Source organism: Ciconia boyciana, chromosome 4 (assembly GCF_034638445.1).
Source record: "Ciconia boyciana chromosome 4, ASM3463844v1, whole genome shotgun sequence".
In the NCBI taxonomy this organism is placed as follows: domain Eukaryota; kingdom Metazoa; phylum Chordata; class Aves; order Ciconiiformes; family Ciconiidae; genus Ciconia; species Ciconia boyciana.
Window position 1 is genome coordinate 9,404,832 of NC_132937.1, and position 288,358 is coordinate 9,693,189.

At 45.4% G+C, this 288,358-nt stretch overlaps 2 protein-coding genes and 1 long non-coding RNA gene across 3 annotated transcripts; 2 read left to right on the forward strand and 1 right to left on the reverse strand.

The window, feature by feature from the left end:
* The first annotated feature begins 25,917 nt into the window (after nt 1–25,917).
* LOC140650795 (endogenous retrovirus group V member 2 Env polyprotein-like) lies at nt 25,918–28,576 on the forward strand. The gene is made up of 2 exons (XM_072859559.1): nt 25,918–25,963; nt 27,767–28,576. Exons 1-2 carry the CDS (start codon nt 25,918–25,920, stop codon nt 28,573–28,575), a joined length of 855 nt encoding a protein of 284 aa, XP_072715660.1. The 3' UTR covers nt 28,576.
* A 13,199-nt stretch (nt 28,577–41,775) lies between these two features.
* Nucleotides 41,776–235,629, reverse strand: LOC140651107 (E3 ubiquitin-protein ligase RNF38-like). The gene is given in 13 exon segments (XM_072860208.1): nt 41,776–44,568; nt 48,999–49,098; nt 50,229–50,350; nt 52,434–52,518; nt 56,288–56,394; nt 57,543–57,701; nt 61,597–61,767; nt 89,311–89,478; nt 96,559–96,772; nt 106,847–107,040; nt 193,744–193,814; nt 234,743–235,037; nt 235,039–235,629. Coding segments are annotated over 13 exon segments (1,965 nt in total). The 5' UTR covers nt 235,255–235,629; the 3' UTR covers nt 41,776–44,505.
* Nucleotides 148,082–153,549, forward strand: LOC140651501 (uncharacterized). Its single transcript, XR_012042406.1, has 3 exons — nt 148,082–148,246; nt 152,133–152,291; nt 153,437–153,549. It is a non-coding gene; the product is annotated as an uncharacterized lncRNA (long non-coding RNA).
* Nucleotides 235,630–288,358: the final 52,729 nt, after the last annotated feature.

A 288,358-nucleotide genomic window follows, 5' to 3' on the forward strand; every position in this document is an offset into this window, starting at 1 on the left:
TACTGGTTTCCATTTGGACATTGAGCCATTGACTGTAGGTTTAAAGGGTTCTTAGCATAAATGTTGGTAAAAGCATGATTATCTACAAGCTGGGGCAAATATCCTGGAAATAAATTTTCCTGGTTGCTAACACGACTGCTGGCCAGTATGCTGAACAGTTTCATGCTCATCCAGTCCACCAGGTACTTAGCATTGGCTTTAAGTAACACCTCAGCGTGCCCCAAATCCACCCCAGGCGTCACCCACACTTTCTTCAAAAACAGCGAGGCATAGATAATACTCAGCTTGCAGGCTCCTGCTGCTGGGGAGCTCATCAAAGAAAAGCTGTCTTTGCTGCAAATAAGCTTAATTTTTACATCCACACCATTCAAAAAAAGCTTGTCTTGAAAGAACAGATTGCTGTGGAGAGGGCCCAATAACTCGATCCTCCTACACTGGGCCATCAGAGCCAAGCGTTGCCTAAACTCCTGACTACCAGCGCCATCCAGCATGAATGCTTCCTGCTGCCTGGTTGTGTCTTTTTACAACAGCCCCGTGGAGAAGTGCATGGACAGCATATCACAGCTGTAACTGAGAAGTAAGTCAATGAAGGCATGGTAGTGCTCTGTTGCAGTTGTTCATAGAATCATAGAATCATTAAGGTTGGAAAAGACCTCCAAGATCATCTAGTCCAACCGTCAACCCAACACCTCCATGCCTACTAAACCATGTCCTGAAGTGCCACGTCTACATGCTTTTTGAACTCCTCCAGGGATGGTGACTCAACCACCTCTCTGGGCAGCCTGTTCCAATGCTTGATAACCCTTTCAGTGAAGAAATTTTTCCTAATATCCAATCTAAACCTTTCCTGATGCAACCTGAGGCCATTTCCTCTCGTCCTATCAGTTGTTACTTGGGAGAAGAGATCGACCCCCACCTTGCTACAACCTCCTTTCAGGTAGTAGTAGAGAGTGATAAGGTCTCCCCTCAGCCTCCGCTTCTCCAGAATAAACAACCCCAGTTCCCTCAGCCGCTCTTCATAAGACTTGTTCTCCAGACCCTTCACCAGCTTCATTGCCCTTCTTTGGACACACTCCAGCACCTCAATGTCTTTCTTGTAGTGAAGGGGACCAAAACCGAACACAGTATTCGAGGTGCGGCCTCACCAGTGCCAAGTACAGGGGCATGATCAGTTCCCTAGTCCTGCTGGCCACACTATTCCTGATACAAGCCAGGATGCCATTGGCCTTCTTGGGTGGCCACCTGGGCACACTGCTGGCTCATGTTCAGGCGGCTGTCAACCAGCACCCCCAGGTCCTTCTCTGCCAGGCAGCTTTCTAGCCACTCTTCCCCAAGCCTGCAGCGTTGCATGGGGTTGCTGTGGCCCAAGTGCAGGACCTTGCACTTAGCCTTGTTGAACCTCATACAATTGACCTTGGCCCATCGATCCAGCCCATCCAGGTCCCTCTGTAGAGCCTTCCTCCCCTCAAGCAGATCAACACTCCTGCCCAACTTGGTGTCATCTGCAAACTTACTGAGGGTGCACTCGACCCCCTCATCCAGATCATTGATAAAGATATTAAACAGGACTGGCCCCAACACAGAGCCCTGGGGAACACCACTTGTGACCGGCTGCCAACTGGATTTAACTCCGTTCACCACAACTCTCTGGGCTCGGCCATCCAGACAGTTCTTTACCCAGCGAAGAGTACACCCGCCTAAGCCATGAGCCGCCAGCTTCTCTTGGAGAATGCTGTGGGAAATGGTGACAAAGGCTTTACTGAAGTCTAGATAGACAACATCCACAGCTTTCCCCTCATCCATTAGGCGGGTCACCTTGTCGTAGAAGGAGATCAGGTTGGTCAAGCAGGACCTGCCTTTCCTGAACCCATGCTGGCTGGGCCTGATCCCCTGATTGGCCTGCACATGCCTGTTGAGTGCACTCAAGATGAACCGCTCCATAATTTTCCCCAGTACCGAGGTCAGGCTGACAGGCCTGTAGTTCCCCGGGTCCTCCTTCCGGCCCTTCTTGTAGATGGGCATCACATTGGCAAGCCTCCAGTCGTCTGGGACCTCCCCTGTTAGCCAGGACTGCTGATAAATGATGGAGAGTGGCTTGGCAAGCTCCTCCACCAGCTCCCTCAGTACCCTTGGTTGGATCCCATCTGGCCCCATAGACTTGTGAGTGTCCCGGTGGCGTAGCAGGTCATTAACTGCTTCCTCCTGGATTATGGGGGGTTTATTCTGCTCTCTGTCCCTGTCTTCCAGCTCAGGGGGCTGAATACCCTGGGGATAACTGGTCTGACTATTAAAGACTGAGGCAAAAAAGGCATTAAGTACCTCAGCCTTTTCCTCATCCTTGGTGGCAATGTTCCCCCCCACATCCAATAAAGGAGGGAGATTCTCCTTGGCTCTTTTTTTGTTGTTAATGTATTTGTAAAAACATTTTTTATCTCTTACAACAATGGCCAGATTGAGTTCTAGCTGGGCTTTTGCCTTTCTAATTTTCTCTCTGCATGACTTGATGAGATCCCTGTACTCTTCTTGAGTTGCCTGCCCCTTCTTCCAAAAGTGGTAAACTCTCCTTTTTTTCCTGAGTCCCAGCAAAAGCTCCCTGTTCAGCCAGGCCGGTCATCTTCCCCACCGGTTCGTCTTACAGCACATGGGGACAGCCTGCTCTTGTGCCTTTAAGACTTCCTTCTTGAAGAATGTCCGTCCTTCCTGGACCCCTTTGCCCTTCAGGTCTGTCTCCCAAGGGACTCTCTCAACCAGTGTCCTGAACAGGCCAAAGTCTGCCCTCCGGAAGTCCATGGCAGTGGTTTTGCTCACCCCCCTCCTTACTTTGCCCCAAATCGAGAACTCTATCATATCATGGTCACTAGGCACAAGACGGCCTCCAACCACCACATCTCCCACCAGTTCTTCTCTGTAAACAGCAGGTCAAGCGAGGCACCTCCCCTGGTAGGCTCACTTACCAGCTGTGTCAGGAAGTTATCTTCCACACATTCCAGGAACCTCCTAGACTGTTTCCTCTCTGCTGTGTTGTATTTCCAGCAGACGTCCGGTAATTTGAAGTCCCCCAGGAGAACAAGGGCTAGCAATTGTGAGACTTCTGCCAGCTGTTTATAGAATGCTTCATTTGCCTCTTCATCCTGGTTGGGTGGTCTGTAACAGACACCCAGCAGGATATCTGCCTTGTTGGCTTTCCCCCTCATCCTTATCCACAAGCACTTGACCTTATCATCATAATCGCCAAGTTCTACACAATCAAAACACTCCCTAACATACAGAGCCACCCCACTGCCTCTCCTTCCTTGCCTATCCCTTCTGAAGAGCTTATAGCCATCCATTGCAGCACTCCAGTCATGAGAGTCATCCCACCACATTTCTGTGATGGCGACTATGTCATAGCTATCCTGCTGCACAATGGCTTCCAGCTCCTCCTGTTTGCTGCCCGTGCTGTGTGCATTGGTGTAGATGCACTTGAGCTGGGCTATCGATTTCACTCCCAACATTGACATGCCACCCTCAGGCTCCTCTCTAGTGAGCCTGGTTACATCCCCTTCCCCCTTTGAACCTAGTTTAAAGCCCTCTCGATGAGCCCCGCCAACTCATGGGCGAGAATCCTTTTCACCCTTTGAGATAGCTGAACTCCATCCGTCGCCAGCTGTTGCGTTAAAAGTTACTGTCGCGTAGGAGTCTGAGGAGTGGCTGGGGGGGAAGCCTCCCATTGAGTCACGAGGTTCAGACAGGACCCCCTTGCTTTCTAAACTCCTTCTCAGAGAGGAGTCTGGGTGCGGCTAAGTCCAGTCTTAGTCTCAGACTTGGTCAACGGTTTATTTTCTAAGGATTGTATATGTAGCCACCCATCAGAGTCAACGTAAGGTGACAGCATTAATTTGACAAAGTTCTAAGTCCGGTCGTGTTCAGTGTACTGAACTTCACGATTACGGATACACAAATAACGCGATGCACCCCCAGTCTAGTCGTGTTACATGAACTATCACGGCCACACTTAAAGAGTCTGGTCGTGTTAAATAACTACCATAGCTAGATTAATAAAGAGTGCAGTTTATTAGAGCAACAGACACACAGATTCTTTGGATTACCGGTGATAAATTCACTGTCTGCAAAGCACGTGCAAATACCAAGAGTATGAGTGACACCGCTGGCTATAAACGCGATAAAGATGATAAAGCAACTCTAGAGAGATTTCTAAGTTTCCTGGGGAGGCACTTGGAATAACCAAGTGTTCGACTCTTACCCAAAGGCATCCCGATGGGGGGGAAGAGAGGCTCAGCCTGTCGACTGATCCCAGAGGTCAGAGTGGTATGCGATGGTGTCTTCCCTCACATTCTCTTTCTCTTAAGCCATTTTATACTATCTTTCACCTTTCGGGTGGAGCTTGAGTGACTCTAGTCATACATACCGTTGTTTAGGATTGGTGTAAAGTTTTCTCGCTTCACTTTTAAAGGTATAGGCTAGGAAAATTCAAAGCACAAGCTCAGTGAGGGGTGGTTGCACCTTGGAGGCGGGTAGCTTTTGGGATGGAGGTGTGTTTTGGTATTATAACGATGTTATAATGAGCAAAGTTCACCAAAAGGACAGCATTTTGTAAAAAACATGACAGGCTGTTGGCCCAGGGTAGCAAATATGCAGCTTATTGGTTCCGTGGTACCTTCAAGGTCCCATATTATCACAGAGCCTGGCCACGGTGTCTCCACACCGCTCCACTCTCTGGGAAGTTCGTCTTAGAGCCAACACACCAGGTTCCCCTGGCGTTGCCGACATCTAAGGTTGCAGGCCTAGGGAACTTCTGTGGAATGGATTCCTTGCATGTCAGCTGCATTCCACCCGGGAATCTTCTTGAGTGCTGTGCCTTACTTAAAAGTGTGAATATAAGTTTAATTTCTAAGTCACCTCCAGCAATTATTCCACACCAGCAGGCCCGGTGCTGTGTAAATGTCCCCATGATCAAAAAAACCAAAATTCCATCGATGGCACCAGCCTCTGAGCCACATATTGAGCAGGTGAGTTTCCCTGTTCATTTCAGTATTCTTCCCTGCCACTGATGGGATTGAGGAAAACACTACCTGTGCTCCTGATCCCTCAACCAATTGCCCCAGTGCCCTGAAGTCCCTTTTGATCGCTTTTGGACTTCTCTCCACAACCTCATGGTTGCCAACCAATAGCGGGCAATAATAAGAGGACCATACCAGACCAGGGAGTTTCCTAGTAACGTCTCTAACCTGGGCCTCAGGGAGGCAGCAGACTTCCCTGTGGGATGGGTCTGGTCGGCATATTGGGCCCTCTGTTCCCCTCAGAAGGGAATCGCCTATGACAATTACCCTCCTTTTTTTCTTAACAGAGGCAGTCGTAATACGTGGGGCTGGCTGGCTTACCCTAGGCAACTCCCTGGATGGACCTTCACCTACATCCTCATTTTCCTGGCCCTCAAGTTCCAGAGCCCCATATCTGTTGTGTAAGGGCAACTGGGAAGGTGAAGGAGGCCAGGAGGTCCGCCTGCCGCCCCAAGCAGGGACCTGTTTCCATTCTTCCCCATCTCCTAGGTCCCCTCCTTCTGCTTGGTGGCAAGAGGGTAAGGGATCCTCTGCTTCTTGTGGAGCCTCCATCTGCTGCCTTGGCCTCAGGGATGGTAGGGTGTGGCTCCACCAATCTACCTCCCTCTCACACTCCCTGATACTCCTTAAACTTTCCACTTCCTCTTTCAGCTCTGCCACCAGTTTGTGTGTGTGTGCATGTGCGTGCGCACCTGTGAGTGAAGCAGTCTGTACCAGCAACTGGAGTGGTGCTGCGGGCCTCAGGGGCTCACATGTCCAGGTGCCAGCAACTGGGGAGACCGGGATCCAGGGGCTAGCTCCTGGGCAGACCAAGTGTCTGAGCCCAGCTTCTGGAGGGATCCACATTGTACGTGTGTGTGTGTGTGTGTGTGTATTTACCATTAATGGACCTTCACCCTGATCAGCCAGAGAGGGGACCAGGATAAGGCCGTTGGTGCTGTTTGTGTTTTTGTGAGCGCTGAGTGTGTCCATCTGTGTTGATCTGCGTGGCTGGCCATGCATAGATGTATGTATTTGTGGGTATATGTGTGTTTGTGTGTGTGCCTATTGGGAATACATTCTTAGCTTTGCTACTGGTTAGACCTGTGGGGCATGGAGCTGTGGCAGCCTCTCCTTTGTCAATGTCAGCCAATCACAGGGGAGTCTGAGAACACATGGGGTATGGTGGAATCAAAAATGTTGGCTCCCTGCCATAAAATGGTGGCTGAAACAAAATGGCAGCCCTTCCACACGTAGTGGGAAGGTTGCTGGTTCTGACATTTTTCCAGGTAAACTGGAAGGGGTGACTTGCTCTGCTGTCCAATCACAGGGCAGTCCGAGAACACATGGGTTATGACATTTTAAAAAATGCCAGCCTCCAGGGCAAAAAGAGGTGCGGTAAACTGACCTTGTGACTGGAACAGAGAAGGGACTTACTAGGGCAAGTGGGACATGTGACTGTAAGTAGGGGCAGGGCTTCTACAGGTATTGGCAGGTGTGGCACCTGTCACTTCTTGAGTTTGATAAAAGTTGTACTTACATTACTGTCATGGGAATCTCTTGGCCTTGACCCAGCAACACCAGTGGTGGAACTCCAGGCACCCTTCAGGAAAACTGGGGCCATCTCCAGCTATGACTACCATCTCTGCTCTACTGGGCAGCAGCTGGAGGAAGGAGGCTGCCTGGAGAAGTTGAGTTTTGTGACTAGATTTGCTAGTTTAGTCATGAGTACTCAGTAATGCTGAGGTGGTACAAAGGAGCTGTAATCCAATTGTGACTTGGTAAGGAAGTGGGTTCCCCAATACTGGAGAACTCTTTGTTCCCCTGAATCCTTTTTCCACAGTAACTATATAGTTTCATCAGGACTCACTCAATTTCCCTATCGGTTGTTGTTGCTCATTATGCTAATAGTGCTTAGAGCATGGTTTGACCAGGCACTGATGTTGCTAATTGGCTGTTAAGCTTTGTGCATGTGTTTATTGGGTAATGCTTCTTGGGTATCTAAAATGACTGTTGTCTACTAAGTTCTGTTTGTTCCCTAGTATGTTATGAACTAACACTACAAAGCAAGGGTGGGGCGGGGGGGAGGACAATTCACATGTCAGTGGTGTCACCTTAAATCATATATATATGTGTATATATTTTGGAATAAAATAGAAATAGTATAGGAGTTATTAGTAGCTAAGAAGGGATCACAGTTAGGAGTAGAAACTAGCATACGAAAATATGAGAATTGTAGAATCTTCAAGGTAATAGATAATGCTTAAGCCAGATAAGAGGGTATGGGCACTGCATACTTTACTAACAAGCGTATGTTTCTTCTCAAAGAATGCAAAGCTGTAACACTTCAAAGACCAATAACAGGAACATCCTCTTACAGGGAAAGTCGTAAAGATAAAGGGATGCCACAACAACCATGAAAACAACAGGAATCACAGTAACTAGGGGAAAGGTAAAGGCGGCAGGGGGAGATCGCGACCACCGACCCGATTGAGGGACGAAAGGACTACCCCACACACACTCCTTGTGAGCATGCGCAGTGAATTAAAATCACACTGTAGCTTTAAATCAAAGTGGAGAAAATACGGACCAATGGAAGAAGAGGATGATTAGTCAGTCTAATGATTATGTATTAGATAGGCATGGTGTGTTAACTTTCATGTATAAATACTGAAGAGAATTACAGTAAGCGTGCTCGATTTGTGGAAATATTCCACCTTGCACCCTGTGCAGAATAAAACAATGTCTCCTCTCTAAACATACTTTGTGTGTTTTGGGAGTTATTTTATAAAACTGGCAACAGTAGCAATTCCTTCCTATAAAAACCCAACGTAAAAGGTATAACCATGATTCAGAGTCCACCAAGGCAAGGCCATGAGCACTTTGGAATACAAGGATAAAAAGTACTACCACAAAAGGCTTAGGCTATTTATGTGGAAGGTTAAAAAGTGAAAGGCAGACTGCAGTGTTACAAATGAAAGGCTACAGAGTTGCAAATGAAAGTCACTTAGCTTTGCAAAGGCACTCTGCATTACCCCCAATTTGGTATTGTCTGTAAACTTGCTGGGTGCACAGCTCATCGCATTGTCCAGGTTGTTAATAAAGATATTCAATGGTATTGGCTCCATTATCAACCCCTGAAGGACACCACTAATAACTGGTCATTAGTTGGAATTTGTACCACTGATCACAACCCTCTGAGCCCAGTAGCCCAGCCAATTTTCTATCCACCTTACAAGATGATAGAGTATGGGTAAGGGTATGTGGAAGGAGAGCGTCTGCTCCTTTAAGGCTATCTGGTCAAGGACCTTTTTTCAATGAAAAAAAAAAAGGATAATAAGAAAAGGAGGAAGCCATAAACAAGAACATACAGGGACACAAACCTGACTGAAAAATGGTAAGGGAGGCAGTGAGGAGAACCAAACCTGGTCAGTCACACTAACTGATGAAGGCATGTGAGAATGTGATCCAGTAATCAATTTGCCATGTTGACCATAGGGTTTTTCCTTTATTAATGTGTAGGGGTGTTGTTTTAGCAGGGTGATCTGTTTGCAATTTCAATTTACATTGGGGGCATTCTGTAAGGGTGGTTTCACATGTTTTCCTGTTTAGAGGCCAACCTTGGCTTTGGGCTGCAAAATAAAGTGCTTCTCAGCCTGTGTGGCCTAATTTCTGATGTAACCATCCCCCCAGTCGGTACCATTTGGGATCTGGCGTATCTCCTGGTTTTATTCCCCTAATTCTGTCTAATTCATCTCCTTGTTGGTTCCATTTTGTGGCTGGTTGGTCATTGTTTACATGGGCTTTTACCCACCCTAGTTTAAATGGAGCTTGTCTAGCTATATCTAATAGTAATTGCCAGTCTTCGGTTCTCCAAACTGGGGATCTATTTACTTCCCAATTTAGGGCTTCCCATTGACAAAGCCATTGTGTGGCACCTGCCCACATGGCATAGGTGTCGACATAGATAACTTTTGCTCCATTTTGTGCTGCTAGAACAACTGCCCTTAATTCTCCTACTTGTGCACTACCTTCACCTTCTTCTATTACTTGTTTGCAGGTGGTAATATGGTGGCTTTATACTGCCATTTGCCATTTACTCTCTTTGCTGAGGCATCGGTAAACCAAATGCCTTCAGTCGGTGTTTTCTCAGTGAGGGGTGGTGCATTTAGAATCAGTGAAGGTTTAAATGGCCATTTTAGTGCTAGTGGGCCGGTGTTTATAGGCATTTGTAATTTGGAAATTTTTTGTATGTATGTCCTTCAGTCAATTGCGTTTCATTTGCTACTCCCATCAGGTAGGCATACCATTTACTGGTGGTGGGTTTCTGTGCAATTCCTTCTGGGGGAGAAGTCCCCTTTAGGACTGTTTCTAGCAAATTAAATGGCCCTCTAGTCTGAACAGGTTGCCCCTGGTGTATTTTCTCAACTTGTTTAACCGCTCGGATTAAAGACAAAAGTCCCTTTTCCCATTCGGAATATTTCTGTTCTGTCTCTTTAAATGCAGTCGAGCTAAACATTAAAGGCCTTTTTGGCCCACTCAGCCCGGTCTGGAATAGATTGCAATAAGTACCATGTTCTGCAAAACCCCATTCTGCTATAATAAGGTTGCGGGGGGTGTACTGGCCCTAGTGACTGATATGTTTTTAATTCCTGTATTAGGGATTTAACTGCCTCTTCATGCTCTGGGTTCCATTTCCACAGTTTTCCCTTTCGTAAAAGTGAGAACAGTGGGCGAGCAATGATAGAAAATCCAGGTACATGTTTCCTCCAGTACCCTAAAGTACCCATAAGTTGTAATTCTTTCCTAGATTGGGGCATCTGCAATTGTTCTGTTTTACTTAGGGTGTCCAGTGGAATTGCTGCACTACCCGCAATCCACCACATACCTAAAAATTTTACTTCTCTACTTGGTCCCTGACATTTTTCAGATGGGATCTCAACTTCTGCTTTATATAGTGCCTGCCACACTGCCACTTCTCCCACTTTTTCAGGGGAGGTCCCTCCGATTAGGATATCATCTATATATTGCTACAGTTTTACATCTTGAGGGAGTGAGACTGTCTGTAAGAGTTCAGCAAGCGCAGCATGAGCAATTGTAGGTGAATGTTTATACCCCTGTGGGGAGTCTGTTAAAGGTGTATTGTATTCCCTCCCAAGTGAAAGCAAACTTCTCTTTATCCTCCTCCTGCAAGGGGACCATAAAGAACATATCTCTGACATCTAGCACTGCCATCCATGGATGTGTGGCCGCTTGTAGCGTGGCTGTTAAAGTTGCAATATTAGGTACTGCAGCCGTTAGCAGAGCTGTGTTGGCATTTAGGCGCTGATAATCAATTGTCAGACGCCATCTCCCATCCGGCTTTTGGACTGGCCAGATGGATGAATTATATGGGGAGTGGGTTCTGGAAATAATGTGCCGTTTTTCCAAGTCTGCTATTACTTCAGAAATTCCAGTTTGTGCTGCAGCAGAAATTGGATATTGTGGGATATTGGTGATTTTTGAGTTGGGGAGTACAGGGGCTGCACAGAGTGTGCGTACTGTAGCCTCCCAATTTCTACTGGGGTTGGGGTCGATACTTGAACCAAAGGAGCACACGCTGCCATCTGGCAGGTGCTAGTTTCATCCAGTCAAAACATCAAACCCCAAAATATTTTCATTGTGCTTTTTAATCGCAAAGCGAGTAGATGACATGGGCTTCTCTCCTGGGAGCCATAAATTAACTTTTGCAGTTTGGCAAATAACACTTGTTCTGTTTACTCCGGTGACTTTAACTCTCTGCTGTCCGGGTCGCGTGCCCAGCTTCTTGGCATCCTGTTGTGTTAATATTGAAATTTGTGCTCCCATATCTATTAGAAATTTTATCAGTTGTTGTTGAGGGCCAACTGGAATTAAAATGTAAGGGCCTCCTTCATTTAGCCATCGGTAGGCTTCCACTTGCCAGACGGACAGGCCCAATTGCTGTCCTGGCACTATTCGTTTTTTGATCTCAAGGTTTGTAATTCATCCCTAAGGGGGAGGAAAGGGTTATCCCTCTTTCTTGGAGCTGGCCATGGCGCCGGAGTATTTGGAGTACGTTCTCTCCTTTTGCTGTCATCGCGTTTCTGGAACACTTGAATTAGACTCAGGATAATGCTAGTAGGCTGTCCCTTAATCGCAGCTCTGGTGCCAATGCTTTCCTCCACAGTTCATTTCTCCGCTCCCGAGACTCTGCTCATGGGTCTTTAGGCATATTTTCCCTTGGTCTAGTTCCTGTTCCCTGTGGGGGTGTTTGTTTTACTGGTTGCACTTGATGATCTCCTGCTCGGGGTCTTGGGTCCAATTTCTTGGTCGACAGATCATCCCACCCCATTTCACAGCCATGTTTTACAATACTGTGCATTAATTCTGCCCATGTAGGGAGTTGTCTGTGGGGATCGTCACCACCAAATTCCTCATTTTGCTCTGTGTCTCTTTTAATCTCATCCTGTTTTGCAATTAAATAGGGTTTGAGAATTGCTGGGGCTCCCCTAATTAGTGGCTTTAACATGGTATAATCTATAGTAGCAGATATCGGGATATCACTGGACTCTCCACATTTGTGCATAGCTTGTATGCAGGCGGCTTTGGTGACGGCAGAGGAGAGTTCACTCAGGGAACAGATGGGAATCATAGAAGGTTCACCTCGATCCAAGGCATCTATTCCCCCAGCCCAGTAGGCTACCCTACTGGTGACAGAATGGGCTTCATCTACTGGGTCAGGTCCTAGGTTTAAGAAAACTCCCGGACCCCAATAACTGTTTGCTTCGTCTCCACTCAACATTATTCGGTCACCACCGCTGAGGCAGACACGCCACAAATATTCAGTTTCAGTTTCACCTGGCTTTCTGCCATATTTCTCTTGAAATTTTGCCAATTGTAATGCATCCCATGGAGTGCTTTGCATAGTATATCGCTGACCACCTCCTCGAGGTCCTTCAGAATATTCTACTTTAATGATGGGCCTAGTCTTATATTCAGAGGAGTCTGAAAGGGGCAGGGGGTTAACATTTCCTTCTTCATGGTCATCAGGATCACCCCAAATATCACCATCCCAATCCTCTGGGGACACTATTAGTTTCCTGATTTGCATGGGGTTAGGGGGATGTGGGGCCTGCATGAGCATCATCTCGACCTTTTCTTCCAACTTTTGTTTTTTCTCCTTTTCTTCCTGTAACTGTTTCTGCAGCTGCTCAATTTTCAAAGACAGTATTAATTCAGCTGTCTTTCTATTTTCTATTTCTTCTTTTAGGTCCTGCTCCCTTTTATTGTTATTCTTCCTATCTTGATAAGCAGCTTCTAAACAGGTACCTAGCATTTTGAAAATAATTCCTTTCCCTTTTCCATCCTTTATTTGCCCCCTGGCCACTTTTAGCTGTTCTTTCACAGCTTCCCAATCATGCCAATTACCACGAGCCCATTCTTCTGAGAATTTGGGACTCGGACTTATTCCATGCTTCCGTAAGTAATTAGTGATACTACTTGCCATCCTGCCGACTACGCCAATTTGCCGCAAATGAGTGGAATGCACCTCACTCAAAAGAGAGAAGCAGCGATATGTTTTATTGAGGTAAAATAATAATTTGACAGAGTTCAATAAATTTGATGGAATTTAACAAAGTTTAACAGGGGTTTGCCAAGGTTCAATAAGTTTGATGTCAAGGTTCACCTTATTAATTATTGCATGGAAGAAACATACAAAGGAAAATTGAGTTAGAATCGAGTTAGAATGATTCACACAGAGACCAGAGACGCAAAGGGTAAGGAAGACCCTCCTGTTGAGTCACGAGGTTCAGAGTGGAGCCCCTTGCTTTCTAAACCTAGGCTCCTTATGGAGCCTAGGTGCAGCTAGGTCCAGTCTTGGTCTCAGACTTGGACAACGGTTTATGTCTAATGGAATTATCTATACAAAGTTTATAATAATTAATATTGAGTAGCTACATGGATTAGTAATGTTTCATTAATATTAGTTCAGCATGCTATCAGTCACTTACTGAGGATCTGTCACGAGTAAGGGATCTCTCCGCCTTGGTCAAGGAAGGATCTCTTAGTCTCAGGTAAGGAATCTCAAACCTTGAGAGGCGTCCCTGCTCAAGGGAAGAGTCACCTGGCACACAGTCCAGCTGCAATTCAGGGAGAGCTCAAATTGGACTTATCCAAAGATCTGCCGTTGGTAAAAGGTCTCTCTGCCTCGAGGAACAACCTTGAGAGGCGTCCCAGCTCAAGGGGAGATCACCACCATGCAGCCACGCTGCCTAGCAGGGAGAGCTCAAAGAAGGCTCACTTAGGCTGTCATATTTATGGAATAAAGTGGTTGGCTCATAGTCAAATCACATGCGATGGAAAGGTAAGCATGAGACTCCTTGCACCCACAACTTTCTTTGTTCCTTGATAAATGAGTCTTGGAAAAGCCACCCACTATTCATGTGTTAATTGCATGATCGGTGTTCCAAGCTCATACGCATCGATACTCACTGTGTCGCTCTGCTCCTTTGTGGGTTTTCAGAGAACAGACTGAAACTAGAGGAGTTCTGGCCCGGCTATGGCTTAGGCCTTTGCCTCCTTTGGAGCCTGTACCAAACTACTGCTAGTTTGCTTAAGAGGTCGAGTGCACCCATCACAAGCAACACTTTAAGCTGCATTGATGTGTTATCAGAGTTTAAGAGCTACAACCATAGCTTCCACAGTTCTATTAGGAGAAACTTTAGGGAATGCTTTCATCAGTTTTCATGGGTGATCATATCCTCTGCCCTTCCTCTCATCAAAACTAACATCACAAATGACATCAGCATAGTTTGGCATCAATTCCTTCTTATGTCCAAACAGGTCACTCTTGCACCATGCCTGAGATCAGGTAAGCCAGTATTTGGGCAAGGGAAAATAAGGGAGTGGCATTATGCTCTATTTGCTTTCATAATGGCTGAATCTAGTGACATACAACATGTACCATTACAATACTCATGCGTAATATTGATGCTCTAACTTCTAAGGGCAAAATCTGAGGAGGAGAAGATGACCATTACAACAGCAGACAGGGCATGGAGAGTTTACACCATGCTAGGTGTATGAGAGAGCTAACACCATACTAAAATCATGAGAGCAGAAACAAAGTCCTCCTAAAGCCATGGAAGCCATCTTCTTAGCATTTATTTCACAAATGATTCTCTGCCAAGACAGCAAAGGGTATGAAATCCTACCTAAATCTGGAGTTTCCTCGTTAAAACCAACATTTAGTATTTAATGAAGGAAGTTAATAACAAATTAGTCCAGATTAGTGAAAAAATAATACTCTTCCTAATTAGTCAGCAACAATCCTAGTAAGCATAGCTAGGTTTCCAAAGACATGTTGCTGTTTAGCAGACTTAGTACAGATGTTTCTCTGTATAAACAGCTTCGGATCACAGGTCATGTCTTGTCAGTCTAATAGAAAATGGGAAGTGTTCTGAATGATGCTAATGATAGTTCTGCTCAGTCATCCAGTCTAACTCACCATCATGCAGGTCTGTTGACAGAATCACTGAGGTTGGAAAGGACCTCTGGAGGTCATCTAGACCAACCCCCCTAGTAATGATTAGGCAGGAGAAAAAGGTGAAATATCAAAAGAAAAGAACCATGCAATACCCCGGGAAATGCCAAATTTTAATATCTTGCTTGTTTTTCACAGAGTGGTTGAGGTTGGAAGGGACCTCTGGAGGTCATCTAGACCAACCCCCCTGCTCAAGCTGGGCCACCAGTTGCCCAGGACCAGTTGCCCAGGACCATGTCCAGACAGTTTTTTAATATCTCCAAGGAGGGAGACTCCACAACCTCTCTGGGCAACCAGAGTGCTCAGTCAGCCTCACAGTAAAAAAGTGTTTCCTAATGTTCAGATGGAACCTCCTGTGTTTCACTTTGTGCTCATTGCCTCTGGTCCTGTCACTGGGCAACACTGAAGAGCCTGTCTCCATCTTCTTTGCAGCCTCCCTTCAGATATTTATATACATTAATAATGAAATCCCCCCTGAGCCTTGTCTTCTCTAGGCTGAACAGTCCCAGCTCTCTCAGCCCTTCCTCATAGGAGAGATGCTTCAGTCCCATAATCATCTTAATGGCCCTTCACTGGACTCTCTCCAGTATGTCCATGTCTCTCTTGTACTGAGAAGCCCAGAACTGGACACAGGCCTCCACGTGTGGCCTCACCAGTGCTGAATAAAGGGGAAGGATCACCTTCCTCGACCTGCTGGCAACACTCCTCCTCATGTAGCCCAGGTTAGTATTGGCCTTCTTTGCAGCAAAGGCACATTGCTGGCTCATGTTCAACTTGGTGTCCACCAGGATCCCCAGGTCCAGGTGCAGGATTTTGTACTTCCCCTTGTTGAACTGCATGAGGTTCCTGTCAGCCCATTTCTCCAGTCTGTCCAGGTCCCTCTGGATGGCAGCACGACCCTCTGGCATATCAGCCATTCCTCCCAGTTTTGTGTCATCAGCAAACTTGCTGAGAGTACACTCTGCCTCATCATCCAGATTATTAATGAAGATGTTGAACACGATCGGACCCAGTATTGGGGCCAATACTGGGGTACACCACTAGTTACTGGCCCCCAACTAGACTTCATGCCACTGATCACCACCCTCTGGGCCTGGCCATTCAGCTAGTTTTCAACCCACCTCACTCATCCAGCCCATACTTCAACAGTTTCCCTATGAGGATCTTATGGGAGACAGTGTCAAAAGCCTTCCTGATGTCAAGGTAGACAACATCCACTGCTTTCTCCTCATCTACCTAGCCAGTCATTTCAACGTAGAAGGTTATCAAGTTGGTCAAGCATGACTTCCCCTTGGTTAATCCATGCTGACTACTCCTGATGACCTTCTTGTCCTTCATGTGCCTGGAAATGGTTCCCAGGATTAGATGCTCCATCACCTTCCCAGGGACTGAGATGAGGCTGGCCGGCCTGTAGTTCCTTGGGTCCTCCTTCTTGCCCTTCTTGAAGAGAGGAGTGACATTTGCTTTCCTCCAGTCTTTGGGCTCTTCTCCCAGGTGCCATGACCGTTCAAAGATTATTGAGAGTGGCCTTGCAATGACATCTGTCAGCTCCCTCAGTACTCATGGGTGCATCCAATCAGGGCCCATAGACTTATGTATGTCCAATTTGCTTAAGTAGCCCCTGACCTGGTCATCCTCCACCAAGGGTATGTCTTCCATGCTCCAAACTTTCCCCCTGGTCTCTGGAACCTGGGATTCCTGAAGGCCAGTCTTGCTAGTAAAGACTGAGGCAAAGGCGGCATTCAGTACCTCAGCCTTCTCCATGTCCTGTGTCACTAGTGCCTCTGCCCCACCCAGCAGCTAGCCCACATTTTCCCTAGTCTTCCTTTTGTCACCTATGCACTTAAAGAAGCCCTTCTTGTTGCCTTTGACATCCCTTGCCAGATTCAACTCTAGATGGGCTTTGGCTTTCCTCACTGCTTCTGTGCATACACAGACAGTGTCTCTGTATTCCTCTCAGGTTACCTGTCCTTTCTTTCACCTTCTGCATGCTTCCTTTTTGTGTTTGAATTTTGATAGGAGCTTCTTGTTCATCCATGCAGCACTCCTGCCATTTTTACATTTCTTCCTATTTGTTGGGATGAACCATTCCTGAGCTTGGAGGAGGTGATGCTTGACTATTAACTAGCTTTCTTGGGCCTCTTTTCCCTCCAGGGCCTTATCCCATGGGACTCTTCTAAGCACATCCCTGAAGAGGCCAAAGTCTGCTCTCCTTAAGTCCAGGGTTTTGACCCTGCTATTGGTCTCATTCCTTCCTCTGAGGATCCTGTACTCCACTATCTCATGGTCACTGTTGCCAAGGCTGCCTTTGACCTTCACATCCCCAACAAGCCCTTCCTTGTTTGGTCCAGCAGAGCACCTTTCCTTATTGTCTACTCCATCACTTGTGTCAGGAAATTCTCATCAATGAACTCTGTTATCTGCACTGTTCCATAACAGCTATTGTCAAGTGCAGTGATAACTTACCAGCTTACCATAGTGACTGAACTTCCATTGTTTCTCTTGGACATCTGGTTCCCAAGACAGAGAATCTCAGTCTCATAATTAAGTTCAACCTTTCTTATTGTTCTCCAGTCATTCTTCATTGGAGTGCTCTTTGCTCATCCTTCCCATTACACTCTGGCAAGCTAACACTCACTGGTTTTTGGGGGGTAACTTGTTACAGGTTAGGAGATGTCTATTTGATGACACTATAGATCTGCTTCCTCAGAAAAGTCAATGTGAAAAATCACTTCTGTGTCAAGAGCTGTGGAATTAAAGTTATAAGTATGATACTTCCCGCTGACTGGAAGCTAGCCAATGTTATTCCAATTTACAAGAAGGGTGTGAGGGAAGACCCAGGAAACTACAGACTTGTTAGTCTAACCTCAGTACCTGGAAGAATTATGGAGAAGATCATACTGGGTACTATTGAAAGGCATTTAAAGGACAATGCAATCATCAGACACAGCCAACATGAGTTCACAAAGGGAAAGTCCTGTCTAACTAATTTAATATCCTTCTATGATAAGGTCACCTGCCTAGTGGATGAAGGGAAGGTGGTGGATGTAGTTTTTCTGGATTTTAGGAAGGCTTTTGATACTGTCCTTCACAGCATCCTTCTGGACAAGTTGTCCAACTGTGGGATGAGCAGGTTCATGTGCGCTGGGTGAAGACCTGGCTGAGTGGCAGGGCTCAAAGGGTTGTAGTGAATGGGGCTACATCTGGCTGGCGACCAGTCACCAGCGGTGTTCCTCAGGGCTCAATTCTAGGGCCAGTTCTGTTCAATATTTTTATCAACGATCTGGATGCAAGAGTTGAATGCACCCTTAGCAAGTTTGCTGACGATACTAGAGTGGGAGGTGCTGTTGACTCTCTCAAGGGACTAGAGGCCTTGCAGAAGGATCTAGATAGATTGGAGCATTGGTCAGTCATCAATGGCATGAAATTTAACAAGAACAAATGACAGATTCTGCACCTGGGGTGGAGTAACACTGGACACAAGTATAGATTGGGAAAGGAGTGGCTGGAGAGCAGCCCTGCAGAAAGGGATCTGGGGGTGCTGGTTGACAGCAGGATCAATAGGAGTCAGCAGTGTGCCCTGGCAGCCAAGAGGGCAAACCGCATCCTGGGGTGCATCAAACACAGCATAACCAGCCAGTCAAAAGAGGTGATTATCCCGCTGTATTTAGCGTTGGTGCAGCCTCACCATGATTACTGTGTGCAGTTCTGGGCCCCACAATTTAAGAAGGATGTTAAAGTACCTGAATGTGTCCAGAGTAGGGCAACAAAGCTGGTGAAGGGGCTGGAAGGCATGTCCTATGAGGAGCAGCTAAGGACTCTGGGTTTGTCTAGTTTGGAGAGAAGGAGGCTGAGGGGCGACTTCATTGCTCTCTACAGCTTCCTGAGGAGGGGAAGTGGAGAGGGAGGTGCTGATCTCTTCTCCCTGGTATCCAGTGACAGGATACGTGGGAATGGTTCAAAGCTGCATCAGGGAAGGTTTAGACTTGACTTTAGGAAGCATTTCTTTACCGAGAGGGTGGTCAAACACTGGAATAGGCTTCCTAGAGAGGTGGTCGATGCCCCATGCCTATCAGTGTTTAAGAGGCTGTGGGAAAATAATGGAAGATTGGCGAGGAGGATTGTAAACACGCTCAAGTGACTTGCAGCTGGGGTGTAGGAAAACCCATATATCATATTAATTGTTGTTTAGCCTTGTGTGTTTGACAAGTAGAACATCTGTGTTTAGATAACATAGGCCTGTGAGAGACTTAGAGGCACCCTATCGAACATCCTTGAGATTCCTGCCCTGCAGTGGGAAAGATCAAAGCACAGTGGTAAATAACGCCTGCGCGAATCCCTGAAATACAGGCAAAACCAGCAGGTTCGGTGATCCTCTAGCATGGATCGAGCTCTGCAGTGCCTGCTTCCCTGCTTGTGTGCCTCTCTGCCCGGTTGCTGCTTCGTGGATCCCCCGGTTGGCGAGGTAACAAAAATAAATTTACTCTTTGCATTTCATCCATGGTTTTGTGGTTGTTCCTGTGTCCTGCCTGTGCCAGCTCACACAGAGGCATTTGGACAATGCCCTTAATAATATGCTTTAACTTTTGGTCAGCCTTGAAGTGGTCAGGCAGTTGGACTAGATGATTGTTGTAGGTCCCTTCCAACTGAACTATTCTATTCTATTCTATTCTATTCTATTCTATTCTATTCTATTCTATTCTATTCTATAGATGGATTAATTTTAAGTTTGTCCTTTAGTTGTAATTGTGGTGTAGCTGCATATCAGGGCTGTGTCTGTGTGCACACCTAGTGTGCTTAAGTCATTAGTTCCCTGGGTAGTCCAGGAACTCCCTAGCTAGATTCTGCATATATGAGGTAATGTACTGATTTGAGACAATAAACCAATTTGAGATGAGGTGACTGACTGAACTCCTAGCCACCTTCAGAACAAAGTATTTGACTAATTGGTGCAGGAGTTCTCCAGATAGGAATTTCAGACTGTCCTGAACACTCCCCCAGGCAGCTCCTGGTGTGCCTAGACCAATTTGTATGTTTGTATGTGTTGATTAGCATCCTGGGTAGAGGATCTGGCCATCCCAGAGTCTCCACAGCTGGTTCCTGCTGCAAAATTGACCAAAGTGTACATAAATAATTTAAAATAATCAGTATAAACTGTTCTTGCAGATGCAGAAATGCTCACCAAGGTCAGTCTTTTGTACATAGTTAAGATAGTTAGGATATGTGTTGTACGTAGTTTAAGATAATCAGTAGCAATGGATCATGCACATGATGGTGTGGTCACATAAGATCACAGGCCAGCTGGATTATAAAAATCCAGCTGAAGACACCATTCTAAGGACCCTTGCAATAGAGATTCCCATCGCCATCTAGAGAGCAATCAGCCATCCTGTTTGAGATAATTGATTCCCCATGCATGTGTTACTTTATGCAAAGATCTCAATAAATTAGGGATTTGGTGATTTTTTTTTTAACTTTCTGTGAATGTTTGTGCAAAACTTCTATAGGCCTTAATGGATTTCAACTCAACCCAAAGATGTGTCCTTTGGTGGGGGAATGACTTGTTTACTGGGTCTGGCTGGGATGGAGTTAATTATCATCATAGAAGTCTGTATGGTGCTATGTTTTGGATTTGTGACCAAGACAGTGTTGATAACACACCAATGTTTTAGCTGTTGCTGAACAGTGCTTACACAGCATCAAGGCTTTCCCCATTTCTCACTCTGCCCCCTCAGTGAGTCCGTGAGGGAATGGAGGGAATGCAGTTGGGACAGCTGACCCGAACTGACCAATGGGATATTCCATACCATATGACGTCATGCTCAGCAATAAAACGGGGGGGGGGGGGCGGGGGCAAGTTTTGCAGGGGATGCCATTTCCTGGGACTGGCTAGGCATTGGTTGGCTAGTGGTGAGCAATTGCTTTTGCATTGCTTGTTTTTCTTTGGTTTGGTTTTCCTTTTACTTATTAAACTGTCTTTATTGCAACACATGAGTTTTCTCACTTTTGCCCTTCCAGTTCTCTCCCCCATCCCACTGCAGGGGAGTGAACAAGTGGCTGTGTGGTGCTTAGCTGCCTACCAGGGTTAACCCACAGCAACCTGATAGAAGTCAAATCCCACAGACTACCATAATCGGAGGAGAGGGATTTATAAAGGCACGTATCCTGGATTGCCCTTTAAATTTACATTCATGTCTTTAAGTATTGTTTAGACAACATACACATAGTTCCTTTCAACTGGAGTCCAGGAGCAATGCCCTCTCCTTTGTAACTCTTCATTGGACTTCCATCAATGTGCAAATAAATCTTCATTAATACTGACTGGCATTTCATAGATCTTAGACAAGAGCTTCTTTGAAAAAAATCACACTACTGGATTGTTAAAGCCCTTGAAAATTTCAGCCCTTCCACTCAAGCACAAAGGAACCCCAAAGCTCATTGAAACGATTGGAAAACTGCTGGGATATTGCGGAGGAATGGGGGGGGGGGGGGGAATTGGATCTAGCCCACAAAGAGAAACCTTTACAAATGTAGTTGAAAATGTCATTATTTATATTTTCAGTAGGCTGTCTTGCAATCCCATTTGATTGGGGAGCATGGTGGCTTTCATTTCTGCTCCTAGATTCCACTTTCACATGAATGACTACACCTCTCCTGCTACCTCTAGCCCTTTCTGCCCCATACTGTTGTGTTTTCCAAACAGGACTGGTGCAGTAATTTCTTACATTCAAAAAGCCAGTCTTTTCATCACAGAAGGCAATCAGGCTGATTAAGCGTGATGGCCCCTTGGTAAATCCATGCTGGTTATTCCCAATTACCACCACTTCCCTCATGTGCCCAGAAATGTGTTCCAAGGGGACATATTTCATTATTTTCTCAGGGACTGAAGTGAGGCTGGCTGACCTATAGTTCCCCAGATGTTCCTTTTAGCCCTTTCTGAAGATGGGTAAAACATCTGCCTTTCTCCAGTCATTGGGAACCTTCCCCAGTCTCCACAACATTGTTGTGATGATCAAGAGCAGCTTTGAAATCACAGAATCTTCCTTGCTCCAGACTTCCCCTCTGGTCTTAGGGGCCTGGGATTCCTGAAGAGCAGTCCTGTTAAGGGATGTTATAAGGAGCCACCACTTCCAGACACTCCAGAGCCTGGAGATTCCTCCTGCCTGACTGCTAAAGCCTAGCCTGAAGACCTGGGAGACTCCATCCCAGGTCTATGGACGCAGCTGCTGCTTTTCCATTTGTAGGTTCAACCAGTGGTGAAGCTGAGCATGTATCCCAGACACACATACACACTGTAGCAGGTTAGTGTATTGATCCTCACTGGGAGACCGTTTCACATTTAGGAGTGAGTGATCCACGTAACAGTTAACCTGAGCAGGCACAGGCCTATGCTGCACTGTGCTGTAATTAAAGCTTGACTTTCAGGCCTCTGTTGTGCTGCACAAACCCCTTGGCCACAAGATGAGCTCAGCCAGCTCATTGTAACAAAGGAGCCTTGATACCAACGATTATGTCATCTGCATGATCTTGCCTTTATCTAAAAGTGCAGCAAGAAGTTCTCATGAGAATAACCTTTAGGAATAGAGTTGTTTTATTGCAAGTGAAAGGGTTAAATCCCTGACAATCCCTGACTAAGACCTTACTGTGAGTTTCACTTGCATCCTTGTTCTCTTTTGTTCTCTTCCCCTGCAAAGATAGTTTTGGTTACCTGCTGAGCAGAGTTGATGGTGGGACATTTCCTGTAACTTCTTACCTGATAGGACTAAGCAGGCCTTGAGCAAGCTCGTTAGGCTTCCTAATTAAATCACTGATAACAGGAACTCAGGAGGTTTGTGTAGAAGATAAGCACCAAAGAACTAGTTTAAATCGACCCCCTTGTGACATTCCGAGGCCAAAGGACTGATGAGCTAATTCAATGACTATATATGGACAAAGGAAGCCCAAAGTTCAACTAGTGGACAGCGTGAGGAAGACTATGGAAGACCACCGGGAGGGTGAAAAGACCCTAACCCTAATTTTACTGCGCATGCTTGGACTATGTAAATGAATTCCGGGAACTCATCACCATAAGACTGCCCTTTTCAGGAAATCTGATGAATATGTATGATTTTTCTGTATATGAACTGATGTGTTGTGCTAACCTGGGGGAGCACTTGTGGCAGAGCGATCCCCAGTGCTGCCCAGCGCTGCAATAAAGAATACCTGCTTAATAGTCATCCCAACTATTGAGTCCTGATTTTGGCTTTTCACGGCAACAATTTGGCACCCCAGATGGGACCCGCTCTGCTCGGCTGCAGGACCCGCTGAGAACAGGACTCCCTAGGGTACCCCCGGGATTTCCCAGAGGGACTCCTCGCCTCAATCGGATCACTGCAGGAGCAGACAAGGACCATCTAAAGGAAAAAAGGTATTCTTTAAATCTTTCTAGTTTTCTGTTTTGGAATTTGGGACCAGTCATTTGGAAGGTTCTCGTAAGTCGTAGGAGACGTCCTACGCTGAGCGCCGTATACCAGGCTACTAGTGCCTGAGGGTATACATTTGGTATTTAGTACGTTGGTACAGGCACAGGTTAAGCCTTGTACTTCTGCAATAACGTGCCTTTTGGTATTGGTACACTTGTGAAACCCGCACGAGTTTTGTACTGTTGGCGGTACGGATTTACTGGCACCGAACTTGGATATTGCTTTATTGGTATTGAATTTGGATATATTGGACGGGCACTGCGAAATCGGCAACTAAGTGTGAATGAGCTGAGTTAACTCTGGTGTGACTGGTGAGTGACTGAGACACGGTGTGACTGCAAAGTGAGTGTGGAAAACCTGGAGACCTGTGTGTCTCACCCTGAAAATGAATGTGAACCGCTTTTCCTTGTAAATTGTTTTATTTGTGACCAAAATTTATGGGTTGTATTTGGATGAGATATCCAATGTGAGAATTGTGGAACGTGGTTAGAGTGGGAGGATAAAGCGCGACAGGTTGAGGTTATTAAAATAATCTGTGGGAGAATAACGGAAGTACAGAATCAATAGGGTAGAATGGGGGGACAGCAAAGTGGTGGTCTTGTAAAGAAAAGCCCCCTAGGATGTATCTTAGCACATTGGAAAGAGATAGGGGGACAACCAGGTGGGAGTGTGAATAAGAAAACACTAATCAAATATTGTAATCGGTGGTAGCCCCTGTACAAATTAGAAGATGGTGAAAAATGGCCCTTTAATGGATCTTTAAATTATAATACTATATTGCAGTTAATGTTGTTCTTACGGAGAGAAGGAAAGTGGGATGAGGTTATGTATGTGGATATGTTTTGTTGGTTTTTTTTTTTTACTTTGCGGAATCGCCCGGAGTGGCAGAAGGGTTGTGGTGTTAACCTCCCGCCGCACGGAGGCAGCCTTGGAACAGAGAGGAATGGTGAATAGAGGAGGATTTAGAGGACGAGGAAGGGGAAGGCCCTTTGGAAGTAGAGGAGGACTGGGGAATGTATTGGGAAAGAATCAATGTGCGTATTGTTAAGAGGAAGGACACTGGAGGAGCGAATGTCCAAGACTCAAAGGAACCCCGCAAATCTTGACTGCTGGAGCAGAGGCCAATTGACGGGGACCTGGGGAATCTACCCTAGTGGATCCACTGGTTAAGATAAGGCTGGGGAGACAAGAGAAAGAAGTGGAATTCTTAGTAGACACAGGTGCTTCTTTCTCTGTTTTAAATCAAGAATTGATACCTGTGAGTAAAGACTTTGTGACTACAGTGGGAGCTACTGGCCAACAGGAAAAGGTGTTCTTTCTAAAACCCCTCAATTTTAAAGATTTACACCCTGTGGTGGCCAATCCTTATACTTTACGTACTAAATTGCAAGATAATCAGGTATGGTTTACGGTATTAGATTTGAAAGATGCATTCTTCTGCTTGCCTCTGGCCAAGGAGAGCCAAAAACTATTTGCATTTGAAGGGGAAAGTCCTACTACTGGTAGGAAAATCCAACTTACCTGGACAGTGTTACCCCAAGGTTTTAAGAACAGTCCAACCATCGTTGTGAACCAATTAGCACGAGAACTTGAGACATGGGATCCTCCGTCCAGAGACAGAACTCTTCTACAGTATGTGGATGACTTATTAATAGCAACTGAAACAAAGCCTGATTGTATTCAATGGACTATTAATTTGTTGAACTTTTTGGGCCTGAATGGGTATCGAGTCTCTCAACAGAAAGCTCAGATGGTGCGACAGCAAGTAACCTACCTTGGATACGAGCTATCTGGAGGACAACGAGAATTAGGAACAGAGCGAAAAGAAGCCATCTGCAGAACCCCTCTCCCTCAAATGGTAAAGGAACTCAGGACCTTCTTTGGAATGGCAGGTTGGTGTCGATTATGGATTTACAATTATGGAATAATAGCAAAATCTTTGTATGAACTTTTGAAAAACAATCCCACTCAATTGATTTGGTCCAGAGAAGCTCAAAACACGTTCAAAACACTTAAAAAGGAACTGATGAAGGCCCCGGACCTGGGCCTACCTGACGTTACTAAACCCTTCTGGCTGTTTTCTCATGAAAAACAAGGTATAGCTCTGGGAGTCCTAGCTCAACAACTGGGACTCTACAAAAGAGCTGTGGCCTACTTTTCTAAGCAACTTGATGAAGTAAGCAAAGGGTGGCCAGGGTGCCTACAAGCTGTGGCAGCTGTGGTACTAAATATCCAAGAGGCCCGGAAATTTACCTTAGGCCAAAAAATCACAGTGCTGGTTTCACACACAGTATCAGCCGTACTAGAACAAAAAGGAAATAATTGGCTTTCTCCATCCTGATTTCTACAATACTAGGCTATTCTAGTTGAACCAGATGATGTTAATATTGAAGTGACTAATGTTACGAACCCAGCTTCTTTCCTCAGTGGGGTGACATCTGAATCATTGATACATGACTGTTTGGAAACCATAGAGACTGTATATTCTAGCAGACCAGATTTAAAAGAAGAACCCCTGGAAGATGCACAAGACTCCTGGTTCACAGATGGAAGCAGCTTCGTCCGACAAGGTATTCGAAAGGCTGGGTACGTGGTGACAACAGCAAGCAAAGTAATTGAATCTCAATCATTACCTGCTGGAACATCAGCTCAAAAGGCTGAAATTAGTGCCCTGACTAGGGCCCTGGAATTGGCAAAAGGGAAAAAGATAAATATATGGACAGACTCCAAATATGCCTTTGGAGTTGTCCACGCTCACGGAGCAATTTGGAAGGAACGAGGACTACTAACCGCACAAGGGAGACAGATCAAGCACGCTGAGGAAATCCTTCACCTATTAGAAGCAGTCCAACTGCCAACCAAAGTCGCCATCATGCACTGCCGAGGACACCTGAAGGGTAACACTGACCAGGAAAAAGGTAACAGGTTGGCTGATTATGAGGCTAAACAGGCAGCGGAGAGAATGCAAAAGATTTTAACCTTAATTCCGGATAACAGAAGTAGGAATCTAGGTGACCAAGAAAATGTTGAATATTCTAGGGCTGATAAAGAATTAATAGAAGAAATGGGAGGGCAGGTTCCCTCCAAAGGATGGGCCCACTTGAGTGATGGCAGGATTGTAATTCCTGCCAAAGAGGTATGGGGAGTTGTTAAAGAAGAAGACGATAAGACACGTTGGGGGGCAGATTCCCTGTATAAATTTTTAAATCAAAAATTAATAGGGAGAAATTTGTATACTATAGTTCGACAGGTGACTCAGCAATGTGAAATATGTTTGAAAAATAATCCAAATACAGGTAACTGGGCACAATTAGGAAGTGTTGGGAGAGGAAATGTACCAGGTGACCACTGGCAAATTGATTTCTCTGAACTTCCAAGAAAAAGGGAGTACAGATACTTATTGGTACTTACAGACACCTTTTCCGGATGGCCAGAGGCATTCCCTTGTAGGACAAACAAAGCAAGAGAAGTAACTAAGGTATTATTAAATGAAATAATACCTCAATTCGGGGTACCTACGGTCATTTCATCAGATAAGGGGTACACATTTTTGTGCAGAAGTAGTGCAACAGGTCAGCAAACTATTAGGAATCTATTGGCAATTACACACACCCTACAGACCACAAGCCAGTGGGCAAGTAGAAAAAATGAACCACATGATAAAACAACAGATAGCTAAAATATGTCAAGAAGCAAACCTACATTGGTATCCAGCACTGCCTATTGCACTACTTTGGATACGTGTAAAACCTAGGGCCAAAGAAAATCTGAGCCCTTTTGAGATATTATATGGGAGGCCATATCAGGCCAAATATCAAGGGGAAGATTTGAATCAGCTGGGAAATAATTATTTACAAAATTATGTTATATCCTTAGGAAAACAATTGGAAAAGATTAATAAGAATGTTTTGGGAGCCAGAGCAAAAGGGTTAGATCACCCGATCCACCCATTTAGCCCTGGAGATTGGGTTTATGTTAAGAATTTTTCAGGTGACCCATTGGAGGAGAAGTGGAATGGACCTTATCAGGTGTTGCTAACCACTTTCACTGCAATCAAGATTAAGGAGCAGACAGCTTGGATCCATTACTCCTGAGTAAAGAAAGCTTCTGAACCACGATGGACCATTGAAAGTGTTGGAGATTTGAAATTACAGTTACGACGATAACTTTATTGGCTTTAAGCTTATCAGTAGATGCTTGGAAGGAGAACTTGTATTATAATGCAATTCAGATGATAGCGAATGCCGCAGAGGCTAAGGATTGTTGGATTTGTACTGCCCTACCGAGAGGTCACATGAGACTCCCTTTGTACAGCATAGGGTCGACTCATTGGAATTGTGACAATAATACTTGGCCTGAGTTTTGGAAAAGACAAGATGGAGGATACTGTAGTTATGATAATTCAAGCTATGGGATCGGACCAAGATTCGACCTACAGATACTAAAAAAATAACACCCAGATTCTAGTTAGCAATAATAGTTGCCTATGGAAGGCAAGATCCAATAATTGTCTGTGCCGCCCCCCCGACAACAAATATCATAACTGTTCCTGTAGGAACGGGTGGGATGATTATTGGATCAACAAGACTGCGGTAGAAGTAGGAACTTGGAATTTGACTGGATTGAATGTGAAACCTATAGCCCTACAAAGTGGGATGCCAGTAGAAATACATCGGTTGGATGGGTAAGCAAAGGATCATTTTATGGAGCTAATCTCACAGCTACCGACGGACCCTGCAAACTACCCGATGGGTATTGGTGCCTGTGTGGTGATGGTATCAGCAGAAAGCGACTCCCTGCAGGATGGAAGGGAATGTGTACCATAGGTCATTTAGTTAGTCAGGATCGAATATATAATCAGTCCCAAATACCTAGGGGTATTTGGAGAACGTCCTGGAAACGGGCTAAGCGAGAAGACAACCCACTTGCAATTAGGGGAACAAAATTTCATAGCTTTGTTAGATGGTTCTTACCGTGGCTAGGAGTAAGCGAGCTAGAAAAGGCCATGGTAAATATCTCCGCAGTTCTAGAGCGGATGGAAAATTTAACCATAAATACTATAAAAAAATTACAGATGAAAGTATCTTCCCTTAGTAAGGTTGTGTTGCAAAATCGAATGGCATTAGATTTATTGACTGCCAAAGAAGGAGGTGTATGTATGATCATTAATACCAGTTGCTGTGCATATATCAATAAAGATAAGCAGATAGAAGCAGATCTAAATGCACTCCGGGAGAAAGCACGAATATTCCAGGAAGTATCTTCGGATGATACTTCATTGGGGCTTCGAGATTTATGGGATAAATTGACTTCTTGGCTTCCCAACTTTGGATGGTTGAAACAATTACTCATTGGATTCATTACTTTGGCTATTTTAGGAATATTTGTTTGTGTATTTCTTAAGTGTTTTCTTTGGTGTCACCGGAATTCAGCAGAGACGTACAGTGATTGGAAAAGAAACAAGATTAGGCATCAAGTAGAAAGGGGAAGGTATTTTACTCAGACCCTTGAAAAGGATGAAATGTTATGAATTTTGCAAACATAAAATAATTAAGGATAACACCCTTTTAGGCCTAAAAGGATTTGAAATATTTTACTAGTCATAGTTAAAAGAGCCTTACTATTTTAAATAGTAATTTTATTGATTTTATTGTAGTTTTTGTGATAAGCTTCGTTTCAGACGTAATAAGACTGTATATTGAGGACTGTAGCAGGTAAGCTACAAGCCCTCAAAAGAAAAGGGGGGAATGAAAGGGTTAAGTCCCTGACAATCCCTGACTAAGACCTTACTGTGAGTTTCACTTGCATCCTTGTTCTCTTTTGTTCTCTTCCCCTGCAAAGATAGTTTTGGTTACCTGCTGAGCAGAGTTGATGGTGGGACATTTCCTGTAACTTCTTACCTGATAGGACTAAGCAGGCCTTGAGCAAGCTCGTTAGGCTTCCTAATTAAATCACTGATAACAGGAACTCAGGAGGTTTGTGTAGAAGATAAGCACCAAAGAACTAGTTTAAATCGACCCCCTTGTGACATTCCGAGGCCAAAGGACTGATGAGCTAATTCAATGACTATATATGGACAAAGGAAGCCCAAAGTTCAACTAGTGGACAGCGTGAGGAAGACTATGGAAGACCACCGGGAGGGTGAAAAGACCCTAACCCTAATTTTACTGCGCATGCTTGGACTATGTAAATGAATTCCGGGAACTCATCACCACAAACCTGCCCTTTTCAGGAAATCTGATGAATATGTATGATTTTTCTGTATATGAACTGATGTGTTGTGCTAACCTGGGGGAGCACTTGTGGCGGAGCGATCCCCAGTGCTGCCCAGCGCTGCAATAAAGAATACCTGCTTAATAGTCATCCCGACTATTGAGTCCTGATTTCGGCTTTTCATGGCAACAATACTAAAAGTCACACCCCTCGAGCTGGAGACCCCGGCCCAAGCAGAGACCCCTCACCTTTGAACATGCGCAGAATATTAAAGTAGCACTGTAGCTTTAAGTTGAAACAAGAGAAATGTAGACCAATAGAAAGCTGCTTTGTGTAATTGCTTATGCATATGCATAACTGGACTGTATAAATACTGTACCTGCATGACCGAACTTTGTGCTAGCTTTGTGGAGCTACCACCTAGCACCCATCTCTGTGCAGACATGAAATAAAATACCTCTGCCCTGTGTGTATATTGGCGTCTCGCACACCGGGTAAATGACCTCACACTTGTGGGATAACAGTATGAACTTAAATATTAAAAGCAAAGTTTCTGCTGCTTTGCTGAATGACCTCTGGCTCCCCGGTGGAAGGAGGATCTGAATGTTATTTCAGCCCCTTCCCCCACACTGAACCCCCTTCATCACCAAATGCTGTCGCTGCAGCCACCTTTAATGCTTACATTCAAGGTCTGTGTGTGTGTGTGTCCTGCAGGACAGCAACGAAACTGTCACCTGGCCTGTCCCTGTGCCTGAATTGTTGTCGCTCTGTGGTGGGTTAACCTTGGCTGGCCACCAGGTACCCACCAAGCCACTTTTTTACTCAGCTCCTCAGCAGGACAGGGGGAGAAAATCAGATGAAAATCTTGTGGATCAAGGTAAAGGCAGTTTAATAAAGAAAGGCAAAGGCCGTGTGTGGAAGCAAAGGAGAACAAAAAGATTTATTCTCTGCTTCCCATCAGCAGGTGATGCCCAGCCACTTCCTGGGAAGTAGGGCCTCAGTACGCATAGTGGTTGCTTTGGAAGACAAACGCCTTAATAACAAATTGACCCCTCTCCTCCACCTTTGTCTTAGCTTTTATTGCTGAGCATAACATCATATGGTATGGAATATCCCTTTGGTCAGTTTGGGTCAGCTGTCCTGGCTATGTCCCCTCCCAACCTCTTGCCCACCCTCGGCCTACTGGCCTTTGTGGGGGTTGAAGAGGCAGCCTTGATGCTGTGTGAGCACTGCTCAGCAGTAGCCAAAACATTGGTGTGTTATCAACACCATTCTAGCTACAAATGCAAAGCACAGCACTATGAGGGCTGCTATGGGGAAAGTTAACTCCATCCCAGTCAGACCCAATACACGCTGTTAAGGGCAGGATCTTTTAAGGATCTCTAGAAGGGTTCTAGCTCCTTAGGGGAGGAAAAAAATCATATATCCCCTTTGTGACTGTTCACTCAATTCCTGCTCAGATTTTGGCTAACACAGCTCATGCGAAGGCCTCATGTATGCTGGGAGTAGTGACATTAGGTCAAAGGAGAGCACTGCATAGGCAGGACAGGTGGCCAGAAAGAGGTAAAGGGCCATTATGCATCCATGATCACCTGCAAATTGCTGTCTCCTGCAGCCATTATCTTTTGTCTGGCAGTTTCCTCAGAATCCACTAACTTATGGAAATGGTATAGACCAAATCTCCATGCTGGACGGTATAAAACATCAGCTTACCCAAAAAGCTTTTGAAGCGGATCCAATGGCAGCTGGACTGCTGAGGCTTTCATGCTTCCTGGTTTGATACAAGGGGACGCCAGCACCGTGACGGAGGAGGAAGGATGAGCACTCTCACCGTTGGCTAGGTACCTAATTCTTTTATTTTGCTCATAGGTGCACGAGTTAAGAGTTATGGGTTATAAATTATGAAACCTTATGACTTGAACGGTGAATAAGTAAATTCACGTGCTAGACTAGTCTGGGCAAAAGGGGATTGAGCCCCTGTTTGTCGTGTTTGTTTATTGTATTTCTTAATGAGCTCATGAAATAAAGTTTAAATCACAAAGTACGTTGTGAGATCCAATTTGAGAGATCCAAATGGAGCGTGACACCCCTTGGATCAGGGACTTATCTGAGCATCCTTGGACACAAGGACCTCTTGTGCCACTGATAATCGGACTGGCTGACCCTGGGTTGTCCCGTCCAGCCACCTCTTGTTTACAAGCAGGATGGTGTGCATTTGTCTAACAAGGGATTTACATTTCCACTAGGTATATTATTTGCAGAGTTAAGCGATGTTTGTTCCCCTATAATTCATCGATTTCCTCTGCACTACTCGGGTCTACTACTCGGCTCCATCAGGTTTAAATCTCTGTAAGATGAGGCTCTTCCTTTGCAACTGTGCATTTCCCTTTTCTACCTGATTCTTCACAAATTTGGAAATTGAGAGCTCAGCCTTAGCCTGATTCTCTCAGGTTTCCTCCTGCTTTATAGCCAATATCATTAATGATTTCATAGGTGGAAGTGATCTGTTACTTACAGGATGTCTTGTACATACTTTGGTAAGCCTCTCTTTTCATCCCCAAACTACAAATCCCAGTCACTAGGCCTGCAGTCTGAGCCATTTACACCTCCTATTGTCCTTCTAATGTTCTGTAAACATCTCTTCAATCCAATTGTTCCAATTAACCCAAGGATTTAGTAGCACAGGTCCCGTTTGGGTGCCTGAATAAAGCTCTAGAAGGTTGGTTGCAAATTTAACACTGTAGGCATATTAGCAAAGGATCAGTCCCCCCCCACACACATAAGAGTTATATACGTGTAATCTCGGGAGTACTCACAACTTGACCAGATCTTGCTGGCTATGAAACTGAAGAGAGGGAATAAAGAAGAGGGAGCCAGAGTCTTCTCAGTAGTGCCCAGCGACAGGACAAGATGCAATGGTCACAAATCAAAACAGATTAAATTCTATCTGAATGTAAGAAAACACTTACTGTGAGGGTGGTCAAACACTGGCACAGGTTGCCCAGAGAGGTTGTGAAATCTTCATATGTGGAGATTTTCAAAACCCAACTGGACGCAGTCTTAGGCAACCTGCTCTAGCTGCTCCTGCTTGAGCAGGGGTGCTGGACTAGATGATCTCAAGACCAACCTCTTCCAACCTGTACGATTCTGTGATTCTGTGTTAGTGGTTGGAATAACACCAAGTGGTTGCTCATCCATGTGGGTATCAATGAAACTCCCAAGGGGGACCTTGAGCATACCACCTGTGACTACAGGGCTCAGGAAAAGTGGATGTTCACCAGAGTTCAGGTGGTAGTCTCCTCAAACATGCCGGCTCAGGTAGGAGCAGACTCACCCTGCACTTGAGCCTCACTTTGGTCCCTGGGAAAATCATGGATAAAGTCCTCTTGGAACACATTTCCGGGCACATGAAGTAAAAGGTGATCGGTAAGAGTCAGCATGAATTTATGAAACGGAAATTGCTCCTGACCTACCTGATTGCCTTCTATGACAAAATGACTAGATTTGTGGATGAGGGGAGAGCACTGCATGTCATTTACCTCAACTTTAGCAAGGCTTTTGACATGATCTCCCACAACATTCCCGTATCCTTGTTGGAGCATTAGGGTCTGACTTCTTGGACATCTAGATGGTTAAAAAAACCCCCGTCAGCTGGTCATGCTCAAAGGGTAGTGGTCAATAGGTCATAACCACTGACCGATGCCCAGCCCGTCCCTGAGCAGCAATCGCTGCCCCCCAGCCAACTCCCCCCAGTTTAGATACTGAGCATGATGTTATATGGTATGGAATAGCCCTTTGGCCGGTTTGGGACAGCTATCCTGGCTGTGCTCCCTCACAGCTTCTTGTGCACATGGGAGAGCATGGGAATGTCACCGAAATCGGGAATCAAACTCCTTAACACCAATGTAGCATTAAGAAGCAGGCGTTCTTTATTACGGCGCCGGATGCACGGGGGATTGTTCCACCTAGCGTGCATACTGCAGGTTACATCAACCAAAGCTTATATTGTCCAATTACATACATACACATCTAATTTCCCAGAATGATCATGCATATTCCTTCTATTTCCCAGAACTAATTATCATATTTACATGGTCATTACACATGCGTCCCTGAACTCCGAGGGGCTTCCGTGGGGGTCTCTGGTGGTCCTTGGTGGTCATACAGGTGTGTCCTTTAGCTGACCCCTTCTTATGGGCATGCGCAATATCACCTTGCTTATGTAACTTGCTTCCCTTCTTCATGGTGCATGGTCCCTAACAATGATTTGGCACCCTTATTCCTATTCTAACACAAACCAATTATTCTAACTACTCCTCGACTCATTGTCAAGATGGGCTGGGGCTGTACTGGGAGCATAGCAGCATGTCCGTACTACTCCTCGTCCTATTGTCTTTGGGCATGGCAGCATATCCATAGCCATAGATGAATAAACACAATATTAAAGTATTGTCTACCCTGCTCCTATCTTTGTGTTGCTTAGTTACAAAAGAACGAACTAATCACTTTGGTTACATTTGGTTACAGGAAGATAAAAAGTCCTTGACTAGTATAAGAACTACTTAGCAACAGCTAAAACATCAGTGTGTTATCAACATTATTCTCATACTAAATCCAAAACACAGCACTATACCAGCTACTAGGAAGAAAATTAACTCTATCCCAGCCAAAACCAGGACAGCATCCACCCCTTATTCTATACCATCTACGTCATGCCCAGGTCCTACCCTTTCCAATACATTCCAATTAATCACCACCACTTTTCCTGTCTTTTGATATATACACACAGATATCATTCCCTTGGTCTATGGGCCATCCCTCTAAAATGTCTGTCGAGTTCATTTAGTCCATGATTTTGGGCTCCATCTGTCATAACAGTCTTTCAGGACAGGAGAGATGGTGTGTGGTGTTGGATTGTTGCATGCTGAAGCCAGTTCTGGTTCCATCACCGCTGCACTTTGCTTGGTTTCATCACAGTTCATTCTTCATTAATCTGGGTGATTCTTACTATAATACCGTTGATATGGCATATAGTAACCATAAAAGTGATGACATACAGTATTATATAGCAATTAACATAATACCGTTTAGTTCATTGGCTATTCTCACCCAAAATCAAATCCCCTTGAGGAACACATCAGACTTCCCCATTCTTTCCCATTATCCACCAAGTGCACCCAGGTACTTGAGCAAAAGCAATCCCACGAATGGGCTTGCCTTTGCCTGAGGCAGGAGTAACCCAGACTGTCTTCCCCAGCATGTTTTTTATGTGCACTACAGGGACCTTATCTCCTTCTACACTGTGTAAAAGTTTTGTTTGGGCAGGGCCAGCTTGATTGGCAGATCCCCTAGTGTTGACTAACCAGGTGGCCTTTGCTAAATGTGTATCCCAATGTTTGAATGTCCCACCACCCATTGCTCGCAGTGTAGTCTTTAACAGTCCATTGTATCATTCGATTTTCCCAGAGGCTGGTGCATGATAGGGGATGCGATATACCCACTCAATGCCATGCTCTTTGGCCCAGGTGTCTATGAGGTTGTTTCGAAAATGAGTCCCGCTGTCTGATTCAGTTCTTTCTGGGGTGCCATGTCGCCATAGGACTTGCTTTTCAAGGCCCAGGATAGTGTTCTGGGCGGTGGCATGGGCACGGAATATGTTTCCAGCCATCCGGTGGTTGCTTCCACCATTGTAAGCACATAGCGCTTGCCTTGGTGGGTTTGTGGGAGTGTGATAGAATCGATCTGCCAGGCCTCCCCATATTGATATTTCAGCCATCGCCCTCCATACCACAGAGGCTTTAACCGCTTGGCTTGTTTAATTGCAGCACATGTTTCACATGCATGGATAACCTGCATGGAGCACTGGCCACTTGTCTCATTCAGCAATGGCCATCCAGCTAGCTTTAGACTTTACTTCTGCAAATTGGCTTGATTCAGCTTCTCCTTCAGCAGTTTCTACCACTTGTCGCATAGGACTCCATACAGCAGCCTTCCACCTCCGATGTTTTCCTACAATACGACAGGACCCATCAGTGAACAGGGCATATTGCTTCTCATTTTCTGGTAGTTTATTATACAGTGGGGCCTCCTCAGCACGCATCACCTCCTCCTCCTCTGGCAATATTCCAAAATCTTTGCCTTCTGGCCAGTCCACAGTTACTTCCAAGATCCCTGGGCGATTGGGGTTTCCTATCTGAGCCCGTTGTGTGATCAGTGCAACCCACTTACTCCACGTAGCATCAGTTGCATGATGTGTAGAGGGGACCCTCCCTTTGAACATCCAGCCCAGCACCAGCAGCCGGGGTGCCAGGAGAACCCGTGCTTCAGTACCAACCACTTCCGAAGCAGCTCAAATCCCTTAATATGCTGCCAATATCTCTTTTTTTCATTTGGAGTATAGTGGGCCTCGGATCCTCTGTATCCCCGACTCCACAACCCTAGGGGTCGACCTCGAGTCTCCCCTGGTGCTTTCTGCCAGAGGCTCCAAGTGGGGCCGTTATCCCTGGCTGCAGCGTAGAGCACATTTTTCACATCTTGCCCTGCCCGGACTGGCCCAAGGGCTACTGCATGAACTATCTCCTGTTTAATTTGTTCAAAAGCTTGTCATTGCTCAGGGCCCCATTTGAAATCGTTCTTCTTCCAGGTCACTTGATAGAGAGGGCTTACAATCAGACCGTAATTTGGAATATGCATTCTCCAAAAACCCACAATGCCTAAGAAAGCTTGCTTTTCCTTTTTGCTAGTTGGTGGAGACATGGCTGTTAGTTTGTTAATCACATCCATGGGGATCTGACGAAATCCATCTTGCCATTTTATTCCTAAAAACTGGATCTCCTGTGCAGGTCCCTTGACCTTACTTTTTTTGATAGCAAAACCAGCTTTCAAAAGAAACTGGATTATTCTTCTCCCTTTCTTAAAAACCTCTTCTGCTGTGTTGCCCCACACGATGATGTCATCAATGTATTGCAGATGTTCTGGAGCTTCACCCTGTTCCAGTGCCGTCTGGATCAGTCCATGGCAAATGGTGGGGCTGTGTTTCCACCCCTGGGGCAATTGATTCCAAGTGTACTGAACGCCCCTCCAAGTGAAAGCAAACTGTGGCCTGCACTCTGCTGCCAAAGGGATTGAGAATAATGCATTAGCGATATCAGTTGTGGCATACCACTTGGCTGCCTTTGACTCCAGTTCATATTGATGCTCTAGCATGTCCGGCATGGCAGCACTCAGCGGCAGCGTGACTTCATTTGGGCCGCGATAGTCTACTGTGCAGATAATCTCCACTCTCCGTTAGACTTTCGCACTGGCTATATGGGACCATTAAAGGGTGAGCGAGTCTTGCTGATCACTCCTTGGCTCTCCAGTCGACGAATCAGTTTATGGATGGGAATCAGGGAGTCTCAGTTAGTGCGATATTGCCTCCGGTGCACCGTTGTGTCAGCGATCGGCACCTGTTGTTCTTCAACCCTCAGCAACCCCACAACAGAAGGGTCCTCCGAGAGATCGGGCAAGGTGGACAGCTGTTTAATTTCCTCTGTCTCCAAGGCAGCTATACCAAAAGCCCACCGGTACCCTTTTGGGTCCTTGAAATACCCTCTCCTGAGGTACTCTATGCCAAGGATGCACGGAGCTTCTGGGCCAGTCACAATGGGGTGCTTCTGCCACTCATTCCCAGTTAGGCTCACTTCGGCCTCCAATCCAGTCAGCTGTTGGGATCCCCCTGTCACTCCAGAAATACAGATGGGTTCTGCCCCTATATAGCTTGATGGCATTAGGGTGCACTGTGCACCGGTGTCTACTAGAGCCTTATACTCCTGTGGGTCTGATGTGCTAGGCCATCGGATCCACACAGTCCAGTAAAGCCAGTTGTCCCTTTCCTCCACCTGGCTGGAGGCAGGGCGCCCCTAGTCCTGGTCATAATATTCTTTACCCATTTCTTGTATATACGAGTCAGGAGCTCTTTCATTAAAATCAGGAGTAAGATCAGCCCTTTTACTCTGTCTGGGGAACTGTCCACTGGAAACCAGAGCAGCAATTTCCCTGGAAGAACCCCCTTTGGTGATTGTTTTTCCTTGCAACTCACGTACCCGTGCCTCTAGGGTTGAGGTAGGTTTTCCATCCCACTTCCTCATGTCCTCTCCGTGGTCACGCAGGTAAAACCACAGGGTTCCCCGTGGTGTGTACCCTCTATATCCTCTCTCTTGAGCAGAGGAACGCTGACTCCTAATACCTGAGATACTGGGTCCGTACACATGGGCAGTAGGGCATATCCTCTTTGAATTGCTGGACCACTTTCTTCACAGCCGAGATGAGGGAGGAAGAGAGACTTTCTCCATATAGCCAGAGCTGGCCAGCCAATTCATCCACCGTTGGTCCCTCTCTGTCTTTCCAGTTCAGTATTGCCAATGAGTTGGCATATGACGATGGTGCACTCCTTACAAACTTCCGCCACATGGGTCACGTGCACTGGACTTCGTCTGGATCTTTGGGTAACTCCTCATTGTTCAGGTCACCATAAATCACTTCCAGCACAGCTAATTCCCTCAGGTACCTGATACCTCTCTCCATGGTGGTCCATTTCCCGGGGCAATATACAACATCTTCCTTGAAGGGATATCTTTCCTTCATAGCTGACAGGAGTTGCCTCCAGAGGCTGAGGGCTTGTGCCCCTTTTCCAATCGCTTTGTCAATGCCCCCTTCCCTAGAAAGGGATCCCAGCTGTTTGGCTTCCTTACCCTCTAATTCCAGGCTACTGGCCCCGTTATCCCAGCATTGGAGCAGCCAGGTGATAATGTGCTTGCCTGGACGACAGCTGAAATCTTTTCGCATATCTCGCAGCTCACTCAGGGACAGGGATTGAGTGGTTACCGCCTCATTTATGAGTTCTTCCTCTCCCTCCAAGGAAGAGGAGGAACCCTCCTGCTGAGCAATATACTGAAATCCCAATACAAGCATAATATAGCAATTGCGATATACACTTGAATCACAATACCAAACATGATTCTCATTACCGATATCTATATGCTCACCATCCCAATGCTGTGCGTCTCCAGTTGCCAGGAAGGAATACATGGGTTGAAGCCAACACAAGCTGAGCAATTACCGTCATGGGCAAAACAGACTCGACTTGGGGAAAATGAATTTAATTTATTGACAATTAAAAGAGATTTGGATACTGAAAAACAAAGACAAAAAATTAAAGCCTTACACTCCCTTCTTCCCAGGCTCAACTTCACTCCTTCATTCCCTGCTCTTCTACCTCCTCCCCCAAGCAGCACAGGGAGGATGGGGAATGGAGGGGTTAAGGTCAGTTCATAACAGGTCCTCTCTGCTTCTCCTTCCTCCTCACACTTTTCCCTTGCTCCAGTGTGGGTCCTGTCCATGGGCCTAAACCTGCTCCGGTATGGACTCCTCTCCACAGGCCACAGCTCCTGTCAGGAGAACCTGCTCCGGTGTGGGCTCTCCATGGGCCACAGTTCCTTCAGGAAATATCCACCTGCTCCAGCATGGAGTGTTCCACAGGCTGCAGTGCGGATATCTGCTCTGGCATGGTCCTCTCTACGGGCTGCAGGAAATACCTGCTCCAATGTGGTCCTCTCCACAGGCTACAGGGTAACACCTGCTCCACCATGGTCTCTTCCAAAACTTCCACAGGCTGCAGGTGAATATCTGCTCCAGCTCCTGGAGCACCTCATCCCTCTCCTTGGTGTTTGCAGAATTGTTTCTTATACTTTTTCCCCCTCACTCCTCATTGCCATTCAGTGTTTTTCCCTTTCTTAAATATTTTTTCACAGAGGTGCCACCAGCTTCACTGATTTGCTCATCTTTGGCCTCTGGTGGGCCCATTGCCGAGCTGTCTGGAGCTGGCTGTGTCCAGCATGGGGCAGCCCCTGGTTTCTTCTTACAAAGGCCACCCCTGCAGGTCCCGTGTCCCGCCCCTCTGCTACCAAAATCTTGCCACATAAACCCAATATACCTTATTTCCCTCTCTTGGAGGTGTCAAGTTGAACATTACATTTTCTTTGCACTGAAAGGTGCAGAGGGAAGCTGCCTAGGGATTGGTTTTCTATTTTTGTCAAAGACCTTCCTGTTGCACAAATACCAGAAGACAACACAAAACATTCCCCTGCTACAATACAAACTGTACAGCTTCATAATCCACCCTTGGGTGAGTTTACAAGAATTGTGTTGCAACCACAAAAGGTTTTTCTTTTGCTAGGAGTACTGCTTAATTTGGTTCCAGCCTCTTAAGCAAACTGAGGATTTGCCAGTGGTCTAGGCTTAACACAGTAGACCTCACAAGCCATGTAGGCTGCTACACATCAAGGCAGTGTTTGTGGTATGGGCACTTCTGAGTCTATTTCTGCAGGAAAGGATTCAGCAGGGTGGAGGGTGGAGAATCCTGGTACACAGGCAGCAGCTAAATCATTTAAGGTGTTTTGTTATTTTAGTTTAGGTTCAGGACATACCTGCTAGCATTTAGTGCATCTACACCAAGATGTCCTGCTTTCAGAGCTGTGCTGGCACAGGTTCTAATCAAGTCAGTCTTGAACACCCGTGAGGCTCTGTCATTACTGTAACTGGGCAGCCTAGCACCTTAGCTTGTACAAATATAAGTACTAGTGGCAGTACTGTCCACTTTCCCGTTGATAGCTAATTTTTATTGTGTAAAACTAGTTATCAACCAGGATTATAAAACCAAAAGATATTTAAGTAGATCCTCCCATAAAGACTATCTTTAGGAAAACTCCACTAGATCTTCAAATATTATGTACTTTGAGCACAAAAATAATTTCAGCAGCAGGAAATGATCAACTGCACTGTGTGGATGAAATCCTTTAAATAGATTACATCTGAAGACTCAGTTTACATCATCTCACCAACAAAAACCCAACCAAACAAAACCCTACCCCACAGAATGGACTCTCTTCTTTTTATTTTACCACCAGTTTCTGTCTGTGACCCTGAACTAACCAAACTCTATACTTCAGATTTACCTCCTAATTCAGGGATATATTTTTACCTCACACAAGGGCACTGCAAGGCATAATACATCTTCACCTAACATACAATGCAAATTATATTTCCAAAACAACCCACCTGGCCCGGCACTTTCCTTATCATTCATTTCAGTTAAGTAACATTTGTAGAAAGCTGAACAAGGCTTTAAAAAATGTTATAGTTCAAGAAGTTAAATTGTAAAATAACTATTAAAGACATGACACTGCATTTTTTTAAAATTGCATCTTCCTAGGATCTCTATAAATAAACCTGTTAATTAAAACAAATCTACTTGACAGAATTAGCAAAGCAGACCCCCCCTCAACCCAACTCTGTTACTGGGGTGGAACTATAAGAAAAAATTAAGTTGCAAGGAATCTCTGGAGATCACCTAGTCCACTCCCCTGCTCAAAGCAGATCCATTAGATGAGGATGCTCAGGGCCTTGTTGAGTGTGGAATCTCCATCTTTAGAGATACTCAAAACCCACTTTGTGCTCATGTTTCAATACTTGACCACACTCATGGAAAAAAATTTTCTTTGCATCTAGCAGCTTGGGCCCATTGACTTGTCTTTTAACTGTGCACTTCCCCTAGTCAGCTCATCAGTCATCTGCATCAAGAAACTGTCATGAACACACTCCAGAAATAGCCTGGATTGCTTATGCCCAGCCATATTACCCTTCCATCTAGAGTTGCATGAAGAAGCACTGAAATATGGGGAGTTCTCAAGGCAAGGACTGCATCCCTTTCTAGGAAGAAGGAACAGGCCAAAATTGTGCAAGTATACATCATATCTTTATTTTTATCATTGAACAACTCTCTCCAAAATTTGGCACAGAGATTAAAAATAAAAATTAATTGCACTACTTTGTAAAGCATTAGTAGTAACTCATAAAAAAGTACAAGTTTTGTTAAAAATTTATCAAGCTTGCAAATTATTTCATTACAGATATTTATAATACATTTAAAATATGTTAAATGACACAATAAAGTGTGATTTTAAAGAAAATGTTTGGCAAAATATGATTCTAACAAAACCCATAAACTTTGATAATCATTAACAAACCAAACAAATAGCAAAATGAGGTAACAATGTACCAAAGGAAAGGAAAAAAAAAACAAACCACAAAACCCACATAGCTCATTTATAGGAGTCTAAATATAACTCTGTCAAAAATGTGTTTTCCAAAAGTAAAACAAAGGTTGGTAAATGCCATTCCAAATATTTCTCAGCTGTTAACACATCTCATTATCATATTCAAGAACCTTTACAGAAGCCATACACAACAAAAAGGTTTACTTTGCACAGTAAGATTTCTGGAAAAAAATGATAAAACGAGACCTTGGAGATATCTGTAAGCCTTTAAGCCTCTCTCTCTCTCTCTCTCTTTCAGGTCAAAGTTATGTTGAGAGCTCTTGCTAAAAAAAAAAAAAAACAACGCACCCTAAAAAAAAAAACCCAACAGGTGTGCCAGTATGGTAAACCATTAACATGCCCCCCCCCCCCTTCCCCGTTGGGTAAGTATGGCAGGAAAGCAATGAACATTTATTTAAGTGTCTTGCTGGATTCTTGTACCATCAGGCACCACAACAGGCTGTGACATTAGACACAAATGTGCACAGCACATGGCAGTTAATAGCTGAGCATAAATCCCCTTCCCCTTCTCTTTTGATGGCCACAATAGAAGCTGGTCTGATCTGATTTGGAACGCATGCACATGTGCTGTTTATACACACTAACCACAGGAAGCACATCTGCACACATCTGCAAGAGTCCCATTCAAACAGAAGTAACATTCTAGAAGAGATCAGCCACAGGAGTGCAACAATTAAATTCAGTATATTACCAAATCAGATACTCCATCTCCTAAATCTTCAGCTGCCTCACAGTGTTTTACTGGCAAAAAAAGGGACATTACAGATCAAGATTTCTCCAGTTACAGAAAGAAGACTACTTTCCCCTTGGTATTCATGAAGTGTGCCTTGTTCATTATGCATTTATATCTAGCTTAGAACAAGTGCCTTCTTTCCATGCTTCAAAGTGAATACTGAGTGTAGTAGTGTTTGTTATGGTTAAATCTGTACAGCTAGGGTTGGGTTTTTTTAAGATATATTAGAGACCTTAAGTATTATAAGACATATACAGAACACACTTTTTAAAATAACCACATGATTTCATTTGCTAAAAAAATAAAGTTTACTATAGGTGATTTAACTTTTTTGATGTTATTATGAGGAGTCCATTCTTTAGTGCCTGGGAGCGAGGGGAAATTGTAATATTTTGAAGTTGATATAACTATATTTTTATTTAGCATTCTTAATTATTGACAGGCATGGACAGACTAAAGTTTTGAGTACTATTTGTGTAACTAAAAGACAAGAGCATCTGAAACAAGCAAAAACAATAGCTGTAATTAATTGGTTTGTAGAACCTTCAAAGAAGGGCAAGCAGCATAGAAAACATAACATTGTCTGAAAATATAACTGATACTCAAGCATAGCAGCATATAAAAGTATCAGAAATGACAAAGAACAAACAAAGCTCAGACTGGCACCAAGTTATAGCAATATTGGTAGTTGTGTCACTTGTACTATTGTAACCAAGGTATTGACACTAAATTTAGGAGAAAACATTTTGATGCCAAAAATCACATCCCTTGATTAACTATGGTATGTTTAGATCCAGTTATTTTACTGAAACATCTTTAAGTTCTTAACAGTCTGAAGTGTTAAAAAAGTCAATATTTTCAACCGCACAACTAAAAATATTATTTGAAAGGCAGTCAAAAGAAAGTTACCTCCCATTTCACAGCATTATTTGTTCTGGATGGTGTACCAATTTACTCTTCTACAGTGGAACATTCTGGAGACTTGACAGAAAAAGAAATAAGGGAATTTTTTTCATGTCAAGCCTATCAGAAAATACAGAAGGCTAAGAAGCAGCACCCTAAGACAACTGTATTCTAGTAGTGAATGACCACCACCAACCCTTTTTGAAGCACAAAAATCCAAAGTTCTACTTCTCTGAAAAAAACGTTAAAAATTTTATTTTGTTCATTAAGTCACAGGAATAAAATAATATCCTCTTACAAGTTATTTTAATTGTATACAAACTCTCTTGTAAACAAAGAACATAAGTGATTAAAGCCAATGTTTATATACTAAAGGAGTACATACTTAGCAAGTATAACGGTCAAAGTGAAGAAACTTTGCACATGACCCTCAGCACCTTTTCAGCTTCCTTTTGGAGGAGGAGCACAAAGTGCAGTATCTTCAAAACTCAAGTCTAATCTGAAATCAACTGAACGTAAATAAAACCCAGCTAGAAGAACCGAGAAGGAGAACAGAAAAGCTTTGACATTAAAGTCACCAATTGGAAGTGTTAATATTGTTAACTGAGTTATGCAATATTGCAACTTTATATCGATAAAATAAGCAGTAAACCTGTCATACTGAAATTTGGATTTCCTATCGTGTGTAAAAACCCAGGGTTATTCACATACTGAGTAATGAACACACTCTTTAGAGGTACACTTAAAAGCCTCCAATAAAGGGGAAGCATAACATCTGTTTGAATAGCAAGTAAAAAAGTCTTTTTATATGATTAAGTATATTGGGGAGGAAATATTAAATGTCTATAATTGCAGCACCCTCTGCATTCAGTGTGTGACTCCAAACACAAGGAAAGAAACCAGTGTACAGTACTAGTACTGTTTAAATAACATAAGATTATACATTGCAGCATAATTAATACTACATACATACATTCTTAGTACATGCTGGTATATATGTTCTCAAACACATATACACACCCAGTCACAAGTGCACTTCACGCATCCTCTCAACCCCCCCTCCTCCATTCATGCCCACTCACAGTATCTGAAGGTAAATTGCTATGTTGTTTGGAGCTACCACTTTTTATAAAAGCACATGCTAAAAGATCATGTCCACTGTAATCTCGCAGCAACACTCGGAATGATCACACAAAAACCGGGAAAAGTTAGTGCACACACAAAATTAAGCTAAAAAACGTCTTTGGAGTTCCAATCACACAGTTAGTATAGGAATCCCACAATTGTGAAGACTAATTATAAGCTTTATAATCAATTAAATCGCACAGTGCAAAGAAATGTCCATTGACCCTTTTGCGTAAAGGACATGCTGGAAGCCACACGGGTAAGTTCAATGGATAGTCCATATATACACGTGACCAGGAACACCCAAACCAGGTTTGTGCTCTTAGATTAGTCATTCTGAATCACGATGCACTTCTGAAGCATCAGCTCTGCAAATTGGGCAGGTACGATTTGCCTGTAAAACCAGAAATAAAAGAAAGTTTAATGCACTGACAAATACACTCGTTAAGGTAACAGTGTCTGCAACACAGAAACAAAATGAAATTGCCACTCGCAGTGATCAAGAGTACCCAAAAGGGACAAAAAAAAAAAAAGATAAACCCAGCGTGCACCCATTTTCTTTTACTTTAGAGTATGTGAAAAATGACCTAAAAGTTTTGTAAACTCAAAAGAAAAATACAGTGGGCAGAGAAACCCACCATCACTAGAGAAGCAAGACAGAGGTGGAAAAAAAAGTGCCCTATATTAGGGCATCCTAGTCTCACTAGCCCTTTGTCATGAATCACAGCTTTTTAGGCTCTCACTACCCCATTATCCCAGCAGAAGAGCAGAAGTCTATCATGCAGGCTTGGCCAAAGCTTGAAAGCTGAGCAGGGGGGGAAAAAGAGAAGGGTTTTTAGTAACAGACACAACACACAATCTGACTAAACAGCTCCAAAGCTGAACATGCATAACAGTTTTAAGTTTAGCCCTTCAGTGAAAAACTTGTTGAGAATACACCAATTCATAAAATAATTAATGTTGGAATGATCCTCAGGAGGTCTCTAGTCCAGCCTCCTGCTCAAAGCAGGGTCAGCTGTAAGGTCAGACCAGGTTACTCAGGGCTCTCCCATTAGGTCCTGAAAATATCCAGGATGGAGGCTGCACAGCATCTCTGGACCCCTGTTTGACTACTTGTTCTTGTGTATTTCATGAAATTAATTCCCCTTTGCATCTTAACATAACTGGTGTAAAGATGAATTAGGTGCACATAATGCATCATAGGCTGCAATGTGTATCCTCTCTTAACTTGCTATTCCTTCAGGCAAGCTAACTTTCTGTAACATAAGAGCTGCACAATGAACTGAAATTATAATAAGAAACATTAAATAGAAATTTTCTAGCTGAAGTGAACCACATTTAGAATAAAAGGATTTACAGCCTGAGCCTTCAGGGTGAATACAGGTCATGTTTTCAAGTTTTTCTTTGGAACTATGACTAAATCCTGCTTTTAAAAAAAAAGATTTCTCATGTATTCCTTTGACTCAAGGAGTTAGGCTATCAATAAACAATCAGATATTGTGAAACATGATAAAATTGAGAGTTGAAAAGACCGACAAGCAAAAAGGATAATCTCTCTCTTGTTAATCTTGTCCCATTCACTGTTTAACCTCTCTTTCATGAGTCTTCAGCCTTATGTAACATGAATTTTTTTCTCACTGTAGTCTAATATATAGGCACATAATTCAGTATAAAATAGGTTTTCCCTTGGCTATATCATATTGCCTGAAAAAGTGCTTCTATGTAGGGTTTTATAACTATAGGACAGGCAAAAATCCAAATTTCATATGTAGACAAGTCAAAGTTTGCTTTGATGCCTTCTAGTGTTGCATCACCAGCTTGTAATGGAATAGTAATTTTTACTAAAATTTACCAATGATAATGTGTTCCCTTGCACAGTTTATCAACATGGGATGTGAATTTAAAGTGCAAAAGTTATTTTACCCCACTCCCTAAACACAGTCTAAAACTTTGTGTTGACATAGTGTAACTGTACTCCCTTTAGGCTCAAATTACACAAATCTTTCAGAGAAACCTGCCTAGTTGACACTGTTATGCTGATGTGTTTTTTCTAAAGTCAGTCATCCTTTAGCCAATACTAGTGTTAAAAGACAGCAATTTCTAAGCTTGGTTAGAAGCATCAGCACAAAATTGCCTCACAAATACTACAGTTCACTTCAGATTACTAAAAAAAAAAAAAAAAGCCCCAAAACTGTTTTTTTTTCCCCATTTTACTGATCTCTAAGAGCTATCTTCACTACCCTTTGACTGCCAATTGAAAGTGTTTAATGTAACATAAGAACTGCCATACTGAGTCCAACCAAAGCTTCATTTAACCAAATACTCTGAACTGAACAGTGACCAACAGCAGGTGCATAAGAAAGAGCATACATGATATTTCCCTGATACATTCCCCTACCTTCCAGCAGTCTGTGGGTCAAGTGCTTTTTGAGCCAGATGCAATGTCTTTGCATCAACAGCCCTGGGAGGAATTCTTTTTTAAAAAACTTATCAACCTTCATAGAATTTCAGCATCCACCATGTCATGGGGTGCATGACACCCAATGGTCCTAGTTCTCATATCAGAAGAGGGAGCAAGCTATTGTTCCTTGTTTACCTTCTCTCCATGCCACACATAGAATCATAGAATATCTCAAGTTGGAAGGGACCCATAAGGATCATCGAGTCCAACTCCCTGCTCCTCGCAGGACTACCTAAAACTAAACCATATGACTAAGAGCGTCGTCCAGATGCTCCTTGAACTCCAAGAGGCTTGGTGCTGTGACCGCTTCCCTGGGGAGCCTGTTCCAGTGACCGACCACCCTCTCAGTGAAGAACCTTTTCCTAAGGTCCAACCTGAACTTCCCCTGATGCAGCTTCATTCCATTTCCTCGTGTCCTATTGCTGGTCACCAGAGAGAGGAGATCAGCACCTCCCCTTCTGCTGCCCCCCTTGAGGAAGCTGTAGACTGCAATGAGGTCACCCCTCAGCCTTCTCTTCTCCAAGCTGAACAAACCAAGTGACCTCAGCTGTTCCTTGTAGGTCTCACTCTCGAGACCTTTCACCATCTTGGTTGCCCTCCTCTGGACATACTCTAATAGTTTGATGTCCTTCTTATATTGAGGCACCCAAAACTGCACACAGTACTCGAGGTGGGGCGGCACCAGTGCAGCGTAGAGTGGGACAATCACCTCCCTTGACTGGCTAGCTATGCTGTGCTCGATGCACCCCAGGACATGGTTGGCCCTTTTGGCTGCCAGGGCACACTGTTGACTCATATTCAACTTGCCTTCAACCCAAACCCCCAGATCTCTTTCCGCGGGGCTGCTCTCCAGCCTCTCGTCCCCAAATTTGTACATATAACCAGGATTACCCCATCACAGGTGCAGAATCTGGCACTTGCTCTTGACTGCTCTTGACATGACTAAGTTTTATGCAATTATATGGTTTAACAAGTCCAGTGTGGAAACATGCTTCAGCCTTGCCCCAGACCACAGACATGAATAGCAGGGGACTGGAAAATATTCTGTACTGACACTTGCATATATGTTAATTTGAGTTAGTTGACAGTATAAAACAGTCTAAATAAATATCTATGAATGTTTACATGCTTTAAAAAATATATTTCAAGCTAGAACAACTAGATGTTTACAGTCATCTTGTTGATTCTCAGACATGTTCTCCTATAGTATTCTGAACCCAAGCACATATTTCATTCAAATAAGTTCTACTGAAAAAAAAAAAAGCAGAGTGTTGTGGAAACATTTACACCAATCCTAGATTCTGTAAAAGTTTTAGAATATATTGAGTACTCTAACCCAAAGTTGTTTTCAGATTCTTTTTTTTTTTTTAAATCCTATCATTATTCATGATGCTTCATTAGCCAAAAAACTACTGCCAATATCAAATCCAATACTTTACTTTATGCACAGGATATTCTACTGTATGCATGAGGCAGTCATTTCCTTGACTTTATAAAGCCTAGAAATTATAGGACTTGATCCAAGTAAAAAATGTATATTCTCTATAGGAATACATTTGTCAGCAAAGCATGAGAACTTTTTTATTTTTAAAATATATCTTAAAATGACATAACATAAGATTGCATTTATAATTCTCTAGGAAATGTTTGACATGTTTTTTTCACATAGGACTGTGGAATATTTGATATTGCAACATAGACTACAGACAGATTAAAGTAAATCTGAATAGAATTTTTTAAAAAGTGAGACAAGAAAGGAATTAATACCTTATTAGCAGTAGGTCTGGATAACACAGCTTGTACAGATGTCTCCCTATATATCATCTTCTAAACTGTATTCCTATCCTCGCCTTCTGTACCACTGCTATTCTGTCAACTTATTGCGCTGTTCTGCTTCTAGGACTTCCCCCCAACTTGTTTTGAAAGAATATCTCATAGCATGCATAAAGCCATAATTTCATGCTAAGTCTTCTTTTTTTAAATATCTCTCACTCATGCCTTATACTTATAAAAATAGAGACTTTTTTATTTGCCCCAAGAATTCAAATTCATAGTGATAGGAGGGATTCTTATAGGAGTGCTTTCTACCAGTGAAGGTCATTCTCCTCATATTCCTTTTAAAATGATCCTATTCCAATCATTATTACAAAGAAATATCTTTTGTTAATCACTAAAAAAGAATATTTCTATAGTGTAAGGAGACAACAAAAAGAAGATAAATTCAGCTTGTGCCCTTTTTTGTTACTTCAGAGACTTCTAATTAAAAATTAGAAACAAGATATGAAATGCAGTAGAAAACTAAAGAAAAAATGAAACTACAAACTAGGACATTATAAACTGCATCCAACACAGATTTTATTTACCTTAAGCCATTTATCAACACACTTGGCATGAAACTCGTGGTTACAGGGTAAGACTCTAAGTAGCTGCCTTGCCTCAAAGTCACACATACACACTACACACCTAAAAAAAAGACAGCAAATATCTATAAAATTTTCCATTTAATAACAATAATTTATATTCTATAGGCAACTTATAACGTGCGTCTGCAAAAGGTTTTTTTTAAAACCACTAGAGTATCTACAGTGATCAAACTTTTGTGGGTATAGATCTCTAGTGGACCAGTATAAAATGAGAATTGCTTTTGTTTTGTTCACCATGGTTTCAAATCTCAAAGCAGACAAGGGCTCAAACTCATACCCATGGGAGTTCACTGGCCCAAGCAGTAAATAGATTGTATTACCATAATTCAAAATACTGGAGTTCATGCCTGCTGATATAAACAGGTAGTGCAAACCCTATAGCATATTTCTTTCAGTTTTAACTTTAATTTTAGCTATATTAAAATAAAAAACAGAAAACTTGCTTTGAGTATTTCTCAAAGCCATAATTGATTAAAGATCACACACATTTTTACTATGAAAAATTTCTCCTTAAATTACATCTATATTCTGTTGTACATGTTTTATAAACATGTTTCTTCCCCAGGGACATCATCGGCTTAAGTTCTCTGGTACTTTTATTTTTCTTATTCCCTACTATGTTAAAAATAACATTGAAGATTGCTCTAAGTGGAAGATCAGAAAAAAAACCTCTTCTGTTCAATTTCAAACATTTGACAATACTGTATATCACTTTCACTGCCTCCCACCTATAGCTCATTTCTCTGTTATGTAGATCTTTCAAACAGAATTAGTCTTAAAAATAAGAAAATATAACTGTAAACCTCAAAGACTGTCAAAAGCTCTTCCAGGAGCACTTGAAATTTTAGTAATTGGAAAATATTTCAATATAGGCTGAATTCCAAGTTGATGATGACCATTTAATATCTAGTATGGCAAACAAAAATTTGGAAAACTTTTTAAAAATACTGAATAACTAAATTTGAACATCTAACTGAAGTGAGACTATGCAGAATTTTAAAGTCAAGATAAATGATATCTGATTTGAAAAATGGTTTAAGAAAATTTATCTTTTTTATTTGAGTGCTTTTAGAGCACTTGTGTTACAGTATTTGCCTAGTTGAGGCTGCAGCCTAAAGGAATGGAAACACAGTCACGTAAAGTATGTAAATTTGAGATAGATGTACTTACAATGTCTGTTCCGATTGATGATTGCTTGGATTGAACCTGTAAGATGGAAGCTGTTCAATGTCTGCCTTTGTCAGTCCTCGAGGTTTGGCTTCTCCTAGACGTTCTGCCAAATTCAGCAGTGCCTACGAAACAAGGAATTTGGACTTTTTAACATTCATTGCTCAAACAAGCTCCAGCTCTACCAGAAGTGATTTCTTCTGCCATGTCACTATCCCACCAGGTAGCACAACCCACCTCTCCATCAACACATGTTTAGTCTTGTTTCTCTCTCTCTACAACTGCAAGCGCTATGGAAAGACGTCTTTCAAGGTTTGGTCATTGATGAATCCTTCTGAACTGCATAAGATAGGTCATGGATATTTGGAAATCCCAAAGATGTTAACTGTTAATCACTCCTGCAGCTGTATTCACAGCTTGATACATGTTTTGCTTTGGAAGTGAACCCCCTTCCCCCATCCCCCACACAGCAGTGTGAGTAACCAGAAGAAAATGTTTACAAACTTGCTTTCTAGGAATATGCAATGAGCCTAGCTCTATGTGGCCAAGAGTTTAAAGGGACAACTTTTGACTCCCATTCCACTTCTTGGGCTAGCTGAATTGAGACATGGAGATTTTATGCTGAACCTTTGGAAACAAAGGCATGACATCAAACTGAATGGAGACACTTTCTGATTAAATTTTGTACTTGTTCATACAGGTAGAACACTGTACCTAAGTGCTCCTCATGTAAATAATTTCTGCTCCCTCATGAGGGGCTCCAGAAAAGCATCAGTATCAACTTGATAGAGAACTGAAGCACAGAAGTTAAGAGATATGATGCTGTCCTGGTTTCAGCTGGGATAGAGTTAATTTTCTTCCTAGTAGCTGGTATAGTGCTGTGTTTTGGATTTTAGGATGAGAATAATATTGATAACACGCTGATGTTTTGGCTGTTGCTAAGTGGTGTTTACACTGGTCAAGGACTTTTCAGCTTCCCATGCTCTGCCAGGCACACAAGAAACTGGGAGGGGGCACAGCCAGGATGACGAAACTGACCAAAGGGCTATTCCATACCATATGATGTCATGCCCAGTATATAAACTGGGGGGAGCTGGCTGGGGGGTAGCGATCACTGCTCGGGGACTGGCTGGGCGTCGGTTGGCAGGTGGTGAGTGGTTGTATCACTGGGTTTTTTTTCCCTTGGGTTTTGTTCCTCTCTCTCTCTCTCTTGTTGTTTTCCTTCTCATTACAATTTATTATTATTATTATTATATTTTTGTTCCAATTATTAAACTGTTCTTATCTCAACCCACAAGTTTTCTTACTTTTGCTCTTCCAATTCTCTCCCCCATCCCACCGGGGGGGAGGGTGAGCGAGTGGCTGTGTGGTACTTAATTGCTGACTGGGGCTAAACCACAACAGATGCAAAGATGCAAAGAGTACAGATACTCAAATAGCCCAAAACCTGGAGCCCAACATGTCAGCTACAATATGAATCTTCTTTTAACTAGACCAAGAAGCATTATAGGAGAGCTTGTCATTACACTGTAAATGCTATGCAACTGCGTAAATACACAGCTCTGAGCAGAAGCAAGGAGAAATAGATATATGAGGCGGGGTAGGCAGCAGCTGAGGTTTTCTGAACAGAATCTTATGGGAATCCCACAGCCTGAGAAGCAGCATGGACAAGAGTTGGGATCAGCCCTCAATTATCTAAGACACCACTGACATTTTATTTCAAAATATGTGACTTGCTGTACTCTCCATATTGTCAAGAGAAAATATACATTAAGAGATTCTTGTCAACATCACATTTACCTGAATTCATCCTATAATGTTAACACTAATCTGTAAAGTTAGCAAGGCACATAAAAAGGACTAAGATATAGCATATTCAAAAGAATAGGATATTTATGCTCGATATTTAAAAATCAAGCAAAATGCAAAAAGAAGAGTCACATCTAGAATGGAAAGTTGAGGAATTTAACCATTGCTAATCTGAAAGGATAGATTCTGGGGAAAGGCAATAGACACAAAATAATAGTGTTTCTAACACTCTAACACAAGAGTGTTAGAAACTAGTATGAAAAAAATGTTTCCGGATTCTGTCTTCATAAACATTACATTTATTTAATCCTGTTTTTGTCTTTGAAAAGCAAAAGACCATTCAAGTTCATGTATTGAGTTAACCTCTGCTCCTCATGAATTTGTACTTCACACACCAACCTCGTAGTTTTCCACCTCTCCATCTTCCACGTCCAACTCTAAACTGAAAGCTGGTCCAACTGCAGGTGGCACTGGAAGCACTGATCTGCCAGAAGAACAAACAACAGTAAGACTCAACATCTTCCTGAAGGACAGAATGCAAAAATATAGCAGAGGTAAAGTGTCCTGGTTTCAGCTGAGATAGAGTTAATTTTCTTTATAGTAGCTAGTATGGGGCTATGTTTTGGATTTGTGCTGAAAACAGTGTTGATAATACAGAGATGTTTTAGTTGTTGCTGCACTAGTCAAGGACTTTTCAGCTTCCCATGCTCTGCCAGGTGCAGAAGAAGCTGGGAGGGGACACAGCTGGGACAGCTGACCACAACTGACCAAAGGGCTATTCCATACCATATGACGTCATGCTCACTATATAAAGCTGGGGAAGAAGAAGGAAGGGGGGGACATTTGCGGTGATGGTGTTTGTCTTCCGAAGTAACCGTTACGTGTGATGGAGCCCTGCTTTCCTGGAGATGGCTGAACACCTGACTGCCCATGGGAAGTAGTGAAGGAATTCCTTGTTTTGCTTTGCTTGCGCACAGGGCTTTTGCTTTACCTATTAAACTGTTTTTATCTCAACCCTCGAGTTTTCTTACTTTTGCTCTTCTGATTCTCTCCCCCATCCCACCAGGGGGGAGTGAGCGAGCGGCTGCGTGGTGCTTAGTTGCTGGCTGGGGCTAAACCACGACAGTCCTTTTTGGCGCCCAACGTGGCGCTCTAAGGGTTTGAGATAATGACAGATTTGATTGGAATGTGCCAGATGATAGAATTTATAGCTGTTATTGCTGTTTAGCTATTAATTGGCAGGCTTCTGTGCTTGCCATGGGGCTTGCTTGCCTTACTGTGTATTAGAGTCTAGGGCTCGTTAGTGGCTGCTTTTTGCTTTCACTGCTTGCCGTGCTGCTGTACTGCTTATCTTACTCTGCTGTGCCTGGGAACATTTTGATAACAGCAATGGCCATGTGCCTGGGCTGGCAGATGGCCAGGACATCGCTGCTGTTTCTGTGCTGCTGTACTGGACAGGCTGGAACTCCGGTGTGAACTCGAGTCGAAGGGACTGTGACCTGTGGATGAATCCATGTGGGAGCAGGACACCCCGAAGCGTCTGTGCCCATGGATAAGCCCATGCCAGAGCAGGTATATCTTGAAACGTCTGTGGCCATGGTTATGGCTGTGCCACAGCAGGTATACCTCTGAAGGGATTGTGGCCCAAGGATAAGTCCACGCTGGATAAGGTGCACCTCGAAGCATCTGTGGCTGTGGATGAAGTCCATGCTATGTTATGTTATGTTATTGATCCTTCTTAAATCAACAATTTCTAAGAATCAGTAAAAAGGTTAAATTTGAAATTAAGAATTAAAATTCAAAGTAAAGGAGTCAAAGGAAAGCTAATTGCACCACTTTTTGATACGTGCTGCATTGCATTTTAAATTGCATGTATATTGCTATGAAAACTCATACTTACAGTAAGGCTCAGTGTTATTACAGAAATTAATCTCTTGATAGCCTGCATCACAGTTAATATTAATATTGAACAGAGTTTCTGGTTTTAAATTTGACTTATTTAAATAGATAGAATATCAACACAAATAAACAACCCAAGTTCACTTAGCCCCCCAATAGAAAAGCATTCAAGCACTCGAATAGAATAGTTCAGTTGGAAGTGACCTACAATGATCATCTAGTCCAACTGCCTGACCACTTCAGGGCTGACCAAAAGTTAAAGCATCTTATTAAGGGCATTGTCCAAATGCCTTTTAAACACTGACAGGCATGGGGCATCGACCACCTCTCTAGGAAGCCTGTTCCAGTGTTTGACCAACCTCTTGGTAAAGAAATGCTTCCTAATGTCAAGTCTGATCCTCTCCTGATGCAGGTTTGAGCCATTCCCATGTGTCCTGTCACTGGATACCAGGGAGAAGAGATCAGCACCTCCCTCTCTACTTCCCCTCCTCAGGAAGCTGTAGAGAGCAATGAGGTAGCCCCTCAGTCTCCTTTTCAATAATACACATAACAAAGACAATTACAATATAGTACTTGGCCAACTTCCACATTGACAGCAGACCCAACTATACGTTCCCATATAACATGGATTTGGCCAGAGAAGAACCCCTTCAGATATAAAGGCCATTTTTCTGCTTTTTCTTTTAAGTTAAAAAAGCATCTCCATCCCAAGATAGTAATATGGGTCAAAGATTAATGCACAACCATAGAAATAAAAAATCCACAGCACTATAAATCTCATCTAATTAAATTAATCAGGAATGATTGTGACACACTGTCCCTGAGTAGACAGGCAAGCAGCTATAACATCAGTGCAGACTTTGTCAGAATGCACAATGAAGAGTTTAACAGCTTCACTGGTTATATAATATAATCCTGGTATAATATAATCCAGGATATAATATATCCTGGTGCTATTTTGATGCAAGTCAAACTGCAGAGTCAGAAGCTATAGATGTTGTGGCAAAACAACAAATGACAAAGTTGGATTATCTCCCTGTGTTGTGGTTTAGCCCTGGTCGGCAATTAAGTACCACACAGCTGCTCGCTCACCTTCCCCCCGCCCCGGTGGGATGGGGGAGAGAATCGGAAGAGCAAAAGTAAGAAAACTTGTGGGTTGAGATAAGAACAGTTTAATAATTGGAAATAATAATAATAATGAAATGTAATGAGAAGGAAAACCACAAGAGAGCGAGAGAGGAACAAAGCCCAGGGGAAAAAAAAACAGTGATGCAACCGCTCACCACCCACCGACCGACGCACAGCCAGTCCCCGAGCAGCGATCGCTACCCCCTGGCCAACTCCCCCCAGTTTATATACCGAGCATGACGTCATATGGTATGGAATAGCCCTTTGGCCAGTTTGGATCAACTATCCTGGCTGTGCCCCCTCCCAGTTTCTTGTGCGCCTGGCAGAGCATGGGAAGCTGAAAAGTCCTTGACCAGTGTAAACACCCCTTAGCAACAGCCAAAACATCAGTGTGTTATCAATATTATTCTCATACTAAAATCCAAAACACAGCACTATACCAGCTACTAGGAAGAAAATTAACTCTATCCCAGCCGAAACCAGGACACCCTGTCAATGACACCTTTAAAATAAATCCTCATTTTCTAAGCATTTTGTATTAATTTCAAAAACGGGACAAACAAAGAACAATAAATTCCATATCACGCATCGAAACTACAGCAGACAGGATCTACTTTAAAAGGTTACTGATAATCCCTTAATGCTACTTCTCCCATCCCTTCTCTTCCAGAAATGGTTAATCAGGTGCAGAAGTTTAAAAGCTGTAACAGATTATCAGTTCAGAAGAAAGAAAACCCCCCAAACTGAAAAACACACCCACACCCAGAAGGCTCCCCTCATTATGTTTCATTAATTAATTAAGAGTAAATTGATTTGCCTGGTTGTGGGGGTTTTTGGAAGGAGTGTTAGATCTTTATCCTACATAAGTAGACTTTAGGATGTAACCAAGGGTATAACTCATAACTATTATCCTAGAATCAAGTGTAACTGTTCTACGCTGAAAATCTTTAAGGAGATTTCAACAGAAAGAAGAGGCACAGCAGATCCCCAAACTACATTACCATCAAACTGTTCACTTGTACTTGCTTTTTCCTTGCTCAGGTATGTATGCTGTTCAAATAGACTGGAGACTTTAAATATAACTACAATTTTTCTTATTCTTTGGGATTGTCTGAACTGTCTGTACCCTGTGGTAGAGCCCAAACATAAAAAAAACACCATTGAGGGCATCAACTAGCTTACAGAGTTATTTAGTAGTCTACGAGTACAATGTGCTTTGGACTTACAGCACATATGGTAATAGGTTGGGATGGTACGAGTGTGGTGGTATTGGTTGCTGTGATCGGTATCTACTGCGCCCTGTGAGTCTTCGAGGCATAAAAGGTGGGTAAGGCTGTAAAAAGGAAGAAAAACTTCAATATTTTTCATGTCTTATTTAATAATGAAACTAAATGAAAAGTGAATGTTGAAATACATTTTAAATAAGGCATTGTCCAAAAAAATCCAGCCCCATCCAAGCCAAAAAATACCAGCCTTTTCAAGCAATTGTTTTGACCAACAAATCTCATCAGTAATATACAATTATACTATCCTGCAGGAAAAAAGTAACAATGCTAACCAGAAACCCTTGCAAGCTAGCTAATAAGCATTTTGTAAGGCTTAGACTATATACGGGCTGGTTTGGACAGGCAGGACTTGAATTGGTGAACATGCTGCAAACCAAAAGCTGAGGGCTTTTGGTCTGGCGCACTGCGCTGGCTTGTGCAGCTGGTTGGGTAGGAATGAGAGTTTTTAACAACATATATACAGGAGTTCTTTCGCTGGTATAAGCCCAATATCCATTAGGGGGCACTGCCAGGATGCTCCACAGCAAAACCACTTTAAATGAAGAGCAAGGTTTAAAATAATAAATAAAGAAATCACATTCAGAGTTGGGCTCAATTACGTTCACTTCTGGGAGGAGGGGCTGTAGCCTTTCAATGCATACAGATATAGTGCCTGAAGAGACATTCAAGTTTACAGCTTCAACACATTCTTTCCATAGGAGAAAAAGACTATTTTCCTGTTTTGATTTGCATGCAAAGCTCTTTAGTTTACTTACATAAGTCCTCAGTATGACTGTTTAAAACATCTTGCACTGTCTACTAAAATGGGAGCCAGTAAAGAATTGTAACTTAGACATAAATTGTATTTTTCTAAAAATACTCAATAGTGAAAAAAAATGTTAGCAGATTTTTAGAACCAAAATTCACACACCACTACTGAAATGATATTCAGAGGCCTTGAGACATTTACTTTTATGAAAAAAGATCGCTCAAAGATTTTGTTAGCATGTTTTCATTCTTCCAAGTTTGAGCCCTCAGACTATATGAAGTAAGTCTAACCGTAAAAACCAACCACCCTGACTTTCCACAGCTGCAGCCACTAATGAAATTCAATTGCAAAAATGCCATTTTTCAATAAAATGGTTATAACTTAGAGCAAAGATCAAGAACTTGAACTCAGCATGCATGAGAATGTAGTACAAACAGCAATACTTACAACTCCAAATGGAACCTCTTGGTGTAGAGGATCATGGGTTAAGAATTGGATAGGAGCTGAGGAAGTCAATGTTGGATGAGTTGATGGAGGGTAGGTAAAGCTTCCTATAGGAAGATGTTCTCCAAGCAGTTCTACTTCATTCTCTATCCTTTGAAGTGGCTAAAAGAAACACAGGGTTTGTTGTATTAATAGAAAACCAGTTTTTAAAATTTATTTTTTAATACCAAAAAACCACAACTCCAATTATATGTTCTGAGGAGTTGTGGAAATTTTATGGACTTGTACTGGGTATATATGGCAAGGTTTTGGGGGGGGGGGGGGGGCTGCAGGGGTGGCCTCTGTGGGAAGAGGTAAGGGGCTGCCTTGTGCCAGACACAGCTGGCTCAGCAATGGACCCACTGCAGGCCAAAGCTGAGCCAATCAGCAGTGTTGGTGGTGCCTCTGTGAAAAACTATTTAAGAAAGGGGAAGAAAAAAAAAAAAGCTGTATGGAGAGTAGGAGGGAACAAAAAAGAGTGAGAAACAGCAGAGGGAACACCAAGGTCAGAGAAGGATGAGGAGGAGGTGCTCCATGGCACCAGAGCAGATATTCCCTGCAGCCCATGGAGGACCCACTCTGGAACAGATTGATATTTCCCAAAGGAACTGTGGCCCATTGAGAACCCATGCCAGAGCAGATTTTCCTGATAGGACTGCAGTCCGTGAAGAACCCACCACACTAGAGCAGATTTTCCTGATGGACTGCAGCCCATCAAGAACCCATGCCGGAGCAGAGGAAAGGTGTGAAAAGGAAGGTGCAGCAGAGAATGACTGCTATATACTGACCATAACCCCCCACCCCTCCTCCCTCTTGTGCCGCTTGGGCAGGGAGAGGAATCTGGAGGAGAAGAACTACTAGTAGTGGATGAGGACTGAGTCAGGGATTGATTACTTGAGAGAATTTGACCCATACAAGTCCATGGGACCAGATGGACTACATCCAAGGGTGCTGAGAGAACTGGCCAATGTCCTTGCAAGGCTGCTCTCTATCATCTTTAAAAGGTTGTGGAGATCAGGGGGAGATCCCTGACAACTGGAGAAAGGCAAACATTGCATTCATCAACAAAAAAGGCCAAAAGGACAATCTGGGAAACTACAGGCCAGTCGACCTTACTTCAGTCCCTGGGAAAATCATGGAGTGAGTCCTCTTGGAACATATTTCTGGGCACATGGGAAGAGGGAACAGTCAGCATGGCTATATCAAGGGAAAATCATGCCAGATCAACCAGATTGTCTAGTATGATAAGGTGACTGGATTTGTGGATGAGGGGAGACCAGTGGACGTCATTTACCTCAACTTCAGCAAGGCTTTTGACACTACCTCCCACCAAGTTCGGATGTTACAGTCTGGATGGGTGGACAACCAGATGGATTAAAAAAATGTTTGGATGATCAGGCTTAGATCATAGTGGTTAATGGTCATACTCTACCAAGATGCTGGTAACAAGTGGTATACCACAGGGACCTATCCTATTTAACAACATTATCAGTCACCTGGAAGAGACAGAGTACTTGCTCATGAAGTCTACAGCTGATATCAAATTGCGGAGAACAGGTCCAGTGTAGGAAGGTAGGGCTGCCATACAGCAAGACGTGGACAGGCTGGAGAAATGGGCCAACAGGAACCTTATGATATTCAACAAGGACAAATTCCAAGTCCTGCATCTGGGAAGGAAGAACCCCTGGCAACAATACAGGCTGGGGAATGACTGGCTGTGAAGCAGCTCTGCTGAAAAGGCCAGCTCTCCTGGGGCCCTCGGTAGACAGCAAGCTGAACATGAGCCAACAGTGTGCCCTGGCAGCAAAGGTGGCTAGCAGTATCTTGGGCTGTATTAACAAACAGTAGCATAGCCAGTAGATTGAGCAAAGTGATTATCCACCTTCTACTCAACACTTGTTAGACCTCATGTAGAATACTACATCCAGTTTTGGGCACCCAAATACAAAGAAAAAAGACACTGTTAAAGTAGAACAAGCTGAAAGGAGGGCCACCAAGATGGTTAGGGGACTGGAGCATGTGTCCTATTAGAAGAGCTTGAGGGAACCGGGCTTTTTCTGCCAGGAGAAGAAAAGGCTTGGGGGAGGGGGGAAGGACACCTAACAGCGGCCTTCCAATACCTGCAGAGATTTGATCAAGAAGATGGAGCCAGGCTCTTTACAGTGGTGCATGGTGGGAGGACAAGAGACAATGGGCATAAATGAAAACAAAAGAGGTTCCAGCTAAATACAAAGAGAAGCTTTTTCACCATGAGGACAGTCAAGCAGTGGAACAGGAGCCTAGAGAGTTTGTGTAGTCTCCATCCTTGGAGGTTTTCAAGACCCAACTGGAAAAAGCCCTGAGCACCCTCACCTGACCTCATAGTTGATCCTGTTTTGAACAGAAGGTTGAACTAGAGACCTCCTGAGGTGTCTTCCAACCTGAATTATCCTCTGATCCTGTGATCCTATGATCCCTTTCATCAGACTGCATATATAAGGCAGCAACTGACTTCCTTAATAGAGGCATGTTCTCAAACTGAAGAAAATACTTCTACTTCACTACCATACGGAATAATTGAAGGCACACTGATGTATGAAGAATTAAGAAGTTTCTTACAAAAACAACTCAGCATTTCCCTGTGAAGCAAAAATCTTCATTATGAACACCATGATTTATACTTATAAATAATCTATTGCCATGTTTAGGCTAGATACATTATCTTGAAGCTATACTTTTGCTATTAGGAAAGATCAATTCAAATCTCAGCTCATTTTGGTCTCATTTTTCAGGAAAACCTTAACTCTACTGTTTCACTAATTCACCCTTCTTTTCCCAGTACTGAATTCCACATGCTTCAAAACAGTCAGATATGAAAGTCATCTTGTGGAAGCAAAGGAAAAGGAAAATTGTTTCCCATTCTGCTGAACAAACTTTAAATAGTCAGCAATTTTAAGGCAATAATTCTTCTAGTAAGACTTGACAGCAAAAAATCAAGCTATTGAATAGAGCTAAAAGTTAACAAGGGAGCCTATTCCTGAAGCTAAATTAGCAATCTAAGTTAGGAAAGAAGCCCTGACGTTTTCTGAGGGAAGACATCCTGATTGCCAGAGAAAACTATGCAGTACAGTTCCCCATGACTATAATGAAATTATTACAATAGTGCCAACACCTGACATTTAATACAGCAGTATTTGTTACTGCTCAAAACAGACTGAGCAGTATTTGTTAGTAATACTGAAATTATTTTGTATTTCTGTATTAATGAAATATTGATAGAGCTCCAAAGAAACAGGCACAAAGGTGCCTGGCAGAAGATTAGTAAGTGGAAATTACTAACCTCTGGCAGAAGATTAGTAAGTAGAAATTACAAAATGTAATTTTTTCCCTCGTGTCCAAAATAGCATCTTCTCTCATGTTTGCATAAGCCCTATTATGAAGGCATTAACTTTTCAGCCAAGTTTGTTTAAGTGAAAAGAGTAAATAATTTCCATAAGCAGGGGAGAAAAGAGGTTCCAGTAGGCCATAGAAGGTTTAAGTAATACTTTTCACACTAGTGTTTGGGGGGGGATACAGTGGTCACTTTAAATAAACTGTGAATTAATGTGGTAGAAGCATGCAATAGGAATAATGCTTTGTGCTTTCTGGTCTCTCTACAAAGTTTTTTCTCTGAGACCACTGCTGCACTACACTTAGGTCTCTATATTCTCTTTTACTTTCTGGAAGAACACCACCTGCAGAAGCAGTACATGAAGCAAACTTATGTCAGACTGACAGGAGTACAGGCCTCCAGGGAAACAGGGTGGGCAACAGCTGAGGAAATCTTAAGAGAATCAAAATGAATTTCAAAACAATACTTCTTTTTTTTTTTTTTTCTTCAGACTAAGTCTTGCTCAGGTAGCACTACTACAAAACCCTATTACTTACTCTAAATCAGATCCATTTGTCCTCTCAACCAGAATGTTATTAGAAGGACAAGAGCATTATTTGCTGATCAACCCCAAATATTTTAGGAGAGGGGATAAGAAGCATTACTTACTGAACGTGACTGCTGTGCTTGGAAGGGAACAAATTGCCCTGGAGGTGGCAGGTGAGACGGGTGATGCGGAGAGAGGTGAGGAGGATGCAAAAGGAATGGGTCGTTAGAAATCAGAGGTGGGAACGCTGCATATGGTACTGGTAGATGTTGGACTGAGCACGCCTGAAGCATCTGAAAGAAAATGAACATTTTTACATCTAGAGTGAAAGGAGATTATTAAAAGAAAGCAGTCCACTTACCCTTAGCTTACAAACACAACCCACACAATAATTCGTTCAGAAACTCAACGAACAGTGATTCTAGTACAGAACAGGGTCTAAAAGTGTGATGCTACCAGCTACACTTGCAAGGTGCAAAGGGCCTTTTACTTCAGATGAAGTGAATAGGAGTTGGGGGTGTTCACTCTGCATTATCAGGCACAGACTCCCAAGGGAGGGAGCAGGTTTACTTACCATAGTAGCTTCTGTTCTTCCCATATATTACATTTACAGACACATGCCAAGAAAACAAGCACTAGTTGGAATTGAAGGACTCCTAAATGTCAGATTGTGCCCTAAACAACTCTGTTGCCTGAAGTTGGGCCCCTTCTCTTCCTTCCCCTCTTGCTGGTACCTGCTGTCCCTTTCTTCTCTGTCCTGGGACTTCGAGGTGATCTGCTGAAAGAAAATGGTGTCCATCTGCCACAACTGCAAGGCTGTGGCTGTAACCCAAACAGAAGCACTACAGCCTACCTATGCTGACATCTCCCCCCAAACAGACCTCCCAAGGATCGATATAGCTGTCCAGACCTCAGGCTGCATGGAGCTCCAGTATCTGGAAGCCCCCCCTAGCACCTGAAGGCAGCGGTGGATGTCATAGCTGCATAAGTGTGCCCAGCTGGAAGAACTCTTCAGACAAGTAGCTATGTAACAAGAGGAGCTCAAGAGGCAGCACGGTATCTGGGAACGTGAGCAGGAGATTGATGCGTGGTATTGTGCACTGTCCCAGGCTGAGCGACAGCCCTGCCTTAAGGCTGTGCAAGGGGAAGGTAAGTGGAGTGACTACATCAGTGGACAAGGGAAGAGCTACGGATGTCATCTATCTGGACTTCTGTAAGGCCTTTTGACACAGTCCCCCACAACATCCTTCTCTCTAAATTGGAGAGATATGGATTTGATGGATGGACTGTTCGGTGGATAAGGAATTGGCTGGATGGTCGCATCCAGAGGGTAGCGGTCAATGGCTCAATGTCCACATGGAGACCAGTGACGAGTGGTGTCCCTCAGGGGTCCGTATTGGGACCAGTACTGCTTAATATCTTCATCAGTGACATAGACAGTGGGATCGAGTGCACCCTCAGCAAGTTTGCAGATGACACCAAGCTGAGTGGTACAGTTGACATGCCCGAGGGACAGGATGCCATTCAGAGGGACCTGGACAAGCTCAAGAAGTGGGCCCATGTGAACCTCATGAGGTTCAACCTTGCCAAGTGCAAGGTCCTGCACCTGGGTCAGGGCAACCCCTGCTATGAACACAGGCTGGGGGATGAAGGGATTGAGAGCAGCCCTGCAGAGAAGGACTTGGGGGCACTGGTGGATGAAAAGCTGGACATGAGCCGGCAATGTGCGCTCGCAGCCCAGAAAGCCAACCGTATCCTGGGCTGCATACAAAGAAGCGTGGCCAGCAGGTCGAGGGAGGTGATTCTGCCCCTCTACTCCCCTCTGGTGAGACCCCACCTGGAGTACTGCATCCAGCTCTGGAGTCCTCAGTACAGGAAAGACATGGACCTGTTGGTGCGGGTCCAGAGGAGGGCCACAAAAATGATCAGAGGGCTGGAACACCTCTCCTATGAGGAAAGGCTGAGAGAGTTGGGGTTCTTCAGCCTGGAGAAGAGAAGGCTCCGGGGAGACCTTATTGCGGCCTTTCAGTACTTAAAGGGGGCTTATAAGAAAGATGGAGACAGACTTTTTAGTAGGGCCTGTAGTGATAGGACAAGGGGTAATGGTTTTAAACTAAAAGAGGGTAGATTCAGACTAGATATAAGGAAGAATTTTTTTACGATGAGGGTGGTGAGACACTGGAACAGGTTGCCCAGAGAGGCTGTAGATGCCCCATCCCTGGAAACATTCAAGGTCAGGTTGGACGGGGCTCTGAGCAACCTGATCTAGTGGAAGATGTCCCTGCTCATTGCAGGGGGGTTGGACTAGATGACCTTTAAAGGTCCCTTCTAACCCAAACGATTCTATGATTCTATGAAGGTAAGCCTGAATTCAACCTCGAGCTGACTGACACAAGTAACTCACGAGATGAAGGAGACTGGACATTTGTCTCTGCTCGGGGTAGAAGGAAGAACCTTCTCCAATCCCCTGAAGTGCCCCTGCGTAACAGACACGATGCTCTGGGGTTGGAGATTGAAGAGCACGTGAGTAATGGACAGGATCCAGGAGAAGCTGACCATGCAAAGTTGATCCAACCACCCACCTGCATTAGAACCAGTGCCACCAGAAAAGCACGTAAGTATTAGTAATTGGGAGTTCCTTACTGAGAGGCACTGAAGCACCCATTTGCCATCCAGACAATTTCTCTAGAGAAGTCTGCTGCCTACCAGGAGCTTGCATTCGTGACGTCCCTGAGAGGCTGCCGAGCCTGGTGAACCCTACAGATTATAATCTGCTCCTACTATTCCATGTAGGGACTAATGATACTGTGACGAGGCAACTTAGAACCATCAAAAGAGACTATATGACCCTCGGAGCAATGTTAAAAGGATCTGGAGCACAAGTGCTCTTCTTCTCTACCCTACCAGTCAGAGGAAGGGGTTCAGGAAGGAGGAGACGAATTGAAGAGGTGAATGCCTGGTTGTGTGGCTGGTGCCATACTCGAGGTTTTGGCTTCTATGATCACGGATCTACCTTTGAGAAGCTGGGTCTGCTGGAAGCTGATGGGATTCACCTGACCAAGTGGGGCAAGAGGGTCTTTGCCAACAAGCTGACCAGACTTATAAGGAGAGCTTTAAACTAGATTTATCGGAGGAAGGGGATGGAGTTTTGAGTAACAGAGAAGAGCCAGGGGCTGCTGATGCATTAGGAACCAACAGGGAAACACCTGAGAAATGCCACAAAGGAATTAGGGCTTGTTCCTCCAAAAGGTGACATGGTCAACAGCCCAACTGAAGTGCCTCTATACCAATGCACGCAGCATGGGTAACAAGCAGGAGGAGTTGGAAGCCATTGTGCAGCTAGAAAGCTACAATCTAATTGCTATCACTGAAACTTGGTGGGATGAATCACACAACTGGAGCACTGCAATTGACGGATATAAACTGTTCAGAAGGTACAGGCAAGGAAGGAGGGGCAGGGGGGTTGCCCTCTATGTAAATACATGGATCGACTGCACAGAGCTGTCTTTGAAAAACAGCGATGAACAGGTCGAGAGCTTATGGGTAAAAATTAGGGGCCAAGCCAACAAAGGAAACCTCGTGGCTGGTGTTTACTACAGGCTGCCCGATCAAGGGGAGCCTGTTGAAGAAGCGTTCTTACTTCAACTATGGGAAGCATCACGCTCGCAGGCTCTGATCCTGCTGGGGGACTTCAATCACCCTGACACCTCCTGGAAAAGCAGCACAGCAAGCTATTGGAGTGCACTGAGGAGAATTTCTTAATCCAGGTAATAGACAGCCCAACCAGCAGAGAAGTGTTACTAGACCTGTTGGTCACCAACACAGATGAACTAATTGGAGAAGTCAAGATCGGTGGCAGCCTGGGCTGCAGTGATCATGCCCTGGTGGAATTCACAATCTTGAGGGATACGGGCCAGGTGAAGAGTAAAGTCAAGACCCTGAATTTTAGGAGAGCAAACTTTCAGTTGTTTAAGGAATTAGTGGATGGGACCCCCTGGGAAACTGCCCTCAGAGATAAAGGAGCTGAACAGAGCTGGCAGCTCTTTAAGGACGTTTTTCTTAGAGTGCAAGAGCTCTCAATTCCCATGTGTAAGAAACGAGGCAAGGAAGGCAGGAGACCAGCATGGCTGAGTAAGGACCGCCTGGTCAAACTAAATGGTAAGAAGGAAATGCACAGGCAGTGGAACCAGGGACATGTATCCTGGGAAGAATATAGGGATGCTGCCAGGGTGTGTAGGGATGGGATCAGGAAAGCTAATGGCACAGCTGGGTCTCAGTTTGGCAAGGGATGCGAAGAATAAGAAGGGCTTTCACAGGTATGTTGGCCAGAAAAGGAAGAAAACGTACCCAATTTTAAAAAGGGTAATAAGGAGGACCCTGGGAACTACCGAACAGTCAGCCTCATCTCTGTGCCCGGTAAGATCATGGAACAGATCCTCCTGGAAGATATGTCGAAACATGTGTTATATATAATAACCCAGACTCTCTTCCCCAGCATATTTTTTTATGTGCACTACAGGGACTTTATCCCCATCTACCATATGTAAAAGTTTTGATTGGGCAGGGCCAGCTCAATTGGCAGATCCCCTAGTGTTGACTAACCAGGTGGCCTTTGCTAAATGTGTATGCCAATGTTTGAACGTCCCACCACCCATTGCTCGCAGTGTAGTCTTTAACAGTCCATTGTATCGTTCAATTTTCCCGGAGGCTGGTGCATGATAGGGGATGTGATATACCCACTCAATGCCATGCTCTTTGGCCCAGGTGTCTATGAGGTTCTTTAGGAAATGAGTCCCATTGTCTGACTCGATTCTCTCTGGGGTGCCATGTTGCCATAGGACTTGTTTTTCAAGGCCCAGAATAGTGTTCTGGGCGGTGGCATGGGGCATGGAATATGTTTCCAGCCATCTGGTGGTTGCTTCCACCATTGTAAGCACATGGAGCTTGCCTTGGTGAGTTTGTGGGAGTGTGATAGAATCAATCTGCCAGGCTTGCTTGATTGCAGCGCATGTTTCACATGCATGGATAACCTGTGCAATAGCGTCCATGCTCAAGTCCACCCCATGATCACGAGCCCATCTATATGTTGCATCTCTTCCTTGATGGCCTGAGGTGTCATGGGCCCACCAAGCTATAAATAATTCACCCTTATGTTGCCAGTCCAGATCCACCTGAGCCACTTCAGTCTGAGCAGCCTGATCCACCTGCTGGTTGTTTTGATGTTCCTCAGTGGCCCAACTCTTGGGTACGTGAGCATCTACGTGATGTACTTATACAACCAGGTTCCCTACCCGGGCAGCCATATCTTGCCACAATGCGGCAGCCCAGATGGGTTTGCCTCTGCACTGCCAGTTGCTCTGCTTCCATTGCTGCAACCACCCCCACAGGGCATTTGCCACCATCCATGAGTCAGTAAAGAGATAGAGCACTGTCCACTTGTCTCATTCAGCAATGGCCATCCAGCTAGCTTTAGACTTTACTTCTGCAAATTGGCTTGATTCAGCTTCTCCTTCAGCAGTTTCTACCACTTGTCGCATAGGACTCCATACAGCAGCCTTCCACCTCCGATGTTTTCCTACAATACGACAGGACCCATCAGTGAACAGGGCATATTGCTTCTCATTTTCTGGTAGTTTATTATACAGTGGGGCCTCCTCAGCACGCATCACCTCCTCCTCCTCTGGCAATATTCCAAAATCTTTGCCTTCTGGCCAGTCCACAGTTACTTCCAAGATCCCTGGGCGATTGGGGTTTCCTATCTGAGCCCGTTGTGTGATCAGTGCAACCCACTTACTCCACGTAGCATCAGTTGCATGATGTGTAGAGGGGACCCTCCCTTTGAACATCCAGCCCAGCACCAGCAGCCGGGGTGCCAGGAGAACCCGTGCTTCAGTACCAACCGCTTCCAAAGCAGCTCAAACCCCTTCATATGCTGCCAATATCTCTTTTTCAGTTGGAGTATAGTGGGCCTCGGATCCTCTGTATCCCCGACTCCAAAACCCTAGGGGTCGACCTCGAGTCTCCCCTGGTGCTTTTCTGCCAGAGGCTCCAAGTGGGGCCGTTATCCCTGGCTGCAGCGTAGAGCACATTTTTCACATCTTGCCCTGCCCGGACTGGCCCAAGGGCTACTGCATGAACTATCTCCCGTTTAATTTGTTCAAAGGCTTGTCGTTGCTCAGGGCCCCATTTGAAATCGTTCTTCTTCCAGGTCACTTGATAGAGAGGGCTTACAATCAGACCGTAATTTGGAATATGCATTCTCCAAAAACCCACAACGCCTAAGAAAGCTTGCTTTTCCTTTTTGCTAGTTGGTGGAGACATGGCTGTTAGTTTGTTAATCACATCCATGGGGATCTGACGAAATCCATCTTGCCATTTTATTCCTAAAAACTGGATCTCCTGTGCAGGTCCCTTGACCTTACTTTTTTTGATAGCAAAACCAGCTTTCAAAAGAAACTGGATTATTCTTCTCCCTTTCTTAAAAACCTCTTCTGCTGTGTTGCCCCACACGATGATGTCATCAATGTATTGCAGATGTTCTGGAGCTTCACCCTGTTCCAGTGCCGTCTGGATCAGTCCATGGCAAATGGTGGGGCTGTGTTTCCACCCCTGGGGCAATTGATTCCAAGTGTACTGAACGCCCCTCCAAGTGAAAGCAAACTGTGGCCTGCACTCTGCTGCCAAAGGGATTGAGAATAATGCATTAGCGATATCAGTTGTGGCATACCACTTGGCTGCCTTTGACTCCAGTTCATATTGATGCTCTAGCATGTCCGGCATGGCAGCACTCAGCGGCAGCGTGACTTCATTTGGGCCGCGATAGTCTACTGTGCAGATAATCTCCACTCTCCGTTAGACTTTCGCACTGGCTATATGGGACCATTAAAGGGTGAGCGAGTCTTGCTGATCACTCCTTGGCTCTCCAGTCGACGAATCGGTTTATGGATGGGAATCAGGGAGTCTCAGTTAGTGCGATATTGCCTCCGGTGCACCGTTGTGTCAGCGATCGGCACCTGTTGTTCTTCAACCCTCAGCAACCCCACAACAGAAGGGTCCTCCGAGAGATCGGGCAAGGTGGACAGCTGTTTAATTTCCTCTGTCTCCAAGGCAGCTATACCAAAAGCCCACCGGTACCCTTTTGGGTCCTTGAAATACCTTCTCCTGAGGTACTCTATGCCAGGGATGCACGGAGCTTCTGGGCCAGTCACAATGGGGTGCTTCTGCCACTCATTCCCAGTTAGGCTCACTTCGGCCTCCAATCCAGTCAGCTGTTGGGATCCCCCTGTCACTCCAGAAATACAGATGGGTTCTGCCCCTGTATAGCTTGGATGGCATTAGGGTGCACTGTGCACCGGTGTCTACTAGAGCCTTATACTCCTGTGGGTCTGATGTGCCAGGCCATCGGATCCACACAGTCCAGTAAAGCCAGTTGTCCCTTTCCTCCACCTGGCTGGAGGCAGGGCGCCCCTAGTTCTGGTCATGATATGCATTACCCATTTCTTGTATATACGAGTCAGGAGCTCCTTCATTAAAATCAGGAGTAAGATCAGCCCTTTTACTCTGTCTGGGGAACTGCCCACTGGAAACCAGAGCAGCAATTTCCCTGGAAGAACCCCCTTTGGGGATTGTTTTTCCTTGCAACTCACGTACCCGTGCCTCTAGGGTCGAGGTAGGTTTTCCATCCCACTTCCTCGTGTCCTCTCCGTGGTCACGCAGGAAAAACCATAGGGTGCCCCGTGGTGTGTACCCTCTATATCCTCTCTCTTGAGCAGAGGAATGCTGACTCCTAATAGCTGAGATACTGGATCCGTACACATGGGCAGTAGGGCATATCCTCTTTGAATTGCTGGACAGTTTTTCCTGGACAGCTGGACAGTTGTCTGCTGGACAATATACGCTTTGGTTGATGTAACCTGTGGTATGCACGCTAGGCAGAACGATCCCCTGTGCATCCGGCACTGTAATAAAGAATGCCTGCTTCTTAATACTACATTGGTGTTAAGGAGTTTGATTCCCGATTTCGGTGACAGTTTTGGTGACCCAGATGGGACCCTGCTTCTGAATTTCGATGGATCCGAGGGATCGCAGGACCTCCAGCCGGCACCAAGGGATTCTCGGGGAGAACCTCCGATCCCTGGACCGAAGAATTCTGAGCAAGATCCCCTGGAACAAGGTAATAAGGCATTCTTTCTGAGTATACCAGTAACAAGGGTTGGTTGCCTGCCTGTAAGGCACAGCAAAAGCTACACAGGGTTGGGCTAAAAAAGGTACCTAAGGTAGCTAATCTCTGCTAGGTGAAAGCCTGTGGAGCTCTGGCTAAAGGTCGGGGTTAGAGTCCCCTATAAAGTTGTGGGTTAGAGTCCCACTTTAGGGGTTATTGTCCCCAACTGGCTAATGGTCTTGATTGATTGATTTTTGAATTTTGGTTTGGATATTGGAACTATGGATTTGTTGTGCATTTGGATATGGTTTCTATGTTTTTGTGTTGTTGTATTGGTTTTTGAATTTTGGTTTGGATATTGGAACTACAGATTTGTTGTGTGTTTGGATATAGTCTCTATGTTTTTGTGTTGTTGTATTATTTTATAATGGGAAGTCAGCAGTCGCTGGAAGGGGGGATCCCGAGAACATCCCCTCTAGGCTGTATATTAAGGCATTGGAAAAATGTAGGAGGAGATCCACTAACTCAGAAACAATTGATTGAATATTGTAATCATTGGTGGCCACTGTATACTTTGCATAGTGGGGAAAAATGGCCAAAGAATGGTACATTGAGGTATAATACCATCTTGCAAATAATGCTGTTTTGTAGGCAGGAGGGTAAATGGAATGAAGTTTCCTATGTTGATTTGTTCTTTACATTGTGGAATCATCCGGAGTGGCAGAAGCAGTGTGGAATAATTCCGCAGGATCCTATGATATTATCTTTGGAGAAACAAGGAGGAGGAAGGATTTTAAAGCGATGTTCCTCGGCCTGTAATATTGGACAGAGGTGTTTGAAATGTGGAAAGGAGGAGGATGATCTAGAATTAATGGTAGCTCCTCGACGGAGGATTGGGGACTATCAAGGTGGAGATAATAATGAGGAACAGGTTGTGGCACCAGCTGGAGGGGGCCAGGCAGACGGAGGACAAGCCCAGGGAAATCATTTTAGTCCTATTGCAGGAAGAACTAAAGCACGTCAAGGAGAGGTTGGGGAAGTTCTTCAAGCACCTCTCCAACAAGCAGTAGGGAATGATGGACCAGTAACAGCGAAGGTTCCTTTTTCTATAACAGATCTAAGATCTTGGAAGGAGACAGCAGGTATTTATTGGGAAGATCCGGAAAAAGTAACCAAGGTATTTGAAATGATAATCAGAACTCAGGATCCTGATTGGAATAATTTGCAGGTAATAATGGACACTTTGTTAGATAGCACAGAGAAAAGAATGGTGCTCAACACTGCTCAAAAGCAGGTAGAAGGGGCACATGCAAATGGGGATTTGCAAGGTACAATAGATCAAAATTTCCCTACTACAGACCCGGAATGGCATCCTAATCAGCCAGGACCCCGAGGGCTGTTGGCAAGATATCAAAGATGGATTTTATTTGGTGTTAGACACGCTATGCCAAGGGCAATCAATTGGTCTAAGCTGTATGAAATTAAACAGGAACCTAATGAATCCCCATCTGCATTTACAGAAAGATTAAAGGTAACTGCCAGGAAATATACTAATTTGGACCCAGAGAAGCCAGAGGAAGCAGTGCAATTGGCTGGTGTCTTTATGGGGCAATCAGCCCTGGACATCAGAAGGAAACTCCAGAAATTAGAGGGGCCGGACTCTAGAGATTTAGGGAAAATGTTAGAAGTAGCTTGGACAGTATTTAATAATAGGGGAAAAAGAAAAGGAGTTGCGACAGGCGCGAAGGGAAAATCTGAGGGAGGGGAGGTTGATTGCGGCTTTAACAGGAGTAGTTGGGAGAGGAAGAGGAGCAGGGAAAACAGGAATAGGTAGGGGAAGAGGAGGACCACTAGGAGGAGCAGCACCTGCGTTTAGACCTCCCCGGTTGGCAGAAGATCAGTGTGCTGTCTGTAAGGAGAAGGGGGCATTGGAAAAGGGAATGTCCCAAAGGGAGAGAATTGGATCCTTTGCTACAGGCAATTAGGTTGATGACTCTGCATGATGAGGACTGAAGGAGACCAGGGGAGTCAACCCCAGCTGAACCCCTGGTTACATTAAAGCTGGGGAATGATGAAGTAGAATTTTTAGGTGATACAGGGGCAATATATTCAGTATTAAATATATGCAAAGGGGGGTTTAGTCATAAAACTATAAGTGTTGTTGGGGTGACAGGGCGGAAGGAAAATCAGCCGTTTTTACAGCCTTTGAAATTCAAATTGGGAAAAGCCATGGGTGACTCATCAATTTTTGTATATGCCAGAATGTCCATCATCTTTGTTAGGAAGAGATATATTGAGCAAATTGAATGCACAAAATAATTTTTAAAAAAGGGGAGACACAGATGTTAATACCTGAGTCAAAAGCTGTGGAGGCAAAGATTTTTATGTTACAGAACACACCAAGACCAAAGGAAGAAATGCCTGCAGAAGTGGAGGATGCAGTAACACCCTTGGTATGGGCAAGTGGAATTCCAGGTCGGTCTAAATTGGTGGAACCAGTAAAAGTTGTTCTAAAATCTCTAACTAAACCGGTAAGACAAAAGCAGTATCCTATTAAGTGGGAAGCTAGAAAGGGGTTGGAAGAATTAATAACGAAATTTTTGAATTATGGATTATTGATAGAATGTGAATCAGAATATAACACCCCGATATTGCCAGTGAAAAAGCAGAATGGCAAGGAATATAGGTTAGTTCAAGATTTAAGAGCCATGAATCAGATGATTGTTCAAGACATTCACCCGGTAGTAGCTAACCCATATACCTTGCTGACATCTTTAAAAGAAAAACATAAGTGGTTTACTGTACTTGATCTCAAGGATGCTTTCTTCTGCATACCTCTAGACAAAGATAGCCAGGCAATATTTGCCTTTGAATGGAAAGCCCCACCACTGGACGCAAGACACAACTCACCTGGACGATGCTACCTCAAGGGTTCAAAAATAGTCCTACAATATTTGGTAATCAGTTGGCAAAGGAATTGGAAATGTGGAAAAAAGAAAATTTAGAAGGAATAATATTGCAGTATGTAGATGACATCTCGGTAGCAGCAGAGACTCGAGAGGACTGTTTACAAGTGACCATCAGCTTGTTGAATTTTTGGGGACAAGCAGGATACCGAGTATCAAAAAGCAAGGCCCAGATTGGGAGAGAGACTGTGATATATTTAGGCTTTGAAATTTTGCAAGGACAAAGAAGATTGGGAGCAGGCAGAAAGGAAGCAATTTGTCAAATTCCAGAACCCAGAACGATATGGGAATTGCGGACATTTTTGGGTATGGTTGGGTCGTGTCGATTGTGGATCCTCTATTATGGACTGTTAGTAAAACCTCTTTCACAACATTCTGTGATGTGCATTATGCAGGAGGTTAGGGTATATTTTAAATGTCCTTCAGGCTTTCAAAACTATTGCCTTAATCCAGTTGTTCAATACTGAAGAAACAGGATGTATTCCTCACCCAATATTACAATAAGAGCACATGTCAACCAAGTCTCCACTCTACAGTGTTATATTCTGAAATAATTTTCAATTTCATTATTTTTAAGTAGAGCTAAAATGTGCAATGATCTCTGGTACTAAAAATAAGCGACCATTACAATTCTAGAAAGTCTTTTCAGAAGTTTATTGAAAAGTTTTCATTTTACAGGCTGACTTTTCCAGACCATGTCACAAAGAGAGACAGAGAGAGTGAGAGGGGGGGGGGAGTGAGGGAGAAAGCAAAAGAAAGATAAAATGAGAAGGAGAGAGGCAGAGAGAAAAAGAAAGTGCAAGAGGGAGATAAGGACAACAAGAGAGGGTGAAGAGACAGGAAGAAAGAGAGAGAGATCAAGAAAGGGTGGGGGAGAGAGAAGAGTGCAAAAGTGAGAGTGAGAGAGCGAGAAAGAAAGAAAAAAAGAAAGAAATAGAAGGATAAAGGAAAAAAGACAAAGAGAGCAGAAAGGAAGAGAAAGAGTGAGGGAGAAACAGTGAGAGAGAATGAGAGCAAGAAAGAGCGCAATCAAGAGAGAATGACACAGACAGCATGAGAAAGTGAGCGCGCACAAAAGTGCAAGAGAGCAGAAGACAGCAGAGGAGAGAGAAAGAAAGAGAGCAAAAGGCAGAATGAGAGAAAAAGCATCAGAGAAAGACAGAGACAAAGAGAGAGACAGAGACAGACAGGAGACAGATTCAGGGAGGCATGTGCGCGCAAATGCAGAGAGAGAGAGAGGGAGGAGCACGCAGACAGAGGAAGAGAAAGAGGCACGTGTAGACATATGCAGAGGGGGCCAGAGATGCGCTCACACAAAGATGCAGAGGAAGAGAGATGCATGCACACACAGATGCAAAGGAAGCAAGATGCACAGGCACACAAACGCAGAGTGACAGAGAGAGAGAGAAACAAACAGGCATGTACACAGACGCAGAGAGAGACAGAGAAGCGTGCGCACAGACACAGAGGAAGAGAGAGAAACATGCGTGCACACAGATGCAGAGAGACACGGGGGGAGACACCTGTGCACACAAATGAGTAGAGGTGTGTGTGAACACCAATGCAGAGAAAGAGAGACAGAGAGGCACCCGCACACAAGCGTGAAGAGAGAGACATGCAGAAAGACAGATGCAGAGATGCACACGCACACACATGCAGGGAAAGAGAGACACGTGTGCACAAAGATGGAGAGGAAGAGAGAGAGATATGTGAACACACACAGATGCAGATGAAGAAAGACAAATAGATAAGCACACACACAGACGTAGTGGAAGAGAGGCAGAGGGATGCACACAGATGAAGAGAGACACGCGTGTGCACACAGATGCAGAGATGTGCCTGCACACAGACAAGGAGGAAGAGATGTGCACACAGACAAACACGTGTGCAGAGGCAGAGGAAGAGAGACAGAGACCCACATGCACACAGAGACACACGGGGGGGTGCGGGGAGAGAGATGCATGCGCTCACAGATGCAGAGGAAGAGAGACTGACAGATGCTTGTGCAGAGAAATGCAGAGGGAGACAGATAGAGAGACAGAGAAGCGCATGCACAGACGCAGAGGAAGAGACAGAGATGCATACACACAGACACAGGGAGAGACAGAGAAATCCACGTGCACACAGATGCAGAGAGAGACAGAAAGAGAGACAGATGCACGCATGCACAGATGCAGAGGAAGAGCGACTGAGAGATGCTCACGCAGACAAACGTGGAGGAAGATAGACACAGGCGTGCACAGATACAGAGACGGAGACAGGCAGAGAGACAGAGGCGCATGCATGCACAGATGCAAAGGAAGAAAGACAGGCATGAGCAAAGACGCAGAGGAAGAAAGAGACAGATAAAAAGAGAGAGGTGCACGCACACAGACAGAGATAAGTGCGCACATAGACACAGAGGAGGAGAGACAGAGATGCAAGTGCAGTTGCAGAGGAAGAAACAGAGAGACATGCACACATTCAGATGCAGAGCGAGAAAGATGCACACGCACACAGACACAGAGGTGCGCGCGCACAGACACAAAGAAGGAGAGACAGGCGTGTGCGAACAGAGATGCAGAGGAAGAGACAGAGACACACAGGCATACAGATGCAGAGAAAGACAGAGAGATGCATGCGCACATGCAGGGAGAGACAGACGTGCACACACAGGCACAGAATGAGAGAGAGAGAAATGCACGCACAGAGACACAGGTGAAGAGAGTCAGAGATGTGCACACAGGAGCAGAGACAGAAACAAAGATGTGCACGCGCACAGGTGCAGAGGAAGAGTGACCAAGAGATGCTTGTGCAGACAAACGCAGAAGAAGGGAGACGCAGTTGCAGGCATGCACAGACAGGCAGAGACAGTGAGGCACACACGTGCACAGATGCAGAGGAAGAGAAACGTGAGAGACAGAGGAGGAGAGAGAGATGCATGCACACATAGACTGGAGCACACAGATGCAAAGAGAAACAGGGAGGCACGCATGCAGAGGAATAGACACAGACAGATGCGCATGCACGCAGACATGAAGAGACCTGCGCTCATTCAAATGCAGAGAGAGAGAGAGATGCAAACACACACAGATGCTGAGGAAAATATGTGGGCGTGCACAGACACAGAGAGAGACAGAGACAGGCAGAGAGAGAGACAGAGATGCACACAGACGCAGAGGAAAAGAGACAGAGATGCACGCACACACAGACATAGACGGGCACGCACACAGACACAGAGGAAGAGAAACAAAGATGGGGGCATGCACAGACAGAGGAATAGAGACAGAGACATGCATGCGCACACACAGACACAGATGGGAGCACACACAGGTGCAGAAGAAGAGAGACAGGCGTGTGCACAGACGCAGAGAGAGACAGAGACAGATGCGCATGTACAGACAAATGCAGAGGAAGAGAGTCACGGGCATGCACAGACGCAGACAGAGACAGGCAGAGAGACAGACGAGCGCGCACAGATGCAGAAGAAGAGAAACAGAGATGTGTGTGCGTACAGATACAAAGGAAGAGAGACAGAGTGAGACAGGGACATGCGCACGCATAGACATAGATGGGCACGCACAGATGCAGAAAGAAACAGAGACACATGCACATAGATGCAGAGGAAAATAGACAGGCAGGTGTGCACACACAAAGACATGGAGAGACATGCACATTCAGGTGCAGAGAAAGACTTGTGCACACACAGATGCTGAGGAAGAGATGCGTGTGCACAAAGATGCGTACACACATGCAAAGGAGGAGAGACAGAAAGATGCACACACACACATACACAGACTGGAGCACATGCAGACACAGAAAAAAACGGATGCGCACACACAGACGCAGAGGAAGAGAGACAGAAGTGCATGCACACAGACGCAGAGACGTGCGCATGTTCAGATGCAGAGAAAGAGAGAGAAACAGAGGCATACACATGCACAGACATAGCAGAAGAGAGACAGACACCTGCATATACATAAATACAGAGAGAAGCAACTGCACACAGACGAGGAGGAAGAGAGACACACACAGACACAGAGGCAGAGGAGAGAAAGAGAGATTCACACGCACAGAGACACATGCAGACTCAGACGCAGAGAGAGAGATGAGCACACAGACGCAGAGGAAGAGAGACAGAGAAACATGCACACATGCATAGGAACAGAGACAGAGAAGCACACACACAAACGCAGTGAGACAGACATGCACACAGATGCAGAGGAAGAGAGACAAAGATGTGGGCACGCACGGTGGGGGGACGGACATGCTGGAACTCCAAAATGAAGTGGAGTCAAAGGCAGCCAAGTGGTATGCTACAATTGACATTGCCAATGTGCTTTTTTCTCAATTCCTTTGGCAGCAGAATGCAGGCCACAGTTCGCTTTCACTTGGAGGGGTGTCCAATACACCTGGAATTGACTGCCCCAGGGATGGAAGCACAGTCCTACCATTTGTCATGGACTAATCCAAACTGCACTGGAACAGGGTGATGCCCCTGAACATCTACAATACATCGATGACATCATCGTGTGGGGCAACAAAGCAGAAAAAGTGTTTTAGAAAGAAAAAAATAATTCAGATTCTTCTGAAAGCTGGTTTCACCATAAAAAGAAGCAAGGTCAAAGGACCTGCACAGGAGATCCAGTTCTTGAGAGTAAAATAGCAGGATGGATGTCATCATGTCCTTATGGATGTGGTCAACAAGATACCAACTATGTCTCCACCAGCTAACAAGAAAGAAACACAAACTTTCCTAGGCCTTGTGGGGTTCTGGAGAATGCATATTCCAGGTTACAGTCAGCTTGTGAGCCCTCTCTATTGAGTGACCCAAAAGAAGAACTATTTTGAGTGGGGCCCTAAGCAACAAGCCTTTGAGCAGATCAACCAGGAGATAGCTCATGCAGTAGCTCTTGGGCCTGTCCATACAGGACCAGCTGTGCAAAATGTGCTCTACACTGCATCTGGGGAGCATGGTCTCACCTGGAGCCTCTGGCAGAAAACACAAGGAGAAACCTGAGGTTGACCTCCAGGCTTTTGGAGCCAGGGGTATCAAGGATCAGAAGCCCACTACACCCTGACTGAAAAAGAGATACTAGCAGCATATGAGGGGGTTCGAGCCACTTCAGAAGTTGTTGGTACAGAAGCATATTTCCTCTTGGCACTGCGATTGCCTGTGATGCACTGGATGTTCAAAGGAAACATCCCCTCTACACATCATGCAACCAGCGCTACATGGAGTAAGTGGGTAGTGTTGATCACACAACAGGCTCAAACAGGGAACCCCAACCACCCAGGAATGCTGGAAGAGATGATGGACTGGCCAGAAGGCAGAGATTTTGAAGTGTTGCCTGAGGAGGTGGCTCATGCCCAAGAGGCACCACCATATAATGAGTTATCAGAAGACGAAAGGCATTATGCTTCATTTACTGATGGATCCTGACGTGTTGTAGGCAACCATCGGAAGTGGAAAACTGCTGTGTGGAGTCCCAAGTTGTTGAAGGTGTTGAAGGAGAAGGTGAGTTTGCAGAAGTGAAAACCATCCAGCTGACCCTAGAGATTGCTGAATGAGAAAAGTGGCCAGTGCTCTATCTCTATACTGACTCCTGGATGGTGGCAAATGCCCTATGGGGGTGGCTACAGCAATGAAAGAAGATCAACTAGCAGCGCAGAAGTAAACCCATCTGGGCTGCTACACTGTGGCAAGGCATCGCTGCCTGGGTAGAAAACATCACTCTAAAGGTACAGCACATAGATGCTCATATGCCCAAGAACTGTGCCACCGAAGAACATAAAAACAATGAACAGGTAGAGAAGACAGTCAAAATTGAAGTGGCTCAGGTGGACCTGGACTGGGAGTGTACGGGCGAGTTATTTGTAGCTCGATGGGCCCACGAAACATCGGGACGTCTAGGGAGAGATGCAAGAAAGACATTGAGGTGCTGGAGCGCATCCAACAAAGAGCAATGAAGCCGGTGAAGGGTCTAGAGCACAAGTCTGATGAGGAGCAGCTGAGGGAACTGGGGTTGTTTATTCTGGAGAAAAGGAGACTCAGGGGAGACCTTATTGCTCTCTACAACTACCTGAAAGGAGGTTGTAGAGAGGTGGGGGTCAGTCTCTTCTCCCAGGTAACAAGTGATAGGACAAGAGGAAATGGCCTCAAGTTGTGCCAGGGGAGGTTTAGACTGGATATTAGGAAATTTTACTTCACTGAAAGGGTTATCAAGCATTGGAACAGGCTGCCCAGGGAAGTGGTTGAGTCGCCATCCCTGGAGGTTTAAAAGATGTGTAGATGTGGTGCTTAGGGGACATGGTTTAGTGGTGGACTTGGCAGTGTTAGGTTTACGGTATGATTCTATGCAACATACAGATGGACTCGTGATCGAGGGGTGGACCTGACCATGGAGGCCATCACGCAGGTCACCCATGAATGTGAAACATGTGCTGCAATCAAGTGAGCCACATGAGTAAAGTGTCCCTGGAATAGAGGGCAGTGGCTGGGTTTTCAATATGATGAGGTCTGGCAAATAGACTGTATTGGACCACTGCCACAAACAGGCCTAGGCAAGCACTACGTATTCACCATGGTGGAAGCAACTACTGGGTGGCTAGAAACATATGCTGTAAACCATGCCAGTGCCCAAAACACCATAGGTCTTGAAGGGAAAATTTTGTGGTGACGTGGTACCCCAGAAAGAATTGAATCAGACAGTGGGACTCATTTCTGAAATAACCTCACAAACTCCTGGGCCAAGAAACACAGCATTGATTGGGTATATCACATCCCCTATCACCCACCAGACTCCAGAAAGATTGAGAGATATAATGGACTGTTAAAAACTATGCTGAGAGCATGGAAGCACTGGGATATAAATTTAGCAGAAGCCACTTGGCTGGTTAATACCAGAGGATCTGCTAACTGTCCTGGTCCTGCCCAAACAAAGCCCCTACATATTGTGGGAGGAGATAAGGTCCCCATAGCGCACATAGGGAAGTGGCTGGGGAAGGTGGGGTGGGTTGCTCCTCCCTTGGGAAAAGGCAAGCCCATTCATGGGATTGTCTTTGCTCAAGGACCTGGGTGTACTTGGTGGGTAATGCGGAAGGATGGGGAGACCCGGTGTGTACCTCAAGGAGATTTAACCTTGGGGGAAAATAATCTGTGATGTGAGTTGTTCGTAGGAAGTAATGTAGCAGGAACTACCTCAACAGACAAAGAGTGAGCTTCGCAAGTAATCCGACAAGTGCAGCAATGACCCAAACCAAGCTGGTGTTGGTGCCCAACAATTGATCATGCTGCTTCTCCTGTCCTGAGCACCCACCTTGACAGATGGGGCCCAAGTCATAACCTGTTCTTATGAACATTTTGGCGAGTGGTGGAGGCCCATGGAATGGGGAAATAATATCTAACTATCTGTTAAGGGAGAATGTATAAATCTGTATGTTGGATGTAAAGATGGTTTAATTATGTCTTATAAGTTACAAGTGTTGGCAGGAGGGGTTTTCAGGAATGTGAAACAGATACAATGGGATGATCAAAAGATAGGTTCATGTTTCAAATTATGTGGAATGAGCACAACGCAAATGGGATGGAATAAGCGGTGGAGATTGTACTGGGTCTGGCTGGGATGGAGTTAACTTTCCCCATAGCAGCCCTCATAGTGCTGTGCTTTGTATTTGTAGCTAGAATGATGTTGATAACATACCAATGTTTTGGCTCCTGCTGAGTAGCCCTCACACAACATCAAGGTTGTCTCTCCAACCCCCCAAAGGCTGTGAGTGGGCAAGAGGCTGGGAGGGGACATAGCTGGGACAGCTGACCCAAAGGGATATTCCATACGCTATGATATCATGCTCAGCAATAAAAGCTAAGAGAAAGGAGGAGGAGGGGGCATTTGTTATTAAGGCATTTGTCTTCCAAAGCAACTGCTATGCATACTGAGGCCCTACTTCCCAGGAAGTGGCTGGACAGCACCTGCTGATGGGAAGATAGAATAATTTTTTTTTGCTTTGCTTCCATGCATGGCCTTTGCTTTCTTTCATTCAGTTGCCTTTATCTTGACCCACGCGTTTTTAATCTTATTTTCTCCCCCTGTCCTGCTGAGGAGGGGGGAGTGAGAGCGGCTTCGTGTGCACCTGGTGCCCAGCCAATGTCAACCCACCACACGTGCACACAGATGCAGAGGAAGAGAGACAGACAGATGTGCGTACACACAGACATGGAGAGATGTGCGCACACACAGATGCCGAGGAAGAAAGACCGAGAGACGCACGTGCACACAGAGATGCACACAGAGGGACATGTGCGAAGAGAGATGCAGAGAAAGAGCAGCAGACACACGTGTGCACGCAGACGCAAAGACGCTTCTGCACAGATGCAGAGGAAGAGAGACGTGCACACACTGAGAATTGTGTGCGTACACAGATGCAGAGAGAGACAGAAATGGGCAGAAAGAGACACAAAGTCGCATGTGTGCAGAGTAAGAGAGACAGAGGCAGGCACACGCACACAGATGCAGAAGAGGAGACAGAGACACGCACGCACACATACACAGACTGGAGCACCCCCAGACACAGAGAGAAACATGGAGGTGTGCACACAGGTGCAGAGGAAGAGAGACAGACAGATGCACAGCACACACGTGGAGAGACATGCACACAGAGAGAGAGGCAGAGATGTGAGCGCACAGACGCAGGAGGAAGAGAGGCACACACACACAGAGATGCGTGCGCACACAGACGCGGAGAGATGCACATGCACACAGATGCAGAGAAGAGACAGATGCACGTGCACAGATACAGAGACAGACACACATACACAAAAGCAGAGGAAGAGAGACAGAGAGGTATGCACACAGACACAGAGGAACAGAGATGTGCACATACACACAGGCATAAAGTGAGACAGAGCGACAGACAGACAGACACACAAACGCACACACAGATTCAGAGGAAGAGCGTCTGAGAGATGCTCATGCAGATAGACGCAGAGATGCGCACAGACACAGAGGAAGAAAGACGCAAGCACACACAGATGCAGAGATACACAGACATGCGTGCACACAGACATAGAGAGACATGCCTACGCAAAGACGCGGAGAAATACAGATGCATTCACGTAGCCACAGAGATATGCATGCGCACAGAGGCAGAGGAGGAGAGAGAGATCCATGTGCACACAGAGACATGCACAGACAAATGCACAGAGAGAGAGACACAGAGACAGAGAGAGGCGCACACACACAGATGCAGAGGAAGAGAGAGACAGAGGCGTGCACACACTGATGAAGAGTGTTGTGGTTTAACCCTGGTAGGCAGCTAAGCACCACACAGCCACTTGCTCACTCCTCCCCACAGTGGGATGGGGAGAGAATTGGAAGGGTAAAAGTGTGAAAATTCATGGGTTGAGATAAAGACAGCTTAATAAGAAAAAAAGAGAAAAAAACCAACAAGGAAAAACAAAATCCAGAAAAACAAGTGATGCAAAATAAAACAACTGCTCACCAACAACCAACTGATGCCCAGCCAGTCCCTGAGCTGTGGCCTCCCCCACCAACCTCCCCCCCAGTTTTATTGCTGAGCATGACGTTATATGGTACAGAATATCCCTTTGGCCAGTTGGGGTCAGCTGTCCCAGCTGTGTCCCCTCCCAACTTTTTGTGCACCTCCAACCTACTTGCTGTCGGGGCAGTCTGAGGAACAGAAAAGGCCTTGACACTGTGCAAGCACTGGTCAGCAATAACTAAAACATCCCTGTATTATCAACACTGTTTTCAGCACAAATCCAAAACATAGCCTCATACCACCTACTATGAAGAAAATTAACTCGATCCCAGCCAAAACCAGCACATTCTCCACCCCTTATTCCATACCATTTACATCATGCTCAGGTCCCACACTATCCAATACATCCTCATTAACCACCCCCCCCTTCCCATCCTTTGATATTTACACAGATATCATTCCTTTAGTCTATGGACTACCCTTGTAAAATGTCCATAAGATGTCTACTCAGTTCATTTAGTCCATGACTTTGGGCTCCATCTGTTATGGTGGTCACTCAGGACAGGAGAGGTGGTGTGTTGCGTGGAGTTACTGGGCACCAAAACCAGCTCAAGTCGGGTCACTGCTGCACTTGCACTGCTTCTTGTGAGGTTCATCCTTCATTGGTCTGGGTGGTTCCTGCTATAGTACTTCCTATAACATGCAACTCAAATCATGGGTTACAACAACTTAAAGGTATATCCATTACAATCTCCACCCCTGGCCCCTTTGGAGCAGGTTATAGGGTTTAACGTTGCAATGAACTCCTCAATTTGCTCCTAGCCTGGCTAGCAGCAAGGGGTTCCTGTTATAACACCTTTGACATATGGCAGCCACAGCAGTGGCAACATACGGCATCATGTAACACTGGCATCATACAGCAATGGTACCATACAACTCAAATCATGGGTTATTTTCACACAGAATTAAATCTCCTTGAGGTACACATTGGACTTCCCCATCCTTCTGCATTACCCACCAAGTGCACCCAGGTCCTTGAGCAAAAGCAATCCCACAAATGGATTTGCCTTTTCCGGAGGAAGGAATAACCCAGACTGTCTTTTGCAGCCACTTCCTTATGTGTACTATGGGGACTTTATCTCCTTCCACAGTACGTAGGGGTTTTGATTGGGCAGGGCCAGGTCGACTGGCAGATCCCCTAGTGTCAACAAGCCAAGTGGCTTCTGCTAAATTTGTATCCCAATGCCTGAATGTCCCAGCACCCATTGCTCTCAGTGCAGTTTTTAACAGTCCATTGTATCGTTCCGTTTTCCTGGAGGCTGGTGCATGATAGGGGATGTGATATACCCACTCAATGCCATGCTCTCTGGCCCAGGTGTCTATGAGGTTGTTTCAGAAATGAGCCCCACTGTCTGACTCAATTCTCTCTGGGGTGCCATGTCACCATAAAACTTTCTTTTCAAGGCCCAAGAACATATTTTGGGCGGTGGCATGGGTCAGAGGGTATGTTTGCAACCATCGCTTCCACCACTGTAAGCACATGGCACTTGCCTTGGTGGGTTTGTGGGAGTGTGATAGAATCCATCTGCCAGGCCTCCCCATACTGATATTTCAGCCATCGTTCTCCATACCAAAAAGGCTTTAACCGCTTAGCTTGTTTGATTATGGTGCACGTTTGACATTCATGGATAACCTGTGCAATGGCATCAATGGTCAAGTCCACCCCTCGATCACGAGCCCATCTATATGTTGCATCTCTTCCTTGATGGCCTGAGGTGCCATGGGCCCACCAAGCTATAAATAATTCACCCTTATGTTGCCAGTCCAGATCTACCTGAGCCACTTCAGTCTGAGCAGCCTGATCCACCTGCTGGTTGTTTTGATGTTCCTCAGTGGCCTGACTCTTGGGTATATGAGCATCTACGTGACGTACTTTTACAACCAGGTTCCCTACCCGGGCAGCAATATCTTGCCATAATGCTGCAGCCCAGATGGGTTTGCCTCTGCGCTGCCAGTTGCTCTGCTTCCATTGCTGTAACCACCCCCACAGGGCATTTGCCACCATCCATGAGTCAGTACAGAGATAAAGTATTGGCCATTTTTCTCGTTCAGCAATATCTAAAGCCACTGGGATGGCCTTTACTTCTGCAAACTGACTCGATTCACCTTTCCCTATAGCAGTTTCTTCGACTTGTTGTATAGGACTCCATACAGCAGCTTTCCACCTCCGATGCTTTCCTACAATACGACAGGACCCATCAGTGAACAGGGCATATTGCTTCTCATTTTCTGGTAGTTTATTATACAGTGGGGCCTCTTCAGCACGCGTCACCTCCTCTGGCGACACTCCAAAGTTTCGGCCCTCTGGCCAGTCCTCGATCATTTCCAGAATTCCTGGGCAGTCGGGACTTCCTATTCAAGCCCATTGCGTTATCAGGGCAACCCACTTACTCCACGTAGCATCAGTTGCATGATGTGTAGAGGGGACCCTCCCTTTGAACATCCAGCCCAGCACCGGCAGCCGGGGTGCCAGGAGGACCCGTGCTTCAGTACCAACCACTTCTGAAGCAGCTCAAACCCCTTCATATGCTGCCAATATCTCTTTTTCGGTTGGAGTGTAACAGGCTTCAGATCCTCTCTATCCCCAGCTCCAAACCCTAGGGGTCGACCTCGAGTCTCCCCTGGTGCTTTCTGCCAGAGGCTCCAAGTGGGGCCGTTATCCCTGGCTGCAGCATAGAGCACGTTTTTCACATCTTGCCCTGCCCGGACTGGCCCAAGGGCTACTGCATGAACTATCTCCCGTTTAATTTGTTCAAAGGCTTGTCGTTGCTCAGGGCCCCATTTGAAACCATTCTTCTTCAGGTCACTTGATAGAGAGGGCTTACGATCAGACTGTAATTTGCAATATGCATTCTCCAAAAACTCACAACGCCTAAGAAAGCTTGTGTTTCCTTTTTGCTAGTTGGTGGAGACATGGCTGTTAGTTTGTTAATCACATCCATTGGGATCTGACTACGCTCATCTTGCCATTTTATTCCTAAAAACTGGATCTCCTGTGCAGGTCCCTTGACCTTACTTTTTTTGATAGCAAAACCAGCTTTCAAAAGAAACTGGATTATTCTTCTCCCTTTCTTAAAAACCTCTTCTGCTGTATTGCCCCACACAATGATGTCATCAATATATTGCAGGAGTTCCGGAGCCTCACCCTGTTCCAGTGCCGTCTGGATCAGTCCATGGCAAATGGTGGGGCTGTGTTTCCACCCCTGGGGCAGTCGATTCCAGGTGTACTGGGTAACCCTCCAAGTGAAAGCAAACTGTGGCTGCCAAAGGGATCAAGAAGAACGTGTTAGCGATATCAATTGTTGCATACTATTTGGCTGCCTTTGACTCCAGTTCATACTGGAGTTCTAGCTTGTCTGGTACAGCAGCACTCAGTGGTGGCGTGACTTCATTCAGGCCTCGATAGTCCACTGTTAGTCTCCACTCTCCGTTAGATTTTTGCACTGGCCATATGGGACTGTTAAAGGGTGAACGAATCTTACTGATCACTCCTTGGCTCTCCAGTCGACGAATCAGTTTATGGATGGGAATCAGGAGTCTCTGTTGGTGTGATAGTGTTGCTGGTGCACTGTCATGGTAGCAATTGGCACCTGTTGTTCTTCAACCCGCAGCAACCCCACAACAGAAGGGTCCTCTGAGAGACCAGGCAAGCTAGACAGCTGTTTAATCTTCTCCGTACTCAAGGCAACTATACCAAAAACCCACCAGTACCCTTTTGGGTCCTTGAAGTACCCTCTCCTGAGGTAGTCTATGCCAAGGATGCATGGAGTCTCAGGACCAGTCACAATAGGATGCTTTTGCTACTCATTCCCAGTTAGGCTTACCTCAGCCTCCAACACAGACAATTCTTGGGAACCCCCTGTCGCTCCAGAAATACAGATGGATTCTGCCCCTTTGTAACCTGATGGGTATTAGAGTACACTGTGCACCGGTGTCCACTAGAACTTTATACTCCCATGGGTCTGATGTGCCAGGCCATCAAACCCACACAGTACAGTAAACCCAGTTGTCCCTTTCCTCTGCCTGGCCAAAGGCAGGGCCCCTCTATTCCTGGTCAGAGTCTTCATTACTTGTTTTTTGTAACTGCAAAACAGAAGTCCCTTCATCAGGGTCAAAAGTAAGATCAGCCCTTCTACTCTGCCCAACAGACACTGGAGCAGTCATTTTCCTGGATGGATGCCTTCTGGCTGTTGTTTTCCCTTGTACTTCCTGTACCCAAGCTTTTAGTCTCCAGGTAGGTTCACCATCCCACTTTCTCATGTCCTCCCCCGGTCACACAGGAAGAACCACAGGGTTGCACGTGGTGTGCACCACTGGTACCCTCTCCCTTGAACAGAAAAAGGTTGACTCTTAATAGCTGAGACATTGGTTGGAGTGCATGAGGAAGACCTATCCTTCTCAGATTGCTCGGATATTTTTTGGGTCAGTTTCTTCACAGCCAAGACACATGCCCACATGGAGGAAGCGAGATTATCTTTGTATTCTCGGAGCTGGCTGGCCAGTTCATCCATAGTTGGTGCCTCCGTGTCTGTCCAGCTCATTATCGCCAGGGTGTTGACATATGATGTCAGTGCACTTATAAACTTTCGTCACATAAATCACATGCACCCGATTTCATCCAGGTCTTTGGATTCCTGGTCATCATCCAGGTTGCTATAGATCACCTCCACCTTGGCTAATTCCCTCAGATACTGGATACCTCCCTCAATGGTGGTCCATTTGCTTCAGGAATTTGCAAGTTCTTCCTTGAAGGGATACCTGTCCTTCACACTCGACAGGAGTCGCCTCCAGAGGCTGAGGACTCCTGATCCTTTTCCAATCCCTTTGTCAATGGCCTTATCCCTAGCAAGGGATCCCAGCTGCCGGGCTTCCTTACCCTCTAATTCCTGACTATTGGCCCCCACATCCCAGCATCAGAGTAACCAGCTGAGGATTTGCTCGCCTGGTTGACGGCTGAAATCTTTTTGCATATCTTGCAGCTCACTCACGGATAGGGATCGGGTGGTTTCTGTCTCACTTATGATTTCAGTCCCTTCCTCCTCCTGTTCTTGTGACTGCCCTGCTGCAGAACAGGCTGCCTCTTCTGATTCTTTCTCCTGCTCCCTCTTTGGAGAAGCTTCTTTCTCCCTTACTAAACTAGTTGACCTCCGCTTCCATTGTTTCTTCTTGACTATCCTGGAGCAATTGATATAGTTGCAGGTTGGGTCTCTGGTTTAGCCACAGTGTCTGTTGGTATGTCTTCAGATCCAGAGACCCTCTCTTCTCCTTGAGGGTGCTGAATAGTTCTCAGTAGGCATAGGCCAGGCCCCAGCACAGCACGAGAAGTTGTGTCTCTAGCATAGCCAGGGCCAGAGCATCTTTTTTTCAAACATTCTATCACTTCGTCAGGATCCCACACTTGTTCGGGAGTGAAGTTTCAGACCATCGTGAAAACTGTTCTACGTACCTGCCCATATTCTCCCACACACCTTGCCACCCATAACCACACTGCCTCGGGGCATATCCCTGGGTGATATTCCTAAATAGTTGGTTAACCTTAGAAAAAAACCAAAAAAAATATTCTTCAGAAGTACCAATAAGAGTGTTTTGGTTACCCAAGGATGTTCAAGATACTGAAGACTTATTGTAACAAGACAAAAAATATCTACCCCACAGGAGAAGGGCCATTCTGTGTTTCCTCCACCAAATGCCTCTCAGTAGAGAAAAGGGAAAAAGTGTAATTGTTAATTGTCTCCATGAGATGGTTCCTGAAATACAGGGAAGGCATCAATGCAGGGCCCAAATACCAGATTAGGCTCAAGGCCAGTGCTTTTATCATAATTCTCCCAGGCAAAACACCACCAAGTGCTGCACAGCAAACTGCAAAAGCCAAAACCGGCCTTTAACAAGCTCTTAAATTTGATGTACAGTAAAAAAAGGACAGATAAGTCAACATCATGACCAGCAACTGTTAAACAGATATAATAATTTTAAGTTCCCTCCAATACACTCTGGTCAAATCTGTTATCTCAAACCCTTCGAGCCCCGTGTTGGGCATCAAAAAGGACTGTTGTGGTTTAACTCCAGTAGGCAGCTAAACACCACACAGCCGCTCGCTTACTCCCTTCCCCCCAGTGGTATGGGAAAGAGAATCAGAAGTGTAAAAGTGTGAAAACTCATGGGTTGAGGTAAATACAGTTTAATAGGTAAAGCAAAAGCTGTGCGCACAATGGTCTGAAATGCAAGGTCTGTACTCTGCTTCTTGCCTTCCTCACTCCCCTCAGGATCTTGAGCTCCACTCAAGTCAAGGCTGCCACTGATTGCCACATCCTCAATTAGTTCTTCCTTGTTCATGAGCAGCAGATCCAGCTGTGCATCCCCCCAGTTGGCCCATCCAACACCTGTATTAAGAAGTTTTCGTCATCGGTCATCCCCTGCAACACCCTCCAGAACCCTCCTGGACTATTTCTGATCCATTGTTGCCCTTCCAGCAGATGTCAGGGAGTTTCAAGTCCCCCATAAGAACCAGGGTCTGTAATCTGGAGACTTCCTCAGGTTGCTTAAAGAAGGTCTTGTCCCCTTCTTCACACTGATCAGGTGGTCTGTAACAAGCTCGCATCATGATATCACCCCTTACTAGTCTCTTCTCTGTTCCTGACCCACAAGCTCTGAAACAGCCTGTCATCCATTCCATAGAAGAGCTCGATATGCTTGAGCTGCTCCTTCATGTAAGGGGCAATCCCCTCTGCTTCCTTGCCTGTCTTTCATAAAGAGCTGTTAGCTGTAGCTGTACCATTTTATAAGACCATTTCCAGATAAAAGCTCTAGGTGAGATTCCTAACAGTACTTGATGAACTTTGAAAGTCTTTTCCTGTAAGCATCTGAATGTACGTAGAATAGCTGCTAATGGATAGGGTAAGAGACCAGATCATAAACCAGCATCCATTCTGAGTCAAAAATACATGAGAATATGGTATAATTCTATGAAGGGAGTAGGGAAGCACAATACGTTTACTAGCTCTAAAGTTTGCACTATTATATATACCATATTATATATACCATTACAATTTACCCCAGGAAATAATAGTTTTTATTTTACATCAGGGAAAGCTGTATGGGCAGTGAAACTCCAGGCTTTCCACCTCCTAAGTCTAAGTCAAGAGTCAATATAACTAGAGAACCATACTTACTGGAGGAGGCACACTACAGATAGGAAGGTGCTGTCCACTGAATACCACAGAACAACCTGGGACCTGCTGTGTACTGCAGGGTGGTATATGCTGGGCTGTACAAAGTGGAATTCCATGTGGCGCCACTGTTGTCACCGTGTATGAAACAGGGACTGCGCCCTGATGGATCTGCAGCAAAAACACAAGTGTATGAAGTAAGCTGTTACAAAGGCTTTGGACAGTTATGGCATGGCACAGAAAACAAGCTTTCACCTAACATAACAAAAGAGTATTTTTTACTCTGAAGGTGTTAAAGAAGGCAAATACCTGTAATCCCTGTCCTTCATAAAAAAAAAATCTTCTCATTGGAGTATCACTCTTAAGTAAGTGCTTTTAGGACAAGGCCAGGAGGGAGCTCTCAAGATGTTAAGTCCTCCAAGGCACCGTTAGAGGCACTCAAAAGCATCTCAAATTCAGCAAAGCTGCCCCTCCCACACACTAAGGTTAGTTCTTAGAGAAAATAGGCAGCAGCAACTCCCACATAAAAGCCACTCAGAAAAAAGGGGGGGGGGGGGGGAACCCCTGCAAGTAGCTAAAGAATCTCTTCAACTTGTCCTTGCAGAGTGATTAAATGTTAACCCAGAGACTTATACCTTTGAAGAAAGAGAACTTCAGATAGATTTTCTTTCCTGTAAAGAAGCCAATCTCTGAATGCCTACTCAGGGCAACACTCCAGGGATGTGTCTTAACATGACTAACAATAGTTGAAACCACAGATTAACTTAAAAGCTGAAAAAGACAAGGCTACATAATCATAAACATGCCTCTGAGACAATATCCACTAAATATCTACAAACATAGTAGAGAACATGATGGCTTACAGGTTTTTTTAGTTAGCAGTATTCACTTAGAACTCAATCATCAATCCAAGGGTAGAAGGTACTCTGGAGCCAGACACTGCTCAATTCCTTGTATTACATCAGGAATCTAGCAAAAACTGCAAAGAATCATAGGTAGGGAACGTGGACGCACAGAAAGCAATTATTTTGAAGAACCTTCCTTCACAACCTACTAAAATGGAATCCACCCTTGGAAAATGAACAAGCAAGAACAGCTCATTACAAAGGTGAGAATAAGTAAATTGAAGAGAGCTAACCTACTGAACTGTCCATGAGATGCAGAGGCCAAAAAAGGAACATCACACAGATGACTGAATAAAACTTCAAATCTCAAAACTGCACATATCTGGGAAAAAAGCCACTCAGCAGAAACAGTGACTTTGACCTAGTTCCAGTTCAGGTACCAATGCAAATATTTTGTATGTGAGCTATCAGAGAGTTTTTAATGCCATAACTGTTGGATGTTTGAGGGCAGTGCCAGATGTGATTCAGGAGAGGTTACCACTGCTCTCAATGCAGAAAGAAAGAAAAAAAAAAAAGAGAGAAAGAAAAAAAAGAGCGGTTCCCTCTCTAGAGTAGTCTGTGCAAAGCACCATCATGGAAGACCCATAGTAACTCTGAAAACACTAACACCTGGTTGTGGATGGTGCTTGGAAGGTAGTGACAGCATCACAGAACAATCATTTCTCAAGATGATGCTGTAAGTCTGATCACCCAAGGACAAACACAAATTGTATTTTTATTTTGACATACTTTAGTAACTCAACTGTTCAGATACAAGTGAAGGCTGTGACATGGCCAGAAAGACTATTAGCTTTAACCCATGTGCTCCAGATACTTCCTTATCAATCATAGAATCATGAAGGTTGGAAAAGACCTCTAAGATCATGTAGTCCAACCATCAAACCCAACACCTCCATGCCTACTAAACCATGTCCTGAAGTGCCACGTCTACATGTTTTCTGAACTCCTCCAGGGATGGTGACTCAACCACCTCTCTGGGCAGCCTGTTCCAATGCTTGATAACCCTTTCAGTGAAGAAATTTTTCCTAATATCCAATCTAAACCTCTCCTGATGCAACTTGAGGCCATTTCCTCTCATCCTATCGCTAGTTACTTGGGAGAAGAGACCGACACCCACCTCACTACAACCTCCTTTCAGGTAGTTGTAGAGAGCAATAAGGTCTCCCCTCAGCCTCCTTTTCTCCAGGCTAAACAACCCCAGTTCCCTCAGCCGCTCCTCATCAGACTTGTTCTCCAGACCCTTCAACAGCTTCGTTGCCCTTCTCTGGACACGCTCCAGCACCTCAATGTCTCTCTTGTAGTGAGGGGCCCAAAACGGAACACAGTATTCGAGGTGCGGCCTCACCAGTGCCAAGTACAGGGGCACGATCACTTCCCTAGTCCTGCTGGCCACACTATTCCTGATACAAGCCAGGATGCTATTGGCCTTCTTGGCCACCTGGGCACACTGCCGGCTCATATTCAGCCAGCTGTCAACCAACACCCCCAGGTCCTTCTCTGCTGGGCAGCGCTCCAGACACTCTTCCCTAAGCCCATAGCATTGCATAGGGTTGTTGTGACCCAAGTGCAGGACCTTGCACTTAGCCTTGTTGAACCTCATACAGTTGGCCTCAGCCCATCGATCCAGCCTGTCCAGGTCCCTCTGTAGAGCCTTCCTCCCCTCAAGCAGATCAACACTCCTGCCCAACTTGGTGTCATCTGCAAACTTACTGAGGGTGCACTCGACCCCCTCGTCCAGATCATTGATAAAGATATTGAACAGGACTGGCCCAAATACTGAGCCCTGGGGGACACCACTTGTGACCGGCTTCCAACTGGATTTAACTCCATTCACCACCACTCTTTGGGCCCAGCCATCCAGCCAGTTCTTTACCCAGAGAAGAGTACACCCGTCCAAGCCATGAGCAGCCAGGTTCTCCAGGAGAATGCTGTGGGAAATGGTGTCAAAGACTTTACTAGAGTCCAGGTAAACAATTCACAGCCTTTCTCTCATGCACTAAGTGGGTCACCTTGTCATGGAAGGAGATCAGGTTAGTTGAGGAGGAATTAGGCATAGCAGGAGTGAAAGGGTTAACAAGATTGAAGTACTGAGAGTTCGGGTTATGCCTGAGGGAAGGAGGCTGTGTGTCAGGAGTAGGAGTGGATAGCATTGGAGAGAGATAAGGCAAGCGTGTGATTTTTTGTTGTGAAGAAGGGAACTGCAAAGTTGCAAAAAGATAGCCAATCGTATTAGCTGAAGGAATGCATGAAGGACGCGTGAACAAGACATATAAACCAATAAGAGTTCTCTCAGTAGCACATGTACAAACAATTAGAAAGTATATAAGCCATGTAATACTTCAATAAAGGGTCTTCGATTTATCCCTCGATCAGAGTCCATGCATCAATCCGCTACAGTTAGTCAAGCAGGACCTGCCTTTCATAAACCCATGCTGACTGGGCCTGATCACCTGGTTGTCCCGTACGTGCTGTGTGATGGCACTCAAGATGATCTGCTCCATAACCTTCCCCAGCACCGAGGTCAGACTGACAGGCCTGTAGTTCCCCAGATCCTCCTTCCAGCCCTTCTTGTAGATGGGCGTCACATTTGCTACCCTCCAGTCAACTGGGACCTCCCCGGTTAGCCAGGACTGCTGATAAAGGATTGAAAGTGATTTGGTGAGCACTTCTGCCAGCTCCCTCAGTACCCTTGGGTGGATCCCATCCGGCCCCATAGACGTCTGTGTGTCTAAGTGGTGTAGCAGGTCACTAACCATTTCCCCTTGGATTATGGGGGCTTCGTTCTGCTCCCCGTCCCTGTCTTCCAGCTCAGGGGGCTGGGTACCCCGAGAACAACTGGTCTTGCTATTAAAGACTGAGGCAAAGAAGGCATTAAGTACCTCAGCCTTTTCCTCATCCTTGGTCACTATGTTTGCCCCCCACATCCAATAAAGGATGTAGATTCTCCTTAGCCTTCCTTTTGTTGCTAATGTATTTATAGATACATTTTTTATTGTCTTTTACGGCAGTAGCCAGATTAAGTTCTAGTTGGGCTTTGGCCCTTCTAATTTCCTCCCTGCATAACCTCATCACACCTTTGTGGTCCTCCTGAGTTGCCTGCCCCTTCTTCCAAAGGTCATAAGCTCTCCTATTTTTCCTGAGTTCCAGCCAAAGCTCTCTGCTCAGCCAGGCTGGTCGTCTTCCCCACCAGCTTGTCTTTCAGCACATGGGGACAGCCTGCTCCTGCGCCTTTAAGAATTCCTTCTTGATCACTATGCCCAAGACAGCCTCCAACCATCATATCACCCACAAGTCCTTCTCTGTTCGCAAACAACAGGTCCAGCGGGGCGCCTTCCCTAGTTGGCTCACTCACCAGCTGTGTCAGGAAGTTATCTGCCACACACTCCAGGAACCTCCTAGACTGTTTCCTCTCCGCTGTATTGTATTTCCAGCGGACACCTGGTAAGTTGAAGTCCCCCAGGAGAACAAGGGCTAGCGATCGTGAGACTTCTCCCAGCTGCTTGTAGAATATTTCATCTGCCTCTTCATCCTGGTTGGGTGGTCTGTAACAGACTCCCACCATGATATCTGCCTTGTTGGCCTTTCCCCTGACTCTTACCCATAAACACTCAACCCTTTCATCACCATCGTCAAGCTCTAGACAGTCAAAACACTCCCTAACATACAGGGCTACCCCACCGCCTCTCCTGCCTTGCCTATCCCTTCAGAAGAGTTTATAGCCATCCATTGCAGCACTCCAGTTGTGCGAGTCATCCCACCATGTTTCCGTGATGGCAACTATGTCATAGCTATCCAGCTGCACAATGGCTTCCAGCTCCTCCTGTTTGTTGCCCATGCTGCGTGCATTGGTGTAGATGGACTTCTGCTGGGCTATTGATCCTGCCACCTTTTTGGGGAGAAGCCCTAATTCCTATGTGACTGTTCTCAGGCACTTCCGTGGTTTCTAACGCATCAACAACCTTTTCGTCTTTGATGCCGCATGGATCTCCATCCCCTACCTCCACTGAGACGGCAGACCGAAGGACCTCGCTAGCACACCGTCCCCAAACATTGGCGTGCCGCCCACAGGCTTATCTCTAGCGAGCCTGGTTTTATCCCCTTCCCCCTTCAAATCTAGTTTAAAGCTCTTTCAATGAGCCCTGCTAACTCCTGCACGAGGATCCTTTTCCCCCTTTGAGACAGGTGTACCCCATCTGTCGCCAGCAGGCCTGGGGTCGTGTAGACCGACCCATGATCAAAAACCCCAAAATTCTGCCGGTGACACCAGTCTCGGAGCCAGGTATTGATCTGCTGGCTCTTCCCGTTTCTTCCCTCATCATTCCCTGCAACTGCAAGGATAGAGGAGAACACTACTTGCGCTCCTGATCCCTTAACCAGTCGTCTTCAAGGCCCTGAAGTCTCTCTTGATTGCCCTTGGACTTCTTGTTGCAACTTCATCACTGCCTACCTAAAAAATCAATAATGGATAATAGTCTGAGGGCCGTACCAGTGTAGGAAGTTTTCTTGTAACTTCTTTAACCCAGGTCCCAGGGAGGCAGCAGACTTCTCCAAGAAGTGGGTCTGGTCGGCATATTGGGCCTTCTGTTCCCTTCAGAAAGGAGTCTCCTATGACAATGACCTGTCTTTTTTTCTTTATGGAAGCAGTTTTGATGCAGGGCATAGGCCAACTTAACCTCAGCGACACCTCCAAGCTAGATGAACCATCATCCTCGTCATTGTTCGGTTCCACTTGCAGAGCCTCGTAGCTATTATGCAAGGGCACCTGGGAAGGTGGGGTAGTCATGGAGGAGACATGCCTGCTGCACCAGGCAGGAACTTGTCACCATTCCCCCCTATCCCTTAAGTCACCGCGTTCAGCCAGGCAGAGAGAGGATAGGGAATCCTCCTTACTGTTTGCCTGACAGGCCTGTCCCAGGGAAGGTAGGGTGTGATTCCAGTAATCTGTCTCTCTCTCAGACTCCCTGATACTCCTCAACCTACTCACCTCCTCCCGGAGCTCTGTCACTAAGCTGAGGAGTTCCTCTACCTGGGCACACCTCCTACAGGCGTTCTCACTACTGCCATCCGGTAACTGGCATAAGAGTAGGGCACACCCTGCAGCCTGACACCTGGGTGGCAGCATGTTCCCATTAGAGCTCTGTCTGGGAAGCTGTGTCAGCCGTGGTGGGTGCAGAGTTTAGAGAAGCCATGGCCTTCTGCTGGGTAGATACCATTTCTCCCTGGTCCCGCTGGCAGAGCTACAGCAGCCTTCCTGTGCACCCTTCCGCGTAAACTGCCACACAAACCGCCGCGCCGCGCCACACCCTTACTAATTCGCCATGCCCTGCTTGCCCGCCCTAGTCGCTAGCGCTCCCTAGGGGCTTCTTTTATACGTGTGGGGGGGCTTGGCTGCCGTTGCTCCTGGCCCCGCCCAGGTCTCATCAGGCACTGTCACACAAGCTGCAGGCTCCCGTCGCTCCTGGCCCCGCCCAGGTCTCATCAGGCACTGTCACACAAGCTGCAGGCTCCCGTCGGGTCTCTCGGCTCCCCCTGAGGTTTCCCCAGTTCAGGAACCCCCCCTGTACACTGCACTAGAATGACCAGCTTTGTCCCCAGTTAATGAATCTAACTGCATAGCAACAGACTTGGGCTGCAGTCTACTGATTTGAACAAGAAAAGGCTATATCAAGAGGACAATTTCCTTTAAAGAGCCTCTTATGGAATCCTACTCCTCTTCCTGTCTCAGGGAAGACCTAACTTATTTTTCTGGACTAACTACAGAGCTCATTTTCTCATGCCATTTAAGGAGCTGTTTGAGGCTAGAATGAGTAATTTAGTGATGAGATGATATTATCATGAGTTTTGCTGTTATGTAGGCAATTACATGCATTATGAATTCTATTTTTTAAGAATATATTTAAACTTTGTAAAGAACTTTAAGCTAAGGAGAGGTACTTCATATGCAATGAAGTAAAATACTTTATTACCATAGCGTATCTTAAACTAAATTAACTTCAGAAGCAGAAGAGTCACATTTCAAAGGTGGGATGCAGAGATCTTCAGAACTGTGCCAACACACACTGACAGACTGTTGACTTTCACTCTTCTCTATTAGAGTCTAGATTTTTATTTTTTTCTTAAGTAAAAAATATATCAATGTTTTCACTGAATGCTGCAGCTCTCTATACGCTGATACTACTCAGAAGAAAAAAGAAAAAAAAAATCTAAAAGAAGACTAATAGGAGTTAGTGTTATGTGACCTCCATTGCCAACTAATTTGTCAAGGAGAGTTGACTCATTTTCTCTCTTCAAAGAGGAATACACAGAGTTTAAGACATTTGTGTCCATGTTCTGAACACACTCTTACCTGATCATGAATGTCAACCATCACTGTGTTCTGCTGTGGCGGGTGAGCAGCTGGGTGCAACATACGATGGGATATATTTGGAGAGTTAAAGGCTTGGGGCTCTTCTATTGCTTGCTGCTGTCCGTAGGAGAGATGGGGATAGTTTTCATCTTGGCTAACAGAATTGTGTCGAGACAGACGATCCCTTCTTGCTCTCTGACGGCGTACAGGAGGACTAAAAACACATAAAGAAAAAGATGAAAGATCACACTAAGAAAGGTTTGTGGCACTTATAACTAGAAGCACAAAGAACTCAATAGTAAGGATATTTTTACACTGGAAAGTTTTGCTAGGCCAGGTATGTTAGCTTTTCGTACAATCTCTGGTTGAGAAAATTTATGAAAGCCCTAGCATAGATGAACAGCATGAGTGCTTGAGCATAGCTTAATACAAGAGAGGTAACCAGAAGAAGCATTTTTATAGAAATATTACCTTCACAAAAATGTTTAAAAAGACATTTGAGCACTTGATTTGCAGAATCACAGAATGGTTGAGGTTGAAAGGGTCCTCTGGAGGTCATCTAGTCAAACCCCCCTGCTCAAGCAGGGCCACCAAAAGCTGGTTGCCCAGGACCATGTCCAGATGGCTTTTGAATATCTCCAGGGAGGGAGACTCCACAGTCTCTCTGGGCAACCTGTTCCAGTGCTCAGGCATCCTCACAGTAAAAACGTCTTTCCTGATGTTCAGATGGAACCTCCTGTGTTTCACTTTGTGCTCATTGCCTCTTGTCTTCTCATTGGGCACCACTGACAAGAGCCTGGCTCTGTCCTCTTTGCAGCCTCCCTTCAGGTATTTATATATATTGATAAGATGCCCCCGAGCCTTCTCTTCTCCAGGCTAAACAGTTCCAGCTCTCTCAGCCTTTCCTCATAGGGGAGATGCTCCACTCCCTTAAAACCATCCATGTGTTCCTTCTTTGAACTCTCTCCAGTATATCCATGTCTCTCTTGTACTGGGGAGCCCAGAACTGGACACAGGACTCCACGTGTGGCCTCAACAGTGCTGAGTAGAGGGGAAGGATACCTCTGTCAACCTGTGACACCCTGCCACTTGACATTGGAAGCATAGGCAGGGTCCCACCCACATTCCATATAAAGTTTGAATCTCTCAAATCACACTACCATTGGTGGAGCCAAGGGGTGGCACAATTCTCACCCCCATTCAAAAGGCATTTGCACGATTGGCTGTTGCTCCCAGATGACCCGGACACCAAATGTTCCTGGCAGTCCACCAGAGCCATGGCATCGCTTATGATCCTGTGTTTGCTGTTGGTGATTGCGTGAGTCACCGTGTGGGTGCGTCATTGTATTGGGTCTGGCTGGGATGGAGTTAACTTTCCCTATAGCAGCCCTCATTTGTAGCTAGAAAGGTGTTGATAACACACCAGTGTTTTGGCTACTGCTGAGCAGTGCTCACACGGCACCAAGGCTGTCTCTCCAACCCCAACCCCCCCAAAGGCCAGTAGGCTGGGGGTGGGCAGGACAGCTGACACAAACCTACCAGAGATATTCCATACCGTATGACATTGTGGTCAGCAATAAAAGCTATGAGAAAGGAGGAGGAGTTGAGGCATTCGCTATTAAGGCATTTGTCTTCCAAAACAACTGCTATGCGTACTGAGGCCCTACTTCCCAGGAAGTGGCTGGACATCGCCTGCTGATGGGAAGTAGAGAATAATTTGCTTGTTTGTTTCCACGCATGGCCTTTGCATTTCTTTATTAAACTGCCCTTATCTTGACTCATGAGTTTTTAATCTGATTTTCTCCTGTCCCTGTCCTGCTGAGCAGGTGAGTGATAAGAGCAGCTTGGTGGGCACCTGGTGGCCAGTCAAGGTTAACTCACCACAGTCATTGCTCATCTTTCCTACTGCCTCAATAAAGCTTTGTTTTATAACGTGTTGTCAGATTCCATTACTGTTCAGACCACAACCTGCTGGCAACACTCCTCCTCATGTAGCCCAGGTTAGTATTGGTCTTCTTTACCACAAGGGTGCATTGCTGGCTCATGTTCAACTTGGTGTCCACCAGGACCCCCAGGTCCTTTTCTGCAAAGCTGCTTTCCAGCTGGACAGCCCCCAGCATGTACTGGTGCATGGGGTTATTCCTCCTCAGGTGCAGGATTTTGCACTTCCCCTTGTTGAACTAAAGGTTTAGTAACCCTAAAACCTCTTGTTTTAGGGTTCAGCAACCCTAAAAACAGGAATGCAAATTTCAGTAGACTTCCACATATTTACATTACTTGTGTGCATCACAAAAATTATCTTCAGAGGCTCCTAACGAGTTGCAACTGTGGTAATATTTCTATTTTACAATGGGTAACTGACATTTAAATCAACTGAAGCTAGCACATCTGCTTATTTTGAGTAAGCAATTTAAAGACTTGGGATTTGACAATGTACTCATGAGGCACACAATTAATAACTTGTCCATAAAAAAAAGTTTGTATGAAGTGACTTACATGGCATTTCTCATAAATTTTGCAGTAGAACAAACTAAGTAGAGACCATCCCACAGTGCCCTGCTTGATTCCACAACATGCCTTCCAATCCCCACAAATAAATAAATTATCCATTGCATGTAGAATCGTTCAAGTTATATGGGATTTAGTGCTACCCTGGGTAGAGGCTCAATGAGCCAAACTGCAGGAAAGAAACAGAAAGGGTCTGCTAACACTAGAGCACATACTTTCCAACACAGCCAGGAACAGAATGCAAGATTCTCAGCTTTCATCGTTCCTTTTGCTATCATCAAACAACCCTGAAACCTATTGGCAACTCACTACATAACCCTGACATTTCTCAAGCTGCACCCAGTTTTGCTACTGAAGGCAGAGGAGGGGGAGAAGGATACTACCACAGTTGTTCAGATGCTATTGTGATTGTATCATAATCTGTTTTAGATTACTCAAAGTCATCGATTGTATCATTGTCCCTCTCTGCATTATTAATATGATCTACCTGTTCAGTGTTTTGCATTAGGACAACTTTCTTTCCTCTGTGTGATTCTAATCCTAGAGCAGATAATACTTAAGGCAGTAGATGTTCTTTTTTCCTTGGAATATTCTAATTATAGCAAAAGAGCTTCAGAACAGTCTCCAGTCAGAGCAAACAAAGAATTTGTCCTATTGCAAGGAATGGGTATAGTGATGGAGAACCAACTTGGACATTGGAATGTACAACTCGGACATTGGAATGTACAACTGACTTGGAATGTACATTCTCAAGAAGAAAGGCAACTTGACCTCACTTATAAGCAGTATTATGTAAAACTCTATTAAGGCTGACTTAATGCAATATGTATTTGCTTATCATGAATCTGAAAATCCCAACTGAAAATAGGGCCTCATTTTACTAGGCATGGTACAGAAATCTCTGATCAAAAGAGCTTATAGTATAAACAGTAATCCAAATAATAGAAAAAAAATCCAGATAATAAAGATCCTACAGAAATCCACTGCAAAACATGGCAAAGATGCAGGCTGTGTCTACATTAGCAAGAAGTGTAGACCAATAGTAGTGAATCTATAGAGCAAACCAGTTGGCAATGAGTACCTGATATCCACCCTATACACATTTCAGGAAACTAGAACTAGCCCAAACGCTGAATGCTCATTTACAGCTGGAGTACATCTTCCAGTTCAACTTTAACTGAAAAGAATCCAGTTCATGAGGTCCAAGATCACTCCACAATAGGAACCAATTCATGATAAGCAGCAACAATAAGGAAATTTGCTTTGAATGATCCCAACTAAAACATTAATAAGATTGGTGGCAGCCTGGGCTGCAGTGATCATGCCCTGGTGGAATTCACAATCTTGAGGGATACGGGCCAGGTGAAGAGTAAAGTCAAGACCCTGAATTTTAGGAGAGCAAACTTCCAGTTGTTTAAGGAATTAGTGGATGGGACCCCCTGGGAAACTGCCCTCAGAGATAAAGGAGCTGAACAGAGCTGGCAGCTCTTTAAGGACGTTTTTCTTAGAGTGCAAGAGCTCTCAATTCCCATGTGTAAGAAACGAGGCAAGGAAGGCAGGAGACCAGCATGGCTGAGTAAGGACCGCCTGGTCAAACTAAATGGTAAGAAGGAAATGCACAGGCAGTGGAACCAGGGACATGTATTCTGGGAAGAATATAGGGATGCTGCCAGGGTGTGTAGGGATGGGATCAGGAAAGCTAAGGCACAGCTGGAGCTGAATATAGCAAGGGATGCAAAGAATAAGAAGGGCTTTTACAGGTAGAAGAAAATGTACCCCCCATGAGAAAGAAGAAAGAAGAACTAGTGACAACCAATGTGGAGAAGGCTGAGATACTCAACATCTTTTTTGCCTCAGTTTTCAATGGTAATCCCACATCACTCGAGTCCCTGAACCTCAAGGCAGGGACTGGGGAAATGAAGTCCTTCCCCTCAGAGGAGAAGATCAGGTTTGAGACCACCTGAGGAACCTGAACATACACAAGTCCATGGGACCCGACAAGATGCATCCCAGAGTCCTGAGGGAATTGCCGAGCCACTCTCCACCATATTTCAAAAGTTGTGGCAGTCAGGCAAAGACCCCAGGGACTGGAAAAAGGGAAACATCATGCCCATTTTTAAAAAGGGTAATAAGGAGGACCCTGGGAACTACCGACCAGTCAGCCTCACCTCCGTGCCCTGTAAGATCATGGAACAGATCCTCCTGGAAGACATATTGAAACGTGTGGAAGACAAATAATTAGAGACAGCCAACATGGCTTCACCAAGGGCAAGTCGTGCCTGACTAATCTAGTGGCCTTCTACGATGGAGTGACTGCATTGGTGGACAAGGGAAGAGCTACGGCTGTCACCTACCTGGACTTATGTAAGGCCTTTGATATGGTCCCCCACAACATTCTTACCTCTAAATTGGAGAGAGATGGGTTTGATGGATAAACTGTTAGATGGATATGGAGTTGACTGGATGGCTGCATCCAAAGACTTCTAGTCAGTGGCTCAATGTCCAAGTGGAAACCAGTAACGAGTGGTGTCCCTCAAGAGTCCATACTGGAACCAGTACTATTTAATATCTTCATCACTGACATAGACAGTGGGATTGAGTGCACCCTCAGCAAGTTTGCAGGCGACACCAAGCTGAGTGGAGCAGTTGGCATGCCTGAAGGACAGAATGCCATTCAGAGGGACCTGGACAAGAAGTGGGCCCATGTGAAGCTCATGAAGTGTAACAAGACCAAGTGCAAGGTCCTGCACCTGCATCGGGGCAATCCCCAATATCAGTACAGACTGGGGGATGAAGGGATTGAGAGCAGCCCTGAGGAGAAGCACTTGGGGATACTGGTGGATGAAAAATCAGACATGAGCTGGCAATGTGTGCTTGCAGCCCAGAAAGCCAATTGTATCCTGGGCTGCATACAAAGAAGCATGGCCAGCAGGTCGAGGGAGCTGATTCTCCCCCTCTACTCCTCTCTCATGGGACCCTACCTGGAGTCCTATGTCCAGTTCTGGGGCCCCTAGCACAAGAAAGACATGGACCTGTTAGAGCGGGTCCAGAGGAGGGCCACGAAAATGATTAGAGGGCTGGAATACCTTTCCTATGAAGAAAGGCTGAGAGAGCTGGGGTTGTTCAGCCTGGAGAAGAGAAGGCTCTGGGGAGACCTTATTGCGGTCTTTCAGTACTTAAAGGGGGCTTATAAGAAAGTCAGAGAGAGACTTTTTGCCAGGGCCTGTAGTGACAGGACAAGGGGCAATGGTTTTAAACTGAAAGAGGGCAGATTTAGACTGGATAAAAGGAAGAAATTTTTTACGATGAGGGTGGTGAAACACTGGAACAAGTTGCCCAGAGAGGTAGTGGAGGCCCCATCCCTGGAAGTGTTCAAAGTCAGGTTGGACAGGCCTTTGAGCAACCTTTACCTAGTGAAAGATGTCCCTGCCCATGGCAGGGGGGTTGGACTAGATGATCTTTAAAGGTCCTTTCCAGTTGAAACCATTCTATGATTCTATGACTCACAACAACCTTAAAGAATCAAGCTCTGATCCATTAGGGCTTATCAGCTCTGGATTAGCATCAGCACTATAAAACTTAATGAGATTCCTGCAGAACATGTACACAGATGTGTATAAACAGTGCTCCCCCAATGATCCTATTCTGGGAAGGTAGATTAGCTCAGGCACCCATCAGCAAGAGATGGTAATGGAAGGTGTCCTGGTTTTGGCTGGGATAGAGTTAATTTTCTTCCTAGTCGCTGGTATAGTGCTGTGTTTTGGATTTAGTATGAGAATAATGTTGATAACACACTGATGTTTTGGCTGTTGCTAAGTAGTGCTTACACTAGTCAAGGACTTTTCAGCTTCCCATGCTCTTCCAGGTGCACAAGAAGCTGGGAGGGGGCACAGCCAAGATAGTCGATCCAAACTGGCCAAAGGGCTATTCCATACCATATGACGTCACGCTCAGTATATAAACTGGGGGGAGTTGGCCAGGGGGACTTCCCTGATCACCGCTCAGGGACTGGCTCGGTGTCGGTTGGCAGGTGGTGAGCAGTTGTATCACTTGTTTTTCTTGGGTTTTGTTCCACTCTCTCTCTCTCGTTGGTTTCCTTTTCATTACATCATCATTATTATTATTATTATTATTATTATTATTATTATTATTATTATTATTTCAATTATTAAACTGTTCTTATCTCAACCCTCGAGTTTTCTTACTTTTGCTCTTCCGATTCTCTCCCCCATCCCCCACTGGCTGTGTGGTGCTTGGTTGCCAACTGGGGCTAAACCACGACAGAAGGATGCAAGGAAATGTGTGCGGACTGGTCAGATGACAAGCAAAAATGCCAAATGCTTCATATTCTGAACAGCACAGTTCAAAGCGTTTCTAAATGAAAACATCTTGTGGACTAGATTTATGAGTCACCACTGCACAGAACTGTATAAAGGGCATGCAGCAGTTATTCTGAAAAGAGAAGCTTGAGTCAACAAAACAATTTCTTTCTTAGGTCTGATAGCTGTACGAACACCCATACCATGTTCATGCTTTGGACTGAAAGCTTCCAGATTTGTGGACTTGAAGAAGAAACAAAACCCAGCACGTTTAAGTCTATTCCTTCTAACACTATGTTATCATGGTTGATAAATTTTATCTATGGAGTCAGAGGAGAAGCAATTATGTTTTTTCAACCTCACCTAACATTTTACAGTCATGAAAATGCACATATACTTCCATTTTAGTAGAAATCAAGCTATAGTGTTTCTGTGATGTAAACAGAGGTCAGTGAGCTTTAAACGTTTATTAAATGACTTGGACACATTTCTGAGACATTGCAGAGTGGGGGAGGAGGGGAACTGAAAGCTTTTGCTTTGGATAACTAAATAGAAGAGTAAAGGTCATCTTTATTTTTAAGCCTTCCTATACACTCTTATCCAGACATCAGTTCAACATAGCCATCTAAAACTCTACTCTTCCATGACTAAGGAAGCTTATTCCAAAAGCTCTGCCTCAGAGAGTCTTATGAGCTATGCACTAAAAACCAGAACTGTCCTGGTTTCAGCTGAGATAGAGTTAATTTTCTTTATAGTGGCTGGTATGGGGCTATGTTTGGGATTTGTGCTGAAAACAGTGTTGATAATACAGAGATGTTTTAGTTGTTGCTGCACTGGGCAAGGACTTTTCAGCTTCCCATGCTCTGCCAGGTGCAGAAGAAGCTGGGAGGGGACACAGCCAGGATAGTTGATCCAAACTGACCAAAGGGCTATTCCATACCACATGACGTCATGCTCAGTATATAAAGCTGGGGAAGAAGAAGGAAGGGGGGGACATTTGGAGTGATGGTGTTTGTCTTCCCAAGTAACCATTATGCGTGATGGAGCCCTGCTTTCCTGGAGATGGCTGAACACCTGCCTGCTGATGGGAAGTAGTGAATGCATTCCTGGCTTTGCTTTGTTTGCATGCGCGGCTTTTGCTTTACCTATTAAACTGTCTTTATCTCAACCCATGAGTTTTCTCACTTTTACTCTTCCGATTCTCTCCCCCATCCCACCAGGGGGGAGTGAGTGAGTGGCTGTGTGGTGCTTAGTTGCCGGCTAGGGCTAAACCACAACAAAAACAAAAATGTATTCTTTATAATATGCAAACCAACCACCTCAGCAACCACATGATGCTATGGTATCCTCCAGTCAGGTCTTCCTCACCTTTGCTGTTTGCAAGACAAGGACTGAGTTGCAAGTGCAGTGAACATATATGACACTACATATGGAACTTATTGCTTTTAATAGCACCCTGACAATAAATAGGGTTTTATTCCTGTATTGGGTTTACGTGGCAAGGTTTTGGTAGTGGGGGGGCTGCAGGGATGGCTTCTGTGCAAAGATGCCAAAAGCTACCCCCATATCGGACAGAGCCAGTTCTAGCCAGCTCCAAGGCTGGCCAAAGCTGAGCCAATCAGCAATGCTGGTAGCACTTCTGTGATAACATATTTAAGAAAGGGTAAAAAAAGCTGCGCAAAAGCTGCTGGGAGAGACGAGTGAGAATATGTGAGAGAAACAACCCTGCAGACACCAAGGTCAGGGAAGAAGGAGGGGGAGGAGGTGCTCCAGGTGTCGGAGCAAAGATTCCCCTGCAGCCCATGGTGAAGACCATGGTGAAACAGGTTGTCCCCCTGCAGCCCATGGAGGTCCACGGTGGAGCAGATATCTACCTTGCAGCTCGTGGAGGACCCCACGCCACAGCAGGTGGATTTGCCCTGAAAGAAGCTGCAGCCCTGTGCTGGTTTTGGCTGGGATAGAGTTAATTTTCTTCCTAGTAGCTAGTACAGGGCTATGTTTTGGATTTGTGCTTAAACCAGTGTTGATAATACAGGGATGTTTTAGTTGTTGCTAAGTAGTGCTTATACTAAATCAAGGACTTTTCAGCTTCCCATGCTCTGCCAGGCGCAGAAGAAGTTGGGAGGGGACACAGCTGGGACAGCTGACCCCCAACTGACCAAAGGGATAGTCCATACCATATGACATCATGCTCAGTATATAAAGCTGGGGAAGAAGAAGGAAGGGGGGGACATCTGGAGTAATGGTGTTTGTCTTCCCAAGTAACCATTATGCATGATGGAGCCCTGCTTTCCTGGAGATGGCCGAACACCTGCCTGTCGATGGGAAGTAGTGAATGAATTCCTTGCTTTGCTTTGCTTGCGTGCGTGGCTTTTGCTTTACTTATTAAACTGTCTTTATCTCAACCCATGAGTTTTCTCACTTTTACCCTTCTGATTCTCTCCCCCATCCCACTGGGTGGGGGGAGCAAGCGAGCGGCTGTGTGGTGCTTAGTTGCTGGCTGGGGTTAAACCACGACAAGCCCGTAGAGAGCCCACACTAGAGCAGGCTCCTGGCAGGACTTGTGACCCCGTGGAGAGGAGCCCACACAGGAGCAGGTTTTCTGGCAGGACCTGTGACTCTGTGGAAAGGACCCATGATGTAGCAGTTCATGAAGAACTGCAGCCCATGGAAAGGACCCACGTAGGAGAAGTTCATGAAGGACTGTCTCCCGTGGGAGGGACCCCGCGCTGGAGCAGGGGAAGAGCGTGAGGAGGAAGGAGCAGTAGACACAAAGTGTTATGAACTGACCACAACCCCCATTCCCTATACCCCTGTGCCGCTCGGGGGGAGGAGGTAGAAGAGTCGGGAGTGAAGTTGAGCCTGGGAAGAAGGGAGAGGTGGGGGGAGGGCATTTTCAGATTTGTTCTTATTTCTCATTATCCTACTCTGTTTAATTGGCAACAAACTAAATTAATTTCCGCAAGTTGAGTTTGTTTTGCCCATGACTGTAATTTGTGAATGATCTCTCCCTGTCCTCATCTCGACCCACGAGCTTTTCGTTATATTTTCTCTCCCCTGTCCAGCTGAGGAGGGGGAGTGATCAAGCAGCTTGGTGGGCACCTGGCAGCTAGCCAAGGTCAACCCACCACAATTCCCCCCTTCCCATTTTTTTAAATGCTTATTTCTCCAGTACAGAATGAGAGAAAGAAGCCAGCTCATAACAAAAAATGTTAATAAGCATTCTCTTCTCCAGTTTCTCTCTACTCTTACAAATTATTGGAAGATGCAAGAACTTAAATTACTTTCAGTACAGAGTTTTCTGTTGCACTTATTATAATTTAGTAAAAAAAAAAGTCAAAAGAAGCATTAGAATATTTATTATATAATAAATACTATTCAGTGTTGCCAGAAATAGGTTTCCCCTGAGTTGACAATAGAGAGAATAATAAACTGGTCCCTAACCTAAATAGCTTACTCACCTCCTCCTACTTCGTGCAGGTGTGCTGCAGTGTTCCCCGGAGAAGTGATGTTGGTTGGACCGAGCCAAAGGCGGCTGCCTATTTGATGCCATCTCCCATGGTCGCATTGGCGGTGATGTAGTTGGTGATGCCGCTGTATAGTCGAAGACTGAATGAGAAAGGCGTTGTCTCTTGGGACTTGAACTATCTTCACTCTGTGCCAATGTAGACAAAAAAACCCCCTCAGCTGAGTGATTTGTTTCCCATATTGAAACTCCAATATTATTTACTTCAGCTAGCATTAGAGAGGGAGACTTAACAGACTAGATCAAAACACCATAAAGTTAAACAACTATAATTATTTGTAGAATCTACTGCCTTCATAATGCAAACACTTAATTGCCTACCTGAGCATTTTTACTAAAGCATATTTTAGCAACATCAAGATATTTTAAATACTAATGCTAAGGCAACCACAGAAGTTATATCAGAAAAAGGAGTAAACGTTTACTTCAGGAGAAAGAGGTAGGTCCTATTTTGTTATAATATTCGACACAGGCACTACCCCCCTGATACAGATTTAGGATATAAACACATAAATGAGTGATCCAAAGACCTTTTTGGAAAAGATAAACACAGATTTCACACCAATGGGATCCATATTTGCCAGTAAATAGATGCCATATAGAGCTCTAGTTCAGCATATGCACTCCATTCTGACCAGGTGCATGCTTACATAGCTGAAAAAACATTTTAAAATGTCTGGAGTACAAATCAGCTCTGCTATTCCAGCACAGAGGTGCCTCATCTTTTAACTTGTTAGTTCAGTAATAGTAATTAACAGGTAAAGACAATGGGATCAAAAACAACCACCATGAAAAACTTGGTTTAAGTTTGTGTATTTTACTGAAGTTCTACTGGGACTAGGTAGCTCCTAGAGTTGTCAGTGTTACTGATATGAAAACCATTCACCTCCAAGTTTACATTTGGTCCTGAAGATAAATAGTTACCTCTCCTTTTCACTGCTTGTCCCTGCTTAAAATGATTAGCTAGACCTCTCTTCTTCTTCACCATAATAATTTCAGTTAAGAGATATGATGTGATTTTAAGAAATCAAATATTTGCAGTCATTTGCAGATAACCAATACAGAGAAAACTGAGCTTCTCTACAATAACTGTCTTCCTGAACTGCCCCCTATAACCCTGTTAGAAGCCTTTTGCTTCACATACATTTAAAGACTATCATGTTTTAAAGCCTCTCTACGCTTATTCATTCCTCACAATTTTCCTCAGTCTACCAAATATTCTTTTTCTTCCTATTTTATTGGCCCTCTTATGGTTTTTAGCTTTAAAGGAGTTTTATTTCCACTTTCTGAACACTATCGGTTGAGTAGAATATTTCATAGAATCATAGAACAGCCCAGGTTGTAAGGGACCTCAAAAGATCATCTGGTCCAACCTTTCATGGGAAAGGGAGCCTAGATGAGATCATCTAGCACCCTGTCCAATCACATCTTGAAAACCTCCAGTGATGGGGACTCTACCACATCCCTGGGGACGTTGTTTCAGTGAATGATTGTTCTCACTGTAAAAAATTTATTTCCTAAATCGAGATGAAACCTCTCCCAGTACAACTTGAACCCATTGTCCCTTGTCTTCTCCATGTGGCTCCTTGTGAAGAGAAAGCCTCCATCCTCTTTGTAGCCGCCTTTTAAGTACCAGAATACTGTGATGAGGTCCCCCCTGAGCCTTCTCTTCTCCAGGGAGAAAAGACCTATCTCCTTCAGTCTCTCCTAATAGGACAGGTTCTCTAGCCCTTTGATCGTCTTCATGGCCCTCCCCCTACTCCAGTCTCTCCACATCTTTCTTGAATTGTGAGAACCAGAACTGGACACAGTACTCCAGGTGCAGCCTGAAAAGCGCTGAGTGGGATGATCATATCTCTATCTCTGCTAGTAATGCCCCTGTGGATGCAGCCCAGGATCCCATTTTCCTTTGTTGCTGCAGTGGCACACTGCTGACTCATGTTCAGCTTCATGCCTACCAGGTCCCTTTCAGCAAGGCTGCTCCCCAGCCACACAGATCCTAGCCTGTACCAGTGTCGTGGTTTAACCCCAGCTGGTGACTGAGCACCACACAGCTGCTCGCTCACTCCCCCACAATGGGATGAGGGAGAGAATCAGAAGGGTAAAAGTGAGAAAACTCGGGGGTTGAGATAAAGACAGTTTAACAGGTAAAGCAAAAGCCGTGCATGCAGGCAAAGCAAAGCAAAGCAAGGAATTCATTCACTACTTCCAGGTATTCAGGCAGGTATTCAGCCATCTCCAGGAAAGCAGGGCTCTATCACGCATAACGGTTACTTGGGAAGACAAACGCCATCACTCCGGATGTCCCCCCCCTTCCTTCTTCTTCCCCCAGCTTTATATTACTGAGCATGATGTCATATGGTATGGACTATCCCTTTGGTCAGTTGGGGGTCAGCTGTCCCAGCTGTGTCCCCTCCCAACTTCTTGTGCACCCCCAGCCTACTTGCTGGTGGGGTGGTGTGAGAAGCAGAAAAGGCCTTGACTCTGTGTAAGCACTGCTCAGCAATAACGAAAACATCCCTGTATTATCAACACTGTTTTCAGCACAAATACAAAACATAGCCTCATACTAGCTTCTATGAAGAAAATTAACTCTATCCCAGCCAAAACCAGCACAACCAGGCTCTTTGGTTATGTTGTCCCAGGTGCAGGACTTTGCACTTGTCTTTGCTAAACTTCATACTGTTCTTGCTAGCCCACTCTTCCAGCCTGTCCAGGTCTCTCTGTAAGATGGCTCTCCCTTCTGATGTGTCCACCTCAACACCCAGTTTGGTGTCATCAGCAAACTTGGTGAGGGTGCTTTCAATCCCATCATCCAGATCATTTATGAAGATGTTGAACAGCGTGAAGCCCAGTATCGATCCCTGGGGGACCTCACTTGTGACAAGCTATCAGCCTGAGTAAAAACCATTGATAACCACCCTCTGAGTGTGGCCTGTTAGCCGCTTTCCTACCCATCTCGCAGACCACCCATCCAGTCTGTATCTTGCCAGTTTGTCCAGGAGAAGGCTGTGGGAAACAGTGTCAAACATTTTGCTGAAGTCCAGGTAGACAACATCCACTGCTCTGCTCTCCTCATGTCAAAAGAATAAGTTATTTTGTTGTAGAAGGTGATGAGGTTAGTCTGGCATGATTTGCCTTTGGTAAATCCATGCTGGCTTTTCCCAATCACCTGCTTCATTTGGATTGTAATAGTTTCTAGGATGACTGGTTCCATTACTTTCCCAGGGATTGAAGTAAGACTAATGGTCCTGTAGTTTCCTGGTTCCTCTTTTGGGCCCTTCTTGTAGATGAGTGTGACAATTTGCCCTCTTCCAGTCATCAGGGACATCCCCTGATCTCCACAACTTTTCAGTGATTATAGACAGAAGCCCTATTTCTCTTGCTGCTTGATAAGTAACTTGTTTTCTTGCTTTCTTTTCAGCTCACACCTGTATAAGCACACTCTTTTTCTAATCCTTAAGCTGTATCAACACATGAGAAGAAAAAAGTATTTTCCCCTCTTGACTTTACAGTCTTTCTGACTACATTTCACCTCTTTTCAGACCTGTATTTTAAAGTTATATGCCACAAGCTGGAGTTTTTTCCCCTACTAAACCCTTACTCAGGCAGTTACCATTACTAAACCTAGTAATGATTAGGCAGGAGAAAAAGGTGAAATATCAAAAGAAAAGAACCATGCAATACCCCGGGAAATGCCAAATTTTAATATCTTGCTTGTTTTTCACAGAATGGTTGAGGTTGGAAGGGACCTCTGGAGGTCATCTAGACCAACCCCCCTGCTCAAGCTGGGCCACCTAGAACCAGTTGCCCAGGACCATGTCCAGACAGTTTTTTAATATCTCCAAGGAGGGAGACTCCACAACCTCTCTGGGCAACCAGAGTGCTCAGTCAGCCTCACAGTAAAAAAGTGTTTCCTAATGTTCAGATGGAACCTCCTGTGTTTCACTTTGTGCTCATTGCCTCTGGTCCTGTCACTGGGCAACACTGAAGAGCCTGTCTCCATCTTCTTTGCAGCCTCCCTTCAGATATTTATATACATTAATAATGAAATCCCCCCTGAGCCTTGTCTTCTCTAGGCTGAACAGTCCCAGCTCTCTCAGCCCTTCCTCATAGGAGAGATGCTTCAGTCCCATAATCATCTTAATGGCCCTTCACTGGACTCTCTCCAGTATGTCCATGTCTCTCTTGTACTGAGAAGCCCAGAACTGGACACAGGCCTCCACGTGTGGCCTCACCAGTGCTGAATAAAGGGGAAGGATCACCTTCCTCGACCTGCTGGCAACACTCCTCCTCATGTAGCCCAGGTTAGTATTGGTCTTCTTTACCACAAGGGTGCATTGCTGGCTCATGTTCAACTTGGTGTCCACCAGGACCCCCAGGTCCTTTTCTGCAAAGCTGCTTTCCAGCTGGGCAGCCCCCAGCATATACTGGTGCATGGGGTTGTTCCTCCCCAAGTGCAGGATTTTGTACTTCCCCTTGTTGAACTGCATGAGGTTCCTGTCAGCCCGTTTCTCCAGTCTGTCCAGATCCCTCTGGATGGCAGCACGACCCTCTGGCATATCAGCCATTCCTCCCAAATTTGTGTCATCAGCAAACTTGCTGAGGGTACACTCTGCCCCAGCATCCAGATCATTAATTAAGATGTTGAACAGGATTGGACCTAGCATTGATCCCTGGTTTAGCATTGTTTCCTTAAAATGAAGCTGGTGTTAACACAATTACCCAGTCCGGTAAACTCATACGGTCTGATTTCATGGCTGACCCTGCTTTGAGCAAGAGGTTGGACTAGAGAACTCCCCAGATCCCTTCCAACCTGAATTAGCCTATGATTCTATGATGCATGTATTTGCTCATTCTCCAATCACTTTTTAATTCCTTCATAAACTGAAATTCAACATGAAAGAACAAAGGAGAAGTCAGAGACTAGTCTATTCTTAGAGTTTCATGAAACCACATGCCCAGGTAATGGGCAATTCTCCAAGAAGGGCTCCCACTTCCATAAGATCAGCCTCCTAAACAGCAGTAAACCCCACCTGGAAATGTGCCCCAGCCATGACAAAAAGCTTAAATCAGAATATGCATCTTGTTACATGCTAGAGAATCTTACCAAAGACAAATCACTAGGAAACTAGACTTCATTACTTCTACCACTTAGAACTGTTTATTTAAATTTATCTTATTGTTGCAACAAAATGAATGTAGGACAAAAATGATTTGTGGCCTGCCTCAGAACACTCAGGCTAGGGAGAAGTAACTTTTTACACAAAGTTGACTGGAGACAAGACAAAAATATATGCAAGAAAGGTAGATAAGGCATCGAAACATGGCACACTGTGGGCTCTGGAAAGCAAAAAGGAAGAACTGAATGTAGGGAGAAAAGAGAGGGTTCAGTGCAGTTGGAAGACCAGCAAAATAAAGCAAAGGGATAAAATATTCACCATTCCACCTATACCTTTGTCGTGGTTTAACCCCATCCGGCAACTAAGCACCACACAGCCTCACTCACTCCACTCACTCTCACCCCTGGTGGGATGGGGGGAGAATTGGAAGGGTAAAAGTGAGAAAGAAATCATGGGTTGAGATAAAGACAGTTTAGTAATTAAAGACAAATAATAATTAAAAATAAAAAAGTAAGGAAAAGAGAAAAAAAATAACAAAGAGAGAGGAAAATAAAACCCAAAAAAGACAAGTGATGCAAAATAAAACAACTGCTCACCAACAACCAACTGATGCCCAGCCAGTCCCTGAGCTGTGGCCTCCCCCACCAACCTCCCCCCCAGTTTTATTGCTGAGCATGACGTTATATGGTACAGAATATCCCTTTGGCCAGTTGGGGTCAGCTGTCCCAGCTGTGTCCCCTCCCAACTTTTTGTGCACCTCCAACCTACTTGCTGTCGGGGCAGTCTGAGGAACAGAAAAGGCCTTGACACTGTGCAAGCACTGGTCAGCAATAACTAAAACATCCCTGTATTATCAACACTGTTTTCAGCACAAATCCAAAACATAGCCTCATACCACCTACTATGAAGAAAATTAACTCGATCCCAGCCAAAACCAGCACATTCTCCACCCCTTATTCCATACCATTTACATCATGCTCAGGTCCCACACTATCCAATACATCCTCATTAACCACCCCCCCCTTCCCATCCTTTGATATTTACACAGATATCATTCTTTTAGTCTATGGACTACCCTTGTAAAATGTCCATAAGATGTCTACTCAGTTCATTTAGTCCATGACTTTGGGCTCCATCTGTTATGGTGGTCACTCAGGACAGGAGAGGTGGTGTGTTGCGTGGAGTTACTGGGCACCAAAACCAGCTCAAGTCGGGTCACTGCTGCACTTGCACTGCTTCTTGTGAGGTTCATCCTTCATTGGTCTGGGTGGTTCCTGCTATAGTACTTCCTATAACATGCAACTCAAATCATGGGTTACAACAACTTAAAGGTATATCCATTACAATCTCCACCCCTGGCCCCTTTGGAGCAGGTTATAGGGTTTAACGTTGCAATGAACTCCTCAATTTGCTCCTAGCCTGGCTAGCAGCAAGGGGTTCCTGTTATAACACCTTTGACATATGGCAGCCACAGCAGTGGCAACATACGGCATCATGTAACACTGGCATCATACAGCAATGGTACCATACAACTCAAATCATGGGTTATTTTCACACAGAATTAAATCTCCTTGAGGTACACATTGGACTTCCCCATCCTTCTGCATTACCCACCAAGTGCACCCAGGTCCTTGAGCAAAAGCAATCCCACAAATGGATTTGCCTTTTCCGGAGGAAGGAATAACCCAGACTGTCTTTTGCAGCCACTTCCTTATGTGTACTATGGGGACTTTATCTCCTTCCACAGTACGTAGGGGTTTTGATTGGGCAGGGCCAGGTCGACTGGCAGATCCCCTAGTGTCAACAAGCCAAGTGGCTTCTGCTAAATTTGTATCCCAATGCCTGAATGTCCCAGCACCCATTGCTCTCAGTGCAGTTTTTAACAGTCCATTGTATCGTTCCGTTTTCCTGGAGGCTGGTGCATGATAGGGGATGTGATATACCCACTCAATGCCATGCTCTCTGGCCCAGGTGTCTATGAGGTTGTTTCAGAAATGAGCCCCACTGTCTGACTCAATTCTCTCTGGGGTGCCATGTCACCATAAAACTTTCTTTTCAAGGCCCAAGAACATATTTTGGGCGGTGGCATGGGTCAGAGGGTATGTTTGCAACCATCGCTTCCACCACTGTAAGCACATGGCACTTGCCTTGGTGGGTTTGTGGGAGTGTGATAGAATCCATCTGCCAGGCCTCCCCATACTGATATTTCAGCCATCGTTCTCCATACCAAAAAGGCTTTAACCGCTTAGCTTGTTTGATTATGGTGCACGTTTGACATTCATGGATAACCTGTGCAATGGCATCAATGGTCAAGTCCACCCCTCGATCACGAGCCCATCTATATGTTGCATCTCTTCCTTGATGGCCTGAGGTGCCATGGGCCCACCAAGCTATAAATAATTCACCCTTATGTTGCCAGTCCAGGTCCACCTGAGCCACTTCAGTCTGAGCAGCCTGATCCACCTGCTGGTTGTTTTGATGTTCCTCAGTGGCCTGACTCTTGGGTATATGAGCATCTACGTGACGTACTTTTACAACCAGGTTCCCTACCCGGGCAGCAATATCTTGCCATAATGCTGCAGCCCAGATGGGTTTGCCTCTGCGCTGCCAGTTGCTCTGCTTCCATTGCTGTAACCACCCCCACAGGGCATTTGCCACCATCCATGAGTCAGTACAGAGATAAAGTATTGGCCATTTTTCTCGTTCAGCAATATCTAAAGCCACTGGGATGGCCTTTACTTCTGCAAACTGACTCGATTCACCTTTCCCTATAGCAGTTTCTTCGACTTGTTGTATAGGACTCCATACAGCAGCTTTCCACCTCCGATGCTTTCCTACAATACGACAGGACCCATCAGTGAACAGGGCATATTGCTTCTCATTTTCTGGTAGTTTATTATACAGTGGGGCCTCTTCAGCACGCGTCACCTCCTCTGGCGACACTCCAAAGTTTCGGCCCTCTGGCCAGTCCTCGATCATTTCCAGAATTCCTGGGCAGTCGGGACTTCCTATTCAAGCCCATTGCGTTATCAGGGCAACCCACTTACTCCACGTAGCATCAGTTGCATGATGTGTAGAGGGGACCCTCCCTTTGAACATCCAGCCCAGCACCGGCAGCCGGGTGCCAGGAGGACCCGTGCTTCAGTACCAACCACTTCTGAAGCAGCTCAAACCCCTTCATATGCTGCCAATATCTCTTTTTCGGTTGGAGTGTAACAGGCTTCAGATCCTCTCTATCCCCAGCTCCAAACCCTAGGGGTCGACCTCGAGTCTCCCCTGGTGCTTTCTGCCAGAGGCTCCAAGTGGGGCCGTTATCCCTGGCTGCAGCATAGAGCACGTTTTTCACATCTTGCCCTGCCCGGACTGGCCCAAGGGCTACTGCATGAACTATCTCCCGTTTAATTTGTTCAAAGGCTTGTCATTGCTCAGGGCCCCATTTGAAACCATTCTTCTTCAGGTCACTTGATAGAGAGGGCTTACGATCAGACTGTAATTTGCAATATGCATTCTCCAAAAACTCACAACGCCTAAGAAAGCTTGTGTTTCCTTTTTGCTAGTTGGTGGAGACATGGCTGTTAGTTTGTTAATCACATCCATTGGGATCTGACTACGCTCATCTTGCCATTTTATTCCTAAAAACTGGATCTCCTGTGCAGGTCCCTTGACCTTACTTTTTTGATAGCAAAACCAGCTTTCAAAAGAAACTGGATTATTCTTCTCCCTTTCTTAAAAACCTCTTCTGCTGTATTGCCCCACACAATGATGTCATCAATATATTGCAGGAGTTCCGGAGCCTCACCCTGTTCCAGTGCCGTCTGGATCAGTCCATGGCAAATGGTGGGGCTGTGTTTCCACCCCTGGGGCAGTCGATTCCAGGTGTACTGGGTAACCCTCCAAGTGAAAGCAAACTGTGGCTGCCAAAGGGATCAAGAAGAACGTGTTAGCGATATCAATTGTTGCATACTATTTGGCTGCCTTTGACTCCAGTTCATACTGGAGTTCTAGCTTGTCTGGTACAGCAGCACTCAGTGGTGGCGTGACTTCATTCAGGCCTCGATAGTCCACTGTTAGTCTCCACTCTCCGTTAGATTTTTGCACTGGCCATATGGGACTGTTAAAGGGTGAACGAATCTTACTGATCACTCCTTGGCTCTCCAGTCGACGAATCAGTTTATGGATGGGAATCAGGGAGTCTCTGTTGGTGTGATAGTGTTGCTGGTGCACTGTCATGGTAGCAATTGGCACCTGTTGTTCTTCAACCCGCAGCAACCCCACAACAGAAGGGTCCTCTGAGAGACCAGGCAAGCTAGACAGCTGTTTAATCTTCTCCGTACTCAAGGCAACTATACCAAAAACCCACCAGTACCCTTTTGGGTCCTTGAAGTACCCTCTCCTGAGGTAGTCTATGCCAAGGATGCATGGAGTCTCAGGACCAGTCACAATAGGATGCTTTTGCTACTCATTCCCAGTTAGGCTTACCTCAGCCTCCAACACAGACAATTCTTGGGAACCCCCTGTCGCTCCAGAAATACAGATGGATTCTGCCCCTTTGTAACCTGATGGGTATTAGAGTACACTGTGCACCGGTGTCCACTAGAACTTTATACTCCCATGGGTCTGATGTGCCAGGCCATCAAACCCACACAGTACAGTAAACCCAGTTGTCCCTTTCCTCTGCCTGGCCAAAGGCAGGGCCCCTCTATTCCTGGTCAGAGTCTTCATTACTTGTTTTTGTAACTGCAAAACAGAAGTCCCTTCATCAGGGTCAAAAGTAAGATCAGCCCTTCTACTCTGCCCAACAGACACTGGAGCAGTCATTTTCCTGGATGGATGCCTTCTGGCTGTTGTTTTCCCTTGTACTTCCTGTACCCAAGCTTTTAGTCTCCAGGTAGGTTCACCATCCCACTTTCTCATGTCCTCCCCCGGTCACACAGGAAGAACCACAGGGTTGCACGTGGTGTGCACCACTGGTACCCTCTCCCTTGAACAGAAAAAGGTTGACTCTTAATAGCTGAGACATTGGTTGGAGTGCATGAGGAAGACCTATCCTTCTCAGATTGCTCGGATATTTTTTGGGTCAGTTTCTTCACAGCCAAGACACATGCCCACATGGAGGAAGCGAGATTATCTTTGTATTCTCGGAGCTGGCTGGCCAGTTCATCCATAGTTGGTGCCTCCGTGTCTGTCCAGCTCATTATCGCCAGGGTGTTGACATATGATGTCAGTGCACTTATAAACTTTCGTCACATAAATCACATGCACCCGATTTCATCCAGGTCTTTGGATTCCTGGTCATCATCCAGGTTGCTATAGATCACCTCCACCTTGGCTAATTCCCTCAGATACTGGATACCTCCCTCAATGGTGGTCCATTTGCTTCAGGAATTTGCAAGTTCTTCCTTGAAGGGATACCTGTCCTTCACACTCGACAGGAGTCGCCTCCAGAGGCTGAGGACTCCTGATCCTTTTCCAATCCCTTTGTCAATGGCCTTATCCCTAGCAAGGGATCCCAGCTGCCGGGCTTCCTTACCCTCTAATTCCTGACTATTGGCCCCCACATCCCAGCATCAGAGTAACCAGCTGAGGATTTGCTCGCCTGGTTGACGGCTGAAATCTTTTTGCATATCTTGCAGCTCACTCACGGATAGGGATCGGGTGGTTTCTGTCTCACTTATGATTTCAGTCCCTTCCTCCTCCTGTTCTTGTGACTGCCCTGCTGCAGAACAGGCTGCCTCTTCTGATTCTTTCTCCTGCTCCCTCTTTGGAGAAGCTTCTTTCTCCCTTACTAAACTAGTTGACCTCCGCTTCCATTGTTTCTTCTTGACTATCCTGGAGCAATTGATATAGTTGCAGGTTGGGTCTCTGGTTTAGCCACAGTGTCTGTTGGTATGTCTTCAGATCCAGAGACCCTCTCTTCTCCTTGAGGGTGCCAAGTAGTATTGAGCAGTGTTTGGTAGGTGCTGGCCAGGCCCCAGCACAGTGTGATAAGTTGTGCCTCTTTGGAATAGCCAGGGCATCTTTTTTTCAAACATTCTATCACTTCGTCAGGATCCCACACTTGTTCGGGAGTGAAGTTCCAGACCATTGGAGGTGAGAAGCTTCCTAGATACCTGCCCATATTCTCCCACACGCCTTGCCACCCATGACCACACTGCTGCTGGGCCTGGGTCATATTCTTAAATAGTTGGTTAACCTTAGAAAAAGCCAAAACAACATTCCTAAGAAATACCAATAGAAGTATTTTGATTACCCAGTGTGCTGGTTTTGGCTGGGATAGAGTTAATTTTCTTCCTAGTCGCTGGTATAGTGCTGTGTTTTGGATTTTAGTATGAGAATAATAGTGATAACACGCTGATGTTTTGGCTGTTGCTAAGTGGTGTTTACACTGGTCAAGGACTTTTCAGCTTCCCATGCCCTGCCAGGTGCAGAAGAAACTGGGAGGGGGCACAGCCAGGATAGTTGATCCAAACTGGCCAAAGGGCTATTCCATACTATATGACGTCATGCTCAGTGAATGAATTCCTTACTTTGCTTTGCTTGTGTGCACAGCTTTTGCTTTACCTATTAAACTGTTTTTACCTCAACCCACGAGTTTTGTCACTTTTACTCTTCTGATTCTCTGCCCCATCCCACTGGGTGGGGGGGAGTGAGCGAGCGGCTGGGTGGTGCTTAGTTGCTGGCTGGGGTTAAACCATGACACCCAAGGACGTTCAAGATACTGAAAAGTTATTGTAACGACGGAGAAAACATCACAGAAGGCGGCGCCATTCTGTATTTTCTCCATAAAAAACCTCTCAGAGGAAGAAGTATAATTGTTAATTGTCTCCATGAGATGGTACCCAAAGTACAATAATGGCTTCAGTACAGAGCCCAAATACCAGATTAAGCTCAAGGCCAGTGTTTTAATAATAAATCTCCCAGGCAAAACATCACTAATCACAAGAGAGCAGAGCAAACTGCAGAAGTCAAAATCAGTCTTTAACATATACAGTAGAAAAGGGGCATGGCACAGATCAGATAGATAAACTAATATTGAGAACAGATGAATCAATATTGTGACCAGCAACTGTTAACAGATATAAATTCCTTCTAATATAGTCTGCTTCAATCTGTTGTTATCTCAAACCCTTCGTGCCCCATATTGGGCGCCAAAAAGGACTGTCGTGGTTTAACCCCAGCTGGCAACTACAGCCACTCACTCACTCCCACCCCCGGTGGGATGGGGGGAGAATTGGAAGGGTAAAAGTGAGAAAGAAACTCATGGGTTGAGATAAAGACAGTTTAGTAATTAAAGACAAATAATAATTAAAAATAAAATTGTAAGGAAAAGAGAAAAAAAAAATAACAAAGAGAGAGGAAAATAAAACCCAAAAAAGACAAGTGATGCAAAATAAAACAACTGCTCACCACCAGCCAACTGATGCCCAGCCAGTCCCTGAGCTGTGGCCTCCCCCACCAACCTCCCCCCCAGTTTTATTGCTGAGCATGACGTTATATGATACGGAATATCCCTTTGGCCAGTTGGGGTCAGCTGTCCCAGCTGTGTCCCCTCCCAACTTTTTGTGCACCTCCAACCTATTTGCTGTCGGGGCAGTCTGAGGAACAGAAAAGGCCTTGACACTGTGTAAGCACTGGTCAGCAATAACTAAAACATCAGTGTGTTAACAACACTGTTTTCAGCACAAATCCAAAACATAGCCTCATACCACCTACTATGAAGAAATTTAACTCTCTACCAGCCAAAACCAGTACAATCTTGTACCTTCCTTTCGATAGACATCTCCTGTTGCCACTATCATAATTTAGTGCCCAAGAAATGTGTCAGAGGTAAAATGAACATGCTTTCTACAGGGCAGGAGGTGTTAATCTTGGGGAAATGGTTATTTTATTTTTTGTATTTAGAGTACATCATTTCAAAACCAGCAGAAATGCATATTGCTATGTGGTTAGCCTTCATCACCATTCAAAATTACTAATTATTATCAAGGTTTGAATAGCTATGCTAAGTGCTAATTGCCTTTTATGTTAAGCAATACTATCGACATTCTAATTTCTTTGCCATTAGAAAGAAAATAAAGAAGTTTTCTGAACTACATATAATTATGTTTTAAAATTATATTTATATTATATTATATTTGTATTATTATATTATAATTTTTTTCCCGCTGAAAATAAAGAAGTTAGAGCTGAGCTTCAGGTTATTTTATAAGTTGTCATAAAACCACCCCCAAAAACATGGTTGCTCTCTTTGGTTTCAAGTAAAAATAAATTAATAAATAAATTCCCATGTGATCATTACAGCAAGGTTATAAGAGCATTCTGGGAAACTGTAATAGGTGAACATAGCAAGGTTTTGGTAGTAGGAGGGGGCTGCAGGGGGTGTCCCCTGTGAGAAGAGGTCAGGGGCTGTCATAATGCCAGACACAGATGGTTCTGGCCATCTCCATAACAGACCCACTGCTGGCTGAAGCTGAGACAATCAGTGAAGCTGGTGGTGTCTCTGTGATAACATATTTAAAGGGCAAAACCACCAGACAGGCAGAGGAGGAGAGAAAACAGAGCAAGAAATAGCAGTGCTAACACCAAGGTCAGAGAAGGAGGAGGGAGAGGAGGTGCTCCAGGTGCCGGAACAGATATTCCCCTGCAGCCCATGGAAGAGACCAGCAGAGCAAATATTCATACTGCAGCCTGTGGAGGAGCCCATGCCTAAGTAGTTGAATATTTCCTGAAGGAATTGAGGCCTGTGGAGAACCCATGCTGGAGCAAGTTTTTTCCTGAAGGACTGCAGCCCACGGAAGGATCCATGCTGGAGCAGAAGAAAAGTGTGAGGAGGAAGGATCAGCAGAGAGGAACTTATGTATTTATCGTAAACCCCCATCCCCCAGTGCTGCTCAGCAGGGAGAGGCAAGGTGGTGTTTTAATTTTTTTGGTCTTTGCTTCTCACTATCCAAATCTATTTTAATTTGCAATAAATTAATTTTCCCCAAGTCAAATCCATTTTGCCAGTGATGGTAATCATTAAGTGATCTCCCTGTCTTTTTCACAACCCGCTAGCTTTTTCATCTTATTTTCTCCCCCCTTTCCTGTTGAGGAAGTGGAGTGAGAGCACAGCTGGGTGGGCATCTGGCTGCAGGCCAAGGTTAACCCACCACAGAAACTAACAAGGCATTACTGACAGAAATATATTTTATGTATTTTAAGATTATTTTTTTTTAATGTGTCAGATTCAACTAACCTTTGGAAGAACTAGCTGTACCTGTTACAGGAAAGTATATCGTGCTGGATCCGACAGCCTGAGAGGCAAGGTTGCTGCAGCTCCATGCATGAAGTACAACCAGTAGCTGAAAATTTACTCCCAGTAGGCACGCGCACACACACACAGAGCACATGTATACACCACATATATACACAGCCAGCCACACAGATCACAGACATTCAGAGCACTCGCATGAACACAGACAGCACCAACGGCCTCATCCTGCTCCCCTCTCTGGCTGAGGAAGATAGAGGTTCACTAGCAAGAGAAAATATACATATGTACAAAGCGGAGCCCCTCCAGCAGTTGACCTCAGACACTCAGTCTGCCCAGTAGCAGGCCCCTGGATCCCAGTCTCCCCAGTTGCTGGCACCTGGACATACAAGCCCCCAAAGCTGCAACCCCACTCCAGTTGCTGGTATAGACTGTCTCACACACATGCATGCACACACACACATGCACAGCATTGGCCAGGAAACCCCTGGTTTCCCATAGCTGACTCCCCGCCCCTGTGCTCTCTGCCTTAGAAACACACAGGTGCTCTCACACCCAGAGCTGGCCCTTAGAGACCCACACACACTCCTGGCCCCCAGGTCACTTCACCTACTCAACAGCGAGTCCAGCTTGATCTTCACTAACAATCACACACTTGCACACCTACACTTGCTGGCACCACAGACCCCCATACACACACATGCACATGTAATAAAGAACCCCTTACCAGAAAACAGTTGAAGGCAGAGCTTAATAAAGAGACAGGACAGATGGAGTTAATCAGGTGCAGGGCATGGCCAGGAAAGTATACTGAACAGGAGCTGTTTATATGCAACTGGTCCTTTTTATCCCCTTTATCCCAATATTTTCCCATGCTTGTTCCTCCCCAAATCACCTAAATCCATTCCTTTCCCCGCTTTTGGTTCCTCCCCTAAACATCCTATAATAAATCCTGTGCAATCCCAAAATGCTCTTCCCCTGCATCCCATAATGTGTCCAATACCCCTAGGCAGTAACACACACACATACACCAGTCCAAAGGGTGCTCTGGTGTTGACCATCTTGATGGGTTTCACACCTGGACAACAGAGCTCATGGCTCACCTGGGACAGCCATAAGAATGGCCTGGACAGGGTGTCCATTTCTTTGAGTCTGGAATTTGGGTTCCCCACCTGCCATTGTGCTCCTGCGCTCCTCTGGGCTTGTAGAGGTTAGCCTTTGATGGGCTGATGGCTCTCCTGTAATGGGCTTGGCAGGATATTATTCGGGTTCTTCCACCCGCCATTGTGTCTCTTGCGCTCCTTTGTGGGTGTGCTGATGAGTTTTATCACCTAATCAAACAACAGCCTGTATAATTTTATGACCTATGCTCTTATCAGGTAAGAAGTGCAATAGGATATGATACATGTTACAACAGTGACTGCTCCCAAAATATAAAGAACACTTAAGCCACATCATACTAACATTCAGCAAGTTCTCTGCGACTAGTGCTACTCCTAACAACCATTCTGTGGTATGCTTTTCTCCTGCCCCATAAGCAACAAGAACCAAGTGTTCTCTGCAGCTACCTGACCTTTAGACTTTTTTTGCTTTTAAGAGAAAAAAAAAATCAGTTGAAATATTAATTCAAGAAAAATCAAAGACTAAACAGAAACAAAATATTTCCAGCTTAAAGGAAACAGCTTTAAAATTAAGGCATAAGATTTTTACTAGTAAGAGATTAAACATATCACGACATAAAGTCTCACTTCATGTTATGTCTTATGAAATCTCAACACATCAGGATGTCAAAGGGGAGAGAAAAGTACACCCAACCAACATAGCACACCTTTTTTCAAGTATATTTCATATGGATTATAGTTTAATTGAAACTTACTACTGAAATGATGGTTTGTTACTGTATTGGGTGTACATGGCAAGGTTTTGGTAGTGGAGGGGAGCAGGGGTGGCCTCTGTGAGAAGAGGTAAGGGGCTGCCCCCATGACAGAGCTGGTCCCAGCCAGCTACAAAACGGACCCACCAAAGCTGAGCCAATCAGCAAAGCTGGTGGCGTCTCTGTGAAAACATACTTAAGAAAGGGCAAAAACACCAGACAGGCAGCAAGGAAAAAAAGTGTGAGAAACAATAGTGCAAACACCAAGGTCCCCTGCAGCCCGTGGAAGAGACCACAGTGGAGCAGGTATTTCCCTAGAGTCTGTGGAGAGGACCACATTGGAGCAGATATCCACAACTGCAGCCTGGGGAGGACCCCATGGTGGAGCAGGTGGATATTACCTGAAGGAACTGCAGCCCACGGAGAGACTATGCTGCAGCAGGAAAAGTTTGAGAAGGAAGGAGTGGCAGAGAGGAACTGTTATGTACTGACTATACCCCTCCCCATTTCCCATTCCCCCCGTGCTGCTTGGGGGCAGGGGGGAAGCAGAGGGGAGGTAGAAGAATCAGGAATGAAGGAGTGAAGTTGAGCCTTGGGAAAAAAGAAGGGGAGGGGCATTGTTTTAATTTTTGGTCTTTGTTTCTCACCATTCAAATCTCTTAATTGGCAATAAATTAATGTTCCCCAAGTCAAGCCTGTTTTGCCCATGATCATAATTGGTAAATGATCTCCCTGTCTTTATCTTGACCCATGAGCTTTTTAATCCTATTTTCTCCCCCTGTCTTGATGAGGGGGAAAGTGAGAGAGCAGCTGGGTGGGCATCTGGCCAAGGTCAACCCACCGTTACACTTCTGAACATGCTTCAATAGTCACTTTTACATAGTTTACCTAAATGCTGTTCTCCTTTGCACAGAGAAAGTGAGAGTTATAGCATGATAATTTAGACCTCTTATATTTTCACCAAGTCAGTGTACCTTGAGATATGCCTGTTTTCCAGTTAAATTATAAGGACTACACACACAAACTAATCATATTTTAAAAAAAAAACCAACACAAAAAAAACCCCAAACCAAACAACAACATATAATGGAGTTATTACCAGAAACAATTAAGACTGATATCTAAAATACATCTCCACTCCATTCCTCCACATATTGTCTACATATCTAAGAAGATTAAATGTGTCATGATGCCCACAGATGTTTCTGTTTTACCAAGAGCTGTGAATGATCAAAGGTGGAAAAAACAGGGAGATAAGCTTCAAGAATAAAGCTCAGTTTGGAGGATGCAAAGTAGCCAAGACTTGTGAAAATAACCTGGAGGAAAGGCACATCATGATGTGGACAAATCTGAGAAAGAGCAATATTAACACACTGATACCAAATATTACATGTGTTAAACATTTACTTTTCTGAAAATTAAAACTTCTCATTAGACAAAGTTTTCCAACTTTCAGAATTGGAGCCCACAACAAAACATGATATCAAGATCAAAAGGGAAACATTTATAACAAAAATGTAACTATTAAGCATTATTTGTAAGCAGACTTTTCAGCATCAGGGAAGATGAAGAGTGGTGCGATTTTCACGGAGACCCTGCAGAGATGACAGCCTGAATCCTCAACTGCACAGAAGGAGCAACGAGAGACTGTAGTCAGTTGTGGGGCATACGAAGACTCCCATGATGACTGACGTCATCTACCTGGACTTGTGCAAAGCATTTGACACTGTCCCGCATGACATCCTTGTCTCTAAATTGGAGAGACATGGATTTGACAGATGGACCACTGAGTGGATAAGGAATTGGCTGGATGGTCGCACTCAAAGAGTTGTGGTCAACGGCTCAATGTCCAAGTGGAGACCAGTGACAAGTGGTGTTCCTCAGGGGTCCATATTGGGAACAGCGCTGTTTAACATCTTTGTCAGGGACATGGACAGTGGGATTGAGTGCACCCTCAGCAAGTTTGCTGACGACACCAAGCTGTGTGGTGCCGTCAACACGCTGGAGGGAAGGGATGACATCCAGAGGGACCTTGACAGGCTTGAGAGGTGGGCCCATGTGAACCTCATGAAGTTCAACAAGGCCAAGTGCAAGGTCCTGCACATGGGTTGGGGCAATCCCAAACACAAATACAGGCTGGGTGGAGAATGGATTGAGAGCAGCCCTGAGGAGAAGGACTTGGGTGTGTTGGTTGATGAGAAGCTCAACATGACCTGGCAATGTGTGCTTGCAGCCCAGAAAGCCAATAGTATCCTGGGCTGCATCAAAAGAAGCGTGGCCAGCAGGTCGAGGGAGGTGATTCTCCCCCTCTACTCCTCTCTCGTGAGCCCCTACCTGGAGTACTGCGTTCAGCTCTGAGGCCCCCCAACATAAGAAGGACATGGACTTATTGGAGTGAGTCCAGAGGAGGGCCACGATAATGATTAGAGGGCTGGAATACCTTTCCTATGAAGACAGGCTGAGAGAGTTGGGGTTGTTCAGCCTGGAGAAGAGAAGGTTCTGGGGAGACCTTATAGCAGCCTTCCAGTACCTGAAGGGAGCCTACAAGAAAGCTGGAGAGGGACTTTTTACAAGGGCATGTAGTGATAGGACAAGGGGTAATGGCTTTAAACTAAAAGAAGGTACATTCAGACTAGATATAAGGAAGAAATTCTTCACTATGAGGGTGGTGAGGCACTGCAACAGGTTGCCCAGAGAAGTTGTGGATGCCCCATCCCTGGAAGTGTTCAAGGCCAGGTTGGATGGGGCTTTGAGCAACCCGGTCTAGTTGAAGATGTCCCTGCCCATGGCAGGGGCATTGGAACTAGATGATCTTTAAGGTCTTTTCCAACCCAAACCATTCTATGATTCTGTGATGGGGAAGGCTGCAGGCTTGTGACTTCTGGCAACAGGAAGACCTCTCCTTCTCTACCCACACATCTGCAACAGTGGAATAAGTTCAGTGCCCTGGTAGAAGACAAGGGAGAGAAAGCCATGTCTGAGGAGGCATCAGATCCAGTCAAGCCTAAACCACAAATAAGCACCAAGAGAAAGCAACAGGTGATCGTGGTGGGAGAGAGATGGAGGCTCCCATCTGCCGAACTGAGTTATTGTCTGTGGAGGTTTATTGCTTGCCAGGAGCTCATTGGAATAGAAGACATGGTGGGACAGCTTGTACAACTGGAGTGCCACAGTGGTGGATATAAACTCTTCAAAAAAACCCAAAACAAACCAAAAAAACCAGAACAAAAAACACACCGCAGGCAGGGCAGACAAGTGTGTGTGTGCATGCGCACGTGTGTGTGCATACACGTGCGTTTGGGGGCAAGGGGGGGTGCCCTGTATGTGAACGAACAGCTTGAATATATGGAGTTCTTCTATAGTACTGATGACGGTCCCTATGAGAGCTTATGAGTCAGGATCAGAGGACACACCAGGAAGGGTGACACTGTGGTGGGAGTTTGGGAGCTTGCTACAGACCATCAAATGAGAATGAAGCAGATTATGAATAAAATGATACACAGCTGGATCTGCTATTCACCAGCAAGGAAGAACTGGTTGGGGACATGATAATCAATGGTAGCCTTGGCTGCAGTGACCATGAAATAGCAGAGTTCAAGATTCTGAGGGGAGCGAGGAAGCCAAGCCACAAAGCACAGATCCTGGCCTGGTGGGATCCCATGGAAGGCAGCCCCGAAGGGCAAAAGAACTCTAGAGAACTGGCAGGTCATTAAGAACAACACTATCGATATCCAGAATTACACCCTACCCTCTCTCCCAGAGTCAAGCCTTGATTTCAGATTTGACAGATAAGTCTTGGAAATCTGGCTGTCTGGGCACAGAAACAGGATTTCTCAATGAAGGAACATGAAGACAGTTTGAACTTGGGCTACTGAAAATTTGACATAGAAAAAATTAACCTCTCCAACTCTGAGAGCTGCCTTAAACTCTGGATACCTGTAAGGAAGGCCAAAACAAGCCAATCATTAGTGTAGGATTGTGAGATAGCACAAAGGAAGCTTGTAAATAGGTCTTCTCTGCATGTAAAGTAATAAGCTTCTAGGAGCATTTGCCTGCGAAAGAACTTAAAAGTTTGGAGCAGAGAGCAACTTGGAGTATTTTTACGTAGAATTCTAGTAGTTACTCTTAAGATGGTGAGTACCTCCCTGAGCAGTTGTTTCTCCCCACCAAATGCTAGGTATGTCTTAGAAGACACAGTACAGAAGAACAGATACCACTCCTGAAACTCCCAAGTATTACTGAAAGCAACATGTACCTTCAAATTAGGATGTATATTTCAGTGAGACAGACAAATAAATCCTAGAATGGCACTGCCCATTTCTACTACTTTAGTGAAAATACTGTTTCAGAGGAAAACCTGATGTGGTGGGTTAACCTTGGCTGGCTGCCAGACACCCACCCAGCCGCTCTCTCACTCCCCCTCCTCAACAGGACATGGGAAGAAATTAAGATGAAAAACATCATGGGTCGAGATAGACAGGGAGATCACTTACCAGTTACTGTCACAAGCAAAACAGACTTGACTTGGGGAAGATTAATTTAATTTATTGCCAATTAAAATAGATTTGGATAGTGAGAAACAAAGACAAAATTAAAAGAACATCTTTCCCCTGCCCCCTTCCTAGGCTCAACTTCACTCCTTCATTCCAGACTGCTCTATCTCCTCCCCCGCATCCTGAGTGGCACGGGGCAGGGATGGGGAATGGGGGCTTGCAGTCAGTTCATAACAGTTCCTCTCTGCTGCTCCTTCCTCCTCACACTCCTGCTCCACAACGGGTCCCTCCCACAGGACACAGTCTTTCACGAACAGCTCCAGCATGGGCTCTCCACGGGCTACAGTGGGGATATCTGCTTCACCACGTTCTCTTCCATGGGCTGCAGGGGAATCTCTGCTCCAGCACCTGGAGCACCTCTTCCCCCTCCTTCTTCACTGACCTTGGTGTTCATACTGCTGTGTCTGTCTCACATTTTTTCCTCACTCCTCTCTCTCACAGCTGCTGCGCAGCATTTTTTGCCCTTTATTAAATATGTTTTCACCGAGATGCCACCAGCTTCACTGATTGGCTCAGGTTTGGCCAGTGGCAGGTCCATTTTGGGAGCCGACTGGAACTGGCTCTGTCTGACATGGGGGCAACCCTAGCCTCTTCTCACAGAGGCCACCCCTGCAGCCCCCCGCTATCAAAACCTTGTTACATAAACCCAATACACCTGCACTCTTGGCCTCTCTTATTTGTGTAAACAAACCAAACAAAAAAATCAAAACAAAACACCTCAAACACCAAAACACACATACCAAACCACAAATCCACACAACCCACAATATGAACACTCTGCATTTCTATCCTATGAGAGGCAGAATAGGCAAGTCTGTTAGAATGCTTCTAAAACAATGGAGTTTGGGAAAGATGGGAGAAAAGGGAGGGGGGGAATGACGCCAACTTAAAAAAATGGAAGCTAACCCACAACAACAACTTCTTTTTAACAATATTCAGTTGTTTGACATTCCATAGCCAATTTACATGCATCATATTGCTTCAGATGTGTTGGGTTACTTATTCATTTCTATTAATTAAATAGTCAAAAATGAACGTTTGAATACTTATTAAAAGAAACACAACCTGTGTTGTAAAATAAGATGTACCCTATGAAGTGTGGTATATGTTTGTGCCCATTGCCTCTTGTCCTATCACTGGGTGCCACCGAGAAGATTCTGGCTCCATCTTTTTTACTCCCTCCCATCAGGTTTTATACATATTGATAAGATCCTCCCTGAGTCCCCTCTTTTCTAGGCTAAACAGTCCCAGCTCTCTCAGCTTTTCCTCATATGAAAGATGTTCCAGTCCCATAATCATCTTTGTGGTCCTTTGCTGGACTCTCTCCATTATGTCCATATCTCTCTTGTACTGGGAAACCCAGAACTGGACACAGCACTCCAGTGCTGAGTAGAGGGGAAGGATCACCTCCCCTCGGACTTCTGGCAATGCTCTTCCTAATGTAGCTGAGGATGCTGCTGGTCTTCTTTGCCACAAGGGCACATTGCTGGCTCATGTTCAACTTGCTGTCCACCAGGACCCCTAGGTCCTTTGCTTCAAAGCCACTTTCCAGTCAGTCAGCCCCCAGCCTCTACCAGTGCACGGGCTTATTCCTACCAGGTGAAGGACTTGGCATCTCCCTTTGCTGAATTTCATTAAGTTCCTGTCTGCTCATCTGGTGCATCAACCACTCCTCCCAGTTGGCTTTTTTTTTTAAGAGATTAAACACTGTTGGCCCCTGTATCAACTCTGAATTATACAACTAGTGACTGGCTTCCAACTGGATTTTGTGCCATTGTTCATAACCCTTTGAACCTGGCAGTTCAGCCAGATTTCAGTCCACCTCACTGTCCATATCTCTATCCTGTACTTCATCAGTTTGTCTATGAGGATGTTAGCAGAGACAAAGTCAAAAGCCTTGCTAAAGTCAATAAACAACATCCACTACCTGACACACACACACCACCCCCCCGCATAACAATTTTAAGTGCACAAGATACTCAGAGATTTGTGCTTTGTATAGTGCCCAAGACTGTTCTATCCTGGTTAGACCAACCCTCTTCTGAAGATCCTAGAAAAAAAAACTTGTTTACATTAACTACAGCTATTACAGTTCAATTTTTTGTTTTTAACCACACACAGAACCATTAGTTATTGAAAACGGAGAGATAAAGAACAACCTCTGTACCTGAATTTTGTGTTTGGGTCTCGAGAAGAGCATTTTTTGGTAGTTCTCAGACCCAATAAGGATGCAGAGGATAAAGAAGGAGAAGCTTCCCGGGTAAGCTCCATCCTTGGCTCGGTAGACAGTTGAGAATGATCCCCCCCCCCCTCCCCCAACCACACTCCACAGAACAAACATATAGCAGTCTTGCCAGGTTCTCCATGTCCACATCTACGGATTTCTCTCATATCCACACACTCAAACACTTGAAACTTTGCCACTTGTCTTGGCAAGTTCCTTCCACAGGACCATTTAAATCAAATAGCTGCTTTTGCTCTTTTACCACTCCAACTGCTCTACTTCCCTAGACATATGGAACATCCCACAGAAAGACACCTCAAACTCTAAAACATATCCTTATTTTACACAAAGGCTATCTATCAAGCATATTTTATGTCAATTAGGCTTTTACTTCATGTTTGGAAAAAAAAAAGTATACCCTTCAGTAATAATTGAACATTTTAATTTCAGAGTGTAATGCATTATACTAGGCACACTAGTTGGAAACAATCATATACTAAAGCTTCATATCCGATTTTTTTAACCAACAAGTTTTTACACATGCAGCATAGCAAACTAAAAACCTACTACAGTACTTAACGTCCAAATAGCTGTCAATCTGTCCTTGCAACAGACTGACCAATTTTTGAAGGAATAAGAAGCACTGAAATGGAACCAGCTGTATTGGGAGTCTTGAAGAAGATACTGTAACTGAGAAGCTAGTGATCTTGAGCAGGCCATGTCTGCTCTATTGGGCCTTGTATTTAGGGCTTGAGAAGCCTGTATGTTGGCATGAGTAGCTGCTGTAAGGGAATCTGCTGGAATGTCCCATGCTGGCCTGTGCTGCACACTTGTGGATGTTATGACAGAGAAAACATTCCAACCTGTCAGAAGATATGATTCTGCTTGTTACACAAAATAAAAGGCGCCATGGTATGGGAGGGAGGAAGACCCTCTCCACGGATGGGATCTGTGCAGCATGCCATGGGAAAATCCATCCGGGGTCCATCCGATGCTGCACAAAAGCAAGGTTCCCAGCATCTGAAGGGACGTAAGATTTACTTGCTATCTATATTCCTCTTCTTATTATATAATATTAAACCAGCTATTTTATTATGCCATTTATTGTTGGGCCTTCCTTAGGGATCCAGAGAATCCTACATCATCCTTTCTCCCCTCACTCTGATGCAGAACACCAGCTCATCAAAAACATTCAGCACATAGCAGCCTTCATTCAGAACAATCCAAACACAGTTGAAGCCTCTGAAGAAATAACCAGTGAGGAAGAAAAAAAAAATTGTTATTTTTCTTTATTTGCCTAGAGAGACAACCATCTCAAAGCTTTACTGGTTTCCTAGCTATTCTCTCTTTTCAACAGCATTACAAATTGTGTTATTTGTGCTTTCATTCCCTCTTAGAACAAAACTAAAGGATGCATGCATAGTGGTATTCAGGCAAAAAAAGCACAGCACTTTTTGACAAGAGCTGAGGTGGTGGGGAGGAATGGAAGCAACAAAGTTACTGCAAGTGAACTAGGAGGTAGAACTCCTAGGAAACAAAGTTTGAAAAGCACTAAATAAAAACAAAGAACTGTAGAAGATGAGGGACATCAGAGAAACAAGAGAGAGAAAGCCCCCACTTCAAGAAAAGCTTTTTAATGGTTCAAAGGAATCAAGATTAAAGACATAGCTAAGGCGATCTTTCAGCAGCTAAAAACCCTCAAGTCTGTGTAAGAGTCCAGGTAAGGCAGCTGCAGGTTAACTGCTCTTCTGCCAAGTGAGAGGCAGTTCCATTTCAATCCAGACAACATGATCCTGCAGTAATTGATATCAAGCTGGAGATAAACAGGTGTTGCCCCCCTCTTTCCCATCCACTGTCTTCAGTCAGTCATGAATGTTTTTAAAGACATGCTGCTGTTAGCATTTCACTGCTGCAAAAAGAAGAAATCCTAGTTTTAGACATTCTAGTGAGCAGCAATCAGCTGAGAGCACCAAATAAAGTTACCTTCCTTTACTTTTATTTTTCAAGAAACTTGGGAAGGGAGAAACCTACAGACTTTAAGTGGAGCAAAATGCAGAAAGTAGAAAATTCATCCTGCTGAACAGAGAGCTGGGTAGGCCATCATGGTAACTTATGGACCAAGCTCAGCCCTTAGCTGAGTAGAATTTAAATACTCCCTGTTAGACTAGTTAACTTGTGCTCTCCTAGTCTGTGTAAGGTTTTAGACCGTTGTACTTCAGCACGTATTTTTGTCAAGCCTACACCCTTCCCTTGGCTTCAAGGCCCATCCTTCTACTGGCACAAGTAAGGAGAAAAAGAGAAGAAGGAAAAAAAAAAAAAAAGAAAAGAAAAAACCTCCTTCAAATTATGTTTTCACCCTTACTCCCACTTTTCAAATCCCTACGTCTGGAAAGATAAAAGTGCTCTTTTCAGAATACGATTAAGTGACAAATCCTTTGGAAAAGTACCACAGACTATCATGCACTCTCTTTCCGTGAGCAAACATGTATAACAACTTTGAAGTATAACTGACTATATTATTTCATGGCCAACAATGCCACTTTAAATCTTATAAATCATCTTCTGTCATGATATAAATAAACCAAGATAATTTTAAAAAAATTATTTAGATGAGCTCATCCACAAGCTTTATAAATCATAAAGGCACTGGCACCGATGCCAGTTATCCTACTCAGGTCCATATCTTCCAAAGAAGAGAACTACAAACACAGCAGTTCCTACCTTACCACAGGTGAAGAACAAGGACTATTAAGCTTGCAACTAATTCATTATTTATTTTATTTTCATTAAAGCAAAAAAAATTGTTGGGAACTGTGGGTAACAAAGTAGACTCAGATCCAGTTTAACCTGTTCTGTAAGTCAGAGAGATAGAAAAGTTTAATAAAGAGCTTGAGAATCCAAACTTATGAACTCCTTTTGTTTACATGCAACCTCTCTTCTCACAATCACCATTGCTTACCATATGCTATTTCGATGACGGCAACTGTTCAAGTCTTCTCAATGCTATTTTTTCACATACACATTTTTAATTTTTCTTAATCAAAGCAAATAGATGTTTTGTGATCAGAGAATATTAGCAACATCAACTTCCAAGAATCACCTCATTTCCCACTTGGCTTATTCTTCCCCCTTGCTATTACACTTCTCTAATGACCTTCCCTTACTTCCTCTCTTTTTTCTGTTAGTACCAAGTTCTTGTCCCACCCAGATAGAGCCCTGAGCTGTGAGTGGGAGGACAGTAAAGAGCGTTTTTTCCTTTTCTGTGGAATAGGGGATAAAGGCACCAATATGTCACCAATGGGGAAAAAAAAAGTTCCTATTTTGCACTTTTTTTTGTGCTACAAAGCAGTTAAAGCAGTCTGTTGTGCTAGCAGACAGCAAAAACCCTTAGGTGAGTGTAAATAGAACACATTTAGTAAGTAAGTGAAACCAATGTAGCTTTCATAACAAACAATACTTTCGAACAAGTACACAGGCAACAACTAATTAAATAAGTAACAGGACCAAGACAGACCACCCTAGTCAACATGCTTAGTCCTTTGCTGTTCAGACATCTTATTATACCTTCCAAGAACTTATTGCGAGAAATCTCAAGTAACCAGTGTTTGCTCCAAAAGCCACCACTGAAAGGTTGTTGCAAAGATGAAATGCTAAATGCTCAGGGGCCCTCTCATGATTTCCAACCAAATTACTACTGGTCAAGTTAAGGTTATTGCCATAAGGGATAACATGTTAAAAATGAGCATTTCCTGAAAATCTCTCAACATCAGTTTTAACACACAACTATACTTAATTTCTCTAATATGACTTAAAGAGGATTTTTAGAGTTTGAAATCAAATGAAATATGCTGACAAACATTAACAGAAGTCCAGAAACTTATCCTTGCAAACATACGTACTGGGAAAGAAAGAGCATTCAAGAAAACACGCATGTACTTTTACTTCTATTAAAAGAAGAAAGCAGGCAATTAAACAATATTTTAAAAATAAGTATTAGCTCCTTGTATCAATGGATAAAACACTACTGTCTTCTCATAGATAGCACTTTAAAAATAAAATTAACTGAATTTCCATAAGTTATTTGTGCAATAGGAATAGCTAAAATACTTGGGGTTCTTACCTCTTGCTAAAGCAGATACTGTAAGACAAGACATACTATAATTAAAGAAAAAGCCAATCAGATACTTATAACTATCAAATTAACCTTTTGCAGAATGTGACACTAGGCTTCAAATACCAGGACACGGATCCAAGACTTTATAACTTAGAGGTGCAACTTCTACATGGATACAACACAAAGCAACTTCAGGAACATTGGCAAGCTTGCAACTATTAAGAGTTGCTTGTGCTACACAGAAGAAAGCTTAAAGATCTTATATCCAGGTCTCAATTACATTTCTTTTTTAACTCCACACCATTTCTTTTCTCCTCTCTTACAGAAAAAAAACATACATTATACTGAAAAATGCACTTACTAAGCAGTAGCACAGACTAAAAGCCACACCCCACTGGGACAATATTTTTTTCCTGAAGCAAAAGCACCATGGGCAACAAAAGCCACCACGCAAACCCAACACCCCAGATCTTGCTACACCACAGGCAGGAATCCCAACAAAGAAGGACCTAACTATTACTCAGTAAGACTACAATGATACCCAGGCTGAGGTGAGAGCAACACACACAACTAGCAGAGCCACACCTGAGACAAGGCCACACTAAGCAGATTTGTGCTCAGCAGATTTATTCCCAATGAGTCAGCGCAGGGAAGCAGCCACTGTGAAACCCCGCCCACCGCACTGTCCCACAAGGGAGGCACACTCAGAGGAGGCCCAGGACAGGGCTTGCTTGCATGTGCTGTGCTAATCACGGTACCTAAGGCCACAGGACACCACATCCTCCCCCGCTTCGCTGCATGCACCCCTGATCACCGCCATAGGTGCCTGCGCCACCTCCTGTGGCGATGGCCAAAGTTCACCACCACCACCTACTCGTGCACGATCACTTCCGAGAGTATCAGTCCTGGTTGCCTCCACCCATCACAGAGCAAGCCCCACACGTGCAACGAACCCGCTCAGTGCTGTGCTGTGCCGTGCCAGCCCCACCTGCTCCTTCCACCTCTCTCCATGTTGTATGGCAACTCCAGATGCCTTATTTCATCAGCCCAGGAGCAGTGACATCACCGCACAAACTAGCCCAGCCCCAAATCAAAGAGGGGTGAGAAGACATCAAAACCCACCCAATTTGTCTTGCACGAGACATAGAACGTAGGATGGAGGAACAGGACGTCACGCCAGGACTCACAGAACATCATCACAGTCTGTCCAGTTATGTGATGGAGAAATACACACACTCAGTTGAAAGCCAACCTACACAGAAATCCCAACACACATGCCCACTCGAATGGAGGTGAAACGCTCTCCTCCGCTCACAGGGGGAGGGGACACACAGACATCCCCCCCCCCCCGAGCAATAGGACAGAGCCTTAAGAACCATTCGCACGCAGATGCAGTATTCACCCTTGTTTAGTTTGGTTTTGTCCCTTCTACTTCCGTTGATTCTCAACACCTCCATGCTAGGGGTCTGCACCCCCCATCTTCCTCATGAGGGAAGATGCGATCAAAACCAACTTTGCTCTCTGTGACAGTGTGCTTCCCCCCGCCCCCAACCTTTATCTCCTGTAACCCTGCTCAGGTGATAACTACCAGTGATGGTCATAACGGATGCATCTGGTCATGATGGCTGCATCCACTCAAAGTGGATTTGGGAGACAGATAATAACACAATAGCCTAGGGCTATTGTGCAATACGCCCACCGAACCACAGTGAAGAAACTAAAATCTGTGGTCAGTATGCAAATATGACTATGGGTCAATCATCTTACCCCCATAAATAGGGAGCAGCCCAAGAGCCCCTTGAACTCTCCTGCACAGCAGTGGGCTGCACGCCAGGATCTCCCCTTGAGCAGGGACGCCTCTCAAGGTTACTCCTCGAGGTTGAGAGATTCCTTGCCGCAACAGATCCTCGGTAAGGGACTAATAGCATGCTAAACTTTGAAATCTTAGCTAAGTGATATAAAGGATTGATTGCGCATATATAATCCTTTAGACATAAACCATTGACCAAGTCTGGGACTAGGACTGGATCTAGCCGCACCTAGACTCCTCTCTGGGAAGGAGTTTAGAAAGCAAGGGGATCCTTTTTCCAAACCTCATGACTCAACGGGAGGGTCTCCCTGACAGTTTTGTCTGACCCTGTCCTCTATGCAGTAAATAATCAAGTGTACCTTGCCATTGAATCTTGTTAAAACACTGTCGCATTGAACTTTGTTAACTCCCTGTTCTATATAAATAAAGTATATTTTTGCTTCTGTCTTATGAGTGAAGTGCACTCTCACTCCGAATCCACAACACCCTTGTGGCACAAGGATATCGCAGACAAGATTTACGCATCTCAGATTTTACAGGCAATGAGAGTTTACTCCTCCCAACAAGGGCAGCTGGGAGGGGGGGAACCCAGCTTCTTCTGCCAGCTTCTTCTGCACCTGGCAGAGCACAGGAAGCTGAAAAGTCCTTGACTAGTGCAGCAACAACTAAACCATCTCTGTATTATCAACACTGTTTTCAGCACAAATCCAAAACATAGCCCCACACCAGCCACTATAAAGAAAATTAACTCTATCATCTCAGCTGAAACCAGGACACACAGGAACAGTGTAACTGCTGCTGCAGGATGGTGGGGACTAGCTCCACAGGGACTGTTTCAAGAGGGAAAAAGCACTGGCAACATGGCATCTTCCTCCCAGGACACAGCACATAGGGGTAGGGGTAACAGCCCCTAGGGCAACTTGCAGAAAGGTGAGCACCCTTGTAGTTTAAAACACATGGGCACCCTGTCCTGATGTTGAGGTAGATCTGAGTGGTGAAAAAGCCAGCTTGTTGGAGGAAGACCCACTTCAAAGGTGGTTATGCTCTCAGGAAAGGTGCCCTACCCTGCCACTTTAAGTGAGGTTTTCCTGTTTGTTTTTGAGTCAGTACCACCAACTGCCCTTAAACAAGAAGGGCTGATAGCAAAGCCACACTAAACCTCAGGCACTTACTCCATAGGAGGGATGCCTTATCTCCATATGTCCTTGAGTGCTGTGAGAAAATGAAAAAAGTCAGGATTCAGGCTTCAGCAACAGTCAGTCTCAAGCGATGAACCAAGTTGATCTGATGCTTGAGTGTAGGAAAGAGTTGCAATTCCCTTCTAGATCTGCCTCTGCATCCTAGGGAATATTTTGTCCATTGCCTACCATCTAAGTATTGCAAGAGGAACTGGTCTAACATCAATTAGAAGAGTTCTACTCCAGGTGGGACCAGAACATCTGTAATGTAAGCACTTCTTTTTTAGCCCAACTGTCAGTCATTACAGACTTGATCTTCATTGGGAGCCAATTCGGAACTGTAGGATCTCAGTAGGAGCTGCTGGAGATACCCAGGACACCTACTGATAACAAATATATTGAGTACATTTCCGTCTGATGGAAAAGCCTGCAATTTTCACTAGCTCTGTAAAATAATTTCCTATGTCTCCCACTTTAGGGAAGCATTACTAAACAATACTTTTACAACTTCATCAAGTTTCAAAGCACAAGTCAATGAAATCTGGCTCTTTTACATAGGTAAATTATTTAATTTAGAACAATGCACAAATCAGCCTTATCATTTACAGCCCTAAGTTTTTTTATGGTACAATAACAGTTAAGATCTACATTGTATTGAAGTGTCAGAACACTTAATAAGACAGTTACTTCTGGCACCTTATGTCTTCATATTACAGACAGAGCCTACAAATCTTCCATCATTTCTTTCAAGGCAGTCACGTTTTCTTACCTCAAGATTCTTTAAACATTGGTAAATGTTAATCCTCAATCACCACATTCTTATCCATGCAGTTCCATGAAAAATCAGTTTAGATATGGTAGAGAGGAAAATAAATATCCTACATAGTCAGTAGGAGCCAAGGCATTTTGCAGAGTTTTTCCTAAATCATTCCCAAGCTGTTTATTTGGTTTTTGGGGTTTTTTTTTGTTTTTTTTTTTGTTTTTTTTAAAAACCACAACTGTAAGATACTCTATTTGGATGTTCTAGCTAAGAACTGAACTTGCATTCTACATACTCATTTAATCAGTTTGTGGTATTAAGATACGTAGAACTGAGGCACAGAATTTGAGCTTAAAAATACATTTTCTGTTATTGCTCTATTTTCTTTAAATAAAAGATAAAAACCTTTAGGTGAACTGAGGTAAACCTTCAACAACTCACTGGCAAGCCCCAAGCCAGCCTAAAAAATAAAAAAAAATGAAAGGCCCAGACAACTGAATCTATAAGAGCTGGGAATCTCCATCTCTAACAACAACTCATTTTTGCTGCTACAGGATTTTATGTTACATGTAAAACATACACACGCTGAAACAATTTTCATAACATTAATGAATACTTTGCACAAGTTAGGAAGAGTCATACAACATTATCCCTCTGCCCACCACAACATTACAAAATTTTGGGATTAGTTTTCACTAAGGAAAAAAACCAACCCACCACAAAAGCCAGACAAACTCTTCTCCCCGTCCCCCATGATTACCTTCCCTTTGATATCTGTTCAGCTCATACCTCTGGTCTCTCTAGAATCACATTCACTCCCCTAATATGTAAGAGGTAGTGAGAAAAGCAAATAAAAAAAAGTCAACAAAACCCAAAACTACATTTTCCACAATCATATGCTAATGACCAGTTATCAGAGAAACATTGCTAGCCTTTTGCTATCAACATTGTAGGCAACTATCAGTAGTATAAGTACAACCTTTATCCAAGAAGTAGCAGAATCAATATACCCCACTTCCATGGAAACCCTGCCCCTACATACAGTCACATGTCCCACTTGCCTCAGAAATCCCACCCCAGTTCCAGTCACACAGTCAGTTTAACCCATGTCTTTTTGCCCCCAAGGGCTGCTATTTTCTTAAAAAACAAACCCACACGTATTCTCAGTGCCATGTGATTGGACAGCAGGGCATGCCACCCCTTCCTGTTTATCCAGAAATAAGCCCTCCCACTATATACAGGGATGTTACCATTTTCTTTCAGCCACCATTTTATGGCTGAGAGCTGCCATTTCTTACAATCTCAACACTCTCCACATATTTACATACTGCCTTGAGATTGGCTGACTGCTATTTTTGACACCATAATATCCTACATGTACAGAGACTGCCCTATGATTGGCTGGCAAGTCAAGTTACCCCTTCCGGTTTACCCTGGAGGAATATTAAGTCCAGGAACCCTCCTCCTACTACCCCCATGGGGCAGCTGACATTTTGTTGCAGTTGCAATTTTGTTCATGGCATGGAGGCACCATTTTGAAAATATTATACCCAATGTGATCTCGGTATGCTCCCTGATTGGTTGCCCATTTCCTCTCAACCAGGAAGATCTCGTACACATTTTTATATATATATCAAAAGAGGGTGAGAAATAATTATATATATAAAAGGGTATACAATATGTATAAAGATATGTTTATTTATACATAGATAAACTTTATATGTCTCTCTGTCTTTCTTATAAGCCCCCTTTATATATTGAAAGGCTGCAATCAGGTCTCCCCCGGAGGCTTCTCTTCTCCAGGCTGAACAACCCCAACTCTCCCAGCCTTTCTTCATAGCAGAGGTATTACAGCCCACTCATCATTTTCGTGGCCCTCCTCTGGACCTGCTCAAACAAGTCCATGTCTTTGTTGTACTGTGGCGCCAGAGCTGGATGCAGTACTCCAGGTGGGGTCTCACCAGAGCGGAGTAGAGGGGCAGAATCAGCTCCCTCGACCTGCTGGCCATGCTTCTTTTTAGTCCAGGATATGATTGGCTTTCTGGGCTACAAACACGTGTTGCCCTGTCAAGGTCCCTCTGGATGGCATTCCTTCCCTCTAGTGAATCAACTGCACCATTCAGCTTGGAGTCAACTGCAAACTTGCTATGTCCCACTGTCTATGTCAGTGATGAAGATATTAAATAGTACTGGTTCCAGTACAGACCCTTGAGGGACACCACTTGTTACTGGTTTCCACTTGGACATTGAGCCACTGACTAGAAGTCTTTGGACACAGCCATCCAGCCAGTTCCTTATCCATCTAACAGTCCATCCGTCCAAACCCATCTCTCTCCAATTTAGAGGTAAGAATGTTGTGGGGGACCATATCAAAGGCCTTACATAAGTGCAGGTAGGTGACAACCGTAGCTCTTCCCTTGTCCACCGATGCAGTACTCCATCGTAGAAGGCCACTAGATTAGTCAGGCACGACTTGCCCTTGGTGAAGCCATGGTGGCTGTCTCTAATCACATCTCTGTCTTCCACATGTTTTGACGTATCTTCCAGGAGGATCTGTTCCATGATCTTACAGGGAAAGGAGGTGAGGATGACCGGTCGGTAGTTTCCAGGGTCCTCCTTTTTACCCTTTTTAAAAACGGATACATTTTCTTCCTTTTCTGGGCAATGTACCTGTAAAAGCCCTTCTTATTATTCTTCACATCCCTTCCAAATTCAGCTCCAGCTGTGCCTTAGCTTCCCTGATCCCATCCCTACTCCCCACCTGTACAGACCAGTGTCTCAGCTATTAGGAGTCAGCATTCCTCTGCTCAAGAGAGAGGATATAGAGGGTACACACCACGGGGCACCCTATGGTTTTTCCTGCGTGACCACGGAGAGGACACGAGGAAGTGGGATGGAAAACCTACCTCGACCCTAGAGGCACGGGTACGTGAGTTGCAAGGAAAAACAATCCCCAAAGGGGGTTCTTCCAGGGAAATTGCTGCTCTGGTTTCCAGTGGGCAGTTCCCCAGACAGAGTAAAAGGGCTGATCTTACTCCTGATTTTAATGAAGGAGCTCCTGACTCGTATATACAAGAAATGGGTAATGCATATCATGACCAGAACTAGGGGCGCCCTGCCTCCAGCCAGGTGGAGGAAAGGGACAACTGGCTTTACTGGACTGTGTGGATCCGATGGCCTGGCACATCAGACCCACAGGAGTATAAGGCTCTAGTAGACACCGGTGCACAGTGCACCCTAATGCCATCAAGCTATACAGGGGCAGAACCCATCTGTATTTCTGGAGTGACAGGGGGATCCCAACAGCTGACTGGATTGGAGGCCGAAGTGAGCCTAACTGGGAATGAGTGGCAGAAGCACCCCATTGTGACTGGCCCAGAAGCTCCGTGCATCCCTGGCATAGAGTACCTCAGGAGAAGGTATTTCAAGGACCCAAAAGGGTACCGGTGGGCTTTTGGTATAGCTGCCTTGGAGACAGAGGAAATTAAACAGCTGTCCACCTTGCCCGATCTCTCGGAGGACCCTTCTGTTGTGGGGTTGCTGAGGGTTGAAGAACAACAGGTGCCGATCGCTGACACAACGGTGCACCGGAGGCAATATCGCACTAACTGAGACTCCCTGATTCCCATCCATAAACCGATTCGTCGACTGGAGAGCCAAGGAGTGATCAGCAAGACTCGCTCACCCTTTAATGGTCCCATATAGCCAGTGCGAAAGTCTAACGGAGAGTGGAGATTATCTGCACAGTAGACTATCGCGGCCCAAATGAAGTCACGCTGCCGCTGAGTGCTGCCATGCCGGACATGCTAGAGCATCAATATGAACTGGAGTCAAAGGCAGCCAAGTGGTATGCCACAACTGATATCGCTAATGCATTATTCTCAATCCCTTTGGCAGCAGAGTGCAGGCCACAGTTTGCTTTCACTTGGAGGGGCGTTCAGTACACTTGGAATCAATTGCCCCAGGGGTGGAAACACAGCCCCACCATTTGCCATGGACTGATCCAGACGGCACTGGAACAGGGTGAAGCTCCAGAACATCTGCAATACATTGATGACATCATCGTGTGGGGCAACACAGCAGAAGAGGTTTTTAAGAAAGGGAGAAGAATAATCCAGTTTCTTTTGAAAGCTGGTTTTGCTATCAAAAAAAGTAAGGTCAAGGGACCTGCACAGGAGATCCAGTTTTTAGGAATAAAATGGCAAGATGGATTTCGTCAGATCCCCATGGATGTGATTAACAAACTAACAGCCATGTCTCCACCAACTAGCAAAAAGGAAAAGCAAGCTTTCTTAGGCGTTGTGGGTTTTTGGAGAATGCATATTCCAAATTACGGTCTGATTGTAAGCCCTCTCTATCAAGTGACCTGGAAGAAGAACGATTTCAAATGGGGCCCTGAGCAACGACAAGCCTTTGAACAAATTAAACGGGAGATAGTTCATGCAGTAGCCCTTGGGCCAGTCCGGGCAGGGCAAGATGTGAAAAATGTGCTCTACGCTGCAGCCAGGGATAACGGCCCCACTTGGAGCCTCTGGCAGAAAGCACCAGGGGAGACTCGAGGTCGACCCCTAGGGTTTTGGAGTCGGGGATACAGAGGATCCGAGGCCCACTATACTCCAACTGAAAAAGAGATATTGGCAGCATATGAAGGGGTTTGAGCTGCTTTGGAAGCGGTTGGTACTGAAGCACGGGTTCTCCTGGCACCCCGGCTGCTGGTGCTGGGCTGGATGTTCAAAGGGAGGGTCCCCTCTACACATCATGCAACTGATGCTACGTGGAGTAAGTGGGTTGCACTGATCACACAACGGGCTCAGATAGGAAACCCCAATCGCCCAGGGATCTTGGAAGTAACTGTGGACTGGCCAGAAGGCAAAGATTTTGGAATATTGCCAGAGGAGGAGGAGGTGATGCGTGCTGAGGAGGCCCCACTGTATAATAAACTACCAGAAAATGAGAAGCAATATGCCCTGTTCACTGATGGGTCCTGTCGTATTGTAGGAAAACATCGGAGGTGGAAGGCTGCTGTATGGAGTCCTATGCGACAAGTGGTAGAAACTGCTGAAGGAGAAGCTGAATCAAGCCAATTTGCAGAAGTAAAGTCTAAAGCTAGCTGGATGGCCATTGCTGAATGAGACAAGTGGACAGTGCTCTATCTCTTTACTGACTCATGGATGGTGGCAAATGCCCTGTGGGGGTGGTTGCAGCAATGGAAGCAGAGCAACTGGCAGTGCAGAGGCAAACCCATCTGGGCTGCCGCATTGTGGCAAGATATGGCTGCCCGGGTAGGGAACCTGGTTGTATAAGTACATCACGTAGATGCTCACGTACCCAAGAGTTGGGCCACTGAGGAACATCAAAACAACCAGCAGGTGGATCAGGCTGCTCAGACTGAAGTGGCTCAGGTGGATCTGGACTGGCAACATAAGGGTGAATTATTTATAGCTTGGTGGGCCCATGACACCTCAGGCCATCAAGGAAGAGATGCAACATATAGATGGGCTCGTGATCATGGGGTGGACTTGAGCATGGACGCTATTGCACAGGTTATCCATGCATGTGAAACATGCGCTGCAATCAAGCAAGCCTGGCAGATTGATTCTATCACACTCCCACAAACTCACCAAGGCAAGCTCCATGTGCTTACAATGGTGGAAGCAACCACCAGATGGCTGGAAACATATTCCATGCCCCATGCCACCGCCCAGAACACTATTCTGGGCCTTGAAAACAAGTCCTATGGCAACATGGCACCCCAGAGAGAATCGAGTCAGACAATGGGACTCATTTCCTAAAGAACCTCATAGACACCTGGGCCAAAGAGCATGGCATTGAGTGGGTATATCACATCCCCTATCATGCACCAGCCTCCGGGAAAATTGAACGATACAATGGACTGTTAAAGACTACACTGCGAGCAATGGGTGGTGGGACGTTCAAACATTGGCATACACATTTAGCAAAGGCCACCTGGTTAGTCAACACTAGGGGATCTGCCAATTGAGCTGGCCCTGCCCAATCAAAACTTTTACATATGGTAGATGGGGATAAAGTCCCTGTAGTGCACATAAAAAAATATGCTGGGGAAGAGAGTCTGGGTTATTATATATAACACATGTTTCGACATATCTTCCAGGAGGATCTGTTCCATGATCTTACCGGGCACAGAGATGAGGCTGACTGTTCGGTAGTTCCCAGGGTCCTCCTTATTACCCTTTTTAAAATTGGGTACGTTTTCTTCCTTTTCTGGCCAACATACCTGTGAAAGCCCTTCTTATTCTTCGCATCCCTTGCCAAACTGAGACCCAGCTGTGCCATTAGCTTTCCTGATCCCATCCCTACACACCCTGGCAGCATCCCTATATTCTTCCCAGGATACATGTCCCTGGTTCCACTGCCTGTGCATTTCCTTCTTACCATTTAGTTTGACCAGGCGGTCCTTACTCAGCCATGCTGGTCTCCTGCCTTCCTTGCCTCGTTTCTTACACATGGGAATTGAGAGCTCTTGCACTCTAAGAAAAACGTCCTTAAAGAGCTGCCAGCTCTGTTCAGCTCCTTTATCTCTGAGGGCAGTTTCCCAGGGGGTCCCATCCACTAATTCCTTAAACAACTGAAAGTTTGCTCTCCTAAAATTCAGGGTCTTGACTTTACTCTTCACCTGGCCCGTATCCCTCAAGATTGTGAATTCCACCAGGGCATGATCACTGCAGCCCAGGCTGCCACCGATCTTGACTTCTCCAATTAGTTCATCTGTGTTGGTGACCAACAGGTCTAGTAACACTTCTCTGCTGGTTGGGCTGTCTATTACCTGGATTAAGAAATTCTCCTCAGTGCACTCCAATAGCTTGCTGTGCTGCTTTTCCAGGAGGTGTCAGGGTGATTGAAGTCCCCCAGCAGGATCAGAGCCTGCGAGCGTGATGCTTCCCATAGTTGAAGTAAGAACGCTTCTTCAACAGGCTCCCCTTGATCGGGCAGCCTGTAGTAAACACCAGCCACGAGGTTTCCTTTGTTGGCTTGGCCCCTAATTTTTACCCATAAGCTCTCGACCTGTTCATCGCTGTTTTTCAAAGACAGCTCTGTGCAGTCGATCCATGTATTTACATAGAGGGCAACCCCCCTGCCCCTCCTTCCTTGCCTGTACCTTCTGAACAGTTTATATCCGTCAATTGCAGTGCTCCAGTTGTGTGATTCATCCCACCAAGTTTCAGTGATAGCAATTAGATTGTAGCTTTCTAGCTGCACAATGGCTTCCAACTCCTCCTGCTTGTTACCCATGCTGCGTGCATTGGTATAGAGGCACTTCAGTTGGGCTGTTGACCATGTCACCTTTTTGGAGGAACAAGCCCTAATTCCTTTGTGGCATTTCTCAGGTGTTTCCCTGTTGGTTCCTAATGCATCAGCAGCCCCTGGCTCTTCTCTGTTACTCAAAACTCCATCCCCTTCCTCCGATAAATCTAGTTTAAAGCTCTCCTTATAAGTCTGGTCAGCTTGTTGGCAAAGACCCTCTTGCCCCACTTGGTCAGGTGAATCCCATCAGCTTCCAGCAGACCCAGCTTCTCAAAGGTAGATCCGTGATCATAGAAGCCAAAACCTCGAGTATGGCACCAGCCACACAACCAGGCATTCACCTCTTCAATTCGTCTCCTCCTTCCTGAACCCCTTCCTCTGACTGGTAGGGTAGAGAAGAAGAGCACTTGTGCTCCAGATCCTTTTAACATTGCTCCGAGGGTCATATAGTCTCTTTTGATGGTTCTAAGTTGCCTCGTCACAGTATCATTAGTCCCTACATGGAATAGTAGGAGCAGATTATAATCTGTAGGGTTCACCAGGCTCGGCAGCCTCTCAGGGACGTCACGAATGCAAGCTCCTGGTAGGCAGCAGACTTCTCTAGAGAAATTGTCTGGATGGCAAATGGGTGCTTCAGTGCCTCTCAGTAAGGAACTCCCAATTACTAATACTTACGTGCTTTTCTGGTGGCACTGGTTCTAATGCAGGTGGGTGGTTGGATCAACTTTGCATGGTCAGCTTCTCCTGGATCCTGTCCATTACTCACGTGCTCTTCAATCTCCAACCCCAGAGCATCGTGTCTGTTACGCAGGGGCACTTCAGGGGATTGGAGAAGGTTCTTCCTTCTACCCCGAGCAGAGACAAATGTCCAGTCTCCTTCATCTCGTGAGTTACTTGTGTCAGTCAGCTCGAGGTTGAATTCAGGCTTACCTTCATAGAATCATAGAATCGTTTGGGTTAGAAGGGACCTTTAAAGGTCATCTAGTCCAACCCCCCTGCAATGAGCAGGGACATCTTCCACTAGATCAGGTTGCTCAGAGCCCCGTCCAACCTGACCTTGAATGTTTCCAGGGATGGGGCATCTACAGCCTCTCTGGGCAACCTGTTCCAGTGTCTCACCACCCTCATCGTAAAAAAATTCTTCCTTATATCTAGTCTGAATCTACCCTCTTTTAGTTTAAAACCATTACCCCTTGTCCTATCACTACAGGCCCTACTAAAAAGTCTGTCTCCATCTTTCTTATAAGCCCCTTTAAGTACTGAAAGGCCGCAATAAGGTCTCCCCGGAGCCTTCTCTTCTCCAGGCTGAAGAACCCCAACTCTCTCAGCCTTTCCTCATAGGAGAGGTGTTCCAGCCCTCTGATCATTTTTGTGGCCCTCCTCTGGACCCGCACCAACAGGTCCATGTCTTTCCTGTACTGAGGACTCCAGAGCTGGATGCAGTACTCCAGGTGGGGTCTCACCAGAGGGGAGTAGAGGGGCAGAATCACCTCCCTCGACCTGCTGGCCACGCTTCTTTGTATGCAGCCCAGGATACGGTTGGCTTTCTGGGCTGCGAGCGCACATTGCCGGCTCATGTCCAGCTTTTCATCCACCAGTGCCCCCAAGTCCTTCTCTGCAGGGCTGCTCTCAATCCCTTCATCCCCCAGCCTGTGTTCATAGCAGGGGTTGCCCTGACCCAGGTGCAGGACCTTGCACTTGGCAAGGTTGAACCTCATGAGGTTCACATGGGCCCACTTCTTGAGCTTGTCCAGGTCCCTCTGAATGGCATCCTGTCCCTCGGGCATGTCAACTGTACCACTCAGCTTGGTGTCATCTGCAAACTTGCTGAGGGTGCACTCGATCCCACTGTCTATGTCACTGATGAAGATATTAAGCAGTACTGGTCCCAATACGGACCCCTGAGGGACACCACTCGTCACTGGTCTCCATGTGGACATTGAGCCATTGACCGCTACCCTCTGGATGCGACCATCCAGCCAATTCCTTATCCACCGAACAGTCCATCCATCAAATCCATATCTCTCCAATTTAGAGAGAAGGATGTTGTGGGGGACTGTGTCAAAGGCCTTACAGAAGTCCAGATAGATGACATCCGTAGCTCTTCCCTTGTCCACTGATGTAGTCACTCCACTTACCTTCCCCTTGCACAGCCTTAAGGCAGGGCTGTCGCTCAGCCTGGGACAGTGCACAATACCACGCATCAATCTCCTGCTCACGTTCCCAGATACCGTGCTGCCTCTTGAGCTCCTCTTGTTACATAGCTACTTGTCTGAAGAGTTCTTCCAGCTGGGCACACTTATGCAGCTATGACATCCACCGCTGCCTTCAGGTGCTAGGGGGGGCTTCCAGATACTGGAGCTCCATGCAGCCTGAGGTCTGGACAGCTATATCGATCCTTGGGAGGTCTGTTTGGGGGGAGATGTCAGCATAGGTAGGCTGTAGTGCTTCTGTTTGGGTTACAGCCACAGCCTTGCAGTTGTGGCAGATGGACACCATTTTCTTTCAGCAGATCACCTCGAAGTCCCAGGACAGAGAAGAAAGGGACAGCAGGTACCAGCAAGAGGGGAAGGAAGAGAAGGGGCCCAACTTCAGGCAACAGAGTTGTTTAGGGCACAATCTGACATTTAGGAGTCCTTCAATTCCAACTAGTGCTTGTTTTCTTGGCATGTGTCTGTAAATGTAATATATGGGAAGAACAGAAGCTACTATGGTAAGTAAACCTGCTCCCCTCCCTTGGGAGTCTGTGCCTGATAATGCAGAGTGAACACCCCCAACTCCTATTCACTTCATCTGAAGTAAAAGGCCCTTTGCACCTTGCAAGTGTAGCTGGTAGCATCACACTTTTAGACCCTGTTCTGTACTAGAATCACTGTTCGTTGAGTTTCTGAACGAATTATTGTGTGGGTTGTGTTTGTAAGCTAAGGGTAAGTGGACTGCTTTCTTTTAATAATCTCCTTTCACTCTAGATGTAAAAATGTTCATTTTCTTTCAGATGCTTCAGGCGTGCTCAGTCCAACATCTACCAGTACCATATGCAGCGTTCCCACCTCTGATTTCTAACGACCCATTCCTTTTGCATCCTCCTCACCTCTCTCCGCATCACCCGTCTCACCTGCCACCTCCAGGGCAATTTGTTCCCTTCCAAGCACAGCAGTCACGTTCAGTAAGTAATGCTTCTTATCCCCTCTCCTAAAATATTTGGGGGTTGATCAGCAAATAATGCTCTTGTCCTTCTAATAACATTCTGGTTGAGAGGACAAATGGATCTGATTTAGAGTAAGTAATAGGGTTTTGTAGTAGTGCTACCTGAGCAAGACTTAGTCTGAAGAAAAAAAAAAAAAAAGAAGTATTGTTTTGAAATTCATTTTGATTCTCTTAAGATTTCCTCAGCTGTTGCCCACCCTGTTTCCCTGGAGGCCTGTACTCCTGTCAGTCTGACATAAGTTTGCTTCATGTACTGCTTCTGCAGGTGGTGTTCTTCCAGAAAGTAAAAGAGAATATAGAGACCTAAGTGTAGTGCAGCAGTGGTCTCAGAGAAAAAACTTTGTAGAGAGACCAGAAAGCACAAAGCATTATTCCTATTGCATGCTTCTACCACATTAATTCACAGTTTATTTAAAGTGACCACTGTATCCCCCCCCAAACACTAGTGTGAAAAGTATTACTTAAACCTTCTATGGCCTACTGGAACCTCTTTTCTCCCCTGCTTATGGAAATTATTTACTCTTTTCACTTAAACAAACTTGGCTGAAAAGTTAATGCCTTCATAATAGGGCTTATGCAAACATGAGAGAAGATGCTATTTTGGACACGAGGGAAAAAATTACATTTTGTAATTTCTACTTACTAATCTTCTGCCAGAGGTTAGTAATTTCCACTTACTAATCTTCTGCCAGGCACCTTTGTGCCTGTTTCTTTGGAGCTCTATCAATATTTCATTAATACAGAAATACAAAATAATTTCAGTATTACTAACAAATACTGCTCAGTCTGTTTTGAGCAGTAACAAATACTGCTGTATTAAATGTCAGGTGTTGGCACTATTGTAATAATTTCATTATAGTCATGGGGGAACTGTACTGCATAGTTTTCTCTGGCAATCAGGATGTCTTCCCTCAGAAAACGTCAGGGCTTCTTTCCTAACTTAGATTGCTAATTTAGCTTCAGGAATAGGCTCCCTTGTTAACTTTTAGCTCTATTCAATAGCTTGATTTTTTGCTGTCAAGTCTTACTAGAAGAATTATTGCCTTAAAATTGCTGACTATTTAAAGTTTGTTCAGCAGAATGGGGAAACAATTTTCCTTTTCCTTTGCTTCCACAAGATGACTTTCATATCTGACTGTTTTGAAGCATGTGGAATTCAGTACTGGGAAAAGAAGGGTGAATTAGTGAAACAGTAGAGTTAAGGTTTTCCTGAAAAATGAGACCAAAATGAGCTGAGATTTGAATTGATCTTTCCTAATAGCAAAAGTATAGCTTCAAGATAATGTATCTAGCCTAAACATGGCAATAGATTATTTATAAGTATAAATCATGGTGTTCATAATGAAGATTTTTGCTTCACAGGGAAATGCTGAGTTGTTTTTGTAAGAAACTTCTTAATTCTTCATACATCAGTGTGCCTTCAATTATTCCGTATGGTAGTGAAGTAGAAGTATTTTCTTCAGTTTGAGAACATGCCTCTATTAAGGAAGTCAGTTGCTGCCTTATATATGCAGTCTGATGAAAGGGATCATAGGATCACAGGATCAGAGGATAATTCAGGTTGGAAGACACCTCAGGAGGTCTCTAGTTCAACCTTCTGTTCAAAACAGGATCAACTATGAGGTCAGGTGAGGGTGCTCAGGGCTTTTTCCAGTTGGGTCTTGAAAACCTCCAAGGATGGAGACTACACAAACTCTCTAGGCTCCTGTTCCACTGCTTGACTGTCCTCATGGTGAAAAAGCTTCTCTTTGTATTTAGCTGGAACCTCTTTTGTTTTCATTTATGCCCATTGTCTCTTGTCCTCCCACCATGCACCACTGTAAAGAGCCTGGCTCCATCTTCTTGATCAAATCTCTGCAGGTATTGGAAGGCCGCTGTTAGGTGTCCTTCCCCCCTCCCCAAGCCTTTTCTTCTCCTGGCAGAAAAAGCCCGGTTCCCTCAAGCTCTTCTAATAGGACACATGCTCCAGTCCCTAACCATCTTGGTGGCCCTCCTTTCAGCTTGTTCTACTTTAACAGTGTCTTTTTCTTTGTATTTGGGTGCCCAAAACTGGATGTAGTATTCTACATGAGGTCTAACAAGTGTTGAGTAGAAGGTGGATAATCACTTTGCTCAATCTACTGGCTATGCTACTGTTTGTTAATACAGCCCAAGATACTGCTAGCCACCTTTGCTGCCAGGGCACACTGTTGGCTCATGTTCAGCTTGCTGTCTACCGAGGGCCCCAGGAGAGCTGGCCTTTTCAGCAGAGCTGCTTCACAGCCAGTCATTCCCCAGCCTGTATTGTTGCCAGGGGTTCTTCCTTCCCAGATGCAGGACTTGGAATTTGTCCTTGTTGAATATCATAAGGTTCCTGTTGGCCCATTTCTCCAGCCTGTCCACGTCTTGCTGTATGGCAGCCCTACCTTCCTACACTGGACCTGTTCTCCGCAATTTGATATCAGCTGTAGACTTCATGAGCAAGTACTCTGTCTCTTCCAGGTGACTGATAATGTTGTTAAATAGGATAGGTCCCTGTGGTATACCACTTGTTACCAGCATCTTGGTAGAGTATGACCATTAACCACTATGATCTAAGCCTGATCATCCAAACATTTTTTTTTTAATCCATCTGGTTGTCCACCCATCCAGACTGTAACATCCGAACTTGGTGGGAGGTAGTGTCAAAAGCCTTGCTGAAGTTGAGGTAAATGACGTCCACTGGTCTCCCCTCATCCACAAATCCAGTCACCTTATCATACTAGACAATCTGGTTGATCTGGCATGATTTTCCCTTGATATAGCCATGCTGACTGTTCCCTCTTCCCATGTGCCCAGAAATATGTTCCAAGAGGACTCACTCCATGATTTTCCCAGGGACTGAAGTAAGGTCGACTGGCCTGTAGTTTCCCAGATTGTCCTTTTGGCCTTTTTTGTTGATGAATGCAATGTTTGCCTTTCTCCAGTTGTCAGGGATCTCCCCCTGATCTCCACAACCTTTTAAAGATGATAGAGAGCAGCCTTGCAAGGACATTGGCCAGTTCTCTCAGCACCCTTGGATGTAGTCCATCTGGTCCCATGGACTTGTATGGGTCAAATTCTCTCAAGTAATCAATCCCTGACTCAGTCCTCATCCACTACTAGTAGTTCTTCTCCTCCAGATTCCTCTCCCTGCCCAAGCGGCACAAGAGGGAGGAGGGGTGGGGTTATGGTCAGTATATAGCAGTCATTCTCTGCTGCACCTTCCTTTTCACACCTTTCCTCTGCTCCGGCATGGGTTCTTGATGGGCTGCAGTCCATCAGGAAAATCTGCTCTAGTGTGGTGGGTTCTTCACGGACTGCAGTCCTATCAGGAAAATCTGCTCTGGCATGGGTTCTCAATGGGCCACAGTTCCTTTGGGAAATATCAATCTGTTCCAGAGTGGGTCCTCCATGGGCTGCAGGGAATATCTGCTCTGGTGCCATGGAGCACCTCCTCCTCATCCTTCTCTGACCTTGGTGTTCCCTCTGCTGTTTCTCACTCTTTTTTGTTCCCTCCTACTCTCCATACAGCTTTTTTTTTTCTTCCCCTTTCTTAAATAGTTTTTCACAGAGGCACCACCAACACTGCTGATTGGCTCAGCTTTGGCCTGCAGTGGGTCCATTGCTGAGCCAGCTGTGTCTGGCACAAGGCAGCCCCTTACCTCTTCCCACAGAGGCCACCCCTGCAGCCCCCCCCAAAACCTTGCCATATATACCCAGTACAAGTCCATAAAATTTCCACAACTCCTCAGAACATATAATTGGAGTTGTGGTTTTTTGGTATTAAAAAATAAATTTTAAAAACTGGTTTTCTATTAATACAACAAACCCTGTGTTTCTTTTAGCCACTTCAAAGGATAGAGAATGAAGTAGAACTGCTTGGAGAACATCTTCCTATAGGAAGCTTTACCTACCCTCCATCAACTCATCCAACATTGACTTCCTCAGCTCCTATCCAATTCTTAACCCATGATCCTCTACACCAAGAGGTTCCATTTGGAGTTGTAAGTATTGCTGTTTGTACTACATTCTCATGCATGCTGAGTTCAAGTTCTTGATCTTTGCTCTAAGTTATAACCATTTTATTGAAAAATGGCATTTTTGCAATTGAATTTCATTAGTGGCTGCAGCTGTGGAAAGTCAGGGTGGTTGGTTTTTACGGTTAGACTTACTTCATATAGTCTGAGGGCTCAAACTTGGAAGAATGAAAACATGCTAACAAAATCTTTGAGCGATCTTTTTTCATAAAAGTAAATGTCTCAAGGCCTCTGAATATCATTTCAGTAGTGGTGTGTGAATTTTGGTTCTAAAAATCTGCTAACATTTTTTTTCACTATTGAGTATTTTTAGAAAAATACAATTTATGTCTAAGTTACAATTCTTTACTGGCTCCCATTTTAGTAGACAGTGCAAGATGTTTTAAACAGTCATACTGAGGACTTATGTAAGTAAACTAAAGAGCTTTGCATGCAAATCAAAACAGGAAAATAGTCTTTTTCTCCTATGGAAAGAATGTGTTGAAGCTGTAAACTTGAATGTCTCTTCAGGCACTATATCTGTATGCATTGAAAGGCTACAGCCCCTCCTCCCAGAAGTGAACGTAATTGAGCCCAACTCTGAATGTGATTTCTTTATTTATTATTTTAAACCTTGCTCTTCATTTAAAGTGGTTTTGCTGTGGAGCATCCTGGCAGTGCCCCCTAATGGATATTGGGCTTATACCAGCGAAAGAACTCCTGTATATATGTTGTTAAAAACTCTCATTCCTACCCAACCAGCTGCACAAGCCAGCGCAGTGCGCCAGACCAAAAGCCCTCAGCTTTTGGTTTGCAGCATGTTCACCAATTCAAGTCCTGCCTGTCCAAACCAGCCCGTATATAGTCTAAGCCTTACAAAATGCTTATTAGCTAGCTTGCAAGGGTTTCTGGTTAGCATTGTTACTTTTTTCCTGCAGGATAGTATAATTGTATATTACTGATGAGATTTGTTGGTCAAAACAATTGCTTGAAAAGGCTGGTATTTTTGGCTTGGATGGGGCTGGATTTTTTGGACAATGCCTTATTTAAAATGTATTTCAACATTCACTTTTCATTTAGTTTCATTATTAAATAAGACATGAAAAATATTGAAGTTTTTCTTCCTTTTACAGCCTTACCCACCTTTTATGCCTCGAAGACTCACAGGGCGCAGTAGATACCGATCACAGCAACCAATACCACCACACTCGTACCATCCCAACCTATTACCATATGTGCTGTAAGTCCAAAGCACATTGTACTCGTAGACTACTAAATAACTCTGTAAGCTAGTTGATGCCCTCAATGGTGTTTTTTTTATGTTTGGGCTCTACCACAGGGTACAGACAGTTCAGACAATCCCAAAGAATAAGAAAAATTGTAGTTATATTTAAAGTCTCCAGTCTATTTGAACAGCATACATACCTGAGCAAGGAAAAAGCAAGTACAAGTGAACAGTTTGATGGTAATGTAGTTTGGGGATCTGCTGTGCCTCTTCTTTCTGTTGAAATCTCCTTAAAGATTTTCAGCGTAGAACAGTTACACTTGATTCTAGGATAATAGTTATGAGTTATACCCTTGGTTACATCCTAAAGTCTACTTATGTAGGATAAAGATCTAACACTCCTTCCAAAAAAAACCCCCACAACCAGGCAAATCAATTTACTCTTAATTAATTAATGAAACATAATGAGGGGAGCCTTCTGGGTGTGGGTGTGTTTTTCAGTTTGGGGGGTTTTCTTTCTTCTGAACTGATAATCTGTTACAGCTTTTAAACTTCTGCACCTGATTAACCATTTCTGGAAGAGAAGGGATGGGAGAAGTAGCATTAAGGGATTATCAGTAACCTTTTAAAGTAGATCCTGTCTGCTGTAGTTTCGATGCGTGATATGGAATTTATTGTTCTTTGTTTGTCCCGTTTTTGAAATTAATACAAAATGCTTAGAAAATGAGGATTTATTTTAAAGGTGTCATTGACAGGGTGTCCTGGTTTCGGCTGGGATAGAGTTAATTTTCTTCCTAGTAGCTGGTATAGTGCTGTGTTTTGGATTTTGCTGATGTTTTGGCTGTTGCTAAGGGGTGTTTACACTGGTCAAGGACTTTTCAGCTTCCCATGCTCTGCCAGGCGCACAAGAAACTGGGAGGGGGCACAGCCAGGATAGTTGATCCAAACTGGCCAAAGGGCTATTCCATACCATATGACGTCATGCTCGGTATATAAACTGGGGGGGAGTTGGCCAGGGGGTAGCGATCGCTGCTCGGGGACTGGCTGTGCGTCGGTCGGTGGGTGGTGAGCGGTTGCATCACTGTTTTTTTTTCCCCTGGGCTTTGTTCCTCTCTCGCTCTCTTGTGGTTTTCCTTCTCATTACATTTCATTATTATTATTATTTCCAATTATTAAACTGTTCTTATCTCAACCCACAAGTTTTCTTACTTTTGCTCTTCCGATTCTCTCCCCCATCCCACCGGGGCGGGGGGAAGGTGAGCGAGCAGCTGTGTGGTACTTAATTGCCGACCAGGGCTAAACCACAACACAGGGAGATAATCCAACTTTGTCATTTGTTGTTTTGCCACAACATCTATAGCTTCTGACTCTGCAGTTTGACTTGCATCAAAATAGCACCAGGATATATTATATCCTGGATTATATTATACCAGGATTATATTATATAACCAGTGAAGCTGTTAAACTCTTCATTGTGCATTCTGACAAAGTCTGCACTGATGTTATAGCTGCTTGCCTGTCTACTCAGGGACAGTGTGTCACAATCATTCCTGATTAATTTAATTAGATGAGATTTATAGTGCTGTGGATTTTTTATTTCTATGGTTGTGCATTAATCTTTGACCCATATTACTATGCTAGGTCTACCATCTTGCACCAGGTCTACCACCACGCTTCCAACAACCTCAAAGCACTGCCTAATAAGCCCTTCTAATTCCCTGGAGACCTCAAGCTTCTGGGTAGACTTGCACAGCCACCAGTTTGTTGGGGTGACCGTTGAGGCTGCAGTCTAAGCCTGCAGATGAACAGAGCAGGCAGAAGCCCAGTAACTGGCAGAGTTTCCTTCCCTTCCCATGCAAGCTTCCACACAAACTGCCAACGCCGCTCTGAACAGATGCCAAGCCCTGTTTGCGCGCCCTGGTCATGGTGTTCCTGTTCTCAGCGGTCCCTAGGGACCAGTTATATGCAGCTTCCCACCATTTGAACTGGCCAAGAGAACAGCCGGCATTGCCCAACTCTCCCCTGCCCCTCTCGTGAGACCTGGTGTCTGCTGGCTGGTCTCTCCCCCACTCACAGACCAAGGTGTCGGGGGCCCAGAAACCATCTCAGACACCCCCCCGGGTACCTCACAAGCCTCGCACTCCTCTCAGCATGCGGCAACTGCTGCTGCTGATGTCTGCTTCCTGCAATTTTATAAGATGTAATAAAATTAATAATTAAAGTTTAAATAGGAATGTAAATAAAATTAAACAAAAATAAAATACAGGCTCAGGACTCTCTGCTTTATAAAACTGCTGAACAAGCTCTACCATGTTTGGGGTGGGGGGAGTTTAAGCCAGTGGGATGTTCCTGAATGGGTGGGGATCATGAATAAGTTTGAACATGTCTGTGGGACTAGGGACCAAACCTGGGAGGCTAACCAAGAGGCTCGCTCACAACCCCCACCCTATGCGAAGAAGAGACCAGTCCTGTGAGTGGGTTGACTCCACTCAGTAGCTAAGCACCACACAGCTGATCACTCACTCCTCCCTGCAGCAGGATGGGGGAGAGAACAGGAAAAGCAAAAGCAATAAAACTCATGGGATGAGATAAAGATAGTTTAATAAGCAAAAGAAAGAGGAAGAAGAAAGGGAAAAAAAAGAAGTGATGCAAAGGCAATCACTCAACACCTCCCACAAGTAGACCAATGACAAGCCAGCCTCTGAGCAATGGCTACCTATCCAAAACCCCCCCTCCTCTTTGTTTTTATTGCTGAGCATGATGTTATATGGCATGGAATATCCCTTTGGTCAATTTGGGTCAGCTGTCCCACAGCGGTGGAGGAGCTTGCAGCTACCTGCAAGACCATTATCCTTAGGTCAGTTATGGTTTTCTAGCATGTTTTCAAAAGCCCCATCTGACTGACTGAACAGGTTGCAAATTTGGGGAGATAGATACCCATCATTTCTTTCCCAGCTGGCCACTGGGGAAGAGTTTCCCTTTCCCTTTTCTCTCTCCTTCTTCCCCTGCCCCCAAAAGGTATTTTTACCACTAGAGTCAATGTACATCATCAGCTACAGACCCTGCAAACAATTCTTTGTGTATGTAAATCTGTATCATAATCCTTTGTGCAACAGGGGAAGCAGTTGATGTGCTGGAGGGCAGGGCTGCTATTTGGAGGGACCTTGGCAGGCTAGAGAAATGGCCTGACAGGAATCTCATGAAATCCAACAAAGGCAAATGCAAGGTGCTGCACCTGGCATGGAATAATCCCATTCAACACAACAGGCTAGGGGGCAACTGGCTACAAAAAATTTGCATAAAAGCATCTAGGGGTACTAGTAGAAAACAAGTTGAACATAATTCAGCAGTATGCCCCTGCAGCAAAGAAGGCCAACCAAATACTGGGCTGTGTTAGCAAGAATGTAGCCAGCAGGGTGTGGGAAGTGATTATTCGCCTTTATTTGGTACTTTTGAGTCTGCATCTGAACTACTGTGTGCAGTTTGGGGCTCCTCATCACAAGACAGACATTGAAAATACTGAAACGAATCCAGTGGAGGAACACCAGGATGATCAGGGGGCTGGAGCCCACAGCATACAAGAAGAGACTGAGAACTATATTTTTTTCCCAGATATTTTCTTTTCTTAATAATTTTTTTTTTCTTAAAAACAGAAGGCAAAGGGATGGGTTATCTTATTACTGTCTACAACTATCTAATGGGAGTGTATAGAGAAGACAGAGCCAGACTCTTCTCAAAGGTGCACAGTGATAGGACAAGAGGTAATGGGCACAAGCTGGAACATGAGAAATTCCTATTAGATATAAGGGAAAACTCTTTCCATCATGAGGTTGGCCAAATATTAGAAGAGATTGCCCAGACAGGTGGTGGAATCTCCATTCTTGGAGATATTAAAAACTCAGCTGGACAAGTCCCCGAGCAACCTGATCTAATTGGTCCTGCTTTGAGCAGGGGGTTTGACTAGATGACTTACAGAAGTTCCATCTAACCTAAATTATTCTATGATTCTGTGATTATCCTTCTCTGAGTGGAGGATTAGACTAGATGGCTTCCTGTTCTCCCTTCCAACCTAAATTATTTTATGATTCTACAGTAATGTAGGACTCAAGGAGTAATATCCTGTAATTATTGCTTCAACCTCAAAGGATCCATAAGTGCATACTCTACACACAGTATCTCTAGGACTTGAACCCAGGTCCCCACCTCAAGCCTACAGATCCCTGTGCCTCTGATAAAAGGATTAGACCCTCTGGATACCTCACACGCAGGGAGGGAAGGCCAGAGCTGACTAGTGCAACAATCATCCTTATTGACCAAGAAAGAGTTCACCAATATTTGGGAACCTACTTCCTCACCAAGTCACAATTGGATTACAGCTCCTTTGTACCACCTCAGCATTACTGAGTACTCATGACTAAACTAGTAAATCTAGTCACAAAACTCAACTTCTCCAGGCAGCCTCCTTCCTCCAGCTGCTGCCCAGTAGAGCAGAGATGGTAGTCATAGCTGGAGATGGCCCCAGTTTTCCTGAAGGGTGCCTGGAGTTCCACCACTGGTGTTGCTGGGTCAAGGCCAAGAGATTCCCATGACAGTAATGTAAGTACAACTTTTATCAAACTCAAGAAGTGACAGGTGCCACACCTGCCAATACCTGTAGAAGCCCTGCCCCTACTTACAGTCACATGTCCCACTTGCCCTAGTAAGTCCCTTCTCTGTTCCAGTCACAAGGTCAGTTTACCGCACCTCTTTTTGCCCTGGAGGCTGGCATTTTTTAAAATGTCATAACCCATGTGTTCTCGGACTGCCCTGTGATTGGACAGCAGAGCAAGTCACCCCTTCCAGTTTACCTGGAAAAATGTCAGAACCAGCAACCTTCCCACTACGTGTGGAAGGGCTGCCATTTTGTTTCAGCCACCATTTTATGGCAGGGAGCCAACATTTTTGATTCCACCATACCCCATGTGTTCTCAGACTCCCCTGTGATTGGCTGACATTGACAAAGGAGAGGCTGCCACAGCTCCATGCCCCACAGGTCTAACCAGTAGCAAAGCTAAGAATGTATTCCCAATAGGCACACACACAAACACACATATACCCACAAATACATACATCTATGCATGGCCAGCCACGCAGATCAACACAGATGGACACACTCAGCGCTCACAAAAACACAAACAGCACCAACGGCCTTATCCTGGTCCCCTCTCTGGCTGATCAGGGTGAAGGTCCATTAATGGTAAATACACACACACACACACACACACACGTACAATGTGGATCCCTCCAGAAGCTGGGCTCAGACACTTGGTCTGCCCAGGAGCTAGCCCCTGGATCCCGGTCTCCCCAGTTGCTGGCACCTGGACATGTGAGCCCCTGAGGCCCGCAGCACCACTCCAGTTGCTGGTACAGACTGCTTCACTCACAGGCGTGCATGCACACACACAAAAACCATCCCCCTCACCCCCCTGCCCCCCTCCCCCAGCAGTCTGGGACTTCCCTGGTCTCTCTGGTAGCCAATCCCATCCCCTGTGGTCTCGCCCTTAGAGACACACACATACACACACCTGGCTCGGAGACTACTTCACCTACTCACTGGGTAGTCTGACTTGCTATTCGCTAGCAATCACACACTTGCTCACACACCCTCACTCACTCCAGTTCCTGCCACCACGGACACATGACCATGCAGTATTACTTGGGCTTTGAGCTGTGTTGCAAGATACAAGCAACACTGCCCACTAAAATGGAAAACCAACAACAAAAAGCCAACTTGAGAAGAACACATACATGGCTTCCTTTCTGCAGACTTCTGCTATATGTGTTTCCTTATCCTTAGGTCAATGAACCCATAGAGCATTTAAAAAAAAGTCTGCCTGGTTCATTTCTTACATGTGTTAGCACTGCGTTAGAAGACATGTCTATGCCACTGCTTCTGCTAAAAGACATTTAGATTAGAATAGAATAGAACAGAACAGAACAGAATATTTCAGTTACAAGGGACCTACAATGATCATGTAGTCCAACTGCCTGACCACTTCAGGGCTGACCAAAAGATAAAACATATTATTAAGGGCATTGTCCAAATGCCTCTTAAACACTGACAGGCATGGGGCGTTGATCACCTCTCTAGGAAGCCTGTTCCAGTGTTTGACCACCCTCTCGGTAAAGAAATGTTTCCTAAAGTCAAGTCTGAACCTTCCCTGACGCAGCTTTGAACCATTCCCACGTATCCTGTCACTGGATACCAGGGAGAAGAGATCAGCACCTCCCTCTCCACTTGTGTGAGTTCTGAGTGTGTTGATCTGTGTGGCCGGCTGTGTATATATGTGGTGTATACGTGTGCTCATGCATGTGCCTATTGGGAAGAAATGCTCAGCCTGGCTACTGCTTGGACATGGGAGTATGGAGCTGCAGCAGCCTCACCTCTGTCAGGCTACTGGGTTTGTCCTTCTCTAACATTCACCTCTGGGTGAACAGTATATAGTGAAGAGGTAGCTTTCTGGGACGCATCCATTCTCTTTCAAGTCACACATTGTCATGGCACACTTGCTCTCAGAACCCTGTTAGATGGTGGTTTAATCCAGCTCCATAAGTAATACCACATATAAGGGAGGCTCTGTATTCCGGATCTTCCAGAGGTTACAGTGAAGTTGATAAACAAGAGAAGCGTTAACCTCCACAGGCAATAAGTACTGTGATGTGGACTTCATTTATGTCACAGATTAAGAAAATACATTCCTAGATCTCCAATTCTTAGGTCTGGTTATTTCAGTATTGTGGGTGCACTATTCCTAAGTTATCTCCTATGACCCCATAGGGATAAGCTCTTTCCTTATCCCTAAATCTAGCTGGTTTTCTCCAGTAACGTCTTATCTTTGCTGAGCTGCAACGAGACAGCTTTAATTAATAACCTTCTAACAGAAGAGGAAAAAAAAGCTCCCAACACTGGGGCATGACAAGAGAAACAGACAGCCTTGCCAAAGCCTGACGGGGAGATAGAAAGCCTCATGGGAGACACTATTCAAGCCTCCTTACAGAACAAAGGAAACAAGAATGGGTCTCTCCTTTTTGACCAGTAGCTACCGTAGCATCTGTTGGGGAATTTTTATTGTACCCCTCGAGGCGAATTAAACACGTTTGTGCTTAAATATAAAGAGATTTAATGGACAATGCATTGGACAGAGTCCTACCGCCATAAGCGGTTCTACAAGGAGTCTGCAAAGATGCAGCACAAGCCAATTCCTTATACTGCACTTATATGCACTTGCACCAGCACCAATCATAGGAGCGTCGGCATCGGGAGCCTTAACCCGGCGTTTGGTTCATCCCCCAGCGCCAGTTCTGCTGACCAAAAGTGTCCCCCTGAGCACTCGCTTTCCATGATCCTTACAAGACAGCATTTCTTATCTTATCAGCAAGGGAATCTATGCTCCCTTGCAAGGAGTCGTTCTGTCTCTGGCATTCCTGCTTCTAGGCAGTTTAACCAGTTCTGCAGTTAGGCCTTCTTGCCCTCCACACCAGATCATTCCTCTGTCACAAATTACCATTGCTGAGCAGTTACAATTTGAATTTCCCCTTCAGCTGAAATGGATCCCCTGGGCCCATGGGCAGAGGGTGTGGGTGGAGGCCCCAGGTGAGGCTGGTCAGGGCCAGTAAGGCCTATTAGTGCACTCAGGGGCCTGACAAAGGCAGAAATGTCCTTCTTGTTCCTTGAGTTCATGTACCCAGGTGGCTAACTCCTTGGTGATTGCACTATCCATGGCTCTGTTATTGGACAGAGACCCCAGCCACCATGCCTCCCAGTCATCTAGCTCTAAGCTGCTGGTGCCCACACACCCCAGCACCGTAATAGGCTAGTAGGTTTTCCTCTACTCGTTTAAAATCAGTCTTTAGGTCCCTATTTAAGGGTTGTGTGGTTTCAGTTTCTTACATCATCAGTGTTTTGTGTGACTGTTCTCAGCCCCTCTTCCAGCCTGGCAGAAACCATTGCAAGAAACAACCTCTTCACATGGATGCCAGGAGAGGAAGTGTTAAGATACGCTGCTCGGAGCACAGCTACACAACCTTGACTCCTGTTTCCTCCCACTGCTCTTCAAGGAGTACACAGTGTCTCGGCCCCTCCCCCTTCCAAGAAGTACAGTTTCATACCAAGGATGTTTCGGACAGCACAGAAAGGATTTGCTGGACTATATACTGGGAGTTGCTGAGTGATTACAGAAGACATACCAGGAAGGGGAAAGAGCTACATTACATTTGTTACTGTTTTATGCTTGAACATGTTTCAAAATGTTAGTGCTATCTATCTTATATACGCTATTAACATGCTATATAGAGTAGGAGGTAGTGGTATCTTATATACAGTATTGGCACATTATATCAAGTAGAAGTTAGTGTTATCTTACATATAAGTTAGTGTTATCCTATATGCACCATTAAAACACTACCTCGAGAAGGAGTACTAAGTGTGCTTCCCGCCAGACTCCTACCCCGAGCGCCCACTCTCAGGTCCTGCAAAATTACACCTGGGCAATCTAATTCGGCAGCTGTAGGTAGTCTCAGCCTTGCGGACATTCGTTGGACGGTACTACAGCTGTACAATCCTCTTTTCACACTCCAAAACCTCCTTCGGATCCCACTTATGACACCATTTTTATCAATGTCGTGGTTTAGGTCAGCACAGACTAAATGTACATATTAATTGCTATGCAATAATTGGATCTGTGTGACGGAGTTTAGATATTGCCTCTGTGAAAGAGTGATTAATAATGCAAAGAACACGACAAAGTTACAGAAAACTGGTTATCTCTACTTCCCCGTTCCTTGCTGACAGGAATGGCGGTTGTCAGTAGTCAGGGTGCTGAGCATGATGGTTCCGGCCACGCAAGCTTGGTCTCAGGCATCCCTGGAGGCTCTCCAGGGTCGGGCATCCCTAAAGGTAGAGTTGTGCCACTCCCCTTTGGGCTGAGGTGGATGACTTTTATGAGGCGGAGAGACTCTTCCAGGTTGTTTTAGCTTTACTGGTTAGAGGACCACTCTGAGCTGTTGCTTGTTGAGTGATGTAGTGAGTCGCCAGGCGAACATTCTTGTATAAGTTTAGTTCTGCTATTTCTGCCCATTACTTTTTTTTTTTTGCATAACGTCTGTCTAATTGTGCTTTATCTAACAAAAGTTACATCCCTAACAACTACATAGCAACATACTGAAGGTCAAACTGTGGGCCTCTGACATCACCCTAATTACTCGAGTGATGTCAGCTCTGTAGGCCAGGACACTTGCCCTTGCCTCACTGTGGAGCTAAGCCATTTTGCAAGCTTCACAAGCCCCTCTGGACCACAAGTCTCACCTCCTGTTTGACTTTCAGATACCTCAGTAATAGACCCTTAGACTGGCTTTTGTCTAACAGCTATTTCAGAGAAAGTAATCTGATCTGACGTGGAAGACATAAAAAAATCCCACCATATCCTTTGAAAGCTTGTTCCAAAAGTGAACATGCTCTGTCTGTTAAAAATGTGGTGCCTCACTCTTGTTTGTGTCATTTGGTTTTGACATTTTCTGGGTCTTTTTCAGCTTTTTTCTACCAAAGTAAAGAGCTCCCTAGCACCCAGTATTTTCTCCAGTGCAGTGAAAGTCTTTGTACATTTATGAAGTCACTTCTCAACCTTCTTTTTCTAACGCCGAACAGATCAAGCTCTTGAAGTCTCTCATTGGGAAGAAATTTTCCTCAGATGTTTAGGCAGGAACAGAACTGAGGTGTGATCAGAGGCAAAATGAATTCCTTGATAAATTCCATTGGCTCACTGGGGTCACACAGGAGAGGAGTGTGACCTAATTACTCGAGTGATGTCAGCTCTGTAGGCCAGGACAGGCATACTCAAGTCCATGGGACCAGATGGGATGCATCTAAGGGTGCTGAGGTAGCTGGCTGCTGTCATTGCAAGGCTGGTCTCTATCATCTTCAAAAACACATGGCAATCAGGGAAAGTTCCTGATGACAGGAAAGGAAAGGAAAGGAAAGGAAAGGAAAGGAAAGGAAAGGAAAGGAAAGGAAAGGAAAGGAAAGGAAAGGAAAGGAAAGGAAAGGAAAGGAAAGGAAAGGAAAGGAAAGGAAAGGAAAGGAAAGGAAAGGAAAGGAAAGGAAAGGAAAGGAAAGGAAAGGAAAGGAAAGGAAAGGAAAGGAAAGGAAAGGAAAGGAAAGGAAAGAAAAATTTCATTTGGAAGGGACCTAGTCCAACTGCCTGTCCGCTTCAGGGTTGACCAAAAGTTAAAGCATGTTATTAAGGGCATTGTCCAAATGCCTTTTAAACAGTGACAGGCATGGGGCATTGATCACCTCTCGAGGAAGCCTGTTCCAGTGTTTGACCACCCTCTTGGTAAAGAAATGCTTCCTAAAGTCAAGTCTAAACCTTCCCTGATGCAGCTTTGAACCGTTCCCAGGTATCCTGTCACTGGATGCCAGGGAGAAGAGATCAGCACCTCCCTCTCTACTTCCCCTCCTCAGGAAGCTGTAGAGAGCAATGAGGTCACCCCTCAGTCTCCCTTTCTCCAAACTAGACAAACCCAGTGTCCTCAGCTGCTCCTCATAGGACATGCCTTCCAGCCCCTTCACCAGCTTTGTTGCCCTCCTCTGGATGCATTCAAGTACCTTAACATCCTTCTTAAATTGTGGGGCCCAGAACTTCACACAGTACTCAAGGTGAGGCCGCACCAACACTAAATACAGAGGGATAATAACTTCTTTTGACCGGCTGGTTATGCTGTGTTTGATGCACCCCAGGATGTGGTTTGCCCTCTTGGCTGCCAGGGCACACTGCTGACTCCTATTGATCCTGCTGTGAACCAGCGATCGCAGATCCCTTTCTGCAGGGCTGCTCTCCAGCCACTCCTCTCCCAATTTATACTTGCATCCGGTGTTACTCCATCCCAGGTGCAGAATCTGGCATTTGTTCTTGTTAAATTTCATGCCAATCTATCTAGATCCTTCTGCAAGGCCTCTTGTCCCTCAAGAGAGTCAACAGCACCTCCCAGTTTAGTATCGTCAGCAAACTTGCTAAGGGTGCATTCAACTCCTGCATCCAGATCATTGATAAAAATATTGAACAGAACTGGCCTTCAACCCTGAGGAACACCACTGGTGACCGGTCACCAGCCAGATGTAGCCCCATTCACTACAACCCTTTGAGTTCTGCCACTCAGCCAGTTCTTCACCCAGCGCACTGTGTACCTGCTCATCCCACAGTTGGACAGCTTGTCCAGAAGGATGCTGCGAGGGACAGTATCAAAAGCCTTCCTAAAATCCAGAAAAACTACATCCACCGCTTTCCCTTCATCCACTAGGCGGGTGACCTTATCATAGAAGGATATCAAATTGGTTAAACAGGACTTTCCCTTTGTGAACTCATGTTGGCCATGACTGCATTGTTCTTTAAATGCCTTTCAACAGCACCCAGTATGATCTTCTCCATAATTTTTCCAGGTACTGAGGTTAGACTAACAGGTCTGTAGTTTCCTGGGTCTTCCCTCACGCCCTTCTTGTAAATTGGAATAACATTGGCTAGCTTCCAGTCAGCAGGGACCTCCCCAGACTCCCAAGACCTTTGGTAGATGATCGAGAGGGGTCCTGCCGTAACATCCGCTAGCTCCTTCAGTACTCTGGGGTGAATCCCTTCAGGCCCCATGGACTTGTGAACATTCAGCTGATACAGCTGGTCCCTTACAATTTCAGTGTCCACAAATGGAAAGTCACTGTTCCTGCACTCGTTGTCCTCTGGCTCAGGGGACTGGGCAGCCCAAGGTCTGTCAGTATTATTAAAGACTGAGGAAAATAAAGCATTGAATGCCTCCGCTTTTTCTTCATCCCTATTAGTCAGGTGACCATCTTCAACAAGTATCGGTCCAATGTTTTCTTTAGACCTCCTCTTGCTATTAATGTACTTAAAAAAGCCTTTCTTGTTGTCTGATGCAACACTGGCCAGTTTAAACTCTAGTTGAGCTTTGCCCTTTCATGTCTTCTCCTTGCATATGCAAACCACAGCTCTGTAATCTTCCTGCAAAGCCTGACCTTGCTTCCAGAGATCATACAATTTCTTTTTCCTCTTGAGCTACACGAGGAGTTCCCTGTTCAGCCAAGCTGGTCTTCTGCCCTGCTTGCTTGACTTTTGACACACTGGAATTGCCTGCTCCTGTGCTTCTAAAAAGTGGTTCTTGAAAACTGACCAGCACTCGTGGACTCCTAAACCCTCAAAAGCAGATTCCCAGGGGACACTGCTAACTAGCTCCCTGAGTAGCTTAAAGTTTGCTCTCTTGAAGTCCAGGGTAGCAACTCTGCTGTCCTTTTTTCTCATTACACTGAAAAGCTTAAGCTCAACCATTTCATGGTCACTGTGGCCAAGACAGCCACCTACCATCACATCTCCCACGAGTCCTTCTCTATTCACAAACAACAAGTCTAGGAGGGCATCTTTCCTAGTTGGCTCACTGAGTACTTGTGACAAGAAATTTTCTTCCACAAACTTCAGGAATTTCCCAGGCTTGCTCGTCACAGCAGTATGGTATTCCCAGTTGATGTCTGGGAAGTTGAAATCTCCCATAAGGACAAGGGCTACCGATCCAGAGATTTCTCCTAATTGCCTATAGAATAACTCATAGGTGCTAACATCCTGGCTCGGCGATCGGTAGTAGACACCCACTACAACATCTCCTTTGTTTTCCATCCCCTAATCCTCACCCAGAGGCTCTCAACCACGTCATCCCCAACTGTAAGGGCTGTACAATCAAACCTCTCCCTTACATACAGAGTGCGACACCTCGCCTGCCCTGCCTATCCCTCCTGAACAGCCTGTAGCCCTCCATCCCAGCACTCCAATCGCGGGACTCATTCCACCAAGTCTCACTAATACCAATGATGTCATAGTTCTGGGAACTAACCAACGCTTCCAGTTCATCCTGTTTGTTTCTCATACTGCGTGCGTTGGTGTGCAAGCATTTCAGATATGCTCCTGAGCCCTCCGTGCTCCCAGGAGCAGCGTAAATGTTCCCACTAGCATTGCCACCCTCAGGCGATGCCATGCCAACCCTTGGCTTACCTTCAGCTCTCCTGATGGTATCCCCTTCCCCCATTGATTCTAGTTTAAAGCCCTCTCAATCAGTCCCTCCAGCTTACATCCAAAGACGCGTTTTCCCCATTGGGACAGGGAGCATTTACTATGCTCTTGGGGAGGTGGGAAGCTTTGGGGGTATAAATCCCCTTTTTGAAGCCACTAAAAGGTGAATTGCTGATTGGAACAAAAGCCAAGTAGTAACCTGGCTTGCAAACCAGGATGCTTACAGCTTACACAAGGTGGCAAGAAAGCATTCTAAAAGAAACAAGGTGATTGTGGCAGAGGTGGATGCACAATGGCAGGCAGATTTGGTGGATATGCAACAGTTTTCCAAGCACAAGGATGGTGTTAAGTACATCTAATACTGATAGACATATTGCCAAAATACGCCTGGGCTTTTGGTCTAAAAGGCAAAACAGGTTATGAAATAGCTTGGGCTTTTAAAAGCATTTTTACCAGGGGGCACATGCCTCATAAATTACAGACTGACTGGGGAAAAGGATTTTTAAACCAGCCTTTAAACAAACTGCTAAAGCAGTATAACGTTCACCACTTTGTTACTAATAATAAAGTAAAAGCTTCCATCATACAGCATCATACAGCAACAGGACACATGATATGGAGGATTCCCTATCCTCTCTCCGCCTGGCTGAACGCGGTGACTTAAGGGATAGGGGGGAATGGTGACAAGTTCCTGCCTGGCGCAGCAGGCATGTCTCCTCCATGACTACCCCACCTTCCCAGGTGCCCTTGCATAATAGCTACGAGGCTCTGCAAGTGGAACCGAACAATGACGAGGATGATGGTTCATCTAGCTTGGAAGTGTCGCTGAGGTTAAGTCGGCCTATGCCCTGCATCAAAACTGCTTCCATAAAGAAAAAAAGACAGGTCATTGTCATAGGAGACTCCCTTCTGAAGGGAACAGAAGGCCCAATATGCCGACCAGACCCACTTCTTGGAGAAGTCTGCTGCCTCCCTGGGACCTGGGTTAAAGAAGTTACAAGAAAACTTCCTACACTGGTACGGCCCTCAGACTATTATCCATTATTGATTTTTAGGTAGGCAGTGATGAAGTTGCAACAAGAAGTCCAAGGGCAATCAAGAGAGACTTCAGGGCCTTGAAGACGACTGGTTAAGGGATCAGGAGCGCAAGTAGTGTTCTCCTCTATCCTTGCAGTTGCAGGGAATGATGAGGGAAGAAACGGGAAGAGCCAGCAGATCAATACCTGGCTCCGAGACTGGTGTCACCGGCAGAATTTTGGGGTTTTTGATCATGGGTCGGTCTACACGACCCCAGGCCTGCTGGCGACAGATGGGGTACACCTGTCTCAAAGGGGGAAAAGGATCCTCGTGCAGGAGTTAGCAGGGCTCATTGAAAGAGCTTTAAACTAGATTTGAAGGGGAAGGGGATAAAACCAGGCTCGCTAGAGATAAGCCTGTGGGCGGCACGCCAATGTTTGGGGGACGGTGTGCTAGCGAGGTCCTTCGGTCTGCCGTCTCAGTGGAGGTAGGGGATGGAGATCCATGCGGCATCAAAGACGAAAAGGTTGTTGATGCGTTAGAAACCACGGAAGTGCCTGAGAACAGTCACATAGGAATTAGGGCTTCTCCCCAAAAAGGTGGCAGGATCAATAGCCCAGCAGAAGTCCATCTACACCAATGCACGCAGCATGGGCAACAAACAGGAGGAGCTGGAAGCCATTGTGCAGCTGGATAGCTATGACATAGTTGCCATCACGGAAACATGGTGGGATGACTCGCACAACTGGAGTGCTGCAATGGATGGCTATAAACTCTTCCGAAGGGATAGGCAAGGAAGGAGAGGCGGTGGGGTAGCCCTGTATGTTAGGGAGTGTTTTGACTGTCTAGAGCTTGACGATGGTGATGAAAGGGTTGAGTGTTTATGGGTAAGAGTCAGGGGAAAGGCCAACAAGGCAGATATCATGGTGGGAGTCTGTTACAGACCACCCAACCAGGATGAAGAGGCAGATGATCTATTCTACAAGCAGCCGGGAGAAGTCTCACGATCACTAGCCCTTGTTCTCGTGGGGGACTTCAACTTACCGGGTGTCTGCTGGAAATGCAATACAGCGGAGAGGAAACAGTCTAGGAGGTTCCTGGAGTGTGTGGCAGATAACTTCCTGACACAGCTGGTGAGTGAGCCAACTAGGGAAGGCGCCCCGCTGGACCTGTTGTTTGCGAACAGAGAAGGACTTTTGAGTGATGTGATGGCTGGAGGCCATCTTGGGCACAGCGATCATGAAATGATAGAGTTTTCAATTCTTGGAGAGGTAAGGAATGTGGTTAGCAGAACTGCTACCTTGGACTTCCGGAGGGCAGACTTTGACCTGTTTAGGGGCCTGGTTGACAGAGTCCCTGGGGAGGCAGTCCTGAAGGGCAAAGGAGTCCAGGAAGGCTGGACATTCTTCAGGAAGGAAATCTTAAAGGCGCAGGAGCAGGCCGTCCCCATGTACCGAAAGACGAGCCGGCGGGGAAGAAGACAAGCCTGGCTGGAACGCAGGAAAAATGAGAGTTTATGACCTTTGGAAGAAGGGGCAGGCAACTCAGGAGGACCACAAAGATGTCATGAGGTTATGCAGGGAGGAAATTAGAAGTGCCAAAGCCTAACTAGAACTTAATCTGGCTACTGCCGTAAAGACAATAAAAAATGTATCTATAAACACATTAGCAACAAAAGGAGGGCTAAGGAGAATTTCCATCCTTTATTGGATGCGGGGGGGCAAACATAGTGACAATGGCTGAGGTACTTTATGCCTTCTTTGCCTCAGTCTTTAATAGTAAGACCAGTTGTTCTCGGGGTACCCAGCCCCCCGAGATGGAAGACAGGGATGGGGAGCAGAACGAAGCCCCCATAATCCAAGGGGAAACGGTTAGCGACCTGCTACACCACTTAGACACACGGAAGTCTATGGGGCCAGATGGGATCCACCCAAGGGTACTGAGGGAGCTGGCAGAAGTGCTCACCAAATCACTTTCAATCTTTTATCAGCAGTCCTGGCTAACCGGGAGGTCCCAGTTGACGGGGGGGTAGCAAATGTGACGCCCGTCTACAAGAAGGGCCGGAAGGAGGATCCGGGGAACTACAGGCCTGTCAGCCTGACCTCAGTGCTGGGGAAGGTTGTGGAGCGGATCATCTTGAGTGCCATCACACAGCACGTACGGGACAACCAGGTGATCGGGCCCAGTCAGCATGGGTTTATGAAAGGCAGGTCCTGCTTGACTAACCTGATCTCCTTCTATGACAAGGTGACCCGCTTAGTGGACGAGGGAAAGGCTGTGGATGTTGTTTACCTGGACTCTAGTAAAGCCTTTGACACCATTTCCCACAGCATTCTCCTGGAGAACCTGGCTGCTCATGGCTTGGACGGGGTACTCTTCGCTGTGGAAAAAACTGTCTGGATGGCCGGGGCAAAGTGTTGTTGGGAATGGAGTTAGGCTTGGGGAAGAGTGGCTGGAAAGCTGCCCGGCAGAAAAGGACCTGGGGGTGTTGGTCGACAGCCGCCTGAATATGAGACAGCAGTGTGTCCAGGTGGCCAAGAAGGCCAATAGCATCCTGGCTTGTATCAGGAATAGTGTGGCCAGCAGGACTAGGGAAGTGATCATGCCCCTGTACTCAGCACTGGTGAGGCCACACCTCAAATACTGTGTTCGGTTTTGGGCCCCTCACTACAAGAGAGACATTGAGGTGCTGGAGTGCGTCCAAAGAAGAGCAACGAAGCTGGTGAAGGGTCTAGGGAACAAGTGGCTGTGGGAACTGGGGTTGTTTAGTCTGGAGAAAAGGAGACTCAGGGGAGACCTTATTGCTCTCTACAACTACCTGAAAGGAGGTTGTAGAGAGGTGGGTGTCGGTCTCTTCTCCCAAGTAGGAAGTGATCGACAAGAGGAAACGGCCTCAAGTTGCGCCAGGGGAGGTTTAGACTGGATATTAGGAAAAATGTCTTCACTGAAAGGATTATCAAGCATTGGAACAGGCTGCCCAGGGAAGTGGTTGAGTCACCATCCCTGGAGGTATTTGAAAGACGTGTAGATGTGGTGCTTAGGGACATGGTTTAGTGGTGGACTTGGCAGTGTTAGGTTTAAGGTTGGACTTGATGATCTTAAGGGTCTTTTCCAACCTAAATGATTCTATGATTCTATGATTCTATGATTTTAAGAGGACTCTCGAGAACAAGAATTGGAGTTATTTTACAGCATGTAACAACTTTTGTAGCTTCAATGTGTTATTGCAGTTTATGAAGAGTAATAACTACAGCTTCCACAGATCTGTCAGAGCCAGGCCTGTGCAGGTGAACACTTTACTTTAAACTCTGCGAAGGTTTGCAAAACCATGTATGGGGATTGGTTTTAAGTTAAAGAATCTGTGCCTCTGCTCGAATCGTCAGGGTGTATAGAACAAAGAGAAATTTCAGAAAGGTTATGAACAGATGTTCATGGATGAAATTTTCATAGTAGCTGAAGTTGTGAGAAGGGGACAGATACCCATGTACCGCTTAATAGACTATGGTCATGAAGCAATCAAGGGGATATTTTACCCTGAAAACCTTCAAAAAGTGAATCCTGATGAGGACAGAATCTACAAAATTGAGATCATCGCTGCAAAAGTGAAAGGAAGAAAGAAACAGCTGCTCGTGAAGAGGCATGGCATTGCCCCAGAAATTTATCAGCTGGATAGAAGCCTCCCAAGTCCAGGATGTCTAGTGACTGGCATAGGAGTGGGGGAAAAAGAAGGATTGCAGACAATTGTTTTTACATCACGCTGCCCAGCATTGTCAGTGCCAGAAATTTCCCACGAAACACCAGCTCGATCTTCACCTCACAGATGGTGAGACCCCTGGAGCTCTCAGACAAGTGGGAGGTGGGGCTTGCGGAAATACAGTACCCACACATCTGGAATAGCATTGACAAAGACACCATCTTTAAAATAGCGCTGCAGGGCAAGACATGGCAGTATACTTTGCGGAAAGGCTATTATCCAGCCCTCTCCATGTTGATGGAGATCAATCTTATTATGGACAATCTTATTAACCACAACAAAGCTTCAGCCATTGACTCCCCAGCCATAGGCCTGGTTGTTGTGGTTTAACCCTGATAGGCAGCTAAGCACCACACAGCCACTCACTCACTCCCCCCACAGTGGGATGGAGTAAGAATCGGAAAGGTAAAAGTGCAAAAACTCGTGAGTTGAGATAAAGACCACTTAATAAGTAAAAAAAAAACACCAAAAAACCCAAAAAGAAATACAGCAAAGAAAACAAACCCAAGAAAAACAAGTGATGCAAAAAAATCAACAGTTGCTCACCACCAGCCAATCAATGCCCAGCCAGTCCCCAAGCAATGGCAAACTTCCCCTCTCCCAGTTTTTATTGCTGAGTGTGATGTCATATGGTATGGAATATCCCGTTGGTCAGTTGGGGGTCAGCTGTCCCAGCTGTGTCCCCTCCCAACTCCTTGCACACCCCCAGCCTCCTTGCTGGCAGGGCAGTGTGTAAAGCAGAAAATGCTTTGATGCTGTGTAAGCGCTGTTCAGCAATAGCTAAAACATGGGTGTGTTATCAACACTGCTGAGATTGCTGCTAAGAAATTTATCTTTCTGGCAGACGTCACTGGAGGGTTTAACTTGCTCTGCCTCTACACGTACCTTGTAGATCACTAGCTTGTTGGGGACTGTACTGGATTTGCACGGCAAGGTTTTGGTAGCAGGGGGACTACAGGGGTGGCTTCTGTGAGAAGCTGCTAGAAGCTTCCCCTATTTAAAATAGAGCCTATGCCAGCTGGCTCCAGGACGGACCTGCCGCTGGCCAAGGCTGAGCCAATCAGCAACGGTGGTACCACCTCCATGATAACATATTTAAGAAGCAGGAGAAAAAGTACCTGCGCAACTGCAGCCGGAGAGAGGAGTGAGAAAATGTGAGAGAAACAACTATGCAGACACCAAGGTCAGGGAAGAAGGAGGGGGAGGAGGTACTCCAGGCACCAGAGCAGAGATTCCCCTGCAGCCCTTGGTGAAGACCGTGGTGAAGCAGGTTGTCCCCCTGCAGCCCATGGAGGTTAACGGTGGAGCAGATATCCACCTGCAGCCTCTGGAGGACCCCATGCCAGAGCAGGTGGTGGCCATGCAGGAGGCTGTGACCCCATGGGAAGCCCACGCTGGAGCAGGTTTTCTGGCAGGACTTGTGACCCTGTGGGGGACCCACACTGGAGCAGTCTGTTCCTGAAGGACTGCACCCCATGGGAAGGGACCCACGCTGGAGCAGTTCATGAAGAACAGCAGCCTGTGGGAAGGACACACGTTGGAGAAGCTCGTGGAGGATTGTTTCATGTGGGAGGGACCCCATGCTGGAGCAGGGGAGGAGTGTGAGGAGTCCTCCCCCTGAGAAGGAAGGAGCAGCAGAAACAACATGTGATGAACTGACCACAACCCCCATTCCCCATCCCCCTGTGCCCACTTGGGGGGATGAGGTAGAGAAAATCGGGAGTAAAGTTAAGCCTGGTAAGAAGGGAGGGGTGAGGGAAGGTGTTTTAAGATTTAATTTTTATTTCTCATTATCCTACTCTGATTTGATTGGTAATAAATTAAACTAATTTCCCCAAGTCGAGTCTGTTATGCCCATGACGGTAATTGGTGAATGATTTTTCCCTGCCCTTATCTCGCCCCACGAGCCTTTCGTTATATTTTCTCTCCTCTGTCCTGCTGAGGAGGGGAATGATAGAGCGGCTTTGGTGGGCACCTGGCATCCAGCCAGGGTCAACCCACCACAGGGACTTTTTGTTTCCATTATCATGCTGTGTTCCAACCAGCAGTAATGACAATGAGACTGTTACAGTGACATATGATAAGCCGCACTGTGCCAGTAAACCGCCAGCACATCGACACAATCAATCTGCATTGAAATACAGACTGACCAGAACAAGCATGTCTCATTTTGCTTTGTGAAGGTGATTGTGAAGCTGCATCTGTGGACCCAAAAGTCTCTGAAATTTTAGAAATAATGCCAAATAGGCAGCGGTAAAGAACTATGAGGAACTGGCCTTGTACATGAATTAATACAGAGCACAAGCCGACAATGGTCTCCCTAGTTTTCAAGGCGTTCCTGTGATGTATGGGGTGGACACTGGCGGTATATTCCATAGCCTGTTTAGAAAGGCCGTTCTGCTTTTGAAAAGGGGTTTGGAAATTGTTAAGCCACATGTTAAAAGCATCATTCAAGACATTGCAGCAAATGTGTTTGGATGCATTTCCAAGAACCTCCCGGACAAGCCAGAAACACTGTCAAAGCAAGAGGTCTTGAGGCTTGATTTTATTCAAAGAAAGAGCTTTAAAAGGGAGAGCTGCTTCATGCCCCCAGAGGGAAGGCTGACCCCAGCCCCTTAAAAGAAAAAAGGATGGGTGGTGCCAGGCAGTAGTCTGACTAGGACAGGAAGAAGAAAAAGAACAAGACAGGCTGAACGGTGCAAAAGAAATGGAAAACCCAAAGAATGTGGGCCAATTCTACTGCTAGAAAAGGAGATATATTTTGACAGGGATACCTTTCGTTCACAGCTCCTCAGAAGAATGTATCAGATCTGAGTTGGATTTGTTTGAAGTGTCCCCACTTTTAGCTATCATGGACCCTACACCTCTGGACTTTTTCATAGCTGGGAATGGAAAATATAACACAGATATGAACAAGACTCTGCTATACGTTTGCTGCAAGTTCTTAAAAGACGTTGGGTCCAACTTTGGTGCTGGTGAGGTGAGGCCATGGGACTGGCAAATTACCCATTGGCCTCTATTTTCAGCCAGCTGGACATTATGCCACAGGACCAACTAATAAGCCAGAGCAACAACTGCTATCTCTATCGCGCCTTCATTGATTTGCTTCTCCGTTACAGACATGACACATTGTCCACGCATTTCTCCATGAGGCTTTTCTACAAAGACACAGCCAGGCAGCAGGAAGCAGTCACACTGGATAGTGTCAGTAATCAGGGGTTTAGAGAATGCTTGGCTCTGACAGCCCAAGTTATCACCATAATCTCATTCCTGTATGATCTGCAGGCCTCCCTCAAAATTTTCACATCTTGCTGGCAATAGTAACACAGTTCTTTTTGAAAGTCAGAAATCTTTTCCTGATTAGCTGTATGCCATGCCAAGAACTGCATTTTCTCCTCAAGCATCATGCTGTGCACCCCATAATATTCCAGTTGTGGAAGAGGGCCCACATAACTTTGATTTTCAGCAGTATTGAAAAAATGGGAGAAATAACCTTTGCAGCCTTCAATACCCAGCACATGGGGAAGGCTGTTTAGTTACATGGGTAAAAAATGTGAAGAATCTATGAAACATATACTCATCAGGGGAATGTCTATGCACAAGAGTTTGCCACCTCTGCTGCACATCCATTCTTTCCTTCAGAAGCTGACTAACAACAAAGTAGGCTTCATAGCCTTTGGCATTATACGCTAGGAAAGTGTAGGCCCGAAACTTTGTGTCCATAAACAACCAAAGTCGACAAGGCATGTGTCCCCTTTAAACTCCCATTCTCCTTCACTTTTCCTTTCTTCCCTGTGGTGGGTTGACCTTGGCTGGCCACCAGGTGCCCACCAAGCCGCTCTCTCACTCCACCTCCTCAACAGGACAGGGGGAGAAAACACGATGAAAAAGCTCGTGGGTTGAGCTAAGGACAGGGAGGTCACTCACCAATTACTGTCACGGGCAAAACAGACTCAACTTGGGGAAGGTTAATTTAATTTATTGCCAACTGGTAACAGAGTAGGATAGTGAGAAATAAAACAAAATAAAAACACCTTCCCCCCACCCCTCCCTTCTTCCCAGGCTCAACTTCACTGCTGACTCTTCTACCTCCTTCCCCCCAAGCAGCGCAGGGGGATGGGGAATGGGGGTTGCAATCTGTTCATAACACTTCATCTCTGCCTCTCCTTCCTCCTCACACTGTTCCACTGCTCCAGCATGGGGTCCTTTCCACAGGATACAGTCCTTCACAAACTTCTCCAGTACAGGTACAGGTCCTTCCCATGGGGTACAGTCCTTCAGGAGCAGACTGCTCCAGTGTGGGTCCCCCACAGGGTCACAGGCCCTGCCAGAAGACCTGCCCCTGTGTGGGCTCCTCTCCACGGGCCGCAGATCCTGCCAGGAGCCTGCTCCAGCACGGGCTCCTCTCCATGGGCTGCAGCTTTCTTCAGGGCATGTCCATCTGCTGTGGCATGGGGTCCTCCATGGGCTGCAGGGTGGATATCTGCTCCACCACGGTCCTCCATGGGCTGCAGGGGGATAAGCTGCTTCACCATGGTCTTCGCTACAGGCTGCAGGGGAATCTCTGCTCTGGCACCTGGAGTACCTCCTCCCCCTCCTTCTTCACTGACCTTGGTGTCTGCAGGGTTGTTTCTCTCACATTTTTCTCACTCCTCTCTCTCACAGCCATTGCGCAGCATTTTTTACCCTTTCTTAAATATGTTATCACAGAGGCGTCACCAGCGTCACTCATTGGCTCAGCTTTGGTCTGTCTTGGAGCTGGCTGGAACTGGCTCTGTCCAACATGGGGGAAGCTCCTGATCTCTTCTCACAGAAGCCACCTTTGCAGCCCCCCTGCTGCCAAAACCTTGCCACATAAACCCAATACATACCCCTTCTTCATCCCAAGGGGCTTCCAGTGATAACTTCATGGCAAAAATGTAGTTTGGGATGTCCTTGTTTCCTCCATACATTTGATTTCATAGAAAATATAGCCCTGCCCTGCTTCTGGGTTTTTGATCATGGGCATGAAGCACTGGTGCTGGTTTACATGATAGATCTGTTCATAGCACATTCTGCACTTCCAGCCTTTACATTTGTGAGGCCTTTTCCACATAGGCCTTCCACTTCTCACAGAAAATCATAGCCAAACAATCAATTTGTTTTTTTAAAAGTCAGGGCCTTGTGCCTCCGCAAACATTCCCCAGACCTGCACAGCAGTTTGCAGCTAGGGCAATGTATTCTCACGCTAGTGTTAAGTGCACAGTTGCACAACAGGCAGAGCTGACAATATAGCTATGGCCATGATTATATAATGTATGACAAAGCTTAAAGAAGTTTCTTGCCCCAAATACCTTCCTGACATCCTTAACACCATAAAAAAGTTCATTGTGCAAAAGCAGGAAAAAGATCTTGGGATACATAAGACTATTGTTTGGCTTAAAAATCCCCCAACCTTTTTTCCCCTCAAAAAGGAGGCTGACACATATATTAACATGTAGCAGAGTCTCAAACAAGAGGATGTCACTCAGCATGACCTTCCTGTACACAGATCACCCCAGTGTTAAGAGATGTTATAAGTAGCCACTGTATCTAGCAGCTACAGGGCCTGGTGATTCCTCCTAACTGGCTGCTGGAGCCCAGCCAGGAGACTTGAGGGTCTCTATCCAAGGCTGATGGATGCAGCTACTGCTTTCATATTTGCAGGTTCAAGCAGTGAGGCTGAGAGTGTATCCCAGAGACACACACAGAGGACACCGACACAGCTGGCTGCACACTACTGCTACAGACAAGACTCTGCCTTTAACAGCACCTACATATTACACTACCAGGACTCACATAAAACATAAGTATAGACAGCCAAGTCCCCTTCCTCCTCTCTGGCTGGTAAAGACTGAAGTTCACAAGTGAGAGCACATACTCCCTCACTCTAGATTCACAAGCACACACACTTTTGCAGATCCCTCGCACACTGGCACAGACCTTCTGTTCGTTTGATACCCCTGCCTGGATCCTGAGCCCTCTTACCCATTCCACAGGTCTCCTACTTGCCACCTAGTCCAGCTTGATGCTTGCTAGCAGATGTACATGCTCACAGATTCACACACCCGTCTCACAGGCACTTCACACTCGCAGGTCATCCTGAATACCAGCACGGACCTTCTGCCCATCTGATATCCCTGCACAGACCCTGGGCCTCCTACTCACCAGCTAGTCCAGCTTGAAGTTTGCTAGCAAATTACACACACAGTCCCCCACGCACACCAGGTTTGGGGAAGATACAAATGCTGTGGGCACTGCCCCAGCAGCTGACACCCAAGCACACGGGCCTGTGACCCATGGTCTCCAGTCACTGGTGCTGCGACCCTCACTCACCCCAGCCCCCCCAGGAGCTGTGCCCAGGACATATACCAATCCCATCTAAGTGGAGCCGAGACCCTTGCTCCAGTGACTGGCACTGAGACACCTCTACTCACTTCAGTTGCTGACACCACAGGCCAGGGGGCACCTACATCCCCGGTCTGACTCCAGTTGCTGGCACCAAATCCACTCATGTTGGTCTCGCCAGTAGCTGGCACCTAGTCCTTACAGCACACAGGGTAGAGAGTGAGATTACACAGAGAGATAGTTAAGAAAGGATTTACTAAGAAGATAGGACAGACTGCAGCGATCAGGCACAGGGCTTAGTCAGACAAGCGTACTGAACGGCCCATTTTATATGACTGGCCCCTTTTATACCTGTTTCCGTCTATTCCCCGCTTTGTTCCTCCCTAATCCCCTTCCCCTAAATGTTCCCTAATAGATTTTGGAACAGGCCTCCCTTGAATATCCCAAATCCTCATGTGCTTCTTGTTTCCCTCTTCTTATCAGTTACAAAGTCCAGGTGGCCCTCTCCAAAGCTATGACTGTAGTTTCTTGATGGCCCATCAATTAGTGACCAGAGACTTTTGGTCCTTGGCATTGTCTCTGTTATCCCTTGTCTACCAGGTTTGTGTCTCTGTTCGTTCTTGTTAATCGCTTCCCCCTTTACTTATTATCTCCTTTTGCTTTGAAAAGGCCCTTGATCAGATAACCTTAATGAAGCAGATGGACTCTCCTTCCACATACCTTTACACTCAGTTTGTCCTGTAGCTCTTTTGCACCTATTAACAGTTCTGCATCTGTTAGATCCCTCAGTGCTGTAAGCACTGCAAGACTCCCAGCAAAACAGAGATTATTGTCATTGTTATTTAGATCAATTAAATAGCAGCACTTTTTATCTATTTTAGAATGGGGGATAGACTGTAGGGTTCTGTGCATCCCATCCCCAATGCCTTTTACAATAATGATAGCCAGGCAGACAGTCTGATCAAAACACAGCTCTCTTACTTTGTAGGAGAGTGCTGACCCAATCTTAAAAAAATTTCTGCATTCATATTGCTTAAATTAATAGTGGAAGAATATAGTCATATATATATATAAAGCTGACAGCTTCAAGACAGAGCTGAGCATAATTGCCAGTTTCAAACAGCTGGAGTAGATGAACAAAAATTTGCTCTACAACCTGAACAAATGCTTCATAAGCTTCATGTAGTGATACCTGATATAAATTAACAATACTGTATTCTTCTACACATTATCTAGCCCCAAACCTCTGCATCAGCCATTTCCACTGCCGCATATGCTCTAAGGAAGCCACAAGTTGGACTGCCTCCACCTCCCCTGATACATTTGAGGGCAGGGGTAAAGCTAGGCTTTCACATGCCCCCTGAGGGGCTTGGGAGTGTTGCTGGTGGTCTCTCCAGGGAGACACCCTCATTGTGAACTTGTGAGGGCATAGCCTCTTGCTTTGCAGGGGGCTGCAGTAACCAGGAAGTCACTTCCAGGGGGTCGTCTTCTGCCCTAGTAGGACACATTCACTAGCCCATCAGGTTCAGGAAAGCAGTTTACATTTTATGGCCCTTGAGGTCCCTGTAAACCCCTTGCCAACAAGATGCTTGAAGTGATGCAAAATTAATTTAGTTTTCCTAATTAGTAGTCTTCCTTGTAACAGTGTTTTCAGTTTTGCTAGCCTGTGAACCAAGGCCCTAGAATTATCAGCACCAGCAGCCCTTTTATGACCTCCTTCTTGCCTGCCACTCCTCTGTACCCGATAATAATCATGGTCTTTCATCTCTGCAACACCCCATTGGCTCTTACTGCTCCCCTTGCTCCTCCTGCAGTAGCTGTGGTCTTTAAGAGATAATCCTTCCAAACAGTAAGATGTACAAAGTTATAGGGAAAATTTCCAAGGAAAGTGACAAAGCATGAAGGACTTATAACATCATCATCAAACAAAACACTACAAAACATTAAGATGCATTAGTGTAAGCATATGCAACATTGAACCACTGCAGCTAAAACAACATAACTTTGATTCTAGAACCTTAAGGTGAGGAAGAGGCAAATCTGGGCATTTTACATATTCTGTATATTTCATGCTAAGTATTTTACTTCACTAATCTATATCATATTGTAACCGAAGTAGTTAATTGATAACTTTTGTAATCAAGGGGGGGGGAGAATAACATAGAATAGAACATAATAAATCATGGTTATGAACAATGCTGCTATGTTCCCAGTACAGCCCCAGCCCATCTTGACAATAGGTCGAGGACTAGCTGACCCACTAGAACAGTTGGTTTGTACTAGAATAGGAATAGGGGTAGCCAAGCATCAATCATATCGTTAGAAACCATGGACCATGGAGAGGGAAATGGGTTACATCAGCCAGGTGGGATTGCGCATGTGCAGAAAAAGGGGCCAACAAGGGGACACACCTGCACGACCACCAGAGACCACTGGAGACCCCCACGGAAGCCCCTCGGAGCTCAAGGACGCATGCGTAATGACCACGCAAATATGATAATTACTTCTGGGAAATAGAATGAATATGCATGATAATTCCGGGAAATTTGATGTATATGTATGTGATTGAAGAATATAAGTTTTGGTTGATGCGAACTGTGGTATGCACGCTAGGAGGAGCGATCCCCCGTGCATCCAGCGCTGTAATAAAGAATGCCTGCTTCTTAATACTACATTGGTGTTAAGGAGTTTGATTCCCGATTTCGGTGACAGTTTTGGCGACCCAGATGGGACCCTGCTTCTGAATTTCAACGGATCCGAGGGATCGCAGGATCTCCAGCCAGCACCGAGGGATTCTCGGGGAGAACCTCTGATCCCTGGACCGAAGAATTCTGAGCAAGATCCCCTGGAACAAGGTAATAAGGCATTCTTTTAACGGGTAACAGAACTTTAGGTAGGACGTGGGTTAGAGTCCCACTCTGGGCAGTGCGTGGGGTTAGAGTCCCACCAAAGGTAGGACGTGGGTTAGAGTCCCACCAAGCCTGCTCGTAAGGCGCGGCGAAAGCTACGCAGGGTTGGGCTAAGAGGTACCTCGGTTGGTAAGTCTCTGCTAGGCGAAAGCCTGTGGAGCGGGGCCCAAGGGGGAGTCTTCGACGGGGGGTTGAAGTCTCCAAGGTTGGGATTTCTGGCAGGGGGCTGGAATCCCAGAGGGAGCTCCAACAAGGGTTGGGGTCCCTCTGACTAGTGCTTGTGATAGAGCACAATCACAACCACTGGTCGTTTGGAAGATGGGTACATTTCCAAGTAAGAAACCCATCCCACAAAGAACACCTTTGGGATGTATTTTAAAGCATTGGAAAGATCTGGGGGGTGATCCTTTGACTCGGAAACAATTAATTGAATATTGCAATCATTGGTGGCCAATGTATACTTTGGAAGGTGGGGAGAAATGGCCGGAAAATGGAACGTTACGATATAATACCATCTTGCAATTAATGCTATTTTGTAAAAGGGAAGGAAAGTGGGATGAGATGGCATATGTGGATTTGTTTTTTACGCTGCAAAATCATCCGGAGTGGCAGAAACAGTGTGAGATGATACATCCACAAAATTCAATGATAATGGCTTTGAAGGGGGAAAAATCTGATGGGGATTCGAGAAAGCGCTGCCCTACTTGCAGTATTAGTAAAAGATGTTTAAAACATAGATCCGAGGAAGATGATATTGATTTATTGGTTGCACCCCACCGGAGATGGGGAAATTATCGAGGGGATCACATCTTGGAGGCTGATAATGCTTCTGCTCCTCCTACAGAAGGGGAAGCAGAGGGATTTAGCCCGATTTCAGGAAGGACACGAGGAAGGAGAGGAGAGGCTGGACCAGCTTTTCTCCAAGCCCCTCTTCGAGAGGCAGTGGGGAATGATGGTCCAGTGGTGGTAAAAGTCCCTTTCTCGATAACTGATTTAAGATCATGGAAAGAAACCGCAGGCACCTATCGGGAGGATCCCGAAAGGGTAGCCAAGGTGGTTGAAACAATAATTAGAACACAAGATCCTGATTGGAATGATTTACAAGTAATATTGGATACTTTACTTGATGATACTGAAAAGAAAATGGTATTACATACTGCTAGAAAACAGGTGGAGGGAGCTCATGCTAATGGGGATTTACAGGGAACGGTGGACCAGAATTTTCCATCCGCAAATCCTGAGTGGGACCCTAATCAACCGGGACCCAGAGGAATGCTAACTAGATATCAGAAGTGGATTTTATTCGGAGTTAGACATGCTATGCCAAAAGCGATAAATTGGTCAAAAATTTATGAAGTAAGACAAGACGTAAATGAATCCCCTTCAGCCTTTATGGAGAGACTGAAGGTGACTGCTAGAAAATATACTAATTTGGACCCGGACAAGCCAGAAGAAGCGATACAATTGGCTTCCATATTTATGGGTCAATCGGCCCCGGACATCAGAAAAAAACTTCAGAAATTGGAGGGACCTGAATCTAGAGATTTGGGCAAAATGCTTGAAATAGCTTGGACTGTATATAATAACAGAGAAAAAGAAAAAGAAATGAGGCAAGCAAGAAGGGATGGAAAATTACTGGCGGTTTTGACTGAAAATAATAGGAGAGGTAGAGGAAGAGGACGAGGGATGAATATTGGTGAAAGGGGATTTGAAAGGAGGGTAACTCCCAGATTGGCAGAAGATCAATGCGCTATCTGTAAGGAGCGTGGTCATTGGAAAAGGGAATGTCCCAAATTGAGAGAATTAGATCCTTCGCTACAGGCAATTAAGTTGATGACTTTGGACGATGAATCATGAAGGAGACCGGGGGAATCAACCCTAGCTGAACCCCTGGTTACATTGAGGCTAGGGAATGAAGAAATAGAATTTTTGATAGATACAGGGGCTACTTATTCGGTATTAAATACATGTAAAGGGAGACTTAGTCAGGAATCAGTAGATGTTGTTGGTGCGACAGGGCAAAAGGAAAACCGACCCTTTTTAAAACCGTTAAAATTTAAATTGGGAAAACAGTGGGTGACTCACCAGTTTTTGTACATGCCAGAATGTCCGTTACCTTTGCTAGGACGAGATTTATTAAGTAAATTAGAGGCAGAAATAACTTTTAAAGATGGGGAGATCAAATTACTAGTACCAGAATCAAAAGCCATGAAGGCAAGAATGTTTATGTTACAGGATTCCCCTAATGAAGAACAGATTCCAGAAGAAGTAGAGAGTGCTGTAACCCCTTTGGTATGGGCAAGTGGAGTTCCAGGGCGATCTAAATTGGCAGAGCTGGTAAAAGTGACTTTAAAACCTGGAGCCAAGCCGGTAAGACAAAAACAATACCCTATTAAGTGGGAGGCTTGAAAGGGGTTGGAGGGGTTAATTATAAAATTTTTAGAACATGGGCTTTTAGTAGAATGTGAATCTGAATTTAATACTCCTATATTACCGGTCAGGAAATCAGGAAGCAAAGATTATCAGATAGTCCAGGATTTAAGGGCTATAAATCAAATAGTTCAAGATATACACCCAGTAGTGGCTAATCCATACACTTTGCTGACCGCTTTGAAAGAGAAACATAGATGGTTTACTGTACTGGATTTAAAGGATGCCTTTTTCTGCATACCTCTGGATATAGAAAGTCAAAACATATTTGCCTTCGAGTGGGAAAGCCCTGCTACAGGACGGAAGATGCAATTGACATGGACTGTACTTCCACAGGGATTTAAAAATAGCCCTACAATATTTGGGAATCAATTGGCAAAGGAATTAGAGGTATGGAAAAGACAGAATCAAGGAGAAGGTGTATTGTTGCAGTATGTGGATGACATTTTGGTAGCAGCAGAAAGCAAAGAAAAATGTTTTGAGATGACTATTAGTCTATTGAATTTCCTGTGCCAGTGAGGATATAGAGTCTCCAGAAACAAGGCTCAAATCGAGAAAGAAGCAGTAATTTATTTGGGATTTGAGATATCTCAAGGACAGAGACAACTAGGGAGTGAGAGAAAAGAAGCCATTTGTCAAATTCCTGAACCTAATAGTCCAAAGGAACTCAGAGCCTTTTTGGGTATGATCGGATGGTGTCGACTCTGGATCCTGAATTATGGGCTATATGTGAAACCATTATATGAAGCCCTAAAAGAATCCAAAGATCAGAATCTGACTTGGACACCTGAATGTCGGAAGTCATTCAAAGAACTCAAAAAGGCATTAATGATGGCCCCTGCATTGGGTTTACCTGATCTAACCAAACCTTTTGGGCTATTCGTGCATGAAAGGCAACACCTCGCCCTTGGAGTTTTGACGCAACGGTTGGGATCCTGGAAGCGGCCGGTGGGGTATTTCTCTAAGCAACTTGACAACATGAGTAAAGGATGGCCAGGATGCTTGTGTGCTGTGGCAGCAACAGTATTGCTGATTCAAGAAGCTCGAAAATTGACTATGGGCCAAAAGATAATAGTATATGTACCACATATGGTAATGACTGTTTTGGAGCAAAAGGGGGGTCATCGGCTATCCCCTAGCAGAATGTTGAAATATCAGGTTGTTCTATTGGAACAAGATGATGTGGAATTGAAAACCACAGCAATTGTAAACCCGGCCATGTTTTTATCGACAGAAAATCCTATGGGGAATTTAGAACATGATTGCCTGCTAACTATTGAGCAAGTCTATTCTAGCAGACCGGATCTGAAGGATGAACCGTTGCCTAATCCTGATCTGGAATTGTTTACGGATGGAAGCAGCTTTGTGCAAGAAGGAAGACGAATGGCTGGATATGCTGTCGTCACCACCAACAAGATATTGGAGTCAGGGACACTGCCTGCAAATACCTCGGCGCAGAAAGCAGAATTAATGGCATTAAAGCAGGCTCTACGGATGGCAGAAGGAAAAAGGGTAAACATATGGACTGATTCCAAATATGCGTCTGGTGTGATTCATGCTCATGGAGCTATCTGGAAAGAGAGAGGACTGCTATCGGCCCAGGGATCACTGATAAAGCATAAAGAGGAGATTCTCCAACTTCTGGAAGATGTGCAGAAACCAAAGGAGGTGGCGGTAATGCATTGTAAGGCTCACCAATTTGGACAGACGGCCGTAAATATAGGTAACCGACTGGCGGATAAAGCTGCAAAAGAGGCTGCAGAGCGAGGTATCCTTGCACTAGTACCAGTAAAACAGATGAAACTCCCAAATTTGAGGCCAAAATATAATAAATTGGATGAACAATTGGCGGAACAATTAGAAGCATCTCAAAATACAGAAGGGTGGTGGGTAACACCGGAAAAACAGGTAATAGTGACCCCGCAAGTTATGTTAGAACTTGCAAGGGAAAGGCATGAGCAAACACATTGGGGTGTAGATGCTATGGTTTCTAGTTTAAAACCATCTGTGGTATGTGTAGGGATGACAGGAATAATTAAATCAGTAATAGCTAAGTGTCCAATTTGCCTTAAAAATAATCCCTTGAATCAAAGGAAAGCACCCTTGGGAGTTACGAAACAGGGTAATTCCCCAGGGGATTACTGGCAGGTTGATTTTTCTGAGTTACCTAGACAAAGTGGATATAAGTACTTATTGGTACTAATTGATACGTTTTCTGGATGGCCGGAGGCTTTTCCTTGTCGCACTAACAAAGCAAGAGAAGTAGTTAAAATATTGCTAAAAGAAATAATACCAAGATTTGGGGTGCCAATAGGCATGTCTTCAGATAGAAGACCCCATTTTATAGCAGAAGTAGTTCAACAAGTGAGTAGAATCTTAGGAATACAGTGGGATTTACATACTCCCTGGAGACCACAGTCAAGTGGGAAAATTGAAAGAATGAATCAGACATTGAAGAGACAAATTAGTAAAATCTGTCAAGAGGTGTCTTTAAAATGGCCACAGGCCTTACCATTAGCTCTTTTAAGGATTAGGATTCAACCAAGATCTAGGGATGGTATAAGTCCATACGAAATCTTGTATGGCAAACCTTACCAGACTCCTCTAATCCCAGGGGATATGAAAGTGGTGGGGGAAATGGATTTAAAAGTGTATTTGATTTCTCTAGGAAAGACCCTCGAAGCACTTCGGAAGTACATTGTGCTGACTAGATCGCTTGCCTTGGATACACCTGTACATCAGTATCAGCCGGGTGACTTGGTGTATATAAGAACTTGTAATTCTGAACCGTTGCAGGAGAAGTGGAAAGGACCCTTCCAAGTACTGTTAACAACCTATACTGCAGTTAAAGTGGAAGGGGTGGAACCGTGGATACATTATACTCGAGTGAAGAGGGCTCCTTCGTGGAAGATTATCAACAGGGACCCCAAGACCGCAAAGTTGACTTTAAAATATGTTTAGACAAAGGAGTTACCATCATGGAATGGGAGGGGCATGGATTTTAATCTGGAAACTGATGATGATGGGAGCATTGTTTGGAATAAGAGAAGGTCGATCAGAAGTGAGGGCGGAAAGGGGGGATCCATTGTCAATAGAAGCGGAACAATTAATATACCTCCCAAGAAAGACCCCGGAAGAGAATTTGATGGTGGGGTTAATAAAAGAATTTGCTAATTTACAGAATATAACCCAGATAACTGCATGCCTCCCAATTCCAAGAGCAGTGGGTGAATCAATCCCATGGGGAATTTTGACAACAAATTTGAGTAGTGAAAAATCCAACAATGACAGTACTTCTTGTGAGCAAGTTCCTGTTGTTGGATGGCAAGAGCAAATAAAATATGTAAAAAAGAAATGGAAAACCCCTGGGAATAGAGCAGATTGTGAAAAACTACTAAATTATGTTTTCATTAAGATAGGGAGATATCATAATGTAGGTTGGTGTTCTTATGATGAGCCAATTAGGAAGAATGTCAGTCGAATGATTATGGAATGGAAATGTAAAGAGACTAACCGAACCGAACGAGAAATGGTTTTATGGGAATCAGTATGGTCAATGGCTATCTTATCCCAATTTCAGTATATGGCTAACGCCTCTTGGTGCTTTACTTGGGATGGAATGACCTTTGCGGCTTTTCCATCAGTTAATGACAAGGGGAGTACATCCCGAGAAAAAGAGAGTATTGTATTTTGGTGGAATTGTAAAAAGATATATAATTGTAGTACAGTTAGTAAAGCAATTCAGAATGTTCCACCTTTGGCTGCCGCATTGAAATATGAATGTTTATGTAGAGGACTTAGAAGTGATTTACAATTAACTGATGCATATAAGCCCAAGAGGGGGACAATATTCAGTTGTAGAAAATCTACAATCCAGAGCCCAGGACATTTAGTTTGGGCAATGAGTGATGGGACCTGGACCACTCATTTACAATTGGATGGGAAGGTAAAACAAATTACTCTGGGGATGCCAACATTATGTCCAATTTGGAAGGAAGCTCCTTTTAAAGGAAGCTTGGAAAATTTAAAATTGGAACGGATAAAGAGATCACAAATAGATGATAATGCAGAATGGAATGAACCTTCGACTGAAGTAAAAATTGGATGGGCTCTGGAGTCTCTGTTAACCCCCTTATCAACTTATAAGAATAAAGCCTGGTTGTATAAATTAACTGGTCAAGTAGAAAGATTGGCTAATGTAACCAGGAAAGGATTTAAACAATTAAACTTGCAGTTACAAGCAACCTCGAGGATGACTTTGCAAAATTGGATGGCCTTGGATATGCTCTTATTAAAGGAACATGGAGTTTGTGGGTACTTGAGAGAGAGAATAGACCATTGTTGTATACACATCCCAAATGTCACTCAGGATGTTGAGCATGATCTGGATTTACTGGGACAAATAGAAAAGGATACTCAAGAAATGCAACATGATATGCAGGAGAGTTGGCTCGACAAAATTTTTAGTGGATTGGGATGGAACTTGAGCTCCTGGATAAAGTCCTTAATTAGCACTGGACTACTATTATTGATAATATTTTTGATATTATCGCTTATTTACTACTGTTTAAAGAAAGAACTCACTAGCAGAACTACTTTCAATCGGATGATTATACAATCAGTGGCTAAAAGATCGGATTTAAGTGATTCACTGACAACGCTCCCACCATCATATAGTGAAAGACAGATCATTGAATTGGATTCCAATTGTTATTAGTTAAGGAAATAATGAATTAGCATATAGTGAAATTTTTAAGATGGAAGTATTGAAAAAATGATTATTTCAAAACTTCCAAAGGGGGGAAATGTAACCGAAGTAGTTAATTGATAACTTTTGTAATCAATGGGGGGGGAGAATAACATAGAATAGAACATAATAAATCATGGTTATGAACAATGCTGCTATGTTCCCAGTACAGCCCCAGCCCATCTTGACAATAGGTCGAGGACTAGCTGACCCACTAGAACAGTTGGTTTGTACTAGAATAGGAATAGGGGTAGCCAAGCATCAATCATATCGTTAGAAACCATGGACCATGGAGAGGGAAATGGGTTACATCAGCCAGGTGGGATTGCGCATGTGCAGAAAAAGGGGTCAACAAGGGGACACACCTGCACGACCACCAGAGACCACCGGAGACCCCCACGGAAGCCCCTTGGAGCTCAAGGACGCATGCCTAATGACCACGCGAATATGATAATTAGTTCTGGGAAATAGAATGAATATGCATGATAATTCCAGGAAATTTGATGTATATGTATGTGATTGAAGAATATAAGTTTTGGTTGATGCGAACTGTGGTATGCATGCTAGGAGGAGCGATCCCCCGTGCATCCAGCGCTGCAATAAAGAATGCCTGCTTCTTAATACTACATTGGTGTTAAGGAGTTTGATTCCCAATTTCGGTGACAATATAAATGTTTAATTTAAGGGAAGAATCTGTCCCTTATTTAGTGCCTTATCTGGCAGCTCTTAAGTGCCAGCACTGCTCCTATGGTGCTTTATTTTTTACATTAATATTGGGTGGTCAGTTTGGTTTTATTTGCATAGGAACTAAGGAAATAGATAGCTGGATGAGGTCTCTGAAAGACACATTCCAAAAGTAGTTACAAGTTGCATCTTTGTAGGTTTATTTACAAATAAGAATACTGAGAAATTAAATGAGCAGGCAATCAGTTAACTGATTGCCCAGTCTTGCCCAAGACTGGGAGAAGGTCTAACCATGTATGACATAGAAATACTTAGACCATAAGGACCCAGTGATTTCAGAAATTTCAAATTTGCATTTTCTGTAAGTAAACATAGCATGACAAGCTGCATTATGCAGTACTTTCCACTGTGAAACACAAAGTCTTAGAAAAAAAAAGTAACCTCCAATCAGATTGTTCTTGCACTAATCTAAAGACAGCTGGCAATCAGAGAGGTATTGTAGAATACAGTTTCTTTTCAACTAGTGGAAGCATCTTTTTGTGGAATTATACCAGTGTTGAAATAAAAAGCTAATGGAGGAAAAATGTTTAAAGAAAATAAACTGAATATGGTTGAAAGGCACTGAAAAATAATATATCTCTCGATTTACCTTTAATGGGAAGCCATTGTTGGAGTTTAAAGCAAAGTAATATTTTAAGCAACAGCATTTTCTCCATTTTTGTCATTTCTTTAAGAATAACAATTCCACTCACTTTATATTATTATTCTATTCATTTAAAAAACATTGGTATTAAATATAGATGGCATGTTACACTTCAAAGAAAAAATCAAAGAAATTACAGGTGTAAAAAAGGGTCCATCCAATTCATGCATTGATACTTGAAAGTTTCCACCTCCAAAACAGTAATTTAAGACTTGTTTATAATCATTTTACAACACCACATACAATGGAAAACTGTATTGTATATATATATATGAAATACTACATCTTTTTAAGGGATAAGTTGCAAAATGTTGCTTTTTGATGCTGTGAGGTTAAGCAGGTTCTTTGTATTACCAAACAATGACTCTCTTTTTTTAATGCCATGAGGCCACACATGAAGAAATCCTAGTCTTCAGTTTCCTGCTGATCTCAGTGAACATGAATTCAAGATTCTTGTGTGCTGAGTCAACAAAATTAAGTAATTGGTGTGGAAATCCTTGTTCACATAGACACACATGGAGTATTGGGAGAAAGGGGTAGGAGATTGCTATTATACCCTACTATTGCTACCCACTGCTTTTAGAAAGCAGTATTATAGCTCAAGTTTGGTAGAATTGTGAACATTCTTGAGAAGAAACAATCATTTTACTGGGGAAATCACCAGATTCTCCTATAAAGTGCAAGACAGTTTCACATTTTCTCATAGAAAAATCAAACATAAAACTGACATTTGGGGACAAAAGCACATATATCTCTGCAATGCTTCCAAAATGCATTCTTCCTGTGTTTTGGACAAGTTTTACTTTTATCAGCTTTTACAACTTGGTGTTCTAATTTGATACAGAATCAATACCAATAAGAAAGGTGGATTCCCCCCTCCTGCCTTCCAACAAACATCAAACCCAAAAAAGTTCTAGTCCCTTTGTTCTGTCAATATGGAAACAGATCATATGCTATGCAACTCAAAAAAGGTTATGTAGTCTTCTGGAATTTAAACCTGCTGTGTTTTCCCCCACCCTCCCAAAATTTTGTGACATACCAAAAATAGAATTTTCAACTGAAATTAAAACAGTTTTTTAATTGAACATACATTATTATCTTCCTTGAATTTTGTCTTAACCCAACCACTAATAAAAAGATGATCTTCACCATAATGGCAGAAAGGGAGGAGTGTTAAAAAGGAAGGAAGTTCCAATATGGAAGTTGGTACATTAGTGTAGCTCTGAAAGGAATTTACCACTGCTTTCTCCTCTCCCCCACAAATCCACTTAGAATATAGTTCACAAGGAACAAAAGAAATTTATGAATATGCAACATGTAAAAGGATCTAAAAAATCTTAATTTTACTGCTTTCTACAAACATTACTACCAACAGATGTATTGGCAATTTGGCAAAACCTGTGGAATTTAAAATTACACTACAAATATAATTAATGCAGCTGGGTATAAAGCCTGTGCCTATGTACATACTCAGCCCATTTAGTCATCAATAGAACACTCCCAGGAACCCCCCAGACAGTTTCTGCCTAGATGAGATAATTGACCAATTGATAAAGGACCCCCCTTCCCAGGCAGTCCTGGCTTCATTTGATAAGATAATCAATAGATTGACAGGAACTCCAGAGGCAATTCCTGCTTTGCACAGATAAAGTAACTGACCAATTGATAGATGCTATTTGTATGTTTAGATATGTTTATTATTGGATAGGATAATAGTTAAGATGTACATAGTTAAGATAGTTTAACTACTCAATAGAAACTGATCATGCATATGCTAGAGCAGTATTGTAGGACCAGGAGACAGCTAGATTATGAGAATTTACAGAACAACAGTTTAGGGAGTCTCATCTGATCCAGCTGAAGATTACAAGGACCCTTGCAATTGAGACACCTGTCAACATCCAGACAACAACTGGCCATCCTGTTTGAGCGATTCCCCAAATGAGTGTTACCCTATGCAGAAGACTACAATAAATCGATTTCTTTAAGTAACACTCAGTGTGTGAGTATGCAACAGCACACAGTGACTGTACAACTGAATCCTGACCACAGAATCTTCAACTCTAATACTTTTGTCTCTTCCACATTTCCACCATCTGTTCCACACTTCTGATGTATCACCTAGAAGTGACCTTCAACCCTGTCAGGCTTCCAAGACAGACAGCAAAGGCTTGCTATTGAAGAAGCTCATTACATAAGGCAAAGCTACAACATAATCCCTAACTTTCCTTGAAAGTAGATCCAACACCATAGAAAAATAAAATAGTTTAAAGTAATTGGACTATTTTTTGTCCTCCTTTTATAGTTAGAAAGAAGCTTTTCAGACCTTGGAAACACCATTAGGGAAAGTAACTGTCTTATTCTACCATAGCGTATGACTGCCAAGGCCCAGAGTGCACCAACAGACTCTGCGACCTCTTCCCCCCTCCCCACCAAGGGTTTGTCTGCCTGCACTCAAGGCCAGCTCTGACATAGCACAGTTCTGTAACCTGGGATCAGACTGCTGAGAAAGAGCTGGGAAAAGCCTCAGTGCAGGGGCTACCCCTTTCACTCAGGAGCTCCATTTAAGTTCAGGCCATTGGACCTTGGTCCTTGTCTGAGCTACACTGTAGGTATGCTATGTACACTTGTACCTGGCCATGTAACTTGTTGATCCTGTCCTTGCCTTGCTGACTTGATTTCCTGGCTTGACCTCGGACCTGCCTTATTACTATGGCCTTGCTTATCACTGGACCGTAACTGACCCTGGTCACTGTCACCAGACCTGCTTTGCTCTCCTTGCTCAGGTGCTACGAGACTGCACCCCTTGGTGTTGAGGCCACTGCCTCTGCCTTGCTGTCACCCTCAGCTCCCAGCTCGCCTGCTCTTGTGGAGCAGCCAGTCTTGCTGCTCCCTGACAATGACCACCAAATCAACTGGAAACTTTAATTTTTTTTTTTTACCAAGTTGTAACTAGCATGTTTGTCCAATATTTGAAAGATAACTAGACTCCAAATCTGAACATACTTCCAAATTATGAAAAAATGCAGAGTCATTCTGAAAAGAAACTTGGTTTTGGAATGAGCTGAAAATGCTATAAACAAACTGAGTCTTAAGTTATTCTGTAGCAGATTGATGCACGGACTCCGACAGAGAGTAAATCGAAGACCCCTTATTGAAATATTCCACAGCTTATATACTTTCTAATTGTTTACACATGTACTACTGAGAGAACTCTTATTGGTTTATATGTCTTATTCATGCGTCCCTTCAGCTATCTTCTTACCACCTTGCAGTTCCTTCCTTCACAACAAAAGTCACGCGCTCGCCTACCTCCCTCCAATCCCGTCCACCCCTGCTCCAGACGCACAGCCTCCTTCCCTCGGACATGACCCGGACCCTCCGTACTTTAATCTTGTTAACCCTTTCACTCCCGCAATGCCTAACTCCTCCTCATTATTCCACCAATTCAAAACACAAGGATTTGTGCAGTTATCAAAGCACTGACAGGCAGCTAGCATTCCAACTTCCAAGAAAGATTAATTAAATTTGACTAATACATGCCCTTTCCCAGGCTTCTCAAGGCAGCAAGAAAGCTTATTATACAGTATCAAACTTGAAAATAATGATGTAACACGTTACATATTGGACTAATGTTAATCAATTTGTGTTATTAAGGAGAGGAACTGTTAAGGAAAAAACACGAAAAAGAACAGAAACATGAAAGCAAGTCTTGACAGTAATTCAACCTGAAAACTTTTCCCTTCTGTATTCCATACATATATTACTGATATATCATATATTACTGATATATCATATAGCCCACATATACATTACTGATATATCACTGAACACAAAAATTCCAATGCATATCTCTACAGACTGAAAGCAATCCGGTGTGCGAGCATGATCTCTTGCTAAAAGATTAGGAAAAACACTTGGATGGTGCTAGATAGGATGATATTTTAAAGCTACAGTAATGAACAATAGGTTCCTGTCTGTAAAACCTGGAGTTGCCATCTCCAAATATAGAAAAGAAAAGAACACCATTGCAAAAAATCTCTCAGCATTGTTAACTAGCTCAAACCTCAGAAGACACAAGTGATAGGAGTAAGACATGTTACTGTGCCTAACATATTAACAATGACATTCCCTGCTCACTGCAGGGGGGTTGGACTAGATGACCTTTAAAGGTCCCTTCCAACCCAAACTATTCTATGATTCTATGACATTACCACTCTTTATTACCTGTGAGGGTCAGTATGGTAAACCACAAATATTTAGAATAGCAAGGGAACGCAAGCAAGAAGAAAAATATGCTACAAGACAAATCTCTTTTTAATCAACTAAAAAGATTGTCTTGAGTGAAGTAAGTACATATACTTCTTAAAAAGCCAGAGAGATTTCAAAGTGTAACACTGAAAGTTAGCTGCTGGGCCCGGAAAACAAACACTGTTACTACAGTAAAATCAATGTGATTCATAAAAAAATGCACCTTGTAAATGGAACATTTATGCAAACCTCACCTTGTCACTTTCATTGCTGCAAATGTGATCTTGATGGATTGACTGGCATTGAAACGAAGTGCCAATGCTACCTACAAGAGAAGTGAGGGAGGGGAAGGAAAAAAATTCATTAAAATGAAAACCCAGTTCCTATGAACATTAAAAATAAATATAGACAACTGTACCAGCCAGAAACTATTTTTACATGGCAGACATATTTACTTGCCAAACATCTGTATCAGACAGATCTTATATTCAAGACAATAAGCAGCAGAGAGACATTTTTCAGTGTGCCAGCAATAACTTCACCCAGATTATTTTTTTAAATGCTTAAAGATAACAAAATTAGCACTGGTTCATTAAGCCAAAACAAACATATTCAGTAAAATACATACGCACAAACTTAAGTAAGGACTAAGCTGTACTGAACCAAAATAATTAGAAGCTGGGAACAGCTTTTGGCTAACATGCAATTGAATACATGTACAGAGCCTGTACGCTGTGGAAAAAAAGTCTCCCTCTTCCCATTGAGCAAAGACACTTAAAAAAAAAAGTAGAAAAAACAATCTAATTTGTAAAGCTGCATTATTACATGGTTTCCTTGTGGAAGATGTACCTAAAGCTCTTCCCTAACAATTTCTCACTGTTTTTGAAGTTTTGAAATGTGGATACTTTTATTTTGTAATTTCACATACAGCATGTTTATACATCTTTGTGGTCCATGTTGCTTTGGACCATAAGAGGACTGATCAAAGATCTTGTAAGAATGCTTGACAAAATACAGATCAGGCACAGGTCATTGCAAGGTCTCCTTAGACACAGGTCTCCCAACACAGTTATTTGGAAAAAAAATTTGTAATGTGTCATTGCTTATAGCCGTCACTACTTTAGTTAAACAAAAATTTATCAGACATTAAAATCACTTTCAATATTTTTTTCTTGCTTTTAAAGTAGAAAGTCAAGAATCATATGTGAGCTTCAGTTAATTGGTGAGTACATTCACTTTGCTGTAAACTTATTTTGTTCAAGGACATAATCTTCAAAGTTAATTTTTTTAAAAAGTTTTAAACCCTCCATTTTCAAATGGAAAAAATGCTTAAGAGCATGTCTTTTGGTTATGCACTTCCTCCTCAAGTAATCCCATAATTGTATTTTAGGAAAGAAAAAAATAGTAAAAAAATTGGTAGAATCTCCCTGTTAGTCTGAACACCCCTCATGCATGATTTCACTACACTGAAATTGTTAAATTGTTACAGACTACTTAAGTAAGTAGTACATAAATGTAATAAATGGCCATTAAACCTAGATAGATGGCTTGAACCTAAAAAATGGATACCAGTTGTAAACTACAAAAATTGATCCACCTGCTACAGCTTATTTAAAACTGTTAGCATTTGTGCTCACAAGCAGGCTTTGAAGTGAATCTAGATTTCTGTAGTGGGTTAACATTGTCTGGCTGCCAGGTGCCCACCAAGCAGCTCTCTCACTCCCTCTCCTCAGCAAGACAGGGGAAGCTCGTGGGTCGAGATGAAAACAGAGAGATCACTCACCAATTACCATCATGGGCAAAACAGACTCAACTTGGGGAAATTAATTTAATTTATTGCCAAATAAAAATAGAGTAGGATAGTGAAAAAAAAAACCCAAAACCTAAAAGCACCTTCCCACCACCCCCCTCCTTCCCAGGCTCAATTTCACTCCTGACTCTTCTACCTCCTCCCCCCACCCTGAAGGGGGCAGGGGGACAGGGAATGGGGGTTGTGATCAGTTCATTACAATTCGTCTCTGCCACTCCTTCCTCCTCACACATTCCCTGCTCCACCTTGGGGTCCCTCCCACAGGAGACAGTTCTTCACAACCTTCTCCAATGTCGGTCCTTCCCACAGGCTGCAGTTCTTCAAGAACTGCTCCAGTGTGGGTCCCCCACGGGGTCACAGGTCCTGCCAGAAAACCTGCTCTGGCATGAGCTCTCCACGGGCTGCAGTCAGGACATACCTACCTGCTGTGGCATGGGGTCCTCCATGGGCTGCAGGGTGGATATCTGCTCCACCGTGGACCTCCATGGGCTGTAGAGGGGCAACCTGCATCACCATGATCTTCAGCACGGGCTGGAGGGGAATCTTTGCTCTGGAGCAACTCCTCCCCCTCCTTCTTCACTGACCTTGGTGTCTGCAGGGTTGTTCCTCTCACATTTTCTCACTCCTCTCTCCCAGCTGCTGCTGCACAACATTTTTTACCCTTTCTTAAATATGTTATCACAGAAGCACCACCAGCATCATTCATTGGTTCAGCTTTGGCCAGCAGCGGGTCTGTCTTGGAGCTGGCTGGAACTGGCTCTGTCCAACATGGGGGCAGCTCCAGATCTCTTCTCGCAGAAGCACCCCCTGCAGCCGCCCCGCCTTCTGCTATCAAAACCTTGCCACATAAACCCAATACAATTTCACAGGGTTTTTAATTGCTATTATTATGGTCTATGTCATAAAGATGAAATAAGAATAGTTTTATTTAGGACAACACATTTTTTCATGTAAATGTGGTTTTAAATCTTGAAAGCTTCACTGTTAATTTAAACATCAGTCGTTATTTAGCTTCATATTCTTTCTGGTGTTATTTACATGGGAACGTGTGCTCAGGGTACTAGAAAAGGCAGAAGGGTTTTTCAGTTTCGGGTACAGTAATTTCTGTCAAGACTAGGATGCAAGACACCCAAATAATTATCAGCCATGTGTGGCCAGTACAAAATGAAAGCAGTAGCCTCCATTTAACTTTTAGAGGAGATGCATACACATTGCAAAATCCACTAAAACAACCCACTGCCACCTATGGTAAGTTCTATGGAATTTAATTTATAATTGTTATATAAGGAGGAAATTAAAGTTATAATTGTGGTGTAGCTGGGTATCAAGGCTGTGCTTGTGTGTATATGCAGTGGGCCTAGTCATCAGTTCCCTGGGTAGTCCAGGAGCTCCCCAGCTAGTCTCTGCTACATGAGACAATGGACTGAATTGAGACAAGGCGATTGACAACTCCTGGCCCCTTCACAGCAAAGCATTTGACTAATTGTTACAGGACCTCTCCCAGTGGGAAGTTCAGATAGTCCAGGAGCTTCCCACAGGCAGCCCCTGTTGTGCATGGGCCAATTGATAGGCACTAATATGCTTCAATATGTTGATTAAGATCCTTGGTGGAGAATCTGGCAGTCTGAGTGACTCCCCCAGGCAGTTCCTGCTGTAGAATTGATCTAACTACATAGATAAGATACTTGTAAATAGTCAGTAGAAACTGTTCTTGCAGATGCAGAAATGGTCACATAGGACAGTCTTTTGTACATAGTTAAGAGGAGATAATCAATAGCAACGGCTCATGCATGCATTGGAGTGGTCACGTAGGATGAGCCATCTGGATTATAAGAATTCACTAAAAAATTAGTTCAGGGACTCTCAACTGATCCAACTGAAGGCATCATTACAAGGAGCCTTACAATGGAGGATCCTGTTGCCATCCAGACAGCAACCAATCAGCCTGTTTGTTAGAGAGATTTGATTCATGTGGTGGGTTAACCTTGGCCAGGAGCCAGGTGTCCACCCTCTCACTCCTCCTCCACAACAAGATAGGAGATGAAAAAACCTCATGGTGTAACCAAATAACTAAAGTGATTACTTTGTTCTTTTGTAACTAAGCAACATAGAGATAGGAGTGGGGTAGGCAATGCTTTAATATTGTGTTTGTACACCTATGGCTATGGATATGCTGCCATGCCCAAAGACAATAGGACGAGGAGTAGTACGGACATGCTGCTATGCTCCCAGTACAGCCCCATCCCATCTTGACAATGAGTCGAGGGTAGTTAGAATAATTGGTTTGTGTTAAGGGTGCCAAATCATTGTTAGGGACCATGCACCATGAAGAAGGGAAGCAAGTTACATAAGCAAGGTGATATTGCGCATGCCCATAAGAAGGGGTCAACTAGAGGACACACCTGTACGACCACCAAGGACCACCAGAGACCCCCACGGAAGCCCCTCGGAGCTCAAGGACGCATGCCTAATGACCATGCAAATATGATAATTAGTTCTGGGAAATAGAATGAATATGCATGATCATTCTGGGAAATTTGATGTATATGTATGTAATTGGACAATATAAGTTTCGGCTGATGTAACCTGCGGTATGCACGCTAGGTGGAACGATCCCCCGTGCATCCGGCGCTGTACTAAAGAATGCCTGCTTCTTAATATTACATTGGTGTTAAGGAGTTTGATTCCCAATTTTGGTGAGAATTGGACAATATAAGCGTTGGTTGATGTAACCTGCGGTATGCACGCTAGGTAGAACGATCCCCCGTACATCCAGCACCGAAATAAAGAATGCCTGCTTCTTAATGCTACATTGGTGTTAAGGAGTTTCATTCCTGATTTTGGTGACAATGGGTCGAGGTAAAGACAGGGAGATTGTTTACCAGTTACTGTCATGGGCAAAAAAGACTTGACTTGGGGAAAATTAATTTATTTTATTGCCAATTAAAAGAGATTTGGGCACTGAGAAATGAAGACAAAAATTACAATAACACCTCATCCCCCTGTCACCGAAATCGGGAATCAAACTCCTTAACACCAATGTAGTATTAAGAAACAAGCATTCTTTATTACGGCGCCAGATGCACGGGGGATTGTTCCACCTAGCGTGCATACCGCAGGTTACATCATCCGAAACTTATATTCTTCAATTACATACATATGCATCAAATTTCCCAGAATGATCACGCAGATTCATTCTATTTCCCAGAACTAATTATCATATTTGCATGGTCATTACGCATGCGTCCTTGAGCTCCGAGGGGCTTCCGTGGGGGTCTCTGGTGGTCCTGGGTGGTTGTACAGGTGTGTCCTTTAGTTGACCCCTTCTTCTGGGCATGCGCAATATCACCTTGCTTATGTAACTTGCTTCCCTTCTTCATGGTGCATGGTCCCTAACAATGATTTGGCACCCTTATTCCTATTCTAACACAAACCAATTATTCTAACTACCCCTCGACTCATTGTCAAGATGGGATGGGGCTGTACTGGGAGCATAGCAGCATGGCCGTAATACTGCTCGTCCAATTGTCTTTGGGCATAGTAGCATATCCATAGCCATAGGTGTACAAACACAACATTAAAGCATTGCCTACCCCCCTCCTATCTCTATGTTGCTTAGTTACAAAAGAACGAACTAATCTTTTTGGTTACATCTGGTTACACCCCCTCTTTTCCCAGGCTCAACTTCATTCCTTCATTCCAGGCTCTTCTACCCACCCTACCCCCGAGCAGCACTGGGAGGATGGGGGATTACAGTCAGTACATAACAGTTCCTCTCCGCTGCTCCTTCCTCCTCACACTTTTCCCCTGTTCCAGCATGGGTCCTCTCCATGGGTGTCCTGGTTTCAGCTGGGATAGAGTTAATTTTCTTCCTAGTAGCTAATACAGTGCTGTTTTGAATTTAGTATGAGAATAATGTTGAAAACACATTGATGTTTTAGCTGTTGCTAAGTAATGTTTACACTAGTCAAGGACTTTTCAGCTTCCCATGCTCTGCCAGGTGCAGAAGAAGCTGGGAGGGAGCACAGCCAGTGAGTATCTATCTGCTCCAGCATGGTCTCTTCCATGGCCTGTAGGGGAATATCTACTCTAGTGCCTGGAACACCTCCTCCCCCTTCTTCTTCTCTGACCTTGATATTCCCTCTGCTGTTTCTCACTCTTTTTTTCTCTCCTCCTCTGCCTGTCTGGTGTTTTTGCCCTTTCTTAAATATGTTTTCACAGGGGTGCCACCAACTTTGCTGATTGGCTCAGCTTTGGCCTGCGGTGGGTCTCTTGTGGAGCTGCCTGGAACTGGCTGTGTCTGGCACAGGCAGCCTTTGACGTCTTCTCACAGAGGCCACCCTTGCAGCCCCCTGCCCGCCAAAACCTTGCCACGTACACCCAATACAATTTGTCATGTAAACATTTTCCTATGCAAAATATCCCAATAAATTAGCTGGTTTTTTTAAACAAACAGTCTGTCCATGAGTGTTTGTGCAACACATCCTTATTGTCAAGAATGATTAGTGTGGATCACAGCACAAAGAGGCAGCCAACAGATGCAGCAGTTTGTGCAGCAGTTTCTGGGCTCTGCTTCTCTGAGGTCTTCTTGAGATCTCCTTGAATTTCTGGACACTTTGTCTGGGATCTGGAAACTCCTGGGAACCCTCAGAGAAACTTGAGGGTGCCTGCTGCTGTCCATTAAGGCTAAGGATAAGGTAAGGACAGCTCTAGCAGCTTCTAAAAAAGTCAGCTGTCCTCATCAAAGTGTGCCTACAGCCTTTGTTCTAGCTGACCCCTGATTAGGGAAGGCGAAGCACCCTTTTAGCTGGTGCTAGGGAGAGGCCTATATAACAGCCAAATCACAGCTCCTAGACTGTAGTGAAGACAGCAACCAAGTGTGGCAGTTTGCATAGCAGGGCACCTAAAAACACGCAACTAGCTGAGAAACAATGCAAAGCAGATATTATTAGGAGACACTGATTCTTAGAAGAGGAGAAAGCAATAACTAACTAAGAAATTGAGAAATATCAGATGTAACATAGCCTAAAACAGTAGTTATTCTCATCCCAGTGAGAATATAATATTGCCATCTAAACACAAAGTTATGAATAGTAGAAAAAACACTCTTCAGGTTGCTTTTTATTATTTATTTGAAAATCATAACTATTTATTCATTTTACCATGTGTGCTGGTTTTGGCTGGGATAGAGTTAATTTTCTTCATAGAAGCTAGTATGAGGCTATGTTTCGGATTTGTGCTGAAAACAGTGTTGATAATACAGGGATGTTTTAGCTATTGCTGAGCAGCGCTTACACAGAGTCAAGGCCTTTTCTGCTTCTCACACCACCCTGCCTACGAGTAGGCTGGGGGTGTACAAGAAGTTGGGAGGGGACACAGCTGGGACAGCTGACCCCAACTGACCAAAAGGATATTCCAGACCATATGACATCATGCTCAGCATATAAAGCTGGGGGAAGAAGAAAGAAGGGGGGACATTTGGAGTGATGGTGTTTGTCTTCCCAAGTAACCATTACGGGTGATGGAGCCCTGTTTTCCTGGAGAGGGCTGAACACCTGCCTGCCGATGGGAAGTAGTGAATGAATTCCTTGTTTTGCTTTGCTCGCATGCGCAAGTTTTGCTTTCCCTATTAAACTGTCTTTATCTCAACCTATGAGTTTTCTCACTTTTACTCTTCCGATTCTCTCCCCCATCCCACTGGGTGGGGGGAGTGAGCGAGCGGCTGTGTGGTGCTTAGTTGCCAGCTGGGGTTAAACCACGACAGGGTCCCATCCACTAGTCCTTTAAACAACTGAAAGTTCGCTTTCCTAAGGTTTAGGGTCTTGACTATACTTTTCGCCTGGCCTATATCCCTTTTGATCATGAATTACACCAGGGCATGATCACTGCAGCCCAGGCTACCACCAGTCGTCACCTCTCTAAGGTCAAAATATCTTCTTTATCATCATCATTATCCTTTTCCCTGACCTGGCCGGGTGCAGAGCCTCCCTCTTTGGTAACCTCTTTGAGGTTTACCAAAGCCAGTTCTTCAAGGAGAGTGCTGTACAAGGAATTTTCTGCTGGTGGGGCTGATGGTGTGAGGTCTTCCTCAACCTTCTGTGGCTTAGATGTCTGTCAGGGAGTAGCAAGGGCCAGCTTCTCTGTAAGGGATGGGGAGCTGGGAGCCAAGCGTGATAACACAGCTGGCAGGGCAAGGGCCTTGCCAGCCAGGGTTCTGTCCCACAGCCCCCAAGCAAGGGGCCAGGCCTGGGGATGGCAGCAATGGTCAGCCATGAGTCCAGATCCTCAGGCAAGTCCATGGTGATGAGGCAGTTCTGAGGTCAAGCTTGGAAGTCAAGTCAGGATCAGGTCCACTGAGGGTAACCAGGGTGGGACACACTCCAGGGATCACCAGGCAGGTTCACAGTGACGAGGCACATCGAAAATCAAGCTGGGAAGAAAGTCCATGGGTCAGGGTCTGGATCACTGAGGTACATCGCCAGGCACAGGCATTGCTGTGATGGAGCTGCAGACAAACACACCTACAACATAGCTGAGATAGGGACTGAAGGCCCAGGCCTGAGCTGTGTTGGGGAATTTTTATTGTACTCCTTGAGGCAAATTAAAACACACGTTTGTGCTTAAATATAAAGAGATTGCATTGGATAGAGTCCTACCATAGGGTCCCTCCCAAGGGATACATTCCTTCACGAACTGCTCCAACGTGGGTCCTTCCCATGGGTGCAGTTGTTCAAGAACTCCTCCAGCATAGGTCCTCTCCACAGAGTACAGTCCTTCAGGGACAGACTGCTCCAGTATGGGCTCCTCTCCATGGGCTGCAGCTTCCTTCAGGGCATATCTACCTGCTGCGGCGTGGGGTCCTCCATGGGCTGCAGGGGGAAAACCTGGGTCTTCACCATGGTCTTCACCACGGGCTGCAGGGGAATGTCTGCTCCTGTGCCTGGAGGACTTCCTCCCTCTCCTTCTTCACTGACCTTGGTGACTGCAAGATTGTTTCTCTCACTTTTCTCACTTCTCCCTCTCACAGCTGCTGTGCAGCATTTTTTACCCTTTCTTAAATATGTTATCACAGAGACGCCAGCAGCTTCACTGACTGGCTCAGCTTTGGCCAGCAGTGAGTCCATTATGGAGCCAGCTGGAACCAGCTCTGTCCGGCATGGGGGCAACCCCTGATCTCTTCTCACAGAGGCCACCCCTGCAGCCCCCACCCACTACCAATACCTTGCCATATAAACCCAATACATGTATACAGCAGTAAGGTCTCCCCTTAGCCTTCTCTTCTCCAAGTTGAACAGGCCTCGTTCTCTCAGTCTCACCTTGGAAGTCAAGTTCTCCAGCTGCCTGACCAGTTGGTGGCCCTCTGCTGGACTCTCTCTAGTAGGTCAGTGTCTTTCTTGTAATGGGGATCCCAAAAGTGGACACAGTATTCCAGATGCAGTCTCACAAGTGCTGAAAAGAGAGGAAGGACCACTTCCCTGGACCTTCTGGCTACACTATTTCTAATACAGCCCAGGATGCGGTGGGCTGCCTTTGCTGCAAGGGCACACTACTGACTCATGTTGGATGGTTGAGTTTAAAATCTTTGGTGATATGAGAAAAAACTGTCAGCAGAACTACTACCCTGGATTTTGGGAGAGCAGACTTTAGGCTGTTCAAGGAGCTAGTTAGTAAGGTCCCCTGGGAATCTGCTTTTGAGGGTACTGGAGTCCATAAATGCTGGTCACTTTTTAAGACCCATCTTTTAAGAGAGGCAGGCAATTCCAGTGTGTCGGAAGTCAAGCAAGCAGGGCAGAAGGCCAACTTGGCTGAACAGGGATCTTCTTCTGGAACTTAGGTGGAAAAAGAAAGTGTATGGAATACACTTTGGAAGCAAGGTCAGGCTACACAGGAGGACTACAAAGATGCTGTTCGCCACTGTCGGGAGAAAATTCACACAACCAAAGTTCAATTGGAGTTGAAGCTGGCCAGTACTGTGGTGGATAACAAAAAAGGCTTTTTAAAGTATGTTAACAGCAAAAGAAGGACTAAAGAAAACATTGGTCCGTTACTTGATGAGGTTGGTCACCTCACCAATAGGGATGAAGATAAAGCAGAGATATTTAATGCCTTCTTCGCCCCTGTCTTTAACACTGTTGTCCCAAAAATCGGGGTTTGTTTACCCGGTGTGCAAAATGCCAATATACACACAGAGCAGAGGTATTTTATTGCATGTTTGCGCAGATGTGGGTGTCTGTCTCAAGACAGCACACCAAGCTTTCAAATTAACAGCTATTTATACACAAAGCATGAACATATTCAACCTCCTAATACATATGCAATATTCTTCTATTAAATGATTGGTTAAAATCTCTTCGCCCAGCATGTAAATTAGTACGCATGCTTAGTTGTTCTTCTTCAACTTCATCATTTTGAGTCGGTGGTATAATTGGGGTAGGTGGTCTGTGAGTCGGTGGTCGTGATCTCCCCCTGCCGGAATTACCTTTCCCCTGGTTTCCTACCTTTTTGGCAGATCTAAGCGGTTCTTCATGGTTTACTAACTAGGCTAGTAATGCATCAGTTAAACTTCTGCTTTCGACAGCCACATCCTGCTTATTAGACAAAGGCACATTGTCTAAGTTCCTATGGAGATAGGGTAGGGCTCTACAATGGATTTCTATAGCAGCATCAACATTATGTGAATTGTATACTTACATTTGATTATTACAACACCACCAATGATGGGCCCTGCGACTCCAGGAGCCCTGGGTTGGAGGGTTGCGACTGGGGGAGTGATAAGCTCCCAGCTGACTTTGAACTCGTATGGGATTTGCTGCTGCAACTGAATGCACATAAGTCTATGGGGCCCGATGGGATTCATCCCAGGGTACTGAAAGAGTTGGCTGATGTTATTGCGAGACCTCTCTCAGTTATTTATCAACGGCCTTGGGAATCTGGAGAGGTCCCAGTCGACTGGAAGCTAGCAAATGTTATTCCCATTTTCAAGAAGGGCCAGAGAGATTACCCTGGTAATTATAGGGCCTGTCAGTCTCACTTTGGTGCCTGGTAAAATTATGGAGAAGGTTATTCTGGGAGTTATTGAAAAACACTTGAAATACATAATGGTAAGCTCAATATGAGTCTACAATGTGCCCTGGCGGCCAAAAGGGCCAACCGCATCCTGGGGTGCATTAAGCACAGTATAGCTAACCAGTCGAAAGAAGTGCTTGTCCCGCTATACTCAGCATTGGTGCGGCCTCACCTCGAGTACTGTGTGCAGTTTTGGGCTCCACAATATAAGAAGGATATAAAAATATTAGAATGTGTCCAAAGGAGGGCAACAAAGATGGTGAACGGACTAGAGGGCCTGACTTATGAGGAGCAGCTGAGGATAGTAGGCTTGTTCAGCTTAGAGAAGAAGAGACTGAGGGGTGACCTCATTGCTGTCTGCAACTTCCTCATGAGGGGGAGCAGAGAGGGAGGTGCTGATCTCTTCTCTCTGGTGTCCGGTGATACGACGTGAGGGAATGGCTTAAAGCCGTGTCAGGGGAAGTTCAGATTGGATATTAGGAAAAAGTTCTTCACTGAGAGGGTGGTCAAGCACTGGAACAAGCTCCCCAGGGAAGTGGTCATGGCCCCAAGCCTGTCGGTGTTCAAGAAGCATTTGGACAACGCTCTCAGATATATGGTTTAACTTTTTGGTTGCCCTGTGTGGAGTCAGGAGTTGGACTCAATGATCCTCGTGGGTCCCTTCCAACTCAGGATATTCTATGATTCCATGTTCAACTTAGGTGGGGAGCCCGAATAATACCTTGCCCCTGGCTAGTCCCAGGCCCATCACAGGAGAGCTATCAGCCCATCAAAGGCCCATCTCCACAAGCCCAGAGGAGCACAGAGGCACAAGGGCAGGTGGGGAACCCAAATTACAGAATCAGAGGAAGTGACACCTTGTCTGGGTTCCTCCCAGGTCTGTCCCAGGAGAGCGATCTGCCCCATTGTTCAGGCGTGAAACCCATCAAGATGTGTCAACACTGGAGCACCTTTTGGACTGAGAGGGACCGCTGCCTAGGGGTATGGGACACGTTATGGGATGCAGGGGAAGAGCATTTGGGGATTGCATGGGATTTATTATGGGATGTTTTGGGGAGAAACCAAAGGTGGGGAAAGGGAGGGATCCAAGTGGTTTGGAGAGGAACAAGTGTGGGAAAACAGAGGGAACAAAGGGATTAAAAAGGCCAGTCACACAAAAAGAGTTGCTGGTCAGTATACTTGTCTGGCCATGCCCTGTGCCTCATCAGCAGAGTCTGTCCAATCTTCTTATTTAATTCCATTTCTATCTATTTTCCTAGGTAAGGGGACTCTATTCTGTGGCATATGTGTGTATGGGGGTCTAAGTGTGAGCAACTGGAGTTAGACCATGGGTCACAGGGCCTCTATATCTGATGCCATCAACTGGAGAGACTGGAGTGAATGGACTTAAGCGCCAGCAACTGGAGTGGGACCTCTGGTCACAGGGGCCCCTGTGTCCATGGTGCCAGCAACTGGAGTGAGTGAGGGTCTGAGTATCAGCAACTGGACTGGGACCGTGGGTCGGCGAGCCCACGTGTCCATGGTGGCATCAACTGTAGCAAATGAGGATGTGCGAGAGAGTGTGTGATCACTAGCGAATATCAAGCCAGACTAGCTAGCAAGTAGGTGAAGTGGCCTGGGAGCCAGGTATGTGTGTGCTTCTCTAAGGGTGAGACCACAGGAGGAGCTGGCTACTGGAGGGACCGGAGGGGGGGCCCAGCCAGTGTTATCCCACAAGCGTGAGGTCATTTACCCGCTGTGCGAGGCGCCAATATACACACAGGGCAGAGGTATTTTATTTCATGTCTGCACAGAGATGGGTGCTAGGTGGTAGCTCCACAAAGCTAGCACAAAGTTCGATCATACAGGTACAGTATTTATACAGTCTAGTTATGCATATGCATAAGTAATTACACAAAGCAGTTTTCTATTGGTCTACATTTCTCTTGTTTCAACTTAAAGCTACAGTGCTACTTTAATATTCTGCGCACGCTCAAAGGTGAGGGGTCTCTGCTTGGGCCGGGGTCTCCAGCTCGAGGGGTGTGACTTTTAGTATTATAATGAGGAGAGTTCGCGTGAGGGTGCTTCTTATCACACTTCTACTAGTTGTTTCAGGTGGTTCCCAAAACATCTTAATTAGCTTACATATTTCTCCAGGATGTGCTTTACTCCCAAGGACAGTAATTCTTGTTTAGACGTTCCGCGTTCCCGTCTGAATCCCCCTTATCAACTTTACGTAAGCCCTGGCCTTCCACCAGCTTCTGTTAGACTACACTGTTAGACTACACCAGCTGCCAGAGGGACTATAGGGTCTGGGGGTCTCTGAGGGTGAGATCCGCTTGTGTCTGTGTCGTGGTTTAGCTTCAGGCGGCAACTAAGCACCACACAGCCACTCGCTCACCCTCCCTCCGGTGCGGTGGGGAGAGAATCGGAAGAGCAAAAGTAAGAAAACTCGTGGGTTGAGATAAGAACACTTTAATAATTGGAATATAATAATAATAATAATAATAATAATAATAATAATAATAATAATGAAAAGGAAAACAACAAGAGAGAGAGAGAGAGGAACAAAACCCAGGGGGAAAAAAACGAGTGATGCAACCGCTCACCAGCCACCGACTGACACCCAGCCAGTCCCCGAGCGGCGACCACTACCCCCGGCCAACTCCCCCCAGTTTATATACTGAGCATGACGTCATATGGTATGGAATAGCCCTTTGGCCAGTTTGGATCAACTATCCTGGCTGTGCCCCCTCCCAGCTTCTTGTGCACCTGTCAGAGCACGGGAAGCTGAAAAGCCCTTGACTAGTGTAAACACCACTTAGCAACAACTAAAACATCAGTGTGTTATCAACATTATTCTCATCCTAAATCCAAAACACAGCACTATACCAGCTACTAGGAAGAAAATTAACTCTATCCCAGCCGAAACCAGGACAGTCTGTGTGCCTCTAAGGGCAAGACTACAAGGTTTGGCTACCAGAGGGACATGGGGAATCCCAGCCATCTCTGCATGTGTGCATGTGTTGGAAAATAAGTGAGGAACATGTAAAGAATAAAGTTCAAAGGGTCAACCAAGAAGGAACAAAAGAAAACCCAAGAATATCCTGGTGAAACTGGATCTTCTAGCATGTGATATTTAACAATGGAGAAAATTAAGCCTTAAAAGGAAGAATGACCCTGAATTCATGACCTGAAAAGCATGGTTTGGGGGTCTACGACCACCAGCGACCACCAGAGGACCCCCACGTGAAAAACTGAGCATGCGTTATGCTGAATCATCATTATGTAAGCTACTAATTAACATGGTCCCGCCTAGTAGTGTGAAAACCTATGCATATGGAAAGATATACTGTATAAATGAACCTGGATCTGTGTAAACTGGTATGCACGTGAGGCGGAAGGATCCCCGGTGCATCCAGCGCTGCAATAAAGAGAATGCCTGCTTCTTAATGCTACATTGGTGTTAAGAGGTTTATTCCCAATTTCGGTGACAGTTATTTCAGTATTGTGGGTGCACTATTCCTAAGTTATCTCCTATGACCCCATAGGGATAAGCTCTTTCCTTATCCCTAAATCTAGCTGGTTTTCTCCAGTAACGTCTTATCTTTGCTGAGCTGCAACGAGACAGCTTTAATTAATAACCTTCTAACAGAAGAGGAAAAAAAAGCTCCCAACACTGGGGCATGACAAGAGAAACAGACAGCCTTGCCAAAGCCTGACGGGGAGATAGAAAGCCTCATGGGAGACACTATTCAAGCCTCCTTACAGAACAAAGGAAACAAGAATGGGTCTCTCCTTTTTGACCAGTAGCTACCGTAGCATCTGTTGGGGAATTTTTATTGTACCCCTCGAGGCGAATTAAACACGTTTGTGCTTAAATATAAAGAGATTTAATGGACAATGCATTGGACAGAGTCCTACCGCCATAAGCGGTTCTACAAGGAGTCTGCAAAGATGCAGCACAAGCCAATTCCTTATACTGCACTTATATGCACTTGCACCAGCACCAATCATAGGAGCGTCGGCATCGGGAGCCTTAACCCGGCGTTTGGTTCATCCCCCAGCGCCAGTTCTGCTGACCAAAAGTGTCCCCCTGAGCACTCGCTTTCCATGATCCTTACAAGACAGCATTTCTTATCTTATCAGCAAGGGAATCTATGCTCCCTTGCAAGGAGTCGTTCTGTCTCTGGCATTCCTGCTTCTAGGCAGTTTAACCAGTTCTGCAGTTAGGCCTTCTTGCCCTCCACACCAGATCATTCCTCTGTCACAAATTACCATTGCTGAGCAGTTACAATTTGAATTTCCCCTTCAGCTGAAATGGATCCCCTGGGCCCATGGGCAGAGGGTGTGGGTGGAGGCCCCAGGTGAGGCTGGTCAGGGCCAGTAAGGCCTATTAGTGCACTCAGGGGCCTGACAAAGGCAGAAATGTCCTTCTTGTTCCTTGAGTTCATGTACCCAGGTGGCTAACTCCTTGGTGATTGCACTATCCATGGCTCTGTTATTGGACAGAGACCCCAGCCACCATGCCTCCCAGTCATCTAGCTCTAAGCTGCTGGTGCCCACACACCCCAGCACCGTAATAGGCTAGTAGGTTTTCCTCTACTCGTTTAAAATCAGTCTTTAGGTCCCTATTTAAGGGTTGTGTGGTTTCAGTTTCTTACATCATCAGTGTTTTGTGTGACTGTTCTCAGCCCCTCTTCCAGCCTGGCAGAAACCATTGCAAGAAACAACCTCTTCACATGGATGCCAGGAGAGGAAGTGTTAAGATACGCTGCTCGGAGCACAGCTACACAACCTTGACTCCTGTTTCCTCCCACTGCTCTTCAAGGAGTACACAGTGTCTCGGCCCCTCCCCCTTCCAAGAAGTACAGTTTCATACCAAGGATGTTTCGGACAGCACAGAAAGGATTTGCTGGACTATATACTGGGAGTTGCTGAGTGATTACAGAAGACATACCAGGAAGGGAAAGAGCTACATTACATTTGTTACTGTTTTATGCTTGAACATGTTTCAAAATGTTAGTGCTATCTATCTTATATACGCTATTAACATGCTATATAGAGTAGGAGGTAGTGGTATCTTATATACAGTATTGGCACATTATATCAAGTAGAAGTTAGTGTTATCTTACATATAAGTTAGTGTTATCCTATATGCACCATTAAAACACTACCTCGAGAAGGAGTACTAAGTGTGCTTCCCGCCAGACTCCTACCCCGAGCGCCCACTCTCAGGTCCTGCAAAATTACACCTGGGCAATCTAATTCGGCAGCTGTAGGTAGTCTCAGCCTTGCGGACATTCGTTGGACGGTACTACAGCTGTACAATCCTCTTTTCACACTCCAAAACCTCCTTCGGATCCCACTTATGACACCATTTTTATCAATGTCGTGGTTTAGGTCAGCACAGACTAAATGTACATATTAATTGCTATGCAATAATTGGATCTGTGTGACGGAGTTTAGATATTGCCTCTGTGAAAGAGTGATTAATAATGCAAAGAACACGACAAAGTTACAGAAAACTGGTTATCTCTACTTCCCCGTTCCTTGCTGACAGGAATGGCGGTTGTCAGTAGTCAGGGTGCTGAGCATGATGGTTCCGGCCACGCAAGCTTGGTCTCAGGCATCCCTGGAGGCTCTCCAGGGTCGGGCATCCCTAAAGGTAGAGTTGTGCCACTCCCCTTTGGGCTGAGGTGGATGACTTTTATGAGGCGGAGAGACTCTTCCAGGTTGTTTTAGCTTTACTGGTTAGAGGACCACTCTGAGCTGTTGCTTGTTGAGTGATGTAGTGAGTCGCCAGGCGAACATTCTTGTATAAGTTTAGTTCTGCTATTTCTGCCCATTACTTTTTTTTTTGCATAACGTCTGTCTAATTGTGCTTTATCTAACAAAAGTTACATCCCTAACAACTACATAGCAACATACTGAAGGTCAAACTGTGGGCCTCTGACATCACCCTAATTACTCGAGTGATGTCAGCTCTGTAGGCCAGGACACTTGCCCTTGCCTCACTGTGGAGCTAAGCCATTTTGCAAGCTTCACAAGCCCCTCTGGACCACAAGTCTCACCTCCTGTTTGACTTTCAGATACCTCAGTAATAGACCCTTAGACTGGCTTTTGTCTAACAGCTATTTCAGAGAAAGTAATCTGATCTGACGTGGAAGACATAAAAAAATCCCACCATATCCTTTGAAAGCTTGTTCCAAAAGTGAACATGCTCTGTCTGTTAAAAATGTGGTGCCTCACTCTTGTTTGTGTCATTTGGTTTTGACATTTTCTGGGTCTTTTTCAGCTTTTTTCTACCAAAGTAAAGAGCTCCCTAGCACCCAGTATTTTCTCCAGTGCAGTGAAAGTCTTTGTACATTTATGAAGTCACTTCTCAACCTTCTTTTTCTAACGCCGAACAGATCAAGCTCTTGAAGTCTCTCATTGGGAAGAAATTTTCCTCAGATGTTTAGGCAGGAACAGAACTGAGGTGTGATCAGAGGCAAAATGAATTCCTTGATAAATTCCATTGGCTCACTGGGGTCACACAGGAGAGGAGTGTGACCTAATTACTCGAGTGATGTCAGCTCTGTAGGCCAGGACAGGCATACTCAAGTCCATGGGACCAGATGGGATGCATCTAAGGGTGCTGAGGTAGCTGGCTGCTGTCATTGCAAGGCTGGTCTCTATCATCTTCAAAAACACATGGCAATCAGGGAAAGTTCCTGATGACAGGAAAGGAAAGGAAAGGAAAGGAAAGGAAAGGAAAGAAAAGGAAAGGAAAGGAAAGGAAAGGAAAGGAAAGGAAAGGAAAGGAAAGGAAAGGAAAGGAAAGGAAAGGAAAGGAAAGGAAAGGAAAGGAAAGGAAAGGAAAGGAAAGGAAAGGAAAGGAAAGGAAAGGAAAGGAAAGGAAAGGAAAGGAAAGGAAAGGAAAGGAAAGGAAAGGAAAGGAAAGAAAAGAAAAGAAAAGAAAAGAAAAGGAAAGGAAAGGAAAGGAAAGGAAAGAAAAATTTCATTTGGAAGGGACCTAGTCCAACTGCCTGTCCGCTTCAGGGTTGACCAAAAGTTAAAGCATGTTATTAAGGGCATTGTCCAAATGCCTTTTAAACACTGACAGGCATGGGGCATTGATCACCTCTCGAGGAAGCCTGTTCCAGTGTTTGACCACCCTCTTGGTAAAGAAATGCTTCCTAAAGTCAAGTCTAAACCTTCCCTGATGCAGCTTTGAACCGTTCCCACGTATCCTGTCACTGGATGCCAGGGCGAAGAGATCAGCACCTCCCTCTCTACTTCCCCTCCTCAGGAAGCTGTAGAGAGCAATGAGGTCACCCCTCAGTCTCCCTTTCTCCAAACTAGACAAACCCAGTGTCCTCAGCTGCTCCTCATAGGACATGCCTTCCAGCCCCTTCACCAGCTTTGTTGCCCTCCTCTGGATGCATTCAAGTACCTTAACATCCTTCTTAAATTGTGGGGCCCAGAACTTCACACAGTACTCAAGGTGAGGCCGCACCAACACTAAATACAGAGGGATAATAACTTCTTTTGACCGGCTGGTTATGCTGTGTTTGATGCACCCCAGGATGTGGTTTGCCCTCTTGGCTGCCAGGGCACACTGCTGACTCCTATTGATCCTGCTGTCAACCAGCACCCCCAGATCCCTTTCTGCAGGGCTGCTCTCCAGCCACTCCTCTCCCAATTTATACTTGCATCCGGTGTTACTCCATCCCAGGTGCAGAATCTGGCATTTGTTCTTGTTAAATTTCATGCCAATCTATCTAGATCCTTCTGCAAGGCCTCTTGTCCCTCAAGAGAGTCAACAGCACCTCCCAGTTTAGTATCGTCAGCAAACTTGCTAAGGGTGCATTCAACTCCTGCATCCAGATCATTGATAAAAATATTGAACAGAACTGGCCTTCAACCCTGAGGAACACCACTGGTGACCGGTCACCAGCCAGATGTAGCCCCATTCACTACAACCCTTTGAGTTCTGCCACTCAGCCAGTTCTTCACCCAGCGCACTGTGTACCTGCTCATCCCACAGTTGGACAGCTTGTCCAGAAGGATGCTGCGAGGGACAGTATCAAAAGCCTTCCTAAAATCCAGAAAAACTACATCCACCGCTTTCCCTTCATCCACTAGGCGGGTGACCTTATCATAGAAGGATATCAAATTGGTTAAACAGGACTTTCCCTTTGTGAACTCATGTTGGCCATGACTGCATTGTTCTTTAAATGCCTTTCAACAGCACCCAGTATGATCTTCTCCATAATTTTTCCAGGTACTGAGGTTAGACTAACAGGTCTGTAGTTTCCTGGGTCTTCCCTCACGCCCTTCTTGTAAATTGGAATAACATTGGCTAGCTTCCAGTCAGCAGGGACCTCCCCAGACTCCCAAGACCTTTGGTAGATGATCGAGAGGGGTCCTGCCGTAACATCCGCTAGCTCCTTCAGTACTCTGGGGTGAATCCCTTCAGGCCCCATGGACTTGTGAACATTCAGCTGATACAGCTGGTCCCTTACAATTTCAGTGTCCACAAATGGAAAGTCACTGTTCCTGCACTCGTTGTCCTCTGGCTCAGGGGACTGGGCAGCCCAAGGTCTGTCAGTATTATTAAAGACTGAGGAAAATAAAGCATTGAATGCCTCCGCTTTTTCTTCATCCCTATTAGTCAGGTGACCATCTTCAACAAGTATCGGTCCAATGTTTTCTTTAGACCTCCTCTTGCTATTAATGTACTTAAAAAAGCCTTTCTTGTTGTCTGATGCAACACTGGCCAGTTTAAACTCTAGTTGAGCTTTGCCCTTTCATGTCTTCTCCTTGCATATGCAAACCACAGCTCTGTAATCTTCCTGCAAAGCCTGACCTTGCTTCCAGAGATCATACAATTTCTTTTTCCTCTTGAGCTACACGAGGAGTTCCCTGTTCAGCCAAGCTGGTCTTCTGCCCTGCTTGCTTGACTTTTGACACACTGGAATTGCCTGCTCCTGTGCTTCTAAAAAGTGGTTCTTGAAAACTGACCAGCACTCGTGGACTCCTAAACCCTCAAAAGCAGATTCCCAGGGGACACTGCTAACTAGCTCCCTGAGTAGCTTAAAGTTTGCTCTCTTGAAGTCCAGGGTAGCAACTCTGCTGTCCTTTTTTCTCATTACACTGAAAAGCTTAAGCTCAACCATTTCATGGTCACTGTGGCCAAGACAGCCACCTACCATCACATCTCCCACGAGTCCTTCTCTATTCACAAACAACAAGTCTAGGAGGGCATCTTTCCTAGTTGGCTCACTGAGTACTTGTGACAAGAAATTTTCTTCCACAAACTTCAGGAATTTCCCAGGCTTGCTCGTCACAGCAGTATGGTATTCCCAGTTGATGTCTGGGAAGTTGAAATCTCCCATAAGGACAAGGGCTACCGATCCAGAGATTTCTCCTAATTGCCTATAGAATAACTCATAGGTGCTAACATCCTGGCTCGGCGATCGGTAGTAGACACCCACTACAACATCTCCTTTGTTTTCCATCCCCTAATCCTCACCCAGAGGCTCTCAACCACGTCATCCCCAACTGTAAGGGCTGTACAATCAAACCTCTCCCTTACATACAGAGTGCGACACCTCGCCTGCCCTGCCTATCCCTCCTGAACAGCCTGTAGCCCTCCATCCCAGCACTCCAATCGCGGGACTCATTCCACCAAGTCTCACTAATACCAATGATGTCATAGTTCTGGGAACTAACCAACGCTTCCAGTTCATCCTGTTTGTTTCTCATACTGCGTGCGTTGGTGTGCAAGCATTTCAGATATGCTCCTGAGCCCTCCGTGCTCCCAGGAGCAGCGTAAATGTTCCCACTAGCATTGCCACCCTCAGGCGATGCCATGCCAACCCTTGGCTTACCTTCAGCTCTCCTGATGGTATCCCCTTCCCCCATTGATTCTAGTTTAAAGCCCTCTCAATCAGTCCCTCCAGCTTACATCCAAAGACGCGTTTTCCCCATTGGGACAGGGAGCATTTACTATGCTCTTGGGGAGGTGGGAAGCTTTGGGGGTATAAATCCCCTTTTTGAAGCCACTAAAAGGTGAATTGCTGATTGGAACAAAAGCCAAGTAGTAACCTGGCTTGCAAACCAGGATGCTTACAGCTTACACAAGGTGGCAAGAAAGCATTCTAAAAGAAACAAGGTGATTGTGGCAGAGGTGGATGCACAATGGCAGGCAGATTTGGTGGATATGCAACAGTTTTCCAAGCACAAGGATGGTGTTAAGTACATCTAATACTGATAGACATATTGCCAAAATACGCCTGGGCTTTTGGTCTAAAAGGCAAAACAGGTTATGAAATAGCTTGGGCTTTTAAAAGCATTTTTACCAGGGGGCACATGCCTCATAAATTACAGACTGACTGGGGAAAAGGATTTTTAAACCAGCCTTTAAACAAACTGCTAAAGCAGTATAACGTTCACCACTTTGTTACTAATAATAAAGTAAAAGCTTCCATCATACAGCATCATACAGCAACAGGACACATGATATGGAGGATTCCCTATCCTCTCTCCGCCTGGCTGAACGCGGTGACTTAAGGGATAGGGGGGAATGGTGACAAGTTCCTGCCTGGCGCAGCAGGCATGTCTCCTCCATGACTACCCCACCTTCCCAGGTGCCCTTGCATAATAGCTACGAGGCTCTGCAAGTGGAACCGAACAATGACGAGGATGATGGTTCATCTAGCTTGGAAGTGTCGCTGAGGTTAAGTCGGCCTATGCCCTGCATCAAAACTGCTTCCATAAAGAAAAAAAGACAGGTCATTGTCATAGGAGACTCCCTTCTGAAGGGAACAGAAGGCCCAATATGCCGACCAGACCCACTTCTTGGAGAAGTCTGCTGCCTCCCTGGGACCTGGGTTAAAGAAGTTACAAGAAAACTTCCTACACTGGTACGGCCCTCAGACTATTATCCATTATTGATTTTTTAGGTAGGCAGTGATGAAGTTGCAACAAGAAGTCCAAGGGCAATCAAGAGAGACTTCAGGGCCTTGAAGACGACTGGTTAAGGGATCAGGAGCGCAAGTAGTGTTCTCCTCTATCCTTGCAGTTGCAGGGAATGATGAGGGAAGAAACGGGAAGAGCCAGCAGATCAATACCTGGCTCCGAGACTGGTGTCACCGGCAGAATTTTGGGGTTTTTGATCATGGGTCGGTCTACACGACCCCAGGCCTGCTGGCGACAGATGGGGTACACCTGTCTCAAAGGGGGAAAAGGATCCTCGTGCAGGAGTTAGCAGGGCTCATTGAAAGAGCTTTAAACTAGATTTGAAGGGGAAGGGGATAACACCAGGCTCGCTAGAGATAAGCCTGTGGGCGGCACGCCAATGTTTGGGGGACGGTGTGCTAGCGAGGTCCTTCGGTCTGCCGTCTCAGTGGAGGTAGGGGATGGAGATCCATGCGGCATCAAAGACGAAAAGGTTGTTGATGCGTTAGAAACCACGGAAGTGCCTGAGAACAGTCACATAGGAATTAGGGCTTCTCCCCCAAAAAAGGTGGCAGGATCAATAGCCCAGCAGAAGTCCATCTACACCAATGCACGCAGCATGGGCAACAAACAGGAGGAGCTGGAAGCCATTGTGCAGCTGGATAGCTATGACATAGTTGCCATCACGGAAACATGGTGGGATGACTCGCACAACTGGAGTGCTGCAATGGATGGCTATAAACTCTTCCGAAGGGATAGGCAAGGCAGGAGAGGCGGTGGGGTAGCCCTGTATGTTAGGGAGTGTTTTGACTGTCTAGAGCTTGACGATGGTGATGAAAGGGTTGAGTGTTTATGGGTAAGAGTCAGGGGAAAGGCCAACAAGGCAGATATCATGGTGGGAGTCTGTTACAGACCACCCAACCAGGATGAAGAGGCAGATGATCTATTCTACAAGCAGCCGGGAGAAGTCTCACGATCACTAGCCCTTGTTCTCGTGGGGACTTCAACTTACCGGGTGTCTGCTGGAAATGCAATACAGCGGAGAGGAAACAGTCTAGGAGGTTCCTGGAGTGTGTGGCAGATAACTTCCTGACACAGCTGGTGAGTGAGCCAACTAGGGAAGGTGCCCTGCTGGACCTGTTGTTTGTGAACAGAGAAGGACTTTTGAGTGATGTGATGGCTGGAGGCCATCTTGGGCACAGCGATCATGAAATGATAGAGTTTTCAATTCTTGGAGAGGTAAGGAATGTGGTTAGCAGAACTGCTACCTTGGACTTCCGGAGGGCAGACTTTGACCTGTTTAGGGGCCTGGTTGACAGAGTCCCTGGGGAGGCAGTCCTGAAGGGCAAAGGAGTCCAGGAAGGCTGGACATTCTTCAGGAAGGAAATCTTAAAGGCGCAGGAGCAGGCCGTCCCCATGTACCGAAAGACGAGCCGGCGGGGAAGAAGACAAGCCTGGCTGGAACGCAGGAAAAATGAGAGTTTATGACCTTTGGAAGAAGGGGCAGGCAACTCAGGAGGACCACAAAGATGTCATGAGGTTATGCAGGGAGGAAATTAGAAGTGCCAAAGCCTAACTAGAACTTAATCTGGCTACTGCCGTAAAAGACAATAAAAAATGTATCTATAAACACATTAGCAACAAAAGGAGGGCTAAGGAGAATTTCCATCCTTTATTGGATGCGGGGGGGCAAACATAGTGACAATGGCTGAGGTACTTAATGCCTTCTTTGCCTCAGTCTTTAATAGTAAGACCAGTTGTTCTCGGGGTACCCAGCCCCCCGAGATGGAAGACAGGGATGGGGAGCAGAACGAAGCCCCCATAATCCAAGGGGAAACGGTTAGCGACCTGCTACACCACTTAGACACACGGAAGTCTATGGGGCCAGATGGGATCCACCCAAGGGTACTGAGGGAGCTGGCAGAAGTGCTCACCAAATCACTTTCAATCTTTTATCAGCAGTCCTGGCTAACCGGGAGGTCCCAGTTGACGGGGGGGTAGCAAATGTGACGCCCGTCTACAAGAAGGGCCGGAAGGAGGATCCGGGGAACTACAGGCCTGTCAGCCTGACCTCAGTGCTGGGGAAGGTTGTGGAGCGGATCATCTTGAGTGCCATCACACAGCACGTACGGGACAACCAGGTGATCGGGCCCAGTCAGCATGGGTTTATGAAAGGCAGGTCCTGCTTGACTAACCTGATCTCCTTCTATGACAAGGTGACCCGCTTAGTGGACGAGGGAAAGGCTGTGGATGTTGTTTACCTGGACTCTAGTAAAGCCTTTGACACCATTTCCCACAGCATTCTCCTGGAGAACCTGGCTGCTCATGGCTTGGACGGGGGTACTCTTCGCTGTGGAAAAAACTGTCTGGATGGCCGGGGCAAAGTGTTGTTGGGAATGGAGTTAGGCTTGGGGAAGAGTGGCTGGAAAGCTGCCCGGCAGAAAAGGATCTGGGGGTGTTGGTCGACAGTCAGCTGAATATGAGCCAGCAGTGTGTCCAGGTGGCCAAGAAAGCCAATAGCATCCTGGCTTGTATCAGAAATAGTGTGGCCAGCAGGACTAGGGAAGTGATCATGCCCCTGTACTCAGCACTGGCGAGGCCGCACCTCGAATACTGTGTTCCGTTTTGGGCCCCTCACTACAAGAGAGACATTGAGGTGCTGGAGTGCGTCCAAAGAAGAGCAACGAAGCTGGTGAAGGGTCTAGGGAACAAGTGGCTGTGGGAACTGGGGTTGTTTAGTCTGGAGAAAAGGAGACTCAGGGGAGACCTTATTGCTCTCTACAACTACATGAAAGGAGGTTGTAGCGAGGTGGGTGTCAGTCTCTTTTCCCAGGTAACAAGTGATAGGACGAGAGGAAATGGCCTCAAGTTGTGCCAGGGGAGGTTTAGACTGGATATTAGGAAAAATGTCTTCACTGAAAGGATTATCAAGCATTAGAACAGACTGCCCAGGGAAGTGGTTGAGTCACCATCCCTGGAGGTATTTGAAAGATGTGTAGATGTGGTGCTTAGGGACATGGTTTAGTGGTGGACTTGGCAGTGTTAGGTTTAAGGTTGGACTTGATGATCTTAAGGGTCTTTTCCAACTTAAATGATTCTATGATTCTATGAATTGATCGATATTACTTTAAGTCTTGTGATATTTTGTGTTTCCCTTAAATATCCCACTTCTGTAGTACTGTTGCTGCATGAAAGATATCAGAACATTCTGTTTTTTAGATTAAGTTTGTTCTGCACCCAAGGATGGGGATGGTGAGAGAGAGAGAATGTGCAGATTTTTTCCTGGATCTCAATAAGAAAGTCCCGACAACAAAGAGTGTAATAAAATAGCAGCTTTAATATTACAGAATAAGAGGAGGAATATCAATAGTGAGTAAATCTTAGCTCCCTTCAAATGTTGGGAACCTTGTTTTTGTGCAGCATTGGATGGACTGTGGATGGATTTTCCCATGGCATGCTGCACATATCCTGTCCATGGAGAGGTTCCTGATGAGAATGTGCTTGATTGTTTCTTCTGTTTTGTTGTGCTTGGTGCTGTGCATGGAAAGAGTGAGCATGTCAATATCCTATGGTTCGTTATCTCCACATTACAGTTGGAGACCCATTGAAATTCAGTGGGTGTGCAGGGTAGGAATCACCTGTCCTATTTACACAATAAAATGTGGGACATCTAGTCACCCCAAGCTCCTTTTCCAAGTCAATAGCACCCCCAGAGGGTGATGCATGACACAAGATGATTATCTAAGGTAGATTAGATGGCTTACCCTGTGGAGCAGCCCATTTCTCTCCAAGATGGCTAGCTCAGTGTTAGGGCTGCAGGCAAATGACTACACCACCAACTAGTCCCTGGCCTGAGGTTAATCTAACTGAACAAGACATGGAAAACTACTGGCCATGACACGAGAAATTGCTGGACATGACAGATAACTGTCAAAGCGCTGAGTGCAATAACAGGCCTTCATTGCCCTGACCAACCTTACCTGAGACTCCCACTCACATACCCTCTGCTCACTGGTCCCGGAGCTCCATTTAAGCTCAGGCCCAGACTACATGTCCTTGCCTGAGTTATGTTGTTGGTATACTTGTCTCCAGTCCTGTCCCTTGTCATTCCTGACATGTTGATCGGACTTCCCAGATTGACCTCAGACCTGACTTGTTACCTCACCTGTGTCTGATGATTGTTGAACTGTTGATGGAACCTGCTGCTATCACCACCCCTGCTCTGCTCACCCTGCTCAGATACTGTGGTGTTGTGCCCTTTTGGTTAGGTCACTGCCCCTGCCTGCGCTGTGGTTGCCCTTGTGTCAGAGTCCAATACTCTCTGACCAGGTTCTTTTAGTTATTCCACATGAGGAGGGTTTAATGTTTAATATCAGATTTACTTATTTGTAGGTATTTGACGTTACATGGGATTTTTGATTTAGCAGAGTGATACAGCAACATACTGAAATCACAACACCAACACACTATAGCAATTGCAACATATAGTTGGATCACAATACAAACATGATTCCCGTTACCGATATCTATATGCTCACCATCACGACACTGAGCATCCCCAATTGCCAGGAAGGAATACGTAGGTTGAAGCCAGCTCAAGCCTGTTGCTCTCTTCAAAGTTCACCTTGCTGGTTGTCCAGTTTTTATGTTCTATGTTGGGCCGAGCCACATATACACTTCCCCCACGTTGGTCTGTCTGGCTTAGGAAGATAATACTCTCTAGTGATTATTTTAGGGAAGGTCATTTACATAACCAGTTGACCCACTCAACTGATACAGCTGTTTATCTAAATCAGTCCCCTTTGTGCTGAGATAAATTCAGCTTCCTTTACGATAGGTGTGGTCACTTCCTACATTATTTTCTGAGCTTCGTGAGCACATCACCCTTGCCTATCTTCTCTGAGCCTTCTTCCATTGTAGGGGTTTGTTGATCGGTCACACCTTGGTTCTCAGCTCACCTTCCCTCATGGAGCAGTTCTCCTCTTGCTGCTCCTTGACAGTTAGCTCAGGCCTTGTTGAGCCCTGAGCTGAGTGCCACGGAGTCTGGCTTTCAAGCTGGACAGGGACTTGCCCCCTTGGCTCCCCCACAGCTCCAGGCTGACCTCCAAACCCTGCAGAAAGCTGTAATCAGCATGCAGAGGCAGGTCACAGCCTGTCCCTGCCCCCCACCTCCCCAAACCCTTCAATGGGCATCAGGTGAGGGTATGGGGATTTATTAGTGAGATACAGCTAATCTGTACTGCTTATCCAACAGAAATTAGCCACACAGCATTAATAATATCCTGGCTCTCAGGGATGGCCCTAGACTGCATCACCCCCTGTATGGAGTGCAATGACACAGTGCTCCAGGACCCTGATTATTTATTCATTGCTCTGGAACAGTTTTGGGGGAGACTGCAATCATGCAGCTGAGGCTGTCTTGCTGGAGCTCTGGCAAGGGAGTCAGTCAGGCACTAACTACACAATTCAATTCAATTCAGTTCAATTCAATTCAGTAATTCATGTAGTTGGCCATGGAAACCGGGTGGGAGGAACCAAGCCCTTATGGCCTGTTACAGATCAGGGCTGACTGAGGCGCTCAAAGATGAGCTGGCCAGGGCTGACCCACCCCAGAGCCTGGGGCAGCTGTCAGACCTGGCTATCACTCTGGAGAAGTGCCTGATAGCACACCAGAGAGAGCGTACCTCCACATTTTGCTCCACCTCCCTTATTATCCCCAGAGGAGGAGTCCATAGAGATAGGCAAAACCCAACCTCAACTCAAGAGTGAGAACACAGGTGGAAGGAAAGGGTATGTTTCTACTGTGGTGAGAAAGGCCACTTGCCCCAATAAATCCTCTACCCTAACCGCTGTGAAGGGAGTGTGGTCAGGGGCATCTGCACAAGGTGAGGGGTATTGTGAGTCCAGGATCATCACCCTCCCTGGTGGGCACACCATCTAAACTACTGCTCTGGTAGACTCAGGACCTCCCATTGGTTTATGGCCTCTGAGTCTGAAAAGAGTGTCCAGCCCTGACCCACCCCAAGCACAGTCATTGCTATAAGATGGGAGGAGAACCCGAGATTGGGGGGGGGGCATCACTCATAAGACTTTTCCCCTTTAGGTAACCATGGCACCTGGATACTGAGATTTTGCCCTTCCTCATCCTGCTCACACCCCTCTTTCTAGTCATCCTCAGGCTGCCCAAGTTATGGAATTGGTCTGACAACTGGTCTTCTTGGGCTTTCCTCTGGAAAGGGGATATTCAGAGCCTGAGGACAAGATCTGGCCCTGGGATCCTCTTGGGGCTGTCTCCCCCACCACAGCACCCTCTGTGACTTGACCCAGAGACTCCCATGTTCCTGGCTCTACATCATGTGAGCAGTTGTCCAGGTTGAACATACCTCTGCCTCAGTCACTGGATCCCTCGTTCCCAACAATGTTCCTAAGATGAGTACAGTGACTTTGCAGATGTCTTTGAGAAGAACGGGGTGGAAACACTATTGCCTGTATGACTGTCCCATTGACCTGATCCTAGGAAAGGAGGAGCCTTTCAGATGCATCTATGCCTGGAATTAGCAGCTCTTGAGGACAATCATCTGGCATGCGGGTTCATCTGTCCCCTCCATCTCCCCCACTGGGGCCCCCATATTTTTCAGCAAAAAGAATGATGGAGGTTTCTGCCCCTGCATAGAATACAGGGGGTTGAATGATACAATGGTTAAAAACCGTCACCCTCTTCCTCTCATCCTGAAGCTCTTGGTATGTCTGCAGGAGGCTCGGTTCACAAAGCTAGACCTGAGAGGGTCCTACAACTTGCTCGAAATCCAGCAGGGGGACAAGTGGAAAACTGCTTTCCACACCAGGTACAGCCACTACGAGTATCTTGTGATGCCATTTGGTCTCTGCAATGTTCCAACCACCTTCCAACAGTTTATAAATGATGTCCTGAGGGACTTGCTTTATAACTCTGTCGTGGCATACCTGGATGACATCTTGACTTTTTCAACCACTCAAGAGGCTCACATAGACTATGTCTATGTGAAGTCTCGAGTGACTTGCGACAGAAGCATCTCTATGCCAAACTCAAGAAATGCTCCTTTAAGAAACTGAAACGGGCATTCACTACAGCTCTATTCCTAGACTACCCAGACGGCCTTTCATTGTAGAAGTGGATGCCTTAGACGAAGCCATAGGGGTCATCCTCTCTCAGAAGGTCACCCCTAAGCAGGAGCTCCACCCCTGTGCCTTTTTCTCTCAGCAGCTTGCTCCCACCGAGACGAATTACAACATCTGGGACAAGTCACTCCTGGCAATCAAAGCTGCCTTTCACCTCCTCAAGGGGGCAAAAGACCCAACAGTGTTGCTGACCGACCACCACAGCCTGGAATACTACTGAGGGATGACGTGTCTCTCTCCCAGCCTTGCCCTCTAGGCCTCTTTCTTTTTGCACTTTCACTTCATTTTCACCTAATGTCCAGTGCAGCAGAATGGCAAGGCCAATGCCTTGTCATGGAAGGGGGACTCAAACGCTTCGTCACCACCACAGCAGAGGATGAGCTCACTGCAGTAGTTAGAGAAACCACTGCAAATAGCACACTTCTAGCAAAGCATTGCACTGGCACAGCCTGCAAAAACAGGACAGCTGCCTGTATTGGGGGAAGAAGCTGTACATCCTGGAGAGACTGCTGCAAGCACAGGTCCTCCATCAATGCCACCATGTACCTGCAGCCAGATGCATGGGCTGATGGAAGATACAACACCTGATTACCTGGACCTACTGGTGGTCCACAGTACAGGCCACAGTCCATGGACTTCATAGTAGACCTGCCCCCACTCCTCCTTGCAGGGCAACACAGCCATCCTAGTGAACACCTGTGTTCATACCAAAAGGCCTCTGCAAAGACCACAGGGTCTCTTGCAGACCCTCCCCACTCCTGACCAGCCTTGGCAGTTGGTGTCCATGGACTTCATAGTAGACCTGTCCCCCTCACAGGGCAACACAGCTGTCCTAGCGACCGTGGGCCTCTTCACTAAGATGGCTCACTTTGTCCCCCTCAGGAAATTGCCCACAGACTGCCTGACTTCCTACAGCACATTTTCTGATGCCACAGCCTTTCCCAGACAGCATCATTACCGACCGGGGGAGGGGGCGGGGGGGGCAGCAGTTTACAGCCAGAATTTGGAAGGAGCTTGTGGGGCTCTTCCCCATACAAACTTGCCTCTTGCCCTCTCACCACCTCCCAACCAATGAGCAGACAGAGAGAGTGAATCAGATCCTGGAACAATATCTCTGGTGTTACAATAATTTTCTCCAAGATGACTGGGTCACCCTCCTCCCATTGGCAGAGTTTACTTACAACAATAACATCCTTGCATCTGCAGAGCAGACCCCATTCTTTGCTAACTTTGATTTCCACCCCCAGAGTCATCCAACCACAGCAGCTGCTTCACATGCACCTGCAACTGGTGACCTGTTTGTACAATTCCAGCAAATTCACATCCTCCTCATAACCTAGCGGGACAAAGCCAAAAGTGCCTACAAGAGGCAAGCAGGCAGATGGTGTTGCCTGGCCACAGCCTTCTCCATTGGTCACTGGGTTTGGCTTTCCAGCAAGCACATCCAGACTGCCTGACCATCTGCCAAGCTGGACCATCGTTATTTGGGGCCTTTCACCATGGCTGACCAAATCAACCCGGTTACCTACTGCCTGGAGCTCCCATGATCCCAGAAGATTCACCCAGTTGTTCATGTCTCCCTCCTGAAGCCTCATCACATGGACCCTTTCCACTGCCAGCCTGCGATAGAACCTATTGTTATCACCACTCCTGCTGTGCTCACCCTCCTCATATACTGTGGGGATGTATCCTGGTTGGTTAGGTCATTGCCCCTGCCTTTTCTGTAATTTCCCTTTGTTTTTAACATTTTTTCCTTCATAGAGCAGTTCTGCTCTTGCTTCTCCTCATAAATAATAGTGTGAGAAGTTACAGACAGTGCCATGAGGGATGGCTGGATTTCATATGGCATTAAGGAGGAGACACCTAAAGGGAGCATCGGCGACCTTTTGGGGAGTGGAATCTTGCAAGGCCAGCAGTGCTTGGGTAACTGTATCAGTAATAACATATAAGGCCATGAATGCTGTCCTGGTTTCCATAGGGGCTATTCCATACCATATGATGTCATGCTCAGTATATAAACTGCGGGGAGTTGGCTGGGGAGCAGCAATCACTGCTCGGGAACTGGCTGGGCATCTATCAGCGGGTGGTGAGCGGTTGCATCACTTGGGGTTTTTTTTTGTTTTTTCCCTGGGTTTTGTTCCTCTCTCTCTTGTTATTTTCCTTTTCATTTATTATTATTATTATTATTATTATTATTATTATTATTATTATTCTGTTCTTATCTCAGCCCATGAGTTTTCTTACTTGTGCTTTTCAGATTCTGTCCCCCATCCCACTGGGGGTGGAGGAGGGTGAATGAGCAGCTGTGTGGTGCTTAGTTGCCTACTGGGGTTAAACCACGACAAATGCCTTGGAACTGGTATCAGAAATACCAAATTTGGGTACAGATGTAGTAAAACTGGGGCCAACGGGGAAAACATGATTGGGGTGATTGTTTATATGGGAGGAGAGGGGCATTAAGTGGGGGAATCCACACGGCCATCTCTTGGCAAAATGGCTTGGATACCAACAGCTGATAAGAGAGGAATGTGAGTGCAAATAGTGTACATGAATATAATACCAAAAACTGTTTGAGTGTTTGCCCAAAAGCTGATGAGGCTGAAGAGGAAGTTTGCTTAAGGTGACCATGAGACAAATTAAGCAGTAACCAGTGAATTAGCAAGAGACTTTTGAAAAAAAGGTGTCAGCTCAAAAAGAAGTATAAAAGAAGCATGAAAATTTGTAACAGTGGGGAGAAAGAAGTGGGAACAAAGCAGGAATCAAAACCTGGTTTGACACTGCCAAAAGTCACCCTGCAGACATCATGACCTCTGCCTAGGCCTGACAGAGCAGCCTCCCTGTGGGAGGCTATGAGTAGCCTGCATTCTAGCTAGTGCACTGATGGTACAGAGTGCATGCAGCAGGTAGGAACCCACACCTTTGGTGTGTGTATGTGACCTCATGGGGTGCTCTCTCACCAGGAATGTAGGGAGCAGCATGGCTTCACATAAAGCTGGATCACCCACATCTCCCACAGGAACTGTGTGCAAGTAGAGGCACCTGCACTCCCAGGAGAGGGTGTGCATAGAACTGTGTGAGAGTGTGTGTGTGTGCGGGGGGGGGGGGGGCGGGGATTAGAACTTCATGGGGTTATAGAAGGGTGTTTAAAATTTTTAAGTGTTTATTAATATTTTGTGTGTAGTATTGTGCTTTATCTGTTCAATTCCTGATATTGATCCTGAATGTATAGCTCTCTGATTGCTGGCTAATTATGTCATTAATAAATCAATAAACCGTTAGGATCCTGATTTGATTTAAACTACATGGGTTCACCAGATTTTTTCCTGCAACAGAAGTATGAGGGCAGTGAAAAGGAGGGTGAAGACATGGGAAAAGGAGTCATTTATGCAAATCATGGGATCAGGGCTGTCTGGAGGCACCTGCCAGACAGCCCTGCGCTAGATCACTGCAGCTTATATCAAGACGTTAAACAAAGCCTGTTTTTCTGACCATGCCATGCAAATCAAACCTTCTTCTGTGGTCAGGAGGATGGGAGGGAAGGGGGGCTGCTTTCCCTAGCTATCAGGAGAACACTCTGACAGGATGGGTCAAGCATCCTGGTATCGCCATATCAGTGCCCGTTCTAGTCATGATGGCATTTTGCTAATCAAGTGCCTAACATCTGACATAGCTGGCACGATCCTGATCTGAAGTCAGCAGACTAAACGAGTATGTCTGGGAAGGAGCGTTTGGTTACAGAGGGAAAAGGCCCTCTGGGGGTAGCAGATGAGTGCTTGGAAATGGGTAGGGAAATTGATGGAAAGGTATGTGTGGGAAGAGGGGGTGGCATGGACAGATCCTGAGCCATGATCCTCCTGGATGAAATGGGAGAAATTGGATGGGAAACATAGTCACTAACTACTCTAAGAATGACAAATTATGTAAGGCCACCCCAGGATTTCTGCATCACTGCAGCCCCCCCTGGTCCCACAGCCTGCAGCTCTGACTCCCTAGATTACTGATAGGACCTGTTGCTGTCACCACATGGCCTCTAGTGCTGTGGGACTGTGCCCTGTTGGTGAGGTCATTGCTTGGCTTGTGTTGTGGCTGCCCTCAACTTCTGGCTCGCCTTCCTTGAGGGGGCAGCCCTGCTCTTGCTGCTCCCTGACAGGTGTTTCAGTACCTAAGGCAGTCTCTTAAAGGTTAAAAAGTGACCCCACTTGATGAGTAGGTAGTCTAAATGATCGTTTTAAAGTAGGCAGGGCTTTAGCAATGATAAAGAATGTCCATTCATGTCATCATGCCATTACACACTAGCTTACGTATATGACCAGTTCTGCTCCCTCTCATGTGTTAACTGAGAGAGGCTATGAAATTCTCAGGGAACAGTAAGAGTGACTGCTTTGTGAGGGAGGGCAAGCTGGGAAACAAGGGTGACAGCAAAGCAGGCCAGGGCAGTGACCTCACTTACAAGGTGTGCAGCCCCACTCTCAGGGTGCAGTGAGGGCTGGCTGCTCCCTAAGGGAAGAGGAATCAGGAGCTGAGCATGATAACAAGGCCAGCAGAAGCAGTGACCTTGCCAGCAAGGACCCAGTCCCACAGTACCTGAGTGAGGCAAGCAGGGCAGGCCTGGGGATGGTAGCCAGATTCAACCAAGAGTCCCAATTGCCAGGCAAGTCTGTGGTGATGAGGCAGGTCTGACGCCAGGCTGGGAAGTCTGTCCCCAGGTCAGGGTCTGCATCATTGGGGTCTATGGCCAAGTACAGGCATGGCTGTGGTATTAGTTGTAGCTCAGGTGGGGGACAGCTGCTAGAGCCTCAGCTTAAAAGCAGCTTCCAAGGGAAGTGGGGGTGGGTCTGGCTGAGGCCTCCCAGCAGAGCTACCTGGGAGTGCTCTCCCCAAAGTCACCAGAGGGAAGGGAGGGGGGGCTGCCCTCAGCTGTGCTATATCTAAGTTGGCCCAGAGCCCAGGAAGCCAAACCTCCAGGAGGAGGGGCTGCTCTCAGGGCCGTTAAACCCACAGTAATTATTAAACCCACAGTAAGCCCTTAAACCTGGGTGAGGAAAGCAGAGCAGGTCCGGTGACAGTAACCAGGATCAGACAACAGTCCAGATGGCCAGGCAAGTTCATAGTGATGGACTAGCTCATTTTTGAAGTCTGAAATATTGCAGTGCTTTACTGAAGGCTGATTGTTAAGAAAAATTTCCAAACTATGAAAGCCAAATCATATCATCTCTCTGTGTACAGAGGAAAGATTCCCAACAAAACTATACCAGGTGCTGGACAACGCTGCAATGAACACAGGTTATCTATGTGGATGCAGAAGATTAGCCATTACAAGAGAAATTACTGAAATGTCTTGAAATGCTTTATCACCTATAGACTGATGACAAAGGTTCCCTTTTCACACAAACCATGATTAGCGAGGGCTTGAATGAAAGCTGAGAGGCAGAGACTCAACCTAAATAAGATGGCAGTGATTCTGGGAACAGCAACCTAGGTGATAACAGGTATGGTATCAATCCCTTCAACTGAGAAAGGTCTGGGGTCTCTGTGTATACACACATACACAGAGAAAACAAACAAACAAACAAACACAAAACCCATTACTGTAGAACAAGCATAAGAGAGTTCAACCAAAAGGCATCTAAAGAAAAAAGCAACAGATAAACAAAAGTGGGAGGAAAGCAGCACCTTGACATCAGCATATTCACATGAAGGGAGATTCACTAGAAAATTTTTAAGACACTCCCTGACATTTTGCATTCTTGTTTGAAGAGGAGGGAGTGTAGTCAGAGCATCCCTCCATGGTTTTGCAGCATCATCCTTCTCTCCTCTCTTCCAAGTAAGACATTCCAAATCATCTCCTTAGAGTCACACTGAAAACATTCCTAATCCTTCCCCAGTCAGGCTTCTGACCAGCATGTGGTTTGGGATGGTTGCTGCCACTAACTATTGCCAGATGACCACCTTGCTGAGGGATAGGACAGGATGTCCAGACTCAGATCTGTGGCTACCCCCTATATCTTGCATCTCATTCAGGTTTTCAATTCTATGTTTAGCTGACATCGTTGTATCTGAACTTCTGATATGAAGCAGATACCATATAAGAAGATCTGATGAGATGTTTTCAAGTGCAAGAATCTTGAGGAAAAAAAAGATTTAAAACCTTTTTCTCAGACAACATAGGTTAAAAAGATTATGTGTGCATGCAGGTTTCATTTTGCTAAGGTAACAATGAGGGTGAAGAAAAGGGGGTATAAGCAGCATGAAAAGAAGAGTAAAAGCTTTTTTTTAAAAAAAAACTAGCTCAGATTTTCTAAGGGTTTGTATGTTCACAGTCACGCTTATTAGTACCCTGATAAAGCATTATTCTTTCCTTTCAGCGACAAAGCAATCATTCTTTTTAACACCATATAAATAAAACTTCTGACATAAAATTTTGGTCTCCCCAGCTGTCCCAAAGCACAACCCCCACATAAAGCAGGAAGAATACAAGAAAAGAAGCAGGCAATATGTTTTAAGTAATTTTATCCTGGAATGAAATAGCCCACAGCACAAACAACACATTTTTGAGTGTCTGTGATGCTACTTTAAGATAGGCATGAAAACGTGTCTTGTAGAACCATTTCCAATATGGAAAAATAATGCAGACATAGAAGGGAAGTGTTAGGACATGGACTGAGCTAAAAAAATATATCTATTCAACTACAAAGAGCAACTGAAGAGTTTTTAATATTGAATTCAAGTCAGTTAACTATGTTTGCATTGTTGCTTTTAGACACAGGACAGCTACATTTTGCTGCATGTCATTGCATTTCACTGAATTGAGACTGTCCTGTACACCGAGTTATCATTATCATGTCTGTTATCAGTCAATTTTAACCGAGACAGGATTACCAGATATATCCTCACCATAAAAACTACAAGATGTTAGGCCTGAATTGCCTTTCAACTGCATACAGGCAAATCCAGGGCATTTTCAGTAGTGTTTATACACTGACACCAACAGAAAAATCAGGACAGGGGAAGAGACGATGGTATATGTGTGTGTCCATCTCCAGCTGTGTGTGTGCACGTGTGTGTCTTCCTCTGTGCATCTGTGTATGTGTATACGTATGCATCCGAGTGTCTCCTTCTGTGGGGGTGTGCACATGCATGTCTCCCTGTGTGTGAGCGTGCATCAGTATCTACCAATGTGCATGTGTGTGCACGCACAAGTATCTCCATGTCCACGTGCATACACTCATGACTATCTCCCTGTATGTTTATGTGCATGCCTCCCTCTGTGTGCACACATCTCCCTGTCTTCCTGTCTGTGTGCATGTATCTGTCTCCCTGTGTCTGTGTGCATGCTCTGTGTGTGCACATCTCCCCCTCTGAGTGTGTGCATCTCCCTCTGTGTCCATGTACATCAGCGTCCTCTGTGTGTGCATGGGGGGGGGAGGGTGTCTCCTTCTATGTCTGTATGAATCTAAGTGTCTCTGTGTGTGCACACATCTGTCCCTCTGTGTGTGTGAGCACCTCCATCTGTGTCTGTGCATGTGTCCATGTGTCTCCCTCTGTGTGGGTGCATGCTAGTTTCTCCCTCTGTCGCATGTGTGTCTCCCTTTGTGTGTCTCTGTATACGGGTGTCTCCCTGTGTCAGCCTCTGTGAGCATGCATGCACAAGTGCCTATGTCTGTATGTGTGAGGGCATGTTTCTCCCTTTGCATGTGCATGAGTGTCCTCCTCTCCTATTGCATGTGCATTTGCTCAGTGGATACAGGGAGAGTAGCAGATATCATCTACCTCGAATTTAGCAAGGTGTTTGACATGGTCTCCCACCCCATCCTTGTTGGCAAGTTGGTAAGATATGGACTGGATAGATGGACCACAGGATGGGTAGAAAACTAGCTAAACTGCTGAGCTGGAAATAGTCAAGACAGCTTGACAGGGTTCTGGATAACCTAATCTAAGACCCTGCTTTTAACAGAAGGTTGGACCAGATGATCTCCAGAGGTCCCTTCCAACCTAGACTTTTTTTATGAGAGGGAGACACACATGCACATATGTGTGCAGAGAGAAACATTCATGCATACATGCTCGCTTGCTACAAACATACCTATAGAAGCCTTTCTTGTTATTCTTGACATCTCTTGCCAGTTTGAGCTCCAGCTGAGCTTTTGTCTTCCTAACTGCATCTCTGCATGCCCAAGCAATATTTCTATATTCTTTGGGAGTCTGTCCCCTTTTCCATCTCTCATATGCTTCCTTTTTTGCATTTGAGCTCTCTCAGTAGCTCACTGTTTAACAAGGCTGGTTTCTTGTTATGTCTACTCCTTTTCCTGCTTAGGAGGATGGACTGCTCTTGTGCTTTGAGGAGGCTGAAACTCTGAAAATCTGAACTCTGAAAATCTCCCAGGACTCCTGAGCTCCTTTGCCCTCCAAAGCAGACTTCCATGGGTTCCCTCATAACGGTTCCCTAAACAAGTTGAAATCAGCTCTTCTGAAGTCCAAGGTCTTTATTCTGCTACTTGTCTTCCTCATGCCCCTTAGGATCTCAAACTGTGATCTTATGGTCACTGCAGCCAAGGATGCCATTGACAGTCACATCTCCAAACAAATCTTCCTTATTTGTAAGCAGTAGGTCCAGAAGAGCACCACTCCTAGTCGGCACATCCAGCAATTGCATTAGGAAGTTGTCCTCAATGCATTCAAGAAATCTCTTAGAATGCTTGTTCACCACTGTGTTGCTTTCCCAACAAATATCAGGGTAGTTGAAGTCCCCCATAATAACCAGGGCCTGCAGACCTGAGGCTTCTTTAAGTTGCCTGAAGTTGTTATTCTGTTTGCGTGTATCTCCCTGTATGCACATACGTCTCCTGTGTGCATGTGCAACTCTTCCTGTGTTTGTGTGCACAAGTGTCTCCCTGTGTGAGCACATTTCCCTCCGTGTGTACATGTGCATGAGTGTCCTCCTCTGTGTGTGTGCATCTCCATCTGTCTGTGTCTGTATACATCTGTGTGATGGTGTGCACAAGTGTCCTCCTCTGTGTGTGTGTGTACGTGAGTGTCTGTGTGTCCCCACAACTACCTGATTGGAGGATACAGATAAGATGGAGTCAGTCTCTTCTTGGAGGTGCACAGCAATAGGAAGACAGGCAATGGACACAAGTTGGAACATGGTAAGTTCCAATTAGGAAAAAAAATTTTACCATGAAGGTGGTCAAATACTGGAACAGGTTGCCCAAAGAGGTTGTAGTATCTCCATCCTTGGAGGTGTTCAAGGCCCTGAACAACCTGATCTAATTAGACTTGTTCTAGTTTGAAATTATAACTAACAATGAACGTTCATCTGCTATGAGGATCCGAACACATTGTAAAACCTAACCATTTAATTTTGGTACCCAGAGGAGCTAAACTCTTTGAACAAACTGGTCCTAACTGTTCCGAGTGCCATAGTTGCAAACAAGCTTTTCTGACTGCAACATCATCTCTAACAGAGATTGCTCAAAAACTGAATGTTTAGCACAGGATCTGTGTTAATGAAGACCAAAACTTTTGAACAACCCTCCAAAGCTCTATCCCTTTTCAGACAAAAGACAAGAAAGAAAGTAAATTCCCCCTAATCCAATAGCAAGATCTTGGTACACAGTTACCAGGACTGTGATGAACTGAACAAGCAATAAAGGTTCTATTTCTTTACTGTACCTAAGAGTTTCCAAGTCACAGGCAATGTAAAACCTTTTCTTTCACAGTAATACACTAAGTCAATTTTATTATGAGATTATCAGAAGTGTGGGAGAGCTAGGAGAGGATTTGGGATCAGACTTCAACCTGAGCTGTTCAACTACACCAAGAATGTCCAATTTCTAAACAGCAGAATTGAAATGATCTTTTGTCAAGTAAAACTTCCCTTCCTGAGATCACTTATATCTGGAGAAAATTTTTTTTTCTGTCAAATATCATCTTTTGTGAAAAGCCCACATAATTGGGGAGGAGAGATAGCTATAAAAGAAGTGATCTCTCCAATACACATACACAGATATTTCTGCAATATATAAACCAATTCAAATGTAAAAATTAAAATTCTTTCTAAATTTTTAACATGGTATTCCTTTAAAACATTTCCAACCACAAGTTCCAAAGGAAAGTGGTGAACCCTGTTGTGTATAAAATATATCTAATTTTAGAGTAAGATTTCTAACAGTGTAAACATCCATACTACAGACTTCCATAAGTCGTCTAAGTAACTCCCCAAGACATAAGCACAGTTACAAATATATTCTAGGAAAGGACTAATTAGTCTATTTCTCCACACTCCAATCCCAAAGAATGATCTCTCATTGTTTGCTGTGCTCCCTGCACCAATGCATAATTACTGACTTCATATATATAAAACCTATGTTATAGATATAGTTATTATATGTAGTTATATAGTTATAGATATAGGGTTTTAATATATTATATATATAATAGTTCTTATTGCCATATGCAAACAATGGTGAAAAAACATCTAAGACCCCAATCCTGAAAGCACAGTTGTATTTAAAATTTAATCATGTGGGAAATCCCAATGCAGTCTAGAAGAGAACTCCCACATTTAAAAATAAACACATAAACTTAAGTGTTAGGGCATCAGTCTTGAAAACATCATAGCTCCAAAATAAAAGTGAATTGAGTGGTCAAAAGCTGTTCCTCAGAGGGATATATTGTCATGTAACCATTTTTAACAGGAAATGGACCTGACACTTAAAAAGTCAGGTGTCAAATGGCCAATATACAGAGATTATTAGGAAGAAAGATAGGGTTTCCATAAAATGATGTTTTCCCAGCATTTTGGAGTTACCAACATATACAAGAATTTAAGAAGCCATATCAGTCTTAATAATAGTTTCAAAAGACGCTGACAGTAAAGGAAAAAAGTAGTCAACCAGCTAGGGGCTGCTTTGGATTTATATAAGCATGTAATTTTGGAACCGAATGCCACTCCTGAAGGGCTGCAAGTTTCCCCACAAAATAAATATTCTAAAAATCAAACACTTAATGCTTACAAAAGTGTGTCAGTTCACTTTCCAGTACCAATAAAGCCAAAGGACCGTAAGAAGGCAAGCAGCCAGCTACTCATTAAGGAAATTAAGTAAGAGTACATCACCCATACACTTATGCTATCTACTACATTTATCAACAGATTAGCTGTATTAGGGGGCTGTTTCTTTACCAAAGAGATCAGAACTAACCATAGACAATCACTGAATCTCACATAATATTTTGGAGGATCAGCTAAACAGAGTAACTACAATCAAAGTTACACAGCCCTGGTATTATTCAGAATACAACAAAAGTTTATAGGATAGTAGACATATTTAAAGGCACAGTAAAAAAACAGTAATCTCAAATTAGAAAAAAACAACATTATACCAACAGGCTAGGAAATACAAAGAAAGCACAGATACTATATTAGCAATGATTATACTAAGAACAAATGTACCCTCTCAAATTTAATTACAGCATTCCTTTTCCAACAGCATAATTTATAATGCCACATCTAATGCTAAGAAAAAAAATATATATCTGAAAGGTCTCAAAGGATGGAATAACTTTAAATGCTTCTATCCTAACACCCAACTCGGACTCTGTGGCAAGACCCATGCACCCCTCTGAGCCACACGGAGCAAGAGAGTTCAGAAACTTTCGCCAGCAGTCCAGTCCACTCAACGATTCCAAAACCAGAAATACAAGAAAATACGCAGAGAAGGAAATGGCTTCTCAACACAGTCCTGAAGACTCCACAAACCCCCGGTCTTGGTGAGTCTGTTTCTCTTTCCCCCCGATACACTCCAAAGTTTCATCTGTTCGCCAGGAGGTACAAAACTTGAACAAGAGGCCCAACGAGTTTATTTGTTTTGGTATAACCCTAGCAGAGTTTTTGCTCAGTCCCTTTTCCGGGAGCCCCGATGTCCCCCGTGTGCGCTGCTGCTCTCATGTCACCCCCGGGGACTCAGCACCCTCCGGGCCGCGAGGCGACCACTCAAGAAGGTCACAAGCTCTGAGGGCAGAGACACCCCAAAGGAGATGGAGGGCGATACCACGACTGGTCTCTCCCCCATCCCCGCGTGTTTTACCGCCTGGCGTCCAGACACCCGTCGTGTCTCCCGTGGGGGACACATACCCGGCGGGGCGGGCATAACTCCACTGAAGTGTTGCGGAGGGTATCAACTTCTGGGACCTTTGGGGGAGAAGATGAACAAAGGGGTAGTCCTTTGGGGGGGGGGGGGGGGAATAGCCTTCCCCGCCCCAATATACTTCTCCGCCTCACACGCACCGCTTACCTGACACAGGGGGTCTGGTGCCCGGGGCGGCGATGTGTCTGCCTCTGCCCTGGCTGTGAGTTCCTTGCTCCGGGAGGCTCGGCCTGTGTAGGGGTGGCGGCGGCTGCTGGCAGAGGGTGGGGGGGGGCGGCTGCTGGAAATGAGCGGCGCCCCCGTTCATGGCGAAGCTGAGGAAGCTGGAGTGGATTCGGGGGGGCTCCAGGAGGAGGAAGGGAGCTGGCGGGGAGGCGACGGCTGCGGCAGCGATGGGGGAGGGGGAGGAGGAGAAGAAGGCGGGGGGCGACGGCGCAGGAGGAGAGGGGGAGGGAGACGGCGGAAGGAGCCACCAATCTGCTGGTGAGCCCAACTCCCCTACCCGCTTCTCCCACCTGGCGAAGGGGATCCGATCGATCTTCAACGCTGTCCTTCCCGGACTTTGCGGATTCCCGGTCGTGGTTCCGCAGGCAGGCGGAAGGAAAGAGGCGGGAGTCGGGCTGCACAGCGCAAGGTTGCGAGTTGGCGGCGATCGGCATCACTTCCCCCCGCCCGCCCCCAAGCAGTTGGCAGCAGACGGGGTCCCAACTGCCCAGACAGCGCACGAGGGGTGGTGGGCACGGCAACAAACTTCCTTTCGGTCTCCCCTCCCCTGCAAAGTAGCAGCGGTGGGGCAAGGTGGTTGCCACCGCTCGTTGTCCCCCGGTACGGGCTCAGGGTCACTGGGCGGGGGCTGAGCCTGCTAGCTCGGCAGGGGAGGCGATTAGCTGTGCCTCACGACTCAAAGGGCTAGAGCTCAGTGCAAGAAAGAAAACAAAGGCAGCTATTATACCTCTCCCTCCCCCGCCTCCGCCCTGGAAACAATAACAGCACTACGCCAGGGGAGCGAAAGAAAAGGGTATCCGAATCAGTGAAGTCCCTTCCCCCCGCCCTTCCGTCTCAGGGACTTCCTCTGCCGTCTTGGCCTCCCTCGTACAAGACGGCAAGGTCCACTTCTCAATCCCGACCCTGACCGGAAGAGAAGGGTGATTCCCCGCGGGTGCCTGTTCATGTATTAGATCCGCCTTTGTGTGTGTGTGCGCTTTCCCCTCTCCCTATGTAGGGAAGGGGCAAGTCCTCTATCCCCTAACGCTGGTCTGGCTGCTCTCAGGGAAAAAGTTGCTTCCTTCCTCCTCTGCCATCGGCCTCACCAGCCCAGCATAAATTATACACGGTGAGAAAGAAGAGTGCTCAGCTCGCAGCCAGCCCTGCATCTTCCCGCTTCCATACCAACTCTGTCCGCTCTGATCCCAAGGCAGCAGAGGGGGCCAGTGCCTTCTGGAACACCGGCTCCTGCACAGGACAGAACGTGACAAGCAGGGGAGAGCCTCATCCCCACCAGACATAAACTTTTCTCCCCTTGTTTTGTTCTCCCCTCTCCTTCCTTTCTCCACTTCTTTTCCTTCCAGCCCACTCCCATTGCCAGCATTCAGCTGCACCAGCAGGTCTCAGGCCAACCACCTTGGGTATCCCTTGGCCATGCTGGAAGGGGAAAGCTGTCCTGCATCCACATCCCTCTTCCAGGCCTTGCTCCCTTCTTTCCCCAGACTATACTTGCCCCCACTCCCAGCGGTGGCAGTGACAGATGTCTCAGCAGTCAAGAGCCTGGTGCTGAGCTCAGGCAGAGCTCTGCTCATCTTTATCTTTTTTCCCCTTCTCCTTTAAAAAGCTTATGACCAAAGCATACAAGCAACAGAGGGAGGGCAGCCCCACATGGATTGCCACATGTGCACACAGAAAACAGAAAACCGCTGGCTAGCAGTACTGCCTGTACTGCTCAGCATATACTGGAGCATCTCACATATGAGGAAAGGCTGAGAGAGATCTGGGGCTGTTCAGCCTAGAGAAGAGAAAGCTCGGGGGGATCTCATCAATGTGTACAAATATCAGAAGGAAGGGTGCAAAGAAGACAAGAGCCAGGCTCTTTTCAGTGGTGCCCAGTGACAGGACAAGAGGCAATGGGCACAAAGTGAAACACAGGAGGTTCCGCCTGAACATCAGGAAACACTTCTTTACTGTGAGGGTGACTGAGCACTGGGGCAGGTTGCCCAGAGAGGTTGTGGAGTCTCCCTCCTTGGAGATAATGCAAAAGCCATCTGGACATAGTCCTGGGCAACTGGCTCTCGGTGGCCCTGCTTGAGCAGGGGGGTTGGACCAGAAGACCTCCAGAGGTCCCTTCCAACCTCAACCATTTTGTGATTCTGTGTATGTGTGTGCATGCACATGGCTATAAACTCAACAGGGAAGGCTTGAAAGGGTTTGGTAGACTTTTCCAGCCCTGGCTCCTTGCCATCCATGCACTTTCAATTAAATGAGCCTTTGTCTTACCAGGGTGGCCCTGGTTCCTGGGAGATCTGCACAAAGCCAGGGAGTCTGCCTGCAATAAATATGCAGCAATCAATCGTGTTGGAAAGCCCTGAGCAGACCAGACGCACTGAACCTGCAATTGTCATTGTCCCCTTTGTGCTGCTTCATTGATTAGGACTCAAGCATGTCCTTTATGCTCCAGCTACCCCTAGCTTCTCCCATTGCTCCAATTCAGAGGCACCTACAAGCGTCTCCCCACACCTTCCCCCCCCCCGCCCTCCCGCATGCAGTGAGTTAGCAGGGAGCTGCAGGGAATGTCTGTAATTGCAAAGGCCTCTCCAGCAACAGGGCTGCCTTTGCAGTGATGTATTTCTCTCCCTTTCAGCCAAATGCTTTGCGGGCGGGGCAAGGAGCGGAGTGGGGGTGGGAGAAGAGGGAACTGCTGCGATCGTTCGATTGGGCAGCCGGGCTATTGCACGGGGCTGTACGCCGGCTGCAGGGCCGGCTCTTCGTCCATTACATGCAAGCGCTTGCTGCTGTTTGGGGAGAAGAGTTGAGCAGTCGGAAAGAGCAGGGCACGGTGGCTGGGACAGGAATAAATTATTTACGAAAAACAAAGGTACCTTGGGCTCGTGGCAAAGTTTTGGTAGCGGGGGGGGGGGCGCTGCAGAGGTGTCTCCTGTGAGAAGACACCAGAAGCTGCCCCCGTGTTAGATGGAGCCAGTTTCAGCCGGCTCCAAGACGGATACACCGCTGGCCAAAGCTGAGACAATAAGCGACGCTGGGAGCGCCTCTGTGATAACACATTTAAGAAAGGGTAAAAAACGCTGCGCACCAGCAGCTGGGAGAGAGGAGTGAGAATATGTGAGAGAAACAACTATGCAGACACCAAGGTCAGGGAAGAAGGAGGGGGAGGAGGTGCTCCAGGCACCGGAGCAGAGATTCCCCTGCAGCCTGTGGTGAAGACCATGGTGAGGCAGGTTGTCCCCCTGCAGCCCATGGAGGTTAACGGTGGAGCAGATATCCACCTGCAGCCTCTGGAGGACCCCACACTGCAACAAGTGGATATGCCCTGAAGGAAGCTGCAGCCCGTGGAGAGAGGACCCATGCAGGAGCAAGTTTTCTGGCAGGACCTGTGGCACTTGGGGGACCCACGCTGGAGCAGTCTGTTCCTGAAGGACCACACCCCGTGGAAAGGACCCATGCAGGAGCAGTTTGTGAAGAACTGCAGCCCATGGGAAGGGCCTACGTTGGAGAAGTTTGTGGAGGACTGTCTCCCATGGGTGGGACCCCACGCTGGAGCAGGGGAAGAGTGTGAGGAGGAAGGAGCGGCAGAGATGAAACGTTATGTACTGTTTGCAACCCCCATTCCCCATCCCCCTGCACTGCTCGGCAGGAGGAGGTAGAAGAGTTGGGAGTGAAGCTGAGTCTAGAGAAGAAGGGAGGGGTGGGGGAAGGTGATTTTAGTTCTGTTTCATTTATCACTATCCTACTCTTATACAATTAATTGACAGTAAATTAAATTAATTTCCCCAAGTTGAATCTGTTTTGCCCCTGACAGTAATTGGTAAGTAATCTCCCTGTCCTTATCTCGACCCACGAGCTTTTCATTGCATTTTCTCCCCCTGTCCTGTTGATTGAGGAGGAGTGATAGAGCGGCTTGGTGGGCAGCTGGTGGCCAGCCAAGGTCAACCCACCACATCACCTTTTGTCAGGTGAAAGGGTGAATGTCAGGTGAATCCCTGACAATCCCTGACTAAGACCTTACTGTGATACATAGACTTGCATTTTTTTGCATCCTTGTTCTCTTTTGTTTTCTTCCCCTGCAAAGATAGTTTTAGTTACCTGCTGAGCAGAGTTGATGATAGGACATTTCCTGTAACTTCTTACCTGATAGGACTAAACAGGCCTTGAGCAAGCTTGTTAGGCTTCCTAATTAAATCACTGATAACAGGAACTCAGGAGGTTTGTGTAGAAGATAAGATAAGCACCAAAGAACTAGTTTAAATCGACCCCCTTGTGACATTCCAAGGCCCAAGGACTGATGAGCTAATTCAATGACTATATATGGACAAAGGAAGCCCAAAGTTCAACTAGCGGACAACGTGAGGAAGACTATGGAAGACCACCAGGAGGCTGAAAAGACCCTAACCCTAATTTTACTGCGCATGCTTGGACTATGTAAATGAATTGCGGGAACTCATCACCATAAGACTGCCCTTTTCAGGAAATCTGATGAATATGTATGATTTTTCTGTATATGAACTGATGTGTTGTGCTGACCTGGCGGAGCACTTCTGGCGGAGCGATCCCCAGTGCTGCCCAGCGCTGCAATAAAGAATACCTGCTTAATAGTCATCCCGACTATTGAGTCCTGATTTCGGCTTTTCACGGCAACACAGGCATGTGCTTTTTCACCTCCTGCAGCTCTGCCAGCCTCACTCTCATACACCCCTTGTGTGCACAGGTTTCTTTCCCCAGTGCTCAATCCCCCCTTCACTTTCCTTCCACCCCTTTTCCCCAGTTCTCCCTGTATTTCACAGGCCCGTCACAGGGAGCAAATGCTGAAGTCTGTATCTTCAGCTTCCCCATTGCATGGCATGTGCAGAAATTCACTGTCATATTGATGGCATGGGGTTGGGAAGCAGGCATTACAGTGGCCATGGTGCAAGGCGCATGTGTGCATTCCTCATCCTGACACCTTTAGAAACTTTTCCCTGGGCTTTATTTCCCCTTCTGAGACTGTGAAGCAGGGATGCTGTGGGCATAATTGGTTAGTAATTTGTGTCCATATTGCCTGACAGACAAATGACTTCCCTTCAAATAAAGGGGCAAGCTCTAATCCTTGGAGAATTCACTGGGACCTTCACGGCCTCCCAGGGTTACATGCAACCAATCATGGCCCCTTGCATGAAGATTAATTATCATTTAAAAATTCCAGATATTTGATTAGTGTAGTGATGCCCAGCTCTACTGTCAAGATCAATCAGAAGAGGTGTCTGGAAAGATAAACAGTTAATTTTAATTAGGAACAAGAAATGGACAGGTGTGGCAGGGTGACAGACTTTTCAGTTACTTCAAGTTGCTTCAAAAATACTTCAGTTAGTATTTGAAGGGGTAAAATTTTCTAGACCTGTAGCTTGCAGTTTCTTGGTGCAAACAATTACACTGACCTTGCCATTTTATATAGAGTTTGATATATAAGTAAACTTAAAGTTGACACAATGGCTACAGCATATTACTTTGGTAACATATCTGGTAAGCATTTTTACTTTCAACCATTTTACATTAAAAGATACTAAGAATGCAGCCAAGACATTTTCTCACAAGAATTAAAAATGTGTGTGTATTAAAATAAATACCTACATTTGTTAAAATAATTTGAGTTTTAGTTTTCAGGAAGAGTAGATAATGTGAAAATTGACATGTACGTAACCAAAGAAAAAGTCTTTACTCAGCAAAAATTACTACCTAAAAGGTGACATGTGGTGTCACTTGTTGAAGAAGAATTATGTGAGCTTTAATGTATAGATGGAAAATTCATTTACTTATAAATATCACAGCAGTGCCATGTTCTCCACACAACCCCAAATACAATTTAATTGATGGGAAAGGTTTCTTCTGTTTATTCTTTTACAACTGTAATAGTTAATGCCCATCCCCAAAGACAGTCCTTCACCACAGAAAGCTTTCCAGATTTCGTGAGATTTTCAATGTCACCTACCTGCATCACCCCTTTTCCTCATTCCTACATGTGGTTTGGTTTGGGTTTTCACCTAATGTAAGAAGAGGTCACCACGCCACCTCCAGAGAGGTGATACCACTGGGCCTTGCAGCCTTGTGCTGAAAATCATGGAATGTCTTCCAGCAATTATCTAAGGCATTTTGAGGCCTTTCTAGGTTAGTTTGCTAAATTTCACAAACCTAAACACCCCACAGATTGCAAGTAACAACTTCTAGCTAGCCACCTTGTAGAATATAAGGGTCAAAAGCACTTTTTCTTGCCATCCTGTGCTTTGCCTTTGTGAGGTACTCACAACTTTTCACAGTCTCTATCACCACTATATGGTAACCACACAGCTCTTTTCATACAGAAATTTAATACAGAAATGACAGAAACAGGAGGATATAGAAAACCACCATTGCTTTATGGTGATTCAGCCTTCATTCAGTTCCCGTGTGTAAGTTTCTTTAAAACTCTTCCTGTACTGACAATATTGTACTCAGTACGGGAAAGACGTGGACCTGTTGGCGCGGGTCTAGAGGAGGGCCACAAAAATGATCAGAGGGATGGAACACCTCTCCTATGAGGAAAGGCTGAGAGAGTTAGGGTCGTCCAGCCTGGAGAAGAGAAGGCTCCGGGGAGACCTTATTGCGGCCTTTCAGTACTTAAAGGGGGCTTATAAGAAAGATGGGGACAGACTTTTTAGTAGGGCCTGTAGTGATAGGACAAGGGGTAATGGTTTTAAACTAAAAGAGGGTAGATTCAGACTAGATATAAGGAAGAAATTTTTTACGACGAGGGTGTTGAAACACTGGAAGAGGTTGTCCAGAGAGGCTGTAGATGCCCCATCCCTGGAAACATTCAAGGTCAGGTTGGACGGGGCTCTGAGCAACCTGATCTAGTTGAAGATGTCCCTGCTCGTTGCAGGGAGGCTTGGACTAGATGATCTTTAAAGGTCCCCTCCAACCCAAACGATTCTATGATTCTGTGATTCTATCATTCTATGATATTGCATAACATTGAGTCATGGCACAGACTCACCTTTTCCTGAGTCCTTTGTACAGTTCAATTTTAGGGAATTTCTGGTTGAAGGACAAGGTCTGAAAGCAAGATCATTCATTCAACTAAAATAAGATTTCTAACTTTGCTCCACAGATCTTTTCCACAAATAAGCAAAGGAAAGATAGTTCTGCATTATGAAGCTACTTGGGCCATTAATCTAATGTGAATTCCAGACTACAGGCCATCTGGGAGTTCAGGGAGGTTGTCTCTGTAAAATGTGGGTCTGTAGCTTTTCAGATAGATACCTTGAAGGTTCCGTTGTATTACAAATTATTTACTTCTGGAGTTCTTGTGCTCCATTTTCCTCCAACAGGAGAATGACAACAAACTTGCAGCATATCACATATGCCATTCCTTTTACTGATTTAAGTTATCGGCACCAAGAACAATCAAATTATATGCCCATAATAATTTTGTTCGTTCATAAACACCCGCCAACCCAATAGTTTAACAAGTGCATATAAAGATCAGATCAGCCTTTGAAGAAGTTTTATTCACCAGTCTGACTTCAAGCTTGTCCTGGTTTCAGCTGGGATAGAGTTAATTTTCTTTATAGTGGCTGGTATGGGGCTATGTTTTGGATTTGTGCTGAAAACAGTGTTGATTGATAATACAGAGATGTTTTAGTTGCTGCTGCACTAGTCAAGAACTTTTCATCTTCCCATGCTCTGCCAGGTGCAGAAGAAGCTGGAAGGGGACACAGCCAGGATAGTTGATCCAAACTGACCAAAGGGCTATTCCATACCACATGACGTCATGCTCAGTATATAAAGCTGGGGAAGGAGAAGGAAGGGGACATTTGGAGTGATGGTGTTTGTCTTCCCAAGTAACCATTACGCGTGATGGAGCCCTGCTTTCCTGGAGATGGCTGAACACCTGCCTGCCCATGGGAAGGAGTGAATGAATTCCTTGTTTTGCTTTGCTTGCGTGCGCGGCTTTTGCTTTCCCTATTAAACTGTTTTTATCTCAACCCTCGAGTTTTCTTACTTTTGCTCTTCCGATTCTCTCCCCCATCCCACTGGGTGGGGGGAATGAACGACCGGCTGTGTGGTGCTTAGTTGCCGGCTGGGGCTAAACCTCGACAGTCCTTTTTGGCACCCAACGTGGGGCTCAAAGGGTTTGAGATAATGACAGATTTGATTGGAATGTGCTAGACAGAATTTATAGCTGTTATTGCTGTTTAGCTATTAATCAGCAGGCTTCTGTGCTTGCCATAGGATTGCTTGCCTTACTGTGTATTAGAGTCTAGGGCTCGTTAGTGGCTGCTTTTTGCTTTCACTGCTTGCCATGCTTCTGTACTGCTTATCATCTTACTCTGCTGTGCCTGGGAAGATTTTGATAACAGCAATAGCCATGCGCCTGGGCTGGCAGATGGCCAGGACATCGCTGCTGTTTCTGTGCTGCTGTATTGGACAGGCTGGAACTCCAGTGTGAACTCGAGTCGAAGGGACTGTGACCTGTGGATGAATCCACGTGGGAGCAGGACACCCTGAAGCATCTGTGCCCATGGATTAGCCCATGCCAGAGCAGGTATATCTTGAAACGTCTGTGGCCATGGTTATGTCTGTGCCACAGCAGGTATACCTCTGAAGGGATTGTGGCCCAAGGATAAGTCCACGCTGGATAAGGTGCACCTCGAAGCATCTGTGGCTGTGGATGAAGTCCATGCTGCAGCAGGTACACCTTGAAGCACCTGTATTTGTGGATAAAGTCCATGCTGCAGCAGGTACACCTTGAAGCATCTGTGGCTGTGCATGAGGCCATATTGGAGCAAGTTTACTTCTGAAGGGACTACATTCTGTGGATAAGTCCAAGCTGGAGCAGGGGCAAGGGGAGGACTTCATTGCAATGTTAAACCTGATGGTCTGGTTCAAAGGGACCAGGGGTGGAGATTGTAATGGGAATACCTTTAAATTGTTGTATCCCGGGATTTGAGTTGCATGTTGTGGGAATTACTATAGCAGAAACCCCTTGTTGCTAGCCAGGCTAGGAGCAAGGGGAGGAGTTTATTGCAATGTTAAACCCTATATCCTGGTGCAAAGGGACCAGGGGTGGAGATTGTAATATGGAAATACCTTTAAATGGTTGTAACCCAGGATTTGAGTTGCATGTTATAGGAATTGCTACAGCCGGAACCACCTGAACAAATGGAGGACAAGCCTTACAAGAAGCAGTGCAAGTGCAGCAGTGACCTGACCTGAGCTGGCTTTGGTGCCCAATAACTCCAAGAAACACACCACCTCTCCTGTCCTGAGTAACAACCATAAGAGATGAAGCCCAAAGTCATGGACTAAATGAACTCAGTGGACATTTTGTGGACATTTATGGACATTTTACAAATATTTTGTAGGGGTGGTCCATAGACTAAGGGATGATATGTGTGTATTATATCAAAGGATGGGAAGGGTGATGGTGGGTAATGAGAATGTATTGGATAATGTGAGACCTGAGCATGATGTAAATGGTATGGAATAAGGGGTGGAGAATGTGCTGGTTTCAGCTGAGACAGAGTTAATTTTCTTTATAGTGGCTGGTATGGGGCTATGTTTTGGATTTGTGCTGAAAACAGTGTTGATTGATTGATAATACAGAGATGTTTTAGTTGCTGCTGCACTAGTCAAGAACTTTTCAGCTTCCCATGCTCTGCCAGGTGCAGAAGAAGCTGGAAGGGGACGCAGCCAGGATAGTTGATCCAAACTGACCAAAGGGCTATTCCATACCACATGACGTCATGCTCAGTATATAAAGCTGGGGAAGGAGAAGGAAGGGGACATTTGGAGTGATGGTGTTTGTCTTCCCAAGTAACCATTACGCGTGATGGAGCCCTGCTTTCCTGGAGATGGCTGAACACCTGCCTGCCCATGGGAAGGAGTGAATGAATTCCTTGTTTTGCTTTGCTTGCGTGCGCGGCTTTTGCTTTCCCTATTAAACTGTTTTTATCTCAACCCTCGAGTTTTCTTACTTTTGCTCTTCCGATTCTCTCCCCCATCCCACCAGGGGGGAGTGAGCGAGTGGCTGTGTGGTGCTTAGTTGCCAGCTGGGGCTAAACCACGACAAAGCTCTATAAAAGTGAATCACAAACATCATAACCTAATGATTGGGCAAATCTTTACATTTTATTTTGCAGAGTGATCCTCCAAGGGCTATCAACAGAGAAAGATACAATTCAGAAATGTTTCCAAGTAAGTGTATGTGAGCATATTCATAAAAGAAACCTAGGAAGGGTATCAAACAAGGAAGGAAAGAAGAGGAGGTTTGAAACAGAAGAACCAGTACTTAAGAGTTGAATGGTGGGTTAAGCATGTGTATGTGAAGGTTTGAGGGGATAAAATACTGTTATTGAATTGGGATAAACTTGGAAAAACAAACAAAAGTTAACCCTATAGTGCTTGACTGTAACTGATGTGTAATAACTGACTGTAATAATATAAATATATTATTTGTGGATTGAAAATTATACTAGCCTGAAATGAACAGTTGATTGAAAGTCAATGTAACCAAGAGAGTAATTGAGAGGAAATATCAAATTGTGAGATTCTTTCAAATCAAGCTTTAATCATAACATATTGGGAGCAAAATGTGAACAAAAGCAATGGAAATATTTAACATAAGTAAAGGAAAAGTATTAAGACTGGAGAAATGTTACTAGCATTGATAGAGCTTGTACCCAAATGCAACTGTTAGCAGTTGAGACTAACAAGACAACAAACAACCAAAGTAATGGTTTCTTGCTATAAAAATATCAATCACCTGAACACATACAGTGTGAAAATCAATGTCCAGATTGGTTTAAATTCCAGTCATGGAAATGGAATGGAATAATGAGGCAATAATTACTTGCACATGGTACCAGTTAATGATTCTCACATATATGCTACTGGAAATTGATGTATATGTGTTGTTTCCCTGTATCCAGTTTGGTAGGGATTGTATCAGGAAACTGAAACCCTTGTGGAAAAATGTATGTGCAATTTTTCTCATGTGTATAGATAAGGGGTGAAACATCTGCAATGTCCACACATGTCATGCATCAACTATAGTATAATCAGAGTAATATAAAATGCAAAAACACTATATTGGGATTAAGTCTGGGATCACTTGTAGTTATCCTAACCGGGAGACTACTGTACATTGAAGAGTTAGCAATCTACATAACAGTTAACCCGAGTAGACCCAGGCCCAGGCCTGTGCTGTGCTGCACTTATAGCTTAGTGTAGCCTGTGTTGTGCTGTACATATTCCTTGGCCACAGGATAAGCTTAGCCAGCTAATTGTAATGGAGGAGCTTGTAGGCAGCTCTCACTTGGCACCAGAGATTACAGCACCTGCATGTCCTTGTCTTTATCTTAAAGTAAATCAGCATGTTCTCATGTGAACATCTTTTTGCTTGACAGCAGAAATGATTAATAGAGTTGTTTTCTTGTAAGAAAATCCTATAAGAGTTCTAAAGACCAAAATGTTGGGGAACCTGTCCATGGATGGGATCTATGCAACATGCCATGCCCTGATTGGAGATCCATCCTGTGCTCCACAACTCAGGGTTCCCACCATCTGAAGGGACATATTCTCCTTATTCTCTTTTTCCTTCTAATGTTAGCTCCAATAAATTATATTTTAATCAATACCTTACAGAGTCTGAGTGCCTTTCTTCCTGGGATCATAATGAACACTAGCACTGGTGCATTGGAATAAAATTCTTAGTGAATCACAAGAAATAGAACAAGAAGCTAAAAACATTAATAAAGAGACACCAAGAGGGGAAACTTCAGATTATGTTAGAAAACCAACAGCTATTGTGCTTTGGAAGAAATGGTAATAGCGATGCCAGTGATATTATGATATACTCTACACTGCTTTGCATGCTTTCGTGCTATGAATAATTCGATTGAAGATCATAGATTGATTAAGAAAAAAAACCCCCACATTGGGATGCCTAGATGACCAGTATACTGAGATGAATCACAATGAATCCATATACTAATATCATTCATTCTAATGTGGACATTCTCTGAACCAAGAGGGGGGCTGTAGTTATTTGAAACAAAAATGTGAACATTGGTAGGAATGAAATATGAATGCAAATGTGTCTGAGTGTGAGAAAACACCATAAGAAGCAGCAGAACAAGGGTTAAAAGAATAGCCTGTATGGATAATGAAGAACATGATTCCCAGGGCACTGTTCTCAGATGTGAAACTTGGGAATGTGTTTCTGTCGCAACCAGAAGGCCTGCACTCTGGTCAGACCACAGCACAGATGACTCGTCAGCAGAAGACCCTGCACTCTAAAAACAAGAAGATGACAAGTTTGCAGCATATCACATATATCATTTCTTTTCCTGTTAGCTCAACAGGAAAACAGACAATGAGCAGGTTCCTTGTCTAAGAATGATGGAGACTGAAGTCCACACAATTCTGAAGTGAAGGACCACCCCATAACAACTGTTGACTCCTATAGGGTATAAAAGATCTCTCCAAAAATAGTACATTGTCGCCAATCAAGAGGAACCCAAGATATGTAGTGAGCGCTTGACAGCCAGCATCCCTTGTCCTCAGTGTAGCACACAAGTGATCCTGGCCAGACCACTTAGACACATACATTTTGGTGGCTGTGAGTATGTGGGTGTGAGAGAGTGAGTGGGTAAAATCAACTTAGAGGTTTAGTAAATAAATATCACCTTCCCCTTCCATAAGATCCTGCACTGAATTTTGTTACAGAAATTTCCCTATGTGTATACTGTCCCATTAGGTAGTTGTAGGCAGCAATAAGATGTCCCCATAGCTTTCTATTCTTAAGGCAGAAAAAACCCCACAACAAAAACAGTTCTCTCAACCTCTCCTCATATGTCACGTGTTCCAGCCCCCTAACCATCTTGGTGGCCTCTGCTGGACTCATTCCAGTATGTCAATGTCTTTCTTATACTGGGGAGCCCCAAACTGTACACAGTACTCCAGATGTGGTCTCACCAGTGCTGAGTAGAGGGGAATAATCACCTCCCTCAACCTGCTGGCTACTCTCAGCTTTGTAGCCAGTGGGCCCCCAGCCTGTCCTGTTGCATGGGATTATTCCATCCCAGATGCAGGACTTTGCATTTGCCTTAGTTAATGTTCATGAGGTTCCTGTCAGCTCACATAGTCAGCTTATCAAGATCCTGTGAATAGTAGCCATGTCCTCCAGCATATCAACCACTCCTCCCAATTTGGTGTCATCCACAAACTTGCCAAGGGTACATTCTGTCCCATTGTCCAGGTTCTTAATAAAGATATTAAATAGTATTGGCCCCAGTATCAACAACTGAGGAACATCAGTAACTGGCTACCAGTAGGACTTTGTACGCTCAATCACAAACCTTTGAGCCCAACAGTTCAGGCAATTGTCCATCCACCTTATAGCCCACCTATCTAAACCATCTCTCTCCAGCTTGGCTGTATAGATACTATGGGAGACAGTGTCAAAGGCTTTCCTTAAGTCAAGGAAAACTATATTCACTCTTCTCCCTGTGTCCACAGAGCCAGTCATCCCATCACAGAAAGCTATCAGGTTGGTCAGACACCATTTGCCATTGTTAAAGCCATGCTGGCTGTTCCAAATCATGTTTTATTGTTGTTTATGTGCCTGGACATGGCTTTGAGGTGTTGAAACACTGGAAGAGGTTGTCCAGAGAGGCTGTAGATGCCCCATCCCTGGAAACATTCAAGGTCAGGTTGGACAGGGCTCTGAGCAACCTGATCTAGTCAAAGATGTCCCTGCTCATTGCAGGGAGGTTAGGGACCTTTAAAGGTTCCTTCCAACCAAACTATTCTATGATTCTGTGATTCTATGATTTGATCCATAACCCTCCTGGCGAAAGAGGTAAGGCTGACCGGACTGCAGTTCCCCAGATCCTCCTTTGTGCTGTCCTTGATGATGAGTGTGACATTCACCTTTCTCCAGTCATCCGGAACCTCCCCCAATTGCCATGACCTTTCAATGATGATAGAGAGCTGCCTCACAATGACACTGGCCAGCTCCTTCAGCACCCTTGGATGCATCCCATCTGGTCCCATGGACTTGTGCATGTCTAAGTGGGTTAAGTGATCCCTAACTTGATATTCCTCTACTATAGGTAATGCTTCTCTCCCACAGACTCTGACACTAGGCTCAGGGACCTGAAAGGCCTGAGGGCAGAGCTTACCAGTGAAAACACAGACAAAAAAGGCATTGAGTACCTCAGCCTTTTCCATGTCCTTGGTCACTAGGTCCCCTGACCCATTGAACTGTGGGCCCACATTTTCCTTAGCTTCCATTTTGCTGCCCACATGCCTGAAGAAGCCCTTCACATCCCTCACTAGTTCCAATTCCAGCTGAACTTTGGCTTTCAAAATTCTGTCCCTGCGCACTTGGGCAATGTCTCTATATTCCGACTAGGTAGTCCATTCCCATTTCCACCTTCTGCATACTTCCCATTTTATGTTTGACCTCAGTCAGGAGTTCCCTGCTCATCCATGCTGTCCTTCTTTCAAGGTTGCTCAATTATATGCACAGTGGAATGGGCTGTTCTTGTGCTTTGAAGAGGTAGTCCTTGAAGATCAACCACTTCTCCTGGACCCCTTTGTACTTCAGGGCAGTCTCCCATGGGATCCTGCAATGCAGATCCCTGAAAAAGCCTAAATCTGCTTGCCCAAAGTCCAGGGTTTTAGTGTCTACTATTCATTTTGCTCACTTTTCTCAGGATCTTAAACTCCACCATCTCATGGTCACTGCAAACAAGGCTTTTGACCTTTACATTGCCAGCTAATTCTTCTTTGTTTTCAAGTAACAGGTCCAGCTCAGCATCTACCCTAGTCAGCTCATCAGTCACCCGTGTCAAGAAATTGCCATTAACACCCTCCAGCAATCTCCTAACTTGCTTGCACCCAGCCATATTGCATGCCCAGCATATATCAGGTGTCCCCCTGTGGTGGGTTAACCTTGGCTGGATGCCAGGTGCCTACCAAGCTGCTCTATCACTCCTTCTCCTCAACTGGACAGGGGAGAGAAAATGTAATGAAAGGCTCGTGGGTCAAGATAAGGACAGGGAGATCACTCAGCAATTACAGTAACGGGCAAAACAGACTCAATTTGGGGAAATTAACTTAATTTCTTGCCAATCAAATCAGAGTAGGATAATGAGAAATAAAAGCAAATCTTAAAACACCTTCCCCCCACCCCTCCCTTCTTCCCGGGCTCAAATTCCCTCTACCTCCTCCCCCCAAGCAGCACAGGTGGACAGGGAATGGGGGTTGTGGTCAGTTCATCACACGTTGTTTCTGCCACTTCTTCTTCCTCACACTCTTCCCCTGCTCCAGCGTGGGGTCCCACCCATGGGAGACAGTCCTCCATGAACTTCTCCAACGTAGGTCCTTCCCACAGGCTGCAGTTCTTCACAAACTGCTCCAGCATGGGTCCTTTCCATGGGGTGCAGTCCTTCAGGAGCAGACTGCTCCAGCGTGGGTCCCCCACGGGGTCACAGCCTCCTTTGGGTGCATCTACCTTCTCCGACTTGGGGTCCTCCATGGGCTGCAGGTGGATATCTGCTCCACCATTAACCTCCATGGGCTGCAGGGGGACAACCTGCTTCACCGTGGTCTTCACCAAGGGCTGCAGGGGAATCTCTGCTCTGGCGCCTGAAGCATCTCCTCCCCCTCCTTCTTCACTGACCTTGGTGTCTGCAGAGTTGTTTCTCTCACATATTTTCATTCCTCTCTCTTCTGGCTGCTGTTGCACAGTAGTTTTTTCCCCTTCTTAAATCTGTTATCACAGAGGTGCTACCACCGTTGCTGATTGGCTCAGCTTTGGCCAGCGGCGTGTCCATCTTGGAGCTAGCTGGCACTGGGTCTATCAGACATGGGGGAAGCTTCTGGCACCTTCTCACAGAGGCCACATCTGCAGCCCCCCTGCTAACAAAACCTTGCCACGCAAATCCAATACACCCTCATAAGTATCAGGGCCTGCGATCATGAAGCTTCCTTCAGTTATCTAAAGCAGTGGTCTCCCAATTTTTTTTATCATCACGCACTCCCAATATATGTATATGTATTAATTTATAATTCATATACATGTACTACTGTACTAATACATTATGTACATTCTAAAACATGCAGAAAAAATAAAAATTAAAAAAGGATGAGATAAAGATGAAAAGAACAATATCTGCTCTCACTAAAAAAAAATTAATGTTTTTCAGTGAGAGCAATGCAATTGAATATACTTCATTATTTTTTAAAATCTTGGTTTATCACTGTGATAGAGAGATTCGAAGGTCTAGTTCTAAGTTCAGTTTATTTCAATACTTGGTTTTAATGCTTGTCATAGCTGAAAAAGCTACCTCAGAAAGATATGTAGATCCAAATGGAAGAAGTGCATCGTTGGCTGCACTAACTAAATCATGATACTCATTTTTCAATACCATCCGCCAATTATGCAAAAGTTGTTCTTGAAATTGTGAAAAGCAAGGTGCTAACTGCAATATGACTTGCTTAGAAGAATGAACACTACCTGAGGCTATGAGCTTTTACCTCAGGGTTGATGTGACCTGAAGACCCAACCTAAGCCAGCTCTTGCCGGCTGAGAACGCCCCATACCGACAATAAAACAACAGAAGATTTACCTTTCAAAAAAACCAGGCATATAACCACGGCCAGAACAGCAATCGACCAAGAATCCAGTATAACCCCCACACACACCTGCATGGGACATCGGTTTCGAACAATGAAGAAGATTAACACACCACCGACCATACGTCCACACCACCCGCACGGGACAAGCGTGTACTGATCCTGCATGGGACAAGTACATACCGATTACGCAAGCAATAGCAACTGATTAGCCCACCCCTTAACGTGAGTAGTTTGATTGGTCTACACAACTGTACTGTAACATATATAAACCCTGCTTTCCTCTGTATCGGGGTCCTCCATGCATTAGGCTGGGGCACTGCTATGCACATAGCTAAAATAAAAGAATAAATTCCCTAGGTAATTCTATGCTAAGCATCCTTGCCTCCCTCCTTGTCCGGCGAAGATCTGACTTTTACAGTTGCCACCCCAGAGGGGACACCACTGACTTGCCCGATTCACCACGTCGCTACGCTTCCCTGTGATTCAACATCCCGCTGCCAGCAAGAAGGTGAGTTCACCTTGGAACTTGAATACAGGGGGTAGCGAGTGGAAGAATTATTTTTGGGCGTTAAAAGTGGTGCATTAATGATGGGAGGAGGACTTAGTATAGTGAAGGGGTCGGCCTTAGAAGAAATATTAAAGGATTGGCCAAAACCAGATGGAACTCATGTCCTCTTGAGAAAAAGGGCAGCACAATTATGCCAATCAAACTGGCCTGAGGTGACCTCTGCTGGAAATACAGACCAGCAGTGGCCCAAGATGGGCAGTCTGGATGAGGATAGACAGCAGTTTTTGCATCTACAATTAGAGGACCAATTCCTGGGACAGATGAATTATTGGTATATTTGGAACAATTATGCCTGGAGAAAGAAATGCCTCCCTCCGCTCAACCGTCAAGGTCGGGCAAATGGGGAGTTTTTACAAACTAAACCCCCTCGATTTTCCCCCAACCCTAGGGACCCTGAATCTCCTAGTGCACCGGAGATTCAGGCTCCTCTAAAACAAGTTGTAGTAGGGCCCGGGCAGGTTCCCGGACATCTGATTTTAGGTACTGTTCACATTCCTTTCAGCCCTAATGATTTAGTGTTATGACAACAACAGATGCCCAGGCTCAGAGATGACCCAGAAAAGGTAGTCCAGACCATTCGGGATATCCTCAGAGCATATGATCCAACTTGGGCAGACGTCCAACAATTATTTGAACCAGTGTTTACCCCGGATGAACGCATAGAAGTCCAGGAGCATAATCAGAGATAGGCTGAAGAAGCCGCTGGGAGAACACCGTGGCTGATGGCTGACCCAGGGTGGGATCATAATACAGAAGCAGGGAGGAACAACTTAAGACAATGTAGAGATGGACTTTTAGAATCCCTGGAGTGAGCAGGATGAAAAAAAACCAAACTGGAGTAAAGTGAGGGAATGTCAGCAAGGGTCGACAGAGCACCCATCCCATTTCTATGCTCAATTAGCTAAACAAATGAGAATGTACGGAGGGGTCAACACTGAAAATCCTGAAAATCGATCACTACTTGTTTCTCTTTTTGTTGATGTCCTGGTTTCGGCTGGGATAGAGTTGATTTTCTTCCTAGTAGCTGGTATAGTGCTGTGTTTTGGATTTTAGTATGAGAATAATATTGATAACATGCTGATGTTTTGGCTGTCGCTAAGCAGTGTTTACATTGGTCAAGGACTTTTTTGTTTTTTCCTTCAGCTCCCCATGCTCTGCCAGGTGCCCAAGAAATGGGAGGGGGCACAACCAGGAGAGTTGTTCCAAACTGGCCAAAGGGCTATTCCATACCATATGATGTCATGCCCAGTATATAAACTGGGGGAGTTGGCCGGGGGGTAGCGATCGCTGCTCGGGGACTGGCTGGGCGTTGGTTGGCGGGTGGTGAGCAGTTGTATAATTATATTTTTTTTTAATTATTATTATTATCTTTTTTTTTTTTCCCTTTTTTCCCTCCCTTGGGTTTTGTTCCTCTCTCTCTCTCTCATTGTTTTCCTTCTCATTACAATTCATTATTATTATTACTATTATTTTGTTCCAATTATTAAACTGTTCTTATCTCAACCCACGAGTTTTCTTACTTTTGCTCTTCCAATTCTCTCCCCCATCCCACCGGGGGGGAGTGAGCGAACGGCTGCGTGGTGCTTAATTGCTGACTGGGGATAAACCACGACAGTTGACCAATCCACTCCTGACATCCGCAAATATTTTTCCAGACATGCTCCAGGATGGCAAGAGAAAGGTATAGATGAAATTGTTAGTATAGTGACTTTTGTCTTTAATGGCAGGGAAGATAAACAGGAGAAAATGAAAGAAAAAAAACAACAGGAGGAAAAAATTTCCATAGGGGTCCCGGACCCTTTTTCCCTAGAGGGAGGGGCCAAGGACCGGGACATGGTAAACCACGAGGACTTTTTTCTCCCTGAAATTGCCCGAGCCGATTGCTGCAACTCTTGTGGGTGATTAGGAAACTGGAAAAAAGATTGCCTCTATAAACCCCAATTTTCTCTGACACCAAAAGCTATGCTCAGTTGTGGTGGTTTAACCCCAGCCGGCAACTTAAGCACCACACAGCCGCTCGCTCACTCCCCTCACCCAGTGGGATAGGGGAGAGAATCGGAAAAGTAAAAGTGAGAAAACTCGTGGGTTGAGATAAAGACAGTTTAACAGGGTAAAGCAAAAGCCATGCACGCAATCAAAGCAAAACAAGGAATTCATTCACTACTTCCCATCGGCAGGCAGGTGTTCAGCCCTCTCCAGGAAAGCAGGGCTCCATCATGCGTAATGGTTACTTGGGAAGACAAACACCATCACTCCAAATGTCCCCTTCCTTCTCCTTCCCCAGCTTTATATACTGAGCATGACGTCATGTGGTATGGAATATCCCTTTGGTCAGTTGGGGTCAGCTGTCCCAGCTGTGTCCCTTCCCAACTGCTTGTACACCCCCAGCCTACTCACTGGTGGGGTGGTGTGAGAAGCAAAAAAGGCCTTGACTCTGTGTAAGCGCTGCTCAGCAATAACTAAAACATCCCTGTATTATCAACACTGTTTTCAGCACAAATACAAAACATAGCCCCATACTAGCTACTATGAAGAAAATTAACTCTGTCCCAGCCAAAACCAGCACACCGGTTTAACCGTGACTTCTGAATTCAATTTCCCTGCCCCCGCACAAGAACATAATTGTACCCAAGACTGACAATTACTGGGAACCTATTATGCAGCAACCATGAGTAACGCCCACATGACTTCAAATACTCTAAAACCACAAGAGCTGCAACTGACCCTTAAAGTGTGTCGGCAGGGGTGGGGGCGGGGAAGATTACTTGTGCCTAGTAGATATAGGCGCTACACATTTGGCTCTAAACAACTGACCACATTAACACAGTGGGACAAAAATATATCATGGGAATTGAAGGAAGCCCCACCTAACACGTACCCTTGTTAGAAGAGACACCCCTCCAGGTAGGGCCCTTATCAATTACACATTCTTTTATACTACTTGAAAACAGCCCAACAAATTTATTAGGGAGAGATTTACGCTGCAAAATGCAGGCAAATTTAAGCTGTTCCCCCCAGGGCATGTGGCTCCAGACACCTCTCAAGAATTTATCTAAATTAGTTGCTGCATTACAGGAAAGCCCTAAAGACTTCACCCTACCAAAAGAGCTGCAAAAACTCCCTACCAATATCTGGGGGTGGTGTAACCAGATGTAACCAAAAAGCTTAGTTTGTTCTTTTGTAACTAAGCAACATAGAGATAGGAACCGGGTAGACAATACTTTAATGTTGTGTTTGTACATCTATGGCTATGGATATGCTGCCATGCCCAAAGACAATAGGACGAGGAGTAGTACGGACATGCTGCTATGCTCCCAGTACAGCCCCAGCCCATCTTGACAATGAGTCGAGGGGTAGTTAGAATAATTGGTTTGTGTTAGAATAGGAATAAGGGTGCCAAATCATTGTTAGGGACCATGCACCATGAAGAAGGGAAGCAAGTTACATAAGCAAGATGATATTGCGCATGCCCAGAAGAAGGGGTCAACTAAAGGACACACCTGTACAACCACCCAGGACCACCAGAGACCCCCACGGAAGCCCCTCGGAGCTCAAGGACGCATGCGTAATGACCATGCAAATATGATAATTAGTTCTGGGAAATAGAATGAATCTGCATGATCATTCTGGGAAATTTGATGCATATATATGTAATTGAAGAATATAAGCTTTGGTTGATGTAACCTGCAGTATGCACGCTAGGTGGAACGATCCCCCGTGCATCCGGCGCTGTAATAAAGAATGCCTGCTTCTTAATACTACATTGGTGTTAAGGAGTGTGATTCCCGATTTCGGTGACAGTTTTGGCAACCCAGATGGGACCCTGCTTCTGAATTTCAACGGATCCGAGGGTTCGCAGGACCTCCAGCTGGCACCGAGGGATTCTCGGGAGAACCTCCGATCCCCAGACCGAAGAATTCTGAGCAAGATCCCCTGGAACAAGGTAATAAGGCATTCTTTCTGAGTATACCGGTAACAAGGGTTGGTTGCCTGCCTGTAAGGCACAGCAAAAGCTACGCAGGGTTGGGCTAAAAAGGTACCTAAGGTAGCTAATCTCTGCTAGGCAAAAGCCTGTGGAGCTCTGGCTAAAGGGTCGGGGTTAGAGTCCCCAAAGGGGTTAGAGTCCCCATCTGGCTATTGGTCTTTGAATTTTGGTCTGGATATTGGAACTACGGATTTGTTGTGCGTTTGGATATAGTCTCTATGGTTTTGTGTTGTTGTATGATTTTATAATGGGAAGTCAGCAATTGCTGGAAGGGGGGATCCCGAGAACATCCCCTCTAGGCTGTATATTAAGGCATTGGAAAAATCTAGGAGGAGATCCACTATCTCGGAAACAATTGATTGAATATTGTAATCATTGGTGGCCATTGTATACTTTGGATAGTGGGGAAAAATGGCCAAAGAACAGTACATTGAGGTATAATACCATCTTGCAAATAATGCTGTTTTGTAGGTGGGAGGGTAAATGGGATGAAATACCTTATGAGGTATTTATTTTTCACTTTGAGAAATCATCCGGAGTGGCAAAAACAGTGTGGGGTTATCCCACAAGATTCTATGGTATTGACTTTGGAAAAAACCAGGGAAGGAATAAGAGTTTAAGATGATGTTGCTCTGCCTGTAGCATTGGGAAAAGGTGTTTGAAATGTGGAGAGGAGGAGGAGGAGGGAAAGCAGGAATGGATAGGGGAAGGGGAAGAGGAGGACCACCAGGAGGAGCAGCACCTCCGTTTAGACCTCCCCGGCTGGCAGAAGATCAGTGTGCTGTCTGTAAGGAGAGGGGGCATTGGAAAAGGGAATGTCCCAAAGTGAGAGAATTGGATCCTTTGCTACAGGCAATTAGGTTGATGACTCTGCATGATGAGGACTGAAGGAGAACAGGGGAGTCAACCCCAGCTGAACACCTGGTTACATTAAAGCTGGGGAATGATGAAGTAGAATTTTTAGGTGATACAGGGGCAACATATTCGGTATTAAATATATGCAAAGGGGGGTTTAGTCATAAAACCATAAGTGTTGTTGGGGTGACAGGGCGGAAGGAAAATCAGCCGTTTTTACAACCTTTGAAATTCAAATAGGGAAAGCCATGGGTGACTCATCAATTTTTGTATATGCCAGAATGTCCATCATCTTTGTTAGGAAGAGATATATTGAGCAAATTGAATGCACAAATAATTTTTAAAAAAGGGGAGACACAGCTGTTAATATCTGAATCAAAAGCTGTGGAAGCGAGAATTTTTATGTTACAGAACACACCAAGACCAAAGGAAGAAATGCCTGCAGAAGTGGAGGATGCAGTAACACCCTTGGTATGGGCTAGTGGAATTCCAGGTCGGTCTAAATTGACGGAACCAGTAAAGTTGTTCTAAAACCTGGAAGTAAACTGGTAAGACAAAAGCAGTATCCTATTAAGTGGGAAGCTAGAAAGGGGCTGGAAGAATTAATAATGAAATTTTTGGATTATGGATTATTGATAGAGTGTGAATCAGAATATAATACCCCGATATTGCCAGTGAAAAAGCAGAATGGCAAGGAATATAGGTCAGTTCAAGATTTAAGAGCCATGAATCAGATGATTGTTCAAGACATTCACCCGGTAGTAGCTAACCCATATGCCTTGCTGACATCTTTAAAAGAAAAACATAAGTGGTTTACTGTACTAGATCTCAAGGATGCTTTCTTCTGCATACCTCTAGACAAAGATAGACAGGCAATATTTGCCTTTGAATGGGAAAGCCCCACCACTGGACGCAAGACACAACTCACCTGGACGGTGCTTCCTCAAGGGTTTAAAAATAGTCCTGCAATATTTGGTAATCAGTAGGCAAAGGAATTGGAAATGTGGAAAAAAGAAAATTTAGAAGGAATAATATTGCAGTATGCAGATGACATCTTGATAGCAGCAGAGACTCAGGAGGACTGTTTACAAGTGACCATCAGCTTGTTGAATTTTTTGGGGACAAGCAGGATACCAGGTATCAAAAAGCAAGGCCCAGATTGGGAGAGAGACTGTGATATATTTAGGCTTTGAAATTTTGCAAGGACAAAGAAGATTGGGAGCAGGCAGAAAGGAAGCAATTTGTCAAGTTCCAGAACCCAGAACGATATGGGAATTGTGGACATTTTTGGGTATGGTTGGGTGGTGTCGATTGTGGATCCTCAATTATGGATTGTTAGTAAGACCTCTTTATGCAGCTTTGAAAGGATCCCAGGAGAATCACCTGTTGTGGACACCTGAGTGTTGGACAGCTTTTAAAAATCTGAAGAAGGCTTTGATGTCCACACCTGCGTTAGGACTCCCAGATTTAGCAAAGCCTTTTGAATGTTTGTACATGAGCGATAACATCTTGCTTTGGGTGTGTTGACTCAAAAATTAGGAACTTGGAAACGGGCCCTTGGGTATTTTTCTAAGCAATTGGATAATGTCAGCAAGGGATGGCCTGGATGTTTGTGAGCTGTGGCAGCAACTGTACTCTTAATCCAAGAAGCAAGGAAATTAACCATGGGGCAGAAAATTACGGTTTATGTCCCACATATGGTCATTTCTGTCTTGGAGCAAAAAGGGGGGCATTGGCTGTCCTCGAGCTGCATGCTCAAATACCAGGTCACTCTCTTGGAACAGGATGATGTGGAGCTTAAAACTACAACAGCAGTGAACCCAGCAATGTTTTTGAGCTTGGAAATGGGTGAGTCTTTACACCAGGATTGTTTGCAAACTATTGAACAGGTATGTTCTAGCAGACAGGACCTGAAGGATGAACCGTTGCCTAATCCTGATTTGGACGGATGGAAGCAGATTTGTCCGAGATGGAAAATGAATGGCAGGGTATGCAGTGGTCACCACCACCCAGGTGATGAAAGCTGAAGCTCTCCCTGTGAATACATCAGCACAGAAAGCAGATTCACATACATGGAGCTATCTGGAAGGAAAGAGGACTGTTGTCAGCTCAAGGATCGCCCATTAAATATAAGGAAGAAATTCTTCAACTCCTCCAGGACATCCAGCAGCCCAAGGAAGTAGTGGTAATGCATTGTAAAGCACATCAATTTCAACAAACCATGGTAAATGTGGGCAACCGATTGGCTGATAAAACTGCTAGAGAGGCAGCGGAGCAAAGCATCCTTGCCCTGGTACCAGTAAAACAGGTAAAACTTCCAACCCCCAAACCAATTATGGTAAGTTGGATAGATTATTGGCAGAACAGTTGAGAGCAGTAGAAAATGATAGTTACCCCACAAATAATGATAAAAATAGCAGAGGAAAAAAGAGAGAAACACATGGGGGAATTGAAGTGATGATTGTGGATTTACAGAAATCAAGATTGCTGTGTGCACATCCCAAATGTTACAGCTGCTTTGAATGAACAAATAGATGATATGAAGAGGGTGGCACAGCAGACTCAAGGTTTAAGGAGTGAAATGCAAGCAAATGGGTTAGGCCAACTTTTGGGACATTTTGGATTTCCTCTTAAAGGATGGATAACTGAGTTGTTACAGACACTAATCATTTTGATTACAGTTGTTTTGGTGATTTGTTTGGTTTATCAATGTTTAAGGCAAATGTTGACACAGTCAATGTCTAGGAACTCTGTAGCAATTTTAAAATCAGTGATGAAGCATCATACACCGATGCTGGGAGAGAAGCCACCTGCTTATGTTGAGATATGAAAGATTAAGAGTGGAAGTATTGAAAAGATGATTATTTCAAAACTTCCAAAGGGGGGAAATGTAACCAGATGTAACCAAAGTGATTAGTTTGTTCTTTTGTAACTAAGCAACATAGAGATAGGAGCAGGGTAGGCAATGCTTTAATGTTGTGTTTGTACACCTATGGCTATGGATATGCTACTATGCCCAAAGACAATTGGACGAGGAGTAGTACGGACATGCTGCTATGCTCCCAGTACAGCCCCAGCCCATCTTGACAATGAGTCGAGGGTAGTTAGAATAACTGGTTTGTGTTAGAATAGGAATAAGGGTGCCAAATCATTGTTAGGGACCATGCACCATGAAGAAGGGAAGCAAGTTACATAAGCAAGGTGATATTGCGCATGCCCAGAAGAAGGGGTCAACTAAAGGACACACCTGTACAACCACCCAGGACCACCAGAGACCCCCACGGAAGCCCCTCGGAGCTCAAGGACGCATGCGTAATGACCATGCAAATATGATAATTAGTTCTGGGAAATAGAAGGAATCTGCATGATCATTCTGGGAAATTTGATGCATATGTATGTAATCGGACAATATAAGCTTTGGTTGATGTAACCTGCGGTATGCACGCTAGGTGGAACGATCCCCCGTGCATCCAGCGCCGTAATAAAGAATGCTTGCTTCTTAATACTACATTGGTGTTAAGGAGTTTGATTCCTGATTTTGGTGACAATCCCCTTCTTTCACCATCCACTTCTGGTCACTGTCAGTGAAAAGATACTAGGTGGACCTTAGGTCTGACCCAGTATGGCTGTTTTTATGTTTTCAATCAGTGGAATAAATGGGGAAAGGGAAAAAGGGAGACCAGAAGAGGGGAAAAATGTAAAAAGCAATTTTTGTAAGTAATTTTGTAATAACTTTTATTTATAAAACAAATAACCCTTCCATTTAAAAACCCATGGAACTCAAAAGCTTTGAGTATTTTCAAGGATTTTCTTTTTAATTCTGACTTGTTCTATCATAATTCTACTCGATTTATATAGTCATCAAAAATATGCTTAGCAGTCTGAAAATTTTCCTCTGTGGAAAAATAATTGACTTTGCATCAAAAAAGACAGGAAAAAAAGCTTTTCTGATGAGAATGTGCTTGATTGTTTCTTCTGTTTTGTTGTGCTTGGTGCTGTGCATGGAAAGAGTGAGCATGTCAATATCCTATGGTTCGTTATCTCCACATTACAGTTGGAGACCCATTGAAATTCAGTGGGTGTGCAGGGTAGGAATCACCTGTCCTATTTACACAATAAAATGTGGGACATCTAGTCACCCCAAGCTCCTTTTCCAAGTCAATAGCACCCCCAGAGGGTGATGCATGACACAAGATGATTATCTAAGGTAGATTAGATGGCTTACCCTGTGGAGCAGCCCATTTCTCTCCAAGATGGCTAGCTCAGTGTTAGGGCTGCAGGCAAATGACTACACCACCAACTAGTCCCTGGCCTGAGGTTAATCTAACTGAACAAGACATGGAAAACTACTGGCCATGACACGAGAAATTGCTGGACATGACAGATAACTGTCAAAGCGCTGAGTGCAATAACAGGCCTTCATTGCCCTGACCAACCTTACCTGAGACTCCCACTCACATACCCTCTGCTCACTGGTCCCGGAGCTCCATTTAAGCTCAGGCCCAGACTACATGTCCTTGCCTGAGTTATGTTGTTGGTATACTTGTCTCCAGTCCTGTCCCTTGTCATTCCTGACATGTTGATCGGACTTCCCAGATTGACCTCAGACCTGACTTGTTACCTCACCTGTGTCTGATGATTGTTGAACTGTTGATGGAACCTGCTGCTATCACCACCCCTGCTCTGCTCACCCTGCTCAGATACTGTGGTGTTGTGCCCTTTTGGTTAGGTCACTGCCCCTGCCTGCGCTGTGGTTGCCCTTGTGTCAGAGTCCAATACTCTCTGACCAGGTTCTTTTAGTTATTCCACATGAGGAGGGTTTAATGTTTAATATCAGATTTACTTATTTGTAGGTATTTGACGTTACATGGGATTTTTGATTTAGCAGAGTGATACAGCAACATACTGAAATCACAACACCAACACACTATAGCAATTGCAACATATAGTTGGATCACAATACAAACATGATTCCCGTTACCGATATCTATATGCTCACCATCACGACACTGAGCATCCCCAATTGCCAGGAAGGAATACGTAGGTTGAAGCCAGCTCAAGCCTGTTGCTCTCTTCAAAGTTCACCTTGCTGGTTGTCCAGTTTTTATGTTCTATGTTGGGCCGAGCCACATATACACTTCCCCCACGTTGGTCTGTCTGGCTTAGGAAGATAATACTCTCTAGTGATTATTTTAGGGAAGGTCATTTACATAACCAGTTGACCCACTCAACTGATACAGCTGTTTATCTAAATCAGTCCCCTTTGTGCTGAGATAAATTCAGCTTCCTTTACGATAGGTGTGGTCACTTCCTACATTATTTTCTGAGCTTCGTGAGCACATCACCCTTGCCTATCTTCTCTGAGCCTTCTTCCATTGTAGGGGTTTGTTGATCGGTCACACCTTGGTTCTCAGCTCACCTTCCCTCATGGAGCAGTTCTCCTCTTGCTGCTCCTTGACAGTTAGCTCAGGCCTTGTTGAGCCCTGAGCTGAGTGCCACGGAGTCTGGCTTTCAAGCTGGACAGGGACTTGCCCCTTGGCTCCCCACAGCTCCAGGCTGACCTCCAAACCCTGCAGAAAGCTGTAATCAGCATGCAGAGGCAGGTCACAGCCTGTCCCTGCCCCCCACCTCCCCAAACCCTTCAATGGGCATCAGGTGAGGGTATGGGGATTTATTAGTGAGATACAGCTAATCTGTACTGCTTATCCAACAGAAATTAGCCACACAGCATTAATAATATCCTGGCTCTCAGGGATGGCCCTAGACTGCATCACCCCTGTATGGAGTGCAATGACACAGTGCTCCAGGACCCTGATTATTTATTCATTGCTCTGGAACAGTTTTGGGGGAGACTGCAATCATGCAGCTGAGGCTGTCTTGCTGGAGCTCTGGCAAGGGAGTCAGTCAGGCACTAACTACACAATTCAATTCAATTCAGTTCAATTCAATTCAGTAATTCATGTAGTTGGCCATGGAAACCGGGTGGGAGGAACCAAGCCCTTATGGCCTGTTACAGATCAGGGCTGACTGAGGCGCTCAAAGATGAGCTGGCCAGGGCTGACCCACCCCAGAGCCTGGGGCAGCTGTCAGACCTGGCTATCACTCTGGAGAAGTGCCTGATAGCACACCAGAGAGAGCGTACCTCCACATTTTGCTCCACCTCCCTTATTATCCCCAGAGGAGGAGTCCATAGAGATAGGCAAAACCCAACCTCAACTCAAGAGTGAGAACACAGGTGGAAGGAAAGGGTATGTTTCTACTGTGGTGAGAAAGGCCACTTGCCCCAATAAATCCTCTACCCTAACCGCTGTGAAGGGAGTGTGGTCAGGGGCATCTGCACAAGGTGAGGGGTATTGTGAGTCCAGGATCATCACCCTCCCTGGTGGGCACACCATCTAAACTACTGCTCTGGTAGACTCAGGACCTCCCATTGGTTTATGGCCTCTGAGTCTGAAAAGTGTCCAGCCCTGACCCACCCCAAGCACAGTCATTGCTATAAGATGGGAGGAGAACCCGAGATTGGGGGGGGGGCATCACTCATAAGACTTTTCCCCTTTAGGTAACCATGGCACCTGGATACTGAGATTTTGCCCTTCCTCATCCTGCTCACACCCCTCTTTCTAGTCATCCTCAGGCTGCCCAAGTTATGGAATTGGTCTGACAACTGGTCTTCTTGGGCTTTCCTCTGGAAAGGGGATATTCAGAGCCTGAGGACAAGATCTGGCCCTGGGATCCTCTTGGGGCTGTCTCCCCCACCACAGCACCCTCTGTGACTTGACTCCCATGCTCCATATAAGCTTTGGTTGATGTAACCTGCGGTATGCACGCTAGGCAGAACGATCCCCTGTGCATCTGTCGCCATAATAAAGAATGCCTGCTTCTTAATACTACATTGGTGTTAAGGAGTTTGATTCCCAGTTTCGGTGACAGTGTGATCCCACTGAAGTAGGACTCCTAAAATCTGCAAAACCGGTTATCCTATGAACTAAAGAGTGTCCCCCACCTTCAGTCAAAAAATGCCCATTATCTCATGAAGCCACTGAAGGGGTATTACACCTAATCCAAAGCTTTTTATGCCAAGGAGTATTAAAGGAATGCCAACCACTATGTAACACCCCTATTCTACCCATTAAGTAACCTAAACGAGGCCCAGATGGGAAACCTCTCTACCTATTCGTACAGGATCTAAAAGCCATCAACGAGTGGGTAGGAATACCCCACCCAACAGTGCCCGATCCATCAACTATTATCACCTTAATCCCCCCAAATTCTAAATTTTATACTGTGATTTATGCACAGCATTTTTTAGCATCCCCGTTCACCCGGACTCCCAAGATATTTTTGCCTTTACTTGGATGTCAGGGCAACTTACTTGGACCCGATTACCTCAGGGTTTTGCAGGATCACTGAGTACTTTTTTTCGAATATTGGTCAAGATTTACAGGATGTAAAACTTCCAGGGCAATCTGTACTGTTACAATATGTTGATGATTTACTTATAGCTAGTCCCGACTCCCACACAGGCAAAAATCAATACTCTAGCGCTATTGACTGCATTGGCTGATAAAGGTCACAAAGTTTATCCTTATAAACTCCAATTTTGTAAAGCAAAAGTGGAATATTTGGGGTATATCTTAGAAGAAGGAACTTGACTTTTATCTCTGGATCGCGTCCAAGCAATCCAAACTATACCTCGGCCACAAAATAAAAAAACAGATGTGAGCCTTTTTAGGAGCTGTAGGATTTTGTAGACCATGGATTGCTGCTTTTGGAGAATTAGCAAAGCCACTCCTCAACAGTATACATCAGGATCAAACCGAACCCTTGCAATGGAATGTGGACCAGATGACTGCCTTTGAAAAACTTAAAGGAGCCTTGTTGATGGCCCCCACACTTGGCCTTCCAAATGATGATAAACCTTTTACCTTATACGCACATGAAAGAGAAGGAACCACCTCCGGGATACTGTCACAAGAATGGGGGGCGAGGGGGCGGGCGCAACCAGGGCCTGTAGCATATTACTGTATGCAATCAGATCCAGTCATAAGAGGATCTATCCCTTGCATGCGTGCCATGGCTGCCACCGCTACTTTAATAGGCAAAGTGAAAAATATAGTCCTAGGACACCCCCTAGAAGTTCAAGTACCCCATGAAGTTGAATCAATCTTGACAAATCACGTGACTCAAGCCTTGTCCCCTCAACGCCTTCATAAATATGAAGCAACACTCTTAACAGCTGACAACATTACTCTGAAACACTGCTACACTTTAAATCCAGCTTCCTTACTTCCACTGCCCCATGAAGGACTTCCACATCACGACTGTACAGGAGTCATACAAGAATCTGGAAAAATAAGAGAAGACCTCCGAGATACCCCTCTTGCAAATCCAGCTTTGATTCTATATGTTGACAGCTCTTCATATTACCTAAATGGACATCACATCACAGGCTTTGCAGTTACTACGGAAACCGAAGTGTTAATAGGCGAGCCACTTAGCCCCAGACTAAATGCACAAGCAGACGAATTAATTGCCCTGACTGAAGCCTGTAAACTAAGCACAGATAAAACGGTTAACATCAACGCAGACTTGCGATATAGCCTTCGGAGTGTGCCACGTCACAGGAAAAATTTGGAAACAAAGAGGTTTTATAACCTCAGCGAGAACACACATTTTGAACAAAGAACAAATAAAAGGACTCTTCAAGCCTATTAGCCGGGGATGAACAAGTAACACAATATATCCTAAATATTCAACAAACTATAAAGCAAAATCAGAATCAGGCCCAGCCCTGGCACAGCCAATACTGCTAGAGGGATCATTACATACCTTTTCCCCAGGGGATAAAGTATGGATAAAGGTACATAAATGGAAAAATGGATTGTCTCCAAAATGGGAAGAAACCTATCTTGTATTACTAACCTCTTTTTCTGTTGTAAAGGTGGAGGGTAAAGGTTCCTGGATTCATCACTCCCGTGTAAAAAAGGGACCAGATGGCAAAAACTCATCCTACAACGGAAACACCTAATTCGTAAAAATATGCCTTCACAAATAGTTACTCAGAACCGATTGGCCTTAGATTACATTTTAGCAGCACAAGGCGGAGTATGTGCCCTAATTAATACTAGCTGCTGCTTTTCTGTCAATCAAAATCAATGAATAAAGACAGATATTGAACAAATTAGAACTCGTTTGCAAGTCCTACATGAAGTAGGACAAGACCAAACTTTTGATGCTTTGAATTGGCTAATGACATGGTTTCCTAATATTGCTCAATGGGCACAAAAGCTTACAATGTTTTTAATAATAATATTATTCGCTTTTTGTTGTCTTTTATGTGAGTATTAAATGCTGTCTTTCTCTTTGTAATACTATAACTCCCAAGTATTATATTAAGTAAATAGGTCCTGACGGACAAAAGAAGAGGAGGGACTGTGAAAGGCAAGGCGCTAACTGCAATACGACTTGCTTAGAAGAATGAACACTACCTGAGGCTATGAGCTTTTACCTCAGGGTCGATGTGACCTGAAGACCCAACCTAAGCCAGCTCTTGCCGGCTGAGAACGCCCCATACCGACAATAAAACAACAGATTTACCTTTCAAAAAAACCAGGCATATAACCACGGCCAGAACAGCAATCGACCAAGAATCCAGTATAACCCCCCCACACACCTGCACGGGACATCGGTTTCGAACAATGAAGAAGATTAACACACCACCGACCATACGTCCACACCACCCGCACGGGACAAGCGTGTACTGATCCTGCATGGGACAAGTACATACCGATTACGCAAGCAATAGCAACTGATTAGCCCACCCCTTAACGTGAGTAGTTTGATTGGTCTACACAACTGTACTGTAACATATATAAACCCTGCTTTCCTCTGTATCGGGGTCCTCCATGCATTAGGCTGGGGCACCGCTATGCACATAGCTAAAATAAAAGAATAAATTCCCTAGGTAATTCTATGCTAAGCGTCCTTGCCTCCCTCCTTGGCCGGCGAAGAACTGACTTTTACAAAATTTGGCTGGTAAATTTTCATCTTCCCTGATGATGTCAATCAGTTGTTCTTGCAAACTAGTCAGAAGGTGTTGCATTTTTATATTTTTGACAAATGGGTTCAAAACCCACTGAAACTCTTCATTGGGAGGATTTTTAAACAGGCTACGAAATTCTGTTTCCAAGTTTTGTAAGTGTACAGATACGAGAGTTTTTATAGGTGACACGCATCGTTTTCAGCATCAAAGTCACATAATTTCCAAACAGCTGTTTTCCATATGCTCTCTCCATAGCAAGAGTTTCTTTTGAAAAGCAGTTACTTTCTCACTCTCTGTTAAAATGTCACCTTCACCTTGAAGGGACACACAAAGTGTGTTTATTTTTTCAAAAATATCTGCTAGGTAGCATACTACTGGCAGCCGCTTATCATCACAGAAAAGGTCAGCAAATTTGGAACACATGTCTCTTTGTAAAAGGAAAATGCGTAACTCATTTTTAAGTTTGACAACTCTTTTAAGCACTTTGCCATGAGATAACCAGCGAACCTCTGTGTGGTACAAAAGATTTCCATTGTCACTCCCCATCTCATTACAAAATATTGTAAAGATTCTACTATTTACAGGTCTTGTTTTTATAAAATTAACCATACCGATGACGTCGCGTAGCACTTTGTGCGGTTCTGGCTCCAACATCTTTGCTGCAATAGCTTGCCTATGAATGAGGCAGTGGATGAGTTTCATGTGTGGTGCTACCTCTGTAACCTTACCCTGGAATCCTTTTTTTTTTTTTTAATTCCAGTCAAAGCAGCCATTCCATCAGTGGTTACACTTACACAGTTTTTCCATAAAGCATTGTTTTTTTATTAAAGAAGTCATTTACTGTTGAGAATATATCTTCTCCAGTGCATCTTTCCTTTAGTGGCTCACAAAAAGTAGTTCTTCGTGTATTTCATTCTTGAAACAGAATCTAGCAAATACCATAAGCTGAGACATGTTAGAAACATCTGTACTTCCATCCAACTGCATAGCAACCCTCCCACACTGTGTAACTGGTTCTAATACTTGTTTCTTCAAATCTTCAGCAATGTTTTCTATGCGTCTTCCAATGGCATTTCCTGACAAAGGAATGCATTTTAGTTTGTCGCCATATTGTTTTCCATGCATTATTTCATCCATTTTTACCGCGGCAGGAAGAACAAGTGTTTCCCCAATGGCACGTGGCTTTTTGTCTTTCGCTCTTGAGTAAGAAACCTCAGCAGAGGCTTCTAAACATTTATCATTAAGTTTAGTGAAATTTTGTAAAGTACTAGACTGAGTATCGCATGACTTGAAACATTGTTGAAAAAACTGTAGAGTTTTGTCTTCATGTTCTGGATGTTTAGTTTTTAAATGTCTTGCTAATCGTGATGGCTTCATACTATCATTAGCTAATATCTCAAGGCACAGTATACTCTTAGGGCGAGGTTCATCGTTGATGATAGTGGATGTAAATCCATATTTCAGATAGTCTTCTTGATAATTTCAATTTTTTTTTGTCCGACTTCTTGTCAGATCTGATTAGATCGTCATTGTTTTTACCTTGTAATGTGGCTGATGAAGAGTACTCCTACTAGGAGTAGAAGTTTCAGCTCTGCCATTTTATTGTTTTTCGCTTGTGCTCGCGTTACTAGCATTATCCTCAATCTGCAGTTTCTTTGCAGGAATCTTTTAAGCCACTTGTCCATTCTGTGAGGGTTAGCTTAGTTAAAACTATATAATATAATCCATAAAGCCACTTAACCCAGCACACGTAAACTGCAATACCTTGCAATATGCTGAAAGCAAGCAAATGAGTGAGGGTGCCACTGTCAACCTCTTCGCGCTGTGGAACACCCACTCTTCCCTCAGGATACCTCGCCTACCATATGTGACACGTGACTGACATACGGACCAAGTGAGGGCGCCACTGTCAATCCACATATTAAATATTACTAAAGCTTAATTTCTTTCCTTTTTTTTAAGACAAAATTTAAATATAAATAGAAGTTCTAATATTTTCTTCCCACACCCCAACAGATCATCTTGTGCACTCCCTGGGGTGCGCGCACCCCACTTTGGAGACCACTGGTCTAAAGGACTCATCTACTTTCTCTCCTTGATCCAGCAGTCTGCAGCAGATGCCCACCACGATGTCACCCATGTTGGCCTGTCCTCTGACCCTTACCCATAAGCTTTCAACTGGCTTGTCACTTGTTCCAAGGCAAAGCTCCGTGCATTCAAACCACTCCTTTGAACAGAGCACAACCCCTCCTTCCTTGCCTTCCTGGTCTGTCCTCTCTAAAGAGCCTGTATCCATCCATTGCAGCACTCTAGCCATGTGAGCTATGCCATCACATCTTTGTAATCCCAGTGAGATCAGAGCTCTGCAGAGCTGACTGCAGACTGCAGTCAGACTTGGAATTCCTCCTGTTTGTTTCCCATACTGCATGTTGTTAGGGGAAAATATATCCTGATGGATCACAGAATCATAGAATCATAGAATCGTTTGGGTTGGAGGGGACCTTTAAAGGTCATATAGTCCAACCCCCCCTGCAACGAGCAGGGACATCTTCCACTAGATCAGGTTGCTCAGAGCCCCGTCCAACCTGACCTTGAATGTTTCCAGGGATGGGGCATCTACAGCCTCTCTGGGCAACCTGTTCCAGTGTCTCACCACCCTCATCGTAAAAAAATTTCTTCCTTATATCTAGTCTAAATCTACCTTCTTTTAGTTTAAAACCATTACCCCTTGTCCTATCGCTACAGGCCCTACTAAAGTCTTTCCCCATCTTTCTTATAAGCCCCCTTTAAGTACTGAAAGGCCGCAATAAGGTCTCCCTGGAGCCTTCTCTTCTCCAGGCTGGACGACCCCAACTCTCTCAGCCTTTCCTCATAGGAGAGGTGTTCCATCCCTCTGATCGTTTTTGTGGCCCTCCTCTGGACCCGCGCCAACAGGTCCATGTCTTTCCTGTACTGAGGACTCCAGAGCTGGATGCAGTACTCCAGGTGGGGTCTCACCAGAGGGGAGTAGAGGGGCAGAATCACCTCCCTCGACCTGCTGGCCACGCTTCTTTGTATGCAGCCCAGGATACGGTTGGCTTTCTGGGCTTCAAGCGCACATTGCCGGCTCATGTCCAGCTTTTCATCCACCAGTGCCCCCAAGTCCTTCTCTGCAGGGCTGCTCTCAATCCCTTCATCCCCCAGCCTGTATTGGTACCAGGGGTTGCCCTGACCCAGGTGCAGGACCTTGCACTTGGCAAGGTTGAACCTCGTGAGGTTCACACAGGCCCACTTCTTGAGCTTGTCCAGGTCCCTCTGAATGGCATCCTGTCCCTCAGGTGTGTCAACCGCACCACTCAGCTTGGTGTCATCTGCAAACGTGCTGAGGGTGCACTCGATCCCACTGTCTATGTCACTGATGAAGATATTAAGCAGTACTGGTCCCAATATGGACCCCTGAGGGACACCACTCGTCACTGGTCTCCATCCGGACATTGAGCCGTTGACCACTCTCTCTGGATGTGACCATCCAGCCAATTCCTTATCCACCAAACAGTCCATCCATCAAATCCATATCTCTCCAATTTAGAGGGAAGGATGTTGTGGGGGACCGTGCCAAAGGCCTTACAGAAGTCCAGACAGACGACATCCGTAGCTCTTCCCTTGTCCACTGATGTAGCCGCTCCATCATAGAAGGCCACTAGGTTGGTCAGGCAAGACTTGCCCTTGGTGAAGCCATGCTGGCTGTCTCGAATCACCTCCCTGTCCTCCATGTGCCTTAGCATAGCTTCTGGGAGGATCTGTTCCATGATCAGACAGGATCCGACAGCCCAAGGAGAGGCGAGGCTGCTGCAGCTCCATGCCCCCAGGTCCAACCAGTAGCAAGGCTGAAAATGTAGGCACATGCACACAGAGCACACGTATACACAACATATATATACACATATATACATTATACACGGCCAGCCACACAGATCACAGACACACAGAGCACTCATGCGAACACAGACAGCACCAACGGCCTCATCCCACTCCCCTCTCTGGCTGAGCAGGATGGAGGTCCATTAGTGAGAATATATATATACGTGTTATGTACAATGGGGATCCCTCCAGCAGCTGAGCTCAGATGCTCAGTCTGCCCAGTAGCTGGCCCCCAGATCCCAGTCTCCCCAGTTGCTGGCATCTGGACATAAGAGCCCCCAAGGCCAGAGCCCCACTCCAGTTAGTTGCTGGTACAGAGAGTCTCACACACACACACACACACACACACACACACACACACAGAGTTGGCCAGGACTCCCCTGGTCCCCAATAGCCAACCCCCCCCCCGTGGTCTTGCCCTCAGAGACACACACACACACACACACACACGTCTCGCCCCTAGAGACACCCAGGCCCTATGGTCTCTCTGGCAGCTGGCTGGGATTCTGCTGGTCCCCAGTAGCCAACCCTCTTCAGAGAGGTCGACCTTAGAGACACACCTGGTGCTCAAGCCACTTCACCTTGATCTTTGCTAGCGCTCACACACTCACGTGCACACCCACACTTGCTCCAGTGGCTGGCACCACGGACGCATGGGCCTCTGAGCCCTGGTCTCGCTCCAGTGGCTGGCACTTGGTTTCACTCACCCCGGTCCCTCCAGTCGCTGGCACCCAGGCCCACAGGCCCTAGGTCCCACGGTCCCAGTCCAGTTGCTGGCACTCAGTCCCCCATACACACACACGCATGCACACATAATAGAGAGTCCCTCACCCAGGAAAAAGAGTTAGAAATGGAATTTAATAAGAAGATAGGACAGACAGCGCTCATCAGGCACAGGGCAAAAGCTAGTTTAAAGGCCTCCTCACTAGGTTAGGAAGCCTGTTGGTAAAGATGCTCTTGCCCCACTTTGTCAGATAGATCCCACCTCTCCCCAGCAGTGCTCATTCCTCAAAGAGGGTTCTGTAGTCATAAAAGCCAAAGCCCTGCCTGTGACCCCAGCCACACAGCCAGGTCTTAACCTGCTGGAGGGTCAAGAGGCAATGGGCACAAAGTGGCACACAGGACGTTCCGTCTGAACATAAGGAAAAACTTTTTACTGTGAGAGTGACCGAGCACTGGAACAGGTTGCCCAGGGAGGTTATGGAGTCTCCATCCTTGGAGATATTCACAGAATCACAGAATCACAGAATCGTATAGGTTGGAAAAGACATTTAAGATCATCGAGTCCAACCGTAAACCTAACACTACCAAGACCACCACTATACCATGTCCCTAAGCACCTCATCCAAACGTCTTTTAAATACCTCCAGGGATGGTGACTCAACCACTTCCCTGGGCAGCCTGTTCCAATGCTTGATAACCCTTTCAGTGAAGTAAAATTTCCTAATATCCAGTCTAAACCTCCCTGGCGCAACTTGAGGCCATTTCCTCTCGTCCTATCACTTGTTACCTGGGAGAAGAGACCGACCCCCACCTCTCTACAACCTCCTTTCAGGTAGTTGTAGAGAGCAATAAGGTCTCCCCTGAGCCTCCTTTTCTCCAGGCTAAACAACCCCAGTTCCCTCAGCTGCTCCTCATAAGACTTCTGCTCTAGACCCTTCACCAGCTTCGTTGCCCTTCTCTGGACGCACTCCAGCACCTCAATGTCTCTCTTGTAGTGAGGGGCCCAAAACCGAACACAGTATTCGAGGTGCGGCCTCACCAGTGCTGAGTACAGGGGCACGATCACTTCCCTAGTCCTGCTGGCCACACTATTTTTGATACAAGCCAGGATGCCATTAGCTTTCTTGGCCACCTGGGCACACTGCTGGCTCATATTCAGGCGGGCCTGAATATGATACAGGCCTGTAGTTCCCCGGGTCCTCTTTCCGGCCCTTCTTGTAGATGGGCGTCACATTTGCTAATCTCCAGTCAACTGGGACCTCCCCAGTTAGCCAGGACTGCTGGTAAATGACGGAAAGGGGCTTGGTGAGCACTTCTGCCAGTTCCTTCAGTACTCTCGGGTGGATCTCATCAGGCCCCATAGACTTGGGAATGTCTAAGTGGTGCAGCAGGTCACTAACCATTTCCCCCTGGATTATGGGGGCTCCATTCTGGTCCCCGTCCCTATCTTCCGACTCGGGGGGCTGGGTACCCAGAGAACAATTGGCCCTGCTATTAAAGACTGAGGCAAAGAAGGCATTAAGTACCTCAGCCTTTTCCTCATCCTTGGTCACTGTGTTCCCTCCCCCGTCTAATAGAGGCTGGAGATTCCCCTTTAGCTCTCCTTTGGCTGCTAATGTATTTGAAGAAGTATTTTTTGTTGTCTTTTACGGCAGTAGCCAGATTGAGCTCTATCTCGGCTTTGGCCCTTCTAATTTTCTCCCTGCACAACCTCGCTATACCTTTGTAGTCCTCCTGAGTTGCCTGCCCCTTCTTCCAAAGGTCGTAGACTCTCCTCTTTTTCCTGAGTTCTAGCCAAAGCTCTCTATTCAGCCAGGCCGGTCTTCAAAAGCTGTTTGGACATGGTCCTGGGCAACCGTTCCTAGGTGGCCCTCCAGAGGTGCCTTCCAACCTCAACCATTCTGTGTGATTCTGTGGATGTGTTCATTCCTTTCCCTTTCACCTGTAATACTGAGGAGGAATACCACCTGAGCTCCCATGCCCTTCAACTTGATCCTCAGAGCCCCATAATCACTCTTGATATGCTCAAGGTCACCCCTTTGGCTTCACTTTCAGCTGTCTCACTCCTTTCCACAGAGCCTCCACACAGCTGGTTAACAAGAGACATATATATGACATGTTGCAGTTAATTCACATTAAACATGCATATAAATCTGTGCAACCCTTTTGTTTTGAAAATTCTCTTTTATCATAATATGACATCTTATCACTACGAGTAATACTCAAGAAAAACAAGTAGTCACATGAGCAGCAGAATTAATGAATCCTGTTTACCATGGATTTTTGTTCTATATTGTTGTGTTTCTTTCCCACAATAACCCAGTCATCGTCCCGTCCATCCGTCCGTCCCCCCAAATCCCTACAGTCCCCATTCTTTGCAATTTCATTGTTTTCCCTACCCCTTGATACCCTCCATTCCTTCCCATGCCCGGAAAGAGGGAGCATACACTGCAGCTATTTCCAAGCAGTGTGCGTGCTGACTGGCCAGCAGATGCATACGTGCCAGCAAGCCAAACAAAACAGCATCAGCTCACGTCATAGTGTTTCCTTCAGGCAGGACACTAATTTATCTGCTACCCTTCCCAAAGGGCTCAGAAGTTACTGACAGAGGAATAGGATCAAAAGAGCAAGGATGCCAGCTTTAAATTTAATTCAAAAGCCAAACTGAAGAGGTCACATGCAGCAGTTCTTTGCTTCTCTCTGACATACAAGACAGGCCTACTTTCTATCTTGCTTATATTTTACATTCGCAATCCAGGTCTTGTTTGCACCAATTTTCCTTAAAAAACTCTATAATGACTCACAATGTGATAAACCTACTAAAATGTTAAGTATTAATTAGGTAAAAGCTAACTGACACAGAGGAAACTTTTATTGAACAGCTCCTAATTTTTTTGTTTATTTGTGCATTAATCACACACCTGACAAACGTAGAAGAACTTCTGTTACTGGACAACAGAACTCTCAATTGATTTCTCTGGATACCTCTTGAAAGAGCCCTCCATGTACATAAGACAGCGCAGATTGGACTCAACACTCCCTATACCTCTAAGGTTAAAAAGACTCCACACTTCCCTCTGCAAGAAGGAAACATTGCCTGCACTTTGTAAATCAAAAAACAGAGAAGTTGGGAAGTAGGGGGCAGAGGAGAGGCAGGAATGCAACTCTGCTTACAGCACTCCTTTAAATACAAACAACTATTTATGCTTTATTAAAAAGTATATGTAAACTAAATTCTTTGCATCTCAAAGTTTTGGTTTGTTGCTTGTTTTTTTTAAATGATTGGTGCCAAAAATTCAAGGTGCACAAAAAAAAAAAAAAAAGAGAGATGGAAGTCACACTTGCATGTCTAAGCAAATGAGTTCCTACCATTGCTTCTGATCATGTGCAACTAAAGCAATCCCAAATTTTAGTTAGTTCTTCTCCATTTACAGCGGCCAAAGCAGGAATCCACAAGGCCAAGAGTAATATACCCATTCTTCTGCTGTTGTAGCATTCATACATACATCTTCCCTAATCCCTTATATTCGCTATTCCTTTTTCAGTAAAAGCGGGCAAAATGCAGGAAATCCTTTAAGCAATTTTTCCTTATTGTTCAGACCCTTAATTATTACTACTTTTTAATCAAGCAGGACCATTCGGATGTGTGTCAAAAAAACAAGGGTATCTATCTATTTTGTCAGACTAGTATAATGAACTAGCATATTACAAATGTACAGACTGGCTAAATAGCACGGTATGAGAACTCCAGTGAAGCTCACAGAATTTAACTGACTGGAGCAGCAAATTCAGGGAGACCATTTTCCCCCGCTTGGAAAAACCTAAATTTAGAGAAAGAAAGATTATTTTTTACCTTTCACTGGTCTTCTTTCAACTGTATATGTCATCGGGAAGAGCAGTATTTCTCTTGGAATATTTCAGCAATTTCATTTGAAGAAATGAGTTGCTTGCCAAAAAATGACAGTACAAACAATATTTTCTAGTACACGTGCTTGTAATCAGCCTGTATTTCATACTGTGAACTTCTCCCAATCCTTCTCCCAATCCTATACTTGAATTTCTAAACATCACCACCTTGTTTGAAACAAAACTAGAAATATAATAGGGAGTCACCAAAGATTTTCTTGCTTAGCCTAAGGAACAGTCAGTTGCCATGTTATTGTTACAAGTCTTATTTGACAAGCAGGGACAATATCTGAACATCAGAATCAGTTTATGTAAATCAGTTGGAATAACTCTTCTGATAACTTTAAGCTCTATTTTGGAAGAAAAAACAATTGCAATTTTGAAAAACAGGAAACAAAACCCACCCCCAGAATACCATACATGAATATCGACAACTCTCAGGAGGAAAAAAAAAAAAAGGCTAAAATATCATTATATAGCTTTTTACCATTAATACCGTATCCCAAACCCTCCGCTTAACCATACTAGCCAAATATCTCACAATCATAAACGTGTTAATCATCACAACAGCCTTTGTTATGGAATGGCAAGACTGAGTCCAGCATACAGAATGAGAACCAAGATACATACTGGTCATGTGATTTGCCCAACATCCACAGTGGAACATGAGACTTGAAACTGATAGGGAAGCTATCTACTTGATCTTCCTTCCTTCCATAGCAAGACCTATCTTTACCTAAAAATGGAACACATATATATATATATATTTTAAAAATCTAGGTTAGTGGACTGGAATCCATTGTCTCATGCTACATAAGAGCTCTTCATTACAATCAGACTTAATCCTATTCCAATCACTCTGATACAGAACAACCATAGTATTTTGAAGTGTTGAGGCAGAATCACCAGGCAGTTTCCCCAGTACTGGGGATAGCTCAATCCTCAACTTAGGGATAGAACAGGTTATTTAAGGAACAGGAACTCAAAGGAATTAAGAACAATCGTTTTATCATTCATGCAAATAAGGGTTTTTACTCTGCTGTGTATTCTAGCTTTATCTTCAGATAAGATGTTCAGTGTTCTTTTTAGCTCTATGAACAGCAGACACAAAAGATATATATATATATTTTAAACGATCATAAATTTTTGTGACTCACTGATGTTGAAAAAGAGAAACTTATTTTCCAAAATGTGCTTCTACTTCATTGATATTATTTAGAATTACTGAATGTGTTAGACAAAAAATAGCTTGAATTGTGAATGCTGACAGGTATGCTGCAGATAATTGTGTGTATGTGTGCAGGGGTGAATGTGTAAAACTGAACTTCTGAACTCTCAAGCAGAAGCCAGCTAATTGCTAGCTACAGGCTGGTTGTAAATTTTCATAACACCAGTACTAAACAAAAGTGACATGTCCTGAATCCTTCGATTAATAGAGACGTGAGACAAAATCACCAATTAGGAGACTGATCAGGCATTGTGCTTCTGCACATAGACTGTTTAGAATGGGAAAACCAGGGACTTGGGGCTCAGAAAGAAGATGGTGAATGTCCTGGCTGGAGGAAACATCGGAAACATCCTGGAAGTGGGGAAGATCCTGGAGATGGGAGAGATGTGGGAAGAGAAATGCCAGGGGATGCCCAGGGACCTTGTCTGGTAACGCCCCAAACTGGTAACTGTGAGCAGCTGCATGGCACAGAACCAACATGACTTTCTGCCTGACCTTCCTGAACCAGCAGCGACCTCCTCGATGGAAAGGGAAGTCAAGACCAAATGAACGTGACGCTTTGGGGGAGCGAACGAGTAAGTGTGTGAAATGATCAAGTAGGGTAAAAGCTCTAATCTCATTGGTTCTTAAATAAACCCCAGTATCCAGATCCATTACAGGTTATTGCTTACTCTGTCTTTCCCATGACACTGAAGCAGCTTTTATTTGTAATAAGACTTACTTTAGCTATTTGGAATAGTACAGACATCAAGTGGATCAAGACACCTGCCTAATGTTTTCAGTAGTACATATGAACAGACAATGAGCAGGTATTCCTTCAGTAGCAGGCCAGATTCCTAACTATGGCTGTTATTCAAGAGGCCTTTCTCTGGCCATGGCAAATGAGGCATCAATATCAACTTGGGTTCATCCAGGTGCTCTACCAACACAGCTGCTCCAAGAACAAAGAGACACTGCCTGGGAGAAGGCTGCTCATTGAACCAAGAACAGGGTAGAAACCTTGAGTCACAGAATGTCTGTATTACATTTTCATCTGAGAACAAGAGGTAGTTTCTACTCAGAAAAGAGATATAACTAGTTGACCCAACATTTTTATACTTTACCAGCTTACATACCAATAGGACTCCAGCATGCTTACAATGTTTTGTGTTAGAGGAAAATATATCATGCCAGATCCAACAGCCCAAGAGAAGCGAGGCTGCTGCCACTCCATGTCCCCAGGTCCAACCAGTAGTGAGGCTGAAGATATATTCCCAGCAGGCACATACACAAAAGCACACATATACACTACATATATACATATATATATGTATAGCCATGTATACATATATACATATATACATATATACATATATACATATATACATGGCCGGCCACACAGATCACAGACAGACACTAAGAGCACCCACACGAACATAGACAGCACCAACGGCCTCATCCTGCTCCCTCTCTGGCTGGACAGGATGGAAGTCCACTAGTGAGAATATATATATATATACACATATGTACAAAGTGGATCCCTCCAGCAGCTGGGCTCAGACACTCATTCTGCCCAGTAGCTGTCCCCTTGGACTCCAGTCTCCCTAGTTGCTGGCATCTGGACATACAAGCCCCCGAGGCCGCAGCCCTACTCCAGCTGCTGGTACAGACGGTCACACGCACACAGCTGACCAGGTCCCCCTCCTGTGCTCTTGCCCTTAGAGATACACGGGCTCTCTCACACCCAGTGATGGCCCTTAGAGACCCACTCACCCTCTTGCTCCCAGGCCACTTCACCTATTCACCGGCTAGTCCGGCTTGATCTTCGCTAGCGATCGCACGCTCACTCACACGCCTGCACTCACTCCAGTCACTGGTACCATGGACACACGGGCCCTCTGACCTGTGGTCTGACTCCAGCTGCTGCACTCACACCCCCATACACACACATGCACACAGAACAGGGAGTCCGTCACCCAGGAAAGAGTTAGAAAGGAATTGAATAAGAAGATAAGACAGACTGCGCTGATCAGGCACAGAACATAGCCAGACAAGCATCCTGACCAGCCAACTACACGCGACTGGCCCTTTTTATCCCCTTATCCCTCTATTTTCCCACTCTCGTTCCTCCCCAAATCACCTAAACCCCTCCCTTGTCCCGCCTTTGGTTCCTCCCCTAAACATCCCATAATAAGTCCTGTGCGATCCCAAACTCATTTTCTCCTGCATCCCATAATGTGTCTCATCCCTAGGCAGCAACCCCCCTTGGTCCAAAAGGTGTTCTGGAGAGCTGCTCCCAATGACTCAATGTGATAGGTTTCACACACCACAGTTCTGATCCTGCAAATACTTAAGCATGGGGTTTTTTTATGAAAGCAGAATTACACACATGCTTAGAAGACCAGTAAGAAGTGGCGTTCCTCAGGAGTCTGTCCTGGAACCTATCCTGTTTAATATCTTCACCAGTGACCTGGAGGAGGAGACGGAATCCACCTCATTGAGTTTGTGGACAACACCAAACTGGGAGGGGGAATGTAGTTGATATACTCAAGGATGGAGCTGCCATTCAGAGGGATCTAGAAAGACTGCAGGAATGGGCCGGCAGGAACCTTATGAAACTCGACAAGGACAAATGCCAAATCTTGTCCCTGGGATGGACTAACCCCTTGCAGCGGTACAGGTTGGGGACTGACTAGCTGGAGAGCAGACCTGCTGAAAAGGACCTGGGGGTCCTGGGGGACAGAAGGCTAAACAGGAGCCAGCAGTGTGCTCTAGCGTGCGCGCGCGCACACGCACACACACACGCCCAGTACAAGAAAGATGTTGATAAAATTGAGCAAGTCCAACAGAGGCCACCAAGATGGTCAGGAGGCTGGAGCACATGCCCTATGAGGAGAGGCTGAGGTCTACAGGGTATTTAAAGACCTAGTTTTCCTTCTTCAAAGATAAAAGCTGTCAGGCAGCAAGGGCTGGCTGCTCCGCAGGGGAAGGTGAGCCAGGAGCCAAGCGTCATAACAAGGCCAGCAGAGGCAGTGGCCTCACCGGTAAGGCCCCAGTCCCACAGTACCCAAGCAAGACGAGCAGGGTAGATCCGGTGACGGTAACCAGGGTCAGACAGTCCAGTGATCTCCAGGCAAGTCCATGGTGACAAGGCAGGTCCGAAGTCAGGCCAAGAAGTCAGTTTGTGAGTCAGGGTCCTGTTGCGTTAAGAGTTACTGTTGTGTAGGAGTCTGAGGAGTGGCTGAGGGGGGGGGAACCCTCCCGTTGAGTCACGAGGTTCAGACAGGACCCCCTTGCTTTCTAAACTCCTTCTCAGAGAGGAGTCTAGGTGCGGCTAAGTCCAGTCCTAGTCTCAGACTTGGTCAACGGTTATTTTCCAAGGACTGTATATGCAGCCATTCATCAGAGTAAAGGCGACAGCGTTAATTTAAACGCGCTGCACCCCCAGTCTAGTCGTGTTGCATGAACTATCACGGCCACATTAATAAAGAGTGCAGTTTATTAGAGCAACAGATACACAGATTCTTTGGATTACCGGTGATAAATTTACTGTCTGCAAAGCACGTGCAAATACCAAGAGTATGAGTGACACTGCTGGCTATAAACGCGTTAAAGCCAGCTATACGCGTTAAAGCCAGCTATAAACGCGTTAAAGCCAGGCTATAAACGCGTATAAACTGCAGTTCCTGTCAGGAAAATCTGCTCCTGCATGGGCTCTTCCATGGGCTGCAGTCCTGTCAGGAACAATCTGCTTCAGTGTGGGTTCTCCATGGGCCGCAATTCCTTCAGGAAACATCCAACTGCTCTGGCATGGGTCCTCGACGGGCTGCAGTGTGGATACCTGTGACAGGTACGCTCCACACCCCCACCCCACCCCCCCATAAAGATCGGGGCTTTCTGGCTTGATGGAGATCACATGGCGATCACGGGCTTTTCGCCCCTCATTTTTGCGCCTTTTATGCTCTGCCGTGCCCCCAGGCACGTACACACCTCGGCAGGGGGAGCAGGAGAAGCGGGACCCCTTGGTCACCAGACAGGGTCCACAGCCAATGAGGCGCCTTGGCTCGGAGAAGCTTCTAGATCATGACCAATTATGACCACAGCTCAGATCCGACCCAGGGTATAAATGGGGCGCCGTCGGAGACCCCCTTTGAGTGGTCTTCTCAGAGCAGCGGGCCTGTGTTTGGGACCTCTCCCCTTGGGTTGGGACGCCACCTGAGGAAACTTCCCGGGACTGAGTGCCCTCGCCTCCTTTGGTGAGTGATTTCTTCTGGATATATCCTCGAGTGACCCCTTGCCCCTCCCCCCCCGGGTGAGCGATTATATCTTCTGGGTACCCACGAGGGAGAGAGAGTTTCCCCCTTTGTGAGTGAGTGTGTGTGCGCGCGCACTTTGGATCATCATTCGTGTGTGTGTACTGCCGTGTAGTAACAATACCCCGACTGACACCTCGAACCTGTTATGTGTTAAATGTTATCGGAGTGTTGACTGATTTCGGTTTACCCCTGTTTCTCATTGGTTTCTGTCGTGTGGGTTTGGCTGTTTTGTGAAATAAAGTTGTTTGAGCTTGTCCCTCGTTTGAGTTAGTTTTAGTGTACCTCCATGACAATACCTGCTCCAGCATGGTCTCTTCCACGGGCTGCCGGGCAATATCTGCTCTGATGCCTAGAGCTGCTCCTCCTCCTCCTCCTTCTCTGACCTTGGTATTTGCACTGCTGTTTCTCACACTTTTTTTTCTCTCCTCCTCTGCCTGTCTGGTGGTTTTGCCCTGTCTTAAATATGTTTTCACAGAGGCGTCACCAGCTTCGACAATTAGCTTGGCATTGGCCTGCAGTGGGTCCACTGGCGAGCTGGATGGAACCAGCTGTGTCCGGCACAGGGCAGCCCCTAACCTCTTCTCACGGAGGCCACCCCTGCAGCCTCACCCCCCTCCCCACTACAAAAAACTTGCCACATACACCCAATGCACTCCTTCACCGCAGACTCCTCTCCCATCACAGCAGCGGGGGGGGCGTGGGGTCTATGGTCAGTACATAGCAATTTCTCTCTGCTGCTCCTGCCTTCTCACTCTTTTCCTCTGCTCCGGTGTATTGGGTTTGCGTGGCAAGGTTTTGGTAGCGGGGGCGCTACAGGGGTGGCTTCTGTGAGAAGATGCCAGAAGCTCCCCCCATGTCAGACACAGCCAGTTCCAGCCAGCTCCAAGAAAGACCCACCGCTGGCCAAAGCTGAGACAATCAGCGACATTGGTAGCACCTCTGTGATAACATATTTAAGAAGGGGGAAAAAACTGCTGTGCAACAGCAGCCAAGAGAGAGGAGAGAGAATATGTGAGAGAAACAACTCTGCAGACACCAAGGTCAGTGAAGAAGGAGGGGGAGGAGGTGCTCCAGGCGCCAGATTCCCCTGCAGCCCATGGAGGTCCACGGTGGAGCAGATATCCACGCCGGTGCAGGTGGATGTGCCCGAAGGAGGTTGTGACCCCGTGGAGAGCCCGTGCTGGAGCAGTCTCCTGGCAGGACCCGTGGCCCCGTGGAGAGGAGCCCACGCTGGAGCAGGTCTTCTGGCAGGACCTGTGACCCTGCGGGGGACCCACGCTGGAGCAGTCCATTCCTGAAGGACTGCACCCCGTGGAAAGGACCCATGCTGGAGCAGTTTGTGAAGAACTGCAGCCCGTGGGAAGGACCCACGTTGGAGAAGTTCGTGGAGGACTGTCTCCCATGGGAGGGACCCCACGCTGGAGCAGGGGAAGAGTGTGAGGAGGAAGGAGCGGCAGAGACAACGTGTGATGAACTGACCGCAGCCCCCATTCCCCGTCCCCCTGCGCCGCTCGAGGGAAGGAGGTAGAGAATTCGGGAGTGAAGTTGAGCCCGGGAAGAAGGGAGGGGTGGGGGGAAGGTGTTTTAAGATTTGTTTTTATTTCTCATTATCCTACTCTGACTTTTGATTGGCAATAAGTTAAATTAATTTCCCCAGTGAAGTCTGGTTTGCCCGTGACAGTAACTGGTGAGTGATCTCCCTGTCCTTATCTCAACCCATGAGCCTTTCGTTATACTTTTTCTCCCCTGTCCAGTTGAGGAGGGAGAGTGATAGAGCAGCTTGGTGGCACCTGGCATCCAGCCAAGGTCAACCCACCACATCCGGCATGGGTTCTTCACAGGCTTCCGTCCTGTCAGGAAAATTTGCTCTGACGTGGGCTCTCCACGGGCAGCAGTTCCTTTGGGAACATCCATCTGCTCTGGCATGGGTCCTCCATGGGCTGCAGGGAATATCTGCTCCACTGCGGAGCGCCTCCTCCTCCTCCTTTCTCTGACCTTGGTGTTCCCTCTGTTGTTTCTCACTCTTTTTGTTCCCTCCTCCTCTTGCCGCCCAGCGGTTTTTTGCCCTTTCTTAAATATGTTTTTGCAGAGGCACCACCAACTTTGCTGATTGGCTCAGCTTTGGCCTGCGGTGGGTCCGTTGCTGAGTTGGCTGAAACCAGCTGTGTCCGGCACAGGGCAGCCCTTTACCTCTTCCCACAGAGGCCACCCCTGCAGCGCCCCTCCCCCCCCCCCCGCCCGCTCCCAAGCCTTGCCACGTATACCCAATGCACGTACACATTTTTACCATGGCAATTCCTATTGTCTGGGAAGAAGGGTAGAGTTTATAATGCATGTATATTAAGGTGTTTCAAAGAGGCAAGGGGTGGAGTGTATTGGGCATAACTGGCAAGGTATTGGGGTGGGGGCTGCAGGGTGATGTGTGTGGGAGGAGGTCACGGACTGCCCTCTGCCGGCCACAGCTGGTTCCAGGCCAGCTCAGCAACAGATGACACCAACCCATTGGTGCCAAAACTGGAACCAATCAGAGAAGCACATGGCACCTCTGCTAAAACATATTTAAGAAAGGGCGATAGCTGCTGGGGGCAAGAGATGCCGGAGCAGAGAAGGAGATACTGGAGGAGACACAGGCGGAGGCACAAAGGGGACTGCAGCCTGTGGAGGAATCCCCATTGGAGCAGTTTAAGAAGAGTAATAAACAAGGAGTGACAAAACAGGAAACCACTCCACACTGACCCCCAACCTCCTGTGCCCGCCCGCCACCTCACTGAAGGGACTGAGCGTAACATGCAGCAAAAGCAAGGGCATTGGAGACTAAGAAGGAGGGAGGAGAGGTGCCTGGAGCAAAGTTGAGACAGGCAAAGGAGAAAGGGTGTTTTCCCTGAGTGTTTGTTTGACTCTTACTTGTTTCTCAGGACCCAAATCCATAATTATAAGTTGATGCAATCGGCAATAAATTAAATTCAGTGAAATTCCCTGACTCAAGACTGTTTTGCTCACGATGCCTGGGTTAAGAGCGCGAATGGGTCCAAGAGATATGGGCTCGCTGCACTGAGATAAGATTCTCCCCCAGGGTATTGCACCACTCTGGGGTGACCCAGACACTACTTAAACCAATGGAAAGACTCTGCTGGAGTGAAGATTCAAAGGGCCCATACAGTAAAAGAAGAATGTTTCCCATCTCAACACACTAGGCACAGCCAAGGGAAGAGCCTCTCTCACCCAAGCAGTCTCAACCAATAGCTTCATGCACAGGTACAGGGGAAGCACAGGGTTTAGAGACAGTGCCCAGAAAGTAGAGATGCCAGGAGGGCCATCTACCTAGAGCCCTCCATGCTCTGTTGAGAACCCTTCCCAAGGCATGGCTTACCCTTCAAATCAAAACCTGAGAATAACACCCACTGCCATCACTGAGGCATTTCCCTCTTCCTGTTCTCTCCTATGCCTCAGAGCCAGCCATCCCCATGGACCATGCTCTGGCTTTTCTAATCACTTGACAAGTGTTGCCTTGGACATGGAGGCTGGACCTGCCTCCTCTTAAAGGGTCAAGCACAGTGTGATACAATTATTATACATTTGACATATTCTCTACCACGCCCCACCTGCTGCAGCCTCAATAACCCACAGGACTGAAGAACTTGTAAGCCATGTTCAGACACAAACAACAAAAAGGTGATTGGGAACAGCCAGCATGGATTTACCAAGGGCAAATCGTGCCTGACCAACCCGATTGCCTTCTACAATGAAAAGACTGGCTCTGTGGGTGAGGGCACAGCAGTGGATGTGGTTTACCTTGACTTCAGCAAGGCCTTTGTCATGGTCTCCCATAGAATCCTTATAGTCAAATTGGTGAAATATGGACTGGATAAGTGGACTACAAGATGGTGCAGCCAATTTTCTGTCTACTAGGCTCAAAGGGTTGCATTGCACAATACAAAATCCAACTGTCAGCTGGTTACTACTGGCATTCCTTGGGGTCAATACTGTCAGGTAGCAGCAAGGGCCAGCTCCTCCCGAAGGGACAGGGAGCCAGGAGCCAAGCACAATAACACATCTGGCAAGGCAGGACCCTCGCCAGTCAGGGCCCAGTCCCACAGTACTGGGGCAAGGCAAGCAGGACAGACCTGGGTACAATAGCCAGGTTCAACCAAGAGTTCAAACCATCAGGCAAGTTCATGGTGATGAGGCAAGTCCAAGGTTAAGCCAGGAAGTCAATCCTCAGGTCAGATCCAGCAACAGTAACCAGGGGCAGAAATAGCCCAGGCAAATCCACAGTGACAAGACAGGTCCAAGATCAAACCAGGAAACCAGTCTGCAGATCAGGGTCCAGATCAACAAGGTTCATGACCAAACACAGGCATAGTTGTGACAGCACCACAGGCAAATGCACCTACAACATAGCTTAGAAACTGAAAGCCCAGGCCTGAGCTTAAACGGAGCCCCTGGGCCCCTGGGCCAAAAGCAGGGGTGGAGGCTCCAGGGAGGCTGGTCAGAGCAATTCAGGCCTATTAATGCCCTCAGGGCACTGACAGCAGCCTCCTCCCAGCAAGGTGTGTCCTCACACCTTACAGAGATCTGGGTTCAGAAGGGACTTGCTGTAGAGTGATTTAATTGCTATGAGTTGTCATGGGACTATTTCAGGGGACACAGAGCAGGGATAGGAAACTGGAAAAGGACATGGCATGGGAGATGCCCCTTGGGAGCCCTGGAGGCTGGGCAGGCTTGGGGGCCAGGGGTGGTGAGGGGCTTGAACTTGGATTTAGCTTGTTCCCTTTATCTGATGCTCGCCGGGCTGCTAGTAGGACTGGTTGCTAGCACCACCTTGCTCTACTCATCTGCCTCTGGTGCTATGGGACTGCACCCTGTTGGTGAGGTTGTTGCCTGGCTGGTATTGTGGCTACCCTTAACTTCCTGCTCACCTTCCCTTAGGAAACAGCCCCATTCATGCTGCTCCCTTGCAATTAGCTCAGGCCATCTCAAGCCCTGAACTAAGTACCGGTAGAGCCTGTCCCTCAGGCTGTGCTGGAACTTGCCTTCACAGCCCCCATTTGACCTCCAAACCCTGTGGGAGGCTGTGGTCACTATGCAGAGGCAGATTACGGCCCTTGCAGGCTGCTTTAGCATCCTCTGCACCCAGCACATCCCCTGCCCCCCAGCTCCCTAAACCCTTCCGTGAGATTTGAGCAAGGGTATGGGAGTTTGTTAGTCAGATGCGGCCAATGCTGCTTATCCAGGGGCCTACCAAACAGGTATTAGCTGCTCAGCAGTAATTATCTCCTAGCTTTCAGGAATGGCCCTAGACTGGGTCATCCCCATATGGAGCACAATGACCCCATGCTCCAGAACCCTGATGACCTAGTTGCTCTTCTGGAGTGGGTTTTTTCAGAGATAGCAATTGTGCAGCTGTGACTGAGGCTGCCTTACTGGACCTCTGGCAGGAGCCAGCTGGCTGCTGACTACACAATTTGTGAAGTTGGCTGTGGAAACTGGGTGGGAAGAGTGAGCCCTTATGGATCGCTATAGGTTAGGGCTGACTGAGGCCCTCAAAGATGAGATGGCCAGGGTGGACCCACCCCAGAGGCTGGGGCAGCTCTCAGACCTGGCTATCACCCTGGAGAGGTGCCAGATGGCGTGCCAGAGAGAGGATGCCCAGATCCTTGGGGGAGCTCAGCCATGCTTTTCTCTACCTCCCTTACCACCCTGTCATAGCTTAAGTTGTGAATGCTAACAGGCGGCAGATAATTGGGTGTATGTGTGGGTGAACTTTGAACTCTCAAGTGGAAGCCTGCTACTTGCTAGCTGCAACTGGTATAGGCTGGTCGGAAACTTTGATAACACCTGGACTAAACAAAAGTGGCATATCCTGCATCCTCCAATTAATAAAGAGACACAAGACAGAACCACCGATTAGGAGGCTGATCACACATTGTGCTTCTGCACATAGACTATTTAGATTGGGAAGAACAGGGCCTTGGGGTTCAGGAAAGGCAAGCTGGTGCCAAAAAGAAGGGTTCTCGAAAAGAAGAAGTGGTCTCGAGGGGGAGGGAGGGGCATGGGGGGGAAGGTGAGTGAAGATCCTGGAAGTGGGGAAAGATCCTGGAGATCAGGGTGATGTGTGTAGACAAATGCTGGGGGGGGATCACAGAATGGTTGAGGTTGGAAGGGACCTCTGGAGGTCTTCTGGTCCAACCCCCCTGCTCAAGCAGGGCCACCGAGAGCCAGTTGCCCAGGACTATGTCCAGATGGCTTTTGCATTATCTCCAAGGAGGGAGACTCCACAACCTCTCTGGGCAACCTGCCCCAGTGCTCAGTCACCCTCACAGTAAAGAAGTGTTTCCTGATGTTCAGGCGGAACCTCCTGTGTTTCACTTTGTGCCCATTGCCTCTTGTCCTGTCACTGGGCACCACTGAAAAGAGCCTGGCTCTTGTCTTCTTTGCACCCTCCCTTCTGATATTTGTACACATTGATGAGATCCCCCCGAGCTTTCTCTTCTCTAGGCTGAACAGCCCCAGATCTCTCTCAGCCTTTCCTCATATGTGAGATGCTCCAGTCCCTAAATGCCCAGGGACCTTGGCCAGTAATGCCCGAGACCGGTAACTGCGAGTAGCGGCACAGCAGGAATTGATCCAACTTTCCGCTCGGTCTTCCTGGGCCAATCTCCCTGATGGGAAGGGAAGTTAAGACCTGATCTAGTGAATGTAACACCGCGGGGAGGAAGCGAGCGAATGAGTGAGTGTGTGAGAGAATCAAGTAGGGTAAAAGCTCTAATCTTGTTGGTTCTTAAATAAACCCCAGCATCCAGATCCACTATGGGTTATCGTTTACTCTGTCTCACCCGTGACACCCTGCCAGAGGATGAGCCCATGGAAGTAGGTGCCATCCAGCCACACCCCTCATCCCAAGAGTAAGAACACAGATGGAGGGAAGGGGTATGCTTTTCCTGCGGTGAAAAAGGCCACCGTGTTGTCATTTACCCCAACAAACCTCCTACCCTTGTTGTCCCAAAAATCGGGGTTTGTTTACCCGGTGTGCAAAATGCCAATATACACACAGAGCAGAGGTATTTTATTGCATGTTTACAAGAGATGTGGGTGTCTGTCTCAAGACAGCACACCAAGCTTTCAAATTAACAGCTATTTATACACAAAGCATGAACATATTCAACCTCCTAATACATATGCAATATTCTTCTATTAAATGATTGGTTAAAATCTCTTCGCCCAGCATGTAAATTAGTACGCATGCTTAGTTGTTCTTCTTCAACTTCATCATTTTGAGTCGGTGGTATAATTGGGGTAGGTGGTCTGTGAGTCGGTGGTCGTGATCTCCCCCTGCCGGAATTACCTTTCCCTGGTTTCCTACCTTTTGGCAGA

Coding starts and splice junctions, on each gene's coding strand:
- LOC140650795 (XM_072859559.1), top strand. CDS start 25,918: ATGCACTGCCGAGGACACCTGAAGGGTAACACTGACCAGGAAAAAG. Junction 25,964..27,766: donor TAACACTGACCAGGAAAAAG/GTAACAGGTTGG, acceptor CTAATCTCACAG/CTACCGACGGACCCTGCAAA.